Source organism: Podarcis melisellensis (genome assembly GCF_964234715.1).
Source record: "Podarcis melisellensis genome assembly, chromosome: 2".
Classification (NCBI taxonomy): Eukaryota; Metazoa; Chordata; class Lepidosauria; order Squamata; family Lacertidae; genus Podarcis; species Podarcis melisellensis.
Window position 1 is genome coordinate 66,383,473 of NC_138529.1, and position 206,437 is coordinate 66,589,909.

Genomic DNA, 206,437 nt, shown 5'->3' on the forward strand with positions numbered 1-206,437 from the left:
TTCTAATTTTCATAAATTGCACAATTTATTCCAATCAAGGACATTGTGGTTGCAATCGCTGTGTGTTTAGTACAAGTTTCTACTACGAAATTATGAGAAGCTGTGCTGGAGGTGCAGGGAACCTTTGGTCCTCCAGATGTTGCTGAGCTCCCATCAGCCCCTACAAGCATGGCCCAGGATGATGAGAGCTGTGATTTAGCAACATCTGGAAGACCAAAGGTTCCCCACATTTGCTATAGGCTAATAGAAATAATCTTTAATGGGCATCATCAGTTAAATTTTCAGATATAATATTTTCATGTATTCATATCCCACCCTTCTTCCATCATGGAACTCAAGGCAGCGCACATGCAGTTCTCAGAAAGTTTCTCCCCAGACGCTGGAGAGACTCAGACTTGCTTTGCCATGGGTGTCGCCAGGATTTATTTTAGAGGGGGGCATGCTTTATGTTGGGGCACAGAACTGAGATATCTGTGATGCAATTGGTCAGTTAGTTAAGTATTCCTATTTATTTACTTGATTGGGGAGGGCATCCTACCCCCAGCCCCTAGCTATGCCCATGTGCTTAGCTTTACTAAGGTGATGGCATGTGATTTTAGACTACACCTAGCTAACAGGTCTAGGGACATGGGTGGCACTGTGGGTTAAACCACAGAGCCTAGGACTTGCCGATCAGAAGGTCGGCAGTTCGAATCCCCGTGGCGGGGTGAGCTCCCGTTGCTCGGTCCCTGCTTTTGCCAACCTAGCAGTTCGAAAGCATGTCAAAGTGCAAGTAGATAAATAGGGACCACTCTGGGGGGAAGGTAAATGGCGCTTCCATGCGCTGCTCTGGTTCGCCAGAAGCGGCTTAGTCATGCTGGCCACATAACCTGGAAGCTGTACACCAGCTCCCTTGGCCAATAAAGTGAGATGAGTGCCACAACTCCAGAGTCGGCCATGACTGGACCTAATGGTCAGGGGTCCCTTTACCTTTAGTTTAGCTAACAGGTCTAAATAGTCTAATTTCAGAGACTCAGTCATAATACTGAGCTTGACTAGCACAATTATTGCTTTAAAGTACAGAGCAAGAGCACAGTGTGCCCTAATCAGCATTGATATTCTTGCTATGTAAGAGACACTATTCCTTGTGTGAAATAGCCAACAAGTAAGAGAGAGGAGGAGGGAATCTATGAATAATGTTGTGGACAGTCTCGGAGGCTGATAGCAAGTCCAACAGCATTCTGCTCTGGAGACTAACTCTGACCAATTTTTTTTAAAAAAAACAAAAACCAGAACACCTTGTTGGATGTCTCAAGCCCCTTCACAAAACTACAAGGATCAGACTCAATAAGCAGTGAAATGGTATTAACAGTTAAACCAGTTCAGGGGTGCCAACTTGAATAAGATATTGGGTGGCCTAGGTAAATCCTGCCCTGCATAACTGATCACATGGCCCAATGCCCATCTATGATTGCAGCCACACTCTTCCTAGACACCACAATTATTTACTATATGAGTTTACTTGTAACACATATTCTGTAGGCAGCATACAAATCACAGTAAACAATAAAAGTAAAATCAAGCAAGCAAAATCTAGCACAACAGAGCCATAATCATACTATATCACAATATGAGTGCAATCTCAGCACACTTCCCAGCTGTTTTATAAACAGATTGAATTTTTTTAAAAAATATGAATAATTCAATGCTATTAAAAATGTAACAAACATTAAAAAGCCAGGGAGAATTTTTAAAAAGTACTTGCAAGGCACCAAAAAGAAAGTAAAAGAGGTGCCATAGCTGTTGTGGATGGAAATGTGAAGCCTATGTCCTTGGAGAGCAGGGTTCAAATTCTCACTCAGCTATGAAGTTAACTGAGTGACCTTGGACCAGTCACTCTCGCTCAGACTCACCTATCCCACAGGATTGTGGTGAAGCTAAAATGGGGAAGAGGACAATAAAAAACATTACTTTGCAAACTAGCATTTTCATTGAGAAAATAGTGTGTGGTGCCTTAGAAAATAATAGATTGGCATTGGATTAATAATACGTATTATTTATTTAATTGTACTGATGAATCACTTTCTATTAAACCTCAACAACAATAAAGATATCAACAATAAAAACATATATAAAGCGATTTCATAAATAAAACCAGTTTTGATTTTGATACAGACACAGACTGGGATAGAAGAGAAAATCTCCACTTAAAAGGCTCATTGAAACAGGGATGTTCTTTAACAGGCACCAGAAAGATAGTAGAGACGGGGTCTGCCTGGTATACAACAGGAGGGAGTTCCAAAGGGAATATGTCATCACATGTAGCATGACCAGATTCTTGCTTTCCATGTTTATAACATCGTCTGCTCCCAGTCTAGGTTCTCATTTTGTTTGTTCAATTTTGACAGCCAACAAATGCTCATTTTTCTTCTGAATCTGTAGTCTTTCTTGATCCCTTGGCAACAAATAACCCTGACAGAACATAGCAGCAGCAGATATTATGTGTAATCTACCAACATGCAATGTCTTTGTCCTTCCTAATATCTCTTGGGCAAAGGAAAAAAGCTGTTTTGGTTCCCCGAGTTCAAGTTCACTATGAAATTTGTTACAGGTTTCTTGGCATCTAAAATTGCCCAGGGAGAAGTACTAATGTACTACAGTACTTACATTAGTAAGAAGAAGCAGAAAAGGGGGGTGAGGGGTGAGATTCCTAAGCTCAGAATGGATTTTTGCACATCTTGCTTTTGAATATATTGTGTACAGAGAAGTTGTCATCAGCATATATTCTGTTAGGGACAGATTCTCACCTTGATCTGTGCTTTCCTTTTGGAGTAACCCCCCTGATCTCATTGAGTTGACTGAGTGACTAAGGTGTTATCCATCACACAGATATAGGTGAAGGAACATAGCCTTTAATGATCTGAGTTCTGAAACATTTCCTCTTTTTAAGGAAAGACTTTCAACTCGAGCCTGCAGAAAGCTACAAAATTCCTAATAAATGTTTTAGGTCACATTTTCTCTCCTCCCCCACTCCCACCCTCGCAACTTTGAGGCAGCACTCTTTGAAATGCAGGGAAGAGAGCCCTGCCTGCTTGCTGGTAAGCTTTCTAATCATGTTTTAGAGCTGTTTGCAGATATGAAATCTGTTAAGGGGGTGCTCTGCATTAGTTCCAAGTTGGCACATATAGCAACCACATCATACATTACTAAAGTAAAGCTTAGATCCATCACAGATTTTACTTTATGGATCAGAAACAGGTCAAACAGGAAGAAGTGAAAATGAATAAATGGACAGTTCAATGTCTCACAGTAGATGAAAATAAGAAGGTCCTTGAGTATCCACACTGGGACCAATGTTATTTAACTTGTTCCTACATTATCCAGGCTCAAAGGTGAGCAGCGAGGTAGCCAAGCTTGCAGATCACACAAAACCACTCAACATGGTGAAAACCCCAAACAATGGTGAATTTCTCCAAAGCAGAAGAATGCGCAATAAAACAAAAGACGAAGTTCAGTGTAAATAAGTGGAACACAATGGACATTAGAGCAAAAATACTAATACAGTACTACTAATGATCATAGAGAGCCAGTGTGGTGTAGTGGTTATGAACAGTAGACTCGTGAGCCGGGTTCGCGTCCCCGCTCCTTCACATGCAGCTGCTGGGTGACCTTGGGCTAGTCACACTTCTTTGAAGTCTCTCAGCCCCACTCACCTCACAGAGTGTTTGTTGTGGGAGGAAGGAAAAGGAGAATGTTAGCTGATTGAGGCTCCTTCATGTAGTGATAAAGGGGGTATCAAATCCAAACTCTTCTTCTCTTCTTCTTCTTCATAATCCAGGAAGAGATTTTGAGGTTGGAGTGAATATTTCAATGAAAATGTCTACTTATTGTGTGGTGCACTCATAGCTGGAACACTGTGTGCAGGCATGGTCATCACAGGACATCACAGAACAGGAAAAGGTGTAGAAAACAGTAGTCAAAATGATCAAGGTGCTGGAGCAATTCCTTATGAAAAAGTCATTGGTGCCTCTGTAGTTTGGAGGGGAAGATAACTATGGCTGTCCTAGAGCTTTATAAATGTATGCACAGTGTTGAGAAGGTGGGAAAAGAACTGTCCCTCTTCTCCCATAATGCCAGAATTTAGGCTCATCCAGTGAAATTGACTAGGAGAAAATTCAAGGCAGACAAAAGTATATATACTTCTTCCCAAATTATTTCATTAACATGGAATGTGTTGCCACAGGATGCAGTGGATTACACGGCTTAAAAAAGAGCTTAGACAAATTCTGGGAAGAATGTCAATCAATAGCTAATGCTATGAGCAGTGATAAATAAATGAGATTCACCCAGGTTCAGAGGCAGTACACTCCCGAATCCCAGTTGCTGGGGTCAACAGCAGGTAAGCGCTTTTGCCTTCATGTCGTGCCTGAGGGCTTCCCAAAGGCACTTGGTTGGCCATTGCAGGAAGCAGAATACTGGACTTGATAGGCAGAGGGCCTTCTCGGTGGTGGCACCCACCCTGTGGAACACCCTCCCATCAGATGTCAAGGAAATAAACAACTATCTGACTTTTAGGAGACATCTGAAGGCAGCCCTGTTTAGGGAAGTTTTTAATGTTTGAAGTTTTGTTTTTAGTGTTCTATTGGGAGCTGCCCAAAGTGGCTGGGGAAACCCAGCCAGATGGGTGGGGTGTAAATAATAAAATTATTATTAGGCTTTTGGTCTGCTCCTACAGGCTAGTTCTTATACTCTATGGGGCCTCCACACAAGCCGTTTACTTTGCATCTGCAGTGCCCCAGGCACTCATTTTCAGGTGCATGACATCGTACTGGCACTGAAGATGTCCTGATTCCCCCCTCGAACAACTTGGATTGTGTAGGTTTCCCCTAAATGTGGAGGGACGCAATAAGTAAATGGTCTAGTCATGAAAACTGGCTGTTTCAAATCCAGCTGGAGGCATAACTATTCGGTGTTAGGAGGTGGTGATTTTCTGAGACCTTATTTGATACTTTTGGGGGTACGGCATACCATCACAGCCCTTCTGCTCCATTTTGGTTCATCACAACACACCTGGGCCAATCCATTTCTGGGAGCAGCCACAGCAAGTTGCCTAATTCTTTTCACTTCAAAGCAGCAGCTGCTGAGAATGGTGCTGCACAGCAGCAACAAGACACATTCGGTCTCCTTGAGAGGGTGATCATGAAAATCTCAGGAGCAGCTCCACAACAGCCACAGAAATATTGTTTTGAGTGTATTTCTCACGGCATAACTGCATGGGGGCTCCCATCCAGTGTTACCTGTAGCTTTAAAAAAAACACACACTTAGTAGTAGAGCTGGTCTTCTTCACCACTGTAAAGCCAACCCTACCCATTTCCAATGCTACTGTTTTTAATTACTTTTTATCTGCTCTACTATGGGGATGGAAAGCAGGTGCAGCTGATACACACAGTATAGGTGCAGTAGGAGTTATTGTACTGCTCCACTATGCAGCTTCACACATACGCCATATGCGCTGTGGGAGCTAGAAGTATGAAGGCAGCAGCAACTGCACAATGGCACACTTTCTGTGGGCGTACAATTGCTAATTCCTGCTTTGTTATTAGTGCACATGCTTAGTGAAATGAAGCAGGTAGTGCATGCGAAACAACAAGAAAAAGAAAGGTGTGAGCCAGGCATAGGGAACAGAGGTGGTTTAGGGTGATGTGACCAGTGGGCACTGCGCTGCAGGGGGCACCGCAACTATGATGTAGAAAGGAGAGCAAGAGGTGGGAGGCGCCCTCCCAGGCCAATCCTGGCCCATCAGGCCTCCCTTGGCCCATGAAGCTGTTTTTCTCCTGAAATTACACCCACCTGCCCTATAAATGGCATCACACCTGACCTTAGGTGTGATGCAGGTGGAGAGGCAGCTGCAAAAAGCAGGATTGAACTCCCTACATAGCAGCAGATGCACAAGAAGTTCAATCCTGCCCTTAGCTATATCTTCCCCGCACAAGGGAGGCCACCTATCACCAGATGTCAATGGCAGCTGACTGACAGGTAGGTGGTCCCAACTACCTGTCAAATTTGGCCTGCCAGGTACACTGAGCTAAAAGGTTTCCCCACCCTTGGTCTATGCATAGACAAAATGTACACATTCAGTCATGTAGTGACCACTGATGTGAATGACAGTGGGTTCTATCCATCTAAGTTCTACTGAAAGTAGACCCACTAAAATTAATGAACATAAGTTAGTAATGCCTATTCACTTCAATGGGTCTACTCCAAGGAGGCCTGCCATCTGAGAGCCAGTGTGGTGTAGTGGTTAAGAGCAGTAGACTTGTAATCTGGTGAACCAGGTTCGAGTCTCTGCTCCTCCACATGCAGCTGCTGGGTGACCTTGGGCTAGCCACACTTCTCTGAAGTCTCTCAGCCCCACTCACCTCACAGAGTGTTTGTTGTGGGGGAGGAAGGGAAAGGAGAATGTTAGCTGCTTTGAGACTCCTTCAGGTAGTGATAAAGTGGAATATCAAATCCAAACTCCTCTTCTTCTTCTTCTGATATAATCTAGTCCTGTCCCCAATGTGGGGCTCAAAGCCACGACCCTGAGATTAAGAGTCTCATGAACTTCGTATGTCTTGTCAAGGAAACCCCACTCAAACTGATCATTAACACAGCTTGGAGATTCAATTTAGTCATGTGAGATCTACCAGAGATCTAGTCTGAACACATTTCAGTAATTCAGTTCTGAATGCGCTTTTACAAACCGTGAACCTCTGGAATAGGGATACACATCTCAACTGGCTAGGGGAAACCTTGGGCCCTCCAGATGTTGTAAGTACCTCTCTCATCAAGCCCAGAAAGCATTGGGGCTAATGGGAGCTGTAGGCCAACAACATCTGGAGGGTAAAACCTAAATAAATATCCTCCTTTAATGCTCCCCCCTCCCCCCACCTTTTCAATTTTCTAATCCACTATTCTTCAGGAGGAAGCAGAAACCCATTACAACCAGCCAGAGAAAAACAAAAGCTGGCAGCCTAAGATTTGTCTTGGTTTCTGCTCAAATCCACCTCCTAATACCTTAGGGCTTGACTTCCCATTTTAACTAATGACCTCATCAAAATTCTGTGAAAAACTTATTTATTATTTATTGTCTCATTTCGCTCCTTAGTCAACCCGACTTTCCCCTCAAGTGACGAGAACCTAGAAGCCGATGATAAACGTCCTACCCGGACGTGCAAATGAATGGTTATGGGGGGAGGGCTTTGATGTACACGCCCCCCAAAGGCTCGAACAACCTTCATACAGAGAGAAATAAAAGCCAGCCTTTTCGCACGGTCAAAAGCGGTAGGTTTGTTGGAAGAGGAGATGGGGAGTCCCGCTTTAAGATCTTGAGCTCTTCTTGCATAGAAAACCAAGCGCGGCTGTCGCGTTTTAACAGGAGCATAGAATTGTAGCAAAGGAGCCAACTTCTAGAAGCCGAGGTCCCTTCGCCCCCCCCAATAAAATATTTGAGGGTCCCCCACAAAAGGGCATTGCCATTCAAATAGCGTGCGTCATGTGAACGATTATGCGGGGCGGGGCTTTCCTGCTCCCCACCCAATATTTTATTCAAGTTGGCACGCCTGAATTGTGGAGTTGGAAGGGGTCCCACGGGTCATCTAGTCCAACCCCCTGCAATGCAGGAATCTCCACATAGTATCACAGGGTAGCCAAATCACGCGGTCGAGCCTCAGGAGGGACAAATAAGTGCCTCTTCCCCCACTCGCAAATGGGTGGCTCCGCTCTTCTCTCCCCACCGCCTTAAACGTGCTTATCCCCCCCCCCCCAGCTTCCCAATCCTGTCGCTCAACCCCGAGCTTTCCCAGCCCCGAAACGGCTTGTGCGGTGCAGAAGCGCTCCTGTCGCTCTGCCCCGCGCCCTCCCCTTCTATCCGCCTGACACGTCTGCTCGCTCTCCAGGAACGTGAGGGAAAGAAAAGCGCGCCTTCTTCGCCGCCTCGCCTCACGGCTCTCCCCCTGCGGCTGCAAGGAAACAATGGTCTGGAGCCCGCCGCCGCCGCCGCTACGACCAATGTATAGATAATGTGCGAGCCTCCCTGCCGGGCTCGAGGCGGCTATTTTTAGCAGCGCCCGCAAGATCCCCCCACCCGGCGCGCTCTTCCCTCCCCTCGCCCAAGCCGGGAGTGGAAGCGCCGCCGTGCAGGGCAAAGGGAGCCGACGAGGCACCGGCTGCTGCGACTCCGCTCCCCGCCCCCTTCCGCGGAGCGACCCGGGCGGCCGGCGCCGCAGGAGCCCGCCCTTCCACACGCTGCGCCAGGCGCCCAGGTGGGTTATGGCTGTTTGTGGTGTTGTCGTCTCGCTCGCCGCCGCCGCCGCCGCCGCTTCTCCCTCAGCCGCCCCGCCGGCGAGGCCCAGCGCCTCTTGCCCAGCAAAGAGCGAGCGAGCGAGGGAAGCGTGCTTCTTTAACCCCCTCGGGGCTGGGCGTGTCCTCGCTGCCGCCGCTTCCCGCTCGCCGGCTCCGAAATGGTGGACGCGCCGAGGCGGGGGAGGAAGGATTGGGACGCAGGTGGAAAGGGCGACTCTTCCAGCCAGGCGGACGCCCACCTCCCCGAGTCCCCCCCCCCGGCTCTGCTTTCCGGCAGTGGCAGGAAAAGGCCTAGCTAGTGTCTCTGAGAGCAGCCACCTCTCTCGCTCCCTTCCTTCCCAAACGAGCCAAGCAGCCCCATCTATTCGCGCCTGCGGTGTGTGCACGGGGGAAAGAGCTCCGGGCTGTTTTGCCTTTTCTTTCGGCTTCACCAGACACTCCAGCCTCCAGTCATGGAGGCTTCTGCAAAAGCCTCCCATTTCCTCTCGCTTCCCCTCCCAGCTCCTATTAATAGCAGGGGAGCTTTTGTCTTGCCTTTCGCATCCGTTAATTATTCTCATTACTGGGACAGGGTAGGGAGCGGGCAAGGAGAGCTGAAGAAGGGAAAAGAACAAGAGCGGGCGCGGGGTGGGGAGAGGAGGCAGCCGCCCGATCTCTTTTTATATAAACGAGGAGCTTTCTGCAGCCTGGTGGGTGGGGTGGGGGGCGATGTGTGGGGTGCTGTGGGATTCCCCCACGTACAGACACGCACAAGCCCCTCCCCCAGCCCGTGCTACGCTATAGGCGCAGGCCGCGAGGTGGGCCTGCTCTGGTAGAGCCGAGGTCAACAGATAATGCAACTGGGGGGGCCTCTCACCAAAATCTGAATCGATGCCTTCTGCATTCTCACACCCCCAGAATCAAATAGGAAAAAAATCTGTAAGGGGATTTGAACACAAATAAAGGCCTCTTGAATTTAATGTATAAGCAGATTTTCCCCCAGTCCCTGGAAGGATTTTTAAAAATGTACTGGCTTTGAGGTCTATACAGAGGATGGAGTCCTAAAAGGCTTCACCACATAGATAATGCAACTATATTGTGTCCTGCAGAAGGAATGGCAATTCTGTTTTATTTAGTTTCAGTTATCAGATCTGTGCATTGGCTATCTAAACATGCACTGCAACAGATGGCTTGTAGCTGAACAGGACTGGTGCAGCACCAATGATGGTACCGTGGTGCTTTGTGCTCCAAACCTGGTTGTGTCACACAACCCATCCGTCTGGTGTACCTTAATAAATAAATAAAATTATTTTCAGTGTATCTGAAGAAGTGTGCATGCACACAAAAGCTTATACCCAGAACAAACTTAGTTGGTCTCTAAAGTGCTACTGGACAATTTTTTAATTTTTTTATTTATTTCGGCTGCGTCAGACTACCTACCTGAATCTGGTGTACCTTAAGAGGCACACAGGGCCTGAGCAAAACCACAACCTCAAAAACGTCCCTGGATGTCTCAGATCTCAGTAGTGGAATAGCAACTCATGCGTGTGTGTTTTTTGTTATATATTTTAAATGTTTTATTCTGAAGCTGTATCTTGGTGTTTTTTGTTATGTGTATGACCTGCTTTATTTATTTATTTTTCTTATGTACATTGTTTTGAGAGAGATATTATGTTACTAAAAATGTGGGATTTTGTTGTTATTATTAGCAGTAGCAGTTGCATTGAATATGGAATCTGTATTTTAAAAATATGTATAGTAGTTGGGCTTTTTTATGAGACATGCAAATTGCTTTGATTTCTTGAAATTGCAAGATTGCAATTTGGAGTTTGCACCAACATAATCTTTTGACCATACCCGTGTCAAACCATTATTTACAATGGTGTATTTATAAATCAAAGATTAAAATCCTGTTCTTTCTTTGATCAGTGACAATAATATGTCATCCAGAGTAATATGGATTACTTTCCCCTTAACCATTCTTACACCTTTGTTAAGGGAAACAGAAGAACAGCAGCAATTTTCTCTTTTGCCAAAAAAAAGGGGGTTGGAAGGATGGGGTGGTTGGTTCAGTCTGTACAGTGATTGCAATAGTTCTCTCTTTGTTTATCCATAACAAATTAAGATGGTTTATTTGGGATTACACAAATCTACTTCATGAAATGCACTAAAAGGTAGGGGGGGTGTCTTCTTTTCCCTGATACTTGAACAAAGGCACCTTTAGCCAGGTCAGATGTGGCACTGCTGAGCACTGGGTATCAAATTTGACCTTATGGCAAAGGTCTGAACACCTTTTTCACTTTCAGATTGTGACAAAGTGCTTACTCATGGTAGCTGTTGAGGTAGTGGTATTGTTTAATTGTGGTTTTCATCATGTGACTACATCTGTTAATGCATTCAGCATTTTGTATATAGTATTGGAGGGAGGGGGGAATCCCATGGTAAGTAGGGGTACAAGAGTGCTAGAATTCTTCCAAGTAGTCTGGATCACTCTATTCTCTGCTATTGTTCAGAAGGATAAAAGCCCCCCATCTTGACCTGGCTTTCTTTACTTGCTTTTTCCAACACTTATCCAATGGGATGAGAAGAGAACAACAGAGGGAGGGGGAAGGAAGGGAAAGATGAGGTTGATGAAGTGAGTAGGGCAAGCACATATTTATGTGGAACAAAAATATTTGGACAGCTGGTAATTTTTGGAGTCTTGCCTTATTGTGTCATTTATCCCAAACCATGTTCCTAAGCTGGCTGTGAACCAGAAATACAGACATGTGGCAAAAATCTGTGGCTATTTTATGGAGTGCATAAATTATGGTGACAACATGTTGATGCTTTCAGCAGAAAACATGATAACTGAATGCACCTGTGGCAGTGAACAAGATGATAAGAGTAGTGAGTTGTCTGTTGTACAGATTATGTGGAGAGCAACCTATTTCAAATACAGTGGTACCTCGCAAGACGAATGCCTCGTAAGACGAAAAACTCGCAAGACGAAAGAGTTTTTCTTTTTTTGAGTTGCTTCGCAAGACAAATTTCCCTATGGGCTTGCTTCACAAGATGAAAACGTCTTGCAAGTTTGTTTCCTTTTTCTTTTCAATGCATTCCTATGGGAATCCGTGCTTCGCAAGACGAAAAATTCGCAAGACGAAAAAACTCGCAGAACGAATTAATTTCGTCTTGCGAGGTACCACTGTACATAAAAGTGTATATGCTCTGTATTAGTGATCTTCAAACTGTGTACCTTCAGTTTATCATTTCATCCTCATTGACTTGACTGCCAAGGATTTGCTGTAAGATGCTTCTACTTTGATTTAGACCAAGATTTAATATACACAGTCAGTTCTCACAGAGCACCAGCCAAATGCAGTGAACCTCATTTTTGTCCTCTCAGGACTACAACACTTAACACATCTCTCTGGCTGTGAGAACTGCAGCTTAAGGTTGGTAGCAGAGTCATGTTGCAATTTAGGGAAGCTTTTCCATCTTTTCTGATCTTCTCAACTATGATAGGGTGCAACGTTTAATCTGTTAAGATTAATGGATAGAAAACAATTTTAATTAACTAAAACAGTGTCCTCCAATAAACCAGGCAGCATATTTTTAAAATAAAAAAGTTGTTACGGATACAAACAAAGCTTATTAAAACTACAGGTGGCAAGTAACATCTTGAAGGAGGCATTCCTTCCTTTCACACAGGAGACAATGTTTCTCCTAAAAAGGCTACCTGCTAGAACACATGTTTACATCATTAAACCAAAGTATATGTCTTGTTTCAGAGCTATTGTTTTACCTACTTTCAAATTTCTAGGCTAAGATTTCTTTAATCATGTGCCAGCCCCACTTGCTGAGCTTCCAAAGAACCCCAGCTTTTCCTGGAACAAAGTTTTAAAAGCCAGTGTTAGTGAACAACGAAAACCAGCCATGGTTTGTAAGATGGCTCGAAGATTCTGCTTGGGGAGTAAGATTTATGCCTGGAGATAAGGAAGCACACAAAAATTCTGCCAGAAGTCACTTTCCACTAATCCTTTGGGTGTTAGAGCAGGGCAGGGCACCTTGTAACCCTCCAAATGTTATTGGTTGCCAGCTCCCATCAGCCCCAACCAGCATGGCCAGTTATGGTCCAACAGCATCTGGGGGCTACAGGTTCCTCATCTCTGTATTAGAAAGCTTGCATCATCACCCTTGTACCATTTCTGGGATACTGGTAGCACCATTATTTCCTGTTCAGAAGAATCCAGAAGCATCACAAAGGATAACACTCTACAGATAAAGATGGAGCTTTGAAACTTCTTTGAATGCAGCTGGGGGTTTGTTTCTTCCAACTGCTGTGTGCACCAGCATTAGTATTGAAATCATCACAGCTAGACATAGCTATTAACACCTTGGAGAGGTAGATGAGAAATTGAGTTCACACCTTAACCCTTCCTAGTGTTTTATTTGGAGTAGTTTGTACTCAAGATAGCTAAACAGGCCCAACAGGATTTTCATAGATTATTTTTTTTTACATTAGAAAAGGAGATAAGTCAGATTGTCAGATCATTATTGTGTTGGTTGTGTTACAGTAGCACCTAGAATCCCCTGTGAGATGAGCAGTGAACACACATAGTAAGAAAGAGCCGCACATCCTGCCCTGGTCAGTCCTGAGAACAGAATATAAGCAAGGCCAAGATCATTGTTTGGAGAGACATAGCCAGATCAGTGAAAGGGAGAAAAAAATCCAGATTTCTTGGTTCTCCTATCATTTCTTTCTGCACTCCCTAGCCCATATGTTGTTTGCTTGTTTTAAAAAAATTTGAACCATATACAATAAAAACTTCAGACACAATCCAATAGAAAATAAGCGTCTTTACATAGAGTTGTCTCCCTGAGAAATAAATATGTGTGTGCTTACCTTCCTCCTTTGCCTTCAGTGTTACTTGGGCTTTTCTGGGAACAAGTCTTACTGAACTCAATAAGACATGCTTCTGAGTCAATGGGTATAAAATGTCACTGTTAACTGCTTCAGATTGGTTAGCTCTGTTGTGGGCAGAAGGTTGATTGGGATCTACTCTGGAATATTCAATCTTTGTGTTTGAAAGAAGGGTTTTCCTACACTGCTGCAGCTGGCTGCTATAGGTAGCAGAGAAGGGCTGTACCTGATATTGTGGTTTCTGCTGATTCTTCTTACCTTTTAGTGCAGTGATGGTCAAACTTGGCCCTCTAGCTGTTTTGGGACTACAATTCCCATCATCCCTAACCACTGGTCCTGTTAGCTAGGGATGATGGGAGTTGTAGTCCCAAAACAGCTGGAGGGCCAAGTTTGGCAGTCACTGTTTTAGTTCAAGTGAAGTTGTTTGTGGAGAAGCAGATAAGCATCTTTATCCTGTTTCTTCCTTGAGCTGTCTGTCTACAGGTTCCTGAACCCTCCCTGCATCACCCTTTCAGAAAAGATGGCTTGTTTGGGGGTGAAAAATGAACTTGCATGAGGAAACCCTGTTAAACCATATCATAGCACCAGACTAATGTGGTTGCAGAGAAGATCCAGCTTCCTTCTGGCAAGGGTGATTTATATAAACTCCAGTTTTATACTTCAAGAGGTTTAGGTTGTGAAACGGAGTAATCAAATATATAAAATAAGAAGGATCTGGTTCCAAATTAGTCCCACAATTTCACTTTCATTAGGCTTGGAGCGGATTCACAAATGCATATGTTGCTGACTTGAGAACTGCAAGATATATGAAGTTATGAGTTGCCAAGTGTGAATGAGGCTTCACATATCAAACTCTGCAGATACCTCCATCCAGCACAGTGGTTTTCAGTGGAGCCAGTTCAAACATTCAACTGTGAGCTATTTCCATGCATGTGCAGGGTCTTCTGCATGCTCACAACCTGGCCAGAATCAGGTAGACATTCCAATTTTATGAACTGGTGACTCTACATGGGGATCCAGGCATGCATACATTGTAACTAGTGCAATTAGAGCAATTATTCTTTTTTCCTTAGAAGATTCTGTGTTTGACCAGCAGATTTAAATCCCACAATGGATTGTGAAGTTTAGTTGGATTTGGAGTCCCTGCCTGTTTGTGTTTCCATGTAGTTGGTTTGCTGAATCCAGTGCTTGGCATCTGGATAAAATACCCTCCAAGAATTGTCTTCCAAGGTCAAAACAATGTACAGGTAGCCAAAATAGTTTCTGACAGTGGCTAAAACTAGGCGCGTGTGGGGAAATGTACAAGGCACTGGAGTTGTTATTGAATGATCCATTTTCTGTCATTTACTCACAGCTTCTGCCAAGGAGAGGAACATCTTGATAATGAGATTGTATTCCCTGACCAACTTGGCTTGACGCCATTACTGGATTGACTCTCTCCATTAAAAAAAAAAAATCTAATACACTGTTAAAGCCAGTTTTATTCTTTACTTCCACAACATTCCTAGCAAATAATTCCACAGATTAAACTATGTGGAAAACTATGATCCTAAAAGGTGTAGCAATAAAAAAGATAGCATAGGTACCTTCAGTTCCATAGTCTTGTAGAATCATAAGGCTGAATAGCATGTTAAAGTCTGCTCAACTGAGGCAGAGTGTGATACACATAAATCTTGTCCTTTGGGAACCCATTGTTTTGTTGTTGATGTTTGTAATCTGATGGAGGTGACTGTGATTTGTGAAAGGTTATGCCAGAACAATTGTGTTAGTGTCTAGGGTCCCACTAAAGTCTCTTTTTTGTATACAACTAACTAATATATAGCTAGCTAACTAACATGGGTGGCGCTGTGGTCTAAACCACAGAGCCTAGGGCATGCCATTCAGAAGGTCAGTAGTTCGAATCCCCACGACAGGATGAGTTCAGTCCCAGCTCCTGTCCACCTAACAGTTCAAAGCACATCAAAGTACCGCTTTGGCGGGAAGGTAAATAGGTACCGCTCCGGCGGGAAGGTAAACGGCGTTTCTGTGCGCTGCTCTGGTTCACCAGAAGTGACTTCGTAATGCTGGCCACATGACCCAGAAGCTGTCTGCGGACAAACACCGGCTCCCTCGGCCTATAGAGCGAGATGAGTGCCACAACCCCAGAGTCGTCTGCGACTGGACCTAACAGTCAGGGGTACCTTTAGCTTTTAAACTGATAGTTATAGGACTTCCACCAGAGATTCAGTCTGTATGAAAGTATTCTCATGTGCCGTATCACCCAGCGAACTTCATGATTGAACAGGTATTAGAACCTGAGTCTTCTGTGTCTAAACCTACTAACCCACCCTGACTTCCCCACTGCCTTCCTAACCATCATCATAATCCCATAGGCAAGCAATTGGCGCATTCTAGGCAGAGTTCATCAGTGGGACCAGAAGAGCACACAGGAATTCAGGCAAGAAACAGGACCTTGGAGAGCTCCAAGAGGCACTTGACTTAGTTCAAGCTGGATACAAACCACCAAGTTCGGCAAAGATCTGGAGCTTACTGAAGGCTGATAAATATCCCCTCAGGGGGTGAACTCTCCAGGATCTCAGGCATGGATCTTTCAGTGATCCTTTTAACTGGAGGTGCCAAGGATTGCTCCTGGGAGCTTCCATGAGCAAAGCCTGTTGTCCACTCCTCCATGAAAACACGGGCTGTGTTTCCCACTGAGGGTTCATAAAACAGGTGCTTGGTCAAGTCTCCTATAATTTTCAGAGCATTTGTATTATAATGTCCAAATCAGATGAGAGAGAGCTCGTCTCAAAGCTCCTAAGTTTGTAGCTAAAATAAATTAGAGAAAGTTAATACAGTGGTACCTCAGGTTACATACGCTTCAGATTACATACGCTTCAGGTTACAGACTCCGCTAACCCAGAAATAGTGCTTCAGGTTAAGAACTTTGCTTCAGGATGAGAACAGAAATCGTGCTCTGGCGGCCCGGCTGCAGCAGGAGGCCCCATTAGCTAAAGTGGTTCTTCAGGTTAAGAACAGTTTCAGGTTAAGAACAGTTTCAGGTTAAGAACAGACCTCCAGAACAAATTAAGTACTTAACCTGAGGTACCACTGTACATTCATGCAAATGAATAGACTTCCGTGTCTAAACCCACTGGTCAAGAGACACAAGAGCCTCACACTCATACACATTCACAGGGTTCTATCAGCTTCATCTGTGCTGATCTCTTTCTGGCTAATGAGACAAATTCTGGTCATCCTAATGGGACCAATTCTGGTCATCCTCTGTCCCTTTTTCTTCCCTGATTTGTGTGCTGTCAGTGCAGACAACACTGATCATCAATTCGACAGTGGGGGAGATCCTTGCCAGCAACATTATGGGAACAGTCCAGTGTACAACATTTGTCATATTTGAGAACTTAGCAGGACTTTCAGCAGAGATGGAATCTTGCCAGCCAGAGTGTTTGTGGGAAAGGAATGGAACCAATGTGATGTAGCCACTGCTGCCATGAAATACTGGGACAGCCCAGTGTTCACAGTGAAGGCAGAATCAATACACATCTGAAAATTCTGAAGATTAAAAAGGGAAATGTGTTTTAAAAAACTGATATCTAAAACAAATGTGGAAATGACCATGGAAACTAATCTGGAATCAACTTAGTTTATCTTTCCCTTACCACATAGCATGCCCATCTCTATGACTAATCTGTCAGAGTGGCTAGGACAGGAGTCTAGGGATGATCTATGTGGCAGAAGGAAAGTGGAATGAAGCCCAATTGTAATGGAGGTTGAGTAACTCTTAGGGGGATAGCATGGAAACCAGAAATAAAAGGCAGAGACAAACACTGGATTGTTATGGGGGTGGGGAGAGAGATGTGTTGAGAGAATAAGCTACACATGTTTGGAATTCCTGGATTTTTTTCCCCCTTTTAAAACAGGATGGGAGGAGTCTGTATTGGATCAGAGCAGTTGTGCCTGTCCTCCTGGAGGACAAAGAAGCAGCTTGATGGGGTAGGGAGCATGTAAACCAGGAAAACAACATGAGGGGAAAGGTCCAAATATCACACCCCCCCTCTTTCCAGCAACACTGCTCCAGTCAAATTGAAGTTCACCATGACTGCTTTAAAGTCATAACAAATATGTCAGGAGATTAATCATGGATCTCTCACGTGATGTCTCATTTGGCGCTGAATAGATGGCTGAACCAGAGATTCTGGAGAGGGAACTGCATTTGGAAAATAATGAGATGGTGTCCTAAGGGAGTCATTGCTAAGCAGAAGTGCATGTGATGTGCTTTCTAGTCTTCTGTTGTGGCTGTTGCCTCTTATAATGGAAGTTCCAGCTCATTGTGTAGACTCTTGCTGCTGCTATAGTACAGGTGATGGTTCTGCTAGCTAAGGTCCACTGAGCTAGGCCAGGAGTGGCACCAAAAGGAAGAGCAGGAGTGCAAGTCCAAGCTCTCCTTATCTTGTCCTCTTCATCTGCATGCCTTTCTAGGGTCTGTGCTGCCTTTGACATGCACTGCCTGACTGAGGAGCCCTGGTTTTAGTTACCTGAAGGAGCACCTGCCTGTAGATCAACAGCAAGGTAGGTGCATTTCTCTTATGGTTCCAAGTTGCTGCTTATATATTTATTTGTTGTATGAATCATCTTTTGCATACATCTCAATGTGATTTACAAATATACAATAAAAACTCAAAACAGTTTTTTTAAGAGTGCAAAAACAACTAAAGAAATGTTTTTAAATTGATACAAAATGGCCATGTTGATCCTCTGCAATTATGGTTTTTGGTATGGGAGTGAGAGCATTTTCACGGGCTGACTCCATTATAATGTTTCAGTGACTGTCCTTTTTTTCACTTTGTAACTTAACTCAGTGTTTCCCAACCTTTTTTGGGCAAAGGCACACTTGTTTCATGAAAAAAATCTCGAGGCACACCACCATGCCAGATGGGGAAAGGTCACTTTTTACTTATGTAAAAAAAAAAAAGGTAATGGTAATAGAAGGTAATAGAAGGTAATAGAAGGTAATAGAAGCATAGAAGGTAATGGTTAGGCTAGCATCCCTCTTCCAAATATGCTAGGTTTTTATTTGCAGGGACTGTTCTACATGGGAAAGCATTCAGCACTGTCATTCTCCCATCTGCCATCTGAATTGGTACTATTCTGGGTCAACTTACTCTGCTGCATGTGTAGATGAAAATGGCACCAAGTGTGGGGGGTTTTGGCCCTCTCTGAAGTGCTTCTCTGCAAGATATGGTAGGATGTGTTACACAAGTAAACACTTGCAGGGTATGATAAAGAGAGCATTCCAAGAGTGACTTGGGATGCTATGAAGATGCTGCAAAAGTGGGCATGTGATTATTGCACGCCTTAAGCTAATGCTGAATACCCAAGAGTGTACAACTGGACTGCTGAATCCTAACTGGGTGTACTGAAAAGATGCTGGATGAGACCCAGACCAATAGTACCTGCAAAAGCAGCGTTATTAAAAGCAGCTTTCCCTTTGAACATCTCTTTGTTCAAAGTGCATCTGAAAGCCTAATGACCCACTGGTTCCTTAGGAGTGAGCTTTAATGCAAGGATTTTGATGTTAATCCATGGATCAGATGTGTGTGTGTGGATAATCGCATTGTTGGACAGTCCTTTCTGCCTGTTGGCCGTTAGCCAACGACCCCCTCCTCCGCCTGAATGAAATGTGCCCCGTGGGAGCGTTGGGACATCAGAACCACGAGTTATAGTTATCAGGGGCGCCGACTTATAAAAAATATTGGGGGGGCCCATACCGGGGTCCTGCCGCTGGTTTGCTCAGGTAGCCAGGAGAACGCAGTTCAAGGTGGCAGTGTTGGGGAGAGACCCTCGCTCAGGGCGCCACGAGACTTGGCGGCCGGCGGCCTATCTGGGGGGTTTTGGAGCATATTTTGGTGGAGCGATTGGGGAGGAGGGGGCTTGTTGCCGGATTCTTCAGCTGGGCCGGAGATCCGCTGCTGGGGGTCCCTGGGCCGAGTTGTGAGCACGGCCTGCTGAAGGGAGATCCAGCCGATTGCGCGACGGGGACTGCCGGGGCTCTCCGGCTAGGGCGCGCGGCTGGCTGGCTGGCGAGGGAGCAGGTGGGGAGGAGGCGGGGGTCCTCACTCTCTTAGGAAACGCACCCGCGCGCCCGATTGCCACGAAGTCCGAAGGGTGCGTGTGTGGAATTAAAAAGCAAAAACGAGATACGGGCAGGGCAGGCAAAGAGTTTTCCGCAAGAGGATGGAGGGCAGGTTGAAGAGAAAATCACTCAGGATGAGACAGTCAAATCAGCCATGATAAAATGGGCTCAGGATATTGGGTATAACATCATGTTTGAGGACTGGGAAAGGTTATGGACCACCGGAATGAAATTCACGGCATGTAATGCCTTGAAGGAAAATATTATGAAAATGATTTATAGGTGGTACATGACCCCAGTCAAGCTTGCAAAAATATATCACCTGTCTGATAATAAATGTTGGAAATGTAAGGAGGCTGAAGGGACATTCTTTCACCTCTGGTGGACTTGTCCAAAAGTGAAGGCCTTCTGGGAAATGATCTATAATGAGTTAAAAAAGGTATTTAAGTATACCTTTCCCAAGAAACCAGAGGCCTTCCTCTTGGGCATTGTTGGCCAGAAAGTGTTAAAGAAGGATAGAACTTTCTTTATGTATGCAACTACAGCAGCAAGAATACTTATCGCAAAATATTGGAAGACACAAGATTTGCCCACACTGGAAGAGTGGCAGACGCAATTGATGGACTACATGGAACTGGCTGAAATGACTGGCAGAATCCGAGATTTGGGAGAAGAAACAACGGAAGAGGACTGGAAAAAATTTATTATTATTTTTTTTATATATATATAATTTTTTATTGAGGTTTTTTCATACAAATGCATATTTAACAAACAAAATAAGTTTCATAACATCCTTTCATTCTATTGTGGACTCCCTCACGTCTCCCGCTTCCACTTTCATCATTACAAACAATTTTTTCAAGTAAATTATCATCTTGTTTATGATCTTAAATCCAATATTTAGGTTAAACTCAAATATAAAATTGTAATTTAATGGTAGACAGTTATTTCTACTCTGACTTCCTTGTTAGGATTCAACCAAATTACAGTACTTTTGTAAATACAGTGGTGCCTCGCAAGACGAAATTAATTCGTTCCGCAAGTCTCTTCGTCTTGCGAGTTTTTCGTCTTGCGATGCACGGTTTTCCATAGGAATGCATTGAAAATCAATTAATGCGTTCCTATGGAAACTGCCTTCCCCCGACCTCTTCTGGCGGGCGGCATTTTAAAATCGCCCGGGACAGCGGAGGACTTCTCCGCTGTCCGGGGCGATTTAAAAGCCCCTGGGAAGGCAGGCAGGGGGGACAAAGGCTTTCCCGCCCCGCCGCTGGGCTTCGGGACATCGTTCCGATGCCGGGCGGCGGGGGGAGGCTTTCCCGCCCCGCCGCCGGGCTTCGGGACATCGTTCTGAAGCCGGGCGGCGGGGGGAGGCTTTCCCGCCCGGCCGCCCAGCTTCGGGACATCGTTCCGATGCCGGGCGGCAGGGGGAGGCGTTCCTGCCCCACCGCCCGGCATCGGAACGATGCCCCGAAGCCGGGCGGCTGGGGGAGGCGTTCCTGCCCCACCGCCCGGCATCGGAACGATGCCCCGAAGCCGGGCGGCTGGGGGAGGCGTTCCTGCCCCACCGCCCGGCATCGGGACGATGCCCCGAAGCCAGGCGGCTGGGGGAGGCGTTCCTGCCCCACCGCCCGGCATCGGGACGATGCCCCGAAGCCGGGCGGCGGGGGGAGGCGTTCCTGCCCCACCGCCCGGCATCGGGACGATGCCCCGAAGCCGGGCGGCTGGGGGAGGCGTTCTTGCCCCACCGCCCAGCATCGGGACGATGCCCCGAAGCCGGGCGGCTGGGGGAGGCGTTCCTGCCCCACCGCCCGGCATCGGGACGATGCCCCGAAGCCGGGCGGCTGGGGGAGGCGTTCCTGCCCCGAAGCCGGGCGGCTGGGGGAGGCGTTCCTGCCCCACCGCCCGGCATCGGGACGATGCCCTGAAGCCGGGCGGCGGGGGGAGGCTTCAAAAGCCGTCCGGGGGCTTTTAAATCGCCCCGGACAGTCCCGGGGCGATTTAAAAGCCCCCGGTTAGGCAGGCAGGGGGGGCAAAAGTCTTTGCCCCCCCTGCCTGCCTTCAAAAGCCGTCCGGGATAGCGGGAAGCGCTTCCCTGCTATCCCGGACCGCTTTTAAAATGCTGGCGGTGGGGAGCAAAGCCTTTCGCCCCCGCCGGCCTTCCTGGACCTCTTCTGAAGTCCGGAGGGGGGGGAAAGGCTTTGCTCCCCACCGCCAGCATTTAAAAAAAGGTCCCCGAGATTTCCCTATGGCCTTTCGTCTTGCGATGCAAGCCCATAGGGAAAATCGTCTAGCGAAGCGTCGCAAAAACCGAAAAACCCTTTCGTCTTGCGGGTTTTTCGTCTTGCGAGGCATTCGTCTTGCGGGGCACCACTGTAAATCTTAAATTTCTTCCAGTCTTCTTCAACCCTCTCCTCTCCCAGGTCACGGATTCTGCCCGTCATCTCAGCTAATTGCATATAGTCCATCAGCTGCATCTGCCATTCTTCCAGTGTGGGTAGATCCTGGGTTTTCCAGTTCTTAGCAATAAGTATCCTTGCCGCCGTTGTAGCATACATAAAAAATGTTCTGTCCTTCTTTAACACGTTCTGGCCGACCATGCCCAGAAGGAAGGCCTCTGGTTTCTTGGTAAAGGTATACTTAAACACCTTTTTTAACTCATTATATATCATTTCCCAGAAGGCCTTCACTCTAGGACAGGTCCACCAGAGGTGAAAGAATGTTCCTTCATTTTCCTTACATTTCCAACATTTATTATCAGACGAATGGTATATTTTAGCCAATTTCACTGGGGTCATGTACCATCTATATATCATTTTCATTACATTTTCCTTCAGAGCATTACATGCTGTGAAGTTCAGCCCAGTGGTCCATAACCTTTCCCAGTCCTCAAACATAATGTTGTGCCCAATATCCTGAGCCCACTTTATCATAGCCGATTTGACCATTTCGTCTTGTGTGTTCCATTTCAGCAGCAAGTTATACATTTTTGAAAGTACCTTAGTCTTAGGTTCTAACAATTCTGTTTCCAGTTTCGATTTCTCCACCTGGAATCCTAACTTTTTATCATTCTTAAACACTTCTTTGATCTGAGCATAGTGTAACCAGTCTCACACTTTATCTTTCATTTTCTCTAAACTCTGCAGTTTCCAATTGTCTCCATCTCTTTCTAATATTTCCCAATATTTTGGCCAATTGGCCTCCATATTAGGTCTTTTTCGGGCCTTAGCCTCCAAGGGTGACAGCCACCTCGGTGTTTTGTTCTCTAATAAGTCTTTGTATCTTGTCCAGACATTAAATATTGCTTTTCTGACAATATGGTTCTTAAAGACCTTGTTAATCTTAACCTTATCATACCATAAGTATGCATGCCATCCAAAAGCATTGTTAAAACCTTCCAAATCCAGCACATCCGTGTCCTCAAGAAGTAGCCAATCTTTTAGCCAGCAGAAAGCTGCGGCTTCATAGTACAACTTTAAGTCTGGCAGGGCAAAGCCCCCTCTTTCTTTTGCGTCCGTTAGTATCTTAAACTTAATTCTGGGCTTTTTGCCCTGCCAGACAAATTTAGAAATATCTTTCTGCCACTTCCGGAAGCACTCCGTTTTGTCTACAATCTGCAATGTCTGAAACAAAAACAACATTTTTGGCAATACATTCATCTTGATAGCAGCTATTCGACCTAACAATGAAAGTTTTAATTTTGACCAGCTATCCAAGTCTCTCTTAATTTCAGACCAACATTTTTCATAGTTATCTTTAAACAGACTCAGATTTTTTGCTGTTATGTTTACCCCTAGGTATTTGACTTTCTTAACCACAGTTAACTCTGTCTCTCTCTGAAACCGTTCCGACTCAATATCTGTCAAGTTTTTCCCCAACACCTTAGTTTTTTGCTTATTTAGTTTAAATCCCGCCACCCGACCAAAGTCTTGAATCAGTTGTAATACTCTTTTCGTACTAGATTCTGGCTCCTGTAATGTCAAAACTAAGTCATCTGCAAACGCTTTAAGTTTATATTGTTTCGCTCCGACCTGTATCCCTTCCACCAACCTGTCCCCTCTAATCATGTTCAAGAGCACTTCCAGGACCGAAATAAATAATAACGGGGAGATCGGACAGCCTTGTCGTGTTCCTTTTTCAATTTTAAACTCTTCTGTAACCACATTGTTAACTATCAATTTAGCCTTTTGTTCTGAATATATTGCATCAATCCCATTCTCAAACCCCCGGCCCACTCCCATTTCTTTTAAATTCCCCTTCATGAACTTCCAGGATATATTGTCAAAGGCCTTCTCCGCATCTATGAAAATTAAAACAGCTTTAGTATTTATGTCTGTTTGTAGAAGCTCCAATATATCTATAATGTTCCTTGTATTAGCAGACATATGTCTACCTGGGAGAAAGCCTGCCTGGTCTTTATGAATTACTTTGTTTAAAACCCTCTTGAATCTACTTGCCAAAACGTCTGCAAATATTTTGTAATCCACATTTAAAAGGGAGATGGGACGGTAGTTCTTAAGTTGTGTCTTTTCAGTTTCCAATTTTGGTATCAATGTGATGAAAGCTTCCTTCCACGATTCTGGCGCCTTCTTCCCCTCTAGAATTTCATTGCTGACCTCCATCAGTGGTTGTATCAAATAGTGGAAAAAATTTAAGGACTGGAAAAAATTTAAGGACTATTTCCAAAAGCAATATAAGTTGTATGAATGTTAAAAATTTACACGATTCGGAAACTATAGCTTCAGCAATTAGATTTGGGAAACAGGAAATTATATTTTAAGTAAGAAAAGGTCAAAATCTAAGGTAATACTATGTTTAATTTAAGATATAAGTAACTGATGAAAAGTATGTTAAATTTAGAGGTATAGTATTTGAAAAGTACAAAATAAGGTACGAAACAAGGTAATAATTTGCTGATATCTTTATTATAAAGAATGCAGGGTAAGGGAGATGCGAGGAAGTCCAGTTAGTTATATAAAAAATGTGTTGAATGGTTGGTTTTCTTTTCTTCTTTTTCTTTTTTCTTTTTCTTGTTCTTTTACTTTTTTCTTCAGTGTATGTTTCTAACTTTGTATTTGAAAACTTTTCTGGGGTGCAGGGAAGTCTCAGAGCCGGAGGTTGGGGAAGGGACCCCCTTTGCTCTGCCCTCTTTGCTCTCCCGTCTTAGATTCGCATGGGGGTCCCTGCCCGAGCTTGCCTGGCCACCGGGCCACACAAGGGCCGCGCTCTACGCGGCGCACCTTGCTAGCCGCGCAGCTGTCCTCCGCGGCTGCGGAGCGGCCCTGCGCCGGTGCCCAGCCCCTCTGGGCGCCCGCTGCGCTGCCAATGACAAGCGGGCGACGTCGCGGGCAGGGAAGGCGTCGCTTTCTTTCCCGATCCTTCATCCTCCCAGTCTTCCAGCCCTTTTTTGGGTTGGAAGCTCGTCTCGTTCACCCTTCTCCTTTCTTCACCCTGCGTGCAATTTTCCTCCCTCGTCTCCCTCCCCATTTCTCTTTCCTTCCTTCCTTCCTTCCTGACTGACTGACTGACGGGCTCGGGCTTCGGCTCGGGCTCGGGCAGCCTCAGCGTCGGCGGTGTTGGCGATCGGCGGCGCGGGGGGATGGCCCTCCCGGGGGAGCCGGCGCTGCTCAATGGGGTTGCCAAGGAGACAGGCCGGCCGCCCCCCGCCGCGCCGGTGCCCGTTATCGAGCTGGTGCGCGCCGGGCGCCCTATAAAAGCCGCGGACGCGCCAAGCTCCCTCTCCCGCCGCGCAGGAGTGATGCCTCTCTCTGGCTCTCCCTCCGCGCAGGCTGAGGGAGGGAGTGGCGCGTGTGACCCGTCTCTGCTGGGAGACCAAACCCAGCGAGGCAGAGTCGCGCGGAGGCGCCCAGGCAGCGCTGCCGGCTGCGAGGAGGAGCGCCAGGCAGCAGCAGGAGGCGCGGCCTCTCCTCGCCGCCCCGCCTCTCGCCGCCGACTCGCCCGCTTCCCTCCAGGCAACATCTCGCGGCACACCAGGCAACGTCTGGCGGCACACTAGTGTGCCGCGGAACACCGGTTGGGAAACACTGACTTAACTTGTTTTCAAATTGTTGCCTTGATACTGTTCTACTGAATGTTAGCACCATTCAATGACGATGTCAACCCAGTGTATGGCAGTTGTGGAAAAGATTTCATGTTAGGGGATCATTAGGAACAGGACTGAAAATGCAACTGCTGATATCATGCTACTGTTATACAAATATATCCTTGTAAAAATATCAAAACATAGAGAAATTAAGATGGTGCCTTTTATCAGTTATGCACTTTCTTAGGATAGTATGTCAAAGTTGGTTGGTTTTCTTCGAAGCCTGATACTAGCTCTTTTTGTGCTGATTTATAGATAGCTACAGGGAAAATCACTGCCTTTAATTTGGGGTCTTCTGAGTGCTTCCTTTGTCTCGCAGGGGAAGAGGAAACTTAAGTGACACCTGGCATTCTTCTCACAGCTCCTTTTACCCAACTCCTCCACACAGTGCATTGCATTTCCTTTGCCATAAATATTTATGGGCCGGAGTCACCGTACATGTGCATTTATATATGATATTAAGGATGTGGATAAAGACCAGCTGTGCAAGGATAGGCCAAAGGGACCTATGGTGCCCGTGATAGCATTGAGGCGAAATGCATTACAGATCTTTAGCGGAGAATGGAATTTGGACCCATTTGCAGGAACTGGGAAGAGAGAACACAGATGAATAGTGAGTAAAAGGCTCAAATGTTTGAAAAGAAGCTCCCCTTCAGGCTGAGGCCTTCAGGTAGTTCAGAAATTCCCATCTCTGGTGCAGCAAACTACTCAGCTTGGAAGAGTGGTTGTATGGGTGTTTAATAATGCATGACATGGAGACTTAGGGCTTTGTTCACTCTGTACAAATTATAAAATAGTAGTAGTAGTAGTAGTAGTAGTAATATAGTAAGAATAAGAATAGTCTCCCCTTTAGGGTAGCTAGAACTAGCAAGCAGCATTCCATTCTGTTTCCTTGAGATTATTCACAAGTCACTGGGCATCACATGTGACCTGTCTGACTAAAGCTGGTTTCAGTTTTAAATAGTTTCCAAGGATGCCAGTTGTCAGAGATGCTGGGAAATGTAGTCCAGTTAACACCTAGAGGGCCACATACTCCACATCCCTGCTCAATGCTCTCACTTAAGTACCGGTAGTTGTCTTATTTCAGGCCCATGAGGGATTTGCCCATGGAGTCCAATATCTGTTTCAATGTGCCACACATCCCTATGGTAATGCACACTGTGATTCGGGAACCTGCTTTTAGAGCTGTGGTGCCAGTTCTCTAGAATTCTCTTCCATTAGAAATGAAACAAGACCCAACCCTGTTATGCTTTCAACATCCACTGAAAGCTTTTCTCCCAAGCCCAATTTGTCTACTTCGTTTCTTTGGTTTTAATTATTGCACATTTGTTTCTTCAGCTTTAATACTGTTATATGGTCTGTGTTATGCATCATTTATTTTAACTTCTATGTACTTTTTATACTGATTTATTTAGTTGTCTTATAGTTCTTTTTTCTATTTTATTGTCAAGTGGAGTTGGGTTGTAGAGGAATAAAATAAACAGCAGCAACTCTCCAGAGCCTTTGGCAGGGGACTTTCTCAGCACAGGCTGCTTCATGTCCTTTTAACTGAAGATGCATTTTTGCATTTTAACTGAAGATGCATCGTGCATGGCATACTTTTCTCAGATTTATTTATTTACTTACTTATAATAAGAGTCATATGCCCCTCTGCACGTAGCATACCAAAGTGGCACATAGCATGTGGTGTGAATATTTGTTCCTTCAAAAACTGTATGCAAGACTTAATTGCCATGGCATAGCACATGGGCCCACTTAAGCCCATTGATTTCAGTGGATTTTAGCATGCCTAGTTTTGTCTGTGCTGGATTGCTTTAATTCATTCTTCCTATTGATGGAGTAGTGAAACCTTAAGATATTGGCCATTATTTGAAGGTTTCTGCTCAGTTGGTTGTCTTAAGTTTGACTATGAGACCAACTAAGGTTGCAGTTTTGAACCTGCTTAATACAAACTAACCTTAATACAGTGGTACCTTGGAAGTCGAATGGAAACTGTTCTGGAAGTCTGTTCAACTTCTGAAACATTTGGAAATCAAGGCACAACTTCTGATTGGCTGCAGGAAGATCCCGCAGCCAATCGGAAGCTGCGGAAGCTGTGTCGGACGTTTGGGTCCCAAAGAACATTTGCAAACCAGAACACTCACTTCTGGGTTTGTGGCGTTCAGCAGCCAAAATATTCGAGTCGCAAGGCATTCATCAACCAAGGTACGACTGTACAGTGGTACCTCAGGTTACATACGCTTCAGATTACAGACTTCGCTAACCCAGAAATAGTGCTTCAGGCTAAGAACTTTGCTTCAGGATGAGAACAGAAATCGTGCTCTGGCGGATTGGCTGCAGCAGGAGGCCCCATTAGCTAAAGTGGTGCTTCAGGTTAAGAACAGTTTCAGGTTAAGAACAGACCTCCGGAACGAATTAAGTACTTAACCCGAGGTACCACTGTAGTTACTTCTGAGTAAATCTGCACAGAGTACAAGTTTGCACCGTGAGTAAGCAGTTAAAATGCTAGATGCACATCTACTAAAGGTAGAATGTTATTTTAAGTTGCACAGCCAGATAATGTATTATTTGCAATATGATCGTAAGCATATGGCCTTTGTGGGTGGGAAAGTCCTTATAGACAAAGGAACTCTGAGAACACAGGAAGAGCCTGCTGGATCAGGCCTATGGCCCATCCAGCACAGCAGCCTGTTCACACAGTAGCCAATCAGATACCTGTGGGATTCAGGCAAAGAAGGGTACTCTCACCTCTTGTGGTTTCTAGAAACTGGTCCTCAGAAGCACCACTGCCTCTAACCATGAAGCTGGTAGCTGCTGATAGCCCCCCACCCCCAATGAATTTAATCTAACTCTATATATCCATCAGATTATTTATGGCAGAGCCACTCACATACACATAGACCACCTTTCTTTCAGAAAACAGCTCCAAATTCAATTCCACATTAAAAAAAAAAAAACCTGACTGAAACAACTCATTTTATTGTATTGATCCTAAGACGTTTGTCAGAGCTGGAGATAATACATGCATCTCATAATGCACGTTCTGTTATTGTGGTATCTCTATATGCCCCAAGTGCATTGTTGCTCCTGCACAATACTCCCGCAAGGCCCTCGTAATACAATATGGTGGGATGTACAATGTACAGTTCTGCTACTTTACATCCCTGTGCAGCCTTAAAAGACAGAGATATTTATTTATTTTTGACAGCAAAATTGTTTAAGCTTTCTGAAGTGGAGAGAAAGAAAAGGGAAAGGAACTCTGAGTCACTTCTGATGAGATAACAGTGACAACTGAAGCAAGACACCACCACAACCCCTGCTCAGTGCAACTTGCCATTTTTCTTTGCACAGAAGAGATGGGATCTTGATTAGTTTACAGCTTCCACATTACACTACACACACTAAGCAATGTGTGTGTGTGTGCGCGTGCGTGTGCGCGTGTGCACTGCATGTTGTGCAGTGGCTCTTATAGCACAGTCCTCAGACATCAGTTGCACTGTATTTGATGAGGCCTGCGCATAGGTATGTTTGCATAGAATTGCGGTCTCAAGCTTCAAGCTTATTCACACTCAGTGGGAGTCAGCCCCACGGAACTCTTTAGGTCTTAGAGGTAAAGGGACCCCTGACCATTAGGTCCAGTTGCGGACAACTCTGGGGTTGCGGTGCTCATCTCGCTTTACTGGCCGAGGGAGCCAGCATACAGCTTCCAGGTCATGTGGCCAGCATGACTAAGCTGCTTCTGGCGAACCAGAGCAGCGTACGGAAACGCCGTTTACCTTCCCACCGGAGCGGTGCCTATTTATCTACTTGCACTTTGACGTGCTTTCAAACTGCTAGGTTGGCAGGAGCAGGGACCAAGCAATGGGAGCTCACCCCGTCACAGGGATTCGAACTGCTGACCTTCTGATCGGCAAGCCCTAGGCTCTGTGGTTTGGACCACAGCGCCACCAGTGTCCCACTCTTTATGTCTTAGGATTGTGCTTTAAATTGCTAAAGTAATAAGGAAGTGCTTCTTCTCACCTCACATAGCCAAAAGATATAGTGGCCATCAACAGCTTGAGGACAGGTTTAAAGTGACAGTAGACAGATTGCGGGGGGGGGGGGCTACAGCTTTCCATAGCTATTATTTATTATTTCAAATGTATAGCTTTCCCTTCCTCCCTGAAAGGAGTCTAGGGCAGATCACAATTATATAATTACATTTTTAAACAACAACAACTGCAGACAGCAGTTTAAACCAGAGTGTGAAAACTTTGTAAAAGCCCCAAACTTGTCTCAAGTCGTTGTTCTTCATGCTACCTTCTACTGATAGGGACCACGAGCAAGACCTTCACCCTCAGATACCTCTGCTGTGCTTATCTTATTTGTTGAGTTTCTTTCTGAATGGTGGCACTTTGTCGCGGCCCATCTCTGCTCTACTGTACTGCTTCTAACTATAAAGAGGAACCAATTTTCCATCATGTCCCCAATGCCTAAGTATAGTTTCTCTGGTTCAAACAAGCCTGTGATCTTTTGGAGAGTCACTGGGTGATGAGGATCCCATTGCTGACCATCAGTATCTTAAAAAAAGAAGAAAGATTAGACATACACTCACCTGCTGGAGCTGTAATACAAGAAAACACATAACTGTCAGATACTTTAAAAAAAAAGAGAGGATCAAAAATATGGTCATAACAGGGATAGTTGTGGAGCTTCTCACTAGTCAAGTTGAAAGCCATATTCATTAGGGGGCTGTGACAGTTTCACAACCACATGCTGTATGGCAGCTCTAAGGGAAATGGATGTATGCTATCTGTGTGAAGAAGAAACTCATTTTTCCCAGTGACAAAATATTGTTTTGAGTTCTGGGAAAACGTATTTGCTCCACAATAAAAAAGCATAGCCTCAAGGGAAGACAAGCGGACGGTATTCTACAAATGAGAAGCAACCGTTGTTATTTATTTATGTAATGAATGTGCATGGCAGCCCTTGACAGAGCAGCAGAAGCGCAATTGACAGATCTCTGCCCTGAGGAGCTTACATTGTAAATTTAGACATGACGGGCAAAGGAGAAGTAGGATGAAGCATGGGTGAGAGAGATGGATATGTACAAATACATCTCCATGTATTTTAGGAATCGTTTCAATTGGACACTGGCAAAGTAGCTGCTGATTTATTTGCCTAAAATGATAAGGAGCTTGATCACGCTGAGAGACCTATAGAGTGCTAAGGGTTTCTTAGAATGAAATTTCTGTTCTTGAAGGGGGGGAGTGCCTATGGGCAGAAGATTGCTTAGTTAGCATTGTTCAGACCTCCAGAGGAATGCTGAAGTGAAAACCCAAGTAGGAGTGGTTGGTTGAAGAGAGAGCACGCATGTAGTACAGGCAATAGAGTGGGAATGGGGAAGCCTCTGATCCTCTAGACGTGTTGAACTACAACTCCCATCAGTACAGCCACTACAATCAATAGAAAGGAATTACAGGAGTTGCAGTCCAACAACACTGGAAGGACCAAAGTTTTCCCAACTTAGTGCAGAAAACTGACACCCTCCTTTTTTTTTCATTCTTTGCCTGTGAGCAGCTTTTGGAGAAGTCAAAGAAATTTAAATTACTAAAGCACCTTAAGGCCATCTTAGGATGCTTCCAAATAACCTGTTTATTGAGCATTCATTCTGATTTGTGTGGAGGTTTGGTGACAGTTGCAACAACCAAGTATTATTACCACACTTTCCATTGCATTTCCCATCACTTTCCTTATCACAAAAAGTCAGTTTTTGGGGAGAAGATTTGTTGTGCAAGACCTCACCATCAGCTGTAATTGCACGACCTGAATTTGCCAAAATTTGATTGAACCCTACCTGAGAAAAGAAGCAGCCTGGAAGTGCTCCTACTATTAGAAGAGGGACTCATTTGTTTTTAATCTACTGAATAGACTTACCCCATCTTTATTCCCTCAAATATGACACTCCCAGGCTGTTGCTGCATCGGGGGGGGGGGGTGGATTCTGCAGCTACTCAGCACCTGTCAGTTGTGCATCAACACAAAATTCACTAAGTTTAAAAATTAAAGAACAGAGACAAATGACTGTGCTTTGCTGGTTTAATATTTAAACATGAAGGCAGTGAGCTTGATTCTGATCTCAGTTGCCTTTGGCAGCAGCCTTTTGGAAGTGGCACCAGGATCCAACCCCACCCCTAATCTGCCATACCTGCACAGCTTGCCCTGAGGTTATACTGCAAAAACAGCCCAATACAATTCCTCTTCTGCTGTGTTTCCCAACAGCCTCCGTCACTAGCTGGGCCTTGCCCTCGAGGTCTTTAAAAGCACCATTTCACTAAGTGATCTTTCAGAGGTTATTGTTACTTTACACCACTTCTTTTTCTTCTTCCTGTTTTTTTTTTTAAAGCAAACTAGAGAATTAGAACAGCAAGATTGAAACCTTTTAGAACTGCAGCCATTATAATGTTCCCACCACATGAGCAATTCATCAGAGAACCAACTTAGCAACAGAGGCTGTGGATTTCCTACCAGTTGAAGTTTTTAATAATAGATCACAGACATTTTTTAAAACACACACACACATTGGATATAATTAATCCCGTCTTAATGTTCAAGGGGGCTGCCCACTGAGTGACCTTGTAGGATCCTTGCCATCTTATTTATATGTATATTTATGGGTTTTCTGCACATTTAGTAAAGCAGTTTAAAAAAAAAAATAAGGACATGGGAAGCTACTGTATACAAGTAAGACTTTTTATCCATTTGGCTCAGCATCATCTACTCTGCCTGGCAGGTTCTGTCCAGCATCGCAGGTGGAGAAGGGCTTTTCCATTGCCTGTCCCTGCAGACACCAAGGTTGAACCCATAACCCAGTTCTGCCATTGGGCTTTGATTCCTCACTAAAGTTCTTCTTTGAGCATTAAAAAGGGGAATATGGGAGGGAAAGTTTGCACCCAAACATTTTTTGAGGTTCGTTTGTTCCAATCTGGAAATTATTTGCAGGCATGGAAACTACAGTATGAACATGGGCTGCCCGGCCCTGCCAGGGTTCCACCATTCATAGTATCATAAGAGTTGGGAAGGAACTCCAAAGGTCATCCAGTCCAACCCCTGCCAATGCACAAAGCCCACTGCTGTAGCATTTGTGATAGGTGGCCATCCAGCCTCTCCTTAACAGTTTCCAATGGGGAGCCATCCTATCTAATCACTTCAGATCAGTGCACAGAAGGGATTGTGATCCAGATGCATGGGTTTTTAAGAGTATAAGGAAACACTGCCATCCTTAGGCTGCAATCCTATGCACACTTAGTAGGGAATGTGTCATGAAACACAGTAGGACTGACTACTGAGCGCACATCAGGATGCCTCTGAACTGCATGAGGTTTTCAGTTTCTGGCAAACCCCATAGTTTTTACAGTTGCCTACTACCCACATAACTGTGGACAGGACTGATGATAACCGGGAAGGTTTGCCTAAAGAAAGTAGGGTAGCACACAGCACAGGATCTTCACAGGTATCAACGTATGTAGTGCAGATCTTCCTGTGAGTGTGGGTTTGTGGCTTTGCAGCATTGTTCACATATAATGTCTTCTATTTGGCTGCTTTAGACATATTGTTACATTTCATTCTCTTGTTTTGTACTCCGTGGTTTAGGATTATATGCATTTACATTTAATCTAGGATCAAAACAAGTTAAGGTGCTTGCAGATTCACCCATGCACCATAAAGCACAGGCACTGAAAATGAAGGTGTTTGCCTTGATTTCCGCATCTTGTAAGCAGCAAGCATATTCTGCTGTCTCAAAGAATGTGCTCTCTTTTTTTTACTCTTTGCATATTATGCCCAGTAATTCAAATAGTGCTGTAGGCAGCCTCATACAAGGCATGCAGCTGTTGTTTTACCTCTCAGGGATTTGGGGAGGTGGGTGTCTAAAGCTGCGACAGAGGGCTCAGCCCCACTTCCGCTTGGCCTGCTGCTTCCCCCCAGGGAAACCCACTCTTTGCTGCTGAATTGGAACAAACATCAATCAAGTTTTCCATGGACTGACATTTGCTCCAATTCCGTACTAGTGAGTGTGATTTCCTGGGGAAAGTGGCAGGGCAAATGGAAAAACTCTCAGACCCATGCTTTGTAGGCACAGGACTGCACAAGTATGGGTGAACCCAGAGTACCGTACAACAACCCCGAGGTGCGGGTCATCCTGCTTTGTTAACTCGGGAACCCTGTGGTTATGTGGAAGAGTTGCCGATGCAGTTTTGATGCAGTCTGAAACAGTCCAAGTGCAGGCATTTTTGCTGCAAAAGGTGTGATTAAAAATGAACCCTCCTGGCCACTTCAGATGAAATTAGATGAACACCCACAGACAGTTTTCCATTGTAAGAGATATTGGGGTCACTGATTTTGTGTGTGTGACATGTCTTAGAAGCTGAAGAGACACCCCCCCAACATGTATTATATCAGACCTTTTGACTGATCCTCTCTCGCTTGTTACTTCTGCACATAAACTTGCCCTTTAGAAAGAGGCCGTTCGGATCCCATCCTTCCTGCTTTCTAGCCCAGTCCAGCGTTTAATGCCAGTAGTAGCAGCTGGAAGAAGGTGTTTGCCCAAGAAAAATGGCCCATGTGCCTCACAGCTGCCACAGAGCTTCCAAAGCATCCAGGGACAGGCAGCTATGACTAATGGGCTCCACAGGCACCTGACAGGAACGGTGCCTTCTCCAAACATACCTCAGGCCAGGCTCAAGCTGTGATGTCACTCCAGAAAATCTCTATTAGAGTCAATTATGTTGCTGCCGCTGCTTCCCTTACTCTGCTTCTCTCAGTGTGCCTCTGATGAATCACCTGCTAAGACTGAAACATAGCTGCTGGAAGAATCTTGATCAATGCTCTAATCTGGAATCAACTAGCACTTTTGCCAAGCCTTCCAGTCTTGAGTGCGTGGCCTCTGTCCACCTGCTTTCGTGGCAACTGGTGAACATCCTCCTTCCCCAGCTTCCCTTTCCTGAGCAAGAATCAGACAAAACAATGTCAAGATTCGATCAAAAGCAACAGTTTACAAACCAGTGGCTGGATGTGAATGGCACTTTGGGAATATGTGCATCAATACTACGATCCTGGCGTTGAAAGCCAGCTCAGGATGCTGCCATCTGCTGCTGCTCTTTAAAAAAAAAAGTGCTTTGTCCATGCCACATGGGCCTGTTAACAATTTACCAGACAGTAAATTACTCTTATTATTAATAGCAATTGAGAATATTCTGTGCCTTCAGTCACATCAACACTAAAAGCTTCCCCCAAAGAATCCTAGGAACTGTAGTTTGTTAAGAGTGCTGGGAATTGTAGTTCTGTGGTGGGTAAACTGCAATTCCCAGGATTCTTTGTGAGAAGCCATGTGGTATAAATATGTGCTTTAAATGTATCATGTGGATGTGGCTACAAGGGTGGGAATCCAGTGTAGTGCTAAGGCAATCATTCCATCAGTGCAAGGATTTCTGCTTGCATAAGGGGATGGTCTCTCCCTCTCCTACCCCTGCAAGCCTCCTAAATCTGTCCTGGGGTCCCCCCAATCCTTTAGAGCAAAAGTAGGGAGGATACAGGTGGGAGGGGGGATACATATTGTTCAAGTGGAAATCCTTGCGCTCATTTGTAGAATACACACCCCAAGTCAAGAAGTTGCAGCCAGTTTTGCAAACTGAGACCCAATTCACACTTTATCCCAAATAGGTGAAAGAGAAAGTATAAGTGACTTAAAGGTAAAGGGACCCCTGACCATTAGGTCCAGTCACGGATGACTCTGGGGTTGCGGCGCTCATCTCGCTTTACTGGCCGAGGGATCCAGCGTACAGCTTCTGGGTCATGTGGCCAGCATGACTAAGCTGCTTCTGGTGAACCAGAGCAGCACACGGAAACACCATTTACCTTCCTGCCGGAGCAGTACCTATTTATCTACTTGTACTTTGACATGCTTTTGAACTGCTAGGTTGGCAGGAGCTGGGACTGAGCGATGGGAGCTCACCCCGCTGCAGGGATTCGAACTGCCAACCTTCTGATCTGCAAGCCCTAGGCTCTGTAGTTTAACCCACAGCGTCCCCCACGTCCCCATAAGTGACTTAGGCATCCTCTATACACTCTTCCGAGTTTCTTTTGACTTGTGCATATTCCCCCTGATTAAACATTTTGCCTCTGACAAACCAGTCATAACTTTCCCTCCACTGTCTCCCAACTCTGGTGCTTGTTCTACCTTACCCCATCACTCCACCCTATCATTATTCCTTTTATGGTAAGTTTAGAGACTTCTGCTTTTAGTGGACCCTTGTCTGCAGCATTTTATGATGCCTGGATTGCCAAGACACTAAGAAGGGCTTCAAAGGGTCCTTGCTTCAGCTCATAACATCTTGTACAGATCCCATTTTGCCTTGGACACATCCCAAATCCCTCTGAGACACCTCACTTCATCTTGGCATTCAGGAGTCTTTCAAATCTTTACACACACACACACACACACACACACACACACACACACACCTTCTTCTTCTTTTAAACAACCATAACATGAAGTGCACTGCCACAACCTACAGCGGCAACTTCGTTCTCAAGACTAGCCACTTAAGAGCAGTGGTGTTAAGAAGCTGAAAGGGTACTTTGCTAGGAATACAGTCAACTGCTTATTAACCTGCGCTTGTGCAGCTACACTCTTCCTGCCTAAGATTCTCTTCTCATGGATTTTGTAGAATGGATTGTTTTGCTCTGGGCAGTGCACACTTTAGCAGCTGTCTCTGCTGAACTAGGTATGTTCGCCTGAGCAAACAGGAGCACTGTGAGCAGGTGGTTAAACATTTCTTTGCCACTTTGTAGAATACATTGCTCTTCTATCTTTGACCAGTTTTACCACATAAACAGACACTATCCATTTCTTTCATTATATATATTTTAAAAGCCTACTTAAAATCAGTTTAAGCAAGAAAATAAGTCCATGAGCAATCAAAGCCCTAGGGTCCAATTGTGCCCATCCACTAGTGAAACAGACTCATGTAATGGGACTTAGTCTTGCTTTCCTTTCCCCTGCAGCCTCCCACACCCCCCCCCCAAATGACTTTAGAAGTTTGGCAGATTTGGAGCAGATTTGGGAGGCAAACGGGGCTGCAGGAGGGAAGAGGAAGGGAAAATCTGCTTGCACAGTCCTGGAGGTCACCCAGACCATGCTGCATTATGCTACCAAAATGCATGAGATCTGTTTGTTTGTCCCAAGCATGTTGTGTATTTGCTGCATTTTGAAAACTGCAGTGTTTAAAAGAAATTTGCGAAGTTGAGCCCACCTAGTAGATGAAATGCAGATACTTTTCAAAACAAAAGAAAGTACTTTGCATGCAATATGTAATTAGTCCTTGGACTTCATTGCCCTGGAGGCCAGTTCCCAGAGGAATGATCCCATCAAGAGTTGCTTATTTATTGCTTTATATACAGCAACTGTTGCTAATTACCACTAGAAGCACTGATCTCGTTCTACCATAGTAGCTCTTAGATTTTGCTGATGTCTGTCTTCCTCATACTGTATGTCAATGGGATGTGGGTGAAGAAATTCAGTGACATGACATTTCTGTCTTGTCCAAAATGGGAAGGGCATATTAATGCCTAGTGACTGATGGGCAAAAGGCTTGCACACATGTTTCTCTTTCAGAGAAAGAACTTTACCATGTTGTTGAATGTATATGTTATTCTAGAGCAAGGATAACCAGTTTCTGGTTTATTCATTTTTAAGGGTTGTTCTCCAAATAGAGGATAAGGGCCCAAAAATTTACCTTCTCCAGTCCATGACAAGTTGTATTTTGTAGTAAAGTTGATGCCACCTGATAATAGATTCATGGAACAGATGCATTCACGAATACTATTAAATGCCCATAAATACATATACATATAGCATACATATTTCATAGTCTGTTTCCTTCAACTTTCAAACAATATTCTTTCCCTTCTGTGTAAAAGTATGGGCTCACTATTCACCATACTTTGATTAAAATTTGGTGGAGCTGTCCCAGTCCAGATGATATATAATAATAATAATAATAATAATAATAATAATAATAATAATAATAATAATAATAATATTTTTATTATTTATACCCCACCCAACTTTCTGGGTTTCCCCAGCCACTCTGGGCAGCTCAAAGCCTATATCAGAACACACTAAAACATCAAACATTAAAAACTTCCTGATACAGGGCTGCCTTCAGATGTCTTCTAAAATTCAGATTGTTCCTTGACATCTAATGGGAGGGTGTTCCACAGGGAGGCCGCTACTGCTGAGAAGACCCTCTGCCTGTTTCCCTGTAACCTCACTTCTCACAGTGAGGAAACCAGAAGAAGACCCTCAGGGAGGACCTCAGTGTCCGGGCTGAACAATGGGGGAGGAGACGCTCCATCAGGTATACTGGGCCGAGGCTGTTTAGGGCTTTAAAAGTCAGCGCCAACACTGAATTGTGTTCGGAAACACCCTGGGAGGCAGGCTGGAATGACCTCACAGGCTTCTAGTTGGCCGTCCCTGTTGAAAAATAGGCTGAGATGCTTGTGTTCCAAAATACGTTTTTAGACACAATTCTGAGCACAGACTGTCGGAATCTTAGCATAGCATTTTTAGCAGAGATTTAGAGGGAGGGATTCTTGCTTCTGTAACCTCTGCTCCAAAGTAACATTGAATTTTGTCATCAATTACACATGATGGGCCAATACTACCCACTCTTTTCTGTAAAACACTCTGAGCTATGCTTAAGGTCATTACAGGATTTCATCTCTGCTATACCATTCTGCTAATGCAATTGTTCTTGGGTTCCCACCCATCCCCAGATTGATATCTGATGCAACTCCAATTTGGGAGCACAAATAGAAGCAATTGAATTTCTTTGTCCCTTATGTCTGTCTCCTCTTATTGTATTGGTTGATCTCAAATATTATAGCTTTGCAGAAGGCAGTTTTCTGTTTGTGCTATTAACAGACAATAAAACGTTAATGAAAAATAGTGTGCAGGGGGAATTTAAGGAGCACAATGCTGATTCTTAGCACAGCTTTGGATTGCTGGCTCAGCTTTTCTCTTCCTTCAGTGGAAGGCAAGATTGGAGAATGAGGCTGCACTGGTAGGGTTCTAAGGGGGCTACTATTTGCTCAAGTGAAGGTGGGAACTGGAGCTAATTGATTGCTTATGCCTCCATTAAGCCTTCTGCAGCCCTTGTGAAACACTTGTTTAGAAAAGTATATGAAAAGGCTGGAGTGATCCTTATTACGAAGGGAAGTTAATCCAGAATATGAAGATCAGTAGAAATGGGGCAGTTTCTATGTTATTCCATTCCCCCAACTTGACCAATTGTGACTTCTCAAATTCTGTTGAGAGCAAAACTGCCTCCTGTTCACTTCACTTGCCAATAAATTGCTGCTGTTGTGTGATCCTTTTGCTTCCATCGTCCAGGAAGAATGATGAGATCATATCCAAACAATCTCTCCATGCTATCCTCACAATGGAGGAGCTTGCTTTAGATGACAGCCCAGTAATTAGCATCAGAAAAGCGCCTGTCTTCTTGAGGGTTCTCACCAGGGGAGTTGCTTCCCTCCTGGGGCTCTCTGCCTAGTGGAGCGCTTTGTTGTTCCAAAATAAGTCTCACTATTGATGTGTCATCCATGGGAGTGAGTGCCAGGTGTAAGGCAGGGCATAAGCAAATGTTTATTTAAAGATTTGCACACCTGCGCAGGATCTCTCTGGGCCTTTGTGTGGTGTCAGAAAGCGGGGAGGATGGAGGGGGGGGAGTTTGAGCAGTTGTGTATCGCCACAAACCTACACTTTGGAAGAAGACTGCCTTTCCTCTGCTTGGGCTATCAGGTGAATGGATGGATCTGCATTGTGCTCAGTTTTTCAGCACAGGTGATATACAGGAGCAGACACATTGTGCAAAACCAAAGCATAAAGGATGTAGCTTCCCCCTCAAACCTTGATGAAAGGCCTAGGAGACAACCCACACAGACATTTCCATATGCTGCCGTATTGGCCCGAATATAAGCCGCACTTTTAAAATTCAAGGGGGAGTGAGACCAAAACCTGAATATAAGCTGCTCCCTTAAAATCCCACAGGCACTCACACCCATTATGTTTTACCATATGTCTGTTTCAGCAGCAATATCATAAAAGCCAGTTTTTGTAAGGCCGCGAATTTAAGCCACACTGTAACTTTTCACGGTCAGAATTTGGGGGGAAAGTGAGGCTTATATGCATGCCAATATGGTATGTATAGACAGGTTTGAGGGAGCAGCTCCTTCTCTCTTTCCTGTACTTATTTTGAGCCTATCTCTACCAACTGCATCAAGAAACCACTGTACTGTACTATAAAACAACATTATGAAACAGCTATGCTAATGTATTTCAGAGCATGGTTTCAAGCTGATATTGCTATGTTACTGGAATAACTGAATGTTCCAACAAATATTTTTAAAAATACACTTGGTACCAGACTAATTTTGATAAGGATATAACGAAGTTGAATCCATGTACTAGAAATTTATTTAATAATTAGTATAAATGTAGGAGATAACTGAGCCCAATGCTGTCGCCATTAACTGCAATTAATTATAATGAATAAATAAAAGATAAAACATTGTTGGGCACTTTGTTGTTATGGAAACAATATGGGTTAATTGAACTAGCTGAACTAATGAATGAAGGGGCATTTAAAATATATGAAGAAATTATTTTTTAAAATTATTATTTATTAAATTTCTATACCACCCTATACCCACAGGTCTCAGAGTTGAAATGCCGCAATCCTAACAACTAGTTTTTAAATACCTGCAACTTAGAAATATAATCTTCAGGTTATTGAGAAAATATGAATTCATTTAACAAAAAACCACTTTTGAAACTTCAAAGATTCAAAATCATAAGAATTTATTGAGTAGGTAATATAAAATCCTTATAGATATAAATATAACAACTAATACTCACCAAAGACCTGCATTTTCAGATTCCAACAAGAGTTTGGAACTGGAAATAGCAGTATATCTGACAACAATTAGTTTAAATGTGAAAGAGAATGTTTATATTTTATTTTTTGATGGTATTTGACAACTGTAAGGCTTATGTATCTTATGTATAACGATACTGAGAATACATGTTGGAGATGTAAAACAGCAAACGCAGATATGGCTCACATCTTTTGGTTTTGTCCCAAGATAAGGAACTTTTGGAAAGAGATAGTGAAAAATTGAAATAATCACAGGTCATAGGTTATCATTAGACCCTTTAATTGTACTTTTTGGCTTTGTAAAAGGCTCAGTGCTGCCTCTAGATACAGAAATTGTGGTGCATCTATTAACAGCTGCTCGAATTCGGAAGAAAACAAGAATTCCAACTATAGAGGATTGGATTGAAACTCCGACATGTAGCATATATTGTAAAACTAACTAATACAATGAGGGTTAGAGAGGGTAGAAGACAGAATAATTTGTTTATACATGAGTGGGGAATGTTTCTTACGTACTACAACAGCAATATTTAAGAGAAGAAAGCAATCTTTAATGTTATTGGGCTTACTCTAATATGTATTTCAGATTTGTGGGTCACCTAACAAGTTCCCTCAATGGAAGTCTAGCACAATGACTTTTGTTTGCGCAACAGTGCTTCCCCCCCACTTTTGCACCCCTCAAAATTGGCTTGAAGTGGGTTACCCCAGAACAGGGTGCAGAGGGAGGATCATTCCATCTGGCAAGCTATCATCTTAGCTTGATCTTGAATTCCTCCATATGTAATTTTATCATTTTAGAACCTGTATGGTGTTCAACTAATGAAATTCTATTATTTAAAAAGTGACTTGAAAGACAGGTTGCTCACCTGCTTTCCCACCCACTAAGCATCGCTGCCAGTTTCTGAGCTGGTGAGGGGCAGGGGGCTTAGTGCAGTGCAGGCACAGCAACAGAGGAGTTCACTCCTAAAAGAGCTTCCTGTTGAGCCTTGCTTGAGCAAGAGGGTTTTCCTGGTTGTTCTGCAACCCTGACATTTGGCTTCCTCCTTGACCCTACTTCCTAGTTTGTTCTTCAGTCCTGGCTTTCCTTCATAGTCTCCTGGCTTGTTGTTTGGTTCCCTGTCATTCTTTAGTCCTGACTACCAACATGCCCTTTCAACTACCAATTCCGGATTCCCAGCTCCTTGCTCACTTCAGACGGCTGATCACAGCCCATATGTGACAGAGGGGGACAGAATAGGACTGAGTTATACTTTACAGGGGTTCCTCTGCATGTGGCTGCTGTGGCTCTGACAAACTTGGTGAAGCCTCTGATGTGTGACTTCCCAACCCAAAATGCATGAAACTCAATAAGCTGCTGATGTGGAAAGAGCACAAAGCAACAGTTGCCCTCATAATAAAAATTCTGGTACTGCTTCCATATGATGCTGTGGGGCTGTCAGTCAATTAAAGCTTTCTTAGTCAATTAATTTTCCTGCTTCTAATCACTTAATCATTAAAATTAAGCAACCAAAGATCAGCCTTACTGCAGCTCAGTGCCGGTGACATTTTGGAGATGCTTAATTCAGATAGCATTGCTCCCTCTTCGCTAGTAGAAAAATGGAAAAATACTGGTTCTTTCTCAGAAAACCTTCTTAAATTGCATAAGACACAATCCGCTTCTCTTTTGCATGCCCCAGTAGAAATTAAGAAATTACTGAAAAGCAGAGGACCAGAAATATGACTACCCTTGACAGCTGAGCCAAAATGTTTTGATACCAAGGCGCTCTCTCCCCCATTGGACACAATCCTATGCATGTCTACTCAGAAGTAAGTCCTGTAGTGTTCAGTGAGCCCTACTCCCAGATAACTACACATACCTTGGAACACCTCTACCAACCACCACTGAAACAACCAGCTGCGTGTTCCTCTGCAGCTTGTTGTTGGAGAAGTAGGCATGGACCTTTCCCACAGCTCAGTACGACCGAGGGAGGAATTATATAACGCCCTCTCTAACTCCCTGGTTGGGAAAGAGTGTGGGCTCCCTTATTTATTAGCCTCACTACAGTGACAATGAAGTAACTAGGTGGGGAGAGCGCAATAACATACTGTTATTTTGCATACCTGTTGCCTTTAGATGCACAAGAATATAGGAAGCCACCTTATACTGAGCCAGACCATTGGTCCATTAAGCTTAGCATTGCCTACACTGACAGGCAGCAGCTCCCCAGGGTTTCTTAAAAGGAACATTTGCAGCTCTACCTTGAGATGCTAGTAATTTATTTATTTAAAAATAACATTAAAGGAAGACTGTGAACGACATAAAACCATCAATAAAATCACATCAATAAAAACTAATTGGCATAACAAACCAGCAAATCAAATTAATCATCAACTTAATTGGATCACCCCTTAGGGAAAACTGGGCTGAACAAATGTGTTTTAAGCAGCCACCTAAACACCAGTGCTGTAGGCACCTGCCTGGCATTTGCTTGAACGAACCTGGAACCTTCTGCATGGAAATCGGATGCTCTACCACTTCCTTGTGTTTTGAGCACGATTGTGGAAGACACCTCAAGAGTGCAGTGTAGCTATGCACAGCTTCTCATTCCTATTCCAATGCAATATGCTTAATGTGCTGGATTGCCATTTGGATGCCACTGTCAAGGGAAGCAGGTTCAATTAAAAATCCACATGTTCAATATACGTTGGGAACTGCCATGCAAGACCAACTTCTATGGGGGGGGGGGACCACTGAATGCAGCACAAATTCCTGCTATGGAAAACCTGCATTGGAATGTTCTGTAAAATAACTGGTAGGCTACTCCATTCAATAATATGTCTCAAACCTACTTTGAAATGACCAGTTAGGTTCTTTTAACCTGTTTAGGTGTTTAACATAGATGAGACTGAGTACTCTGGAAAGGTACAAGTAAACATCAGAGAACCAATATTGGATTTTCTCTATAGTATTGCTTTATTGATTAACAAGTAATTCACACATCAAGACAAGGAATATGCACTCAACCATACATCCATTCATACATCTTCCATACTCACCACTCTTCACTGAAGTGATCAGTTTCAGTAAGAGCCATGGGTAGCAGACAACAGAGCTGTCAATGTCTGGCACACAACTTAGGCTGGAGGGCTTTTACCTTGTTGTTCATCTGTTTCTTGGCATTACACAACTCCTTACTCCCTGTTTTTGGCATCTCACATCCTTGTCCTTGGCATCATCTCACAACTCTTATCTCGAAGGTAAAGTGTAGCCCATCTCCATGCCTCCTTGTATGTGCTGTTCTGTACCGTTCCTAGCACACACTGTTTTTGCCCAAACATCATGATGTTTTCCACATTCCATTAGCGCTTATACAGCACAGTTCACTGACAGTTCACTGACAGTCCAAAGACATCGCATCCATTTTGTGGTGTTCTTCAGCCATCTTGAGGCCCATAAAAACCATGCCATTCGTTACAACTTTTAAGACACTTGAAAGCAAGAGCAAACCAAAACTGGTGCCTTGCACCTTAGAGTGAAAGCTGGTGTAAAATTCTGAACATCCATCACTGCAGGTTCTTCACAGTGGTGTGAATCCAGCTTAAGAACTTGCTTTGCACATGTACATGCCTTGTGCTTCAGATGAGCTGTCTTTTAAAAAGATTAAGGGGACATCTGTAGATACACATGTATATAGGCTTCTTCATATTACCCCCCCCCCAAAGAAAATCACAAACTTGCACAAAAAGGCTGCAAATCTGCTTTGGGAGCACCCCGTTCCCACAGTTTCCAGCAAATGATACTCAGAAGGATACTGCCTCTGACCATGGAGGCAGAGCATTATCAAATTATCCTTTTTTAAATGTGTCATTCTCTGCTCCAAGTTTAGTTTTTCCTATATCTTTCTCTCTATGTGTCATACACACACACACACACACACACACACCATTCGCACAGCTCTTGCCTACATACACCCATTTGCCCTAAACACCATCAGAAACAATGCCATCCACCAGCTTCCAACTGGCCAAGTGTGTAGGCGTTTTCTGTAGGAGATATATTGATTTCTTGCCAGTCTCAGGACTGAAACAGCAGGCAACACTCACATATAGCCTCTAGGGCTACTTTTGAAAAATCAGCATCACAGCACTCCTACCATTGCATGCTGCAACCAAACAACATCCAAGGAACTGTTTCCTCTGCTTGGCTATTGCTTTCTCTGCACCGTTCACCTTGTTCTTTGTAACAGAGCAAGGCAAAGGAGATCTTGGGGCTTTCAGCTATTAATGAAGAAGACTTAACTGAGTGTCATTTATCATGAGTGCAGATGTTCAGTCTCTTAGAACATCTGTGATTCATATGAAGAGAGACAGCAACTGGTAACACATTTAGCAGTAGTTGACAAACAGCTCAAGAATAAACAAGGGTAAAGAAATGATGACTGTTCTCAGTTTTTTTTATAGAAAGGGTCATTTAAGCTGATCTAAACGTTAAGGAAGAATTTACAGTATAGAGTCCTTCTGCAACTGTTGTCATTTCAGATTGTAGGTAAAGATATATCACGTTTTTTGAATGCACCCTTTTGTTACATCTCCTCTGTGCCCCATCTGTATTCCACCATGCTCTCTTCACTCCTGTTCCTCTGCAAAGCCCTGCATCCCCCACCCCCAATACTGTCATCTCCAGGTTTCTTTATACATGAGAAGCAACTGAAGACCCAGCTCCGCACCCCCACCCCTTTTATGTTACATGCTGTTGGGAATTTTAATGCTTCTATGGATACTTTCCTGGAATACATTAACCCACCCCCTGAAGGGGGGGAGAGATAGATTGGAGGAGACCTTCATTTAGCTTGGCAAGTATAGCTGCTTCTCCCCCAACCATGGTGGTTACTGACCCCAAGGGGGGGAAATATGTTGCCTGATAGTACTCTTAAAAATATTCATGTGGCTGTAAGCCTGTCACTCCAAGCACATGCCTTATATATGCTTTATCAATATAGGATCTCATCTGCATGCTCAAAGCTACAAACCTCAGACAACCTTATCAAACAGTGCCTTAATTGCCTGCACAAATTCTCAATAGGGAGAATGGGAGGAAGCAAATCAACCACACATGATGACAGATGTTAGTCACAATGCTTAATGCACTGTTGAAAAGCACTCCAAAGATGCAGGGGTGTGGTGAGAATGGTGGCACGTACAGAACAGAGCTCCCATCAGCTAAAGATCACTTAACGGTGCCTTACTGCAGTCCATTCAGCATCCCATCCGGGGGTTAGGCCTTGTGTTGGTGGCAAGGAAAAATAGGTATATAAAAAGGAGAATTCCCTGGATACCAAGATCCAGGTTTGGGGCAAGTACTCTTTGGGGAGAGAACCCCAGCAGAGATCATGAAACATGCAGCAAAGTACCATAAATATAGCCTGTTAGGTCTTTCAAATATGCCCTTCTAAGTTCCTTCCAAAGCCGCTTTCTTCCCTTAGCCTAGGAAAAGACCACACATCAGCTTTGTGTGCTTTTCCATACAGCAGTCAGAAAACACAAGCAGTGAAACTTGGCTTAGTTACCGTGATGAAAGTTCCCAAATTATTGGTGTAGGTGTAGGAACAAAAGAAAGACTTGTTAGAGCCATGTAGCTAAGCTTCAGCAACCAACTTAGCTTCTTCAGTTGAGCTTCTGAGGTAGACTGAAAGTGAACAAATTACCTTCCTCCCGAGGTGAGGGGGGATGACCCAGCTAGGTCTGGCAGGACAGCTTAGTCTATTGGTGTTAACTCCTTCATGCATTAGACTTAAGCATATTGGTTTTATGATGCTGGTTATCCCCTAAATAGGAACAATATTTGATCAAGGAAAATCCAGATTAGGGCTGCTCAGTCACAACCCAAAGAGCTCTTTGCTCTCCTTAATTTGCAGCGAAGAACAGGAATGCAGCCGCAGTTTCTCCCACCGCACTCTTCCTCCAGTCTCATTCCACATACACATGACCACCCATAGAAATAGCTTTTGCATTGCCTGCTGCTGTGACAATGGGAGGTATCTAATGCTGCCGTTTCGCTTGCACAGCAGGCTTCTGTTTGCACAGTGAAACTTCTCTCTTCTCTCTCAAACAGTTCCCTCTCTGTGCACCCTCAAAATCTGGTCCCAGAGGGTTGGAGTCCCTCTGGAGCAGATTTGGTGGTGCACAGAGGAGGAAAGGTAGGGGAAGTCCCATTGTACAAGCAAAACTCCAACTGCAAAGGGCTGAATACAACCCAAGCATTGTAAAACTTCATATGAAAAAAGACAGAAGGCTGTATTTATTAAGTTGCAATAAAAATGAACAATTCTACTAGCTTCAGTTTCTTTTAAGAAAACACACACACACAAACACAATTTCCTAGATGTTCCTAAACAGAGTGCTTGGAAATAGCCTTCATGAGAAAGTTTTTGACAGTTTTGGAGCCCGCTACCTCATTCCCCACTGTACAGTGAATACAGAATCTGCAGAATTTCTGCCTCTAAACAAACTAGGAAAATGGCAATTGAAAAAGCACATGGTGTCTGTTCACTGAGCCAAAAATCAATTTTAGGGTGCGATCAGTGGAGTGCCAGTGGCAGATGATCCAGCTCTCAGTGACTCATTCCTATCAGCTCAGTGATGCTATTTAGCAGCATTTGCTATATCACACTTTTCAGGCAGCAGAGTGAATGTGCCCACTGAGTGTAAAGGAGGGAATTAACACATGGATGCAACCAGTGGTTTAGTGGAGCATGGACTGGCAGGGACTAAGCACTGCCACTTATTTCACAGCAGGGACAATGATTGGCATTTCCTGGGGTACTATTTGCCCAAGCTCTGCATGCCAAATAAACATTTTTTTATAAGAAGAGTTAAACCCAAACAAGACAGAGGTAGGTGGCTAAGGGTTAAATTTCTACTTTTGTTTAGAAAAATCCCAAGGTTATTTTCTTAGGAACAACCAAAATGGCTTTTGAGGCTTGGAATTGACCTCAGGGGATGTTGTTAGGAGATGATGCGTATGAAGGACAGCAATGCATTTTCCGGGGGGGGGGGCAAACTACCAATGGTGCAGTGCTCTTTGGGCCTAGGTTTGGACCTATAGTATGTCCATGTGAATCTTTGAAGGCAGTCAGGTTGCTGGTACATCCGTATCTCAGCTCTCGTTGCCTGGGCAAGTTCTACTCTTCCTTCTCTTCTTGTCTCTTGGAGTGACGCTGGATGTTATTCTGGTAGGTTGTGGAAGCCGAGGTCTTTCCCCTCAAGCTCTCCCAGCCCCTGCTGGTCTGATGGTCTTTATTGATTTGTTTGTCCATTCCTATATTATGCATTTGAGATCTTCTGCTAGTCGGACAGCTGCCTATGTTATTTTGCCAGCCTTTTAGCTCAAAGAGCAGGTAAAGCAACGACCAGAATTTGTCCCGAGCCAGAGGGTCTTGAACATTAAATACAATAGTGGTTTATGTGTATCCACCCATTTGCAGTGGACCAATCAAAATGTCATAAAATATGGAGCAAGCTTTTGAATCCACCATCACACCAGATGCTAAGCAAAGCAGGAGGGGAGAGAAAGAAAAAAGCTAGCTTGATACTGAAGTCATAACATCTGAAATGGTCAAAAATACATTTTTTGCTTCTCAGTATTAAAAGGGGTGTAGCTATGGGAATTGCATTTTACCATTGCACCAGTTAATGTAACTTGAATCAGGAACAATTTAACCAAAAATGTGTGCTAAGTCAACTCAGCACCTGATGCAATTCAATTCATTTGGAGCAACTGGGATCACATCAGGAATATTTTTCGTCCACTATCAACTTTCCCTTGGCTATGGTCAAAGTTCCACAACCTTTATCTGAGATGGTTTTTGTTTTATTAAATACATTTTCATCAAAGAGCATGATTGTCTTCTTCCATCAACTCATGAAGCTTTATAATATCACTCAGTGATATTATAGGTTCACAGAGTTAATGCTTTTCCTTCTCCTTATGCTTGGCTAGCTGATTACTTCTGTGATGGTTCCCTGATTGCTTAACTTAGTGTTGGAATCATAGAATTTTAGAGTTGGAAGGGATCCAGAGGGTAATCTAGTCCAACCCCCTGCAATGCAGGAATAGTCCCAGCCCTAACTGGAGAAGCTGGGAATTGAACATGGGACCTTCTGCATGCAAGGCAGATGTTCTACCACAGAGCTATGGCCCCTTCAGTGAAAGGTTGCTTGTGTGTAATGGATTGCACATTTGTGGAATGTTTTCTGTTGTTTACTCATTTTGCTGTTATGTCTGTCTGGTTACAGCAAGCATAAGAGCAAAATAAGACATATGAGCAAATGCTCTGCATTTTTATTGCTTCTTTGCTTTTCCCCCTTGGTATGGAAACAGAGAGAATAAACAAGAGAGAAAATCACAAGCTCCTTAATAGTAGATTTCCAAAGAGCTGCATATAACAGCATGTTAGCTTCTCATCACTGATGAATGCAAATAAATAGGCTAATGGTCAGAACAATCCTATCGTCTTGCCATACTGGTAGCCAGCTCCTGCCAGTGTATCATCAGAGTAAGGATGCCCCTGTGCTCCTTGGGGAAAGGTTGAGAAGAGAATGAAAGCAAAGCAAAAAAAACCATTGCCCCCTGGCACAGATGGTTAAGAGTTTCAAGACTTCAATTTGCAATGAGGTTGGCAGAGCTTTGAACACTGCAGGAATACCAACATCCACGGAACAGATCATGTTGTGAAGGGTAGAGCCTGAATCGGATAGACCCTCACCATTGTTTGAGTAAAGGACAGAGAGTAGACTCCATTGTAGCCTGCTTTTGTGATGGAGATTAGGTAAACAAAAGACAGCAAAAGATGAAAGTCAATGATTACTTCACAAGAGAGAGGAGAGAAGGAGAGAGCACATGCATGACTAGGTACTGAGATTAGCTTGCTGTAATGACTCCCTCCTACAGTAAGCAATGTGTGCATACAGAGCACAGAGGTCATTTGAAGAGCAAGGGGGCTGTCACACATTTCATTTTTTAAGCAGCCGAACAAGCCGCAAGGGATCAAGTGGCACAGGCTTCCATTTACTAGTCTTTAGCAACCAAAACGATACTCCACAAAAGGACCTCAGGATGGCTGTAGGGGAGCAAACAGGAAGTGGTTTGCCCCCTAGCTAAATGCACCCTCTTCTCCAGAGCATTGGTTTTCTAAAAAAAAATAAATGCAATGGGTATTTAAAAAAAAACCCACAACCCTGAATGTACTTTGCCATTTCCAGTGCCACCTCTAAGAGTAGCATTCAGAAAAATTGCTAGGGTGGGAAGATAGGCAGGGACCACAAGTGCCTTGCAAGTCATGTTTCTGTGCCTTGCTTGGAAGTGAAATTGTAATGCTGCGCCCTTTTATATGGTGGGCAGCATAAGCTTCCTGTTATGGAGGCACCCCAGTGACCATATGCTTTTCAGATATACAGTGAAGGTATAAGAAGAGACACTTCACTTCATAATGTACAAAACTGACTGGAGTCAAACTCTTTTTGTAGATTTTTAAAATCTGGCAGTGGTTCAGATTCTGAATTTGGGTTTCAGAATTTCAAGCATGATCACATTTCACTTTTGAAATTCCAAGTTGTTGGTTTTTTTAAAAAAAAAACTTGCATCTTAACTCTTTTGGATGAGTTTTAAGAGAATATTAAGTGGCTACTTGCCAGATGCAGCATTTTTACACAATTGAAAGAAAGAATCCTCAAATCCCAAAGTACAAGCAATTGGAAATGTTGGGAGGAGGAATCAAATTATAATATACATTAAAACATTAGCAAGCAATTGTGAATTAGAAGAATTGGCTTGAGGTACTGTTCTTCAAATTGGTTTTGACTCTACTTTATGCACCAGTTAAAAGGAAAGCAATTAATGAAAACTGTTAATGAACTGACAGGCCTTCTCTTTTTTTGTGAGCATGCCTTTTATCATTCTGCCCCTTTGTTCGTCAACTTTTGACACCCCCAATTCCCAGCAGAACAGATGAGACACTGAACTGACATTGCATTGTGGGCTGTGTAAACACCATGGGCAAATGTAAAGAGATTTCCCCACTACTTCCAGAAACTTAAAATAATCCTGAATCCTAGTTCTTCTCTAAGTGTCTTGCCTCTTTGCCATTGGGTTTTGTGCTACAGAGATGCTTTCAAAACCAGTGGTCCAGTGGTAAATTCCAAAGTGCAGGCACACCACATGATAGCCTATTGTAGCCTTCTAAGACTATACAACAAAAGATGAAGTTTTGACCAATACAGACACTTTGGCTTCAATTGCAAACCAGCCTTTATTCCTTGCTCCCCATCCCCTACTTTACTTAACATCCAGTCCGATGGTGATGATTTATTAAATTTGTATACCGGCCTTTCAAAGATCACAGGGCAGTTCACAACATCAAAATACAAAATGAGGACACAAAATACATAATAAAACAAAAAAGCACAGTGCCTGATGAAGAGTTCCAGCAAACTCAAAACCTTGGTCACTATCTTGTGATGTTACCCCTACATAAAACTGCAAGTCCAAAAGACAATTCTCTTGCATATTTTCAAGGAGTTTCCTAATGTACTCCACATATTCCTTTCTTCAGTGTATCCCTGGACACATTTTGAGGGGTAGTACTCAGTTAACATTAGTGCTGGCATATCACTTAACCAATTAAGGTGAGAAAGAGTTGTAATAATAAAAAACATATTTATAAGCTGCACTTTCATATAAAAGACCATAAGTGTTTTTCCTACCTAAGAACAATCTAGGTTCTTACAACCTAAAAACACAGTATCTACAGTGCAAACAATTTTAAAATCTCAAACATATTGGTAAACTGGTTGGCAAATGTAATGGTTATATGGGGTTGCTCGTGCGTAAGTTGCCGCCACTCCTGGCTAGGTTGCCTGGTTAAACCTTTTCCTGGCTGGACAGCCCTTCACTTCGTGGCTGTTTCAGTTGCTAGCAGAATCCATCAGTGGGCGTTTCTTGAACTTCTTCCAGCAAAGAAGTTCTTTGACGCCAAGTCTACGCCTACTTTCCCTGCACAGAAGTCTTCTGCGCAGGGTGGGTGTGGGTAGCAGAGGACCCGTGCTCTCCCCGCTGGTCTCTGGCGAGGAGTCCTGGAACCCCCTCACCGATTCCCCCATCTGCCCCCCTTTATCCCTGGTGTTGCGCTGATTTCCTTCCCCAGCCGATGAGCTCCCTCTCTCTCTGCTGGGCCCTTCTCCAGCATCGCTTGGGAGCCTTGCCTCCAACTCTGGCTCCGATGTCAGTTCCCTGACAGCAAAGAATCTCAGGTTTGAAAGGCCTGTCTGAATAATACTGTTCTTAGAAGGAGTCTAAAAAGGAGCAGGGATGGCTCCTGCCAAACCTCTGTTGGCAAAGAGTTTCACAAGTCAGAGCCTGCCATAGTAAAGGTTCATCTCCTGGTAAGAGCCAGCTGCACCTCAGAGGCATGTGAGTCCACCAAAAGTGCCCTATCAGAAGACCTTGGTGAATGCGGTGGAGCATAAAGAATAAATGAAGGTACTTTAGGCCCAACTTGTTTGGGGCTTTGTGAATTAACACAAGACTCTTGGACCTGGCCCAATAGCAAACATTTGCTACTGGGCCTGGGTAATTTGCTACACACCTGGTTCCCAGTTAAGAGATTTTACACCTGCCTCAGCCCTAACCATCCACATGTCGAATCTGATGCACAATGAGATAATATGAAAAATGACCCAGCTATTTGCAGAGTAAAAACTTAAGTTGAAAAGACACTGCAATTTTCTTTAACTTAATTTTCTTCTCTACCATTCTAACTTGCATTAGGCTAACTGGTTGACAAGTCGCCCTCCACTTACAGAAATTCCCTCCCAGTAGAAAGTTGAAAGAGACTTGGACTGCAGCTTGGACTGCATGCAGGGAGCCTTTATTGTACATTCCCTGCTCTATCATTTCTGGAAAATTCAAAGACCTGGGGTTGATGTAGCATCCCGAGCTTGTTTGTGCCACTGGAGGCTTCCTTTCCAAATAGCAGCTTCAGGGCTGGGGCTGGCCACATAAGCACCACCAAAAAAAGAGGAAATTAATCAGTCAAAAAGGGGGCACAGATTTGCGTAAAATTGGCACATGCTGATTTATATGCATGGAAGCAATTACTATAATTCCAACAGAAATGCAACATAGTGGGGAAGGTGGCCTGTGTGCCTCCTCAGTCTGCTCCCCAGGGTCCCCCTCCTGCTATCCCATCTTATAGTTCTCTGTCTTCAAACCAGACCTGGAGCTGGAGGACTTCTCTACTCACAACCCTTCAACCCGAGAGCTCTTTCAAACAGAGCTCTGTTCTGATATCCCTTCAAAGTGAGGACCATGCTCTGTAAATGCACAGCCACTCTTATTCACAGCAGCCATTTTCATTGGGGCTACGGCTGGGAGACACATACTTTCTGCCTACCCATTGCCTGCAGTCCAGACCCACAACTTCTTGCTTACATTTTAAAAAGACAACAACCATGCAGGTCACGTCTAGTTTGACCCTGAGAGCAACAGCTTACATGCCTGCAAAAAGGAGCCACTCCGAAGCCTGTGAGTCTTTCCTGAGCTACCCTCTCTATGCTCCCTAATCAATGGCATAAAGGTTTCGCTTAGACGACAGCCCCCCAGAGGCAGGCTGAGGAGATCATCTAGCCGCTGACAGCAGAGATTGTGTTTATTCCTCACTGCCTTTTTGCCTGTTTGTTTTGTTTAAGAGGCTGACTTACGCATTTTAAGCAGGCGTCTCCTCGAAACCCAATTACCTCCAGAAGCCAACCTGATAAAAAGCAGCATAAGTGGCTGTGTGAAAATCTCCTTGTGTAGCAGCCTAGGGGAAACCGACACAACAAAAGCCTCTGAAAATTGAGTTAACCGGCTTTAATCCTTCTGAAAGATGAGGAGCTTTGATAATTATTTTCTGCAGAGGTCGCCAAGGGAGGGAAAGGAGAGGCGTAAATAAATACATGCCCTACACTAATGGTTTTGGACTGACCTATAAGGTTGCGAAATCCTCAGGCTTTAATTATTTTCTGCTATGCACCACCTCCTGCTTCACCCATCTACCCCAGAGGGCTGGAGAGGTTGGCTGTGCTCCCAAAAGACTACATAGTCATGAAGAACACCTTCTGGGATTTGAGAAGGGGGAGGGGGGAAAAAACCCCAGTTGATGAAACCAAGATAGCAGCTGCTGTAAACCAACAGGTCATGAAAGCTATAGGAAAGAGCCCAGGAGGATACTGGCACTTTTATCTGAATGCCACAGTGGGCAAGTAGCATCATTTAGTGTTTTATCCAATGGTTCCTTCAAAGTTTTGTTTTGTTTTGGTTTTTTTTAAAAAAAAGATGCTGGAAAGCATTTTTCTGCAATATTTAATTCTCCCATTCAATTTAGTTTAAACAAAAAAAATTCCTTCCAGTAGCACCTTAAAGACCAACTAAGTTAGTTCTTGGTATGAGCTTTCGTGTGCATGCACACTTCTTCAGATACCAAGTGTGCATGCACACGAAAGCTCATACCAAGAACTAACTTAGTTGGTCTTTAAGGTGCTACTGGAAGGAATTTTTTTTGTTTTGACTATGGCAGACCAACACGGCTACCTATCTGTAACTCAATTTAGTTTGTCATTCTTGAGGGTCTCTTTTTATTAGCAGTTACCTCTGTGGTACTGTCAGCGCAGGACTCTGGGGAAGATGTCCAGGCCCCAATGAGCAGGAAGAGACCCAAATGCAGTAGGGTTGGCTGACTGACCACATTTTAAAGCAGGTGTAGGTAATGCATATTGCCATTTAAAGTGGCAGGGAGGGCGGGGGCTGTAAGGCCATTAAATCCAGAGTCTAAACTTGCCTAAGTGCACCACTGCTTCACCTACCTGGATACATCTTTCTGCATAATAAAAATGTAAGGTTGTCATCATACAATCCCCATTGGAAGATTTGTAGTGCCACACCATAATCCTGGATTTGCATGAACTCAAAGCAGGGTAGGAGAGCGAAAGTGAAGGCAGGATGCACAACAGCAGTGGCCATGCCATGGGAGCGAGAGGGACACTGAGAGGGGGAATGTGGTTTAGGTTTGAGTAAAGCAGGGATAGAAGAAACTAGGAGGGAAATAGAAGTTTTAACAACAGCAGAGGTTTGAGTAAAGTACTATATTTGAGGATACACGCTGTATCTTTTACCTCTCTCACATGAGGCAGCTGAGTTATGGAAGAGCGAGAAGTTTGAGTACAACCAGAAGGTAAAGGCACCAAAAGGGAGAAGGGGAAATGCCTGTTTTAAACAATGGCAGAAGTCTGAGTAAAGCAGAGGTGGCAGATCACTGAGAGAGAAATGGTGGTTTTAAACAACAGTAGAGGTCTGAGTAAAATCCATAATTTGTATATCCATATTGCAGAGTGGGTATTGTGGTTGCGAAAGCATGGGTTGGATCAGCCCTGCAAAGTAGCCCGTTGTTGTTATACTAATATTGTCAGGGCAGGACAGCTAAAAGAAAGGAATGTATGATAACCCTGCATTGTGGTCCAGTGTTATCTAGTCTCTTGATACACTGGGGACTTCTTTTTTAAGAGAAATGATTGTAAGAGATTTTTAAAGAGGTTGTTTGTAGCAGCAACCGGGGGGGGGGGGGTGGAGTGCTAAGACTAACTGCTTTCCCACCCATGAGGGAGGGAATGGGAGGATGCTTGGGGGTAGGTTGTTGTTGCTGTATAAACTCTTAAATGGGCATAGTCATATCAAAGACTTAAATCCTTTCTGCTCAAAAGAAGAAAGAAAAGGATGGCTGTTTGATCTTGGCTGATCACTTTGCTGTAGCTATTATGAGGCATAAATAAATTACTGCAACAAATGCTCTTAGAATACACTGCTTCCTTTTTAACAATTCAATATTAAAATTACCCAAACATGGGCAACTGAACATTGGATGCTTTAAATCTCTTTCTCTCTCTTATCTCACACACATTGCCGACTGAAATACCACACTGGGTCTTGCACTGAAGGTAACAGTTGACAATCAACGATCACACACACATAGTCCCAAACCCAGAAATGACCCAAACCGTCACAAAATATGTCACTAAAAGGGCGGAACAGGGATGGGGCAGGGGAACTTATACTTGCTCTGTTGATGTACTTAGGTGCCGGAAACAGAACCCCCATCCAAAATGGTCATTGACTGTATTGCCAGTCCAAGATTAATTGCTGAAAGACTTCCAATAGCATAACTAGTTTACAACTCATGAAACTTCCATGGTTCATAGCTAGTCCCTGGGGAGAGCAAGGCTTTTGTGACTTTAATAACTGTGTGGCAGGCAGGAATTCAGCAAGCTAAGCTTTGTCTAGTATGGAAATACAATTATGGGGAAGCTTCACGTGCTGACCTTCTGTCAGCCATAATATCATTTATGTGTGCCCCTGATTTATTTTCAGGGCCATAAAAGAGATTACAAACTTGCATATGACAAGAGATTCTGAGCACTTTAGAAAAATATTCAGATCCAGCAGGTCCTCTTCAGTCTAGCTGTGTTGTTTCACTGGGCTTCCAAGGCCCTTTCAATCTCAGTGTAATTGTGGGGACATTTTCCACCCCAACTTGAGCCCTGGATCTGAAGATGGGGTGGGGGCAGTGAAATTTGACACTCTTCACACTTCATTTTGGAAGCCTAGTGGGAGGTGGGGGAATAAGCCACCTTCCTTGAGGGCTCTAGCAACCACCACTGTTTAATTGGCCGACCAAAATGTGTTGACTGCTGCTCATTCAGCCACCTTTTGAATTCTCAGCAGGAATTACCCATATATTTTCAAGAATATCTTCACTCCATAAGGGCTAGAAGCTCACTTTCAAAATGATAAAACTCTGCATCCAATAGCACATTCCATTCTCCCATACATATACACAAACCTGACTATTGACCCAATGCTGGGGTAAAGGTGAGATCTGCATACCCATATTCCACAATGCAACACAGCTGACAGAAAGTGATGACAAGGCTTTCTGCAAAGAGATGACAAGAAGGTGGAAGAAACTTTAGTGCAGGGCATCCACACGACAGAAAAGGAAAAAGGAGGAGGAGGAGAGGTGAAAGGGCCAACAGCACAGATCTTCTGCTTAGGAAGAGCAAAGGATGAGTGACTCACCCTGCAGATGGCAAGAAACAAAAAGGGGAAAGCTAAGGTTGGCATGGTGGTTAATTAAACCCAGAGCATAGCAGAGTCAGGTCTGGATTATGACTACAAGCAGAGCCTCCAGGCTGCAGGAGCAGAGACTAAGGCAGTATACAGCCAAGCAGCATACAAGTCATGCATTCATATTGGATGAAACTATCAAGGCAACCGAGCCAGAAGGAGTTCAAAGCTAGGATGTTTGCAATTATCTTGGGCAGCTTTGAACTGGCTGCCATATATCAGTGGTAACATTCCTTGTGAGGGGCTCCCCTCATTTTATTTTTTAAAAAGCTTTCCTTCCCCTTGACACACTTGCCCCTACCCCCCACCCCAGTTTCAACCAATGGCAAACCCTTCCCTTCCTTTTTCACACAACTTGGCTATCTCCCACAGCTAACCTGTTGCCCTGTAGATGTTGCTGGACTGCTGCTCCCACTCTCCCTCCCCATTGGCTGTGCTGGCTGGGCCTTATTGGAGTTGAAGTCCAGCAACATTTGGAATTGCCGCATGCCCTACCCCACCCCTGCCCTGCCAACACATGCGTACACCATTGTGGTGACCTACTTCATTGGTACCTCTGGTTGCAAACAGGATCCGTTCCGGAGGCCCGTTTGCAACCTGAAAAGAATGGAACCCGCGTCCGCGTGGGTTGCAATTCACCGCTTCTGTGCATGTGTGTGATGTCATTTTGCATGTCTGTGCATGCGTGAGCGTCAAAACCTGGAAGTAACCCATCCTGTTACTTCTGGGTCGCCACAGGATGCAACCTGAAAACGCGCAACCTGAAACAAACATAACATGAGGTATGACTGTATATGGATAGGTTATGATCTGCCTCAACTAGGTGGCACAGACCCAGACTGGAAGTGAGAAGATGCAATGTTTGCTAAACTGGACCGTTTCTCAAGAAGTACGGGAATTGTCTGTGGTAAAAAGCTTTCTAGTTTGTTCCGAAGCCATCCTGGGAAGAAACTATCCAGTTACCAGCAGGCCAAAGCAGCCAAATGCAGTAAATGGAGCTTAGAGTAAGGAGGAAGAATTTGGCAATACCTAAGATTTTCTCCCATAGCTGGCAGAGTTCCTGGTCTGCCCCAGCTCTGAACAAGCAGTCCTTTTATCATTAAATCAATTGTGTATTTGTTCCAGGAACACGCAGGGCTATGCTCTAGTATACCTCTGTGTGAAGGGCCAGAGGATGGAGAGATGTCTAATTAGCTATCCTGCAAACATCAATGTGTTCCCCTCAGATTAGGGGGAAGATGATCTATCGTTGCTGGCTCCCCACCCTGGCACAGGGCCTGGGAGTTGTGTAGCCTTTGCCATTAATATCAATTGGATATTTTCACGAAGGCGGAATATAGCACTGGAATTCATGTACTATAGATTTTCCCATGTATCCAAAGGCAGATATATTGCAGTTCAAGCGCTGCCTAAGTTCTGTTAACGGGAATATCCAAAATATGCGACTGGAATCAATTATGCAAGTCAGTCAAGTTAGTTTCAGCTCATTTATTCCAACCTTAATGATTCATGGTTTATTGAAGACCTCTGCTTACACTAGAGTAAAGACAGTTTCATGAGCAGAGACTAGACACAAGACGACCTCACTGGTGAGTTTGAGAAAGTCTTCTCTCATATATATATATATATATATATATATATATATATATATATATATATATATATATATATATATTGCCTAAACACCAGCTTCTCGTGAGATATCTGTATAATTTTTGTGTGTTGAAAAAATTTAATTTTTTACAAAACTCTTTCTACACTGCAATCAAATATTTTTGTCTTTGTAATGATGCCTGTAGTGGGACATGAATCTGAAATGGATGTCAAAGAGATTCTGGAAGCTGGGGCACCAGATATCTAATACTCCCTTCTAACTGTCTCTACCCTGTCTTGAATTACACTTGGGATACCTGTTGATTCAGTTGAATTGAAGTGGTGTTGCAGGATGTTCATAAACATTAAGACTACTGAGGGAATGAAGCTGTCAACAACAGAAGGTTTACAGTCCACCTGTGATTAGGGGCAGCTGCTGGTTTCTCTGTTTAAAACTTCACATGGTGGAGCTGTGCAAGGGCAGGCTAAAATCTGAAAAGGCTTCTGGGAGAAGGCCTTCTACTGAGAGAAGGGGGACCAAGCTCTGAAGCAGTGTGTCCAAGGGGAAAGGACATAGGAGCAAAGCCAACCTGAGAGCTAAAGGTAAGGGGTAGACCAGGGGCCTGAGGAAAAGGGTTTGAGGTTGAGGGCTAGAGATCTTCCAGATGTAGACTCTGAGAGCGCTCCTGTGCCCTTTAAGAACTGGGCAACTGAGAAATGCTGACACCTCTAGTGTTTTTTGCTCTGTAGCACTGTGATCTGGCAATTGTAAGGGTCAAGAAGCAGTGCAGTAGGGAGCAAAATGTCACATATTGATTTGAACTAACCTGCCAGTTCGTGAGTGTCAGGCTTCTAATATTACAAACCAGCATCTTCCATCCCAAACTACAGCTTAATTGACATTTTGGTATTCTGTAGCTGCTTGGTCTTACTGTAGCACCCAAAGGGCTACACTTATTTGCTACACTTCTAAAATACCTATCCCAGGGAAATAACAGAGCTAGTTATTTTGGATTTGTGAGCTTGATCCACTTCTAAGAATGTAAGAAGAGAACCACTGAATCAGACCAAGGGCTCATCTAAGTCCAGCAGTTGGTCCTCAAAAGTGGCCAACCAGATGTCCATAGGAAGCCTGCAAGCAAGTCATGAGTGCAATTGCCCTCTCTTGCTCATGATCCCCCGAAACTGGTATTAAAGGGCTTCTGATGCTGGAGACTGTACATAACCATCATGACTAATAGCCATTGATTTTCATCCTCCATGAATTTATCCAATACCTTTTTTCAGCCATCCAAGTTGGTGACCACTACTATATGTAATAAATGCAATGTAATTAAAATGGCATGGGGATTTTGATGTTTTTCCCTGCATCTAGTGCATCTGTTGTACGGAAAGTGCATTTTCACAGTAATAAACTGCAGTACGTTGCCACATGGCTATGATACCACTGACTACCCATGACACATTCGTCCTCAATCCATATCCATACCGTTCTGAGATTCTTTGTAAAGCGTGCACTCTTTTAAAATGATATAATATTATTATCATCCTCTGTATTTAAAGGTGAGTGCTCCCTGTTGTCTGATTCTTCAAGCAGTTTGATTCCTTAGCGCACACACCTGTAAAAAATAAATAAATGCCAGCATAGTTATCCCCTCCCATTTAGTATGGCCCGTCATTTTATAATGTTACCTTTTTAATTTCATTTTGAGCCATGCACTCCCCCTTTCTATCTCTAGAGTACTCATCTGCTCTGCTTAATTGAGAAAACAGAGCTGTGAATAAGTGATCCTTCAGCCTCCACATTGCTATTCCCTATCCGGCAAAATCGTTCCCGCTTCCACCACCCCTCACTCAAGTGACAAGGAGTTGTTTTACAAGGACATGAAGCTAGGCACTTCTGGGTGGGTGACCAACTGGGAACCACCTGTAAGCTATTTTGGGTACCATAACCAAATGAAGGTGGATAGAAATATAATAAAATAAAAGAACAATATATACTGCTTAGTTACTGCTTAGAAATCACTCCCAGTTTATTGGAAAGTCCTTTATTCTCAATCTATCAGGCTACTGCATATCTGGACTTCAACCAGAAATTTACTAAGAGAAGGGGAAATGGGAAGTGTACAGCATTTCTTCTTAACGTATTTTCACAGAAGAAAGCATGCTGGGCTTCAAAAGAAACAATATCCCATCTTGTGACATTCTGCCGAACCTAATTAGAAAATTTGGACAGGGAAATTATTCCATACTGGAGGGCTCTTTGCACACACCATCTGCCATTCAGCTTTCCCTTTGGGAAAGTGTGTGTGTTTGTGTGTGTGTAGTGGGGGAAGAAACAGTGTTTCTCATCAAGCTACTCTGGCTTGGACAAGATCAGTTAATAGGGATGTGAGAGAAAAGTGCAGTGGAAAAGTAGCTGGGACTTTTATGTTGATTCAGTGGCGGCTCATCACCACCCATCACTGAGTAGAAGGGCTCCCACTGCCCTTGCTAGACTACAGCAGTGGAAGTGTAGTGTGGTATAGTGGTCAAACTGTCAGACTAGGACTTGGGAGACCGGGGTTCAAATTTCCACTTGGCCATGAAGCACATTGGGTGACCTCGGGCCAGGCACTGCCTTTCAGCCTTAGCAGAACCTTACAGGGTTATTGTGGAGAGTAAATGAGGACAGGGGACAACCATGTTCTCCACCTTAAGCTCCTTTGAGGAAAAAGAGGGGCTATGAATGCAATTAACTATGAGCAAGACCACTGCTTCATTCAAGCACCAAGCTTGATACGAACCACTGATGTTGTAACCTGTGCCAATGCTGGGCCTTTCTACCTAGTCAGAAGATGCATAAAAGCCTCATACTGCTTTCCAGTAGGACCATTGGCTCCCCAACACACAAACCCATTCAAAAACAGTTAGTATAGCTAGTGGACTGCCACCAGTCCACCTTACCAAGCAACTTCTGGGTTTCACTTTCAGCTAGCCATTTTCAGTTCATTTACATATGAATGATTAGAATAATTGAAATGTGGTATGTAGTGCTCCACACTGGAGGGCTCTTCGCATACGCCACCTATCATTAGGCTTGCCCTTGGGAGAGGGGGATAGAGAGGGTGGGGGAGAAGCAGTGTCCTCAGAAAGCTATGGGGTCAGCCATATCAGTTTCTTGCATGCTGTAGGTAAGAACATAAGAGCCCTGCTGGATTAGGCAAAAGGCCTATCTAGTCCAGCATCCTCACAGTGCCCAACCTGATGTCCATGGGAAGCCCACCATTGGGACGTGAATGCAGTAGCACTCGCCCCACTTGTGAGATCCCGCAAGTGGTATTCAGAGGCTGACTGCCTCCAACATTTGAGATAGAGCAAAGCCACCATGCTGACTGAAACCAGTGCATCTTAACCACAACTGCCCAATGAGTTAGAAATGGAAACCGCTTGGGGTAAACCTTGATTTGACATCATCTGCAGCAACCTTTCTCAGGTGAGTATAAGAAATGTCTTTTTGGAGCCTCTTAACAAGGAAGGAACCTGCAGCTTCCTATGTTTGCAGCACTTCCTTGCAAGGAAATCGGCTGGCAGTCGGAGTAGGGAGACCTATTAAGGACTTAATAAAGAACATAATAATATAACCCTCAACTGATCTCAAACAAAGAATCCATTTCAAATATGATGGGGGCCCAGTCACATTTACAGAGCACTTTTTATCCCGTTAAGATTGCAGAGTGGTTTGCAGTACACTAATAAAGCAATAAAAATACTGTCCATAGAACCACTAGCCAATTATCATTAGATAAAACCAGGAGCTTAAGGCTCCTCATGCCAACACAGCAAAAACGATACAGATGGCCCAACCAAGCTATCAATATCACCCCAAGGCCTGGGTGAATAGATGCACCTTCAGTTGGTGACAAAAATTCAATAATGAAGCTCAATTGTGCAGTGCCAGAGCAGCCTTCCCTAGTGTTCTACAGGGTGCTTCAAAGCATCCTCCCACAGAAGGTATTCCTCCCCTTTTTAGCCTTAAAGTCATTGCTTCTCAATGTTTCTGCCAAGATAACCTTCTTGTGTGGGAATTCTCCTGCGAAATTGTGTAGCCTGTTCTGTGCTACCTAAATCCCACACACTCAAAACTTTAAAAATGTATGTATGTAGCCCACCTGTCTTCATGACAGTACGTTAATTGGTGTGAAGGACCAGGCTTTGGCTGGTGCTAGAACATAAGAACAGGCCTGCTGGATCAGGCAGCTTCTTGTTTCTCAAGGTGGCTAACCTTATGGCTGTAGGAAACCCACAAGCAAGACGTGAGGGCAGTTGCCCTCCCTACTGTGGTTTCCCAGAGGCTAGTGGTATTCAGAAGCATGCTTTCTGTAATCTGAGATTTTGCAAATAGACACTAGCAGAGATCTGACCTGGCTGCATCGGTACTGCTACTAATAGTGGCACCATCATATGACAGACATAGGGTGACAAATCACCTAATGAGCTGAGGCAATTCCGAGAATGAAAGACTTAAGAAACCAGCTCGGAACAAAAGAGGCATGTGTCAGGCGATGATCGATGGGCTCTTTAATTCCACCCGGCTGTCATACTTATCTGTAATGAATTTCTACTCAGCTGTATTATTTTTAATACAATAGGAAGTGAATACTCCCCTCCCTCCTTGATGATGCTTGGGGAGCTGGGACTTAATGTGCTTTCAGCTCCACCACAGCCATGTTGGAGAGAAGGTCCCTTGTCCATGTTACCCAGCTACTCAGAAGGAGTATTCAGCCGCTTGGCTTTTTCTAGCATGTGTGACCTTCTGCCTTTTATTTAAAAAAGAAAAGAAAAGCCAACCAAAAACATATTGCTGGACTTTTTTTGAGGGTGTCAGGTGCCAACCAAGAATATTAGGTCCATAATTCACCAATAGCAGAACAAAACTTACCACAGCTTGAGTAGTGGATCATTAGAACCCATTTGGCAGTGATGAACATAATAACATAAAAAGAGCCTACTAGATTGGGCCCACCTATCCAGCATCTAGGGGATGTGGGTGGCGCTGTGGGTTAAACCACAGAGCCTAGGACTTGCCGATCAGAAGGTCGGCAGTTCGAATCCCCGTGATGGGGTGAGCGCCCGTTGCTCGGTCCCTGCTCCTGCCAACCCAGCAGTTCGAAAGCACATCAAAGTGCAAGTAGATAAATAGGTACCACTCTGGCGGTAAGGTAAACGGCGTTTCCGTGCACTGCTTTGGTTCGCCAGAAGCGGCTTAGTCATGCTGGCCACATGACCCGGAAGCTGTCTGAGGACAAACCCCGGCTCCCTCGGCCAATAAAGCAAGATGAGCGCCACAACCCCAGAGTCAGCCACGACTGGACCTAATGGTCAGGGGCCCCTTTACCTTTACCTTTATCCAGCATCTTGGGCTCACAGTGGCCAACTGGCTGCAAGCAGGACCCAAACATTAAAGCACTCGCCCCACTAGCAATTCCTAGCAACTGCTATTCAGTGGTGTGCTGATAAGCTCAGGTTTTATACTATCACTTGCCACCCCAGTCTCTGCCGAGTGGTGCAAGATTCTAGGAGTCTTGTCATTTAACCAGTTTGTGGCTCCTTTGGGGAATATGAGGCACAGTGGAGGCTGTTGTGTCTTAATGAAATGTGGTTTATTTACATATTTACACCTGAGTCTGGATGGAGAGAGGGTTCCGATCATCTCCAGAGGGACTTGCTCCCCACAGCAGTGCAGCATTGGATTCAAAGGCAGCCAAAATGCCACCTCTGTGTCTTCTGCAGACAGCATATCTGCCCATAAGCCTGCATGGTGTCTGGCCCCACCCTTCTTCCCCCAAACCCTTGCTAAAACAGCAACCCAAGCATTGTACAAAAAAGGGCACTTTTTCTGTGGTGCTGTCATGCCTCCTGTCACCCTGGCAATCTCCCCTTCCCAACTCTGCTATTGTCTTTTGCTAACTCAAACACAGCTGGGGATGGGACTCTACCCCATTTCTTGTCTGACACTGAATGTCAGGCTAATGACTGCCATCACCTGCTTTGTTCTTTGATGGCACCTCTCTCAGCCAGTCTCTTGAGGAAGCTGGCTTGACTTATTTTGGGGGCTTGCTAAATCAATTGATCAAACCCCACATTTGCAAATTTCAGAAATTATGGGGAGAGCCTGGCACCCAGGAATTTTAGGGGATCCTTGCACCTTGCAAACCCACTTTGCAAACACTACATTAAAATAAAGCTGGTTTCTATTCCTCATGTTTTTGGCTATCTTTTTTGGGGGGATTACCTTCTGCTACTGTAGTTAATTGCTGTGAATAAATCATTGTTGTTTTTTAACTGACTAAAGTATAAATATTGAATGCATACAGTCTGCCAACATGCATACTTTAAAGAACGGACATAGAATTTTAAGTTACCTTGCTGAGTTACCTTTAGAATTTTGCCAGTGTGGTGGGCCATCTGTTGGTATGTGGTTATGCTCTAATGTTGTGTGCAAACTTGATAAAGCAGTCTGAATTTAACCATTTGGAGATTTCGGGCCAGATGGTGCCATGAGAATCTCAATCTTGACATAGCCAGACAAACCTGCAAACTAGGGGTGGGGAACCTCAGACCCAGGGGACCAAATACTGCCCTCCAGTCTTCACTATCTGGCCCTTGGGCCGCTCCCCAGACCACACTCATCAACAGCCCTACTCTGCACACTCCTTGTTTCTGGCTGGCTTGAGTGCACCCTTGAATTCTGATCATGCCTGTTTCTTGCCTCGATGGAGGACAAAAGGGGTGTGTGAGTATGTGCGAAACTATCCTACTTTATAACCATGAAATGTGCACCTGTTGCCCTGCCCATTTTTGCTTCTGGTGCCCCCCCCCCCAGCATGTGGCCCCACTGGAGGTTGTGCAGGAGGGAATGTGGTCCTCAGTCCGTAAAAACTATCATATAGAATAGCCCTCTCTTGACTTGGGTGGCAATCTGTTCTTTTGACCTGAGTCGTCATTCTTTCTATTTTGTCAGTGTTTATTATAAACAAATATAAATGTTGAGAACAGTAGAGATTGTTTCCTCAAGAGAAACATCTTCCCATGAACCCAGTCTGAGAGTCAAAAGCTTGGACTGTTCCTTCATCAATGATCCAATCCAGAGTACATTGGCCCTGCTATCACAATCTTCTCTTTGAAAGCCTGCCCTGGGCCCCTCTGTTCCTACATCTTGACTTGGCTCACCGGATAATCATGGCTAATGAACATCTTGCAGCTTCTTTCTGCCCTCCTTTTCCCCTCTTGCCCATTTGCCAATCTGTGGCATGGTGGTTCACTTATCTCTCACGCTTCCTTGGCACATGGATCTGGGTACTCTATCCCACTGTGCTGGGTCTCATTCCCAAGCCCTCTGGAAACCATGGGGAATTCATTAACCTGCCTGTACTGCATTTAAAACAGGTAATCCATAAGTAATGATCACAGGAGAAGGTGGGGGAGGCAATCGCAAACTGTGTTTCTTAATCGCAGGATTAAAAACCCCAGCAAATGTTGTGGGGGAGGGGAAGGATGGCTCATAGAACAGGCTGTGCCCACTCCCACCACCCCTGAACCAGTGAAAGGTTTACCTTTTTTTTTTAACTTGGCCACATTAAATGTGCATTCCATAGTTGACCCCTTTGTAATGTTTTGTTTTGAAAACTTTACTGTGGTATTTTAGTTCCCTGTTAATTATGCTGCTTTGAATGTATGTTCTATATTTGATGTTTGATTCTGGATTGTTTTATTTGATGTTTTAATTTGTTGTAAACTTCTCTGAGGGGTTTTTTCTTTAAAATATAAAGTGATAAAGAAATGACATGAAATTAGTAGTAGTAGTAGTAGTAGTAAAGAATGCAACTTTCACATTCTTTGTGAGAACTGAGGCTGCTTCCAGTGGGAAAGGACCAGCAGTGGATTTTATTTCAGCATGTGCCTGGATAAAAAAAGGATTGCCCAGTGATGTTGCCTGGGGGTATCTCATTCAATGTTTGCAGCTCTGCCATAGCCTCTGTGTTTGATCAAGGGCAGGGCCAAGAGATTTATTGAGCCTGCAGACAGAGTAGGATTCAAGACTTGCCTAGAAGCTCCTATCACAAGGCCTCGCACTGCCAAATATGCCAGTTGGGGGGGTGCACTGCACACACACACACAAACACACACACACACACTTGGTTCATCCTCAATGTTGGCTGGTGTGTAACCTGACATTTGCAAGTAGACAGTGACTGATTTTGTTGCATTCCTGGCAACCCTAAATAAATCTGGACAGGCAAGAAATGTGAACCTAACCTGGTAGCTTGCAGCGGATTTATTTTTTTTAAAAGACCGAATCTTTGGCAAGCCACCCTCTTTTGCAAGCCAAAAGAAGGGAGGCACTGGAAAGCAGTCTTTGCCTTTGAAAACAGACCTGCCAGTTCCTCGGCTTTCCATCCTCAGCTTTCCATCTGTAAACCAAAGATAATGGTTCTGCTCTACCTTGCAGCTTCATCTGTAAGCAGACACATTAAAGGGCATGCATTTTTTCAGGCCAATAGTGGAATTTAACTGTCTAACAGCTCAGATGCTTTTAAAACTCAGTTTGAGACAGGAAATGGTGAACTCCTTGGCCTCAAATGTTGTTTAGCTTTGGTCCTGTCTCCAATGCTGCTACGTTTTCCAAGGCAGCTTAGGGAGAAGGCTAAGGGCCAGCTCAGAGGGAAATGCACCCAGCTGTTCTCCAGTCATTTTGTCTTGCTCCCATCCTTGAAGCAGCAGCTGAAAGTTCCATGGGATGCTGCGCTGATATCTCTCTGATGCCGTCCTGTTTGTTAGGCATCCCTTGCAGATAAAATACCCTCTATGCAGAACTTACAAGCAAGCCTTAATGATTCCTTTCTTCCCAGTCATGTTCGTCTGCTTTCACTGGCATCCCATAATCCATCATTTGGACACTAAAGGCCTGATAGTTCTTGTACACCTCAAGGTCACATGCCCAACTTTTGGAAGTACAGTGTCACTCTCCACGGCTGCATAATTTCCCCTTTTCCATCCATCCATCCATCCAGCTGACAGTGCTGCTTGATGGCTGCCTTTTCCTCTTCATTAGTCTTTGGAGGCAGGGACAGTTAGAGATAAGAGATAAGACTGCAGAGATAAGGCATGTGGAGGGCACTGTTCTTCTGAGTGCTCCAAGCTTGATATTCCTGTGTGTCCCTCACCTTAACTGCCCCTATCTTAACACCTAAGTCTAGCTTCCCATGCCTTGAGTTTATTATTTGCCTTTCAAGCCTGAACCTGACAATGAGCCCTGTACAACACTGTCAGGGTTCAAACCTCTGCTGTTCTCCCAATGACACCTGGGGATTGGGGGGGGGTAGCTGCCAAGAAGACACTGATAAGCAGATGATGCTGGTGATGATGATTTGTTAAATAAGTATATACCCCCCTTCATCTGAAGATCTCTGGGTGGTTCACAGCAGAATAGATGGCAAATTACCCTAGCAGGAAGAGATTCCTCAGTTGCTGCCCTTTTGCTTTCATAGAAACATAGGAAACTGCTTTAGTCAAGGCCATTGGTCCATCTGTTTCAGTCTTGCTACACTCACTGGCAGCAGCTCTCCAGTCTTTCAGGTAGGAATTTTGCCCGGCCTTACCTGGAGATGCCAGGGATTGAACCAGGGACCTTCTGCATGCAAAGCAGATGCTTTGCCATGGAGCTATGGCCCTTTCCCATTCACAGTCTGCTTATGAAGTCCACCAGGTCCTTTCTCCCTGCCCCCCTCCCAGCTGTGTTAAAGCTAAAGCATGAAATTAAAGAGCATTGGGTGCATTTCCTCTTAGCTGACACCGCTCTTTCTTTCTTTCTTTCTTTCTTTCTTTCTTTCTTTCTTTCTTTCTTTCTTTTTCCTTTAGAAATCCATAAACATTAGCAAGGGACACCACTCACAAAAATGCATGCAAGACGCATAAGGCAGGCCAAATGGAAGCTCTGGGCACCCAGGTGGTGGGCCCCATGATGCTGGTGCACAGTGCTTGCACACAGCTTGTGGATTAACCTGCCTGTGTTTAAAGTGGTTGCAGAGAGCTCCCATCCCATGCTGCCTTTCGCTGTGGGCCCCAGTTCCATGAAGCATCATCTCAGTTTACTCACCAACAGGCTAATCCTCTTACTGACTGGAGGCCAAGCATTTTCAAACAGAGTAGCAAATATACTTGGGAGTGTTCCCAACAGCAAACCCCATGGGTCAGTCTCTCTCGTTTTTCCTCCCTTCTTGGTACCTTCACAGGCACATCGGAAAATATGTTTCCACAGCTCTCTGCTGTAAACCACCTTTTCAGAGTTATAGAAAACTCTGGACAAGGGAAAGCAAATGTACATTTTCATGTAGAAAGGTGCTGTCTTCAGACATAAGTAAACAATAATAGTTGCCTTTGGGATCTTTCAGAAAGGAAGCGTTATTTCATTCCCACCTCCTCACCAAACCTGTTCATTTTCACTTACAAAAGACAAAAAACAAGGGGGGGGTGACATTGTCTGCACTAGAAATACATTTTTTTGTACTTTCCGGTTAGGGAAAACCCAGAAGTTTTTTTATGAATATTCTAACAAGGGGGGGGGAGCTTTTTTTTTTAAGTAACTATATCAAGAGTCATACATGCAACCACCACCTCCAAATTGCATATTGTTTTCAGGCTAGGAACAGGATGCTGTGTGGTGAACAGAAGACTTCACGTTGAAATTTACATTTTGTCCTAGTGACCAACCCTACTGCTGAGACAAGGGCTTTTTACTTAATTATTTCACAGCCACCCTGCTAAACACAGGCTTCTTTGTTGACTCCCACACATAAACGTTCCACTCTCATTCGCATGTATGCACACCCCTCATGAGCATGCAGTTAACTGCCCTTTGCTTATGAGACCTCAAAACTTCACTCTTTCACTGCTCTGAAAGCAGTATCACCCACTGGGGAGGCAGTGGAAGGGGAAGAGACTTCAGACCATATTCAGCTAAAGTTTTGTGTTAGCAGAAGACAACACAAGGATCTCCAATAAATTCCGCGATGGGAATTTCCCCCATCTCTTACCCAGCCCCAGGCGTGCCTCACCCCACCCTCAAATCTGTTCTGGATGGTTGGGGAAAACCAAGGATAAGAGATGGGGGGAGGCTCTGTCATGCAAGGAAAATCCTGTGCTGATGGAGCCTTAGCCTTAGCGCTGAGCTGAACACAACCTTTCACGTGTACAGTTCCATAACTGTGTAAATTGCTGGGTATACACAAAATTGTCAAGCTACATGGCAATCCTATGTATACCCAGCAATACATGTTGCATGTTGATTGCACTAAAAAAAACATTCCATGTATGGGTTTTGCAGCATATTAAGCCACACTCACAAGAACTAATTTCTGCCTTTCTGTCGGGCTGCACTTCCCTGCTTGCACACTAGAGGCACTTTCCTGCAGCATCAAACAGAGGCAGCAGCTTTTATTTGAAATAATTAAAGTAGCATTTGTGCCTTTTGTTCTGACAATATTCCATATTTTTAGCCTGTCAGATGTAAGCCTCCCGGTTCCCTCAGAGCTTCTCATCCTTTTACACTTTACTCCTGAGTTCTCTCCATCACCTAGTATTGAGTCGGAGTGGTATAGTGGCTTGGGTATTAAACTACAGACCAGCAGGTTGTTAGTTTGAGTCTGTAAGGTGTCTGGTACAGGGCTGGTCTTAAAAGAGTGCCCTTGTAAGGATTATGACAAATGTGTGGGAGGTGATCTGAATGCTCTCATATGCTAAGCATATGATGAAAGTTTTCCCTGACTATTTCTTCTTTGCAAAATTTGGATGAGAACACCTGTCTGTTGCACCTGTCTGCCAGAAATTGTGATTGGGGTGAGAAAAGGAAATCTATAGGACAATCACATCTCATCAAGGATCTAGGCTGACCCTTGGATTTACTGGAATATGACCCTTTTACCTTAATTTTTATTTCTGCACACTGAAGATAATAATATTGCACGTACTTCACAAAAGGTTGTGGGTGGCAGTGATCTGGTTAGAAGAAAATGTCAGGGCTGGTTTACCTTGAACGAATGATAACCATATGCTACTACAAAGAACCACCTTCTGGTTCCTTGGTCCCAGCACAAATGGGAAAAGTAATGGGAGAGTATAGAGTGCCTTCATTGTCCACCCTCCTGTGATGAATTTTGGGGTAGGCAAGAAAAGCTGGAATTCCTTGAATGTTTGACTAGGTTGCCTACTCCCTCTCTCTGCACTTCTACAAATCCCAAGCCTTCTGAGCTTCTGTGGTGCCTACTCATTTCCCTGCTGCCAGATCAGTCTCTGAAATTAGCTCAGTACAATTTCCCATTTGCACTTAATGAAGCCAGTGAAAGATGTTTTCCCCCGGTAAGCCTGAGGCTCCAATAACCAGAATATTAAATAATAAATATTTGCCACTGGCCTTCCCAGAGCAGCCTTAATCTGATTTGAGAGGGCTTCTTTTTTTTTAATATCCTGGAGTTAGATTAATTAGGAGGCACTAACCATGTTCCTCTTCTGGGCACTTATTAGATTGGCCATGACCCTTTTTCATTACATCAATGGCTGCACTTCTTTGCTTTAATTTAAGTCAAAGGGAAACAAAGTCATTGATTTCCTATTTACCCTCATATGCCATAATACAATTTTGATAGAATCAGAGACCTTGACTGGGATTTTCTACTGGGGCATCAGCCTCATAAGAGCGATATGGCTTTGGTATCTATTTGAAAAGCTGTCTTTCCCAACAGATAGCTTTTGCGGCATGTCTTAAGAAGCAATATGTAGCTCTGTTGACATGTTACCTGGGTGTACGGGAAGGAGTAGGGGTGTCCTTTTAGCTCTGCTCCAATGTTGGTGCTTTTTAACTATGTGTTGCATGCAGTTTTGTGAGCAGGAAGCCTGCTCACAAGGAGCAGCTCCAAACAATTAGGACACCCAAATAATCAGTTGCCCTGATAGTGCAAAGTCCTACTCACAAGCAGGAGCTCATGCATTCAGCTTTCTACCCACACAATGGTGCACAAAAATTACTACTATTATTGTTATTAAAGTCTCTATCCCACCTTTCCTTCTAAAGAAGACCAGGGTGGCAAATAACAAAAACATGGTTATTAGGGTGGTGGGATGATGTGACAGTGGGGGAGGGATGAAAAGCACAGCCCCATTCCTTGCTCTGTGCCACAGGTGGGAAATCACTTTGGTCCAGCTGACCAGATCCTAAAGTGGCCACTCTTCCCCTCTGCAACACCACTTTTGTCTGATAGGCCGGCCCACCCAGCTCTCAGTCTCTAGGTGTCGTATGACTGGTGAATCCATGCCCACTGGAGAGCAGTGGAGCTTGTCTATGCTGCATATATGAATAGCATGCCTTTTTGTTATAATATTCCTCCTGGCCACCTGTGATTGTGCTACCTGAATGGCTTGTGATCATTCATCTGTTCATGGCAGTGATGGGTCTTCCCTGCTCCACATCTGGAGCATTGGGATAGGTTACAGGGCTGCCCCCAAGGGATTTTGCTGCCTGAGGTGGGAAATCCAAAGAGCCATGCCCTCCCAGTCACAAATGAATATGGAGCACAGTCCCCAAGGAGTTCTCCCGTACAGGCTTCATGGAATGGGCCCCACACAAGAGTACTTCTTATTTGTTTACATACCTCATATCAGTGAGGCTTGTGCAATAGAGTTTCCTGGTGGATCTCCATGGGTCAGATATCTCCCTGCACCTGCCACTCTTTAGTCTCACCCAACATCTCCCTGAGACAGCTGCCCCACCTTACGGGACCTTACTACCTTATAGTAGGGCCACCTCTGTGATTGTCCCCTGGTTCCACATCACGTTTGTGGCAAAGCCAGGAAGTGGCATGGTGGGGAAGACAGGAGAGCCCACAAATTGCGCTGCCGAAGCTCTGCACCCAAAATCCCCTTTTGGGCTTCTTTTGGGGTGCACAGCGCCCTTGTGCTCTTTGCAATACCCTCTTGACGATTAAGCTTTCCCGGAGGTTAAAGTTCTCACTTTGTCTCCATTAGTGGCCACCCCGGAAGTCCACTAGAAGTATATCTCAGAGTTCTAGTTGCTGAGGAGTGACAGCAGGAGATGAGTTGTCGCCTTCAAACCCTGGTTTTTGGTTCCCAGAGACAATTGCTCAGCCACTGTAGAAAGTGGGATGCTGAACTAGATGGGCCCTTAATCTAATCCTGCAGGGCTCATCTTTTATGTTCTTAACCAATCCACATCTGCATTCCTTTCAGTGATGATTAGCCTTTTGCCCTCCTAGATGTTGTTGGACTATACCTCCCATCATTCTTGACTATTCGCCATGTGGGCCGGGACTGAAGGGAGTTGGAAGCCGGAAACATCTGGAGAGACACAGGGTTAGCCACCCCTGTTTTGCATGTACGGACAAAGACCCCCTATTTTCATTAATGAGTAAACCTGCCCCATTCAAGAGAACTGTGTGGCATTATTTCCTTCATCAAGAGCATTGTACTGATTTTCTAAAAAGATTTGCACTATGGAGAACTGGGCATATAATATTCCTGAAGCTGTTTTCCTTAGAGTTGGTAGCCTCATAGAAAATGTGCACAATAACCCTGATTTTAAAAACAAAACCTTCAGCTTGTCTTTATAGTTAATTATCTAATGTTGGTTGCTAAATAGCTTTTTTTACAGAAGCAGATTTTGTGGACCTTGAATCCAAGTCTCCTGGTTCCCAAATACCTTATCACTCCAGCAGATTCAGGCAGGGCTGGAAGCAAAATAGTCACTCCTTCTCTTCTTGAGTTCTTTGTACAAAAAAAAGCCCCATTTCTGAGATGACCACCCTAAAATAAAGTGGTTTTCAAACTATATCATAAAAAGCCATTAGCTGCGTTATTAGGAGATCCATAGACCAGAAATGAGAAATTGAAAGACTGAATCAGCCACTGTAGCTCATCTAGCTCAATCTTTTGTGACAGTCATCAACACTTAAAGAAGCTCTAAAGAAAGTGGGAGGAATATTTCATCTATGGGGAGGAAATCTCCAAATGTTATTTAAATCAGAAGAAATGAATAATATTGTACTATTTTCAGGTCAGTTCCATTTTGTATCCACATACACCATGGGCTGAATTGGGGAGCAGTGTAAGGAGAAATCACATGTCCATAATATCTTGATTTTTTGATCCCACCCCAGAGCCCCCACCATTATGTACTGCATCGGAAGCAATATTTTAAAATTCATAGGGTTAACTAACCCTCTTGCAAAGCACATTAAGCAGAGGGAAGAGGGAAAGGTGCAGGTCATGCAAACCAGAGAGAAGCTTTAGTGTTTTCAAGGAGTATTTTCAAGGAGTTATAGAAGACCTTCAAATCTGAAGTGGCTTTTTAAATGGCGGGATATAAGCAGATGTTTGGTCTCCCCCCCCCCTTCTGTATTTTTATTGCATGTTCTGCCAGTGTTATGATTTACTATTACAAACCATGAATGAATGAGCAAATGAATAAAACTGTCACACCTTTGTCTATTATAGTAATAGATGGTCTTGTCATTCTGAAATGCTGTCTTTAGTAGCATCAAAAGGCAGTGAGTTCCACCAGCAATGGCATATCTCAAAAAACTTTTACTTTTGCCAGGTTAGAACTGAGAGCTGTCAGTCCTATTAATCTCTTCGTTGCTGCTCAACATCAGTTTTACTGAATTTATTTATCCACTCATCAATAAATACTCCCTGAATCTCTTACAAACAAAACAGTGCTTGAAAAATGCAATATATCATGATTATTATGAGATTGTGAGAACAATGCCTCTCCGCCTCCTGCCTCTTCTGCACCATTCATTAGTTTCTCAACTTGTATCATAGTAGCCCATCTTATTTATTTCCTCTGTAAGGGAAGCAATCTCTCTTTTTTCAGCTCCTCTTTATATAAGACTTTCTCTAGGCCCTTAATCATTTTCATCACTTTGCTCTGAGACCCCTCCAGTTTTTCAATATCCGTTTTGAGGTGGCTTACACTGAAAGATATATATGTCCATCATCACATACAGTGATGTTCTGATGCACTTGCCCGGTTAAATTTGTGGTTCTTGCACACACAAATAATATACCCCCCACCTCAAGGACCCCTGCAATGCAATTTCATTCCAATATGGGGGGAGGGGGGCTGTTGTTAATCCATCTCACTACTGTTCTTTCAAAGTAGTTTAACCAAGTATATCTCCTTTTCTGCTATCTGTGGATTTCTTCTAATAGTCAAGAAAACATTGTTTTCTACTATGTACTTTAACTACAGATGCACTTCAACCAGCAAACAGATTGTTCCACTTCTCCTTGTAAGATTTGTAAATGCTGCAAGACAGCATTTTTAGGGAAGGGGAGGGAGGTGGTAGTGTGTGTGTTTTCAGGTACTGCATGGATTATTTATACTGTATTTACAAGAAGAGGTTTTTCATAAAGGCTAAGGGTTGTTGTTTTTTTTAACTTTTGAAAACACCAATCACTTATTCTGCACCCTGGACAGCACTAGACAGCATTCTCATTGACTTGTAGCTTCTAAACTGCAAGTCAGCAGATCTGATGTGATGATAACTTTGATTGAACCATAGGACAGGTGTGGGGAAAGTGGGGGGAATAGATTTATGTTTCCCTTGCCTCCTGGTTGCCATTCCATTTTCTTACAGATTGTAAAGCAATTGCATCTAACTGCAGGTACCTGCCTGAGCCTGATGAACACTTCAGAAATGTTCTGTCTTTCAAGGTAGCAGTTTGCATTGATTTTTAATTCATATATATATGGCATCATTTTTAAATAGCTGTCTAAAGGCTACAGGCATGTTTGTGATCCAAGCTGTGGTCAGTTGCTATAAACTAGTTGAGGGAGTGTGGCTGTTAATCTTCATGTAGATTGCCCAGTTTGCAATACCTTCCAAGGCTTGTTGTGCTCAGAACCCCAAATAAAGCAGGTGCATTCCAAGGCAAGGCACGATGTGCATTCCAGCAGCATCACACAGACACACAGCAAAGACCTGTAAGTGGTTTTCGTAATGCCCATTTATTGAAGAGCAGTTTTTCTACTACATGGAGGGGGTGAGGTTTGCCTTTGATTCTCTTAGGATTGCTCCCAAGCCCTCCATGAATTGCTTTTTAATATTACCTATTCTGCACCCCTCACTTTGTCAGAACCATCTAAGTCTATCAAACAGAAGGTTGGAAGCCAATTCTTGGAACCAGCAGTCTGAAAAACAAATCAGCTTCCAAGGGAGTCTGCCAAGGACAACTCTGGTCTGCAATGGCCCAGCTGGACTCCAGAGTTGTTAAAATTCTGCTATACGAAGAAATCTCCTTGATGCCTTGCTAAGAAAATTGCTAGAGTGTAGCCCTTTGTTTACAGATTGACTGGTATGCCTTACCCTGACTCAGACCAATACTCTGTCCAGACCAATGACCATGACTGGCAGCAGCTTGCTGGAACTCCAATTAATGCCAGATTCTACAGGTTGCCAAGCATATACACTACCAGTGAGTTACAGCTCACCCAACCCTCCTTACTGTCTTCTTTATACAAAGGCCCTGATTCCTTCTCAGACTTACTTCGTATTAGACCTGTCAAACTCTTACACTGTCAAACTAACCAGAAATCGATGAAGTGTCAAACATCTTTAATAACCTGAAAGCAATCTCAGAAATACTGTGCAAGCTGGCATTTGGAGATCACTCTGGGATTTTGGGCTGCAGCTGCTAATATCTAGGAAAGGTTCTCTCAGCCTTAAATAATGGTTGTGTGTTTTCTCTACCTTTTCCCCCATCTTAAATTGGTCAGTGATCCAAAGACAAAAACACAGGTTTTCTCTCACAGATATGCAGAAGAATCTATTCAAGGTTCTACCATCAGCACCAGCATAGTTGGGATCTATGTGCAACAAGCAGAACATCAGACCAGCCTGCTGGATCAGGCCAATGACCCCAGGATGCTGGGCTAGATGAGTCATTGTGACCAACAAGCAGAATCAGAGCACAACAGCACTCTCCCCTCCTGTAGACTCCAGCAACTGGTATTAGGAACACTGCTGCCTCCGGCTATGGCTGCTGAGCATAGCTATCACAGTTAGTATCATTTTTTGAGGTGAGGTGACCAGAACTGTACACAGGAGGTACCTACTTCTGAAGAAGGACCAGTAGGTGATACTCACACCCCTTCATGCTTCCCATGCTGCTATGAACCCATTAAGAACTGTTTTTGAGACTGATCTGGGTGTGGTTCTTCACAAACAATGGAGCTTGCTGGTGCAGTCTGTGCAGATGTAACTTGGGTGAACAAGGATTATGCTGTGACCAGATTAAAAACTGTCATAAAGGAACTGCCAGGAAGTATTTACAGAGAGGTAAACTGCTGAATTTATCAGTGTGCCTGCTGCAACTAAGGTAGTCTGGCATTGTAAGCTACCTGCATAGGAGTCTTGCCAGTTATCCCAATGTCAGTCCCTCTGAGACCAAATATTAATATTGCCAAATATTACATGTATAAATTTCCCTTTCAGCCTTTTGATCTGACAGTATGATGGGCTGACTACTGAGGTTAACTCTTGCATTGAATTTCACCCCCTCTCTCCTTGCCTATTAGTACAAACACAGCACCATTTTCCTCTATGCTGAGTACTAAAAACTTGGCTAAAGGGACGCGGGTGGCGCTGTGGTCTAAACCACTGAGCCTAGGGTTGCCGATCAGGTGGTCAGTGGTTCGAATCCCCACAATGGGGGGAGCTCCCATTGCTCAGTCCCTGTTCCTGCCAACCTAGCAGTTCGAAAGCATGTCAAAGTACAAGTAGATAAATAGGTACTGCTCTGGCGGGAAGGTAAACGGCGTTTCCGTGCACTGCTCTGGTTCGCCAGAAGCGGCTTAGTCATGCTGGCCACATGACCCAGAAGCTGTATGCCGGCTCCCTCGGCCAATAAAGCAAGATGAGCACCACAACCCCAGAGTTGTCCGCTACTGGACCTAATGGTCAGGGGTCCCTTTACCTTTTTAAAAACTTGGAATGAAGAGTTTTCAAGAATAGTGCTCTATCAACCAGCCATCTCCTTTCAGCTCATCAGTGTAGTTTGTTCTGCACTATTAACCTTTCCTCTCCCACTCACTCCAAGCCTCTTGAGCTGCCTGAGGATGAGACAGTTCCACAGCGAAGTCCAACAGAATCTTAATGGTGTATGTTGTTGTTGTTGTTTATAAAATATACGAAAGCAATTCCTTTAATACCAAAGTTTCCTAAGTCTATTAGAAACTTTAGAATGCTCCAGCAGGCTTAAATATGAACAGGTAGAAGCCCCCAAGGGCTCCTTAAGAACTCAGAGCTTAATTTGAAGCCAACAGGCTGTTTGCATTGTGTGGTTGATCCTTCCTGCATCCCTGTAATCTCCTGTGTGACAAGTGCAAATATTTGCCACGGAGAGGTCACAAGCACTTGTGCTGAGTTCAGTGTGAGGTTATCTATCCCCAACATTACAAGCCTGATTACATTTCCAAGAGCTATTTGCCGGCACTCAACAACAACAAAAATACCTTGGTATAGCGAAAAGAGCCTAAGAGGGGCTGTGATTGCACTCTAAAAAGGCATAAGTAGGAGGAGGAGAGAAATTTTGGCTGAAGATGGTTGTAGAAGTACCAAAAAAAATGGCTGAAGATTAGAACAAACTTTCCCTGTACATTTTCGTTTGGTTTGGCTTGGCTTGGGGGACACCTTGCTCATCAGTAGCACATGTGAAAAGGATCTAGGGGTCTTAGTAAACCTCAAGCTTAACTGAGTCAACAGTGTGATGCAGCAGCAAAAAAAGGCTAATGCCATTCTAGGCTGCATCAACAGAAGTATATTGTCCAGATCAGGGGAAGTAATAGTTCCGCTCTATTATGCCTTGGTCAGACCACACCTGGAATACTGTGTCCAGTTCTGGGTACCACAATTTAAGAAGGATATTGACAAGCTGCAACATGTGCAGAGGAGGACAACCAAAATGATCAAGGGTCTGGAAACTAAGCCTTATGAGAAATTGTTGAGGGAATAGAGTATGTTTAGTATTTATAAATTGAGTATTTACAGTATAAATGCATTTGTCCACCAGTCATTTTACTGGAGTGCAAAAAAAAAAAAGGTGTCAAGTTATTTTCAGTAGCACCTTAGAGACCTGCTAAGTTTGTTCTTGGTATAAGCTTTTGTGTGCATGCACGTATCTGAAGAAGTGTGCATGCACATGAAAGCTTATACCAAAAACAAACTTAGTTTGTCTCTAAGGTGCTACTGGATAATTTTTTTATATATTTCGACTGTGTCAAACCAACACAGCTACCTACCTGAATCTAGAACTTATTTTCAGTGGGTTTCAGAAGTAGCTGGGCCCATGCAATATCAGGAAAAGGAACTGGTTCCACTGTCTACCAGTGTCTGTTCGTGTGATAAGTGAAAATGAGCATATTCAGCATGGCTTGATCCATATATTTTTTAAAAAATCCTGATACTGGATGATCAGTGAAATGAAAGGAGCACTGTAAAGATACTCACCCACCCAGACATATAGGGCATCATGTAAAGATTAGTACCTGTTTAATAAAGATCAACTTTCATGCTGAAGAGTCTGAATGGGCAATTTAAAAAACAGCAAATTACACCATAGCCCTGAAGTCTATAATCTCTCTCTAGGACAATCATGGAAATGAGGATTCACTTGCTTTATTGTTTTGTTCTGGTGCCTCAGTTATCCCGGAGTAGTAAAAATAATGATGTTATTATTTATATGCTGCCCATCTGACTGGTTTGCCCCAGACTTATTCTTCCTTTCTGAAATGTTTCCCATTTCCTATGGACCATCAAAAGCTAGGGATGCTGTATGGTTTTGACCTTGTACCAAAATCACTTGGAAGTTTTTTTCTACAATCAAGCATTATATAAATTTTATGTAATAAATAAAATTGTCCCTTGAGCAGGATTGGTGGGAGTTGATTGCCCTTTCTAAAACTGGCTAGCGACCCTGGAGATTTTCAGTAAGGAGGAAATTATTTGTGGCTTTGGTTGTGGGGGGAGGTTGCCTTCCCCCAAATGTTGGTCTCATTTCTCAATTCTTCTAGAGCTGTGTGTTCTGCAGGTGCCTTTCAAGTGATTCATGTTGTTCACTAGGCACAATGTTGGTGGAGTAGTTGATTTGTTGAGTGTCCTGCATTAGAGCACAAGGTGTAGCTCCCTTCCAGTCCTGCTGCTCTGATTGAAGACCCTACATGAAGAATTGTCAATAGCCACTTCCAGCTAGTCATATTACATGTGAGGGAGAGCCCCCAAACTAGTATCAGCAAGCACCAGGAATATGCAACACAGCTTTGGAGACTACAAGCTTTGCCCCAGAGAAGCAAACTTGGTGACCTTCACATAGAGGCCATAATCTTTGAGTCATCCATAAGTAACTCCATGGTGCAACTTAAAGAGGCAAAATTATTTCTATTCGTGCATTTTTGCATGAAATAAGCTTTGCCATTTTATATTATGCATGGGTATCTGTATGGCAGGATCCTGCCCAACTAAGACACCAGGGAGACCTCCTCTGAGGAAGAGATGTAGAAGAGTACCCCAGGAGATGTGGGGAGCTGGAAAAGTCCATTGTAATCATAAGGCAGCTCAAAGTACCTAGTCTCTTGTCTCCCCTGGGCCTCTTGATGCAGTCCTTCGTAGGAATATTCATTTAACTGCCAGGAGGCTTTATTAGCAGGGGTGTTCTTGTCAGAGGCATACCTAGGCTCCCTAGTGCCCCTGGCAAGGAGACGCAACAGCAGCATGCACAGACATCCCAATCTCCAGAAAGAAACCTGAGGGGGGCATGATGGGAGACGCCACAACTATGATTGAGAATGGAGCATGGGAAGAGGAAGGGTGCTGAATTTTGGCGTTGCATTGGGCATCGCTGAAATTTGAGACCCCCAGATCCATCACCAAAATGACTAGTAAAGGAAGCACCTGGCATTGAGGATATAAGTCTCCCAGCCTCTTCCAGATCTTCACTAGGATAACAATTCCCTATTGAGCACCTATTGAGTCCCCATAGAAGTTGCTTGTTCAATGCCTGATCTGTTGTGGGTGCTGGCCATGTACACTTTGTATTTCTGGAACAATTTTGGCTTAATCAGACTGAATTGTTTCCAGTTTGATTTAAGTGAATTTTTTATATATATATAATCAGAGTGAGTTGTCTGTGAATTGGTTTTTCAAAATTGTTCATGTCCATGATGTGAGCCCAGTAGGCTTGGAATCTAACACCACTCAACTTTCCCTCCACGTTGTATAATGCAAGGGAGAACAAACTTCAGGCTTGCAGGATCTCTTTTGTTTTTTATTTAGAATCCTGACATCTACCAACTGGAGCCAGGTGCAAAACAGTGTTTCATGGTGTAGGCATAAACTTATACACCTAGAATTGAAGAGCAGGGTGCCTCTGTACTACAAACCAGGAGTTCATTTCCAGTGCCAGCACTGAGCTTGCCTAAGGAGCTCCACTTCGGCTCTTCCTCCAAACCGTTCTTCCTTTAAGCAGCCCAAGAAAGAGAAGCTTTTAGTTGTTGCTGTTGTTAAACAACTTGCTGATCACCAAAAGCTGCTGTATAGTTTGAACAACTAAGCACATGCTTGTTGAACATGGACTTTCTATGATGCTGTTCAGACTGATGAGAGGAATAAGCCTGTGATAAGAGCTAGGTATTGTTAACCTACAAAGGATATCTGGTGTTAAGACTGTAAAGTGATTTCCATACTTCACCTCCAACAGCAAAGCTTATTCACATTTGACAATGCAGTGTTTTCAGGTCTGTAGGCAAGAGAATCAGTTTGCACAAACAATAATGTTTTTTACATAGGACTTCTTTGGTATGCTAGGATGCTGATACAAGGAAGACCCAGACTGAGCTTGGATGGTCAAGAATTTCAGATAAGTAAATGTAGTCAACTGGATTTCTATGGTAGCCATATCTAGGGCTAGTCTTTGAAGCTGCCCAGTCAAGACCAATAAGCATGATAAGCATGATAAAGAGCCTTTTGCTCTGCTCATTAAATGTTTTTGATTTATAGTTAAATAGGAAGGGTGGTCTAATGCAGAAGTTGCAGGCAGAGTTGAATAGCCAGCCACCATCAGAGGGGCTTTGATTCTAGGGACAGCCCAGTTCCATAGGGAATAGCACTGGAGCATTGATCTTCTGTCCCTGAACTCTGTTAATTAATTGGCAGACCCAGGTATAAGTATTGTACTCTCATTAAAACTGATGAAGTATTTCTTTTTTGGCGTCCATTGAAGAGAGAATGGAGAGCCTCATGTTCTAAGCAAGAGACAGGGTGGGATCAAAAGCAAGAGACCCCTCCCTGTTCCTTCACACTGTTTTGAACTGACACATTTTATTCCTTTGATCAATTAGGTTTTAATACCCACTAACCAACTTTGACGAAAGCCCATTGGCTTCCATCTGCAATGGGAATGTAACTCTGAACTTTTGCCAGCCTGTGTCTTACCCTAAGGCTACCTTAATGAGGAACAGAGAGCCCCTACTTTTGGGTTATTCATTGGGGCTTTCATTCTTTTCTCTTGATCTAATGCCAGAAAAGCAAATGAGGCTTATGTCCCAGATTGGTGGATGCTGGATCAGACTAGGGAAGCTTTCCATTCTCACTTGCTGTCACAGCAGATCTGCCTCTCTCGGCTAACAGGGAAACTTGGCACTTAGCCTGGCTCCACCTGCAAGTGTCTTTGGATAAGTTTTGCTTTGTTTCACTCTCTGGGGGACAGATTTCAAGCCAAGTTTCTGACTGCAGACCAAATACATTCCACCCCTGTTGATCTAAATTCTCCTCCTTTGGAACTAGGGACAAAAGCGGTCAGACTCTCTGGACCATAGAATAGAATTTGTGCTGTGTTTGCATTGCTGGTGCAGATGCCTGGGGAGAAATGGAAAATTACTTAGTGAATTCCCAACCTCCATCTGAGCAGTCTGGGTTGTGGTCATGGAGATGGATGGTAATTTAATGTTTCCTGCATGGCAGAGGGTTCCCTCGGGGTCCCTTCCAACGCTATAATTCTGTGATACTTTCCTACTCAGGAGGGCTTCCGGGCTTTTGGAGACATGTCATTGGTTTGCATACATCACAGCTTGCTCCAAATCTCTAAACTTAAGCCCAATTTAGGGGTTAAAAATAAGCAGCAATAATTATGTGAGGAAAGTGAGTGAAACCATATTTCCATCCTCGCTAATGCACACTCCTCCAGCTCCTCCCCAGTGCTGTTGTGGTCATTTTGCAGTAGGGCAGGCTACTGAATGCTCAGGATTCAAGCTCACAGGGACAGCCTATGTATGTTCAGCTGGCTGCCCTGCTCAGCCCATGGGCAGTATTGAGGAGGGGCAGTGCAGGGTGGAAAGGTGGAGGGAGCGGGGCCCCACTCTTCTCCCTCGTGCAATTATTGCTGCGTGTTTTTGAGTGCCCAAATATAGAGCTAAGCTACTTTACACATAACTTCTTTTTTTATAAAACAGATGCAGTTAAAATATCCTGCAGCTCTACTTTGCATTCTGAAGCACTCGTGCCAGGGGTGGCCAACACGGTGTTACCCTCCAGATGCAGAGAGCTACAAGTCCCATCAATCCCAGTCAACATGGTCAGCAATCAAAGATTGTTGGGAGCTGTAGTCCACAACATGCCGTGAGGGAGAAACATAAGCACAAGCACAGTAGCTTCGCACACACCATCACTGTCACAAATTGGATGGATAACTTTTTGCCCTGATCTTCCAATGTTCTAAATCATGCAGGGGGGGGGCTACATGAGCACAGCAGGCTCCCCTCTTGTTTTATTAAAAATATTTCTATACCACTGTTACGGCTAAAATCTGGGTGCGAGGCTGCTCTGCCACCCAGCTCATCGGACTCAGTCCGTGGGTCCCTGCGGAGGAAAATGAGCTCAGCCGGAGACAGGAGCAAACTGCAGAAGATCCAAGTTTATTGGCCAACAGGTTCAAGACGAGATTGAACCGTGAGAAAGGGGTGACATGAGTTTTTGAAACTCCCTCCATGTCCCAGAATACAGTGCAAAACACGTCATGAATACATTAAAGAGAGGTTTGGTTACACAGATTACATCATGAATATATTAAAGGGAGGTTGGGTTACACAGATTAACATATGGAGGAGGGAGGGGGGAATATGCAGAGCTACACCGGATTAACATAAGGAGGAGGGAGGGGGGAATATGCAGAGCTGGAGATATGCACAGATAAACACTTCCTGGGGATGAGAAAACAATGGTCTCAAATATGCATAGTCTGGCACCTGACATTGCCTGGAGGAAAGGCTGATCAGAGCAAACTGGCACGTTGATTTTCTATGAATTTTATAGATTTTAGTCCCTTTTGACATTGACAATTGGAAATAAATTGATATATTGTAGCGAAGAAGAAGGTGAAGAAGACATGCCCCCCCCTTCCGTATCACCACTAATTCATAATGAAAATATCAAAGTGGTTCACAACAACTGTACACAAAACCACGCAATGGAAACCATATACAGAAGTTAAAATTGGAAATCAGATAACCATTGTGGGAAGTTTTGTCCTTAATTACCTGCATAAGCCTGGTAGAATAGAAAAGTTTTCAGCAGGCATTTAAAAGTCAAAAGAGAAGAAGCCTGCTGAATTTCTCTTGGCAAAGTATTCCACAGGGCTGGGCCGATGATGCCAAAGGCTCAGTTTCTTCAGAAGTTATGCCCCCAACTCATGGAAGATGTGGTTGTCTCCACTCTCTTGTATTATGAGAGGGGCTCAGAATGCTAGAATAAGGCTAAAAACTACCAGTTAGTTAGTTTTTAGTAGTTAGTTTTTAGTAAGGCTAAAAACTACCAGTAGAGGGACGCGGGTGGCGCTGTGGGTAAAACCTCAGTGCCTAGGACTTGCTGATCGTATGGTCGGCGGTTCGAATCCCCGCGGCGGGGTGAGCTCCCGTCGTTCGGTCCCAGCTCCTGCCCACCTAGCAGTTCGAAAGCACACTTAAGTGCAAGTAGATAAATAGGGACCGCTTTATAGCGGGAAGGTAAACGGCGTTTCCATGTGCTGCGCTGGTGCTGGCTCGCCAGCTGCAGCTTCGTCACGCTGGCCACGTGACCCGGAAGTGTCTTCGGACGGCGCTGGCTCACGGCCTCTAGAGCGAGATGAGCATGCAACCCTAGAGTCGGACACGACTGGCCCGTATGGGCAGGGGTACCTTTACCTTTACCTTTAGAGGCTGTAAAACATGGACATAGCAGTGTCTATGTTACAAGCTACTTGTGTACAAGGTGTCATGCCAGGGAACTGGATTGTTTGCTGCTTCCTGTCATCTGTGCATGTCACAGCAATCAAGCACTTGTCACTGCATAGTATGGAAAAAGTCAGCTGAGGGAAAAACAAGCTTTTCACTCTCTTTGGCACTTTTGCTGGAAAAGCTGTTGACAGCTTGAAACTATGTGGACCTGCTCTAAGATACCAAGGCTGGTGTGGAATCACAACAAATGCTCTTGGGTCAGCAGTGGGACCTGACTCCAGTCCCACAGGTGGCTCATATTAACTCTCTGGTCTTGGCATCTGCCCATACATTTGTCATGGTGCTGCTGTCAGTGCATTTGAATGGTGATCTGGCCAGATCTGTGCATGAAGCTGAATGAGGTTAAAGGAAGCTGTGAGAACAGCCGTTGTGTCATCTTGGTTCCCACTGGATATTTTGGACTGCAACTCCCATCAGCCAGTGCCAAAACATCCAGAGGACACCAAGATGGCAAAGGCTGTTCTCAGAACACAGAGTGATGTTCTTTACTCCAATTGGAGCAGTAACACTAACCATTTGTGCCACAAGGTTGTTCAGTATTAAAAAGCCCCTATGAGCCTTTCTTTAAAAATATATAAATCTGTATTATTTAACAGGAGCCAACATGCACTTGGTTGCTTGAATGTTTGCCTTCGTGGCACAACAGTCAGGGTTGAGTTCTTTTCCCTGTGCATCATTCAGATCAGTTTCTAGCCTCTGGGCACGGCGAAGCACTGAAAACACAGCCCTTCATCAAATAGCAGTCATTAGCGCTGGGGCACAGAGACTATTTATCAGGCCTTTTAATAATTCCTGGAGCGACCCGCCATCTCTCCCCCCATTAATCACCATTAGGTTTCTTATAGCCGAGCACAGATTATTGAGAGGTACCAAAGGGCTGGCTGAGCAGTTGGAGGCTAATGGGCTCCGATAATTTGAAGCATTCCTCCTAGTCCCAGCTGCTGGGACAGACCCCGTGCCTTTGGAGATCTATAATATCTGCACGGCCCTCCACTTTTACCCTCCTGCCTCCTTTCACACTGCACTGTGTCCTTTTGCCCTTGTCTTTTTAGCTCCTCTTTTTTAAAAACAACAGCACCATAACCAGAAGAGAAGTCATATTTCACCAGCCTCAGGAACAGGACTGTTTAATTCAGACAGATGTCCCTGGGAAGCACCTTCCTTTGCAGAGGAAGTGAGCCGCAGGTTCCCATAGTTATCCCCAGTGGCATCACTCATGAACAAAAAACAAAGGACCATGTTCCCCTTCTGTTGGGAATGGCACCTCCTTTATGTTTGTAGAGAGGTGGTTAGAAGCTAGGGATAGAAGCCAGTTTGCCAAGGTACTTCCAGTCTCATGCCAACCTGCAACTAGTGTAAACAAAGCTGGTTCCACCAAGCAATGCTCACACCACTTCTCAAGCCCGTCTTTGAACCTACAAGGACTAGAAACTTGATTCCAGGGAAGTGAAACATCAGTATGTTCAGGGCACCTGAATTTCACACCCAGTATCACATTTTACCTGCAGTTGCACAGAATTGCAAAGTACATACAACCCTGGCTATATAAAATAAGGGCACCAAAACTGCCTGCAGAATGTTTGGTCAAAAGAATCCAAAATGTTGTCTTTTGAGAAAAGCAGTAATGAACTCTGGGGCGTGGAAGGACAGGAGATTCTAAATCTCCTTCATTCCCATACAAAACGCCTACTTGTCACCACCTAAAGGTGAATGTGCCTTTCTGTCCTGCCTGTCTTCTTAGGCTCAAATTAGATGGGATGGTGGCAGACATGGATCTGTTTCTTATCCTCCAGTTCACATATCAAGTTTTTTTTTCCCCAGGGAGCACATGAGAGAGAAGTGCTGAAGCTTCCCTCCTCTTACCTCCTTACCTCCCCTCAAATCATCATTGCTCAAGGCAGCAGATTATATCTAAAAGGCCAGGATGTGAGAAAAGTGCTTTGAGTAAGAGGGGGGGGAGTAAAGCATAAGAGGGAGGAGGAGTCAATGTCTCTCTCCCATATGCTCCTTTCCCTTTTGAAACGAGCCATTGGGTTCCCCAACCACTGACAATATGTGAACGTGTGAATGACGACTCTTCATTGCATTTAATTTTCCTGCTAGGTTGCAAAACATAACACACTCACTAGGAAGATAAGCAGGGGTGAGGAACCTGTGCTTCTTCAGACGTTGCTGGACTACAAATCCCATCATCCACACCATTGGCCAATGCAGTCTAGGGCTGATGGGAGATGCAGTCCAATGGCATCTGGAAGGCCACAAGTTCCCCATCCCTGGAGTAATGTTTTCAAACGGAGAGCCTCATAACTCAGGCCCAGCTGACATGAACTGCAGCTTTGAGTTTCTAGAAGTTGTTGTGGCTTTCCTCCCTCCACTGCTCAGTAGCACAAAAATAGGCCCTCTGGGTTCTGAGATCTCCATGGTGTTTTTATATCAGAGACCGTGTGCGAAGTCCTACAGGCCTTAGTTGTGAGTTTTTCAGTGTGGGGGCTTTCTCATGTCAACATGGCTCAGAAGCTTGCCCCAAGTAGAATATCAGCATCAGAAGATGCAGCGCCTCTGTTGGCTGTTCTTGGGGTAATGGAAGGCAACAATCCCCTCCCAAAAAACCCCACGTTGATTAGCCCACATTGATTAGGCTAGCAGAGAGAGAGATCCCTCTGTAGCTGTGTACATACCAGACCTTCAAAGAATATTCAGAACACATCTCTCCCCCAAAATATTGGGAAGCATTTTTTACCCATCAAAGACCTACAATTCCAAATACCGTTAAAAAAATTCTGTCCCCTGGATCTCTTTTGGTGGTGGGAGGAATCTGCTTTGAATGTGCTTTAAAGGTCTCTTGTGGATGCAGCCACATGTACCTCTCGAAAAGAACTGAGATGCTTTATTTCCAGAGGGTCTTGCATTTAGCGGTTGCTTTGGGGAGAGGTCTGGGGATAAATAACTGAAAGAGAAGGTGGCCTTGGCAGGCAGCTGCACCCAGGCTGCCAGGATGGGCTGGCACGCAATTGCCTCATTTCAGCTGCTAATTGTCATCAAGGTGAATCATTAACAGTGGAGAAGAGGACGGGACACAGCAACCCCATAGAGCTTAGAAACAGGGAGGAAAGGGGGAAATGGGGAAGTCAGGAGCAGAGCAGGCAGTTCAGGTGGAGATAATTCAAGTCTGTTGCCTGGATGTAGCAGATGGAGGTGCCTTGCAGTTCGGCAAGGTGTTTAATGGGCACATTGTGGGCCTAATGAAGCTAGAAGAGAGAACTAGAAAAGATCCATGAAATGTGTTGCTCTCATTCCCAGTAGGGCAGAGATAGGGAACCTGCAGCCCTCCACATATTGCCAGGCTACAACTCCCATCATCCCTGAGCATTGGCTGTGCTGGCCGGAACTGAGTTGGAGTCTGACAACATCTGGAAAGCCATAGGCTTTGCTGCAATACAGTGTACCAATCTCTCTCTCTCTCTTCTCCAATTTCCTCCTTTGCAGTAAGACTCCCTGGCAACTCAGTTTACCCGTACCCATCCTTCAGTTGCACAGCCTTCCTCAATTTCTCATCATTTTAGAACTTGCATATTCCAAATACACAGCTTCTCCTTCCAATCTTGTGTGCTGTTTATCTCCTGCCTTAGTGGCTAAATGCACACATTTGCTCACAACATGCACACATGACACACACGCGCGCACATACACAGATGGAGACGCGTTGAGAGAAATACAAAGCCCCAGCCTCACAAAGAAGCACAAAGACAGCCTAGCGTACACCTGTAATCCCGCCAAGGCAGGTGGCCTCAAGGAACAAACCAATCGCACAGCCCAGGCCCTTCTCCAGCTGGCTAGCGCTCCCCTCCTTGGTGCAAATCCAATGGTCCCGGCTTTCTCATCAGTTTTGCCTGCTGATTCAAATGAAAACCAGGGATGGAGCATGCCCAGCAACAGGAGGGAGGGGGAATAGAAGTAGACTGCTGTTGCAAATGGCAGCTGCGGTGTAGGAAAGATTGCATGGCTGCAGGCCCTAGCTGATTCAGAGTTAGTGTTGGGGTATTGTACAGGATACAGTGATGTGAAGAACAAGGGTGTACCTATCTATCCCAGTTAAAACACTTGCATTGGAATGAAGGTACAGGTGCAAGGTGTGAGAGTTCTCTCCCCCCCCCTTTCAGCTGAACATCCACCATGAAGTCCTGGGACCCCAATTTTGCAAAGAAGCAAATGTTTTCCTGCTTACTTATACTGCCATATAACACAAACACATTTATTCAAGTGCAAAGAAAGAGAAACTGGCTGTTTTGTCCCAAAAGGGGTCTGAAGTTCCCCAGTAACATTATTCTTTTCATTTCTGGTGGATCCTCCCTGTCATGCTGTCTACATTCACATATGTGTATCTTGAAATCTGAAACAAATTCAGCTTTGATTTTGCATCACTTGCAACTTAGGCGCCCTGAAACTAATCCGTGCAATATAAGTTGTGCCACAAATCTGTTGTGTTTTGGAAGCACATTGACATGGAACAAGGAAGCTTCACCATCTGCCCCAAAGATGGGGCTTGGCACCTGAAAAGTGTCAGTGGCAATGCTAAAACTGACTTGTCACACACAGCACCAAACCTGATTTAAAGCAGTACAGTATGTACCTCATCCTTCAGTGAAGATATAGATTCTACCCATCAAATCATATCCTATTATATCATAAGATGTTACATTGTATAATATCATTTCAAATGATAAAGATATGTACTTAAATATAGTTATGTATAATTCCATCTAAATACTTGTTGAATACATAAAATAATCAAACCCTATGAAACATGCAACCTCTTACTCATATGTATCTCAATCGCTTTACTAAATAATAAAAACTCCAGAGATAAGACAATATGTTAATAGTGTTTTTAGACTGTTCAGTCACCTAAATTCAATCTTATGGGAGGTGTTAAGAAGTGAGTCAACCTCTATCTTCATATTTGGGCTGTGGCAGGGTGTGAGCAGAAGATAGATCCCTCAGTATAGGCTATTCTTTGTGTCTGTGTGTGTGTGTGTGTGTGTGTGTGTGTGTGTGTGTGTGTGTGTGTGTAGATCTGGTACGTGACAAGATAGGATAGCCTTTGTTGCCTTCTAATTCTGTTAGACTGAGCTTGTCCTTTGAGCATTTATTTTTCCATCATAAAGGCCGCAAGAGTCTAAAGCGTTGTTTTGTAAAGCAGTCCTCAGGGAGTGCTTAAAAGGAGCCTCTTCCACTCTTGGGCTTCCTGAGGCTGCCCAGTAACAGCCTTCACCTGGCCAGCCTTGCTTCTTAGTCCCTGAACCTTTGGTGGGGAGAGCAGAGGGGATTAGATTATCAATGAGTCTTGGACAATAGTGTGAAGGGGAAGGAAGCAATTAGCATGAGAGCAGGAGGGAAATATTTGCTACACAAGAGAATAAAAAGGCCTGTAATTTCCCACCCAACATGCAGCAGAAGAGAAAGAACAACAATAATTATCATAAAAAAGCACCCGCCTGGCAGCATTTGCACGACAAAAGGAGCTCATGCTGGGCAGATATCTCCCCCTCCCCCACTGAGCACTGGGATGGGATAGAGGAGGAGAGCGTTGTCAAAGATGGTGCTGAAATTTCTCCTTGGCTTCATTCATTTGGCACCATGGTTCTGGTTTGAGAGTGATGGTGCCACTAGGGCATTGCTTGCTAGATGGAGGTGCAAGGAGGCAGAAGGGTAAAGTCTCAAAAGGGAAGGGAAACAGGGTGAAGAGATGAAAGAGCATGTTGGTAAATTACCTGGTGTTAGGGGTGAGCAGGCTGGTGAAACCAAATTGTTCAGGTTGGTAAGAACAAAAAGCAATTGCGAGGAGTTCAAAACAAGATCTTCTGAAACTGGGTAAATGGGCATTAAAAGCCAAATGCCATTCAGTGTAAGGAAGTTTAAAGTGTTGCACATTGATGCATAATATCGTAGTTTCACACATACATGCTCATGGAATCTAAATAGACCTTGGGGGTCATAGTGAATAGCTCAATGAAGACATTCAGCCAATGAATGGCATCTGTAAAAAAGGCAAAGTCCATGTTAGGGATCATTAGAAAATAAAACTCTCTTAGTACCATAATGCCATTATACAAATCTATGGTAAGACCACACTTGGAACACTTAGTTCAGGTTTGGTTGCTGTACCTCAGAAAGGTGATAGTAGAGCTATAAAAGGTTCAGAAAAGGGTAAGCAAAATGATCAGGGGGTGGAGCCTATCCCCTAAGAGAAAAGATTACACATTTGAATATTTTTAATTTAAAGAAAGGGCAAGTAAGGAGGTGGGCATGATCGTGGTGTATAATAGAAATATGCAGGATGTGAAGTACGTTTTTCTCCCTGTTTCATGCTATTAGAAACCAGATCCATCCAATGAGCACACACACAACACAAAAATACATACCAACCACAGACACACCTACATCTTTCTTATAGAAACACCCACCATGCACACATCTGTCACACACACACACACACACACAGGCCACATGTGCACTTCACACCCACTTCTCACACACATAACATCTCTCTCTCTCTCACTCTCTCTCTCTCTCTCTCACACACACACACACAAAATACACATTCATCTCTCCCACATACACCCAAACACAAATGAAGTCTCGATAATTGGGAAGAGGGTATATTTAACCCTTAAAGTAAAGCCCTTTGTGGCCAGTTTTCCAATCAACACCCACACAAACATTGTTTGTCCTCTGGTAGAATATATCCTCATGAGGCAAACAGCAGTCTGCATGGGAAAATTTTGATTGAGAAAAGCAGAGTCAAAAACTCTTTCCCCCACTGCTACATTACAGGCTGGGGGGGAGGGGAATCAGGAAATCCAATTAAAAATCTCCCAGGGAACATGTCAGTTGGCCCATAGCTGTCTGGCTGTGAAGTTGCAAAATATCCCAGAGTTCAGGGCTGGAATGTGAACAGTAGCACAGCAGTGAGTGATGCATACAGGCAAGGCACCCAATCTGCTCTTGCAAAGGTTGTCAGCCCTGCAAAAACTGAGTTTTCCCATTCATAACAATGAATGTGTTGATGATTGCTGGATTGATTGCTTTTTTAGGTGGGTAGGGCTTTTGTTCTTATATGCAGTGCTTTCTGTTCTCTTGCTCAAATGGTCTGGCATTGAAATACAGCAAAGGCAACACCTATAGAATCATAGAATTGCAGAGTTGGAAGGGACCCTGATGGTCATCTAGTCCAACCCCCTGCTGTGCAGGAATCTGAGCTGAAGCATCCAAGACAGATGGCCATCCAACCTCTGCTTACAAACCACAAATGAGTGAGAGTCCACCACCTTCCAAGGGAGTCCAGAAAGTTCTTCCAGATGTTTAGTGGGAATCTCCTTTCTTGTAACTTGAAGCCATTGGTTCGGGTCCTACCCGCCAGAGTTTCCATTAGAATAGCACATCTACCTATTTCAGTAAAAGCTATCTTTGCTATCAGATTAATTCATCAGATTAATTCAGATTAATTCAGTCTGATAATCTGTCCTTTTGCAGATTTGAAAGCCACCTGAGACTGACTCAGGCATGAGATTATCAGACGGTAGTAAACTGTACTGAACTGTACTGTACTGAAAAGAAAAAGCCACTAAAGGACTAATGCTGGGGGGCATGGGGGGCGCTTCGCTAAATTGTGAGTTTAGTTTCTGTTTTCCCCATCCTTGCTTCCATTTGTAACATGTAATGGCTGATCATCTTAAGTAAAGGGATCTGCTTTAACCTTACAGCTGGGTCTGCCTGCCTTCCAATAAAACAAAGGGCAACACCCTGCAACACCTTGCTCTGATGCCAGAAGTGAGCATGAATGTGGAGGAAAGGATCTGCCCTGAAAGAGCATGGAGAATTAGCTCTCATCTGCATATGCGTTTTGTTGTAAAAATTAGGACCTGCTCTACCACCACCACCACTCCCTGCTTCCAACTTTGAAATGGGCCAACCACATGAACCACAAACATAATTCTTTATGGGTGACACTGAGCCAGTCACTGTTTCTCAGCCTAACCTACTTCACAGGGTTGTATTGGGGATTAAATGAGGAGGGGGATAACCTTTACACCATCTCAGGATCCTTTGAGAAAAGGTGAGATGTGAATACAATAAATAGATACTAAAATAACTGCCCCGTCATGTCTAGTTTCACCCTAAGAGTATCTGGAATTGTTCCAATTTGGATTCTCCTTGGGGAGGGGTTGAAACTGGCACTGCTTTAGGGACTCTGCTTCACAGTGTTGATCTAGAGATGGGTATAAGGGGAATGCAACCCTGTCGATATTCCTGTGGACCTCTCAGTTGGCATACTGGACATTAATTGTCAATGGATTCTTCTGGGATGCCTGTGTGAGTTGTCGGGAATTCAAGGCAGCAATCCATCTGAATTTGAAAGCATTTTGCAGGGTCACCGAGATGCTCATATTTTGCAAAGGCTCAGAAAGTCAGAGGACACTGGTCTCTTGCATAAGCCTGCCTGTCACCAATGAGAGTTACATAACCAGGTGGTTCTCACTTCAGCCCCTTTTCTTTTCAATTGGGGGAGGCTCCCTTTGTACACTGTGACCAAACCTGCATTTTGAAAGTGTTTGGCCAATGGGATGCAAACTTAACATAATCCAATCCTGAGTGGCACAACCCTCATCCTGTTTCTTCTTGTTGCTGCTTCCTTCTCTGGCCAACTTGCCTCTAACCCATTCCCCAACTCTGCCAAGGTCACATTTCCCTGCACAGCTTTCTCAGCCAGTGCCTGCTCCTGGGACAGAGGAAGAAGATGGCATTTAAGAGTGTTTTAAAAAATTAAGAGAGAGCTAGAGAGATTTTTTTGCCAACAGCCCCTAATGTGTCTAGGAAGCTGACAGAGCAGGTAATTGCAAGATCATTCCCCCACTTGTCCCTGTGATTAGCTTCTTTCTGTGCTATTTCTGTTCCATTAAGTGTGTGCAAAATGGAACCCCATCTCTGGCCCTCCTCCTTTTTCTCTCCCCCCCCCCCTCCAAAGTTTCTCCTATTGCCTCTGAACACTAACTGTTCTGACACTGATTCGCTAGTTCAGGAAGATTATAGCCTTTGTTAGACTGATGTTTTCTGACAGTTCAGCCTGATAGCCAGAGAGGGAGGTAGTGAAGTGGCAGTAGTACTCTTGGATACTGTGCAGTGCTGAGACCCTTCCCCAGTTTTAACAATCCCCCCTTCACGAGTGCACGTCACCATGAATGCTTCGAGTCTTCAGCCATTACCAGAAGGATCAATGCTTTCATTGCCCACTGATTGCTCTACTTACTCAGCCATGCCATAGGCACCTGTCATTAAGCAAAATGCTCCAGCAGCAACAGTATCATTGGCTGAAGGTAGAGAATTGAAATGTTGGCAAGCCTGAGGTTACAACACTAGCGGATGGAGTCCTTTTTCTCATCTCCCTCTTGCCTGCCCTAGAAAAATAAATATGATCACTAGCTCCTTCTTCTTTATTGCAGAGTAGCCTTTTCTCCATATCATGGTTTCTCATAGAAAACTGGCTGATAGATGACTAACAAATTATTTGCTGCTGTGGTATGTCTGTGTCTGGGATGTTTCACTTCATCCCAGTGGTGTCCCTAACAAGAGCTCAATTTCCAACCTTTTCCCCATGAACTACTAACATTCCCACTTTGCTATTAATTTTATGCCAAGTCCAGGCAGAGATTTTGTTGTGCTTTTGCTTGTCAAATGAGCTGGCAAGCTTGAATCATCAAACTGTAGAGTTGGAAGGGATCCCAAAGATCTTCTGGTCCAGTCCCTTGCAATGCAGGAATCACAACTAAATCATCCATGACAGCTGGCTATCCAACCTCTGCTTAAAAACTTTCAGCGCATGAGAGCCCATCACCTTCCAGTCCATTGTCGAACAGGTCTTACCATCGGTCAGAAAGTTCTTGCTGATGTTTAGTCGGAATCTTCTTTCTTGTACCTTGAAGCAATTGGTTAGGGTTCAGCTTGCTCCATCTTCCATGTGACAGCCCTTTAGGTACAGTATTTGAAGACAGCTATCCTCTCCCCTCTCAGACTCCTCTTTTCCAGGCTAAATATACCCAACCCCCTCAACTTTTCCTCATAAGGCTTGATTTCCAGTATCTACCCATGCATGACTCTACTTGCAAATAGGTGCCTTGAAATGCTGCAGTGCCCACTGTCAAGTAGGAACCTTCGCTTGCTGCCTCAAGCATCACATTTCCCCCTTGTTATGTTGTATCCCTTGTCATTCCTCCCCTGGATCTTATGCAAGCATGCTGCACATGTGCAAAGAGCAGTCCAGGAACAAAGAGGAGAGTGATGAGGAGGCAAACTAGGAAGTAGTGAAATGGAAAGTGACAGCATGTACTGATACAGACACATTCTAAGTAGAAGTCTCAAGTAATGATTATGCCAAGGCAGAAGGTTGGAACTGGAAGCCCCTTACATGAAAGAAGAGCAGCCAATTTCCCTGCTGAGAAAAGCAGGGAATGTGATTTGGTTTTGTTTTTTATATCTATACTGAAGGTACTGTGAGTTTCTGGGTAAGAGCTTCCTTGAGCCCTGTGGGGAATAGGTGGGATATAAATTGTATGAATAAATGAGTGGATGATGAATAGAAGCCAGGATCCAAAGAACCGTGAAACAAGTTGCACAAGCCCAAGGGGGCTTTAGACTTGCCTTTTCTTTTAGCAGTAGTCTGCTCTGCTGTGTGGCAAACTGCTTTTGAAGCTGGAGGGACTTCCAAAGGCAGCTTGTGATATGAGATGAGAGTCACCTGTTCAAACTGTGGAAAAGTCTGAAATTGCACCAGGCTAGCACAAGGCATTGGCGTGCTCTTTGTATCTGGATCATATCTAAAGGCCAGCTTGAACCAGCAGCTTTTTGCAGAGTCAGAGGGGAAAGCCATTTGGGGAGTGGGGAGATAGAAGCCTGCTCCAGTCCTGACCTGCCTTTTAGCACAATCCTCTGTGCTCTTGGGACTACATACAATGCTAGTGAGGAAAGTCAAAGACTCCCAGGTCTATCACTTAATTACACCCACTCCTGACACTGAGTGAACTGCCTCTTGGGGGCTTGGGAAATGTTTTACTCAACAAAGGGTATAATAAAACACAGAAGCATATTGGTAAAGAAACTTCCATAGCATACTCTGTTTGCGTCAACAATATATACCACAAATGTGGGTATGCACTACCAACTTACGCATGCATGCATGCCTACTACTACATTAATATAGGGTCATCAGTGTGCATGGTATTTAGATTCACAGATTACACTGCAACCACAACAACTACTACGACCGCAATGTTATTCATGTAGTACTACAAATTAGTAAGCACTTCATCATAAAGAACTGAAGTTTGTTTCTTGGATTAATCCATCAATTAACTGAGTGTATTTTGATTTGAGTCACAGATGGCGCCTGGGAAAAGCAGATATTGTAAGCAATCTGTGCACATTCCTTGGAATCAGGCAGTGAATTTAAGATTTGTTTCCAAATAGCATATGATGCTGTCTGTGTTCCTCGTATCATGTTAAGATATGGCATTTACAATAGCTCATTAACCATGAATGGCATGCTCTAACCCTTCCAGCATGTACGTTCAGCCTGCCTGTGTGGCATAAGATGCCCCAGAGCACTATAGAGCCCTTTCCTCACCCTGTCCCTTCCCAGCTAGCCCTTGGCCAACAAAATACCCACCCATCACTCCCACTCAGAGGACCATCCCCACCTCTCATAGGTAGATGCAACAGCTCTGCTTCTCCACAGGTCTTCAGCATGCAGCAATAAGAAGCCTTCCCACTGAAAAATCTGCCATTATCCTTGCCACTAGGTGCCTACACTCCAAACAGGGACATGGGAGGATATAATGTTTTTCTTTGTACAATACTTCATCTGCCATATGCAGGATTTCCTTCACACAGAGAGGCCATCATAGTGATGGTCATTTTGTCAGTCAAAGTATAAAAACCATATACAGTCATACCTTGGAAGTCGAACAGAATTCGTTCCAGAAGTCCGTTCGACTTCCAAAATGTTCAAAAACCAAATTGCAGCTTCTGATTGGCTGCAGGAATCCCCATCAGATGTTCAGCTTCCAAAAATAGCTAGCAAACCAGGAGCCAAAACATTCGGGAATTAAGCTGTTCAAAAACCAAGGTACGCATAGAGTAATAATAATAATAATAATAATAATAATAATAATAATAATAATTTATTATTTGTACCCCGCTCATCTGGCTGGGTTTCCCCAGCCACTCTTGGTGGCTTCCACAAAGACCAGAAATTCACTAATATGTTATACATTAAAAACTTCTCTGAACAGGGCTGCCTTAAGATGTCTTCTCAATGTCAGGTAGTTGTTTATCTCTTTGACATCTGATGGGAGGGCGTTCCACAAGGCGGGCGCCACTACCGAGAAGGCCCTCTGCCTGGTTCCCTGTAGCTTTGCTTCTCGCAGTGAGGGAACCGCCAGAAGGCCCTTGGTGCTGGACCTCAGCGTCCGGGCAGAACGATGGGGGTGGAGATTCTCCTTCAGGTACGTCCAAAAGGCAGGCCCTCGGCACTGGACCTCAGCGTCCGGGCAGAACGATGGGGGTGGAGACGCTCCTTCAGAGTATGTCCATTTCTCACAAATAATGTAAACAGGCACTCACATCATCATGCACTCTCACAAGGACACACCCTGTTACATGGGAACAAGAAGAGACCTGCATTTACAGATCTTCAGGTCTGCATCCTTGCTCACAAGCTCAAATGATCAGAAATGTACGTGCACACACAAATGCACATAGCTTATCTCAAATAATGCATTGTAGTGATGTGATTGCTGAGTCTGTAAGGTAATCTCCTGGCCTTGGCAAATGCACTCACTGGGTTTTTTATCTGTTGTAGTGAAATGCAAATTAAATGACATGTGGGAACACAGCAGGTCAATGTATAAACATCATTCCCTCTTTATCAACAGATTTGCTTTCTTTGACATTTTAATTCTGTCCACATTTTTTTTTAAAAAAAGGATCCCCACATTGTCATTAGCTTTACTGATTAGCTCCCAGTGTCTAAGGCAGGGCCATGGATCATTAAAAGCATCTGAAATATGGGCCTTCCAGCAAGTTGTTAGTTCCGCTAGTAAATAAAAATTAAAGCTTGGGAATATCTAGTATAAATCATTGTAAAGTACAGAACAGTCGTATTTCATCACAGTGACTCAGTGGTGTGGCTGTTCAGAGGATGATGGGTTTTAAATATAAAAGGACTAGCATGTATATAACATTTTCTGCTCAGGCAGTTGGGATATAAATTTAGGGAGGGAATCATAGGGCCAGGGAAGGCAGACCAACAGAGGCTGGTATAAAGGCTGGTTAATTCATGTGTTTTTGTTCGTAAGTTGGATTGTAGCCATGCTCTGTAATAGAAATGTCAAACTCAAATATTAATGGGAAGCTATACAACTTGTCAGAATTATTGAAGGGGATGAAAAGAATAATTATCTAACTCCTGCATCATCATCATCATCATCATCATATTTTATTTATTTATATTTTGTGCAAACTGAAAATCTTGCTTTAAAACTTTTTGTTTGGTGTTGGGGGGAGGGGAGAAAACATGTTATCCAGGATTCTGCTGCTGAGCTTGATGGTGCTTTTGTATTAACATAACTGAATTGATCAATGTAATTCACTTGGCTCAGCTCATAGACATGAGGAGATGATACTCTATGGATTAATTGTCAGAAAACCAGTGTGGGAGATCCAAAGGTTGCATACCTTTCTTGCCTAATGTAACTTTAATTATTCAAAGTTTGGAAAATAATCTTTTGATTGTAAGACACTATTCCAGACAGTGCATAACGGAACAGCAAGATTTGGGAGTTGGTTTATCAGGAATATTGAGGACAGGGAGTAAGGGCAGCGAGAGAATGTTTCCCATTTAATTGGGCAGGTAAGGCGTATTCTCCACAATTTTGTCATCATGGCACCATGAGCACTCAATAACTACATCCATCCAAAAAAAGTTTTCCATAGTACCACTTTTGCATGAGCAATTAAAGCTGCTTCATTCGTTAGAATGCATCGGTGGCAACCTTTGACAGCAGCCACATGGAAAGAATTACTATAGAAATAAAGGGTTGCTCATTTGATGGGACACTGAGAATAGGCTGTGGGGCTACAGACAGAAAGATGTGGCTTATATTCTGTCTCATTGAGCCAGGATCTGCTGATCCTAGGATTTGAAAGCAGTTTTTGTTCAGAGGTTGTAGCATCTCACTTTGTGTTCTGTACAGATGGCAATATGGAATGGATTGCACATGTAATACCATGGGTTCTTTTCTATCCCGACACCTCTGGCAAAGTAAATATTTGTTTGTGCCTGCTTAACAGTCTAGGGACTTGGAAGTGTTGTTTTAGATCTCACTTTGTGTGTGGATGTAGACACATATTTATGCTAAGTATGCTGTTGTTGATAAAAGCCACAATTGAAGCTATGGCTCTTGCTGTCTAGGGGTTCCTGGTGTGCAGAATGAGCCCATGTCAAGATCTCTATATTGGCCCTTCTAAAATCCAATATGATTCCAGATTTGGAGACAGTGTGGCATGATGCAGTGAAGCCAATTGCATGCTGTTGCCATTACATGCCTGCACAGCCCCAAACTCCCTAAACCTCTACCCTTCCCTTCTCCCTCCTGTTAGCGCCAGCAATGCAATGTGTTCAGAAGCAGTGGAGCCCAACCTGCATGTGCTATTGAAGTTGCCTTTGGAGGTGAGAAAGGGAAATAGCTCAGTGTATTCATAAAGCCCCAGGTATCTCTGGCTAGAGCTGGGAGAGACCCCTGTCTGAAACCCTGGAGAGAGGCTGTCAGTCAGTGTAGATAATACTGAGCTAGATAGACCAATGGCTTGACTTGGTATGAGATAGTTTCTTATGCTCCTATGCTCATTTTACAACTGTTATAGAAGACTTCTGTGCATCCCAGTGTGGCCAAACACCTTGTTAGCCTTTTAGTAAGAGGGAATGAATAACCCCGCAGTAAAGACAATGGTCTGAAATTACTTACATAGCACTTTCCATGGTGAATGTTCTGCATTTGCCTTCTTATAATAACCCTATTATAATGTGAACATTTATTACTATTCCAGTTGTACAGATTGGAAACTGAGATTGAAAGATAATGGCATGCCCAAATCCATCCAGTGAACCCTGTTGAACTGGGACTGAATCCAATTTCCTACATTCAAATCCAGCATCAACAGGAACTCATTGGCTTCACATTTTAAATGTCCAGATAGCACCTTGAATTTAAATAGACGGAATACACTCTTTCCTGTTTGGAAAGAGTTGTGTCTTGTTTGGTAGGTTTATTTGAATCGAGTGATTCAAGGAGTAGAATACCAACTCTGAATCCTTTCATTTCATTGGAACCTTCTCCCTCCTTTCTTTCTGATTTATCCTAAATGAGATCTTTGTTTTTCTTTAAAATCACTATCAGGCTTCCCAAATCCAGCCAAGTAGCTTGTTTCTCCCCCGCCTCCTTTTTTTTTTCTTTCTTTCTTTCTTTCTTTCTTTCTTTCTTTCTTTCTTTCTTTCTTTCTTTCTTTCTTTCTTTCTTTCTCTTTCTTTCCAAGAGTATTTTCCCAATACAAAGCCATTTTTGCACTTATTGTTTACCGTTTGTAAGGAGACTAGGGTTTACCTTGGTACTTTAGTCGCTGGAACAGTTGGATTCTACTAGCTCTCTACACTGTTATCCAACACCGAAGATAAACTGATGGTCCTTCCCCCACAAGAGGTCCCTGCCAGATCATGATGCCCCCTCCTTTCTTCTCAGCACCTAATTGCTGGACCAGCAGGGGTGAGCAAAGTAACCACCCAGTACGAGGTAGACGCTGTTTTTGCTTCTCGCATCGGAGCGTGATTAATATTAGTCAGCCAGATGGGTGGAGATGACAGGAATAATAAAGTAGCTCATTAGGGGACGATGCTTGGAAGGTCAAGACAGAGCCGCGATGCATTTGTGGTGAGAAGGTTGGGAGGGGTGGATAGGGAGAAAGAGGAAAGCCCTCCTTTGGGTAAACACTGTCGAAGAAGGGAGGCGGGTGGGGGAGGAGGGAGAGAAAGACACGCGTTGGTTCCCAGGCAGAGGAAGGTTCCGCCTGTAGGAACCTGAGCGTGAGCCGACCCACTCCGTCAAGGAGCGCGGGGAGAGACGGGCAGGCGCGTCAGGGTTTGAGAGGAGTGATTCGAGAGGTGCCGTCGTCAGGCTACGGGAAAGAGACAGGAGGCGGGCTTTGCGCACAGGACTTGAGAGAGCAGCACCTCTCCGCAGCTGGCCACGGGCTTCTGGAGCGCCGCTGGTGAGTGAGCCCGTCTGGGAGGGACAGGTGGCGTGGTGCTGAAGGGACAGCTCCCCGGGCGCGGAGGTGAAAACGGGATCCCGCAGGGGCTGAGGAGGAACCGCGAAGATCGCGGGTGGTGGTCTTAGGGAACTCGGTGGGTCCTCGGCAGCCGGTGGGGTATTCTTTCTCTAGCCACCTCTATCTGCAGCCGAGAAAAGGAGGGTGGGATCTGTGTGGGCGCAGCAAGGGGCGCTACCCTACTAGGTCTCCCCGTCTGCCTTACATTCAGAAAGGAACTACGAGCGTGACCCTGTTTAAAAGAAAAGGTTGGCCTAGGGAGCCAGCTGCCCCCTGCCTTCCGCTCAGTCTTCACTGCGTTTTGGGATCTGTTTTTGGGTCTTTCCCCGGAAGCACGCGCTGTGTGAGGCGGGGAGGTTTTGCGGAGGGAGCTGTCCAAGTGCTGATTCGCCCTCTCCGGGCTTCGCCTACGGAGCGGAGGCTTCAGGGACTCGCCGCAGCAGGTGGCGATCTCTGCCCGCTGCCCAGCGCTGAACGTCCGAGCGGAGCCGCGGGCGCCCGCCTGTCTCCTGCTCTGCATGTTAATAATTCGGCAGTGCGGATGACGGTTGGCTAAGGTGGGGTGCGCGGGTAGAAGATTAGGGACAGCCGTGCGTTATTTGCCGCCCAGTCGGAGCGGGAGAGTTGGTACTAGGGAAGGGGGTGAACTTGGGAGCGAGGGGGTGCCATGTGGCGCTAAACCATACGCGAGCTAAGTCACATACACACATGCGTTCTTCCAGAGACGCCCGCGCATGGTACACGAGACCTACCTCAAGGAAATGCGGAGAGAAACCCACAAGTGGGCGCACACCCGCCCACGCCACACCAACTCCCAGGAATCCTCGGAACCCCTCTGCGCCCATCGCCTGCCTCTGGGACTTGACCCACAGGTTGCGTGCGCCTCTGTCTCAGCCCCAGAGGCAGTTTCTAGCCAGCTAGCAGACTAACCCGGACCGAACCAGGACCTTGCCCGCTTTTGCAGCTGAAGCAAATCCGCCGGGGATGATCGCCAGAGCTCCATGGTCTTCTGGCCGATCGCGGTCGCACCTGATTGCGACCAAGTGGTTGGTTCCTCGCTCTCTGCCCTTGCCTGGGAGATCTCTGTTTGCTAGGCAGCCGCGCAGCTCCAGCGATCCAGTGGGGCAGGAGGAGCCCTCCTCGCTCTCTGGCTCTGTGCGGGCTCTGTCGCGGCGGGGCTGGGGCTGGGGAGCAGCCATCCATGTGTGCTTGAAGGGATAAAAAGCAAAGCAAGTTTTCTCGTGGCTTCCCTCCCGCTCGCTGGCGCAGGGCACGGTTCGGGTCGTCAGTGTAGTGTCATTTGGAAACGCGCAGAAGAAGAAGATGATGATGATTTGCTAAGAGCGGGTCAAGTACCCCCTGCTCGGTCTATTAGACAGTCTCCTCTTTTTCCCGCTCACCTCTCCGACAGGCTTCCAGAGAGGGACTTTGACCCTTGGCCAAAGATTTGCGCCTGCCTTCCTTACTGCGCCGGCAAACCAAAGACTCCTGTGGTTGGTGGTCTCCCCGCGCCCTTAACTCGGGCTGGGTCCCTTGCATGTCCTTCCCGAAGCAGCTGGGGCTCCTCTGCTAGCGGTTGGTACAGCCGCAGCTCCGCTCTGCTTTCCCTCTTCGGGATCTTTAGAAACTCAGCGGAGGGCAGTAAAGCGTGCAAAGGCAGGGCAAACTCGACGGGCTGCATTCATTCATCCCCGGGGCAAGGAGGGCTGCCGGAGTTCCTGGCTAAATGCACCAGGTGCCAGAACCAACAGCCCCAGAAGGCAGATATGCTAACCAGCAAAGGATTCTCTTTCCACACACAAACACGAACGCACGCAGTTTTTTACACACTGTGTATCTCAGGCACACGCAGGCATTACAGACACTTTGCAGGGACTGATCCCTAGGAATCCGCTTAAGCCCAGGTTCCCATTTAGATGCATTCAGGTTAATTGGACTAGGTCGTTTTAATTCCAGGGAATTAAAAGTGTGTGGAATGTGTTTGTGCACATACACAGAAGGGCAATTTTCACACACATGACACTTAAATAACCTTTGAGACTTTTCTTTTTTCGAAAAAAATGATGCAAGCAACACTTATGAAAATGTCCATTAAATCATACATTTGACTCACAATATCAAGCAGAAACATCCCTAGCTATATCTCTCCAGTCTTTCTCACTCTCTCCCGGCTGCTTGTTCCATTTTATTTCGCCTAGTTCTTTCCCCCAGCACACATAATCCTCTGCATAATTTCCTTGAAAAAAGAAACATCTCACAAATGCACATCTAATGCAGACATAATTCTTCAACCCTTTCAGCCCCCCTCTCTTCAACATCAAGATGCCATTGTTCCACACAGTGCACAACAAATGACATCCTATGAACACAGCTGCCATACAACACTGATGTGTTACATTTTGTGTGCATGTAGTCCCATGGAATGCAATGCTGCACATCTCAGTCATGCACATCCTGTTTTCTATGGCTTCCAATGCACAGGGACACTCCATGTACCTCCAGTGTCAAAGTCAGTTAATATAACCTGACCTAACACCTAACTCCTTTGCATTGTTTTAAATTCTCTCATGCATGCTTCCTCACATGTCCTATGGTGCATAATTTACAGGAGGTATACAACTGCTGTTTTTATATAATGCTGCATACATCTTTCTCCTGCTCACTCTGACATGTCATGCACCACTCTTGGAATATGTGTGATATGCCATTAGCCACTTTTGCTGTTTAACAGTTATCGGGCACCATTTGGCATCTGGGCACTGTGTAGGATCCTTGTGTCACTTGTGAAACTCTGGCTCACCACTCTTAATTTTTGGGGTGTGGGGAGAAGTCCTGGGCTCAAACCTACCTGGAATCTCTACTTTCTAGTCTAGAAGTCCTTCCCCTGTAATTCTGGAGATGCAGAGGGGGCCTGTGGTCACTTAGAGCTGGTTCAGACGTGATAGCAAGTGCTGACACTTACGCTTCAGCTTTTCATGCACCCACATTGGTTTTCTGTGCATGCACTTGTCAGCAGTTGCTTTAACATCAGTTGTGGTTTTGTGTTCTGTTCATGCTCAGAGACCCTCTCTCCTTAATTACATCTTATAGAGCTTCAGCCCCAGCACTGAATATGGGATTTGGAGCTGAGCCTAGTGAGTCCTTACTAAGGATCGTGTCTCTAGCTCCATCTTCCACCTGCCTCAATTCCCCTTCTCTCTCCCTCTCTCTTTTACACACACACACACACCATATAATCATTTATTTGGCGTAGTTTCTGTAATAGTTTCTCTGTTACACATCCTGTTTGTCAATTCAGAATCTCCACTCTTCATGCACCACTTACATGCATGTGTGTTTGTATTTCCATATATCACCACCTGGATACATTATTAAATACACATTATGGCTCCATCACACCTGGCCATATGCTTGTCTCCCAAAATGTAAACAAAGCAAGCTTATTTAATATAGTCTCATCCTAGATTACTCATGTGATGCAAACCACAAACACTAGTCATAGCTTGGCTGGCGACTCTTTCCAAAAGTAGTTGATTGTGTCTTTGTTTCATTTACCATCCTTTAACTTCCATCTGTAGAGAATCAGGCTGACAGTGAGATCATTTCTCATTAGTGACTGAATTAAGGTGCATAGAGGGAGGATTAAAATTAATTTAAGAATAGCCCTGCCAGATCAGTCCAGTTGTCATCTAGTCCAGCATTCTGTTCTCATGGTAGCCAGCTAGATTTCCATGTGAAGCACACAAGCAGTACCTGAGCACAGAAGCACCCTCCCCTCTTATGATTTCCAGCAACTCCTCTGTACTGGAGACAGTAGCACTAGATGGGCAACAGCTGTGGCAGCTGAAATAAGGCAAATTCGAAGGAACCAGTCAGCCGTGGATTAAAGAGCTGAACTTAAAATAATGTGACTGGTCTTCTTTCTAAAAGAGGGAGCCTGCATCCAGGTCCAAGTGGGTCAAGAATTTGTTTTTCCTATTCTGTCCATCCTGTTAAAGAGAAGGACAAGGACGGACTCACTCACTTGCAAGACACTCTCTTACGGAGAGTGCATCTGTTGGTGGTTGGACAGACCTGTCCTTAGAACAAAACAAAAAAGAATTCTATAAGGTGGTTTGCCAAATTAACATGTTTTGGTATGGTAGTTGAACATTTTTAGTGTAAGCATAGTACTTATTGCCTTTCTCCTTTGTAACTTTTTGCTGAACTTGGTGTTTGGTGCAATGCGGTGTGCCAAACAACCTCAAATCTACCTATGCTGAAAATTCAAATCTTTCTGGCTTCTTAAGCTCTCTTCCTAGAGCACCGAGATGAAAGATTGCTTAAGAAGTCTGGGCAGGTGCTGAAGGCCACACTACTGGTGGTTCCTTGGGGATTAAAGATTAGACCCAGACCACTGTGGGGCTGGTTTCCAAATGGAGTCTCTCCTCCCACACCATTTTGCAACTTGTGCAGTGTGACCAGATGGTGCTTCTCACTCTTATGAGCCCTATTTAGCTGGGCTCACAGGCTCACAGAATGTCATGAGGTTATAGAATCATGGGATTTTAGAGCTGGAAGGAACCTTGGTGGCTATCTAGTCCAACCCCAATGCAGATTTTCAAAGTATTTCCAGTTTTTCAAAGGTTAATTTGCACAGCCATTGTGCATGTGGTGGCTGAAAGAAATCCACTTGAGATAGTTCAAAGGTGGGTTGTCCACCCAGGATGAACTGTTCATGCACAGGCATCAGTATTGACACAATTTTATATTGATTTTACACCACACTGAAAACCGCTCTCAGTAGGAATCTGTGGCAGAATGTGAAACATACAATCCTGGTGCGATGGTACCTTCGCATTGCATAAAAGCCACAGGCAGGGAGCAAGGATCGCTAGGAATTTTGTGATGGTTTCCACCCATCACCATTTGCCTGATGGTCCTGTGAACTGACCCTCAGAATACTCCTTCACATGCACCTTCGTGCTCTTCCCCTGCCCCCCCATTTTGGAATTTTAGTGGCCTTAATGCGCAGACACACACAAAATGAAGCTTAGGAGACAGTGGAGCAATTCTAAACAGAGGGAGGGAATGAGAGAGGGTCTCTTTCTCTACAAATTGTGGGGGAGGAAGAGAGCGTGCTGTGCTTGAGATAATCGGCATGGGAGAAACTGTGGGTGTGTATGTCTCTATACGTGTCCGTTTTATGTGATAGAGCCTGAACATATGGCTTTTGGTAGACTCTGTGTGGGTGGGTGAAAGAGAGGGAATTGCATTGTTGGAAAAGAATATATATTTTGAGGCAGAGAATACAATTATTATAAGGAGAGCCTGGTGGCCTGTGCATGACAGTGAGGATGTGTGTGTTTGTATGAGAAAGAGAGAAAGGACGTATGTGTATGAGAGAGAAAAACTGTGTTTGGGATATAATGTGGACTCCACACTATTTGATGCAGGTGGTGTGTTTAGAAACTTTTTACATCTGAAGGCTTCTTTGTGCAGGATGCTTTTTGATGTAATTTACCTCCCCATTGGAAAAACCATAAGGACCTCATCACTTGCAAAGTGTGGCACATGTACCTGTTTTGCCACAACTGTCTGACCTGGGAAACCGATGACAGCAGTTTCCTCTTTCCATGCTTGCAGCAAATTACAGTGGTACCTTGGGTTAAGTACCTAATTCATTCTGGAGGTCTGTTCTTAACCTGAAACAGTTCTTAACCTGAAGCACCACCTTAGCTAATGGGGCCTCCTGCTGCTGCTGCTGTTGCTGCTGCCGCCGTGCCAATGGAGTATGATTTCTGTTCTCATCCTGAAGCAAAGTTCTTAACCCGAGGTACTATTTCTGGGTTAGCGGAGTCTGTAACCTGAAGCGTATGTAACCTGAGGTACCACTGTAATGCTCACCTCCCACTTTGCAAGTGCTGATGTCCTTACAAGTATTGCTCATTCCATTTGTTACCAGCCCTTCACCATAATGTCCTAGTAATTTAAAATATACTAGTAAAAACAGTCTGAGACAAATTACAGCCACATTAATGGGGTTGGTCCTGCAAATATCACTCTTAGGGTTCAAAGGTCAGGGTAAAAACTGCATAATGAAGGTGCCAGGTGGATGGGGAGGTTGAAATCTGAGCCCTAAGGACTGCCACATAGAATGCCCTCTCCTAGGTTGACACACACACACACACACACACACATACACACACACTCAACCAACTGAGGGTGGTAGAACTATGAAAGGACTCTTTCTGCTGGTTTTAACACCCAGAAGGGGTTTATGTTTATTATTCTAAGTGTGTGTGGTCTTTGAGGGCCTAACCTGATGTGACTGTTAAACTTATCTTTGCATTCCCAGCAGGCATGGAGGGAGAATTAAACCCTTTCTTCTCTTTTTCTTAAGGAAAACATCTCCCCTTAAGCTAGTATTTATCTGAGGGAAAATCCTCCTGCTGACAAAAGCTTCCTTCCCAAAGCAAATACCAGCTTTGAAGGAAGGGGGTTCCCCAAGACTGCAGTAAGGGAGGAAAGTGTTAAAAATTCCACCTACACCAGCTGTGATCCTGTTAATGATCAACGCATATCCACCCAACTGGTGCTGTATGCATCTTTTAAAAGACCTGCATGTTAAATACAGATTCACTTAAGTCACATCTAGTTAGTCCAGGACCAGCACAATACAGTGGTACCTCGGGTTAAGAACTTAATTCGTTCTGGAGGTCCGTTCTTAACCTGAAACTGTTCTTAACCTGAGGTACCACTTTAGCTAATGGAGCCTCCTGCTGCAGCCATGCTGTTTCTGTTCTCATCCTGAAGGAAAGTTCTCAACCTGAGGTACTATTTCTGGGTTAACGGAGTCTGTAACCTGGAGCGTCTGTAACCTGAAGCATCTGTAACCCGAGGTACCACTGTACATTTTGCTACCTGAGATGAAGGACAAGATGGCACACACCCAACCTAATTTTATGAACTGATTGTTGAATCTTAATTTCAATATCGGCAATAGGCTTCTGTCTTCCACCATACCTGAGGGCAGCAGTTATAAGGGTCCAAGTCAGGTCCTGTGGCACACACAACACACAGCTCCGTCCCCCAGAATTAGGGTACAGCCAGGAGGCTTTCTCCACTGTCCCCCATTCCAGCATTTGCTGCCTGACACAGTCACCTCACTCTGCCTAATGACAGGACCAGCCCTGAATTTGGCCCGGAGTATGTGACTATTTCTCAAAACTTTTTTTCTGGAAGTCTCTTAACATGGTGTGTGTGTGTGTGTGTGTGTGTGTGTGAGAGAGAGAGAGAGAGAGAGAGAGAGAGAGAGAGAGAGAGAGAGAGAGAGATATTGTATATTCAGCAGAGCAATGCAAATAAAGAGCTCGGTGATTCTAACTTCTGAATGTCTTTGCAAGAACCGGAGACAGCCAGAGTATCTTCTTTGTCCAGAGGCCAGAGCAATTGGTATTATTGTCACGTCTGCACAGGGGCTACACTGTCACTGCCCTACACAGGGTTCAAGCTGTTAACTCCGCAGATGGGACTCCATATGGCACTTGGTTGGGAGGTTGAGTACAGTATTTGTTTTGTTGGAAACCTGCACCTTACCATTCTGCTGCAGTGATCTGAGATGTTACTTCTGCTTGTGTCCAAGCAAAATACTCAATGCAAGGGGGGAGGTTTTTACAATATTTCTTAGCATTGCGCAATCCCCTGATTTTACCATGATGAACAGTCATTGGACTTCAATTCCCATTCATTCCTGTGTATATGTAACTGTTGCCTTCTCACTCCATTTTGTGCGCATAATGAAGTATCAGCAGGGAAAGCCAGTTTGGTTTTGATGGAGCAATGGCATTCTACCGGGGTGATCTGGGCTCAAATCCCATTAACATTAGTAGGCTCATTGGGTGGCCTTTTGCGAGTTGTTGTCTCTCAGCCTCTATTTCCCAAATGTATAAGGAGCCCCTGCTGGATTCCGCCCATGGACCATCTAGTCCAGCATCCTGTTCTCACAGTGGTCAACCACAAGCAGGATTTGAGCACAAGAGCACTCTTCCCTGCTGCAGTTCCCATCAACTGGTATTCAGAAGCATTGCTGGCTTTGACCATGAAGGCAGAGTATAGCCATCATGGCTATTAGCCATTGATTGCTTTATCCTCCAGGAATTTGTCCAACCCTCTTTTAAATCCATCCAAGTAGATAAAGATACTTGTGATCTACATCAGCATGAAAAATTTGACAAGGATTGTAAAGCACTTTGACATGAAAAGTGATATAGATGGTGGCGGTGGCGGTGAAGAAGAAGACTCTTGCTTGTAAATCACATCGCAAATGAAATGAGTGCCACCTCTGAAAATTGACAGGGCTTGCTTATTGTCTTCCCCTTACAGTGGATAATAAGGCTACTTGTATAAAACAGTTTTTGCCTTATAAGGGACCGTGTTGGCCTAGTAATATTTAAGATGGGCAAGCTGGTTTAATTATATCTCTTTGGGGGAAAGTTTTTTGTATTTTGCTTTAAACAGTTGGGGAGGGCAGTCTACCTTGTTTCTATGAGGAATGTAACCTTGTTTATCCAGCAATGCCAGACAGTTTGTAATCTAACTAAAGTGCCTGCTTGCTATTCACCCCCATTTCTTTCTGAAAAACTGTTTAGCTGAACCAAACTCATGTTGACTGGTTAACTTTGGGGTAGAGGGGTGGGAGTTGATCTTAGAACGCTTGAACCCTCAGGAAAGTTCTGTATAGCTCACAATTCCATGTTTCCCATGTCTTGAATACTAGTCCAAAAAATGATAGCCCCTACAAGCCCTGTGTTTTTCCCTTCTAGAATGCATCATTAATTGCTTTAATTGTGAATTTTAATTTGTATCGTTTTCTCTTTTCTGCAAGTTGCAAGATGGAAACACTGCTGGTTGCAAGGGGAGGGGGATTGTAGCCAGCCAGATGGTCTGTAGGCTAGAAACATGATCAGCCAGTTTTATTCTGCATTGGTGGGCAGTTGTCATGGATGAGCTCATCAGCCTTTTCCATCTCCAATGGCTGTGGTTCCTGTGCTTATTATTATTACTAGCCTTTATCTATTATTTTCCAGCAGGCCTCGTTTTCCAAGCCTCATTTACCCCAATGCAAACTCACACCTCTCGCACCACATGGTTTACAGTGGAGAAGATGTTCCACCTTTGAGATCTCCTCCTGCCTCCTTACGTTGGAATTAATTTTTCCATGGAAGGTGATTCCACCCAATTCTAAAGCTGTGGTTCTAAAAGAAATTCATCTGCAAATTGTGCAATTGCAAAAGTTTTTAACCCAGAATAAATAAATGTATACCAGCAGGACAACTCCAGAATGAAGTGCCTGGAGGACTATCACTTAATAAAGGTAAAGGTAAAGGGACCCCTGACAATTAAGTCTGGTCACAAATGACTCTGGGGTTGCAGCACTCATCTCCCTTTACAGGCTGAGGGAGCCGGCGTTTGTCCGCTTCCGCAGACAGTTTTTCTGGGTCATGTGGCCAGCATGACTAAGCCGCTTCTGGTGAAACCAGAGCAGCACATGGAAACGCCATTTACCTTCCTACCGGAGCGGTACCTATTTATCTACTTGCACTGCGTGCTTTAGAATTGCTGGTTGGCAGAAGCTGGGACCGAACAACGGGAGCTCAGCCTGTCGCAGGGATTCAAACCACCGACCTTTCGATTAGCAAGCCCAAGTGGTACAGTGGTTTAAACCCCAGCGCTACCTTAATGATAACTTGGATTTCATGAAGAGATCTTGCTTCCTATCATCCCTGGGAGTTGTCACACCCCTCTCAAAAGGAAGAGTTGTAGCTCAGTGGTAATGCATTTGCCTTGCATACCGAAGGTTCGATCTTTGGTAACCCTGCTTGGGCTGCAGCAGCGGAGCATATGCCCACACTGTCCGGGGCAAGCACATGGGGCATGCCCCCAAGGGGGTGGAGCGCAGAGGGTGCCCTCCCACGTGCCATAGTTCAGGGTAGGAGAGAGGTGGGGAAGCTGTTGCTCACTCTCCTCCTCTCCGCGGTCAGTTCAGGCCTGACCTGGCAGCAGAGCTGCTATGGCCAGGCCGTGGCGGAGGAAAGCAGGTGGCAGCTTTGCCACTCACTCTCCCCCTTGCTCTCCACTACCAGGTCAGACGTGACCTGGTGGCAGAGCTACTGCAGCCGGCCGCGTGGTGCCTTGCGGCTAAGGAGGGTGGGCAGCAGCATTGCCGCCGCCTCTCCTGCTCTCAGCCGTCAGGTCAGAAGAGTTGCTGCCACCGAATCCAGGTGTGCCATGGACTGCTCTTCTCCCCTTGTTCAGGGCAGAGCTGCACAAGTGCTGCAGCCAAGGCACAGCTCCTTCTGGCATGGAGCCAGGCTCCAATGAAGGAGCCTGCTGTGCGGGCACCTGTTTGCGCCCCCTCTCAAAATTGCACCTGGGGCCATGGCACCCACAGCACACACACACACACACAATCTGTTGGGCTGGAAATGTCCCCAGTCTGAACTTCAGGTGAGCAATTGCCGTTCATTGTGGGGCTATACCCAGCTAGATGGACCTATGGTCTGCCTTAGTAATGAACAGCGTCCTCGGTGTTCCTAAATGAGTTTCACCCTCTTTGATCTGACTGTGTCAAAGCGTAGCATCAGAGCTCAAGAGGGGAGAAGTGCCAATGGGCTAGAGGTACAAGCGCTGCTTCTGCAGTGGGCTTTGAGAGCCCTGTGGCGAGGAGCAAACTCAAGTTATGTGCAAAGCAGAGAAATACCTCTCATCCTGCTTACAAGCTATTTATCTCCCGCAACTGAGACCACAGCAGTGTTCTCTGCCTTGCCAAAATGAACTTAATTATCAAGAAGCAACAGTGGCTAATTTATGTGAGACGGGGCAGGATCAATCGAGTGGGGATGCCACCTGATTAGCTGGCAGAAGCGGGAAACACACACACATGCACAGACGATTCCCAATGAGATCTGTAGAGAGAGGTTCTTATTTTCTGTTTCAGTGGCAAATGCACACAGTTAAAGATACAGATACCTCACCCCAGCACGCCCCAGCAATTACGGGCTTAGACAGGTTGGAGTGACTTGTCGACGCAACATCACAGAGATTGGGTAGTTACTGCAGCAACCCATGTCTAGCAGTGTGACAGGCTGAGGAAGATATCCCAACAATCCCATGCTTTTCAAGATTAGGGCAAATGAGCCAGGTTAAGCTCTGCCAAATCAGTTTCTTTCATCATCAGGTTAGTGTTTGTTACTTTGGCACCACACTAGTTTTGGAGTAACATACAACTCTTAATCAAGCTTCCTGTAACTGGAGCTGCTCCAAGCAAATGCATCTACATTGTAGCTCTTATTGTTTAAAGCTGCTGATTTTTTTTTTCTGAGAAAGGAAGTGTGCTCCCAAGAGCTGAGTAGCATGCGAATTTTGACTGTCGGTATGAGCCCTATGTTCCTCTGGAGCAGGGGTAAGGCAACCTAAGGCCCGTGGGCCGGATGCAGCCCAATCGCCTTCTCAATCCGGCCCACGGACAGCCCGGGAATAAGCGTCTTTTTACATGAGTAGAATGTGTGCTTTTATTTAAAATGCATCTCTGGATTATTTGTGGGGCATAGGAATTCGTTCATTTCCACCCAAAAAATATAGTCCAGCCCACCACATGGTCAAAGGAACAGTGGACCAGCCCATGGCTGAAAAAGGTTGCTGACCCCTGCTCTGAAGTCCATAGCAATGTCACTGGAGCAAAGCTGATGGTCTGCAAACTGAATCATGTAAGCACAATGATTACCAAACTAATCCCACTAGTTTGACCAGGGAGGCATTAAAAATGTGTTGGGTTCAGCTCCTTTGTCTATTAGGAATCAGGGGCTGGTGATGTATTTATTTAACTATGCAGAACTGCTTTGCATCAGAGTCACTGGAGACTACAGATTAGGATTGGTTGTGTTTAAAGTGCCTATGAATAAGATCCTAATTTGAAATGCATTGGTCTTAAGAAAGTGCGCAGCTGCATGCATCTAGAGATTTTTCTCTTCTTTCTCATAGTTATGGGTGTGAGCATCAATAAATTGTCTGATAAGCTGTCTCCTACTATACACTAATATATGAAGAGTTATTCAGCATATAACAAATCCTTAAGCTCTAGTATTCAGCTGCATGAATTTCTGAGACTCTCACACCTAGAGTTCTGTGATGTTAGGAATGCCACCCCACTCGCCATTACCTTAATCCTCCTAATCGAACTGAACAGGTAAAAAAAAAATGATTCTACCTTGCTTGCTTAAAGAAATCTTAGCAGAATGAACTCCTGAGAAGGGAAGGAACTGGATCTCCCTTCATTCCTTTTCAAATTCCATTATGTATGAATCATTGCCATAATATCAGGGCATGCTTTGGCTTACAGCCAAAATCCTTGTTCATGTCCCATCAGCTCAAGATGCATTGCATATTGGCAGCTGTTTCCAGGCTGCTCCAACTCATGTCCTCAAAGCTATATTCCTAGAATGAGCTGATCTTTGGCTGGCTGGACCAGGAGGCAAAGAATGTGCTTACTAAAGTAGCCTCACTCAGAGAACGCAGTTACACCAGGGTCCCACCTCCTGAGGGTAAAGGCCCAATCAGTGAGTGCTTCTGAGCTCCTTGGAGGAAGGACAACACAAGAGCCCACATGAAACAAAGCCTTATGAGGAACAGTTGGAGGAACTGGGTATGTTTAGCCCGGAAAAGAGGAGACTCAGAGCAGATATGATAGTCATATTCAGATATCTGAAGGGCTGTCACATGGAAGAGGGAGCAAGCTTGTTTTCTCCTGTTCTGGAGAGTAGGACTCATACCAATGGCTTCAAGCTACAGGAAAGGAGATTCTGGAAGTGGAACAGTCTCCCTTGGGAGATTGTGGACCCTCCTTCCACTGAGGTTTTTAAGCAGAGGTTAGATAGCCATCTGTCCTAGATGCTTTAGCTGAGATTCCTGCATTGCAGGGGATTGGACTAGATGTCCCTTGGGGTACCTTCTAACTCTACAGGTTGATGATTCTGTGATTCTATGGTGCAGTGGGCAAGAACCTGGGTGACCCACAGGGTGACCTTGGGCTAGTCGTTTTCTCTCAGCCTACGTCACCAGGTTGCTCTGAGGATAAAATGAGAAGGGGAGAACCATGTAGACCACCTTGAGCTTCTTGGAGAAAAGTGGCCTCTCAGTGTGGTGGCGGCAGTGGTGTAATAAATCAAAGAATGATGGGACACATGAGATCTAGTCCGGGTCCCTTCTTGACATAGATAATCCAAAGCTAGACACCCCCAAGAGATGGCCTTCACTGAGGAAGAGATCTCTACCTACCCTTCTAGGTCATTGGTTCCATTGTCAAACTGCCCTTACCATCAGCACATTTTTTCCTAAAGTTCTATCAAACTCTGCCTGTAGAATAAACAAACCCACACAAAACCCACAAAGTGTTGGATCTTTCCTCAATAATCACCAGAGTGGCCATAAAAGGTAGAAGTTTATTGCCGAGGACTAAGTGCACAAGCATTGCCTACTCAGACACTTTCTGGTCTTTTACAAGCATACGCTTTAAGTCTCCCCGGGGGACCGGATTTTGCAACTAAATGTACCTCATTCTCTGGAGAATGTTCCTGATAAATGTTTCCATTGTGAGTTTAATATTCCCGTGGTTCCTAGCAGAAAGATGATAAGCCAAAGACTGAAGAAGTTACTCAGTAGGAATGGTGTTGATGGAGATTTAAATGGAGCAGGGTAAGTATGTTCACTGTCAATGGAGATGATTTTGTAGCTCAGAGTGGTGACCAGTGACTGGTGGCAGAAGGAACCTTCAAACGATTGGAGAATTAAGCAGGACTTTGTATCAAATGTTGATACAGATCCTTATCCTGAGAGAAAGAAAGACAATGACACTGTATACAACTTTAAAGTCTCACATCAAATATAACTGATCTGCAAGAATGACTCTTTTATCTGAAAAGAGAGACGATTTATATACTTCTGTAACCCAAGAAAATCTTTAATAAAAAAAGATTTTTTAAAAAAGAAATTAGATGTAGTATTAAGATTTGGCAGTGGTGCAGGAATATTGCTATTAGTTTTCAGGTTTCTAAAAAAAAAAAAAATTCAGGCAGAGGCACTACATCTGAGATTTGCATGGGAGCCCCACTATCTGTCTCTTAAGGCAGGCCTGTGCCTTGATTCTCTATGTGTGTGGACAGGCTGCAGTGACTCAGTGGTGAGAGGGAAACACTTTGTACATGTTCAGAGATACATTTCCTCGCATGTATAATACTACTTGTGCCTTTTCCTTTAAAGAAGAGGCACGGCCTCAGGTTTGTGCTGGTAGTACTAAATGGGCCCACTTAAGTAAGTCGAATGTAAGTTGTCTGATATAGAGTCAGAGCTCTCATCCCTCCAGCTCAGCATCACCTTCCCTGACTGGCAGTGTCCACCCAGTGTTCCAGACTGGAGTGTTTCCCAACCCTTCCTAGTAATGCCATGAATTGAACCTGGGACCTTCTGCATGCAGAGCATGTGCTATTGGCCCTACCTCGATGTTTAGCAGGCCCAGCAAGGGTGGGAAAGGCTAAAGTTCAGTGGTGGAGTCCATGCTGTGCCCAGGTTGGGCATATTTTGTTGGCCAGCACCAATTGATGTCAATAATACTGAGCTAGATAGGCCAGCGGTCTGACTCAGTATAAGGCAACTGCCTGTGTTCCTTTGTACTTACAGCTCTGGCGAGAATGAATATGCCAAGAGCTGTAATCCTATGCTATTATTACTTTGGAGTAATTTCATGGTACTTATTTCCAAGTAAGCATACATATGATTTAGGATTAGTCTTTGGCCAGTACACTTATCTGGAAGCTGACTCCTGCTGCAGCCACTTCCAGTTGTACGCATCAGGCTGGGGGCGGGGGGATGTTACAAAACACACTGGTATAGAAGACTTTTTCACATTACAACATGCACACGTCCTCGTATATGAGTATGGGGCATTGTTTAACCTCACCTTTGATCTCATAAATCGGTTAGTAAAGAGGGGAAAGCAAAAATTGGAGGCTCCTGATCTGTGACACAAGCTCAGTTGCTGCCTTTCCAGGCTGCACTCCCTGCTAACTTGCATCCTGTATTTCCTCTTGCGTCAAGTAGAATCCTCAGATTATGCACGCAGCAGGAGTCTTCTGCAAACTGTGAAGCATCTTAAACTTGGCTACAGAAGTACAGTGAGCAGCTCGCTGGTGTTGCTGTTCAACCTTTTGGGGTTTTGTTTTTAAGGAATCTGGATTTTAAGTGAAAGTAAAGGGAAATGTGCAAAGGAACAAAAGAGGTTAGTGTATTGTCATCTGCCTGCGTCTGTAGTAAAAATACATTAAAATTGCCTCCCTTCAGCTAGTAAATTTACATCTGCAGCTATTTTAAAAGACTACTATGTAGGCGGGATATTTCCAATGGCATGTGCAACTATATTAGGAACCACATGAGACTAAGCCATCTAGCAATATAAAGTGTTTTAGCAGTTTAAGCCAGGATGTAATTCTTGTCTGTTTTCAGTAGAAGGGTGGACAGGTATCTACACAAGATGCTTTAGGTTTAGGATATCCTGCTAGGTGAGCTAGGTGACCTAAAGGTAAATCCAAAATTCCCCATCCCATTCCGGCCTATTAAAGCAAATTAGAATTTGGACATTGACTCAAGTGGGAAGTGGATTCTTTCCAGCTCTAGAGACAGTCAATATTCAACTCCGCCAGAGGCTAACTTCTAAAACAGAAGATTTCAGAGCCCACATGTATCTGAGTGCCACATCAATTGACCAGGAGTCCTTTCCCTTGATTCCAAATGTGTGTGGGTTCATTGAGGTTGCTCAGTGGTGAAAAAGAGACACACACTCTGCACATGTTTAAATGCAGAGTCTTGCAGGCATTTTCCTATGTGAGATTCTGGAACTGAAGACAGATCTGGAGATGAATTTTGTTTCCCATTAAGACAGGGATGGGGGACCTATGGCCCTCCAGATGCTTTCGGACTCCAGTACCCATCAGCTCTAGCCAGCATAGCCTATAGTTGTGGGGAGGGGAGGTGTAGTCCAGCAAGGGTCACAAGCTTCCGACCCTTGGATTAAGCCCCAAATATAAGCTTCTGTGTGGAGGTTTTGGATTTAAAAGACATCTGTATCAACTCAGAACTACTAATGCACAGTTAATTAACTCGACCTGAGTTTTGGCTCAGTCAGAACATCCTTTGAGTCCTCAATACTAGATGACTAATGACATGAACTGCTTCCACTGAAACTGTGCCACTAAGAGGTGGCAGGAAATCCTTGCCTGTGGTGTTAGGTTTACGATGACTGATTTCTACAAACCTGCATGTTGTCACTTGATGCTGCAGCTGCTGAGTGAAAGGCACACAGGCACAAACCAGCCCTTAGATTTGTTCTGCCCCAGAAGCAGAAGCATGGGAAGGTGCACCTGCTTTACTTCTGTCTATGGTCTAAACTACTCTTGGGCTTGCTGATCGGAAGGTTGGTGGTTCAAATCCGTGCGATGGGGTGAGCTCCCTTTGCTCTGCCCCAGCTTCTGCCAGCCTAGCAGTTCGAAAGCATACCAGTGCAAGGAGATAAATAGGTACCACTGTGGTGGGAAGGTAAAAGGCATTTCTGTACGCTCTGGCTTCCGTCACGCTGTCCCATTGTGCCAGAAGCAGTTTAGTCATTCTGGCCACATGACCCAGAAAGCTGTCTGTGGACAAATGCTGGCTTCCTCAACCTGAAGCGAGATGAGTGCTGCACCCCACAGTGGCCTTTGACTGGACTTTACCATTTACCATGCTGAAATGCAGCTATGGTGCTTCCTATTAGAGAGAAGGGCATACTCATTATATTTTTGTTTGCAGCTATGGCACTGGCCCAAACAAAAGCCAATTACAGCACATTCCTGTAAGTTCTGTTTAGAAGTGCATCCCACTGAACTGAGTTGGGCTTACTCCTAGGAAAGTGAGCATAGACCTGCTCTCTTGGGCAAGGTACATATTGCTCCCTACTCCCTACATTTTATATACTTTGCTTGCCTATTTCAAATTTTGTGCATTTTCTGTTTCTTCTCCTGGAACTATAAGCACCAGTTTTTATTTTCCCTAAAACTTTGCACAACTGTGCCCATTAAATAAATTAGGTGCAGTGCACTGGAAAAAGTGTGCTCCAAAGCAGGGGAGGGGGCGGTATCTTAAGATTGGGTTATGAAATATCTGCGTTCTATAAGCATGAAGCCACTGGCTTAAACCAAGTCTTCTGAGGAACGATGGAGGGAGATGGAGCAAGCTTGCTTTCTCCTGTTCCTGGGGGTAGGACCTGAACCAATGGCTTCAAGTTACAAGAAAGGAGATTCCGACTAAACATCAGGAAGAACTTTCTGACGGCAAGAGCTGTCAGGCAGTGGAACAGACTCCCACAAGACATGATGGACTCTCCTTCCTTGGACATTTTTAAGCAGAGGTTGGATGGCCACCTGTCATGAACGCTTTAGTTGAGTTTCCTGCATTGCAGGGGGCTGGACTAGATGGTCCCCCACCTTAACTCAGTTATTTGGTTCTGTGATAGAGTGGTGGCCACTGGCTTAGTTGCCTTTGCATAGGATTAAATGAATCCACAGAGGACAGCGCTGCTCAGTGGCTGCAGTAGCCCGATATCTAAGAATTGGACTTGCTAATTTTACGCTGTCAATTCAGATGCTAGTAGATTCAGGACACCAGAGTCAGGTGAGATCAAAGAAAAGTACTTCTTCACACAATGCACAATCTGGGCAATTAATTGATTAATTTAACTCACACAACACACAATTGGCATTCACTACCACTAGATATAGTGACAGCACATGACCGATAGAGCTCTAAAATGGGATTCATTAGATACTTCTGTGGAGAGTAGATCTATCAGTGGCTTTTAACCCTAACAGATAAATGGCAGTATGTAGCTGAATGCCAGGTTTGGAATTCGGGGGCAAGTGTGACAAATGTGATTGCTGTCATGCCCTGCTTGATTACCACTGTGGGAAAGGGGGTTGCTTGGCTAGATGGATGCTTGGTCTTACCACGAAGTGCTTTTCTTGTGTATTCTAATGCCATTTTCCCTCTACACAGACAGCACTTCAAAGCCGCTTACAACTAACAATAACGGGAAACAGAGGACAATATTATCAAAAGTATACATTGAAATTGCTAAAGGTCTAGGCAAACCCATGTTCATTGACCTCTGATTCTGTTTAGATGTATCTCTGATTGTTGAATTTGGAGAACTTGCATCCGATCAAGCTATCTCAATCAGGCTCTGCTTGCAAGCTTTCCAGGAGTTTCTGGCTGGTCACTGTTGGTGACAGAAGGCTGGACTAGATGGACCTTTGGCCTAAGTGATGTTCTTAATGTTTCACTTTTAATACACAAATCAAGCTAATGGTTGTCTTGGTGGTGTTTTCTTTTTCTTTTTATGGCTGCCTTCAGCCATATATATATAAAAGCAGAATTTTTTAAAAAATACTTTAATATGTCATAAAAACAAGGCTAAAATCTGGCATGGAATTTGTCTCTCTGGACTGATGTGTATTTCACACACACACAAATAATTAATGTATGTTTTGTGTTCTGCATTGGGCTAACTGTTCCTCCATACGCAAAGTGGAGAGACAGATAAGTCCATTGCCTGGCTGGGATTGTTTTACTCAGTCATACTCACCTGATTTCCCCCCTTTCCTTTCCAGGTAGCACCTGACCCAAAGATTCCCACTAGCAACACTGAATGAGAATTCCACCATTGCCTAGAGCTCACTAATTCAGTTGGCAATATGGATTTCGTGATGAAGCAGGCCCTAGGGGGTAAGTCTTCCCTTCCTACTCTCAGCATCCATTCTAAGCCCCATTGCATTATGCTCTTGCTAGTGGACCTCTAGCTTGAGGCAGATTATTTGGGAGGGGTGAATGTGTTTTACAGGAGAGCTCACTTCTCAATGTGTTTACATATACTCAAACCAGTTTTGCCTCTGGTAAACAGGTCTCTGCTCAGAAGGGAATAGGACCTTTCAAGGTCCCTTCCGATTCTAGCATTCTGTCTATGATTCTGTATCCTGTGCTGATAAGCAATGCTCAACTCTGGTTGCTAAGTTATGCTAAACAGTTTAGGTGTGCTGAGAGTGCATGGATGACTCTAAAGGCCCCCTTTAGCCCCACAATCCTTGCTGTGTAGACACCAGAATCTGTTTGTGTACAGATTGTTCTGTTTGTGTAGCAATCAATCAGAGCTTTATATATAAGGAGCAGCAAATGTTCCCATTTTGTGCATTCCCAAATATTTACTGAGCTCTTCTTACCAAGAAACTTTGCTAAGGAGTCTACTGCCTGGAAGCTCAGAAGCTTCAATTAGTGCTTATTAAGACAAGGCACTTGTGGGGAGATGGTCCGGCTGATCATGCAGGCTAAAAATCTTGTTACCCAATGCTCACTTCCTCCCGGTCAAGCACAGGGAGCCATTCCCTCCTGGACAGTCAACCAGGCAGGCAGCTGTGCACAGTGTTTCTCTGCTTGCTACTCCCTTTGCTGCAACCTGTCCTCTCATTGCTTACCTCTGCTGTCAGAGCACATCAAATCTCACTTCACCTCCACTGTATTCCTTTCTGCAAAAGAGAGAGAGAGAGAAAGAGAAAGAGAAAGAAGAGTGACAGGTGTCCCACCAGGGAAGGAAAACATTCTCTCAGCTCACAACCCAAATACCTGTCACCTTTCACTCACTGACTTTCTCGTTGGGGCTGTTTCCTCTGTCTTCCACAATCGCCTAGCTCATTAGACCAGGTTCTGACTCCCAGGAGGTGCAAACCAGAAACTCACAGGTAGACCAGCAAAGCTCTCTTCTCCAGTACATCCTGACTAGAGGGAAATGCAACCAGATCCTTAAAAGGTAGAAACTGCAACAAAATATTGCAGCATGGAATGCTTCTGCTCTGGTTTCTGGCCACACTGTCCCATTCCACACACACACAGAGTGTTTTCCTCCACATTCACCCCAAACCCGAAGAGTATGTCAGCATTCTGTGCCCACTGAGCATGCTCAGTCCTCATTGGGCTTAGAAATTCTTTCTGATTACTCCCCTATCTGTTTTCTTTGTGCTTCTGCAAATATTGTAGTACCTCCAAGTCTGCTGACACCTCCTTTTTGTGCATGAATTGTGCTGCTTTGGCTGCATAAAGAGCCCTACTTAGAGTATGTTATATACATATAGACAGTAAGAGCTGTTCGACAGTGGAATTTGCTGCCAAGGAGTGTGGTGGAGTCTCCTTCTTTGGAAGTCTTTAAGCAGAGGCTTGACAACCATATGTCAGGAGTGCTCTGATGTTGTTTCCTGCTTGGCAGGGGGTTGGACTCGATGGCCCTTGTGGTCTCTTCCAACTCTATGATTCTAAGATACTGTATAGATACAAATGTGTGTGTGTGTATGATTATTCTGAGTGTATCTTTGGGAGCCCCTTTTTTTATCCAGAGCAGCTTCACTGCGGCTCCAGGGAGTGCAGCATCACCTTTTCTGTCATTTCTGCAAATCATAAGGATTGTAAACATTTTTTAAAAAAATTGCAAACCTCGGCTTTTGGATCAGAGGCTTCAGGCAGCATAAGAAATAAGTTGCGCATTACTAACTCCACTCACAGGCTGTAAGTAGTGACAGTGTCCAGTTCATCTCCTTCTCCATCATTCTAAATGTGTGGAACTTGGTTGCGGCTCCTCAGAAGTAACAGGCACTCTGCACTTGTTCAAAGGCACTCTCACCAGTTCCAACAGTTTTACACAAAGCGGTATGAGAGCTACACCCTAGAAAAACTCTGGATCAGTGCCCTTCCTGGGGTGGGCAGCTTACTTTGGCAGTTTGTCATCTCAATTATCACCCTCTCTGGAGCTTTGCTGTGCTTGAATCTGTGCTGTGATCCTTTGCTCCCTCTGAGGAACATAGAGAGATGCCTTCTGCTGAGTTAGACCAAAGGTCCACCCAGCTACAGTGGCTGACATTGGGTCTCTGGGGTTTCAGGCCGGGGACATTCCCAGCCCTTCCTGAAGATGGTGGGCATTGAACCTGGAGACCCCCTGCATGCAAAGCAGATGCTCTGCCACTTAGCTATGGCCCTTCCCATTCTGGGTCCTGAATGACAGAGCCAGCATCAGAGGTTGGCATGGTCAAGCACTGGCACCCAGAAGGACCAATATCCACCAGAGCCACTCCCATTGAAGCTCCTGGGTGGCATTCCTGCTGATCCCACCACTGCATTGGGAGCCCCACTTTTTGCTGCTACACTTTGCCATTTCCACTCAGCTCCCCCCTGGATAGATCCTCAGCTGGTGAGAGCAATGCTTTGGAGTGGGATTCAAACTGGTGCTCAGCTCTGGTGCACAATGGCCAACGACCATCCTTGATGGCTCAAAATGCAGCACTCATTGTTGACATCAAGCACTGCATCTCGAGCAACCTAAGATATCGGGCAGCTGGCACAGATCAAGCAAGGATAAGCCCTGCTTCCTCTACCATACATGGTTGCCACATCCAGGCCCAGGGGGAAGGAAGGGAGTAAATGGCAGTGGTGGCACCTGCTGCAGCAGCAAGTGGTAAGGAATACCCACTGGGGACAGCAGCCATCAGCAGCGCTTTGCCAATGGCCCACGAAAGACTGGCACCAGCCCTGCTGAATGACAAACTGGATCTAATAGAGAACCTAGCCTGACACTCCTCCAGGCACATCCTATAACAGAACTGCTTTTATTTTTCTTCTCCGTGCCTTTGCAGCCAACAGGACACAGTGCCAGCACCATTGGTTTCCCATTTGTATTTTAAAAGAAGGCTAGGGAAAATGCCTGCCTGCTGTACATCATGCCTTCATCTCCTGGCTACAAGTGACCAAGACACAACAACCTGCTTTTACCCAGAGCACTCAAACAGGGCCATTGCCATGTGCAGGTTCCCTCCCTTCCCCGAGCAGCAACCAGCCACTCTACTGCTTCTGGCTGTGCGAAGGGCTTGGCTGGTTTGGGCAAAGTGGAAATGAGTCACAGAAGTAAAGAAGGAGGGAGATGGAGCTCAGGAAGATGAAAGACCCTGAAGTCTCCTGGGGGCCTGGGGAGCCAAGGCTGGTTTGTAACTCTAAATTGCTGACAAACAGCAATGGGAAATGTTGCTGCCTAGCTCTTAGCTGAGCTGCTCAGCGTTGCACAGCACATGCCAAGCCTCACAGCTCCATTGCACAGATGTGCAAAGGCTTGGGGAAGAGGGAGCAGCTCCACCCCATGGTAGAGAATGCTCACAGCATCTGATTCAGAAGACGCGTGCTATGGACCTGCTACTTCAGGAAGGGCTTGTAAGGAAAGCCGGGACTGGTAAATCCATAGCCAACATCTATTCAGGAACAACTGGTTCACAAAGCTGTCCAAATGCCCTGCTTAATCTGCATCAAAAGCTTTCTGGCTCTGTCCTTAGGAGCCAAAATATAGCTGATTCTGTCGTTAAGGAGGGGGAAAGGTGGCAACCTTAGGTGGTGGATTTTCGGCACCATTTCTCAGTATGTATATTTTTCTCACAGAGAAAAGCACTAGTTTATTAATTGATAATTGGGAATGCCATGTGAACTGCTGCTCCACAACATGCACCACAAGAATTGGTTGGCTAGTGTCCATGGCATAACTGGTGACAAGAGACACACTCTAGCCACGGGCGTCGGGAGGAATTTTTCAGGGAGGGTGGGGGGCTGCAAATACTCCAAATAAACAAACAAAGGCTACTTTCTCACAACACAAATAAGGAAAACATTGCCTGTACATTTTGCCTCATATCACAGGTTATGCAAATGCCAGAAACGTACATACAAAAAAGAAAATAAACCTTTTTATTGAAATTTTTACAGTAGATGAAAGTAAAAAGAAAAAAAGAGAAAAGGAAAGGAAAGGAAAGGAAAGGAAAGGAAAGGAAAAGAGGGGGGAAAGAAACAAAAGAAAACAGAGGATAACAACAATAATGAAATAACATTAAAATGTACCGTAATTAGAGTTACAAAACTATGTAACATATATGTAAATATACCACAAAAGAGAAACCTGTGAATCTGGGGATCATGGTTTATTGGGAGGGAGCACTTCCCTGCCCCTGAGACACCCAAAACTTTAGCCTGTACCACTTTGTAATTTTACAGAAAGTTAATTCATTGTTTATTCAGTGCTTAGCAGCTGAGTGTCCCCACTATGTCATTTCAGGAGGAGTGTTTATGTAGCTTTTGAAAACTGGGGATGGAGGATGGAGAGAGAGTGAGTGAGAGGGAGAGAAGTAAAACATTAAACAAGGTATCCTTCTCTGTATAGCAGCTAACAGACCCATAATATTTAGCACTCCCTCTATTTTCACTCCCTCTTTCTAGTACTGGAGCTCATAGCTTCTGTTTTTAAAACTCAAAGTTGCCAATGGGTGCACATAATGGCCTTTGCTACAATCATTCCTGCAGCAAGGGTGATCCCTTCCTGTGTTCCACCTCCATAGCACTACAGTTAAGGGAGAACAAAGATCTGGGATTCATCCTCTGTCTGAGAGGACCCTTAGTACAAGTTAGTTACATTTGAGCTCCCTCTAGAGATCTGTCAAGGAAATGTGCTAGTAGCTGTTCAATTAGCTAACATACAAGTCTCTGGCAGAGTGAAAGGCCTCCTCCTGACATTTTCTTTTAGAAGTCCACCTCCTTAAGATACATTGGTCTTATATCCACATTCTTGTTGCACCCCTGAAAAAAAAAGCCCTTTAAATACTACGTTAAAGGAATGCCCAGCTTATTTCAGCTCCCACTCAATCATCAGATTTCACATTGTCCAGAGACAGTACAGGCAGCAGCCAAAAATTAAACAAGAGGGAGCTATTAATTGCTGGATCTATGCTACTCTGTCTTCCCCATTACTATCAGACATCAGCAAAGGTCTTGACTGGGAGCTGCAGAGAGCAGTTTAGAACTTGCTCCCTGCAGGCTTTGCCACCTGATTCAGACTAAATCTTGCTGTGACCCAGCATGGAGTGGGTCATTGGTCCTGTAGGGCCACCATGCCCAAATAGCTAGATTTTTGACCTTCTGCTGTCAGCCAGTGAGAATCATACTGGGCCTGGAGCCCTTGCTATGCTGAGGCATTTCATCTGGGATAGAGAACTGTCAAATTTCTGGCCCTGAGATCATCTAACAGATTTAGCTACTTTGCAAAGCAGATGGAGAGGCTGGTGGCTGCTTTGCATTGCCCAAGGAACTCCATCCATCAAGCCATCCTCCCATTCCCTTCAAAAGGTGTAGTCAGAACTGCCAGGAAGAGATGGCTTTCCTTAACCCTTTTGCCTCTTCCCAGTCTTCTATTCCTGCATTTAAATTCCTGGTTTCTAAAAAGAGGGATCAAAGACAAAACAGACCATGAAATATATGACTGAACTTGGACATGGAGGGGGGGTCATAGTGACAAGTGGACTGCAGCCACTGGAAAGTTATGTGGCTGCACACCTTCTCTCTGATGATTAGAGGGTAGGGTGAGAATTGGGGCAAACAACATTTGTGGCCATCAAGAGTTCAAAGGGATGCTTTAAAACCACAGCATATCATGTCCTGGTCCAAGCTGGAGCCTGCAGGGTTGTCCTGGCCATGCACAGCAAGGATGCAAGAGAGGCTGCAAGTAGGACCATGGACAGCTCACTGCAGCAGGTGATGGCAGTGATGGGAGCAAGTCAAGCCAAACCACACCACAGCTTGGACACTTTGTTCCTGCAATTGTTTGGAGCCAACTCTCAACTTAAGGGCCAAGCTGCATGTGAGGCATACTAAGCACATCACCTGGAAGCACACAAGAGTTTTAAAAAAAATAAATTAGTGAGAGGGATTTTCATCAGGACTGTAGCATGTGGGGATGGGAGGTTTAACCCTTTCCCACCCAGTCATGAACCTGATGAAAAGTATCCTCACCTCCCATCCTACAACAGTCTTTGACAGGGCAATTGCTTCAGAGGCTCTGTCCTTTAACCTAGTCTACCCATTCTCCATGTTATCAGGCCCCTTCTCTGAAATTGGGGAGGGGTCTGTGTCTCTGGCTATGGTATATCAAGAGTTAAGTTGGAAGCGATTTAGGACGAAGGTACGCTTGAGTGGTCACACTGCATTGGCTCTTGAGCTGTACTTACATTCCTGGAGTGAAACAAATGCATGGTATTTACCAGACTCCCAGAACCACGCTGGTAACATTTGGATGAGCAGAAGAGGTGGCTCTCGGGGGAAGTCTCTACATTAGCTGCTTTAGACACCCCAGAACTGTGGTGATTATGTAGGAGTTTCCCATATGATCTGCTATTCCCAACTGTTCTCAGCTGATCACAGCAAGCCCTGTGCCTACAGAAAAATGAGTCCAGTGATCCTCATTGGACACCAGGAAACAAAGTCTGGATTCCCAGGTACATTCTGTCTACGATAGGCTCTCACTCCCTATCCTGAACATCATCTGAGATTGAGGACAGTGGGGTGACCTGAAATTGTTAACGCCACACCCAGAGATGGCACACCCAGCTCAGTTCCTATGAACTCATGCTGACCCTGAGTATGCAATAAATTGTTCCAACTTCAATTTTTGAGGTTCGGGTGAGTGGGGAAGAGCCCACACTGCGTGAGAGCATGGCTGTGTGAGAAATAATAGCTGAAAAGGAACAAGCTGTGCTCAGGAGTCACTGTGGTTTCCTAACATCACTTGCAGGGGCCACCAAGGACATGGGTAAAATGCTGGGAGGCGAAGAGGAGAAAGACCCCGATGCCCAGAAGAAGGAAGAAGAGCGACAAGAAGCCCTGCGGCAGCAAGAGGAAGAGCGCAAGGCAAAACATGCCCGCATGGAGGCGGAACGGGAAAAGGTCCGACAGCAAATCCGTGATAAGGTGCGTAACACACACACACACACACACACACACACACACACACACACTGGCTAGAAGGGAAAGGCCATATTACGTATGTATGTATTCATTTATTTACAGCATTTATACCCCACCCTTTAGCCAAAAAAAGACTCTCAGGGCAGCTTACAAACGCTAACGATCTAAAAAAAGATATTACATGAGAGGAAGGAGTAAAGAGCAAGCGCAGTGACAAGTGCTTCAAGTCACAGCCTATATCCATGACACTTCTGATAGAAGTGGCTCACCATGTGACTCACTACCACACTAGCTTCCAGTGGGTTAACATGACTAAGGGTTATTTCTGCAACCCCAAGAATCTTGCCCTAGTGGCATCCTCCCCTTCCTGCTTACTGGGCCAGTCACTGGAGATGGAGAGGCAGTCTTTGGTGTGCTGCCGTCTTCTTCCTTCAGCGAAATGGCCTTTGGTCACCTCTGATCCCCAAATTTATTACCCAGATGCTTTGGGGGAAAGAGGTTCCTTAAGACTGACAGCAAGTGCTCATCCAGCAGCTGAAGCACTGCCTCAACCTCTCCTGCTACCCACCCACTGCCTCACTAGCTCAGTGTGCATCCATTCTTGCCTTCACAGTGCTGCTATTTTCTAGAAAGGCTTTGGGTTTCTCCCTTCTGATCCCTATGGTGATCCCAAGACCCTGTGCCTGCAGAAGTAACAGCCTGTTAAGCAGAGATCACTTTAGCTCAGGCACAGGCCTCAAAGACTGCCATTCCCTCCAGGACATCACACCCCTGCACACTGATGAATGATTATGCTCTCATCTGCTCTCGCTACTTGTGCTGCAGAGGAGAATCATTCATGAGTCTATGGCAGGGGTCTGCAACCCGCGGCTCCGGAGCCGCATGTGGCTCTTTTACACCTTTGCTGCGGCTCCGGGGCGGATACTAGCGAGGGGAGGAGGCGCATTGTGCGCCCCGACACTCCCCACTGTGGCGGGCACTGTACTGGCTGTGACGTCACATGGGGGCGGTGCGTGCGTTAGTCACTCACCGTCCCGACGTCACCTTCCCGCCCGCTGTCAGATCGCGGCTCCGGAGATATATTTGTTGTAAATGTCGCAATGGTTTTGCGGCTCCCATATTTTTTTTTTCCTTCGGAAACGGGTCCAAGTGGCTCTTTTTGTCTTAAAGGTTGCAGACCCCTGGTCTATGGCATGCAGTCCCAGGGGGAAGAGCAGCCTTCACATTCAGCAAAGAGCCACTGCGGCCTGCCCTATACTCTGCATGTCTGCTTTGCCCCTTCTGCCCATCCCTCTCTTCCCACCTCCTATCAGCTGTTGCTGGGATCCCTTTTATTTGACATGTGGCAAGGGGGAGAGAAAGGGCCATTGGAGGACCATCATCTATCCTTTGATTGGCGACCAATATGTATTAGGCATATGGACTGAAGATGTCCAGGGCACAAAGATGTCCAGGACACATCAACTGTGTCAGCTGACTGATTCAGGTCATCAAAGGAGTTCTTGATGATTGGCATGTTGGAAGGACTCAACTCCTGATTTCGTCGTGAGCCCAGACCCCAAACCAGAAGGATGAGCAGAGGGATAGTTCAGTAAGCGGAGCGTGATACTCTTAATCTCAGGGTCATAGGTTTGAGCCCCACATTGGGAGAAAGATTCCTGCATTGCAAGGGGTTGGACTGAATGACCCTTGTGGTTCCTTCCAACTCTACAGGTCTGTGACTCATCACTGCCTGGCAAATCCTTGCCCTGTCCTCTAGGGGCTAGCTCACACTGCATTTGATTACTACTATATATACTGGATAGCTGGACAACTGAATATGTGAACAGACTCCATTTAAAAGCATTGTGTGTGAGATGATAGAAATATATGCCTGTGCTGGATCATGCTGACATACCAGTTATTATTTGATGCATTGCATGCTCACATAGAGACAGACACACATGTGTAAAGTAGACCCTAGGAGCATGTATTTGCTGCAAGACTTTTATCTCCACGTCTGGTCTGTCTGTATGTCCACCTTCTTTTCCTGAGTGGCACAAGCAGGAATAGCATCACTAGAAAGCTGAACTGGAAGGGAACGTAATCATCTACATTGGCAGAAAGTCTGAACTTTGATTTGTGGGGAAAGGCACGCAATGGTCCACCATAATTCTGTTTCGAACAAAAGCATTGAGAACAAAAGTCTCTTGGGGCAGATCCTCTCTCTGTGCCACTCAGAGAGAACCAGCACTGGGAGGATTAATCAGCCAGGGTGCATCCTGCACCTCACTGCTGAGAAGCTTTAAATGTTCCTGTTGAGCCCTGAGCAATTCCACTGGGAAAGCAAGTGTCAAATTTCAGCACAGATACAGTATTCCGCCAAGAGCAAATCAGCCAGGCCTAAGAAAGCAGCTAAAGAGACGTGAATGGTGGAAGGGAGATAACAGGGGCATCAAGAGGACAGAAACATTGTATGTGGGGAAATTGCTGTGAATGCAAAGCGACAGGAGGCCAGAGGGAGAGTGAAAAAATAGAGCCAGTAGGCAGAGAAGGAATTTCGTGCAAGGTTGGAGGGAAGGATGGAGGGAGAGGATTCCAGAGCCTCCTTGTTCAGTGGCAGTGTACCTCTGCATACCAGCTGCTAGGGCTAGACAACCAACAGGAATAAGTGGTTGTCTTCCAGGTGCGCCAGCTTCCGCCCAGCATTGGGGGCGGGGCAGCATGTGTGTGTGATGTCACATGGTGGGAGGAGACCCGATGGGGCCCAGCACACCCTCCAAAAGACATGACAGGGCCTACTCCCAGCCATAGGAGGACCCAACTGAGCCCGTCACAGCCGCAGGAGGGCTTTTCTTATCCTGACTCCCCCAGCATTCAGTTTAATTGGATTTTCCCAGGTACCAGTATAATGAGAAAAGGAGGCAAGCTTATCTCCACTTTCTCTAGAGCATGCATAACTTTATGCACCTTTCTTATGCCCTCTTCCCTGCCCCCTTTGCATACTTTTCCTCTGAGCTAAAAGGCTCTAGACATATGATCCATGCTGCAAGATTAACATCAGGGCTGGGAGCCAGGTGGGTGGATTCTGGGCGTCTGGCAGAAAGGAACCTTTCCAAAGATGTCTCTCCCCAGTCCTTATCTCTCTCTGTCAATCACTGCCCAGTTCCTGGCTCTCACTGTCCTCGCATTATTAGTGGGGGCGGTGTGGGTCTCCCTTTATTGCCCACATTGTAAGTGGATGTATTAGGGGCCTGGCGCTCACTATCTGCAATCTTCAATATCCTTCTGCCGAGGCAGATAGCGCAGCAGCCAGCGCTGCCTCTGCCCAGCCCATAATATCTTGCTAGCAGGGGCAGATGGGAACAGAAGATTCCAGCCTTGTGCAAATGAACACACAGAGCAAGGCTTCTTCCGCAGCTTATTTTTCCATTTGGCACCTGGCCGTCTTCACCACGGCAAGTGGCCCTCAGAAGGCTGCTTCAAAGGAAGTGTGGCCCCAGGGCTGGCAAAGGGTTCTTCAGCTCTGCCATAACGTGTTTCCAATTCCTTGCTAGTGTCTCTTGCTCTAGGTAGGAGCTGCCACCTGCATCCTTGCCTCTCCTGTTGTTGTTGTTATTGTCGTCAATTTCTATACCACTTCATATTTTAAAGGGAAAAATCTCAAAGTGGTTTGCAACACATTAGCACATCACATAAAGCAACCCAGAATCAAACATTGCTGAAGAAAGTCAACTATAAAGTATAAATTCAAAGCAACAGAATTAACAGGAAACTACAATGTTACCTTACAGATTGAAAAAACAAACACCATATTACTAATGGAAGTCAAATATAAAATGCACAGTTAAAACAGCATACTTGCCAAGAGGATACTAAAGCTTGTCATTCAGCCATATCCTCATGGAGCCGAGGCAGCAACAAGAGACTGGCTTGAAATGCAGCATAAGGAAGCCTCACGGGGACATGTGTGGGTGCTGCAATGGACCCCACAATGCAGCTGCATGCAGGTTCACTCAGAAGTAAGTCCCAGTGATGTGAAAGGGACTTAACTCCCTACTGGGCGTACTCAGAAATCAGCCTGCAAAAACAATGGCAAAATCATTGTTTTTAAAGGTACACTTTGCACTTTGCATGGTGTAAACCCAAACTATGTCAAACGCCTGTGTCTCTGACTTCTTGTGGGTGTCTCCCATGCAGTACGGCTTGAAGAAGAAGGAGGAGAAAGAGGCGGAGGAGAAGGCAGCGCTGGAGCAGCCGTGCGAGGGGAGCCTGACGCGCCCCAAGAAAGCCATCCCAGCAGGCTGCGGGGATGACGAAGACGAGGACGAGGAGAGCATCCTCGACACGGTGCTCAAGTACCTGCCGGGCCCACTGCAGGACATGTTCAAGAAGTAGCCCTGCCCCACCAGCCCCTTGCCCTGCGCTGCCCACCGTCCCTGGCACTGCCAACTCAGAGCTTGGGTTGAGGGAGGGCAGTCCCAGTGGGGCGGGGGGGATTTTCATTTATTTATTTTTTTACTTCATTTGATTCCTTTTTTTCTTTCGTTCCAAGGGAAGACCCCACACGTGTCCTTGTGCCACGGGGCCCCTGCCAACCCACCGCACTGCCCCGCCCCACCCCTTTCCCCCCAGGAAGAAGCACACCAGGCACAGGGCATGCTCCCCCCCCTCACTGCACCTCTTGCTACCCATCAGACCAAAAACCACTCTCACCTGCTCTGCTCCCTGGAGCTGCAGGCTGGGCCACTGCCGGGAGCCTGCCTCCCCCTTTCCGATCCCTGCCCCCTGCCCCATGGCAGAGCTGGAGTTCTGTTGTGCCAAAGTGCCAGCTGGCTACATGGGGAAACGACCCCCCTCTCCCCCACCCCACAAAAAAAACTGGGCACAGGGTGAGGAACTTGGACCAAATTCACTGATGCAACCTCATGGGGGCCCTGGGGAAAGGGCTTGGGCTCTGCCCCCCATGCACATTCCTAACCCCCCCCCATGTTGACTGCCAGGGAGGGACTGGGTGCCCATTTCCCTTCACACCTTGGGGCAAAGCCAGCCCCTGCACATTCCATCTCTTGACTAAGAGAGCAACCAAGAGGAGCACCCCCTGCCCTCATCCTCGCACCCAAGGGCTGCTGGGTTGTTTCTCACATGCTTGGGGGAAAGGAGGAGCTTGTTTCTGGAAGGAATCGAACTCGCACCCCCAAACACTAATGCGGAGAGACTTACCTGCACCAAGAATTACGTGTGTGGGAGGCAGGGGAGAAAGCTGTCCCTGCTACGACCACTACTTCCATTTCAAGCACGCACATTCAGACACACCTTCCACAGCCCCACTACAGCCGGCCAAGGGTTCAAGGGCCAAGGTTAAGCATCAGCTCTTCCTTGCAGGTCTTGGTCTTCCTTTGGTCTTGGGTTCCAAGACCTGTTGGCTCCTCATGGGTGTGGCGGACAAGAGGTTGGGAGGTGGAACTGTCACCCTCGCTGTCGCGCCCATCTTTTTCTGATCCAGTTCATCCTTTGTCATTTGAGCTGCAGGGGGTGAACTGGGGCAGCTACAGGCTGCAGAGTATGAGGACCAGGGCCATCCTCTTTCTGTCATTTTGCTCTCCAAAGTGGAGGGTTTAGACTGAGTCTTGATTTGGGGAGCAGGGGACTGAAGTGGATCAAGGGCGCTTGCAGGCAGGGGCTTATTGTTGTGAATGGGTCGTTTAGATGTTGTAAACGGGTCAGTGGCAAGAGGTTTACCAGGGTTTCCCCCAGAAAGGGTAAATCTGGGATAAATGAAGGGGAGGGAACACAGACAGGCATTTGCCTACATGAGGAGCACCCATTCCAAAATAAACACCCACTTCGGAGCACCCAAACTCAAAGAAAGGGGAATAGGACCCAGCAGCACATGCAGGATGGAATAAGAGTTCCTTTTTCTAGCCTGGGAATAGCCAGCTGCATTTGTGTTGCTGGAGAACCTGAGGGTCATCATCGTCACCTTCTTTGAAGGAGGCTGATGCAGGGACCCTGGGATAGAACTGCCAGAGTGTGTGGCTCACCCCTGGCTGGAAGATCAGTCTCTTGGGATGAGGAGCCTCAATTCATTTCTTAGGCTAGGATTGGGAGCCCATTGCTGTGGCTATCTTGGTCCCCCAGGATCCTGCTACAGGCCCCTGCAGATGCAAAAATGGTGCACAGAGCAGCACAGACACAAATCTTGCCTGCACTACTCTTGCTTCCACGACCTAAACATCTCTTTCCTTCTCATGCTGCCCCAGTTTTCTCCTTAACTGAGAAATGCCAAGGACCGCCACCCCCACCCCCATATACACACTGATTTCTGGGCGGGGGTCGAGGTACTGTATGGTCTGGGAGAATCTTCTGCTCTCCCACCTCTGCAGCCCAAATCCTGCCCATGGGTGTGGCGATCTCCAGATCCCCCAACCCGCAAAAGAAAAACACCCAGTGACTCTCCTTTGCTGTGCTATTGTTGCATTCACTCCCTGCCTGCTAACCCCCTCCTTTCTCCAGAGCCACAAGATTAAGCAAAAAGCAGTGACTAGGAGACAAGGAAGGGTGGTTTGGGAGTGGGGGGAGACGTCGCCCTGCTGTTGGTTGGCACCCTGCCAAACGCCACCAGACCTTGGCCACTGCTGAAAACAAAGGCAAGGGCCCAGCCTTCCTTGGGGAAGTCCTGTGGTTCTCATTCTTCTGTATATTTGTTTGGGAAGGAAGGTCCCAATTGTTCCCCCACCCCAAGATTCCCCGGTGCCCCTGGGGGGCTTTTGCTTTTTGGTTGGGGTTGAGTTTGAATCTGAAAGAAATCTCCCTCCATTGAGTGTCCTTCCTTCCTTCCTTCCTTCCTTCCTTCCTTCCTTCCTTCCTTCCTTCCTTCCTTCCCTAATAGTTAAAGCCATATCAGTTAGACTGCAATACTATCAACACTAAAAACTCTGCGGGCCGCGCTCTCTCATCTTGTACAAAGGAGCGTCCCTGGGGGGGGGACCTCCCCCCCCCTTGCCCGCTTGTCTGTGTCTCCGGCCACCCACCATGTGGCCCATGCGTGTCTTTTTTGCATTGGTGTCTCTGTAACAGGGTAATTCACCCCAACGCCTGCCATCTGTCTTATTGTCTCTGCTAGTCACTCACGAGATGGTCACTGTACGGCTCCATGGAGCTCAGGACTTGGGGTGGGAGGCAGAGAAGCTTCGGGCAGGGTGGAGTAGAGAGGGTCAGGGTGGGGGTGGCAAAGGGGAAGCAGCCCATTCAGCACCTTATTTGCTCACAAGCCGTTTTTGCCATGGCCAACCATTGTGTGTGCAATCACCTCCTACCAGACACAGAGCATGACTGTGGTGTGCAGGGACTGGCCAGCGGAAATTCAGGATGCTCCCTGCTGGCTGCTGGCAGGTGAGCTCTGTGGCGAGGTGGCACTGCTTTGTCCTGGGCTCTCACATGTCCGCTGTCTGCTGCTGGACCCTGCTGGCTGAATGCTGAAAACTGCAATAAGTCCACTTCTCACATGGGGCAAAGGGCTGATGCTGAAGCCAGCTTCCTGCCTTTGGGGTGGTGTTGCTGATGCTCTCGGTTTACTTTGTTTTTTTAATGCTACAGCCACATGTTGGTGGCCCAATCCCACACAGTGGGCTTTGACAGCCCCCTGGCTCCCACTGACCGCGAGGCTACTGCTGGCCTCTGTGGACCTATTCTGGGCAAGACCTAAAGGTAAAAAAAGATAAGAGTCAAGGGGTATCAGAGAGACCTGGGATGGCAGCACCCACAGCAACAGAGAAGGATTAAACCTGGCTTCGCCGTGTGGGAATCTCAGTGCTGCCATGATGGGACTCTTCTCCAGTTAGCTTTGCAATGCGGGAACACCAGCTATTTCCTGCTCCACCAAAGGAACATCAGAAACCACAGGAGACATGCTCATGCTTCAGCTCCTTCCCAAACACCCCGCAACAAGCAGAGGCAACACTGGTTGGGAGAGGAGCCATTGTATGGGCTTTTCCTATATCATGACCTTGGGCTTCTGATGTTGTTTTTGCAGCACTGGAAGGCACTGCACTGCAGCAGTTCCCAGGCCACCACCAAGGTAGCCTGGAGGAAACCCCTTGCCTAGTGCTTCGTCATTACCACTTCTAGTAAATTGAGAAGAAGCTGCTTCTAATCTCATGGTGTATGTACACTTCCGTGTGTATATGCACATAAGGGGGGAGGGGGATAAAAGTTGTAGCATATACACCAGTAGGTTTAAGCCAGCCTCCCTCCACCATCCCATGTATAAGGCAAATAAATCTGGCCACTTCCAAGATCCCTTAACTCCTTTTCTCCTACATGTTTTAAGGCTCAGAATCACACATATGAGTGTCTGTTTACATTAGTGCATGCCTGACTCTGTGTGTGTGTGTGTGTGTGTGTGTGTGTGAGAGAGAGAGAGAGAGAGAGAGAGAGAGAGAGAGAGAGAGAGAGAGAGATGGATGGAAGGAATGCTCACTATTCATTTATGATGTAGTGCATATCTCTGTGAGCGCGTGGATGCATGAGAATGTGAGCAAAGCCAGTGGTGTACATGTGAATGTGCCAGTACTTGTCGCGTTGGCACAAACCCAGGGGGCGTGCTGGAGTCTCCAGTGTGTCAGTGCCAACGTGTTCCAAGTGTGCAACCCATTTGTTTACAGATTGCTTCCAGAGCAGGATATCCCTCAGGGGCTCAGCATGGGCACAGAAGAACTGATCCCAGTCCCTCCGGGACCCAGTCAAGAGCATTGCCGGAGGGGCCCTGCATCCTCCCCACCCTGCCGTGCATGCATTCCCCTTTGTCTGCTTGCCTGTCACTGCTCTGTATTGGGAGGCGACAGGCAGCCCTACTGCCTTGTGCACTAACCTGCCGGAATGTGTAAACCACCCTGTCTTGCTTGTGCCATCTCTGCTTTCTAGGGTCATTGTGTCTACCTGGCTCGTCCTCGTCCCATCTGCACCTGGGAAGGACATAGAACACAGCGATGGGGTTAAGTGTGCTGAAGGGGTTTCCCAATGGAAAGATATGGGGCAAGCCAAGCACCCTGTGGGCCCTTCAGGTTAAAGCTGCTGGGGGATGTCTGTCTCCCGCAGAGAGATGAACACCTTAGGCTAGGGAGTGCACCACTTCTGAGCCATTGCCCTTGCACCCTGCCAGCCTTTCCATTTAACCTGGAGGAGCAAGCGGGGAGCTGGTGACACCCCTTTCCCTGCCTGGGTGGGGTGGAGGACGCAGGTAGAAGGGGACAGCAAAGAGTCAAAGAGGCTCCATCCAGCCACCCTATGGTGACCATCCTGCTCTTACTAGTCTTTGAAGAAATAATAAAATAAAGAAATTTGTACATTGCCCTGTGTCAAGCGTCTCTCTGGCTGCACATTTGGGAAGGAAGGATTGCAGCAGTAGCGGCAGTTATAGAGAAGAAAATTGAGGTTGACACAGGAGCAACACTTCGTGGAAGAGTTGTGGGACTACCTCTGGTGTTCAGATTGCAAGGCAGACCCTGGAGACCCTTTTGCAACAGCTCCCTTCCCTACAGCTTTTAGACAGCTAAAGTGGGAGCGTGTTTTGTCTAAACCTGGGAGGGGGCGTCTGAGGAATTGGATTGGATCCCTCCCTCCCCATTCCCCCATTAATTCAAGTTTTGCCCCTCTTTGCAGAGACACTAGCTTCAGAAAAGGAGAAAGAATTTTGATAGAATGAAACACTTTGCTAAGTTTGCTGTAGGCTCGGGCTAGAGAGCCAGTTCCCGTCCCCCTACACACGCGCACACACACACACACACACACACACAATGTTGATAGACTACAAGTCCCATCATTCCTAACCACAGGCATGTTGGCTGTGGGTTGTGGAACTAGAGACTCCCACAACTGGAGACTCTCTCACTCTGGAGAGCTGCAGGTTAGCCATCTCTGCTGGTGGTTCAAATAAGGGTCCCTGCAGAAAAATAAATCATGGGCAGGGTTCACAATTACCTCCCTTTCCCCTGCACACACCTCCAGAACACTGCACAGTGGGAGATGAGAGGGGCTGGTTCTTTCTGGCAAGCAAAAATGCTTGCTCTGACAGAATGCTCTCCCAGGTTTTGGGAAAGTGTACTTAACATGCTTCCTCCCACTCCAGCTTCTGCTCATTCATTAGGACAGAGATAACCCACTTCTGGAGTGGTGAGGAACCTGTTTGACCTAAAACTGTTCAAGAGATGGTTAATTAAAAGTGTTGATACTTCCTTCCTTACATTAATCTCAGTGCTGAAGAACTACGATTCACAGCCTCCCTCTCTTGTTCTCTTCCCCTAGGAAGGGACAGAGCTAGAGAGAATAATCTCACAGGACCACCAGGTGCTATAGCTAGCTAGCCCAACGTTATTGCTGTTCATTGGTCGCACGTCAGGTGGGAGTGGCAGCCATGCTCTTATTTTAAATACTATGACCTGCCCCCAGCACTTGGATCAGAATGACAATGCACGCTCTGTACTAGTAAGCAAAGAGTTTTTAAAGCCAGCATTACTGGCAACTGCAGGATATTTGTGCCAGACAGAGAGAGCTAGGAACAAGCTGCTCTCCTTCTTTGGGCCAGATCCCTGCTGGGCACTACAGTGCTTGCCTTATGGTAATGACTGGCAGTAAGTGCAACCCTGCTTTGGGAAGGAGCCAACACCTAGGGAGCTCAGGAGCTGCCTGGCTTGGATACAGGCTTGCTGTTTGCTGCCGGGTGACCTTGGGCAAGTTGCTGCCTCCCTGCAAACTTCACTTCTCCGTCTGAAAAGCAGGGTAAAAGTTATCGCAGCCACCAGCGAGTACACACAGTAAGGCTAGGGTGACTTGGGGTCTTGTGAGGTTGGTTTACAGTTGATCGTTTGGTGCATGCAGTAACATAAAGCAAGCTCAGAAGATGAAGGCCTACCAAATGTAAGTGCTGCTGCAAGCCTTCATGGTTGTGTTCACTCTTATCAGGACATGGTCCCAGATATATGTATCTATCAGGCACTGCCACAACAACCTGAGGTCACTGACTAATTCATCCAGCATGTGGATGACAGTTCCAGGACCATGCACAGGACTTGTCATAACATCTCACAGGCCGCTTTGAAGGCTGTTCCTTTCCCTTTTTAACATTTAAACAGGCTCTGCCCTTGCAGTTTACAAGGCATGTGAGTTCTAGCTCTCCAGATAAGCTGGATTTTTGTGAGCAAGCTACCATTCTTCTATATATCAAGGCACTTTCCACACCACCCCCTAGAAATTAAGAGTCCACCTTCTTTCCCTATTGAAAAATCTGTTATAGAATATTGATTCTTAACCATTTATAAGTATGTTCCCATGTGAATTACAGGGGATTCTCCAAATCCCTATCAACATGCAGAACAATATGTTGTGGCAATGTGGTCTATGCTCATATCAACAATTGCTTAAGTTCAATAAAAACTCAACATGCTGGAATTCCTACATCAATTGAAAGATTTAAAAGGGTATAAGGCTCCTGTCTGAAGAGGACAAAATATGCTTACTCTGGCCTAAACCATTTATTTCTATTAACACCACCAAACAGCACACTCCTTGCATGCAGAAGATTTCAGGCTCCAGGTAAAGCATCTTTGCCAGTTAAAGGGCTGGCAAAGACCTCTGTGTGAAATGTTGGACAGCTGCTGCCAGTCAGAGAAAAGAATACTAGGCTAGATGGACCTGTGGTCCCATCATAAGGTGTGCTTCCTATGTTCGTAAGTCAGAAGTGGGGAGCCTGTGGCCCTCCAGATATTGATTCCAACTCCAATCAGCCCCAACTGGCCTGACCAATATGGTCAGTTGTAGTCTAATTCCTCCCCAGATGCTGCTGAACTCCCAACTCCCATCAACCCAAGCTAGCAAAGCCAATGGACAAGGATGATGGGAGCTGTAGTCCAACAACATCTGTGGGTGGCACAGGTTCATTAAAGGGACCTCCATGCAGAAAGTGCTGCTGTTGGTGAGCAGAAAGCAAATAAGGGAATGCAGAATCTCTTCCCGGAGTGATATCCTTTGAGAAGAATGGTGCTCTTGTGCATTAAGAAGGCTGTGACTAATGCAGAGGTTTGCCCTCATGAATAATGCCTACAGGAGTACCTAGGAGTCCCATCTGTCTTGACCCACCTGAACACAGCAGAAAAGCTGTGCAGAAGGAGGGGGGAGGCAGAAACACTGGGCTCCTAAGCTTGGCAGGAAGTTCCCTTAGCCTTGTGTTTACTTGCAAGTTCCCCAGGGGCAGCACTATGGGCTGGGGGGAGACAATGGGAGCTGATTGCTGCAAGGACTAAGGCAGCAGAACCAGAGAGGATAATAGCAGCTCTTTGGTCTGGAGGGCTCAGCCCTGCTTGGAATAGAATTAAGTAATTGCTATGATTAGTGCCATGGAGAGGAATGGAAGACTGGTCACCTGCTGAGAATCCCGGCAGGCTTCTGGACAGAGCTGGAACTGTAGCAGCCCAGGGCATCTCTCTCTTCATCGCCACCCGGTCTGTCTCCAGCTTGCCATCCCCCTGCTGCCTTTCCCGTGCCATAACAATGTCATCGGTATAGATCAGGGTTTTTTTAAGACTAGAGGAATTCATAGAGGGGAAGTTTAGCAATAACAATTAGCTACAGTAATAAAATTGAACCTCCAGAGTCAGGGGCAGTGTACCTCTCAGCTTGTAAACTTCCCAAAGCATCTGGCTAACCACTGTAAGGGACAGAATGTACTGGACTAGATTTAGCCTTTTGCGGGTGGTGCTGTGGGTTAAACCACAGAGCCTAGGACTTGCCGATCAGAAGGTTGGCAGTTCGAATCCCCGCCATGGGGTGAGCTCCCGTTGCTTGGTCCCTGCTCCTGCCAACCTAGCAGTTCGAAAGCATGTCCGGCGGGAAGGTAAACGGCATTTCCGTGCGCTGCTCTGGTTCACCAGAAGCGGCTTAGTCATGCTGGCCACATGACCCAAAAGCTGTACGCCGGCTCCCTCGGCCAATAAAGCGAGATGAGCGCTGCAACCCCAGAGTCAGTCACGACTGACCTAATGCTCAGGAGTCCCTTTACCTTTAGCATAGTAGGGCTCTTCTCATATTATTGTTGCTACATCCCCACTGATTGCAGCAATCCTTGAGAAACCAGCTAATTGAAGAAGTTCAGCCATTAGCCATTTCCAGCAGCCCTGCTCACCCTCAATTCTCCTTTTCCCCTGGGCTCATTCTAAGAACTGACAGTCAATAGCCAAGAGCCTTGTCTAATCAAATATGTCTGCAGTAATTGACTGCAAAGTGCATCCCATGCAAGTTTATCATTATTCATAATTTTTATGTGTGCTTATGTATGATACTAGATGCCTAGCATCTACACAACCAGCCACTCCTGGCATTTAGCCTCCAAATTTTTCGATTTCCTTTGCCTAAAATGTGCCAGTCTCATAGGTATCATCAGTGCGATTCTAGTCCACTGTTAAAATTTGAGGTCCTTCAAATGTTGCTGAACTACAAGTCCCATCATCTCCAATCACTTGCCACGCTGGCTATGAATAATGGGAGGTGGAGTCTAATGACATCAAGAGGAAAACAGGTTCCCCAACACAGCTCTGAATCTCTCTGAATTGTCCAATCTGTGCCTAGCAACCTGGTTTGTCAAGACTAATATTGATCCATGGCAGTTTTAGAGTCACTAGTAGAGCTTAACTTGTGTGAAACTCTACACTCCATGCAAATCAACTAATTAAGTATTTTATTGCCCCCATGAAGAGGGTGTCTGGTGGATTCCCCCATTCCCTGCAGAGATCTGTCTTCCTTTCAGAAAAATGGCTAGGTACCAGATTGTGCCAGTGGAGCTTCCTGCAGGCTACAGCATTAGCATCTACATAATTCATGGACTGCAGCCGTTTGATCTCAGCTTTGAAGAGGCTCCAAACAAATCTTACTAATGTAGCAGCTGACCTGCCAGGGAACAATTGGTGCAAAATGGAGAATGGGCTTTAATTGGCTGAGCGCTGGGATTGCCAGAATCACTTCTTCTACTACTAAAGGGTCAAACTGCCCTCCAGTGGAAATAATATGCCAACACAGGCATCATGAAGCTTGGCTCCAGAAAGGACTGCAAATTTGCTGATTAAAAAATGTACAGTACTACTAAAAAGGAATGAATCTGTTATGTTATGATCTAGGTTCCAGTGTTTCAATCTGAAAATACTCACTCTTCTCACCATCATTGATAGGATGTTTATGTTCATTTATTTAAAATACTTATATGCTCCCCTTCTTCAAAAATAATTTGAGGGCAATGTTCAATATAAAATAAAAGTACAGGCAACAACCAATTAATGAGAGTCCAAACGAAGTGTCACCGCGCATGCATGCACAGCATCAAACCCAGGAGTGACCCGAAAACATCACTAAGCACGTCATTAAAGGGGTGGAAGAAAGCCTTAACCAGGAATGGTGTTGAAGCACCAGCAGCTAGGGTGACCGTGGCAGGAAACCTGAAGGATTAGACCAAATATCATTCTACTTCAGCATCCTAATTTACAGCAGCCAGCCAAATGCTTCCAGGAAGCCCCATGCAAAACAAAAACATCCCAAAGTTTGCCTTTCTTTGCGCCTTCCAGTTTCATTATGCTGTTCTTCAGAGAAAACAGTGGCACAGAGGGGTATTCTTGGAATTGCATTATTTGTACATCCTGGTAATTCAATATATTGGCTTTTTAAAAACTACAACACAGACAGGTTTTATGTTTTTATTTACTGAAACAAATTATCCAAAATGCAAGAACAGGTTCAAAAAAAATAACAACCCTATTCCCGATCCCTTCTCCTTTCATTACCCTAAGGTGCAAAAGGAATGAAAGACACACACACAAAACCTCCAAAGGAGGCAAGACGCGCACTCCTCCAAAGGAAAAGGAGGATTCGAAATGTGACAACAGAAAACCTGCATACAGTATTCCCCAGTCTTTCCATTTTTAAGGGAGACACAAGTCATGACAATGGCACAGTCACATGGATTTAGAGGGACTGCCTGCTCCTGAGAAACTAGAGGGCAGGGATTGTTTTCCTAACTGAACGCACAACACACAAGACACTCAAATCCACTGGCAGCTGTAGCTTCCTCTTTGCAATAAAAAACAATTAACGGCCTAGAAATTGGAGAATTTAGTCAGCCAGTCAGCCTTTTAGAATGGTTGGGCATTTTACAAAAACTTCAAAAAGCAAGCTTTCTAGGCATGGGAATGTCAAACCATGGTGCTGCTCCTGCTCAAAAATTGGAAACAGAGAAGCAATGCATATGTGGGCTTGACTAGGAATACTAGGTTACAAATACAGTCCTGAGGAGGCTTCTCTTATGAGTCATTGGGAAGACCAAAGAGCTTCACAGTTCCAGCTTCTCTGCTGCTATCATATTTGCCATCTTTGTCATCGCAGGCAAAGGCCAACAGGGGCCGCTTTGGATGCCAAGCCACAGTGAACGTTGAAGACTCGCACTGCACTTCCCACAGCTTCTCACCTGAAGTATAAAGACAGAATTAACCCAGGAACCAAGACAAATGCAGCTGGAACACCCTGTTCTTGGCTCACCTCTGTAGAAGAATGCAGTTTAATGAGTTCCATCGAAGAAGAATTTCACACCGCAATCTTTTTACATAAAATTACAAGTGCAATTCAAAGCCAAAAACTCTCAACCAGCCAGCAAGAACAGAGGAGGGGTTTGTAAAATACTGGTGGTTCATAAAATTACAGGGACTATTGCTTTGAGAACAAGAGGAGCTTAGGCTAAGCATGGGGCACTTTCTTCATAGGCACATGACATCATGGGCACTCTTCCAAGGGACGTATGCTAGCAGTGGCCACGATGAAAAACAAAAATGGGCATGGTTAAGTGTTAGCAAAAATGAAGCACTCATGTTTCCACACTCACTCTTCTCCCAGCACCCTAGCAATTCTTTTTTCCAGCCTAAGTGATTACGACTCATAAGGTCGGCTTCTTTCGAGACAAATTGCAGAACAGGGTTAATTTTGGATGGGGGTGGGCGTCACAGCATACGGGAAGGAAAGGCTTATCCCTTCAACCCTCCCCCCACAAATGCCCCTGTGCAGAAAGGAAACTTGAAAGAAGATTTTTGGAGCCTGTAAGAGACTATTTTCAATCCTAATTGCTGCAGGGACTGGATGTCGGGAGGCGAGAACAAATAGGAAGGCCCCCGTGGGCTATCAAGTTCCCCACCTCTGGCTGGGACAATATCCTTCCACTCCTGCATGTTCTGCCTGGATTCCCCCACACCAGATATGCGTAGCTTTGCCAAGTTTTTAGGTCTAGGAATGGACCAAAAGAAATTTAGGGAATCTCCAGTAGATGACAGGAAAAGTGTAACGCACATTGATAGTGAAAGCTTATTGAAAACCAACATGATCTTCATCCGAGCTCATTCCCTAGTACGTGTTTTTAGAATTGCTTTGCCTTTCTTGGCAGACGGTGAGAAGAAGAGCACTGACCTGTTTCTACTTCAGCAATGTCAATGAAGTGATCTTCAGAGGCTGAAGCCAGCATCTTCCCATCATGGCTGAAACTCAATGTCCTCACAGGCCAGTCGAGCCTGAAATATAGGAGCAAATGGAATAAGGGTTGTGGCGAGAAGACAGATACCAGTCAGATGCCTCTTGGAAGCATGAAAATAGCACCCAAAGCCAAGAACTCTCCCTCTTTATTTCTTCCTAGCAACAGGGAGAAAAATACTGCCATTGGGTATGGCAGTTCTAATTAGTCACCATCATGCTGTTGTTCATAAAGCAATCCTCCATTAATTTGTCTAATCCCCTTTTAATGCTAAGCCAGAGGCCATAATATCTTATGATAATAAATGTTCTACATTAATTACTACACTCACACACATACATATATACCTAGCTACACACAGTTTGTATTTTGTCTGACTTTTCTGCCAATAGATTGTGTTAGCCAGAGTTAAAGTATTAGGAAAGGCATAAAATTTTCTCCTCTTTTCTCAGGCCACACCACTTACTTTAAGTTACATATAAAATAATAAATATTCTTGATCTTGAGCATGTCCTCCTTAATCTTTTTTGTTCACCATATTCCATATATGGCTGCACATCTAGAAGTTATGATATGAGCCATTTAATATTCAACTGCTTTCCTAATAATCCTCCAAACTTGCTCTTCCTACTGTCACTCAGGTTGGATAGAAAATCATGATTTTTAAAAGCGTGGAAAATTGATTTCTACACACAATGTTGTAAAAATCAAAATACTGTATGGGTTGTATCCAACTTAATCACAACATGCACATAACAACTTCCAGAAGTACAACAGATAAAAAGACTGAGTTAAAGGCTGCTTTACTATAAAAAATGAGCCACGGTGAAATTCTGACTTTTAAAGTTAAGCATTGGAAATCACACACTGACAATGCTATCCATGTACCCACCCAACTACTAGAACTTTGCAGTAAATTCAGTACTCAAATTATTAGATTATTTATTAAATTATCATTACTAAACACAGAGAAAGACAGTATCTTTACAAGTCATTGCTTATATAAATTTCAGTAGACTGCATTCATGTGGGTTCCTTAGTATCCTTGCCCCAAAAAAAGATTTGAACAAAAATCTGTCTCTTATATCCACAAAGATGTTATGAACTGCAGAAGCAAAGTTTTTGGATTATGCTCATAGGTTGTATAAAAGCTCAGCTTAGTCTGAGCAGTGTGTTTTACAACAACTGGATAGCATATCTGCTTGATCAGGAAAAACATGAAAAACGTGAATTTTAAAATAAAAACAACTTATTTAAATCCAATGCTTTATAAACTGGTCTTCTTTTCTTAGTGATTTAAAATTCCTTGATATAAATCAGTCTACCCTGCCAAGGCAGCAAACTGAACTGACATTTTCATATATCATTCATGACCTCCTCCTGCTCAATTTCTTCCAAGAGCAACAACCCATTCAGAGCACTTCAGTGTACAAGTGGTTAAGAATTATTTATCCAATCTACATACCTAGCTGCAGGAGTGCAAAATAAGGTATGGTACAGACATTTTGACAACCCCTAGGGTCAAAAAAGGTCATTAAGTTCACAAATCATGATAACTCACCTAGAAAAGCATCGCACGCATACAAGCTCATCCACATCCCAGAGGCTAACCAATGCATCAGCACTTCCTGTAGCAAAATACTTGCCCGTTGGGTCAAATTTGATACAGATGCAGTTTGAAGGATGGGCATTAATTGACTGGATGAGCTTCAGCTCTGGATAGCTGTAGAAAGTTAAAGAAATGAAGTTGGAGTGAGTTGGGGAGAAAACAGCCCTTTTACTAGCTATGTAATATCTAGAAATGTCTTCTTACTGGTCACAAATGGAAGCTAAAACCTGCTTATATAGTAGAGGCAACAAAAGTTGCCCAGTCTAGGGAGGCTTTGTGGCGGTTGTACGTCACTGCATAATAACAACAGGAATAACACATTTTTTTTGCATTCCACTTACAGAGTTCCCCGCAGGAATATGAGGTCGTTTAATACATATCCAAATGACAGATTTAGATGTCCAATTTAGAGGGAATGACAGAAGGCACAAAACAACTTCTGTTACATTGACTGGAATGTGGGGATAAAGATCTGTACCAACCAAACAAGGGTATGAGCTAGGACACAGGGTGGGATCAGGGAAGAGTTCATATTTATGGTGCCTCTGTGATGGGAAACCTCTGGTCCTTAGGCCTAAGTAGGTCCACAAGGCAGTTTTCCCTTGTACACCCACCTGGGTGTACACCCCACAAGTATTTCTCCCCACCCACCACCTATACAAAAGTCAAGACAGCCAACTCACTTGCTGCCCTTCCCAGTAAAGGCCATGATGAGGGTACCTGAGGATGTTGATGCAACCGTTGCCATTGGTGAGGAAAAACATGTTGTTGTCATTGTTCCAAGAGATCTCATTCACCTCAAACTTGAACTGTTCCTCAGCTTTGGACCGATATGTTTTAGCATCAATGAAGGTGACCACATCATCCTTGTTCCCTACTGCAATAGTCTGTCCGTCGGGGCTCCAACAAATGTTAATATTCTCCCCTGTAAAAGTGAGGAAGGGGAAATTGAACCTACTGAATTCCTTCCTGGGCAGGAACAGTTCAGTCAACACGCAAACACCTGCATTTTTAGGCCAAGAACTTCTAACATAATCACGTATACCCAGCCCTATAAAATGCAGCTTATCTACCTATACTCTCTTCACCAGAGATACGGTGCCTGTGGCCCTCCAATTACTGTTAATCTCCAACTGCCAGTCCCATGCAGCTCAAGATAGCTGCACTATAAACACCATTAAGAATCTCACACACACCCCGCTCAACCCTCTAGATGGTTTCTAGTGGTACTGATAAAATGGTATCTATAAGTTATACCTTCAATCAATGCTTTTGACATATCTAAATTTGTCTGGCAGGGCAAAAAGCCCAGAATAAAATTTAAGATTTTAACTGATGCAAAAGATAGAGGGGGGTTTGCCCTGCCGGACTTAAGACTCTACTATGAATCGGCAGCTTTTTGCTGGTTGAAACAATGGCTACTTCTTGAGAACACAGACATTTTGGATTTGGAAGGGTTCGATAATAGCTTCGGTTGGCATGCATATATATGGTATGACAAGGCAAAAGTGCATAAGGGTTTTAAAAACCATATTGTTAGGAAAGCATTATACAATGTTTGGATGCGGTATAAAGATTTGCTGTTGAAATGGAATACACAGGACGAAACGGTGAAATCAGCTATGATTAAATGGGCACAAGATATCGGTCAAGACATTATGTTTGCGGACTGGGAACAGTTATGGACCACTGGTGTTAAATTTACGGCATGTAATGCCCTAAGAGAAAACATAATGAAAATGATCTATAGGTGGTACATGACCCCAGTCAAGCTTGCAAAAATCTACCATTCGCCCAATAATAAATGTTGGAAATGTAATGAGACTGAAGGTACTTTTTACCACCTTTGGTGGACCTGCCCAAAGATTAAAGCCTTCTGGGAAATGATCTATAATGAAATTAAGAAAGTCCTTAAGTGGACCTTTCCTAAGAAACCTGAGGCTTTTCTCTTGGGCATGGTCGGCCAATTGGTGTTAAGGAAGGATAGGACGTTTTTCATGTATGCCACTACAGCAGCAAGAATCCTTTTGGCAAAGTATTGGAAGACACAAGAACTACCTACTCTGGAAGAATGGCAGACAAAGGTGATCGACTACATGGGACTGGCAGAGATGACCGGCAGAATCCGTGACCAAGGGAAAGAGACAGTGGAAGAAGATTGGAAGAAATTTAAAATATATCTTAAAAATTGTTGTAAAGTTGAGGAGTGTTAAGATGTCAAGGAATAAAAAATAGAGAATTGCAGCTGTAATTAATAAGTTAAAGAAAAAAGAATTTAACGAAAGGGAATCAAATAGTTAACTGGAGGAGTTGCTAAAGAAATGTAAATGTAAAACAAGGATGCAGCAAAAGGGAGGTATGGGGAAGTCAGGGGAAGGAAGGTGTATGAAAATAAGATTATGAAATTATACATGTTTATATGTTTGTATGTTTTTGTTTTGTGCTTTGTTTGTTCTTATTATGTGTTTGGAAAATAAATAAAAATTTATTTTTTTAAAAAAAACAATCAATGCTTTTGAAATACAGTCATAGTACAAGTTAATTTCGATCTCAGCCCCTTCTTGAGCAACAAAGATAGAAAAAGAAGAATGGTTCATGTGGGCTAGGTTGCCAGTGGAGATTGACTGCCTCTCAGGACCATCTTGCTCAGGTTCTTGTACTTGCCCCCCATTAAACGCAGGAAACCCTTGCAAAATACAAAACAAAGCATATAGGACAGCTTTGTTTTCAGTGAGTATTAGTGATACCTACCCTTGGTATTCACGGAGGCAATACATTTAGTAGTGCGGACATCCCATATACGGATGGTTTTGTCTCCAGACGCAGTGACAAATAAGTCCGGGTTGCTGGGGTGCCAGCACAACTGATCCACACTGTCTCCATGGCCACGGTAATTATTCTCCTTCACCTACGGAAAACAGTAAAGTTCTAAACTAGTAATCAAAAGGGAAATGTTATGATGACCCTTTGACTTACCATGCATCTCACAAGCAGCCTAACTAGACTTAATAATCATTCTAAGCACACTATCATCCAAGCCCAAGTGCTCAGTTTTCGGTTCAAACCTATTTTAGGAATAACAACTCCAGAAAGACCTGCAGAATCAGACCAATGGCCCATCTAATTCAGCATCCTGCTTTCAAAGTGGCCAACCATATTAGAAGCCGAAATCTAGGACCTTGTGGTTTACAGCAACTAGTATTCAGAAACAGATTATCTCCAAACATGGAAGAAGCATTTCCAATCCTCTCTTAATGTCATCCATGTTTGCAGCTACCACGGTTACTGGGGTTTCCATGGTTTAACTATGTGATGTGAAGGAGCACTTTCTTCTGTCCTAAATCCTCTCCCATTCCGTTTCGGTGGATCCCCACGACTTCCAGCGTTGTTATGAGAGATGGTACCGACTTTCTCCACGCCACGCAGTGTTTTATACACTCCTTTCATTGACACCTCTAAACCGAAAAGCCCTAAATGCGGCGACTTTTCCTCACGGATCCCAGAGATCCACATGCCGGGGAGCGAAGTCACCAGGCGCCCAAGTGAGCAGGATTCACGCCAGCCCCGGGCTGCTGCGGCAACTGGTCTCTCTGCTCCTCCTATTTCCCCGCCTGAAATATCCCCCGGCTGCTCCTATTTCCCCGCCTGGCGCAGCCAGCACTGACCAGCCGGTCCTTGTCGAGCACGAAGACGCTGGCGGTCTTGTCGAAGGAGCCGGAAGCGAGGCGGCGGCCGCAGCAGCTCCAGGCCACCGAGTGGACCTTGGCCACGTGCGCGGGGAACTCGCGGATGCGCGTGTTGGCCCGGAACAGCTCCTGCATGGACTGCACGTACGGGGAGAGCGCCATGGCAACCGGGCCCAACCGAAGCGGGCGGAGCTTTCGGCGGCGGCGGAGTGCCCTTCCGGGTAACAAAGGTAGAGCTTCCGCTGCGTTACGAGCCCTGTTCTTCTGCAAGAGACGCGCACGGAGGAAACTCGGCCCGCGGGGGCGCGCGCGCGTTCAGTACGCAGGCGCGGCGGGGCTGAAATTTAAATAAATGAAACGGACATAAATGGAAGAAAATCCCTTTCGCTTTGACGGAAATATTTTCGGGGCAAGACTCGACCCTCACTGACTGCTGGGACAGGATGGTGAAGATAGATAGATAAGATTAGATAGATAGATAGATAGATAGATAAGATAAGATAGAGTGCTTTTTTTCTTCAAAAAATGTTTAGCGGTACTCTCATTTTCCCACTCTTGGAAATACAGCCCCTCAATGAGGCCAAACTGTTTAGGGATATGCGTATCCCTACGTACCCCCCAGAAAAAAAGCACTGGATAGATAGGAAGAAAGAAAATAGTTGCTGGGTGTGCAGAGGGAAAAGCCAAGAATTTAAATGGCAAGTTTGATTTTTAAATTTTCTAAATAAGAGTTTTGTCTTCTCCAAGCGATGCTGCCCCACTGGTAGAATAGGTGACATTGCTTCCCTGCCCCTCCCCCAAGATGGCATGATTTCCGGTGAGAGTGACACCGTAATTGGGTTAGTTGTTGGAAGGATCTGAGAAAAAGAGAAGCGCGTACATAGCCAGATAAAGAAAAATATTTGCTTGCTGAGCTTATCTCTTAACAACCACTATATACAGCTGGGTTCTGTGAGTGTTTACTGGAGAAATATAGTACAGTTCTTTTGGACTTTGCTTTCAAGCACAAATCCATAAGTTTGCAATCTAGGGCGTATGTCTGATAGCTGCCCTCTGTCAGAAAGTAAATTTGAATTGAATTTTAGAAATAAGGCTTCATCAGTTGTATCTATTTCAGAATATGAAAACAAATTTGGAAAATACTCTGTTGCTGCATAGGTCTTTTGTTTGTTTTCTTTGAAGTTTTCTTTGTTTCTGTACTTGTAATTTAAAAAGTCAGAAATAATAACGGGGAGATTTCCCATTTCCTTTGACCTTGCAGAGAAATATTTGAGGTCATTTTGGGGGAGAGAAAATGGTTTCAGGACTTTTCTGTGGGTTTCAGACATGTGGCTTACATATTTGTATGTCTTTGCTTGGTACATTTATCAACATCTATTTTATATATATACGACCTTATTCTTATAACACAGCATTCACCCTTAGATCTCAGGGCAGATTACAACATAGAAGCACATTGTTAAACAATGTTTGAAACAACTCGCAATCACAGAAATAAGTTGGATTCCAAAAGCATACATAACAAGTTGTCAAAACTGTTGAATAGTTGCACAGCCCTTTAGCCAAGGACCACCCAAAGCTATCATATGTCACATATGTCCCTGTTTAGGGAAGTTTTTAAATGTTTGATGTCATATTATGTTTTTAATATTCTGTTGGGAGCCGTCCAGAGTGCCTGGGGAAACCAGTGGGTGGGTATAAATAAATGATGATGATGACAGAAAGAGGTGGTATCCAACAGAGTATGTGGCTTGTATCCTGTTTGCCAAGATTAATGTAAGGCTGACTGCCTTATTTTGGTGAGTCTGGACATGTTACCTATATACCTTGGTTCCTCAGTCTGCTATTTACAAATTTGCACCTGTTGTTACTCATGAGAATGCTCCATTGACAGTATGCTCAGTTTAACAGATACTTGACAGACTGGTATTGCAGGGAGGGGTAAGCCCCTACATTCTAAGCAGCTTATAGCATGGGAGGGGTAGTACACTCAATGGCCACTTCCCTGGTATCAGCTTCTAAGAAGCATTTCTGCTTAACAATAACCTACAGTCCACCATCAGTACCTAGCAGGACAGCAAGAAGAGCCTGTGCCTGGTTAGGAATGGAGAGAAGCTGCCAAGTTTCTTCCAGCTAGCTGGAAGGTGAAAGGCACAGCACAGCACACCTATGCTCACATCATCTGTCACTCTGCTTACACAGAACACTTTTCAGATACCCGAGAGCTATAACTCAGGAGTGCCATATCTGTGTGTTTTGATTCAGGGGCGTCACGATTCTGAATCGATCACATCACGTACACAGCTGACTTCAGCCTGCTAAGTGCTGAGTCTGCAGAAACACCATCCCGTAGCTAAACTGCAAGATGTATCCTTGATTATTTAGGCCGCAAGATGTATCTACAGTTGCAACTGCAAGGCCAATTATTCCTAGCTTGGCCTGAACTGGAGGGAAGCGTCGGTGAATAACTGTCCTGAAGCCAAATACAAGAACCTGACTCAAGCATGCCTTGATCACACACTTTCCTAGCCATGAGTGACACAGAGGATCATGTGTTTGTGTGTTTGCTACAAGCGCGTAGCTGCTTTGTGCCTGCTTTGTCTGCGCCCGATTCCTTTGGGAGTGATCCAGGCCGGGACTCTGGACCGCAGCCACAACAAACTCTTCTTTCCCCCTCTCCACCTGCTGAGAAAAAACCAAGGTCGTTAACCCCCTGATGTATATTTGTGAAGCAAACAGCGGCGGCGAGGAACTCCCTGGGGCTCCATTAAGCCCCGCCCTCCCGATTCGGAGTTCTCAACGTCAGCGAGTCGCGGAAAGGAAAATAATAATATCGGGGTCGGTCGGATCCCAACGGAAGCGGCCAGCCCGGCTTGGCCCTATAAAGCAGCGGAGCTGGGCTCAGCCTCGCCCTTTCCGCTTTGCCACGCCCCCCGACGGGCGGGACTGAGCAGAAGGGGCTCGATGGCCGAGGTTCTTGTCACTGAGTCGAGCTCCGATGGGGAAAGCGGCTATGATTGGTCTCCCCGCAGGCGCCTGGGCGAAAAGAGGAAGCGGAGATGGCGGCGGCCGCCCGCCGAGCCCCCGGTGAGTTGCGCCGCGAACATGGGGGATGCTGTTTTCTGGTCCCGAGGCTTGGACTTGGCGGCCGCTGCCGGCGTCTCTCCTCCTTTCTGCCTTGGGGACTCCGAGTCATTTCTCCTCTCCTTGCCCATTCACTTCTCCCCACGCGCTCCCGCAGGCAGTGGCGGGGTGCCGGGAGGCAGGCGCCGTCGGCTGGGCGCTCGCAGGCTTGTTCGTACGCGCCCGGGTAGCCAAACGCAGGAGAATATTGTGCTGGCTGGGAACTAAATTTGTAGGGCGCGCAGATAAAGTCGGCGTTTCCAGAGGGCATGACTGACGTCCGAAGCTGCAGCCTTCGGGTAAATATGTTTTTGGTAAAAACTATCCCGTAAGGAGGAGCGCCTCTTCCTTTTAACGTAACGCAAACAAGTGTGCCTGAATGCATTTTAGTGAGGCTTGGAGAACAGGAGTTGGTAAAGCCAGCTTTACCTGACAGATCCTGACTGCGATCCTGCAGTGCTCCCTATTGCAGAAATTCCTTATATCTCTCCTGAATCCCATCACCGCGGTGCTGGAGCTTGATCACGATGTTGCTGGTATGACCTTGCTCTGCCCACTTTGCCATGAGCCGATCTGTTTCAGGAGGATACCCATAAGGAAAAACAGATGCGCAGGAAACTGCCTCGCACCAGGGCAGATCAGCTGTTCTCAGCTCTGACAACCGGATCCTTTGAACTGGGGATTCCAGGGATCAAATGCTTTGCCACTAAACTGTGGTGCCTCCCAAACTCCAACTGAGTAGCAGTTGTCATTTAAAACAATGGAAATGGAAGTTGAATGCTAAAAAGGGAATCTGTGTGTGGCCAGCTAAATGGAAGGAAAAGGTCCTGTACTGCAGAAAGCTATAAACAAGGCCATGAGTCTCTCCTGACATCACGGGCAGTGCTTTAAAGCAGAGATATGTGGCATAGTAAAAGAATGGAGAATTAAATTGGGATAACTGGGAAGACGTGGAGCAATCAAATGAAGTTTGCTATGGCTAATGGAGGGGATGAACGTCCAAAGAAGAAATGGTAGCCCCCAGAGTAGAACAGTAGCTCCAACACAGTGCAGAGTGAACAATAATGGGATGTGCAGAGGTGAAACAGAAGGAAATTCCACACTTGTTTAATAACTGACTCCATAGTATGACATCATAATGTCAGTTACAAGTGGCAGTTGTCCATGTTCTAGTAACTTCTGGGCCAAACTATTATTATGTGTTGCATGTGAGTGACTTTTGAAAAACATTAAAGAAGCATCATTGGTTTTGAGCACCGTAAGTGGGTTATTAATGGGGCTGATGGCTGCTCTCACATCACCCCACTACTAAAAGGTTCTCGCTAGTTGCCAGTTTGCTTCTGGGTTCAGTTCAGGTGCTGGTGTTCACCTTCAAAGTACTAAACAACTTTGGTATCAAAAGGGCTATTCTCTCCCACATGAGCCTGCCTGCCAATCGAGTTCTGCTTTGATGGTCCTTAACTAGTAGCCCCTGCCTTCTCAGTGTAGGAGGATAGCTACTGGCAAGAGGGTCTTTTTGCTGGTGGCTCCCAAATTGTGAAACTCCCTTTCCAGACCTATTAGCCTGGCACATTACATTATTTGGTGTGTGTTTTAGGTTCTGAGTGAAATCCACCCTGGGTGCATGTGGTTTTAGTAGAGCTTAAACCACTTAATTTATCTGCTGGTTTTTATGTTTTAATCCAGCCTTGTGAATAATTTCCCTCACCCCACATTACTATCTTGCAGTATTCTTTACTAGCTTATTGGGGGCTATCAAAGAAGAGGCAAAAGCTGTATTTCTGTGGAGAAGGGAGGAACCCTCCTCTAGCAGCCCATTTGCTTTTTATGCTAGGCAGAGAGGAGGGACCAAGCTTCCCATCTGCTTTGCCAACTAACTCTCTCCTCTGCATGGAACTCCATTCACTAACCTGCATGCAGTTTGTGTTCATCTATGACAGGGTTGGGGAAACTCAGGGCCAGGTGTTGAAAGTGGCCTCCAAGAGTCTCTGTCTGACTCTTGGAATTTTGCCTAAGCCGCCACTCATTGGCCGTGGTTTGTACTGTACTCGGTTTGTACTTGGTTTGTTTTGTCTGATTGGAATGTGTCCTTGAACTCCAGTAGTGCCTCTTGCCAGTTTGGATTAAGGATAGAAAGTATGTGGGTGGGTGTAGAAACTAGCCCAAGGTATAAAAATAAAATTTACATTTGTTGATCACTTTAGCCTCTGATCTTGCCCACCGCTGGGATATATGCCTTTGGAAGGTTACCTAGAAGGGAATGCTTCAAATTGCTTTGTGCAACATTTCCCAAATGCTAGACAACTAGCTGGTTGTCAGCGAACTTGGCTGCACAAAGTTGGCCTGCAGGCTAGTGGATCCTCACCCCTGATTTATAGTAACCCATGATCCCTGACCATTGGTGATGTGTGCTGGGACTTGTAGCTCAGCAACATCTGGAGTATCAAACGTTCCCCACAGCTGCTATATGGCATCAAGGCACTTGGATCTGTGTCAGCTATGAGAAGCCTGGGATTGCCCTGCTTTATGTCCCAAATTGGCAAACCGCCTCAGTCCTCTTGCAGCTTGTGACGCTGTTCCTAGCATGGAGCTAAAGCCACTGGATATGCCAAACCAGCTAGCATGTCATAACCCTGCACATGACCTTGTTGGGGTGACTGACTGGCCACCTGATGCTTATGCCTTTCCCTTTCAGGATCTCTTCCCTTTCTGAATGCTGCTGAATAAAGGCTTTACCTTTGTCACATATGTTGTTTATTGATGGCGATCTCATTTACCCCACCCTACTAGGATCTGGCGCCATGTGAGTTCAGGAAGGGACTACAAAGGCAGGGGAGGGTTCAAGGAGCTTGATGACTCTGGGGCAGCACATCCTCCTGCCCTGTTCGCTAAATCCCTGGAACTGTGAAGGAGCATTATTCTTAGGGTATGCCAATGAGATGGGTGCTGCTGCCAAGATGTGCAAGATAATTGTGCAGGCATGTGCACTGAGTCCTGCTAGGATGCCAGCTGGCAGCACCGGCCTATCTGGTGAGATGGAAGGTGTGGATTGGTCACAGGCGTTGGTTGGGAAATAAGGTGGAGCAAAAGGACTGGTTGGTCCCTGCAGTGCTTCTGTGGATTGCCCCGTGTGCCTGACCGTGGACAACATTCCCCCCTGATCCTGGATTCAAATTAAGGATCTCCGGTATGTAAAACGTGAGTTGTTTGAGTTCACCTCACACTGGTTGCAGGTCAGGACTATTTTGTGCCCGTTCCTTATAACTGCATCCCACAATGTGGAGGGCACACTTCAGGCTACTATAGTTGTCTGCTTTCTGCTGTGACTCCTTGTCTTCTACACTAGACAACTGTTACTTCTTTCCCTCTGTGCTGCCTTTCATTGCTCCATTTGCTGATTCTACACAAATTCAAGGCGTGACAGCAGTTGCTCTCTCTCTCAAGTTGTTATTCCCAGCAACAGGTATTTGGAAGCATACGGCCTCTAGCAGTGGAAATTGAACATAGCTGCCATGATTAACTGGCAATTGATTTTTTAAGGATTATGAACTCTGGATAATGGCCTGTAGGAGCTTTTATGTCTAGTTCAGTAATTTTCAGGTGACATGCTGGTAGTGGCTGGAAGTGTGTAGTTTACAAATAAAGGCTTATTTATGGTATTCATGAGCTCTGGCAGGAGGTGGTCTCAGCCCAGTTCCTGAGAGTCTGTGCTTCACATTATGCTACTTTTATTTGTTTTTAGTCAGTGAAAGTTGCATCAGCCTCTTCCTTAGAACACACGGTGCATATCGAGGCCGGATCCACTTTGAGAATTGCTTTATGCCCCTAATTTTGGCGCAGTTAGAAAATGGGGAAAATGAATAAGGGCAAGTTGTTGAGTTGAGGGAGCTTCCAAATCAGAGCAGGAATGAGTCACTCTCTATCTCAGACTCAGAAATAACAAAAGAATTGCACTCAGACCACATTGGTTCCTTGCACTCTGGTCACTGGTGCAGGGCTTCACTTCCTCCTAGTAGGCCGAGGTCTGAAACGTTCACTAAGGTGGGGAGGCAGTGGGTGCTGGCAAAAAGGGAAATAAATAGGCCTATGTAAAATGCTGTGTGTTGTGGCTGTTTGAATCTTGCTAAAGATAATGAGATTTGCACAAATTTGCAATTTGTTGGTTATAAGAGGAAAGAGGGGTTATTTCCTCTCAGGCATGTTGTGGTTAAGCAGAAGAGTGAGCAGCAGTTGGAACATCTGCCTCTGCCACATGTTTCCTCTTGTGTCCCCTACAAAAAGCTACTAGAAGCTTTGAGAGGTATCAGCGACAACCCAGGTAAGGAAATTGCACCCTTTGAGGGACTCTAATGCAGGGTATAAATATTGTCAAATAAATAATAAAGGAGTTGATCAAAGAAAAGCTAGGCCCTCTTGCCCCGTAAGTAGTCTCTCCTGAATCCTTGTTGTTTCCGCCTGGAAAGCGCCATATTTTTCCATGTATTAGATGCTCCCTGTTTGGGGGACTCCGAATTAAGAAAACACCCCTCGGCACTACCCGTATATAAGACAAGCCCCAATTTTAAACCTGATTTTTTGGTAGAAAAATACGGTATCTTGCAGGGTGCAGGAGCAGCTTTTAGCCATCTCGTTTGTAACTTTTAAAGAAATCTTGAATACTTCTGAGCTGACCTGAGTGGGTTGTAAACAGTGATAGTTAATGGGCATAAGTTTGGTTTATTAATTTCAATGGGTCTTCTCTGAGCAGGACCAGAATTGGTTACAACCCTATGTTTTTATGCAAGCAGGGAGGCCTCCAGCCAAACTGGAATTCTGTTGGCCATTTAATTCTGATGCTACTTTCAAATATCCAGAGCTTCCAGCAGGGAGAATTGAAATGGTAAAGGGAATGGCAGTTAGGCACTTCCTTTTAGGTTTCAAAACTTGTTTGTAGGAAGGTCATTTGAGTTAGGTCCCTTTATTCAGAACAGCTTCATCTCCAAATGATGTTTCTTGCTCATGCTAAGCAGCGATATCTTATTCACTTCTGCCATAATTTTAAACGTTCAACCTCAGTGCCGTATTTAGGGTTCCAAGATGAGAGTCACATTGTCACTTCCTGAATCATAAATTTCATACAATAAGTTATTTTACTGATTTGCCTGCTACAGGGTGTGTGTGTGTGTGTGTGTGTGTGTGTGTGTGTGTGTGTGTTAAGCATAATTTTCTTTTGAGGTGCCTCACCTGGGACTATTTTTCTCCTCTCCTCTGGAACGTTTGTCAAAGAATGCTCCAAATAGGCTTTCAATATTTAAAATCTACTTGCTATATCTTGAACGGGAACGTAGAGGAAGGACTGTGGCACAGTGGTAGAATGTACACTTTGCATGTGAAAGATGCCAGGTTCAGTCCTTGTCATCTACAGGTAGGGGGTTGGGAGAGACTAGCCATCAATCCTCTCCCCAGTATTTGCCCTTTGCTGCTTCCAGCCTTCTCTCAAGCAAGGATATGGGAGCCATCTGTATGGCATCTAGGCTGGTAAGAGGACTTCTCCCCTCTGAACTACATTTGAGTAAGGCTTCTTGGAATGCAGGAAGACCACAACTTTATTGTCAGTTATCTCTTGTTTTGTATTTATGTACTGAAACCTAGACTGGGTTTGGAGGCTTTTTTTTGTAATATTGAATTTATTCTGTGTTTGTTAGATTATTGATTTTTGTCATTTTTGAATTTAATGATGTGCTCTGTATTTTGTATATTTGCATTTTGATGTTTTGAATGTTTGTGGAAAAGTAGCATATAACTCAATCAAACAATTGATATAGCAGAGCTAAAAAGAACAGGTATGGTATGCCTGCTAAAAACCTGTTTCAGAGCCTTTTTGCAAGAATTCATATCCTTTGCCTCTCTGTGTTGCTATTGCTTTATATTTCTTGTGCCACAGAGGATTGCATGCATAATCTCCACTGTCTTCCCACCCCCCACTCCTGGGGCCTGCTATCCTGACTTCTCATAACAGTGGATGTAGCCTACCTTGATTTCAGCAAGGCATTTGACAAGGTGCCTTGTATTCTTGTAAAGAAGCTGGCAAAATGCGGTCTTGACTATGCTACCACTCAGTGGATTTGTAACTGGCTGACTGACCGAACCCAAAGGGTGCTCATCAATGGTTCCTCTTCATCCTGGAGAAGAGTGACTAGTGGGGTGCCACAGGGTTCTGTCTTGGGCCCGGTCTTATTCAACATCTTTATCAAAGACTTGGATGATGGACTCAAGGGCATCCTGATCAAATTTGCAGATGACACCAAACTGGGAGGGGTGGCTAACACCCCAGAGGACAGGATCACACTTCAAAACGACCTTGACAGATTAGAGAACTGGGCCAAAACAAACAAGATGAATTTTAACAGGGAGAAATGTAAAGTATTGCACTTGGGCAAAAAAAAATGAGAGGCACAAATACAAGATGGGTGACACCTGGCTTGAGAGCAGTACATGTGAAAAGGATCTAGGAGTCTTGGTTGACCACAAACTTGACATGAGCCAACAGTGTGACGCGGCAGCTAAAAAAGCCAATGCAATTCTGGGCTGCATCAATAGGAGTATAGCATCTAGATCAAGGGAAGTAATAGTGCCACTGTATTCTGCTCTGGTCAGACCTCACCTGGAGTACTGTGTCCAGTTCTGGGCACCACAGTTCAAGGACACTGACAATCTGGAACGTGTCCAGAGGAGGGCAACCAAAATGGTCAAAGGCCTTGAAACGATGCCTTATGAGGAACGGCTAAGGGAGCTGGGCATGTTTAGCCTGGAGAAGAGGAGGTTAAGGGGTGATATGATAGCCATGTTCAAATATATAAAAGGATGTCACATATAGGAGGGAGAAAGGTTGTTTTCTGCTGCTCTAGAGAAGCGGACACGGAGCAATGGATCCAAACTACAAGAAAGAAGATTCCACCTAAACATTAGGAAGAACTTCCTGACAGTAAGAGCTGTTCGGCAGTGGAATTTGCTGCCAAAGAGTGTGGTGGAGTCTCCTTCTTTGGAGGTCTTTAAGCAGAGGCTTGACAACCATATGTCAGGAGTGCTCTGATGGTGTTTCCTGCTTGGCAGGGGGTTGGACTCAGTGGCCCTTGTGGTCTCTTCCAACTCTATGATTCAAGTGGGTATGTACTACACTGTCCTTGGTGGCTTAATGTGTCCCACCTGGGGGGACAGCTTCAGCCAGCAATTGAGTGCATCACCATTCAGAGTAATAACTCTCGCATCATCAGGCTGACTAAGTTTTGAAGTGATCACCAACAGTAGTCATAATCCAGAGTGGTAGCATTAGGCAAACAGGACAGCAGTACATCTCTCTATCCCAGTGCACAAGGCTCTCTTTACTCCCGTTTGTCACGTTTATATGAACATTTGATTTTGCCACATGATAAGGAAATGTATGGGTGTCTAAATGCATTAATTAAAGAAAAAGTTTTGCTTTGAGCACCTGTGGGTATTTCAGTTGGCTAGAACATGGTGCTGATAATGCCAAGGTCACAGGTTTGATTCCTTTACAGGACAGAAGCATGATAAGCAGGAGATTACACACCACTGGCATTCTTTTTCGCCTATGTAAATTCCCTCTGAGGTTTTTTACTTTAATACTTGTTGTTGTTGTTGTTTAGTCGTGTCCGACTCTTCGTGACCCCATGGACCAGAGCACGCCAGGCACTACTGTCTTCCACTGCCTCCCGCAGTTTGGTCAAACTCATGCTGGTAGCTTCGAGAACACTGTCCAACCATCTCGTCCTCTGTCGTCCCCTTCTCCTTGTGCCCTCCATCTTTCCCAACACCAGGGTCTTTAATACGATCAAAATACTGTAATACTTTAATACGATCAAAATACAAACCCCATGCATTTGAGGCATGAGCTTTGTATGATTTAGTACTGGAAAAAGGTGGCCAGCACAGACCGAGAAGGGTTGCAGAGAGCTATCTGCTGCTGTTTCTGTCATGGGATGAATTATGCAACTAAGCGATTAAACTTCTTGCCATGGGTTAATTGAGGTACATGGTCCTTGGGAAACAAATACAATACAGTAAATAAATACTAAGAGCTGAGACCCATGTCTGTGGGGTGTCAGCAAAGTCCATCCAAAACCAGAAGATCTTGCTGCAGTTCCACAATTATATATTCAGGCTTTATCATGGATGAATCTCCATGATAATTGTGGGAGCTGTGCAGCCACTGTTGCCAATAACTTTTCTCCATTTACCCCACCATCTAATATTGGCATAGGATAAATGCTATTGACTGGTCGGGGTGGGGGTTCTACAATTTCCAGGGTGTGCCCCCAAACCATTTAGGATTTATAATTTTAGTCAAAACTGTGTCATGCAGTGATGTAAATCTTTTTCTTTCTCCCACCCCTGACCCCCACCGCTTCTCTCCTTGTAGGAGATCATTGATCTCACTGGGGATGACATCACTGTAATCGATCTGACGGGGACTGAAGATGACATGATCAGCCCTCTTCATGATAGTTGCAGTGCCATTCAGGACCTGAAGCACTCTACTCCAGTCAGCATGCATTCGGTGTGCTGTCCAAAAATCCTCACCACTAAAAGCACTGAGAACAAAATTGATGTGCCAATCAGCATGTGGGACAGAGACTGTGAGCTGCCTTCCCCCAAAGAAGATGCTATAAAGAAGCAGCCCATATTTCAATGTAGCAGCTGCCCCATCATCCCCAGCTACGGTGGGGACTCTGAAAACAGCAGCCACACCACTTACAACAGTGATCTGGGCTCCTTAGGAAGCCCCCAGGTGGGGTCTGATGTTTTCTCCTTCTCTTCAACCCCCAGCAGCAGTGAATGTCAAGCCCCCTTGGACTGTGTGGATGAGGTTCCTGGTGCTGGTCCGTCTGTGGAAGAGCCCAGCCCCCAGCATTCCCCACTACATCAGAGACATTCCCCAAGCCCCATCCCCTCCTGTTCGCCAATGAGCACATCTCCATCTCTAGCAGAAGCTAATCAGCATATTCTAGAGGCAAATAACCCAGCACCAAATGCTGTAAAATCAGATGTTTGGGCGCCAACGAAGCAGATCGACATCAAGGTTTGGTTGAAAACATTGCAGTACTTCCAGGGAGTTCCTGTACATTACCCCTTTTTCCAAAATGTGGTGCAGGAAAAAGATGCTGAACAGGTAATTGACGGAAGAGACCAGTGCTTCAGTAGTCTGAATAAAAAGAGATGGAAAGAACCAGGCTGTACAAGAAAGAGCAGGAATGAGGTCATGCAGGCTGAAATGTCCAACATCAGCCAAGGCTCTAGTATGTTTAACTTGATTGTGGGTCTCGCAGCATTGCACAGATTTGACAGCTTCACAAATAAGCATGTGTGAAAAAGAAAGACTCTCTAAAAGTGCAATCCTATGCATGCCTACTCAGGAATAAGCTGCACTGAACTCAGTGGGGCTTACTACTTAAGTAGATATTTGCTGTAAAAGAAGGAGGCCATTTTTATTTTACATGTTTAAATATCTGAGAAGGGTTCTCCCTCTTAGTTGGCAAAGACAGTTGAACAGAAATACCTTATTAGGGGGGAAAACTTGTTATGCGTTTATGCTCAAACAAATTCAAATCATCATTCAGAAATTATTTTTATTGGAATACTTACTTGTATTTTAATTTGTAACTACTCAACATCATACTTTCCCAAATATTATTTAAATTGTAAGTACCGTATTTTTTGCACCATAACACTCACTTTTTTCCTTCTAGAAAGTAAGGGGAAATGTCTGTGCGTGTTATGGAGGGAATGCCTACAGGTGACGGGGGGATCTGCTGCAGTCGTGAGCAGAGGATCCATGGTTCCCCTTCCTTCCCTCCTCCGTGGCTCGCTTTGAAACAGCAAAGCGGGAGAAGAGCCACTGAGTGGGGAGGAGAGAGGGACAGAGAGCCTGCTTCTTTAAAGGAGCAAAGCGGGAGAGGAGCCGCTTACACGAGTGTAAGCGGCTCCTGTCCGGTTGGCTCCTTTAAAGCAAGCAGGTTCTCTGTCCCTCTCTCCTCCCCACTCAGCTCACTACATAGCAGCAAAGTTTTTCAGCTCGCTAAGCCAGGGATGAGCGGGGAGGAGGGAGAAAAGCAGAGCCTGCTTGCTTTAAAGGAGCAAAGTGGGAGAGGAGAGGAGCCTTCTCCCCTTATACCCCTCTTCTTCATTATTAGCAGCATCCTTCTCCACCCACCCCACGCGTGCTTCTTCTCCCCTTAAACCCCTCTTCTGCATTATTAGCAGCATCCTCCACCTACCCCACGCGTGCTCCTTCTGCCCTTAAACCCCTCTTCTGCATTATTAGCTGCATCCTTCTCCACACACCCCACGCGTGCTCCTTGTCCCTTGAGTGCTTTTCCTCCCCCCCCCCCATTTAAAACATGGTTACAAAGCACAGATCCACATGGATCCTCAGGATTTTTGCACTGGGTCACCTCAAATTCACCATCAGATCACATAGCATGTCCATGGCTACAGCCTGCACCAAAAAAATCACGCACCCACTGTGGCCTGGGGCCACAATGGTGCAAAAACGTGGTTACAAAGCATGGATCCACATGGATCCTCAGGATTTTTGCACTGGGTCACCTCAAATTCACCATCAGATCACATAGCATGTCCATGGCTACATCTTGCACCAAAAAAACACGCACCCACTGTTGCCTGGGGCCACAGTGGTGCAAAAACGTGGTTACAAAGCATGGATCCTCAGGATTTTTGCATTGGGCTACTCCAAACTCACTGTCAGATCACATGTCTGTGGCCACAGCATGAACCACAAAAATCATACATCCACTGTTTCATTTAGAATATTTTTTTTCTTGTTTTCCTCTAAAAACTACGTGCGTGTTATGGTCTGGTGCGTGTTATAGAACGAAAAATACGGGTAAGCAGTTTTCACTGCCTTTTAACATACTAATTTTAGGATGCCTGAAGTCCTGTACAAATACATGCATGTGCTTCCTATGTAGTCACCTGAGAAAAGTTAATTATAAATTTGATCTAAGATTGGACTAGTATTGTATCAATTTCAGCTGCCCAGTTTGCCTTTCATTGCATTCATATGTTAAGTTACCAATTTTATGAAATGGGGCATTTTGGAAAATTTTCTGTAATAGAAAATAGCAATAAAAAACTTTCTGCAGAATTTTTTTCAGTCCCACTTCACTTGTGCTTAGGAACGTTATGCAATGTTTATGTTTCACCGTATCCACAGAAGAAGCAGCCTATCCCATCCCGGAAACTAAGCATGGTATTCAGCACTATCGAGGAGAAATTCTTCCAGGGAACCTTGGACTTCCTTATGGATTATGTAACCTCCCAGCACTACCCGCCAAAGGAGATCACATCGTGTGTGATCAGGCAGATTCTCTTGAGCTCAGAGCAACAAGATGTGCAACAAGAGACACAGAAAGATGCTTATATGTTGTTGATGAAAATCCAGTCGTATGTATCCCGTGAATTACTATTCTTTTATTTTGTGTTGCCTTGCAAAGGACCATGATCCTTTCTTTCTAAGCTTTGTGGTTGTGTTGTAAATTCCTCCATAGTTTTGTGTGTAAGTGATTGCTTAAGGAAACAGATAAATAGCTGCACTTGCAGAAACATACTCTGCTCTTTAATGGTTTGATCTTTTCATTTCTTTGAGGCCTACTCTTTATTAATTATGAACGTTGATCATGCACCCTTCACTGAAAGGTGGTCCCAGGGCAGAAGATATATCAATATTTAAATAAAAAAAGAGCAATGTAGAGACTAAACAAAATAAAACAACGTCAATAAAATTCACAATAAGATCATAGGGAGCTGCCATGGAAAAGCTATTTAATTAAGTGATTAAGTGATCAAATTTATATTACAATGGAACAACTGTATGTAATAGCAGCTTATTCATACAGTCAGAACATGCACCCCAACTGCATTTTATCATTGGTTAAATAATTGCTACAAGTCCCCATTCAAAGGCAGTAAGTACAATATCAAGAATGTGCACAACTGGGAGAGTGGTCGCCTTGCTTTAGTGAAATACAGTGTCTCTGTTTGCACCTTTTAAAATAAACAAATAACCAGAAGGTTCACAAAAGAGCAGGGTACTGCTGCAAGGGAAGATCTGATACTTTTTAAATGTTATTTCAAAACGCCTAAATGCCCTCTTCTACTTGTAAACGTTAGTGACTTAAACAGTTGGACCATAGCATGAGCTTTAATAACAGGAGCCATCACTAGTAATGGTCCAAGCAATATCCTGCAGGTGTTTATGACACTTCCAGGGCAGGATACAACTAATGAGTCCTATCATCAGTTGGTCATGGTTAATGTGACATGTGTTTTACTAAACTGTATATTAACAATTGCCACTCTTCACAAAATACCAATAGGAACCAATAGACTGGATGCTTTGAAATGTGTCTTTGATTTGCTATTGCAAAGAATGTTTGTTATAAAGATTTGATGGTATAACAGGCCTACTTCTTAATTTTAGACTTCATCCAGCAAGGGCTGACACTGTGGTATGGGACTGGCTGCTACTGCGAGTAGTAATAGAAGAGCAGGTATGTTGATTACCGGTACATCTCACTGTGTGGGATGGGTGGTTTTTAAGAAACTATCATTCTGCCAGCCTTTGCTTTGCAACTAAGAGAAGGGTTCCCATGCCAGACCCTGCACTAACAAACTGGTCTTGAAGTAAGCCTGATTGGCAGGGACTGCTTTGCATTTGTTGCAGAAAAAGAGGAAGGAAAGTTACCTGGCTGAACATCTTAGTCATTGTCAATAAATCAAGGCTTGCCAAAGGACATTTTGTGGTCTCTTTGATTTCGGAACGACAGGAAAGAGAACCAACCTCAAGTGGCCGAAGAAATTGTAATGCACTTTAAAAAAAAGTAAATGCCCAATGTGTTTCAGCCAGAAGAGGCAGAATGATTTGATTCTCTGCCCCTGCATTCTGTGCTAGGTTCTTCTAACCACCCCCAGAGCTAACTGAGGGGGGGCACATAGGGAGGAGGGAGGAAACTTGTGCATTCTTCACAGCCCACAGGCTATGCAACTACTGTTGATTATATGCTCTTCCTGCCAGGCTGGGTTGGTTGGTTGGTTGGTTTGTTTGTTTGTTTGTTTGCTGTTCTTACAGTTCCCAAAACCTGGCATTCCATGGTCAATGCCATGTATGATTTATCACTGCTGAACTGTTGTTGTTTTGGCTACATCCCGAGTGCTTACACAAAACTGGCCACTCCTCTACATGCTTGTTACTGAATGAGGCGCTTTATGTTTAGAGCAGGGCCAGGGAACCTGTGGCCCTCCAGATGTTGTGGGACTCCCAACTCCATCTGCCATTCCTGGCATGGCCAATGGTCAGAGATGATAGGAGTTGAATTCCAGCAACGTTTGGAAGGCTGCAGATTCCCCTTTCCTGAGCAAGGGCCATTAATGCTATTATTTTTGTCTCCACTCACACATAGATCTGCTTTATATCTTTGTGGCAAGTTCTTCAAATTCCTTTGTGCCTCAGTCTTGCCAACATCTAGCTGTATCTACATCTTTCAAGGCCAAACCCCACATGACGTTAGTCACATATTCAAACAGCTACTCTGATATTTAAACAAGTGTTATTAATCTTGTGGCTTTCTTTTGGAGAGAAAGCAGCTATGAGGCCTCCAGATAAGAGGGCGATTTTAGAAAACTAACATGGACTCATAAATCTTGATCAAGTAGGTGTTTTGAGACCAGGGCCCCACAGCTGGCTTTTTCCCAAAAGCAGCCAAGTTTTAAGCATGCTTGTTCAAACACAGGACCAGTAGCATGTGTAAGCTGACCCTCATGGATATATCCATTTTGGCCTAGCTACAATCAGGACTGTTTGTATTCCAAAATCCCATGAAATAACAGAAATCAACATACTGAAAATCTCCACTTTCGTTTTTCTCCTTTAAAATGAAAACATCTTACCTGTATGCTGGTGACGGTTGCTTGAAATGGGTGGGCCTCAGAGTTTATATAGGTCGCAGCAGATACTAACAGAAGAGATCTACAGGGTTAAGCCTGGAGAGGAATGAACTTCCCCAGCTACCATGAACACTTGGCTGGAGTGCTGCATGGGCCAATCCAGTTACGAGACTCTCATAGGGTGGGGTTATGACTACGTTTCTTGTCTTATTCATGTGTTAACATTGTCTATAATTTGCATAATAGCACATGCCTGGCAGTTTCAGCTCAGGTTTTTAGGTTTGTAAGCTCATCATACAAAGGAGCGAGGGCTTATTATAAATAATTCCATGTTTAATTTTTTCTGGTACCCTTAGGAAGGAAAGTTTCCTGGGCGACTCCTCTTCTTGCAGTATGTGATACAGACCTTGGAGGATGACTTCCAGAGGATGGCCAGAACAGGCACTCTGCACAAATCCATTGCCAAAGCAGTGCTTTCCTGTGACCATTGCTTCGACAATGTCAAGTAATTATCACTTTAATCTAGAGAGGCTTCCTGTGTGCCAAGCAACTAGGGCTTGAGAAATTTCACTTGTCACATGTTCTCTGCTACATGTGCCCTTTGGCCACTGCTGATTTTAAGAGCCTGCACGTGTGAGTCTCAACCTAAAGCACTACAAATACTAGTGACTCCTCACTAGGCTAAAGCCCATAAATATATGTGGATGACATGCAAGACCACTTGCCACAGAACAAGCACCTGAGGTCATGGCAAGAGGACACACAAGCACATCCTTCACTAATACTCTTGTTTCTGTTGCAGGGAAGTGATTGAATGGCTAGTAGCTGCAGTTATGGGTATACGGGTTACGCAGTACAGAAGACACGTGCAGAAGACCGTTCCTTTACTAGAAACCTCCAGAGCTGTGAGCAGCAGCTCTGTACCAGAATTGCACTTAAACCAGACTGCACAAACCAATGACGTCATTCCACGATTTCAGTCCCAAACGTAAGTAGGGGAATGTACATTTTTGTCTCTTTTGCACTTTACATTGTAGAGAGGGGTTTCCTCCTAGAGATACTTTAAAGCAAAAATCCTACCTATTCAGGTGGTTTTCTAGATGTCTTTCCCAATTTAGGATGACCTACCCAAGAAACAGGGAACCTGTGGCTTTCCATGTTGTTGGACTCCCAACTCCAATTGGCCAGTGACCAAGGAGGATGGGAAATGTAGTTCAACAATATTTGGAGGCCCACAAGTACCCCATCCTTGACCCTGGTGAACTAGGGAAGGACAGATTTTCTTGTAGGTTGAGTTCATTTGGTTTCAATGATGATGATGATGATGATGATGCACTGATAGTGGTGGGTGTCTGTCTATCTCAGTAAGCCTGGGATCTGAGCCTGATGAGCCTCTTCCTGTCTTCAGTAGATATCGGCAGTTTCTCATTTTTTAAGTCTTAAGTTAACCATATTTGCACATCAGTTTCTAATGTTGTGGGACGCGGGTGGCGCTGTGGATAAAACCTCAGCGCCTAGGACTTGCCGATTGTACGGTCGGTGGTTCGAATCCCCGCGGCGGGGTGAGCTCCCGTCTTTCAGTCCCAGCTCCTGCCCACCTAGCAGTTCGAAAGCACCCCTAAGTGCAAGTAGGTACCGCTTTATAGCGGGAAGGTAAACGGCGTTTCCGTGTGCTGCGCTGGTGCTGGCTCGCCAGAGCAGCTTCGTCACGCTGGCCACATGACCCAGAAGTGTCTCCAGACAGCGCTGGCCCCCGGCCTCTTAAGTGAGATGGCGCACAACCCTAGAGTCGGACACGACTGGCCCATACGGGCAGGGGTACCTTTACCTTCTAATGTTGTGAGTGTCCTCTATTTCAGAGGCTTCTACTCTGCAGCCTCTTATAGTTGTTTTAACTGCGAGTCTTTTAGTTCTTATGCTCTTACAGTTGTTTTAACTGCGTGCTTTTGTTTGTTTTTAGTTCTTATCTGTTTTAATTATCAGTTTTTATCCATCCATTATCTGTATTTAATCTTGTATTTTATTCAGATGTTTTATCCTATGCTTGTTTCTTTGTCCTTATTTGCTCTAACAAGTATCTGTTAAAAAAAATCCTAACTGCTATTTTATTTTTATGTTTTTTTATCCTGGTCTGTGACCATAATAAAGTTAATTCATTCAGCAGAAAAAATATACAAGTCCGCTCTTGGACTGGACCTCTCTACCATTACTAATGTTTACACTGTAGAAAAGATGTGCATAACCTTTGGCCCTCCAGCTGTAGTTAAACTACAACTTCTGCCATTCTGGGCCATTGGTCATGATGTCTGGGGAGTTCTAGTTCAGCAACTGCTGGAGGGCCAAGGGTTCCCTACACCTGCTGTAGAATTTTTCATTTGGCTGGGACTCCATGCAGTTGTGGGAACATTCTTCATGGAGGCTAGAAACGTTGCGACACATCATGTGACTTAACCAACCCCCATAGGAAGCAGATTCAAGCATTTCTATGGCTGTGTGGATTATCAGCAGAACAGAAGCAATTTGGACAGAAGCTGCACCATTGAGAAAATGGCTTGAAACAGGCCTGGAGTTCATTAGCTTGCTACTCAAATGCCCATTAAGTATCATCAACAAGTTCTGAACGTTTCAGCTCTATCTCATGTGAGGCTGTACATCAGAATTTTCATCTTCCCTGATATGGTAGCTATGTTCTGATGGTTCTCTGTTGGTTTGGGAGCAAGACATTTGAGACACTACAGTGGGGTAGTGTTGAGATGATTAACACTATTGTTTCCTGTTTCTCTGACTTAGGGAGGTGGCATTCCTGCAGAGGATGCTTTCTATAGCAATAGAAGTGGACAAGTCTCCAAACTGCAGCACCAGTAAAATTGTAGATAATGTGTTTTATTCATGGCTGAATATTCCCAAGCGCTGCCACAGGTAAGGGGTGTGTGGGTGTAAAAAATCCTTCTGTCCTTCCCTGTATCACTGCCCAATTGCCCTCATGCCCCCAGAAGCACCTACTCACTAGATACCTGGATGTTCAACTGTATTTGGTGAGACTGTGCCTAATCTTGGGAGGACTAAAGGTCCTATGCAGATCTAGAGAGCCAGCAAAAGTATTTCACTGATATGTGTCACCCAGCCTTCCCATCTGTTCTGAACAAGAGAGGCAATGAGCTGCTTTCTATCAGCAAATGCAGCAGTGGTAGACACGGGTGCCTTTTCCCTGTTGATGGGTTGCTGAGTGGGAGCGTGCCACCAGCATTTTGTGATCTGCCTTTCAGTTCCTTTAGATATGGCAACATTTTGTGACTGGCATCCACAGAACTTCTGCAAGATTCCCAATATGCCCACTGGCTTGAAAAGGTTTATACAAGATGATGGACAAGTGGATTTGGCTTGGGCGAAGCAGTATCACAGGCAAGATGTGGGGGCCTGGTGGGCCTAATTAGACTGTGGGCAGGACATTTTCCATCACAGCCACCAAGTATGCCTGCAGGGTCATACCAAAGATCCATCTAGTCCAGTATGCCTCTTCCAACAGCAGCCAACTAGATGCTTCTGAGAACCTTCCTGAAGGCATTAGCCCTCTCCCACTGTTGCTCCCTTGCAGTTGGTACAGTAGTATACTGCCTCTTGAATCTGGGAGCTCCATATAGTCATTATGACTTGATAGTTGCTGGTAGTTGTCTGCTCCATTAAGTTACCTTAATCATTTCAACATAAATCTTGGTTAACATTCATTACTGCATCTTTTGACAGTGAATTCCATAAATTATTAATAATAAATTATTATTTATACCCCGCCCATCTGGCTGGGCTTCCCCAGCCACTCTGGGCGGCTTCCAAAATACAGTAATGCATCAAACATTAAAAGCTTCTCCAAACAGGGCTGCCTGTATGAAATTAAGTTTTCATATAATGCATACTTTTCTTTTGGCTGGCATGAACCCATTGCCAATCAATTATTTCTTTATTAGATGCCAAGTTCTAGTATAAGCAGGAAAAGAACTTCACGATGTACTTTTTTCTACTCCATGCTTAACTTCATAAACCTACATGAAGCCTTCAGTAGTCTCCAAGTGTAGTTTAGAAAAGAAAAAAAGGACAGAATCAGAGGAAATGTACGTCCACTGCCAGAGGTGTACCTGGTGGGAGAAGCTGTGAGCGGGGACACCCCACCCAGTCAGCTATAAACTTCACCCAAGCAAGGAAGTTTAGGATTGCAGACTTAATTTGTGAATGTTATTCCAATGTTGTTAATGCCAAATTCTAAGTAGCATTTTTTTTAAAAAAAAAAAAAGGCTATGCTTTGCATATTTTCTTGGCTATCACTAAAATGAAATGGGTGTTACTTCAAAGTAAGCTTGTTTTAGGTTTTCTACTTTTAGTGTAGAAAACAGAGAATTCACTCTCTGTTGATTGCTTATCATCACCTATTAGCCTAATTAAAGCAACATCTTATAAAATAATTCCATAGCTGTATTTATAGAAATATCCTTCCCCAACCTGGTTTCCTTCATATGTAACTAGACTTCAAACTAGACTTCAACACCCATAAAGACCTTTGGCTATACTGGCTTGGGCTGGTGGGAATTTGTAGTCCAAAAACATGGTTGTCCCATTTTGGGGAAGCCTGCTGCAGAGCATGGTTAGGTTTTCTTTGAACAAATTAGTTATGTATCAATCATTAGTCTATTTGTACTCAGTACAGCAGGGTGAAATGAAGCAGATAAGCTTCAGTTACAGCATTTACCCACTTCTCATTACCCACTATTCATGCAGTAAACATCTTCAGCAGGTTAGCAGGCCTCGCTGACCACTGAGTGCGCACACTCAGATAGGGTTCAGTGTGCATGGAAACAGCTACCATGTTTCCTGTGTCTATAGCAAACTGTGGGCCCCAGGACTTCCATTTTTCTTGAATGTTTGTTAGCCTCAGAATGCAGAGAAGATGCTATGCCACAAATGCCCTCTCCATCCTTGCCTGCCATGGTTACTTATAGCCTGCCAACGCAAATTGTAAGAATGGGTTTAGCTTACTTGTCATTACTACTTTGAAAGAGCGGGGCCTGTTCCAGATGGGATTGTGCTTTAGGAACAGTTCTGGACTCAACTCCCCCCCCCCCCAATTTTCCCAAGTGTGGCTTGGCCTGTTAAATTGGTACCAGGTCAGTGAGGCCTCATTACTCAGGTTGAATCAGCTATGCTCCTTGGTAGTATGTTTCTTGAGCTAGCTCAGGGCATTGACATATGAAGCCCAAAATGATCTGTATCACACATAAGCTTTGGAATGCCTGCTCCCATTTGAGCCTCTCTGCAATTTTAGAGCAGCTGAGGAAATTCCATTTCAGGTTCCATCTTATCTAGTGGTCAGGTTGGCCCACACAGGCTTTCTCTGTGCTGCTCCAGAGCTATGGCATGCACTTCCATGGGAGATAAATTTAGTATGTCCCCTTCCAATGTTCTACAGGCCGGTGATATTACCTCTGTTCCAGTATGCTTCTGACAGGTGTACAACTGTTTCACAGTTGATTCATTTTGCTCTTCCTTGGTTTTATTTAGATTAGTAAAAACAGGAACCTCTTATTGGGCAACAGGTGGTATAGAAAACTTCGTAAAACAGGGACAAGTTATCGTTCCATTGTTGTCTCCTCACAGGGAAGCCTTCCTAAGCAGTATGGAATGCCACCTCTTGCGCTGCAAAGTGTTAGAGCTAGTTTTCTACCACAGCTGCAAAGAAGCCCCTGATCTGCACCCCTTGTCCTTGAAAAAGATACTGCATTTTCTGAAACACTGTTCTCTGCAGCTGACATACCAGGTACGGCACAGTTCCTTTCCATCATTTATCCCGAGAACTGAATAGTTAGTGTTCATCATTCCCTCCTGTTTTTATGTATTCAATACTAGTCCAGTTTCATTCCAAACTGGGTTTACCTCTTTAAGAGACATGGATCTACCTCTTGCATCCAGAACGGTTATTAATGTATAGAATCGTTCTAAAAACCAAAGTAACTTAAAACCTCTCTTCACAGGACAATGAAGCAACATGGCAGAGGTGGGATGAGATGCTTCACCAACTGACTTTATTGTTGCTGAGCTACCGCCGAGTAGTCCTAGGTGAGCAGCTTGTTTACAGCTCATTAGCTTGTCTCCATAGTAGCACTATATCTTGATCAGGTTATGTAAGTGTCAGCTAGCAAACTACTTGGGCCATTTTGCAGTCTTGCTCACTCATTAAGTCATGTACGCATAGAGGGGTGGTATGTCTAACAAAAAAAAAACCCCAGTTGATAGAATTGTCTGGTGGAAATCTATTACTGTATATACTTGAGTATAAGCTGACTTTTTCAGCACATTTTTTATGCTGAAAAAGCCCCCCTCAGCTTATACTCGAGTGAGGGTCCGTTGGTGGCAGCGGAATGAGCAGCATGAAAGCAGCCCTTTTGGGCTGCTTGTTCTTCCTCTGGTGCTGCCGCCACCAGCCTCTGCCTCTCAGCAGCACCTTAGGTAGGCAGGGGCTTGGGAGGGGAGAGAAGCCCCATCTGCCATGTGCGCATGCACACGCACGCATTCTGGCCCACCAGGAGGTTTGTGGTGTGGTGAACCAGCTTATACTCGAGTCAGTAAGTTTTCCCAGTTTTTTTGTGGTAAAATTAGGTGCCTCGGCTTATATTAGAGTATATATGGTGGGTCCTTAAAATTGCCAAATATTAGCATTTTTCAATGTGTTTCCTGCAAACACAACAATGGATAGAATTTGATGGGGGAGGGGGAGACTCGTTTTGCCTGCAGATGCATTTATCAGGTAAAAATGTAACAGGTCCCTATCCCACTGTTAAGCACAACCCTTACAGTCAAGTGTTTCCTACTTTTCTTTTTTATAGGGCACTTAAGAAGCTCTGTGTGCGAACGAGTAAATTTGATTATCAAGGCTGCCAGACCCAAACTACAGATCAGTGATCTTGTTGAAAGAGATTCTGTAGAGTGCGACATTGAAGATTTCCAGAATATTCTCTCTCTGACTCTGGGGCAGCCACTTCCCCAACCCATAAAGGAAAAGACTGAGCTACTCCAAGAGTTGCTTCTCGCTGCTATGAACTAACACAGGAAATATTGGAGAGCTGAAATATAGACTTCAAGTATGAACAGCTGAGCACTGAATTTTCAGAAACGATCTTTAACAGTAACATTAAACCCCCCATTTTGTATTCATCGGTGGACAAGAGGAGAGGTTGTTCAACTTGATCTTCGATTTCTGTTGTCATGCAGATCTGTTAGTCTCTTTTTGTTTTGAGTTTCATATAGTTTTTATAATAAATTATTTTATTAAGTGAGAGGCGTGAGAATTTTACATTTATAGGGACAAGAACACTGGAAATTGTTTATTCAGTAGTAAGTATCGAAGGGCTTACTCCCCGATATGTAGATTGCAGTCTTAGTGATGTGTGACAGATTCTGCCATTGCACTGATGACCACATCCCCAACAGTCATTCTCTATGGTTTTTTTTAATTATTGTGCAGAGATGTTAAGCACAGAGACATGAACACAAAATATCACAAAATAAGTTAACACTAAACAAAAAGCTGGATCACTGTTTACACACAGCAATGGTGATGACTAATAGGGCAGAAAAAGCTACAGTGGTATTGAAGCACAAGTCCTAATGTCGTCAATGTAAGTAAAGAAATAAAATGGAGCTGAGTGAGACACCACCAAGTCACTCAGCTGCAGAACTGCCAACAATCTGTAGAAACAACACAGTTCAGAAAGGGGACAGATCCCAATTAGGACATAAAAAAAGATTAGTGAGGACTTCTCAGTAAACATGCAGTTAAACAAAAGACCTTTTTATCTGCATAATGGATATTCCAAGACTGCCATCTCATCACTATAAAGCCAACCGGTGACTTACGAGTTTAGGACAAGGACAGTACCTGCCCCCTATGTCTTCAAGCAATCACAGAACACATCAAGTCTTCCACTGTTTGATTGCTCAAATAGAAATTAGCAACAATTTATGCAAATGCTTATGTTCACATCTAAGGTGAGACGCTAGGTTAAAATCTTCCCTATGCTCTAATGACTTATTTTCCTCTTCCTCCCTAAGAAATATATAAATAAGCATAACCACTGTCCCTTTAACTTTATAGTTATTATCTCACATCCTTTCCCCTGAAAGTGCTACTAATAATTCCCAAATGAATCCCCAGGAAAACAGCTACAAATCCCTTTGTTACCTCTAGGAATGAAGAAACTTTTCCATTCTACTGTGGCTCCAGCTTCATGGTATGCAGAACCCATTTGATGCAAAGGGCTTCACAAACAGTATCATTTCATAGTACAAGTCTAGAATTAGTACTGATATTTTTTTCATGTTGAAACATTTAGGTCCCTAAGACATGAATCTCTTACATGTAGAAATAGCCAAGCAGGGAGTCTTCAACTTTCAAGCATGGTGCTAAATTTCTCCAATATCCTTCCAGAACATTAGACTTCAGTTGATGCTAGATTCCCTCAAACGGTTCAAAGAAGATACTAGAAAGTTATACATTGTGCTTCAGTAATCTTGCACGAATAAGTAGATGTCAAACAGCAGCCCAAATATTCAAGCCAAAAAGGTCCAATAAGTTGATTGTTTCCCTTTATAAAACTTAGGTATTCAGAGAAGCACAGAACTGCATGTCAGAACTCTGTTGGCAAGCTAGTTATTATTTTGGTGCTGCATAAGAGACCTTTCGAAGGAAAAAAAGAGCAAGAAATTCAGAAAGTTGCCCAAATCTTGTTTCACCACTGTCTGTAACTCTGACCTAGAAGAGACCTTCCTATGTCAACTGCATGTGTGGAATGTGAAAGACACCCTAGGACAATATAGGGTGTCCATCAGATTTCAAGATCATCCTGCCTTTTAAGTGGAGGTATTTCTAGAACCCAGTAGGAGTAAGCACATTCATGTCCCGGGGTCTGAGGTTATGAGAACGTGGGGACCGCTTCTTTTCATCCATAGCTGGAATGTCCATCTTGGGAGGCTTGAAAGTTGCAGGGTCCTCTGCCATCCTGGTGGCCTGGGCACGCATTAGTTCCATTGGGGTTGGTTTCTGGGCACCCTTATAGGCCTGGACGGTAAAGCCCCCTGAGAGAAGAAGAGGATATAAAAGAGATAAGAGAAAAGCAAAAGCAGCAAACCATTACGGACATCTGTGCAGATGTACAGTACAATCAAGACTTGTGTAAGCAATTGCCATTTCATCAAATTCTAAGCACTAACCTGGCGTGCTCTGGTCCATGGGGTCACGAAGAGTCGAACACGACTAAACGACAAGCACTAACCACCATGTGGCATGTGGCAGTTCTCTTTGTCAACAAAAGATATTTGTGTATTTCTATAGTGACAGTCATATGAGGAAGCTATACCTAAAACTGCAACTCAAGTATCCCTTGTGATAAGCTTTTTGCACATAATCTATGGCAACTTTGCCTTGAACAGAATTTAATTGTCACTGGAAGATTCAGGAATAGTTCTGGCAAATCAGCATTAAAGGAGCAATGCAGATGGTTAAAGAGTCAGAATAATATTCACTACATTTTTTTCTTAAAAGTAAGTAGGCAGAGCATCTTTGCTTATTGGGAAACTATGGAACAGACATTCCTCTATCAAATATGACTGAAGGCAAAACAAAACACTAGTAGCTAACACTTAGTAAAACCACATTAACTACAAATTTAGGATTAACGCTGCTGTTACAAAAGCACAATCATGTGCTTGGGGGGGGGGGGTTACAAGACTGAATCCAAAATTTGATTTTCCGACCTTTGAATGCAGCATTCAAGTTCTATGCCATAGACTGCAGAAAGCTGTGGACACACATTTTACTATATGCCACACCTTGATATATGCATTCTCTTCTGTAGTCCCAATTCCAATTGACAATGAATTCTTCCCATTTACTTTTAAGTCTCTTCATAATTTTAACTCTTCGTTACAGCAGGGCTCAACTAATACATCAGTTGACTCCCATCAGCAGAATTCCTGCACAAGGGCTTTCACTTGTGCTATGGGGCTTTCCCTTCTCCTCTCCACATACACCCCAAAATTGGCTCTGGGGGCATCAGGGTAAGCCCTGGAATAGTATGCAAGGGGAGGAGAGGGGGGATTGTTCTTTCTGGCAAGCCAAAATGCTTGCCTTGACAAAACAATTACCACAGTGTGATGTTCAATTTCTCCTTTAGTCTTTAAAGCCAAAGCTTGCTACTCTGGTCTTTTGTAAAATGAACACATATTTTTGAAGACTGTATTTTTGGAAGAAAGCATATTTTTGAATACATAAAGACTGTTTTCTTAAAATGTTGCCATACCTGAATCTGTGTGTTTTTGAAGAGCTCTAGGTCCAAAGAAGCTCCATTTTTCAGACGGTACTTTATCGCCATCCCCACCACCGGAATCCATGGCAGCAAGCTCAGGACCCGTGATGGATGCGGAGGACCCCTGACTAAACCAACCCCTGAAGAGAACAAATCAATTAAGAACTGAAACCGGATAGGCAGACCAATGTAGTATCTGACTACCACAAACATTTAATCCCAACTGAACAATTCTCACGCCACATAAGTTTACACCAAAAGATAAATCCAGGGAAAAATTATGTGAGCCACATTACCTACCCACAACTGAAAGAATGGGTATCTTTAAAAACGCAGCAAAAAAGCATTGGACAGATTCCACAAACAGGATTCACAAAACCCAAAAGGAAGCTAGGATTCCTATTAATTTAGACACATAGTTAAGTGCCCTTTGTTTTCCTCTTGGGAAATGTACCTGTATGTGCGCTTGGGAGAGGAATGGGGAGTGCTGCTTGGAGTGGACTGGGCGGAAGAGGCCTGTTTATCTTCTTTTGCCATCTCTCCACTTTGCATCTTTAGGTTCTGTTAGAAAGGGTAAAGATGTACAGTTGGAAGCATTCCAATTCTAGCAAGTGAACAGCGAGCAGCCACAGTTTAATTTTGTTTCTTTCATTGGTAAAGCTTAATAAAAGCATGATGTAGCATATTAATGAGATTTGCATGCAAGATTGTATGGAGACATTTCTGCCTTGATTACAGCTACCTCTCAGACATACCATCTTTCAAATCATCACCCTCCATTACTGAACTTTGTATTCCGCTTCAAAGGCATAGCACCCATTTCCCAGTAATAGAAAATTCTATATGTTCAGTCTCAGAAAGTTAGGCTTTTAGTGCAGGGAAATAAATAATTTACATAAATTACTTTCAGTTCCAATGCCTCACTGGTACTGATCAAGAACTCAATACATTATATTTAACTGGCACTAGATTCAAGCTCTCTTAACACAAACTCTGAAACAGGATGCAAACCGGAAAAATCCTTGATTCTATTGTGCCAATGGCACCTATTAGCAAACTTTCCACACTTAGTTCTGAAAAGTAGTAATTTACAACCAATACCAATTTAAGGAATTCACTACTAAAGCACAGTGAGACCCAACACCTTACATGGAGTGACTCAGCCACACGGTGGTATTTAGTCTCCTCTGCAGTGAGGCCTTTGTGGGGAGTGTATCCGGCATCTCTCAACCCTGCCTGCTGCTCAAAGCGTTGAATGCTCTCCTGAGTTTGCTCTAGAATGGACAACATGACACATTCATACAAGCCACAAACACTACGGCCTGCAACAAAGTTCTAAAAGGCAATATCCTATAGCCTTTATAGTTATTAGAAATGATAAAGCACGGAGGGAGAGATTTCTTTAAGCCATCTATTATAAAGCGCCAGAGCAACGCACAGCAGTTAAAAAATGTTCTGGAACTTTCATCATTCCAGCAGATTGGAAGGGGAGGACAGGACTAAAGTTAAAAAGAGACCAGTATAGTAAAATATTCTAGGATTGCTTTGTTTATTAAATTTGTATACAGCCCTTCACCCAAAGATCACAAGGTGGAGAATATAAATAGTCCCCTTCCCACAAACACATTTAAAAGGCCATAGATTGTCTAATCAGCTAAAGGCCTGGTTATACAGAAATGTTTTCCTTTGCCCTGAGCTCTTCCTACAAGTGAGCTCACTGTATTTTTGGGGTTCCAGAGCCAGACTTTCTAAACCAGGGATGGGGGACATGTGGCCCTGCAGGTGCTGTTAGATATTGTTACTGTCTATTGGCCATATTGGCTAGCTGATGGAAGCAGTAGCACATTATCTTGAGTCACAGGCAGGTTCCTCATCCCTGTTCTAAACCTTTACTGCGACAACTTTTGTTATGTTCTCATGAATGCAGCATAAATTCATACATAATCAGAAGCTGGGCCCAAAAAAGAAGCCACCAGGGTTTAGGAGGAACATCTTCAGAATGCTTTTCTCCAATCTACTGTTATTCAGAGCAGAAACCTCAACCCTGTCCTTTAGTAGCTTTTTAAAAGAAAAATTATGCAATTGTAATGGCTATCTTTAAATATTAATAAAACTACAAGAGACTCAAAATGGTGAAATATATATGCCACATCCAAAGCATGCTGATTCAAGCATATTGTCTATGTGCCAGTTATCTGCCCATTAGTAGGAGGAGGAAATGTACCATTAGCAACCTAATGAAGTTGTTTAATTCACTGTAAATTCAATGGAAGTGTGTATTTAGTTTTCCCAAAAGATTTAACAGCTAAAATTAAACATACATAGGTGCCAAACAAATTATCTTCCACAGCCATTCATTTTAATACATTGACTGGACAAATGGAATGAGTTTGCCAAGCTAACAAGTAAGAGCTGGCAGTGCAGTCCCACTACCACAAAACACATAATGAAGTGTTGCAGGACTTAAGAAGAACTAAATTTCCATGCTGTTTCCCTTAGGTTACATGCTAGTATTTAGGTACTAAAGAGGATCAGAATATGGAGGTAGAGCATCAAATTCATTCTTACAGCATTTTGTTTGACCCTTTCCATTAGGGGATCAAATCTCTTTGAAGGCCTTTCTGAACAGACAACTATATCACAGAGAATTAAAATAACCCACATGGTAATGGGAAATAAACCATATTGCAAAATTTGATCTCCAGGGTAACTTGCCTACTAGAGGAACACAAGAGCTCTTACTTGTGATGAGAGAATTCATGATGATGTGGGTGGCCTTGGCCTTCACTACAGGAACCTTGTTCACAGTCTCAGTGGAAGATGAGGGGGTAATGGCAGATGGATGCATGCTAGTCTCCCCTTCCTCATCCTGTGCAGAGGAAGTCAGGGACAGTTTGAGGAGAAAGGGGCAAAATTACCTTAGGAGAATCTCACACACTACTCCTGATCCTCAAGGGAAGGAGTCCTGGAATCATACTTGAACTGTACAGATTGAACATGGTGCTCTTGCCATTTTCCCACCCTCTCATCTATAACATTTTAATTCTGTATAGTATTTAGAAATCTTTGGTCTTGCATCCAGCAGATAATCAATCTCAAGATATCATGCATTATATGAAGCTAGAGATCACTCCTATTTTCACCAAAAACCAGATCCGCTGTAGTCCATGAAAACAGGTGAAAATATTCTCTCCTGCATAGAAGATAACTCCAACCCCCAAGTCTAGTTCTCCTCATAAGATAACAACTATGGCTTTCTGATTATTCCCTGCTTTTGAAAAGTAAATCCAGGGTCACAATCTGTTACTTGCCACCCACCCACAGCCATTTAACCCTAGTCAAAATCTATAGGTTTTTTAAAAAAAAAATCATACCAGCTCTTCGTTGTGAAACTTACACTCTTTTTGTCAGACATTTCACCAGTTCTGACCAGTTACAGCCATTGTAATGAAAATAAGTGTTTCTCCCTCAATAATTGTTGCTATAAAAAGTATCAGAAGAGCATTTGTATTATTGGCATCTGCTTGACTCGAGAGAAATGGAGTGTGCCTCTGGAGTGAAGCCAAGCAGCTGTTAGTAGCACTGAAGTGACCTCTCAGGGGTGCAAGCCTGGGCAATGTGTATGGAGGTCCTTGGCTGCCCAGTCAACAAGACCCTACTCTCAGCCTTGCTGAAGTGGTCCAAAGGAAAGCAGAGTAATACGTTTGGTACCAGCTTGGCTTCAGGAGTTGCCAGAAGGAGGCATAAAGGTGCCAACCAACCATCTTAGGGACTACGTTCTGGTTTTGTGTGGGGTTTACCCCTTAGCTTTTTCTTCCCTGAAGATATCCTGCAAGGCAGCAGAGGTTTAGGATCAGGGTTTTCCTTCTCCTAGGTGGATGAGCCCCACCTGCCCCTCACTTCCCTCTACAGCACGTGCAGAAACTGCCTTCTTGACACTTGGACCCACTATGGGTCTTGTCCGCTCAATCTGCCAGAGCCTGTATTCACATGTAGGGGAAGTCCCTAACTCACCAAGGGTTTGAGACCACTCAGCTACCCTCACCTGGTTTAGCCGGCCAGTCAAAGCTGTTTCCCGGGATGTGGCTGTCACATGCTGATAACTTCTAGGAGCCACAGGTGAGAGCTGAGTGCAGCGTGGGAACCAAAGGTGGACAAAGTACCCCAGAAGGAGCACACTACATCTCCCACCAGAGGTACTACACCTCCCCTAACACCCCATACACCCAGAAGACCAAAGCAATGCAAATTTGATGCCCCTCAGCACAGTTAATTTCAGTGGTTGATTTACGTCTTCAGTGGGACATTAAATGTGGTATTTACTGGACACCTCATACCACCTCTATAGTCACTCTAGAGACTGCATACCTTGGAAATATTTTCATATTTGCGTTCTGGGACGACTGGCTGTTTCCACAGGATATTGGTGGACATATTTGGAGGAGGAGGGGTCATTGGTGCTGTATCCTCAAGGGCATCATCATAACTGAATGTCCGACGGTTCATTCCAATGGGTTGGGACATCTTTCCTAGAAAGCCTCCAGAGCCATGCTCAATAGCTAAGGACAGAGATGAAAATTTCACAGTAGGCTGCACTTTTAGAATGTCAACTTTATACTAGCAAGTAGTACAGATCACATTAGCACTTATTTCATTAAGATGATCTTCTAGCGTCAGTATCACAGGATTTTAGAACATTGTGATGTAACTAACTTTCTTTCAGGCCCAAGGCCACATCACCGTATTCCAACTCCGTCAGGGCAACATGCCACAGGTAGGCATGGCCACCTTATAGCAGGCAAGCAAGAGCACCTGTGCACAAGCCACCACATGCATACCAGGGAACACGCACACAAACAGCAAGCAAGGTGAAAAATGAAATTGACAATAGCTGTGAGGGTAGTTTCAACCTCTCTGCCCAGTACTATGAGGATGAAATTCCATTAGTGTACTATGCCCCCCTCAATCTCACGGTAGCACCACACTGGGTCAGGGAATTGGGGGCTACTGGAGAAGACTTAGTAAACTGGAGGAAGCCCATTGGCCACTGGTTCACCACTACTGATCAAAACAATGCACTTGATCCATTTCAACTAATAATTAGAGAGCTAAAGGTGCTACTAGAGCTAGAAATTCTTAGGCCAAAGCTCCTAGAAACACTGTTACTCAAAAATGTCTACTGCCTATTAATTTAGGCACTTATCTAGTCCAGAATTACTAAAACCCAAGCCCTGGCACTAAAGCATTTGTTCAGAATCTTTTCCCACATGAGACACCTAGGATCAGGAAGGTAATCAACTTTTCATTAAAAGTTGTTCAAACAGAATAACCCCAGAAAACACAACCTAAAAAAAACCAGGCTAGAAAATGTTTAGGTACTTAGGATGGTCATTCGATTTCAAAGGGATCTGAAGAATTTTCCATCCCTGCCGAGATGACTTCCCAAACTAATGGCAAACAGCCTTTTCACTCATAATCAGGTAAATAGGCACACTAACCATCGGATTTCAATAAATTCACTCACTAGCAAATTAAAAGTCAAGTAATGGTAGCATGAAATACATAATCCTGAAGGCAATCTGAAAAACTACTTCCAGGAACAGATGGAAGAATTCATCTCAGGGGAGAACTCCATCAATTTAGTAATTAATTCATCATTATCTAGTTAGCAGTTGTTGGTCATTAGCAGGGAAGAAAACTGACAACTGCAACCATAAGATGCTAGGTCACCAACAGATATATTGTTGAAGCGCAATTACAATTCTCTCTAGAGCAGAGTCAGATCTTTATGTGTGTCTGCATTTAGTGTGGTACAGCTAGACCTTCATAAAGGCAACACAAATAGTCTTGGGAGATTTGAATAAAGGGCCTGATGATATTTGTTACAATTACCACTAGACACTTTTACACCCAACACTTTTACTTAGATAATTAGTTTTACCAGGAGCATCTGTTCGTCTTGAAGCCATGATTGCAAGTCCAGGTGTTTCACTATATGGAAATCCAGAACAGTATTGCTGTTACCTAATAAAAACAGAGGGTACTTTCATCTGCAAAAGTTACACCATAGCAAAGGATCCTGGTTTATAATAAAACTAGAGTATGTCAATGAAGCTCCACATATTTTACTTTGCTTATAAAGCTAGCAAGATGTCTAACATTTATTTTGATGATTTAAATAATGAAGCAATGAAAAGGTATTATGACCTAACTCATTTTAAATTAATCAGCCTGCGTATCATTGTAATCAAAGTTTTTATAAGGAAAAAAAACTAATAGAGCTTACCACAACTTATGATGAGAGAAAGATGTCAAAAAAGGACCATTCTGTTGCTGATGCTGAAACTAGCAAACCATCCTCACGAGCTTCCATGCAGACAGACTGACAAAAATTCAGAAGTAATAAATCTTTACTAAAGTAAGACAGTCTACAATTGCAGTAAAATTGTATTCATAATAACCTAATTCAATACTGACAGAAAGCCACTTCAACCTTCATAAAGGAGAAAATAGTGCACAACGCTCAAATGCCTCATTTACCTGTTAACCATTAGGTTGGTGGTTTGAGCCCACCCAAAGACAGCTGTGAGCGGAATTTCTGTATTGCAGGGAGTTGAACTAGATCAGGGACGTCCAACAGGTAGACCGTTATCTACCGGTAGATCACTGAATGTCTTGAGGTAGATTACTGCCCCCCCCCCAAAGAAGCTCAACAACTTTGGCTTCCCTTAAGAAAGCTCAACAATTTAGCCCTGCACCCCCACAAAACGGTGCTTTCCTCCTCCCTAAAAAAAAAGCTTAACAACTTTGACCTGAATCTCTTAAAAAAACGGGCCTTCCTCCTCCTTATAAAAGCTCAACAACTTTGACCTGAACCCCCAAAAAGGGGGCAGATCACTGCCAATTTTTAACTCTGAGTAAATCGCAGTCTTTTGGGAGTTGGCCACCCCTGGACTAGATGATACTTCCAACTCTACAATTCTATGTGGGAATTCTCTAACATTTGAAGTGGTCTCAACTAGACACTATGTACATCAACCACACCAAAGAAACCATCACTCAGTTGGACTGCCAAGTACTTGCAAAAATATAAAATATAAATATGAAGTTATAAATTAGCGTACTTGGACTGCAGTAGTAAATAAATTAAGTCCAGTCAAAGTTGACTATGGGGTGCTGCGCTCATCTCACTTCAAGCTGAGACGGTATTTGTCCACAGACAGCTTTCCGGGTCATATGACCAGCATGACTAAACTGCTTCTGGAACAACAGAATACCCTGACGGAAGCCAGAGCACATGGAAACGCTGTTTACCTTCCCACTGAAGTGGTACCCATTTATCTACTTGCACTAGTATGCTTTCAAACAATAGAATTCAAACTGTGGACCTTCCTACTGCAGTGGCAACAACACAGGGTCAAAGAACACTCCACATCTCAATCAACATCTAAGTAATCTACAATGGCACCTGGTTTCAAGGTAATGGGAAGTTTTCCAGCACAATATAAAGCAATCAACAGTGGTAGTTTACCTTTGAATTAATAAAATACAATGGTCTCAAAAGGTATTCTGGTGATTTACCCAGACAATCAAAGGTAAGCATCAAATAACTCAGGTGAGGTAGGTATTTCCACGAGGGAAATGCAGACTTGCCATAGATACAGTCTCCACAGCAGTAAAGTTATCAGAGTGGGTGAGATATAAATAAGATGCCACAATGTAATTTAATTTTTCTAACCATCATCTGTTGGCCAATTCTAAGCATTTTACTCTTCTTCCAACTGCAGAAACTGCTGACCTGGAAAGCAGCCATACAATCACCCTAGCTCATGCCAGCATATTCTCCCATATGGTTGCAATTAACAGCAGACAGATGCTGTAAATGCAGCTTCAAGAGGCACCCAGTTCAAATGGCCACTTAAGTCTTGTCCAGCATTTCTCACTAGAGACCAACAATTGCTACTTCTTGCAGCCAAGCAAGCGGTTTAAATCCAAGTGAGCCTATTCTCTTCCTCCTCCAATAATGAGAGAGGATGCAGGGGCTAGTGGCATGGGCTGCTTTTAACATACTAACTGTATACAACATCTAACTGTTGTGTGCATGCACACTTCTTCAGAAGTGTGCATGCACACAAAAGCTCATACCAAGAACTAACTTAGTTGGTCTTTAAGGTGCTACTGGAAGGAATTTTTTTTGTTTTGACTATGGCAGACCTATCTGTAACATCTAACTGTTGAGGCACTTTACATATTATTATGAATCACTTTGAACAACCATCAACATGCAAAGAAAATAAGTTTTGCTGTAGGCTCAAAAGGTTTAGTCCACTAACAATCATTCCCTAAGCAAGTGTGTAAGGGAGGGAGCCACACCACCGACAAGTGTAGGCAACAGGTCCATCTCATAGGTTAGGCTACAACCCTATACTCGCTTTCCAGAGAGTAAGCCCCTTTGAACTCAATGTTTAGGAAAGTTTTTAATGTCTGACGTTTTATCGTGTTTTTAATATTCTGTTGGGAGCCGCCCAAAGTGGCTGGGAAAACCCAGCCAGATGGGCGGGGTATAAACAGTAAATTAGTATTAGTATTCGGCTTGCTTCCGAGTAGACATGCATAGTTAAGCTGAACACCGACAGGGAAAGGAGAGGCGTTAGTTTACAAAACGCATGCAGTGAGATTAAAAACGCGTTTAATCTATTTTTGCATGTTTACTCGAGAGCAAGTCTCACGGAGCCTGCAATAGGCCTTGCTCCCAAGTAAGTGTTTTTAGGATGGCACCCTAAGAAAAAGAGGCGGTTGCCTCAGATTTCACCACAAGCAGCATCTTCCGTCCACGTCCCGCCCTGTCCCGGGGGGGAGTTCAGGTATTTCCCAAATACTGTAGGCTTCAGGCTCTTCCAAGCAGATGTCTGGGAAGGTGTCGCGCAAAATAAATTCCGCCGGAGCCTTTCATCCCCGAGCCCAGCCTCCTCCCGATGGTCTGCGGCGATTCCACGACCGGCCTATCCCGCCCACTATGCGCCGTAAACAACAAGGCCGCGCTCGGCTGCTTTGCCTGCCTGCCCTGCCGCCCGCCTCTTTCTCTTACCTCCCTTCTCTTCCTGGGCCGCCCGCAGCCCCCGGACTGGGTTCCCCCGGTACTAACAGGCCCGCTGCGCCCACGAGTCGGACGAGAGCAGGAGGCGGAGGAGGCCGCCCGCGAGCAGACGCCGGTCAACGAGATCCGGAGGCGCCATGGCGCAGCCCGAGCCGGGAGGAAGAGCTCAAGCCAGACCGAGCCAGATCAGCAGCAACGCGGCTGACGACATGCAACTCAAAGGACGCTGGCGGAGGGAGCGCAATCTATAAGCTTAAGGATCTCGCGAGAGTTCAAGCTCGCGGCGTTTGAGAGACTAATTCTGAGGGAACTTAGCCGTTGGTATTCAGAAGTGTACGGGCTCCGGCAACGGAGACGGGCAGAGCGCAGGCGTGGTGCAGGCATTGATATACAGTGGCCTTGTTCTCTATGAATCTGTCTAATCCTCTTTTAAAGACGTCCACGTCGGTTGTCATCAGTGCCTCCTGTGGGAGCGAGTTCCATAGTTTGTGCTGTGTGAAGAAAAAGTACATTCTTTTGTCCGGAATCTTCCAACATTCAGCTACATTGTATATCCACGAGTTCTGGTGTTACTGGAGATGGAGAAAAATGGTTCGTTTTCTCCATGCATAATTTTATATCTTTCTAGTGCTTTTTTCTAAAAATAAAATGTTTAGGGGGTACTCTCATTTTCCTACTCATATTGAAATACTGCCCCTCAGTGAGGCCAAACAATGTCTGGGGTATGTGTACCCCTGTGTCCCCCCAGAAAAAGGCACTGTATCTTTCTTTCATGTCACCTCTAAAAAGCGCCAAATGCAGCAGCCTTTTCTCATAAGGGTATTGCTCCATCCCTCAGATCATTGTGGTTCCACCTTTCTGAAACCTTTCCAGCTCGAAAATAACCTTTTTGAGGTGAGGCAATCAGAGCTGTACACAGTGTTCCAGGGGCAGTTGCACCATAGATTTGTACTTGTATCGGCCGTTTTATTTTCAATTCCTTTCCTAATAATTCCTAGCATGATATTTTCTTTTTTCTCCACCGCTGCCACACACTGCGTCTGCTTCTTCATTGAGTTGTTCACTCTTTTTCCTGGTTAGTCATCACCAGTTCTGACTCCATAAGTGTATAGGTTAAATAGGATTTGGGGCCCCAGCATGCATGAGTTCACACTTATTTACATTGAATTGCCCTTGCCATTTTACCACCCATTCACACAGTTTGAAGATGTCCTTTGGAAGCTTTTTGCAATCCTTTGTTTTAATGACTGAACAACTGAGTATCATCAGCAAACTTGTCCACCTCACTGCTCACCCCTAACTCTAGATCTTAAAAAAAAAAGTTAAAAAGCACAAGTCCCAATACTGATCCTTGGGGGACTCCACTTTCTACATCCCTCCATCAAGACAACTATCTATTTACTCCTAGTTTCTGCATTCTGTTATGTAATCAATTCCTAATCAATAATAGTAGCTGTTTTACTACAAAGGAATTTCAGAAATAGACTGGAAAGAGAAGCTGCTGAATTGCAACTTATCACCAAACTTAAAACCATGGAGAAACCTGGTCTGAACAAAGACCTTGGATTCTTATCTCATTATACATGACAAAGCCATTTTTCACCTTTTCACCCCTTGCTTTTTCCTGTAAGACCTATTGCAGTCGTTAGAGTCGTCAACAGGCTCATCACAGCTATCTGCCAATCACCCATTCCCACCGCCCTTCTGAGTAATACCCCTCCCCACCTTCTCACTATATAGAAGGGTCTGGAAACTTCTGTTTCAGTGTATCTGAAGAAGTGTGCATGCACACGAAAGCTCATACCAAGAACTGACTTAGTTGGTCTTTAAGGTGCTACTGGAAGGAATTTTTTTTGCTTTGACTATGGCAGACCAACACGGCTACCTATCTGTAACTAATCAATAATATGTATTCCTCTTGTCCTGTATCTGCATACTAAGTAGTCAAAAGCTTTGTGAATATCCAAGCACACTGTGTCAACTGAATCACCTCTGTCTATATGGTTGTTGACACTCTCAAATAACTAATACAGTGGTACCTCAGGTTAAGTACTTAATTCGTTCTGGACGTCCATTCTTAACCTGAAACTATTCTTAACCTGAAGCACCACTTTAGCTAATGGGGCCTCCTGCTGCTGCTGCGCTGCCAGAGCATGATTTCTGTTCTCATCCTGAAGTAAAGTTCTTAATCCGAAGTACTATTTCTGGGTTAGCGGAGTCTGTAACCTGAAGCGTATGTAACCTGAAGCGTATGTAACCCAAGGTACCACTGTAGGTTAATAAAACAGGCCTTACTCTTGCAGAACTCATGGTGGCTCTGCTTCCGCACAGCTTGTTCTAGATGACTGGTCACGGTGTTCCATTGCACTAAACGTGGTTTAGTCATGCTGGCCACATGATGCGGAAAGCTGTCTGTGGACAAACGCCGACTCCCTCGGCCTGAAAGCGAGCTGAGTGCTGCAACCCCATAGTCACCTTTGACTAGACTTAACCACCCAGGGGTCCTTTACCTTTTTTACCTATATGATTGGTTGTTTTATCTTGAACAATACCTCCCACCAGTTTCCCCAAGGCAGACGTTAAGCCAACCAGCCTGTAATTTCCACAGTGCTATTGAGGAATCTGCCCCTTTGGGGATTTCTGGCTTGCTAATTTTATGCTTTCTTTAACAACCAGAGCAACACCAACTCCAGTATGTCTTCCCTGTTCTTCCTATAGTATTTATATCTAGATATAATCATGTCCTGCTGGTTCTCTCCTTTCCACCAGGCTAGTCATGCTTGGAAGGCCTGTTATGAAACGATGGGAATTGTGATTTTGTGCTCTAGTTTTGCGTAACGTTGCTGAATTGCCAGTGTATTCCTGTAATACAGAAGCAATTTAGTTACAAATCAAATGACAGACCTTGAAGCCACATTTCAAGGCTGTAATTTGCCCCCACCCCAAAGTCCCTGACACATGCACACCCACACACCTCTTTGCAGCAGACAAAGGTTTGGTGAGATGTGGAGGGGGCAACTTTTGCCAAGCCCTGGTATGCATGTGTACTTAAAGGCAGGGGAGGGAGGAACTGTCCAGAACAATTATATAACTTCAATAAGTTATGCCTTTCTTCTTGTTTTCCTCTTCCCTCCCCATTATGTTTTTCTTTTGTATGATGTCTGTTAGTTTGTGAGCTTGAAGGCAAGGGGCCGGTTTGTCTTTTAATCTCTGTACAGCACAAATAAAAAAGTAGGAACTTTAGAAGTAACATTGTTGTTTTTAGAAGAAGAGTGAAACTGGAACCTTGCAAACATTTGTGTAGGATTTCATATGAAGGATTTCATATGAAGGTACTAATATTCAACCTGTATTCCAAAGCATACTGCCTTTGACAGTGGAGGTAGAACATGTTCAGGGTTAGTAGCCTCTATCTATCTATCAAACCTTTTTTGAAAATACAAATTAAAAGTAAAACAAAACAGATGCAAAAGGTGAGTACTAATATAACAAGTTTAAGACAATTCAGTAACTATGCATACTAACAATCTTAACGCTTTCTCATTTAGATTTTCTTTAAAGGGTTTCAGGATAAAGAGAGAAAATAACTCAGAAGGTCCATAGTCTAGAGTACATGGGCCAGGCGAGAGGGCAACAGCCACTTTCCATTGAGCTTTAGCACTTATAGCTGCAGAGAAGCCCTTGAAAGCAGGGTTGGGTTGCATCCCAATAACCCCATACAGAAAACAAAGGAAACTGCACACATATTGCAGTATTGTTTTGTGACCTTTGGGAAAGTCAGAATTTACTGAGTGTCCTGAATCATCAAAGGATTGTTGTTAGGCAAGGTATCTGCTTGACACTGCAGTTCTCGCAAATAAAGCTGTTGCTTTTATTTTTTAATGCAAATATGTCAGAGAAGAGAGATGGAAATAATTCTGAAAATGGCAATTTATTCCTCCCACATAAATGGTGCTTTTCTTCTGCAACGGGCTGGATAGTTATTCAGTACCATGACTCCTTTATTAAATATACCTTTAGGAATCATGACACACTTCTCAGAGGCTGCTCAGAGTTTAATAAAAAACACTAATAATAATACTGTGTTACAATGGAATGAAGAGAGGGGTCTGAGATCAAGTCCCTATCCTGGCTGTTGTGGGCAGGAGCTGTTTCTCTTTTATTCTCTCTTATTCTCTCTTCCCCTCAAGACAATATGGTTCCTCAGAAATCCCCCCCCCCCATTCTTTTTCATCTTTTAATTTTTGTCTTTTGTTATCATTGTTCTCTTTGTTTTATGTACATTTTAAAATGAAATAATAATATAAAACATTTACAAAAAAAGAAAGTTCCCCTTCAGATGTTTTCCCTCCCCTTCAATATTTATTTATCTACAATACCAGTTATGTGCTGTCTTTCAATATCAAGCCCTCCCAAGAAGGTTTACAAAAGTTAACTAGCTTCATATACATAGCAGGAACACGGGGCTTCCAGATAAGAATCATCAGTCTACCCGCTCCCTGGACCCCTATGTGATATTACTTTTACCCATTCCTATGATCCACTTTCCCTGAGAATTGATACTTCTTTCGGGCAGGAGTCCTAGACTGTGGCATGTCTGTAAAAATACAGTTAAAAAATCACACCTGCCCAGCTTTATCCAACTTGCCTCTGAATACTGATTGCTGGAAACCGCAGGAGGGGAGAATGCTCTTGTGCTCAGGTCCTGTGTGCCAGGCATCTGTTTGGCCACTGTGAGAACAGGATGTCGCCAACATGATTTTCATGGCAGTGCCTCAGAGGCAGACCAGTTCCAATCTGCATTTTGCTTGGGCATGGACAAATCCTCAGACCATTTGGTCCATCTAGGTTAGTACTGTGTACACTGACCAGAGGCAGCTCTTCAGGGTTTCAGGCAAGCTTCTTCTCCCTTTGCTCTACCTGGAGATGCCAAAGATGAAACCCAGGACATTCTGCATGCAAAATGTCCTGTCATCTTGGTATGAGACATGAGCAAGGTTGGTCTGAGACATTTTGGCCTCTGGGGTGAACCACAAAATGGCACCTCCTCACCAGGGAAGAAAAGGTGAGTGAAGTTATACCGCAAGAACAAGGTGGAATTAAAGATCTACATCCAGATCTGCTGCCCCTGTGGATCCTGCCACTAGAGGCAATTGCCTCACCGTGCTTCATGGGTGGACCAGCCCTGGACATGGGTAGGGGGACTTGTGGCCCTACAGATGTCATTGGACCCCAGCTCCCATTACTGTATTCCCAGGCAGCATGACCAGCGGTCAGGTATAACGGCAGTCTCAATCCAGCAATAGTGAGAATTCCGCCTTGGTGTAAGGCAATACAGTATTACGCTCAGCAATGCATTTTCTCTTTCTCTGTCACCCACCGCCCGCTCCCGGGGAATCTTACTAGGTGGAAAGAAAGAGCAAGTCCCCTTTAAGGCCGAGAGTGACGTCAGCCGGACTCGGTCCGCAGTTTGCTGGGGCTGATGCTGCCACCGGCCGGGAAATTCTCTGGCTGCTTAGACTGAGTCAGCAGCGCGCGCGCACGCACAGAGGCTGTTGTTGGTCAGCTGGGCGCATCTGCTGTGGATCGCTGCACTTGCTAGTACACAAGCCTCTTCAATCCAGATTGCTAACTTGCGAAATAAGGAAGCACACGGATTTAAGGCAAGCCCAGGAGGCTGCAGGGGACTTTTCTGTGCGGGTTCATTCGGAGTGAGGCGCTGCTGGTGTTGTTGCAGTTGCCTCTCCGCCTGATTGGAAGTTGTTTCAGTCCGGTTCCTTCGCCAATGGCTCCTGCTGGCGCCATCAGACACCTGAGCCTGGCGCTGGGCGCAGCGGTGGCCGCCCTGGGCTCCCTCCTTTTCATCGCCTGGAAGATCTACTTCCGAGACGTCAACGACAGCTGCATCGGCTGGAGGGGGCGCTGGGAGCAGCAGCTGGAAGCGGAGCTGGGGCGCAACGCACCCGGAGGCGAGGAGGTAAGATGGGTGGAGGCTGGGAGCGCCCTATACTCAAGGCCAGTGCTACTCTGTCAGCCTCCCCCTGGGACAATTGCAGCTCAGTTGCTAAAAGGAAGGAATATGTTTGGATCCGTCCAGATCAGTCCTTTGCCTTAGGGGGACTGGTCAGATGTGGCAGATGTGGTCGTGATTCCAGGAAAGGTCCTAGAACAGATAATTCAACAGTCCTGTCCATGAGCACTTGGAAAAGGATGCCGTGATTCCTAAGACCCCGCATGAGTTTCTCAAAAACAGGTCATGCCAGAAGAATTTCATTTCATTTTTTCATAGAGGATAGAGGTACAAGCTTGGTGGATCAGGGGAATGCTGCGGACATAGTGCTTCAGACTTTTGACAAAGCCCCCCTCCCCCTATTCTTGCAAGGAAGCTGGTAAAATGTGGACTAGATGGAGTAATTGTTGGGTGGATTTGTAGATGGTTAGCTGACTCAACTCAAAGAGTACTTGTTAATGGTTCTTTGTCATCCTGGAAAAAAGTGATAAATGGGGGGCCGACTGCAGGGATCTGTCCTGGGCCTATGGTCTTTATAAACAACTTGGATGAAGGATTTGAGGGGATGCTCATCAAATTTGCAGTTGACATCAAACTGGGAGAGGTAGCTAGTGCTTCAGAAGACAGAATCAGGATCAAGTATATTGTTTTTGGATGCTTAATCTAAGAACTTTTGCTCCATAGGTTACATAGGTTTGTGTATAGTACACAAAATAGCTTGATCTTCAATTTGGCTGGTGTCTTCCTTGTTTGGATGCTTAATCTAAGAACATTTGTTGCAACTGCATCTAACAGTGCAAGGCTATCCATCTCTTTCATCTCTAAGTGACCTTCCCCGACAGCCTAACAATAACAGCTTTACACACAACCCAAACATGAAGTCTGGTTTTGCAGACTTGGCAAATAGCCACAGGTGAGGCTGCCAGTCATGAAAGGCCCTCCTGCAGCTATGCTACTGCTGTGCCTCGAAGCCTTTCTTCTCTTTTCAGCCACCTTCCTGTGAGTATCAGATTTTGGTCCTTGGTTTGGATGGGGCTGGAAAAAGCAGCATTATCCACTATATCTGCAGCACAGAAGCCAAGATGCACATAGCACCCACTCAGGGCTTCAACTCAGCACAACTGCAGGCCAATGGGCTCCAGATGGACCTCCTAGAGGGTAAGTCCTACCACAGCCTCCTGGAAGCAAGGCAGTCTGGGACAGTGGGAGAACTTTGGAAGTGGCCTTGTATCATTGCTGCGAGGGAAATGTGCAAGGAATTCTCTCTAAGTCATTGCATCACAAATATTTGAGGGGGGCGGAGGGTTTTACTAGAAGTTCTATGTGCCTAAAACAGAACTGAGTGTTCCATGCACCTCTTTTCTTTGGCAGTGGATGGGTGCCGAAAACATGCCATATACTCAACATGTATGGTTTTTATTTTTGGTCCTTTTTGTGTCTCAGTTGGTGGCAGCCAGAATCTACGTTCGTACTGGAACCACTACCTCAGCAAAGCCCATGTCCTAGTGTTTGTAGTGGACTCTGCAGATGGCCTGCGCCTCCACACTGCCCGACAGGAGCTCCATGGCCTGCTAGCAGAGGAGCCCCAGTTGCCTCTGATAGTTCTCGCTAACAAACAGGTGGGCCTCTTCTTTCACCTGGGACTATCTACAGAAGCCTTTCTCAACCTAGGGCCCACAGGTGTTCTTTAACTACAACTCCCATCATCCCTGACTACTGGACATTCTGGCTAGGAATGATGGGAGTTGTAGTCCAACAACTTATGGGGATCCAAAGTTGATAAAGACTGGGTCTAGACTAGAGTAAGGCAGAGGAACCTTTTACCAGATGGAGCAGGACACCATTCCTGATAGGGATGACTTCTCCTGCTGGAGACAGGGCAGGATCCTCAACTTGCAACATCATCTCTAGAGGGGATGAGTCATTGCATCTCTCCAGACCTGCCTGCTGCAAGGGAAAGTTGGGTCTTTGTGTCTCTCTCTGTGTGCTTGAGTGGAGTGGGGCCAGAGGCAAAACTGGCCATGTTAACGGATATATAGTAAGCAATGCAGAAGTTATCTTTTGTATAGTAGGCCACACAAAGGTTAGCAGTGTTTACACACACATCTCTCCATCCTCCAGCCAGGCAAGCAAGAGGCGTTATCACAGTTCAGTGATAACATTCTAGCCAGGCAAATGCACACAAGGAAGGTGCAGAGCAGGGCTGGTGAGACATGGGTCCTGGGGAAGAGTTCCAAGGGCCAGATGGAGATGCCTGGAGGGCCACATTCAGCCTAGTTCCCCACCCCTGATCTGGAGATGGAACCCTGAACATGCAGAGATGGAAGGGACCCCCAAGAGCCATCTAGTCCAACCCCCTGCAATGTAGATCTTGTCTGTGTGCTTGACATCTTCTGTATATCATTTGCTTGTACTGACATGACTAAGTATATTGGATAGCTTATGGTGTCGTCATAAGCATTTAATGTCAAGTATAACTGTCTCCTTCCCAGCTCTCCTTTTCTTGTCTGAGAACGAGTGAAAGTAGATTTAAAGGTGTGCTTAAATACAGTTCTCTTAAGGATGGGTGGGGAAGCGGTGTCATTTGTTCAACCTGTGATCTATATCCACTCTAGGACAAGAGTGATGCGCTGAGTGTGGCAGAATTGCACGAGGAGCTGGCACTGAACACCCTGAAACATAAAAGGGAATTCTTTCTTCTGCCCACAAGTGCTACTGATGCTGGCCTGACCACCACAAACAGTGTTCTCCACCTGAAGAACCTGCTGCTCAAACTCCTGGCTCAGGTCTGAAGGTTCTTCAACATCTCCAGGATATTCAAGCCACATGGAGCCAACTCTTAGCTTCCTCTTAGCTTCTTGAGATCTTATCCTCAGAGAAACAGGCTTTCCAGGTATTCAAAAGAATTTTTTAGGTGTTTACTAAACCCCCTTCTGGAAAGAAGCCTTACCACCAATATAACCATCGAGACCTTGGCTAAAACGGGGGCAAAATATACTGACCGTGGGGATAATACAGTAGTCTTGGGGGTGGCTGCTGGCATCGGCTGCTGAAAGTCCTAGGGAATGGCACTGTCAATATTTGCACTAAGAACTATCACTTTGTCTTCAAGACTCGACACAGCAGGTCTATAGGAAAAGTCTACCCTGTGCAGGCTGGAATACCTCATCCCTCACTGCCCTTTTGAGAAGCTGGGGATTGACTGTGCCCCTATGAAATACTATTAAATCCTCACTGCAATTAGTGGGGAACAGGATGTACCGTCTCAAACTGCCATGAGGGCTAGTCTGAGAGTGGGTGTTAAAGGAGCATCTCAGCAGAGCATGTGCAAGCAGCTATTCTGTTGAGGTGTCCCTGATGGCTGTTAGGGCTTTAAATGCTACTTATTAGTGCAATAAAATCTATCATACCTGATAAGCAACTTGATGGCTTAGCTGATCCCTCTCCAACATACTACATGCCCTTGAATTACAGCCATTTCCTTAGCCTAAGCATGTTGGACCAATTGTGCTTCTGAGGCACTAGCTCCTTGCTCCAAGTGTCCTTGCTCAACTTCCAAAGTCAAGTTAGCCCCCAGTGAATTACTACCCTTAATCTCTTTCTGAAGAAAGCAAGAGTTGTGAATTTCAGTGAAAAGCTGCAGAAGGAACTGGGAAATTTGAGGTACCTAATATGAATTGCTGTGCCCAGGCTAATGAAGCTGCAAATCTCTTTCTCAGTTTGGTGCTATGTTTGATCTCAAGTCACCTGGCTCAGGACTCATTCCTATATAATCCATATTCCTCCTGAACTGGAAACTATACAGTCAGATAGTGGTGGCTGGAACATGCCAAGGGCCGGCCTCAAAGTTTGGGCTGCCTGTGATGTGGAAGAAGTTGGTCTCAGACAAAATGCCAATCTTACCTCTAGAGAAAGGAAAAGTTTTACATGTTCAGCCAGGCAGTCCTGCAGAGGGACCTTGTGTTTACAAGCAGTGTTAACCCAACCCTTGTGTGCTCTTTCTCAAACAGTACACATGCCAACTTCCTGTTCCCTTTCCTCACAGCAGGAAAACAGCAGTACTGCCTGAGCTTGGGCTACACTCCTTTTGCAAAACCTGATCACCTCTCCTGTCCCATCAAAGGTTATGGGAAGCTTTGTTTGTGCCTGTGGCTCCTAGCCCTAAGTTCCTCTTGCCTGTATGAAATGGATAATTGGTGACCAACTGTTTACACTATGCCCCCCTCCCCACTGTATCAAATAAACCTTGAGTTGTTTTGTCTCAGCTGTAAGGGATATGGTTGTGTTTTCTATGCAACTAGAGATATCACAAGGCCAGCAGCGTCATGTGTTATTGCTGTTAAGAAAGGCAGAACAAGGAGTGTTAAGGCCACTGCCAATACATGTACATAATTACAGTTAAGGGGGGTCTCTCTCTCTCTCTCTCTCTCTCTCTCTCTCTCTCTCTGTGTGTGTGTGTGTGTGTGTGTGTGTGTGTGTATTTTCATAGGAGCCTTCCCAAGGTCAGCTTTCCTTTGTACTTGTATAATGTCATCTAACGGGTGGACCTGCTGATACACAAAAATAGGACTTAAAATACTATAGCTGCAAAAAGTCAAGAAACAGACACCTTTCCATAGTAAGAGACCAATTTTTTTAATAAACTTCTTTTTTTTTAAAAAAAAGGGAAATATTTTACTCTTCATAAAAGAATGCTTGAAAACATACTGACTTTTGATTACATTGGTTTACCACGACTTCTTGTTTCCATAGCTGGATGATGTACCAAAATTTCCTTAGGACAGTCTTCCCCACCTGTTCTCCAGATGGTTTGGCAAAGCTGCTTGTCACTCACACAGCAAGAACAGGAAACATCCTTTGGCTGTGCTTTGTTACTGACGGGGTTTGGGAAAGAAGTTTATTTCAACTAGGATCTATCCCAAAGCTAAGATGGTGCAAGCAGAATGCAGCAAGGGCTCTCTAACTATTAGAGGTCAGACAAAGTCCCATCTACATAAACACCTTCCCATCTTCTCTCTTCAAAGGGCACAATTATAGATAATCCAACATTTCAGTCCCTGACCAGAAGTCACTTGAGGGCAAACTAGCATCTGAAATAATATAGGTGCAGCTGCTTCTGCCCATTTCTTTGGTGAGTAAAATCATTGCTGTTCCATCTTCTCTGGCTGCAGAGAGGCAACAAAGGTCTGGTATTCCTCAGGGTAGAAGCGTTTATATACATTGATTTTCCTCTTTATTTGCTTTGGTGTGTCCTGGTAATAGTTCTTCTCATCACGTGCCATAGCCTAGGAGGCAAAGAGGAAAGTTGTAATGAGCCACCTCAGCCTTAAGGAGCCTCCCCACACCCAGAAGGCAAGCAGTATACTGTACACCAAGAGTCAACAAGTGGCTGTGCACAAAGCAAATGGAAAATTACAACCACAGGAGTGCAGTCAGAAAGCACTATGGATGAAAAAAGGAAGCAAACAGGGAATTGAGTGAGCTCAGCAGTTTTTGTTTTTTAAAAAACAGAGAAACCAGGAAATACTGAAAATTGGACATTCTAATGCTAGCAGCTGCAACCATTCACTGTGGAGCTTCTATAACAAAGAGTGCCTACCTTGTAGTTTTCACCATGGCTCCGGATCATGTGCTGGACATAGTCAATAAGATCTCGGGAGAGCGTCTCTGACTTCTTCTCTGGGAGGCTGGCCTCAGATTCCAACTCTTTAAGTGTTAAAGAGGGAAGTGTTAAAGTGAAGAAGAGGGAAGCGTTTTTGCACCCTGTGTGGCCTTTTTCGAGCAGAATAAACACAGCTAGATTCAACTAGTAGGATCACTGAGGTCACCCACATTTCCTCTTGCAAACCAGCAGTTTGCCATGCGGCATGATCCTTTTGTGGCCGGCCAGCCTTTGGGGTCTAACAGAGGATGGGAGGGGGGTTGGTTCAGACAGAAGTGGCCTCCAAGTTATAAAAACCGCACACAACAACAAAAGACTATGCATGATATCACCAGTGTTTCCCTGACAATGAGAGCTGATACACTCCAGAATACTGCACTTAATTTGAATAGGATAAATGGTTGCTCTCAGGATTTAGAGTTACAACAGTTCAGGTAAAAGGTTTCAGTATGAGGCATCAGGCCAACATATTCATTGCCAATATGAAGCTATTACCAACCATTTAGTACATATGGCTTCCGCACAGTTTTCACATTTGCTTCATGTCCATCCACTTCCATTTTCAGCACCTGCATTTTAAAAGACATGGTAGATCATGTTTTATACCAATACATTTATTATGCATTGCTTTGTATGCTCTAAAATGCTACCTAACTTTATAAATGCCTTAGCTGGCATGTTTTCATCTTTCCTTATGGACTTAAAAGGATTCCCAACCACCCCATTTGTTTTTCTAATTTCATCATTCTCATTAATATTAATTGGAGAAGATAAAAGCACCCGAATAACAAAGTTTCACTAGATTTGTCTTTCACAAAAGGGCAAATGCAATAACACTTAAGGCAAACATGATGCAATGGTACTTCACCAAAGCAGTCATTTCAGACTACAGTGGTGCCCCGCAAGACGAACGCCTCGCAAGACGAAAAACCCGCTAGACGAAAGGGTTTTCCGTTTTGGAGGCGCTTCGCAAAACGAATTCCCCTATGGGGTTGCTTCGCAAGACGAAAAAAATCTTGCATCCCCCCGAGGGTTTTTTCGCTTTTTTCGCCCTTTTCTTAAGCTGCTAAGCCGCTTATCAGCTGTTCCGCTGATAAGCCGCTTAACAGCTGATCGCTGGAAGCCGCTTGACAGCTGTAGCGCTAATCCGCTAAGCTGTCAATGGGCTTGCTTCGCAAGACGAAAAAACCGCTATACGAAGAGCCTCACGGAACGGATTAATTTCGTCTTGCGAGGCACCACTGTACTAAGTAACTCAAATTTTGGTAGCATCCCTAGAATAAGTTATCATTAGGAAAGTCATTCTGCAGTACTTTCACAAACCCACACAATTTATGTTCCATGGAACGTTGGGATCATAGAATCTTAGAGTTGGAAGGTACCCGAGGATCATCTCGTCCAACCCCCTGCAATGCAGAAATCTCAGCTAAAGCATCCATGACAGATGGCCCTCCAATTTCTGCTTAAAAACATCCAAGGAAAAAGAGTTGACCACTTCTCGTGGGGTGTCAAATATATCCCTCATCAAGGGCGCCACAGAAAGATGGAGATTTTTACTAGATCAGCAGAAATACCATGGTAACATCCCAAGGTTTGGAATTCACCAAACTCTCCATCTGACCATTTGTGCTTCTGACCATCATCATCATTTTATTTGTATGCCGCTTTTCCATAGTTGAAACTATGCTCAAGGCGGCTTACAACATGCCAAGATTTATATAATTACCAACATAACAAAAGTCATAAACAATAAATAAAACACATCAAAAGATGCAAAACCAAATGGAAAACAATTTCCACATAAATCATAAAATCTAAAACTAAAAATACAACATTAACATCAATAACAATTTAAAATGACATAGATATAAAATATCTATGCAGCACCCATTGGTGGTTTCAAAGGACTTCTAATGATACAACCTCTGTGGTGTAGTGGTTAGAGTATCGGACTAGGACCTGGGAGACCAGGGTTCAAACCCCCACCCGGCCACAAAGCTCACTGGGTAACCTTGGGTCAATCACCGCCTAACTTCCTCCCAGGGTTATTGTGTAGAGGAGAACCATACGTGCCACCTTGAGCTCACTGGAGAAGAAGGCAAGATATAAATGCAGCAAGCAAGCAAGCAAACTTTTTTGCCCGTGATTTCCCTGACTCATAAAGTTTTTTATCATTTTGACCATTGTATCTAGTATGAAGGGTGAAGTGGGAAAGTGTAAATGAGTTTGAAATACTACCTTTTTATGTTCTCACAAACAGGTTTGAAATAACATTTTAGCAACTGCTTTCATGCATACCTTGTGTCTAGCCAAACACCACACGAGACCTTATGTCTTAGATATAGCATTTCCTTACTCAGAAATTTCCCCAGCTATTTCTGCAGCTGCCACTTTGTACATATTGTCTTGCTAGGACTGCATCCATCACCCATAAACTGGTATATAACCCAGTTTTGGCTGAACTCCCAACCTGGAAACTTTACCTTACATATCACTACTTACCTGTTGCATTGTTTTCGGAATAGGTATAGCCTTGTTTGGATCAACAGCCAGGCCCATTTCTGCCAGGTTCTGCTTTACAGTTTTGGTCCTATCCCAGGCGTGTCGGATTTGGGTACTGAACAGAGATGGGGGTTGAGAGGAGGAAAGAATCATACATTAATATTAAGCATTCTTGAAGGGGTTCTTCCCCTCTCTACTAACAATGGCCACACAACTAACTTAGAGAAAATATTAGCCACATTTGTCTGCTCTAGACAGTTATGCCTGATTTCATTAATTTTAGAAGCCTGTTTGTTTCCTTGAATGCCTGCAGTCTTTCAACACATGGAAAGTAGGTAGAATGCTACTACATATGAGGTGTCGACTACCACATGGTTCCACAGGAGTACTTTTAAATCTGATTTACTGATAGGTCTAGCTTGGGAAGAGTCTTTGAACTACAGTACCATTAACTTTGTCCAGTGGCAATTCAGTACTGTACTGTACTTGATCTGGTGTAATCAATACCCTCCAGAATTGCTCCCAAGCATTACGAATGACAGAAAAGCATTCTGTCTTCCATGGGCAGGATATGTAGAAAACACTGTACAGCATTTACTTATTTGTATTTCGTTGGTTGGTTGGTTTATATTCCACCTTTCTTCCCTCCAGGAGTTCAAGATTCACAGGATTCTCAGGTGGTCACCCATCCTGATGCTGATGAGACCTGCTTAGCTTCAGCCAAACAGCTGCATCATGTACCCTTAGGCTAAAAAAAGGGTACATGGCACCGTAGAAGGGATTACAGAACAGCCTTTCTCGCCAGTAACGGCAAAAATGAAACAAACGGAGGGTTGTACTTTTGTCAGCTTTAACTTCGGTGACTGGCTAAAGCTGGAAAAAAAGGTGGCAGTGCAGAAGCCAGCAGGTTCTGCTGTGCTTCTAGAGATGGCCAGTTCCTGCATTGAAGGGGTTGGACCAAATAAGCCTTGGAGTCCCTTTCAATTCTACAATTCTATTTTTCTTCCTTTGGCATCCGGCTCTGCAGGGCCTCCGAGAGGGCACAACATTTTGTGGTTCAGCTCAGGTGCCAAAATACCTTGGGCCGGTCCTGGGTGAGTGAGCCCTCCGGACGTCCAACATGCCCCATCCCCACCTGGCTAAGACGCGAAGGTTGGTCGGCCAGAGGAGCCCCGCTCCTCTCTCTCTGACGCCCTCTCTCCACCAAGTCCACCTGGCGCCTCCACTTCACCCCAATTCCCGGCCACTCACCATTTTATGCGGGGCGCCGCGCGCTTGCGGAAAGCCCTGTTCTGTTTCTTGCGGTCGACATTATAGTTGTACTTCTGCCGCCGGCTCTTCCCTTTGGCTTTCGGCATCGCGGCGACTCCGCGGAATATCGGTCGCAACAATCCAGCAACACGCGGCTTCTAATACAGGTAGAAGAAGCCGGAGCGTCTGGGAGCGTCGCCCCGATGCCCGATGGGAAACGTAGTTCTGCGGACTCGGCAGACTCGGTTGCGTTCCTGTAGGAGAGAGTCAGGCGGACTACAACTCCCAGCAACAAGGCGGGTGGCGGCGGGGAAATACACGTGCTCGTATTGCAGTTCCGGCCCAGCCAAGAGCGCTATTGGGCTACGGTGAGCCGCGCGCGCCGCCTCGTTTGTACGGTAGCCGAAGTGGGTCAAAGCATAACTTAGCGCGAAGCAGCCTGTCCGCCTTTCCCGTGGTGTGGCCTCCTCCGGCGCCTGCTCGACCATGGCTCAGAGCGCGCCGCCGCCCTTCGACCCCAACAACCCGCCCTTGATCGAGGGCTTCACGCCAACCGCCTACCACCCGGAGGAGGGGTTCGGGGATAAGTTCCGGCGCAAGACCCGCGAGAATCCGCTCGTGCCCATCGGTGAGAGGGAGGCCAGGGACCCGGAAAGGAGGGAGGCAAATTAGGGCAGGCCCTAGTTCAACAGGGAGAGCTTTTAACTTGCAGGTCAAACGGGTTGGTGGGGTGCCGTCTGCTGTAGCCCAGGCCCCGCCAATTATGTCTTGGGTCAGCACCGGTCAAAGGAAAAAAGGGGTCAAATCCAGAAAGAGGGAAAGCAAAAGATGGGTAGGAGTTCCTGAGGATAGGAAGCTGATAGGAGTAAGGCTGCCATGCTTCTATCCCCCAGCCCAGTGTGGCTTTGACACCAGCCAGACTTGACACACGGAAATGTTTCCTGCGAAACTTTCCTTGGCAGGGAGAGGGGTGGGGTAATCTCCACCAGCGAAATGTCCTGGTGTTGGGGGTATTCATCTAGGCCCAGAGACAGGGTGACAATTGGGAGTTGAAGAGGGAAAGATGGTGAACTTGATTAAAGGGTTTGGATCGCTTGCTTGGTCATGAAGCTCCTTGGGTGACCTTGGGCCAGTCGCTGTCTTCTCTCAGCCCAATCTACCTCACAGGGTTGTTTTGGTTAAATGAGGAGGGGGAGAACATTGTACGCCACCTTGAACTCCTTGGAGGAAAAAGGTGGGCTATGAATGCAGTAAACAAACAAATAAAAAAGAATTAGAGTTGTGGCACAATTTTATTGTGTTATAAGCTTTCACGGAGTAGAACTCATTTCATCAGATGCATGGTGTGTGATCCTTGTACCTGACAATGGAGGATCACCTTTTTTGTCAGAGCTTTCCAAACTTTTCAAGTTGGTGACACACTTTATGGACATGCGTCATTTTGCAGCACAGTAATTAAGTTTTGGTTCATTTCGTAACACAGTAATTCAGTTTTACTAGCAAACCAGAGATTAAACTAACCCTTTCCTGCCCCAGGAGGAACAAGGGGAGCATTCATGCGACACATTTACACACTACAGCTGACACACTAATGTGTTGCAACACACAGTTTGGAAAGCTCTGCTCTCTGTGTCTGATGAAGTAGACTGCAGTAGCACACAAACAATTGTTCTAATGTGTTACTTTTTAAGAGGCCACAAAGCTATGAACAGTAATCTAGATTTTGGGTTGTGTGGATTATGTTGAGGTGGGAGCTGTTGGAGGAGAAAACAAACAATGCAGCTACATAAGAACATGAATCATTCCTAAAATATAACTATAAATGAGCCTTTTACATATGTACTTTAAGGATGTATACAAACTCAGTGAGAGGTGTGAGCCTGCAGTTTCATATGCTTTTGCTCTCATTTTGAAAAGATATCTATTCATGTTCTACAAATAACAAATATATTTTTATACTATACTACACGACACTGAAATGTTTAAATGTTTCTTTGATTGTCCTTGAATCTTCCCACCGCATTTGCCATCCTCTCCTGCCACACCAGTGTGGTGCGCCATATCCTTTGAGAACTACTGACCTAGAGGAAGGAATTGTGTTTAGTCAAGTGATTCTCAAACTGAAATTGTATTAAAACCACTGTGTTAGGTGTATTCCTCACTCAGGTGAGCAGAGTAGTGAAGTTCCGTGCAGCATTGATTCCCACCCACACCTGCCCAGGGATATGTGGTCAGATATTTTCTCTTTGGGAAACAGTCTCCAAGAGAAGAAGGGCTTCCTCTTCCTAATATTGTCTATTTGTAGAATTATTTACTATCTTTTTCTTGAGACTGGGGTTTCCCCCTGTGAGGTTATTCACTCTTTTACCAAGGAGGAAGTGAGATTGAAAGAAAATGTTTAGACTTACACCTCTTTGATGAAAACCTGACTTTCAGTTCACGGGGAAACATGGTCACATTTCCTTCTTTCTCTTGTCCTGCCCTTTAGGATGCCTCGGCACAGCAGGAGTTTTGGCCTATGGACTCATCTGCTTCAAGAAGGGAAATACCCTGCAGTCCCAGAGGATGATGCGGGCACGTGTTCTAGCCCAGGGCTTCACCGTCGCAGCCATATTGGTGGGTGTGGTGGTTACGGCAATGAAACCAAAGAAGTGAACCTGCTACTGTTGTGCCGCCACGCGTGGCTATCCAATATCATACTGAATCTTTCTGCAATGGAGAGGGTGCTTTCCACACCTTGTGTGGTGATATTTTGTAGTGACCATCAGGTGCCAGATGGTTCCGTTAAATATATATATACTCACACGCACATACATAAAGCAGTGTTCACTTATTCAAGTAATTAAACCTTGACACTGGTATATAAGGATTTTTCTGCACTGATATTATTATGACAGGCAGCGAGCGTTTTGCACATGTTCAATTGACTCCCCAAGCGTCACTCTTGGAAATGACCATCCAAGTAGGACCAGAACCACTGCAAAGTGGTGCCACCCACCCTTAAGTCAGACAACCGCTCCAGAAGGATACCATCGTTGATTGTATTGAAAGCCACCGAGAGGCTGAGGAGAATTAACATGGGCACATTTTCCCTGTCTCTCTCCCAACAATTAGGGCAAGGCCACCCCCAAAGAAGATGTTATGGGGGTGGCCCTTGCCCTTGCCCCCCCCCACAAAGCGGCGCCACAATTGGCCTACGTCTTTATGCAGCCCTTACTCCCCTGCTAGAATGAGCCCAGGTGGGTTTTTAATCAGTCAGCCAGCAGAGAGTGGGGTGTTGCAAGCTTCCCTCTGTCCGCTAAAGGTGCAAAAAGGCCAGCTTCTTCAAGAGGCAGCATTCCAGCAGCTGTGGAGGAGGGCCAGATAAACAGCTCACCTCCTCCATTGATGGTCTCTGGCTTCTACCTCCAAGAACAAGGTGTCCGTTCTCTCTTATATAGCCTTGTCGTAAAGCTGGTTTGGCTGACAAGGCCAATCAATATATTGGAGTAAAAGTTATTAGTAAAGCTAATTGGGACAAGTGTCTTTATTACCTTGGGGGCACTTTTGTGCTTCAAAACACTTCAGAAATTGCTCACATTTATCACAAGGCCTGAGGGCTGGAAGGGATGAGCAGAACCTTTGAATAAGAGGGAAATTTACTTCTAGTTGTGGTTACTCTATCTGAAATATTCACATTCGAAGGTGGAGTAGATTACACCTCTTTGCGTCTTTGAACTGAAACAAAATTGTAAGCTTATTCTTTGTTCTTTTCTCCTTGCCAGCTGTTGGTATCTACATGCGCTCCTCTTGCACATGCTGGTTGTTTTATTATTGGTGCCAGCTTCTAGCCAACTGCTCTCAGTTCCTCATGCATTCAGTGTCCTGCTCCCACCCAACACACACACACACACACACACACACACACACACACACAGAGTTCTTACTTATGTGTAAGAAAAAGATCTTTATCCAGGTAATAGCAGAGGCTTAGCAGCAGACATAGAGCTCAAGAGTCATGATTCAGGAACAAGGCAAGACGTTCAGAACTGGACACAAGTGCTGAAAATGCCCCCAACAAGTTTCCATGACTTGGCCACCAAGCTTTTAAAGACAGGGCATGGTACACTCACTCGTGAGACTTGCTTGCCTTGTATGCATGTCCAGATTCCAAATGTGTACTCCGTTGAGGAGAGGGGAGTCTGCTCCCATCTGCAAAGATGGCACCTGTTTCTAGGCGACAAGACTGCACCTTCCTGTTCAGTTGCTGCCACCCCCTATTCTGCCTCCACTAAGGCTATCTGCTCTGCAGGAAGCTGGGGGGGGGGGAGCTCTGAAGTAACTGGCATTGGGGTGAAAAGGTGAGGTTTTCCAACCCTGGTTCCCACCACTGAGCTTCCACCCACCCCCTTTTCTTCTTCCTCCTATATCAGGGCCTGCTAATCAAAACTCAGTCCCAACATTCAGGCTGATGACTTGAAAAGCCTGGGTATGGAAATGGATACATGACTTGGGCTGCAACCATCTACCCCCTTACCCTAGAGTAAGCCCCACTGAATTCAGTGGGACTTATTTTTGGGTAGATCTGTATAGAACTCTTGATTATGGTTTATGCTGCACGGTTTGTGAATAAGAAAAGGATGTAAACATGGCTGATGCAAATTGCTAGAAGATGGGTTATGTAAATAAAGCAATTGGGCATCTTGGGACACATGAAGTTTTGAAGACACATGAAGTGGAGTGAGTGGAAAAACTTTATTTCCAAAGCATTATTTCATAACAATGAGTTAAGTATAGTGATGGCTGTCCACTGAATGCATTTCATTTGCTCTGATATAACCATTAGTAAACTGGAACAGTCTGACTTATAAGACAAGCCATGTTAGGCAGATTCTTGGCAGCTTGCTCTGCTGAATAAGGCTGTTGATATGTTATTAAGCTATTACAGGATTAACTATTTTTTTTCAGAAAAACCTCTTTGATTGTCCACTTATTGCACTGTAGAATCAAGTTTGTTTACATTTTCCGACTGGTAATTAAATGTAAGATTGAGGAAATCTGGTACGCAGAAGGAAGAGGTTTAGCCTAGTTGCCAGATCTGCTGAGGACAAATTATTCTATGAACAAATTCTTCATGCCAGTCGCTAAGGAAAAACAGATGTCACTAAAATAGATTGAAATGGGGCACTTTGCATTCAAGAGCTATATGGCCCAAATCATGTAGAAGATGCACTTCATTAGATGGGAAGTTTGATACTGGATGAAGAGACATCAGAGAAGAATATGCAGAATGCTATTCTCAGATTTTTGGGAGTAATTGGCGGCAACCTCTATTTTGTGTTGTATAAGCCCAGCAAATTGAATAGGTGCTGTGGAAATACTAGGGAAGCAAATAAGTTTTCAATAAAGAGACCTTCATAGAAAAGCTTTCCATTATTCTTTCTGCAACTACACCCAATATTTTGTTACTTGTTCTCAGTTTGTCATCACCCAAAGTAATAGTGCCAGCATGATTCTTTTACAGCTCAATCTGTTTTGAGAACTGGTCTTAATTGGACCTGGATTTTGTGGCAGCTGTTTCCTATACACTGGATTGAATTTTTAAAATTCAATTTAAAGCTATCAATACCCATTGAGAGTTAAGACTCTCAGTAGAGCACTGTGTTTGTTTCCTCAGAAGTCCTGCTAAATACACAGTGGCCTACAGCAAGGATAGGGAACCTGTCATCCACCCGCCATTGGACTACAATTCAA

General features: G+C 44.7%; 7 protein-coding genes and 2 long non-coding RNA genes across 19 annotated transcripts; 5 read left to right on the forward strand and 4 right to left on the reverse strand.

Annotated features, from left to right (window-relative positions):
• The first annotated feature begins 7,959 nt into the window (after window positions 1-7,959).
• CPLX2 (complexin 2) lies at window positions 7,960-136,259 on the forward strand. Of its 4 annotated transcripts, XM_081901160.1 has the most exons (5): window positions 7,960-8,283; window positions 17,685-17,774; window positions 119,734-119,848; window positions 126,756-126,931; window positions 131,108-136,259. In XM_081901160.1, the coding sequence occupies exons 3-5, from the start codon at window positions 119,818-119,820 to the stop codon at window positions 131,303-131,305; spliced, it is 405 nt and encodes a 134-aa protein (XP_081757286.1). In that variant the 5' UTR covers window positions 7,960-8,283; window positions 17,685-17,774; window positions 119,734-119,817; the 3' UTR covers window positions 131,306-136,259. The 4 variants fall into 4 exon arrangements, with proteins under 4 accessions (XP_081757286.1, XP_081757285.1, XP_081757287.1 ...); XM_081901159.1 differs by lacking the exon at window positions 17,685-17,774; XM_081901161.1 differs by lacking the exons at window positions 7,960-8,283; window positions 17,685-17,774 and adding an exon at window positions 100,506-100,608.
• LOC309364266 lies at window positions 31,201-43,804 on the reverse strand. Its single transcript, XR_014165793.1, has 3 exons — window positions 43,449-43,804; window positions 40,394-40,450; window positions 31,201-31,437 (listed from the first exon to the last, which is right to left on the reverse strand). It is a non-coding gene; the product is annotated as an uncharacterized lncRNA (long non-coding RNA).
• Window positions 136,260-141,628: 5,369 nt separating the features above from the next.
• THOC3 (THO complex subunit 3) lies at window positions 141,629-148,966 on the reverse strand. The gene is made up of 6 exons (XM_081901097.1): window positions 148,731-148,966; window positions 147,817-147,973; window positions 145,786-145,990; window positions 145,018-145,179; window positions 143,396-143,496; window positions 141,629-142,409 (listed from the first exon to the last, which is right to left on the reverse strand). Exons 1-6 carry the CDS (start codon window positions 148,911-148,913, stop codon window positions 142,246-142,248), a joined length of 972 nt encoding a protein of 323 aa, XP_081757223.1. The 5' UTR covers window positions 148,914-148,966; the 3' UTR covers window positions 141,629-142,245.
• Window positions 143,503-144,927, forward strand: LOC309364255. Its single transcript, XR_014165787.1, has 2 exons — window positions 143,503-144,616; window positions 144,667-144,927. It is a non-coding gene; the product is annotated as an uncharacterized lncRNA (long non-coding RNA).
• Window positions 148,967-151,562: 2,596 nt separating the features above from the next.
• SIMC1 (SUMO interacting motifs containing 1) lies at window positions 151,563-173,155 on the forward strand. Of its 7 annotated transcripts, none has more exons than XM_081901033.1 (10): window positions 151,563-151,838; window positions 160,294-161,043; window positions 163,108-163,337; window positions 164,374-164,443; window positions 166,193-166,341; window positions 166,639-166,824; window positions 168,627-168,755; window positions 171,480-171,639; window positions 171,854-171,938; window positions 172,706-173,155. In XM_081901033.1, the coding sequence occupies exons 1-10, from the start codon at window positions 151,716-151,718 to the stop codon at window positions 172,921-172,923; spliced, it is 2,100 nt and encodes a 699-aa protein (XP_081757159.1). In that variant the 5' UTR covers window positions 151,563-151,715; the 3' UTR covers window positions 172,924-173,155. The 7 variants fall into 7 exon arrangements, with proteins under 7 accessions (XP_081757159.1, XP_081757160.1, XP_081757165.1 ...); XM_081901034.1 differs by lacking the exon at window positions 151,563-151,838 and adding an exon at window positions 151,887-152,173; XM_081901039.1 differs by lacking the exon at window positions 151,563-151,838 and adding an exon at window positions 153,167-153,189.
• A 157-nt stretch (window positions 173,156-173,312) lies between these two features.
• Window positions 173,313-185,497, reverse strand: KIAA1191. 2 transcript variants are annotated; one of them, XM_081901101.1, is made up of 10 exons: window positions 185,271-185,497; window positions 183,307-183,442; window positions 182,469-182,564; window positions 182,124-182,206; window positions 180,551-180,741; window positions 178,925-179,051; window positions 177,332-177,456; window positions 176,637-176,743; window positions 176,177-176,322; window positions 173,313-174,953 (listed from the first exon to the last, which is right to left on the reverse strand). In XM_081901101.1, exons 4-10 carry the CDS (start codon window positions 182,149-182,151, stop codon window positions 174,745-174,747), a joined length of 933 nt encoding a protein of 310 aa, XP_081757227.1. In that variant the 5' UTR covers window positions 182,152-182,206; window positions 182,469-182,564; window positions 183,307-183,442; window positions 185,271-185,497; the 3' UTR covers window positions 173,313-174,744. The 2 variants fall into 2 exon arrangements, with proteins under 2 accessions (XP_081757227.1, XP_081757228.1); XM_081901102.1 differs by lacking the exon at window positions 183,307-183,442.
• A 2,002-nt stretch (window positions 185,498-187,499) lies between these two features.
• Window positions 187,500-195,943, forward strand: ARL10 (ARF like GTPase 10). The gene is made up of 5 exons (XM_081901141.1): window positions 187,500-188,525; window positions 188,858-191,256; window positions 192,279-192,447; window positions 192,733-192,908; window positions 193,905-195,943. The coding sequence occupies exons 2-5, from the start codon at window positions 191,065-191,067 to the stop codon at window positions 194,079-194,081; spliced, it is 714 nt and encodes a 237-aa protein (XP_081757267.1). The 5' UTR covers window positions 187,500-188,525; window positions 188,858-191,064; the 3' UTR covers window positions 194,082-195,943.
• Window positions 195,900-200,912, reverse strand: NOP16 (NOP16 nucleolar protein). The gene is made up of 5 exons (XM_081901155.1): window positions 200,705-200,912; window positions 199,454-199,568; window positions 197,451-197,520; window positions 196,889-196,995; window positions 195,900-196,574 (listed from the first exon to the last, which is right to left on the reverse strand). The coding sequence occupies exons 1-5, from the start codon at window positions 200,809-200,811 to the stop codon at window positions 196,431-196,433; spliced, it is 543 nt and encodes a 180-aa protein (XP_081757281.1). The 5' UTR covers window positions 200,812-200,912; the 3' UTR covers window positions 195,900-196,430.
• A 169-nt stretch (window positions 200,913-201,081) lies between these two features.
• HIGD2A (HIG1 hypoxia inducible domain family member 2A) lies at window positions 201,082-204,215 on the forward strand. Its single transcript, XM_081901163.1, has 2 exons — window positions 201,082-201,332; window positions 203,193-204,215. Exons 1-2 carry the CDS (start codon window positions 201,191-201,193, stop codon window positions 203,357-203,359), a joined length of 309 nt encoding a protein of 102 aa, XP_081757289.1. The 5' UTR covers window positions 201,082-201,190; the 3' UTR covers window positions 203,360-204,215.
• Window positions 204,216-206,437: the final 2,222 nt, after the last annotated feature.

Coding starts and splice junctions, on each gene's coding strand:
- ARL10 (XM_081901141.1), top strand. CDS start 191,065: ATGGCTCCTGCTGGCGCCATCAGACACCTGAGCCTGGCGCTGGGCGCA. Junction 192,448..192,732: donor CCAGATGGACCTCCTAGAGG/GTAAGTCCTACC, acceptor TTTGTGTCTCAG/TTGGTGGCAGCCAGAATCTA. Junction 192,909..193,904: donor TAGTTCTCGCTAACAAACAG/GTGGGCCTCTTC, acceptor TATCCACTCTAG/GACAAGAGTGATGCGCTGAG.
- NOP16 (XM_081901155.1), bottom strand. CDS start 200,811: ATGCCGAAAGCCAAAGGGAAGAGCCGGCGGCAGAAGTACAACTATAAT. Junction 197,521..199,453: donor TTCCGAAAACAATGCAACAG/GTAAGTAGTGAT, acceptor TTTAAAATGCAG/GTGCTGAAAATGGAAGTGGA. Junction 196,575..196,888: donor GCCATGGTGAAAACTACAAG/GTAGGCACTCTT, acceptor TTTGCCTCCTAG/GCTATGGCACGTGATGAGAA.
- KIAA1191 (XM_081901102.1), bottom strand. CDS start 182,151: ATGGCTTCAAGACGAACAGATGCTCCTG. Junction 180,742..182,123: donor AAGACGAACAGATGCTCCTG/GTAAAACTAATT, acceptor CTCTGTCCTTAG/CTATTGAGCATGGCTCTGGA. Junction 176,323..176,636: donor TCTCCCAAGCGCACATACAG/GTACATTTCCCA, acceptor TGTTCTCTTCAG/GGGTTGGTTTAGTCAGGGGT.
- CPLX2 (XM_081901160.1), top strand. CDS start 119,818: ATGGATTTCGTGATGAAGCAGGCCCTAGGGG. Junction 119,849..126,755: donor GATGAAGCAGGCCCTAGGGG/GTAAGTCTTCCC, acceptor CATCACTTGCAG/GGGCCACCAAGGACATGGGT. Junction 126,932..131,107: donor GACAGCAAATCCGTGATAAG/GTGCGTAACACA, acceptor TCTCCCATGCAG/TACGGCTTGAAGAAGAAGGA.
- THOC3 (XM_081901097.1), bottom strand. CDS start 148,913: ATGGCGCTCTCCCCGTACGTGCAGTCCATGCAGGAGCTGTTCCGGGCC. Junction 147,974..148,730: donor TGCTCGACAAGGACCGGCTG/GTCAGTGCTGGC, acceptor TGTTTTCCGTAG/GTGAAGGAGAATAATTACCG. Junction 142,410..143,395: donor CATTGCTGAAGTAGAAACAG/GTCAGTGCTCTT, acceptor TTTATACTTCAG/GTGAGAAGCTGTGGGAAGTG.
- SIMC1 (XM_081901033.1), top strand. CDS start 151,716: ATGGCCGAGGTTCTTGTCACTGAGTCGAGCTCCGATGGGGAAAGCGGC. Junction 151,839..160,293: donor GGCCGCCCGCCGAGCCCCCG/GTGAGTTGCGCC, acceptor CTCTCCTTGTAG/GAGATCATTGATCTCACTGG. Junction 166,825..168,626: donor CCACGATTTCAGTCCCAAAC/GTAAGTAGGGGA, acceptor TCTCTGACTTAG/GGAGGTGGCATTCCTGCAGA.
- HIGD2A (XM_081901163.1), top strand. CDS start 201,191: ATGGCTCAGAGCGCGCCGCCGCCCTTCGACCCCAACAACCCGCCCTTG. Junction 201,333..203,192: donor GAATCCGCTCGTGCCCATCG/GTGAGAGGGAGG, acceptor CCTGCCCTTTAG/GATGCCTCGGCACAGCAGGA.